Source organism: Haliotis asinina, chromosome 5 (genome assembly GCF_037392515.1).
Source record: "Haliotis asinina isolate JCU_RB_2024 chromosome 5, JCU_Hal_asi_v2, whole genome shotgun sequence".
In the NCBI taxonomy this organism is placed as follows: Eukaryota; Metazoa; Mollusca; class Gastropoda; order Lepetellida; family Haliotidae; genus Haliotis; species Haliotis asinina.
In genome coordinates this window covers 48,302,792-48,535,141 of record NC_090284.1, presented here as the reverse complement: position 1 = coordinate 48,535,141, position 232,350 = coordinate 48,302,792, and the positions used below count along the sequence as shown (strand labels likewise).

At 39.8% G+C, this 232,350-nt stretch overlaps 5 protein-coding genes across 11 annotated transcripts; 2 read left to right on the top strand and 3 right to left on the bottom strand.

The window, feature by feature from the left end:
* Window positions 1-2,396: 2,396 nt before the first annotated feature.
* On the bottom strand, window positions 2,397-16,556 carry LOC137283894 (RYamide receptor-like). Its single transcript, XM_067815569.1, has 4 exons — window positions 16,328-16,556; window positions 3,741-3,869; window positions 2,964-3,370; window positions 2,397-2,657 (listed from the first exon to the last, which is right to left on the bottom strand). Exons 1-4 carry the CDS (start codon window positions 16,554-16,556, stop codon window positions 2,397-2,399), a joined length of 1,026 nt encoding a protein of 341 aa, XP_067671670.1.
* A 9,976-nt stretch (window positions 16,557-26,532) lies between these two features.
* On the bottom strand, window positions 26,533-49,394 carry LOC137284664 (uncharacterized). Of its 7 annotated transcripts, none has more exons than XM_067816567.1 (10): window positions 49,306-49,394; window positions 40,796-41,011; window positions 37,954-38,037; window positions 37,366-37,454; window positions 34,938-35,120; window positions 34,382-34,519; window positions 32,206-32,261; window positions 30,022-30,158; window positions 29,018-29,145; window positions 26,533-27,143 (listed from the first exon to the last, which is right to left on the bottom strand). In XM_067816567.1, exons 1-10 carry the CDS (start codon window positions 49,331-49,333, stop codon window positions 26,979-26,981), a joined length of 1,224 nt encoding a protein of 407 aa, XP_067672668.1. In that variant the 5' UTR covers window positions 49,334-49,394; the 3' UTR covers window positions 26,533-26,978. The 7 variants fall into 7 exon arrangements, with proteins under 7 accessions (XP_067672668.1, XP_067672667.1, XP_067672672.1 ...); XM_067816566.1 differs by lacking the exon at window positions 49,306-49,394 and adding an exon at window positions 47,046-47,128; XM_067816571.1 differs by lacking the exon at window positions 49,306-49,394 and adding an exon at window positions 46,603-46,690.
* A 2,486-nt stretch (window positions 49,395-51,880) lies between these two features.
* On the top strand, window positions 51,881-152,469 carry LOC137283893 (DNA-dependent protein kinase catalytic subunit-like). Its single transcript, XM_067815568.1, has 95 exons — window positions 51,881-52,028; window positions 52,754-52,830; window positions 58,694-58,786; window positions 59,161-59,235; window positions 59,552-59,663; window positions 60,079-60,191; window positions 64,118-64,217; window positions 64,387-64,538; window positions 65,005-65,097; window positions 65,503-65,562; window positions 66,586-66,681; window positions 67,631-67,713; window positions 67,923-68,007; window positions 68,596-68,764; window positions 69,793-69,944; window positions 70,906-71,031; window positions 71,353-71,468; window positions 71,809-71,892; window positions 72,693-72,768; window positions 73,060-73,179; window positions 73,720-73,839; window positions 74,315-74,471; window positions 74,802-74,914; window positions 75,091-75,283; window positions 75,705-75,916; window positions 77,531-77,638; window positions 78,816-78,911; window positions 79,508-79,635; window positions 80,057-80,151; window positions 80,573-80,675; window positions 81,508-81,632; window positions 89,916-89,988; window positions 90,899-91,086; window positions 91,753-91,897; window positions 92,016-92,094; window positions 92,243-92,365; window positions 92,716-92,810; window positions 93,658-93,835; window positions 95,763-95,870; window positions 96,239-96,486; window positions 96,903-97,038; window positions 97,377-97,469; window positions 97,573-97,637; window positions 98,338-98,440; window positions 100,441-100,568; window positions 101,177-101,384; window positions 101,840-102,015; window positions 102,339-102,507; window positions 103,752-103,817; window positions 104,475-104,663; window positions 105,504-105,575; window positions 106,015-106,149; window positions 106,254-106,373; window positions 107,057-107,200; window positions 108,343-108,494; window positions 108,797-108,928; window positions 109,229-109,462; window positions 110,006-110,155; window positions 110,621-110,794; window positions 111,377-111,466; window positions 111,690-111,900; window positions 112,208-112,376; window positions 113,767-114,000; window positions 114,332-114,444; window positions 114,868-114,999; window positions 115,194-115,373; window positions 118,568-118,655; window positions 125,506-125,629; window positions 126,231-126,369; window positions 126,969-127,046; window positions 127,431-127,541; window positions 127,661-127,789; window positions 129,298-129,396; window positions 130,717-130,825; window positions 131,447-131,558; window positions 132,632-132,821; window positions 133,481-133,625; window positions 134,421-134,611; window positions 135,297-135,453; window positions 135,731-135,897; window positions 137,886-138,008; window positions 139,333-139,421; window positions 139,935-140,028; window positions 140,127-140,330; window positions 140,911-140,979; window positions 141,062-141,218; window positions 142,371-142,438; window positions 143,613-143,833; window positions 144,248-144,343; window positions 144,460-144,621; window positions 145,743-145,944; window positions 146,072-146,260; window positions 146,574-146,616; window positions 146,924-147,014; window positions 150,563-152,469. Exons 1-95 carry the CDS (start codon window positions 51,884-51,886, stop codon window positions 150,765-150,767), a joined length of 12,441 nt encoding a protein of 4,146 aa, XP_067671669.1. The 5' UTR covers window positions 51,881-51,883; the 3' UTR covers window positions 150,768-152,469.
* Window positions 152,470-155,438: 2,969 nt separating this feature from the next.
* LOC137284663 (zinc transporter ZIP11-like) lies at window positions 155,439-214,589 on the top strand. Its single transcript, XM_067816564.1, has 10 exons — window positions 155,439-155,574; window positions 162,384-162,422; window positions 163,181-163,348; window positions 164,492-164,591; window positions 165,904-166,104; window positions 167,992-168,061; window positions 169,366-169,464; window positions 169,776-169,934; window positions 192,280-192,383; window positions 212,189-214,589. Exons 1-9 carry the CDS (start codon window positions 155,467-155,469, stop codon window positions 192,356-192,358), a joined length of 1,023 nt encoding a protein of 340 aa, XP_067672665.1. The 5' UTR covers window positions 155,439-155,466; the 3' UTR covers window positions 192,359-192,383; window positions 212,189-214,589.
* On the bottom strand, window positions 209,485-210,020 carry LOC137283892 (glutamic acid-rich protein-like). The gene is made up of 2 exons (XM_067815567.1): window positions 209,923-210,020; window positions 209,485-209,881 (listed from the first exon to the last, which is right to left on the bottom strand). The coding sequence occupies exons 1-2, from the start codon at window positions 210,018-210,020 to the stop codon at window positions 209,485-209,487; spliced, it is 495 nt and encodes a 164-aa protein (XP_067671668.1).
* Window positions 214,590-232,350: the final 17,761 nt, after the last annotated feature.

The window sequence follows — 232,350 nt, the reverse complement described above, 5'->3', positions numbered from 1 at the left end:
ACACCAAAGTCTTAAGATGGTGTTCTGAGACACATTGAATACCTTTAAGAAACGTCTCTTCCGCTTCCAGACCCGTGAAGGTCCCGGGGTAGAATAGGCCTTCAGCAACAAATGCTTGCCATAAAAAGCGACTATGCGTGTCGTCAGAGGCAGCTAACGGGATCGGGTGGTCAGACTCGCTGACTTGGATGTCATTGTGCAGATCGATGCTCATGTTGTTGGTCACTGGATTGTCTGGTCCAGACTCGATTATTTACAGACCGCCGCCATATTGCTGAGTGCGGCGTAAAACTAAACTCACTCACTTACTCTTCCGCTTCCGATCGACGACGTTTCCCAGCATGTTTCGGCCAGGTATATTGTGCGCATGTCATTTGCTAACAGACAACTTGAAGTAATAACCATAGCCTTTTACGAGTGCATTTATTATAGGTCACTTTCAGGAAATACAGTCTTATCTTTCCGTATTGTTATTATATATAGATTGATAGGAAATACATATTATCTTATACTGATGATTTCAACACACATATTATTAGTTAATTCACGTGTCATATAACGTTCATGCGCGGTGTTTCAAATAGCAATTGTGCATTTCTTTTCTTGATAAGTACATTCATTTCCAACTCGTGTGCCTTCATGCAGAATATCCCCTCGTCACGTTGAAAAGGTTACCAGAAGACCCAGGAGGACACAGGTATTATCTACAGACCAATTCATCATTTCCGCCGTCGATGAAGTCTGTGCAGCAATTATGGGACACCGTAAATACAATATAAATCCGAAGCCGTGATCGGTGGACAGATGTGCGTGGACACGGAATCCATATAGTCGTATAATGCCGTCTCGTTTACCTTGTGGTGTGGAGGATTGACGTTGGAGCTTGGCTGGTTTACCTCCTCAGATTCATCTTTCAGATGTTATAGCTTGTTAACGATCTCAGTACCACATGCTTGTCCGGTTCTCAAGTGCAATGACGATATTACTTGAGCCACAGAGAGAAGGCATTTTGAAACGTCGTTTTAACTGAGGATCTGGGTCATCTCCAGATCCCGAAAATATCATTGGTAAGTCGTTTGAGGAGTGTTGCTTGACGCTGTAATGTTCATGTGTCACAAACTATCAATATCTAAGGACACCGCACAGACTATCCACTGCGTATTGACTCGTAGAAACATCGCAAACAATTGTTTTGTCGTCATTCAAATCATATTGTGACGTAAAGTTCGAATGACGTCACAAATGAACAACTCCAGATGTTACCAAAGGAAGCAGCTGAAACTTCCAGCTGATGACACTTCACCGCTGTAGCCATAGTCGATGTAGACCGTTTACTTTTTTGTTTACAATGTCGATAAACATCATGTGTTGGCCAATTTCCGGGTGTTATTGAGTATTTGAAGCACGAGAATATTTCATTTGAAACCTCCGACTGACGCCGTCGGTTCCAAATGCATTCTTCAAATACTCACTAACACCCGGAAATTGGCCAACACATGATGTTTATCTCCTAAATAATATATTGTCGCGGATCCATAACCATCTCTTATAGAAGCATCTTCGCAGAGAAAGAGGGCGATGGGGAAGTGGTTAAAGCGTTTTCTTATCACACCGAAGACCTGGGTTCGATGCTCGATATGTATACGATAGTGTCGCTCGCTATGATACTACAGGGATCCTGGTAAAAGCGGCGCAAAGCTAAACTCACTCACTCGCACAGAGACCTATCGCATCACAGGTAAAGGTAGGATTTTAATCAGACTTACAATTTTAAAGTCTGATATTCTATGTATTTCATTGAAAACATTGTAAGATCATCGATGGCACATTTTCCCTGTCACCTTTTTGAACTGAGTCTTTAATTTAGAACATGATTCCTAGGGAGTGTTAAGACTGCTGGCCTTTATTTGGTTTGTTTGACAATCCGAAGTATAATCTATATAGAACTCGGGTTAAAATCTAAAGATCCGTAAAGGGTCTTCGTTTACACCTAAAAGTTTAATGTCCCAAGTTTAGTTAGTTATTTTGCAGTAAAGCTTACACACAAACTGATGAGCTAATGTGAAAAAAGACTGCTTATGTTGGCTGATGCATCGAGTATGAAATGTATCTTCCAGACCAGACTCGATTACTTAGAGATCACCGCCATATAGCTGGAATATTTATGAGTGTGCATGCGGATTTAAAACAACAAATAAAATAAAATACAATTTGAAGTAACCTACGAAATCGAGAAAGACACAAATTTACGTCCAGTGATCGACGTTGGTGCCGTATTTATACGAAGATTCAAACAACAGCACAATAAAAAGAAACCACGTGACGCCAACAATACACTGTGACATGTTTTATAACAATAAATACAAATAGCTGTACGTTTGTGCAGTTGGAACAGCCTACATCTGAGTGACGATTGGTGGTCTTGCGGCCAGGGGGAGGCTAACAGAACTGCGACTGTGGTTGTTACTTGAACCGAAGGCCGCACTGTAGTCAGTAGTGCTGGCATTGTAAAACATGTTCATGAATGCTCCCCTGAAGTTCCGGTTGTAGATGGCGTAGAGAACGACGTTGTATACAGTGCTGAACGACGCCAGTGATATCTTGATCATATTCACCGGGCCCCCAACAAACATATGGTCATCTCTTCCTGATATTTTCTGAAAATTAAACACATCATCAACATGCTGATGATAAGACCAGTTAAAATAGAAACATTTTTCACTCGTATAATTGTCAAATTTTAAAAGTTGTGCAAAAGTGTTAAATATTCTTATGGAACTACTTTTACGATTCACAGGAAGTTTCTGTTTTTGTTTTTTACACTTGCATCATGGGATTAAACCCAGGTCTTTGACGTGGCTATCAAGGTTATCCCACCGTGCCGGCTTTATTTTACATTTTTGTAGGTATATATGAAAACATTCTGGTATCGGCTCCACTTTTGCAACTAGACAGAACCTTGCCTGTGACATGAGAAGTATGAAATACGGCAGCCACGATATGGCGAATAGAGCAGCCACGAGGATAAGCATCTTGACAATCTTCATCCGATGGCGGTAGATGAAGAACCCTCTGACTGTGCTTTTCCTCCGCCCAGATCTATCACACAGCCCGTGCTCACGGAGGAAGTTGATTATTCGCCAGTAGTTGCCGAGGATGAAGATGAGAGGGATGACATATGCCATCAAGAGCAGCACGAAGCCGTTGGTGATGGAGGCAGCTGAGGAGAAGGTGACTGACGCGCATGATGTGGCAGTGATGTTGACGTCGTCTGAGATGCTGACGTAGACGGAGTACTCGAGCGCGGTGGGAATGATTAGGACAGCTGCTCCCATCCAGATGATTGGGATTATTTTTAAGGCTGCATGACCTACACAAAATGGCATTTCTTCATCAGTCATAAACACATATGGCTTTATGAAAAGGATCCTGCCTTGGTAGAGATTTCTTATAATTATGGAAAACGTTCTTGTATCTTTTAGTTGTCTTTCCTCTAGTGTCTGAGTAAACACAAACTGAACAGAACATAAACGAGGGAACATTAAGATCCTGCATCAAGTGTCATAATAAATAGATGTGAATGCGTGTATATGTTAACGTTATGCGTTATTTCATCCCTGTATATCTGCAACTGCTGCCATGAATGTTCTGATGACTTTTTGACTCGTCGGGTTAAACATCTGGCCTTTTATCAGAAATGTCTAGGTTCAGTGCAGTTTTTACTGGCCTTAGTCCTGTACCTGGACGCATAGGTTCGACCCGCATTAGGATGGCCTTTCGCCGTTCACACGATATGGCGACCAGACTGTAGATGGACACAACGATACAGAAGACAGGCATGACGTTAGCTATCTTACATAGCACGATGCCTGAAACAAATGGACATTAATATATTATTTGCAATGGGAATCTCTGAAATATAATCTTTACCTGAAGTGTTGAAAGAAAACAATGTTATTTTCATGAAAAAAGACTCTAGATAGTAGAAAGGAATCGAAATTGGCAAAACATTATGCCTGAAGCAAAGATACCATTTTTAAAAACATCATGACCGCACATATCCATTGTTTCGAACAAGTTACAGAAAAGGACAGTATCCATTTCAAACATACACCTGACAGTAGATACTATGGTGTTTGGTGAGCTTATATGCAGTGGCATAATCAGAATGTTGTGGGACCTTATTCCTGGCATGCTAAGCACTTAAGAACATGAGAGAACCCAAACCAGTATGCTAAAAACACAAATTCCTCTCACATTCCACTCTGGGGGAGGGGGTGGGGAGATGGGATACGTGGTAGAACAGATGCCACCTATATTTGCATCCTCCATAATCTCCAGGGTATACGCATCGATAAATCTCCAATACCATGAAGGCATTTGTGTCTCGGTCCGATATATTTATTTACCTCCCTTCGCTGGCTCCGCATTCTCGCAGTAACCAATCAGCTAAGCCGCCGTTACGACCGAATTTGCCACTGTCAACAAAAATGGCCGACGCAGCTGCGAAGGTTTGTCCGCAGTGCTACTCAAATTTGGGGGAAGTCATACAGACAAAAGTTTTAGAAAATGTGCAAGAACTCATTCTACCTCCATCAGAGTACCTCTGTATGATTTGAGTTGCCAAGTTCCAAACGTTAGATAATTCAAAAAGCGGAAGTGAATTGTGATTGGTACTCCCAAAGTCCCAGCGTAGACACCTGATTGGATAAAATGCCAGCCAAGGGAGGTAATGAATCCATCGGACCGAGCGGCAGATGCATCCAGGGTAGAGTGGAGATTTATCGGAGCGTATACCTTGAACATATCGATGGTGCTGTGTTTGGTGCAAGTGAAAAGTGTGGTGCAAAAATGATAGTTTGCTGAGGTTGGCTCCATGGGCCTTGGTTCATGTATATCATCAGGAATATTGTTGACCGAAGAAGCCACTCGTGTTCCCCCTTTCTGAAACTGACAAAATGTTGGGTGATAAGGCATTAGCATCTTTTCAATTCAATTCATTTCTATTAACGCTGTGTTGAATACCATCGCCGACCACACAATATAATGACAAAAACGAAACTCGAAGGGTGTGAAGTATATGATATTGGCATTCATTTGTCTCTGCCAAATATCAACAATTATGTTAAATCACTTCCAGTGATAGTCCATTGTATTATTCCGCAAACATATGCAAAGCAATAACGTCCAGTAAGTAATCGCAGTATGCCCCGTTGCTGGTCCTCTCTCCTCATTATCTCTCCCCCCCCCCCCCCCCAACCCCTCTCCACCCCACTCTCTCTGTCATTTCTCTCTCCCTCTCAATCATCTATGGTCCCAATGGCACACGGTTCCCTCATTTTTAAGGAGCAGTGAGTGACTAAGAAATTACCGTCTACTTAGTATTTGATTAGTGATGGGTGGTAGCGTTTAGATCTCATCTCTTGTCTTCATGGTCCGTCCAGACTAGTGTCAGATAATGGATTATGTTTGCAAATTGATGAGACTGTCAACCTGATAAATGTACGGGCATCACACAACACATAAGCGTAAAATGTTGCCGGAGAAATCAAGTAAGCATACATCAGACTATGGATGTATCAGATATATAAGAAGGCAATTTATTTCGTGTAAGTCCGATATGTTGCCTGTTTTTAGATAGTATTGGGGATCTCCAGCCTTTTAAGCAACAGACCAGGATTTTTTCTATTATGGTAACTACATCCCTGACTATCGAATGACGTGCCATATGATATCATGAAGTAAATAAAATTGTGTCGATTAATTAGACCAACGTGAAAAATTGAACAATCCGGCCTGCCCAAGGACGTGTATTGCTTAGAAAGTGATTGGTTTTGCTGTTCTTTGTCTTAGCACTGATGAAGATCTTATTTCAGCTTTTTAGTAACGAAGACAAATAGGAAGTTTCGAGATTTACATGTCCTATCAGCGTTGCTTCAGTCATCTATTAACGTCTTTTGTCGTTACAACGTCTCAAGATACGGGGGTGTTACGTTATACATTATGAAAGCCAAAATACTTACTCCATTTCCAAATTTTGAAAAACCATAGTTAGGGCTAAACCTGAAATTTATAATTTTAGTCTCGCTACCTGTCGGTATAATTTGGGACGGAGAGCGTCTGTTGTAGCCCTGAAACAAACACGCACGGACGTAGATAACACACTCACAGAAAAGTACGAAAAGTAGGATCTGGTAAAAAATGTCACATTTCTAAAGATTAACTACATTCTTACAGCCCCAGTGCCAATTAATCACGAAAGGTCACGTCTAAAATCCGCTACTCTTCTGGTAAAATAACTGATAGCAATATCGCTGAAGTATACATAATCCTAATTGCGCTCTGGTTGTGTCGGATCCAAAGAGATGCACACGATAATCACTCTGACTAATAGCATGGTGTTATCTCGTTGCTGTGGCATACACGTACTGGTCAGTGGCCGAGTGGCCAAGGAGAGAAGATCTGAAGACTTGCATGGTGGCACCTTATCGCGAAGACACGTATTATCATTGCTCGTAGGACTTGATAATCCAGAGACGCAACAGCGCATTTACTAATGTTGTTGGAACTAAAAAAGATATGACAACATGAAGCTCTCGATATTCATTGTAGCCTCAGGTCAATATCAGCATCGTTTAAATGGAGTAGCATAGAGATACGGTTGCCGTTGCAAGTTCCGACCGACAGTTTGAGTAGAATCCAGGGGTCTGTTGCATGTCCGGGGGCGGTTTGTTCCATTGTAAAACGAACCTGATCACCTCACGCTGCGAGAGTGGGTTTTATTCGAAAGTAAACTGAACTGACGAACATAAGAAAGTATACACCTAGCGTTTGAGGATCATATTCCAGAAATGCTTTCAATGTCTGTGACTTTAAAGTTAAAAGCAAAACGTTTTTTTCTAAATATGTATGTCATTGTTTGAATTAACCCAAAGGACAATGGATCTGCTTTCTTTCTACGTCCGTTTAGCATAAGTGAAACTGAGAATTGCGTCATGCATTTGCGTCAAATTTGGAAATGTCCTCCACATATCTGTCACTTTACCTTTTAGAAATCGGTCATGCTATCACCTGTTACATATCACCTGCCTAAAGGGAGGCCCTAATTTGTATTTAAATCTGACCCTGAATAAGTTTTAGTGGCACGAAAAAAAATATATAGATCTCCAATTCAAACCTAAGGAGACTTAGTCGGCACGAAAACTGATCTGTACCACTCAGCCACAGGACTTCCCGAAGGGGAAAGGGGTAGCCTATAGGTTAAAGCGTCCGCTCCTCTCGCCAAACACCCGGGTGCGACTTCCAACATGGGCACAATGTGTGAAGCCCATTTCCGGTGTCAACAGTGATGTTGCTGGAATATTGCTAAAGCCGGGTTAACACCAAAATACTCAGTCACCCATTCTTCACTCACTTACCGAGATCTGGGGTTATCACCATCAGTGAGTGAGTGTATTCCTCCTGTCATTTCGTAATGTCATGGCTGGGGACACCAGAAATATCACGACGGAATACACACTGAATTTATGTTCAATCGAACCCGGACTTCAGTGTGACGAGCGAACGCTTTAACCACTAGGCCATCCCACCGCCCAACAAATCAAGAACTAGCTAAGGCGTCAAATTCGACAGCTTTGGCCACTAACTATTGTGACAGCCTGACCTCATCACTGACCTCACGAAACAACTGAGCGATCAGCGCACAACTAAATGCATGAGATTCACGTTCACCTACTGACACATAGTAAACTGTTCATGATAAAATCCTATTCATGTGCCTTACAGATGCCCATTGTGTAATGCAAATTCGCGGGTTAATGTTCTCACTTAATTCCCTTGATCGTCAGCTGCTGAACATTATGCATGTGTGTTGAAGCCAGATGGAAGTTATTTAATCCTACATGGAGTCCACTCTGAATAGAGTTTGCCGTAATGGTCTCTGTGACCCGTAAATAAACACAGCGACGCTGAACAGACTCGTGCCATTGACTAAATCCGCTTGTTATCACTAATGCATTTCTTAAAATCCTGAAAACTATTACACGTCCGTTGCCAAGTAACCCCAGACTTTAGGCTCTTAGCGTTGATTGGTTGTCCACGAGCTTAGTTCATTAACAAAGACGTCGCCCAACCAAGTGGAGTTCCAGAATGGACGTTGTTGCGTTCGAAAACCAGCTATAAAGAAAATACTTTTAGCCGTTGTCGCACTGTCGTGCTTTGGTAGAACTAAAGGTACAAATATTTTCAAAAGAGCAATTTCGTTTCTTTTGCTTTTGTGCCGATGGAATCCACGGGAACTGAACTGTACCAGTACAATACCCTGAAAAAAACGAAGACCTTAAACGTTAAGCGTTGAGTCTGAAAGGCACATGCAGCCATTTTGTATGGCGGGTTAGGGATATAATCATTTTCGATATTTGCTAACCAAATAGATCTAAGGGTGACAATTTTAAAGGTTGTACAGTAAAATACCTTTATAACGAACTACCAGGGACCACTGAAATTAGTTCCTATTATCCGTAGTTTGCTATTCAAGAACATCCACTGAAAGAGCAATAAAACTATACAGTACAATACATTCCTACTCAGCTTATTCATGCATTCATATTACGTTCTTTTCACTACAAAGTCAGTGATCTTACTCTGTGCACGCTTGGCCAACTGCATACGCCCCACAGCCTCATTTAAGTCGGCAAGCGAATTGAAAGAAAACAGCTGTCTTCTATGACACAAGAAAGTTGTTTAAAGTTTGTAGGGCCATATTGGCTTGTGCGAATGAAGGTGTTGCCTGGTCTGTTTCATCATTGTTCGTGTCGTCATCATCGCATTCCGAATCAACTCGGGATATTCCGTCGGGCTGATCGGAAATGGCCTTCACGATGTCGTCATCAGAGGGGCGTTCAGTAATGACAATGCCATTGTCTGCTGTGATAAAGTCATCAAGTGTGACATCACCGGAAATGTCGGACACTCCTTTCAATTCATTTCACATACTCCCCTAGTCAGAAAATGTATTTGTTTTCATGTTTTGTTTTGGTTTCTTTTTTGTAATTTTGTTATCTGCTGTCTTTCGATGAAAGTGAAAAATAAATGATGTGAATCATTGCCCTATTGTGGTGCTCGTTCAGGTGTTCTTCAATGTTGGTCTTCGGGGTCGGTGACTATTAAGTAACCAACAGGGGGAGCTAATCAACCCGTATTCCCCTCGAGACCACTGGACAACGTCATGCCCATTATCAACACAATATCTCCAGACGACTACGACCTACATAGATATAAGACAAGAAAAAAATCATTTGCAACATGTATAATTAATATTTACAATGTAAAGTTGGTATTTACAAAGTTGGTATATTTTTGGGTAAATATAGCATGGATTTTCTAAAATGTAAAGCACGTATTTACAAAGTTTGTAAATTTTTGTAAGTATAGGACGGATTTTACATCTACTATCAGTTTCCGCTGTTTCCAGGAATCCGCTGTTCCAATGTCTCTCCAATTTCAAGAACGATGTTCTGTTGGGGTTCATATTGTACAAATGCACGGTGCGTCTAGCAAGTGACGTATTTAAACATGAAATGGCGCGGAAGAGAGAGAGATACGATGTCAATCATCAGTTTATGCCATAATAATACGTTTTGTGGAACTCTAAACTGTTAATTTCCGTTTGGCCATGGAACATATATAGAACGTCAGCGGGAAATAATGATGAGTTTGCAGCATCTGCCTCCACTAGGCGTCAAACAGTATTGAATGTCCTTCCTCGAGAATCCAGCGGTGTCACTAATTCATAGGATTGCAAGTTTCCATTTCATACGGATTCTCAATTATCTGTTAATGGATTAGTAAAGAGGTACACTTAGGGCTTATCACCTTCCAAAAGAACCAGGGCGCCATTAGGCAGCATTTTCATTTCGCGTCTCAAATCATTCCATTTTAACATGACAAAACTGGAGCATCTTGATGTTGATAAGATGAAGAGATTACACTACAGAAGACAGTAACATTTCGTTAACAGTGAGTTTTACGCCACTTTTAGGAATATTCCAGCAATATTCACAGAGGTGAGCAGCAGAAATGGGCTTTACACAGTATATCCATGTGGGGAATCAAACCGGGATCTTCGTCGTGAACACGTTAACCACATGACTACCCAACCGCCCAAATCTGTGGTGACACCAGGCGCACGCGAAAAGGGTCATTTTAGGTTTGTTTAAGAGGCGAGTCGAGTCGATGTGTTCTGGTGCGATTTTTTGCGCTTGGATGCGAAATTGGCACGAATGGTCAATTAAGGTTACATGATCTGTCACGATCTGGTCTCCCGTTCAAATACGATCGCATTCGGTCGCGATCTGAAACGATCATTACAATCAAGGTCCTCGATTTGGGACGATCTAGTACGTGCAGGTGCGTTCGGATACGTTCATCCCGAACCGATACGCTCTGTTGCAATAGGATACGATGTCTTTCACAATCACGATCGAGGCTGAACACGATCTGAGCTACGACTAGACCCCGACAGGTATACATACAGCCCGACTGACCATCGACTTCATGTTACTTGAACTACAGAGTGGACACTACAACCCACAACCATGCATTGTGGTGTTTGTCTGTCCACGATCGATTCCGATTAACACGATAAGAAAGTCAGATTAGATAGGATATGACGAGCATTGTTACGATGCAATACGATTTGATACGATGATCACGATTGAAAAATAATTGTGTTAACCGAAGAACATTTTTAAACTGTCCAAATTCTTTTCTACGATCAACGCGACTGCCACTAATGACCTCGAGATCTGACAGGATTATCACGATTTGTCCGCGGTTAAGTCCACGATTTCATTAGTGGCGTGAATCATAATAGTGTGAACACAACATTATCGATCACGTCAACAATGGTCCATGACGCCATTCTTTGTTGTCCAGTTATCTTTGATGGTCTTTGAAGTACCGTTCAAATGCAGTTTTTGTAATTACCGAATTATGAACGAGTCGGGTCTATCGAGAGAAACCTTTTGATATTTAGGCGACACTGTTACAAACTTTATCATTTTCGCGAACACCTGGTACAGTCACTTTTCTATACTGATTAGTAAACCACTCTCGTTATGTAGTGTGAATTGTATAGTTTATTCTGATTTCAGTTGAGACTGACCGTGGATGTGACAAGGTTTTCATATAAGGCTATAACTGTGTGAATGATCACATGATCTTCGTTTCACAAGGCTCGACCCAGCTGGCAGTCGGTGACTGCTAAACAGTTTGAAATGCAAACACCTGATTTGAAACGTTCCAGATATACCTTTTCAGCACTAGTTATTTATTTATCCAAATTCCAAGTATCTGGGAGATCTGTATACTAAAATAGCCTTGGCTCGGCAACCCTCAGATATCTGTACCTTCATCAGCTCGTGTTGACATAATTTATTTCAACAGACATGTAGGTGAGATTATCTATTTATCCCAATTCGAGGTATTTGGGGGTGGGGATGTACTATTAAGGCAATGACTGAAACTTACAAGCGACCAAAACCCTATCGACATCCTTAAAAACTCTCTGCTAAAGAAAGACAATCCAGTGAGTGTCATCATGCGGTACGATGACACTGCATGTGTTTATGAAATCACTATCACCAGTCGTAATAATCTTATAATATAAAGCCGCCAGTGAGAAAGTATTGACGTATGGAGCCACTAACAACATTCAAGTAATTTCATTGCTTCACAATATATTTTCACGCTGAGAATCGAACCTCTGCCTTCTGTAAGACAAGCAAAGGCTAACCACTTTGACCACCCGCCAAAATCGTTAGTTGATCACAGAACTAATAGTGGAGGTCGACCAACATGTTATTACAATGAGGTTATAAAAATACTGATCTTGATAACTAGATTAATACCATACTGTCTGGCTAGTTCAAAAGAAATTTCATATTTCATGGATGTATCCTTATAACATCGTCAATGGACTTCTATACATAATTGTAAACCAAAAGTCACTGTGTTTTGTAATCTGATTGATTGAAAAACATGATCAAATGGTATTTGATTCCCGGAAACTGCAAGACTGTACGCTATCGCAAACAATCGTTTTGTTGTGTCATCAACAGTGGTGACGTCATTCAAATCATATTGTGACGTAAAGTTAGAATGACGTCACAAATGCGTAACTGCAGATTCTGCCAGCTGGAACCAGCTGAAACGGGCAGCTGATGACTCTTCATTGCTGTACTCGTATTCGATCGAGACGAGTGGAGACAGTAAAACCCTTTTGAGTATATATCTCTGTCTGTGAATGTAACAAGTTTGAGTTATTTTTACTGCATCGCATATGAATCTGTTTTCAAAGTATCAAGTTTGAATCTCATTTGTTTCAAGTATGATTCTTTGTTTAAATGTATTAAATCATAATTTGCTTTTTACATGCATTAAGTATGAACCTTTATAATGTATCACTACGGGTCTGTGCTTCAATGAAATACGTAACAAGAATATGTATCAACTATGAATATTTTGTAGGTATTTCAAGTGTGAAATAAATATTAAACGTTTGAAGAGTTTCAAGATTAGATCTTTGTTTAAATGGATGAAGAATGAATCTTTGGGTAAATATATAAAGCATGAACAATCTTGTAAAGCACGGTCTTTGAATCGTTGTTTGAAAGTAGCAAGAAAGAAAAACTGATTGCATCACTGAGTGTGGGAAACCAACAATGTCTTTCGATTGGTCGTTTGTTTAACACTACACTCAGCAATATCCCAGCGGCCTGTAAATAATCGAGTCTGGACCAGACAATCCAGTGATCAGCATCATGAGCATTGATATACGTATTTGGGATACAAACAAGTCAGCGAGCCTGGCCACCCGATCCCGTTAGTTGCCTCTTACGACAGTCGCCTTTCATGGCAAACATGTGTTGCTGAACACCATTTCTAATCCAGATCTTCACGGGGCAACCCAGGATAAGCGTTGGTCTGTCATTGGTGAACACATACCGAAACATGAGTCCCAATGACCTATTCTGACAATGACCTACTTTTCAATCGATCCGAAATTTCTCGTGTGAAAGTGAAAATAGACACCACAAACATCTCTGGTTACACTGAATTCCAGTTCCTTGTTTCATAAGAAAATGATATTTACAAATGAATTTTAATTTTAAATTTTGATAACACCGTATTTCTATATTTTATATCGAGGTTTAGACAGCATGCCTTAACTAAAAATTCACAGACTGACCCTTTTTGATGAGGTCGTAAAATGATTCATAATGTATCTGGCTCACCTGTTATGTTTTTTGCGCTTATTTAGTGTAGTTTTTTTAAAGCACAATGAGATTGGCGTAATATCAGTTCCGAACTAGACTGCCTAAGTTTTCTTGCGGTAGAGCCTCGTTTGGAGATTTCCATGATTTCCAGATTTCCGTTTGTCAGAGCTTGCTGTACGACAGAGCACGCTGCACGACGTGTTTACAAGGAAGGATTAGAAGGACCGTAGTGTTGCAATTTACGTGTTTAGACGTATCAAATCATACCGATTAATATTTATGCAGCCAGTTACCATTTATGTAACCGCACTAAGTTTTGCAATAAGACGGAACCCGGTAAACAAGAAACGAGACTGTTCTGTAATTAATGTTTTGACTTGACAAGTTTATTCAACAGATTCCACCTTAACAGTTTCCACTCAATGAAAAAGGCAAAATGTGTGAATGGGTCACTGTTAAATCAGTGAGGATTCGCATTCCTTAACGAATTCTATAAAATGACAGCAGGTGTTTGTGAAAGGAGCGAGCATGCCCTAATTATTTCTACGAAAATATGAGCTTATTGCCTGAAGCCGTACATCGGTACACCTGATCCACGGTCCTCAAATCAAACTAGCCAATCAACTGACGGACCGAAAGACGCCTTTCTGTAATAATAATAGGACATTGCTATATATTACAACAAGGCTTCACCTACATCTAACGACAACACGGCTTCACCTACATCTAAAGCCAGTTTATTTCCAGTCGATACGGCACAAAGTGCGAAAAGGGTGTCAAGAGCAACAAGGGTGTTGATGATGCCAACCTTTATCCCAGGACCAAAGAGAAGGGCATCTCGACAGCTGGACATCATCGCATCTTCATCCCATGTTTATGTGACATCAACCAATGAATAGACATTGCTAAATCAGATAGCAGTTTCCTCGATCTTTACGGTGCAAGTTTTATGGTGGTGAAATCCCCTTTCAAAAACATCTATTCATAGCTCCAACCGAAGAACAATAAATTCTGAAATGATGATATGTAATGTAAAAAAGAGAGCCGAGATTGTTTTGACACTACTCGACTACTCGACTACTCGACTATGGATGTCCTCTTCTAATTAAAATGTTTATGGCGTCGGTGCAAGATCTGCCGTAAAGCTCGTATTGGAAAACCTTGTGTCAATAATGTCAAGGTTGAATGATTGGAAATCATAACGTAATATCACGCTAATAGGGAGACTTCTTATATTTGTTTAGCGAGAACACATGTCTAATCTGAAGGAGAAACTCTTATCCTGTATAGATCTGTTACAGTAAAAAACATGCCATTTCCTTCGTAAAACAGATTAACAATCAATAATTTGATTATTGTAAAAGAGAACATTTGGGAAGTGAAAGAAATGTTCAGAACTGCAATAACAAACCCATCACTCCAGTTTGGCCTGGAAGGCTGACTTGAAAGTAAAGGGCCAGGAGGCCTATAAGGCAATACTTGATGAAAGCAATTAGTATCCGGGAAGACAGAATGATACCACCTGAATCTTTCACAAAGTGTGTGAAGCCCAATTCTGACTTCTGGTTTCTCGTTTGCTGGAATAATGCTGGAGGAATGTACACTGAGTCACGTCAAGTACTGAAAGTCGTCTTTTACATCTCCACTACAGAAAAGTGAGAACAAAACTCGCTACTTGACCAGTAACTTGACCACGTAACTAGTAAATGCTACGGATGCACTTAAACAATCTTGACCAAAGCGATCAATATAAAACCCATCGATTCTTGTCAGCCCTTATTGTTTGGTGCAACCCCTCAAGGTCCGGGCTAGAATTGTCCTTCGGCAAAACATGCATGTCGTATGAGGCGATCGGGTGGTCAGGCTTGCTGACTTAGTTGACACACGAGGTATCGAAATTGCATATATCTATGTCCATGTTCTTGATCACTGGATTGTTTGGTCCAAAACCCGATTACTTACAGGCCACTGCCAAAGAGTTGGAGTATTGTTGAGTGCGGCGTTAAACAGCAAACCAGCCAACGTTTCTTGGTGCCGAGACTCATGAATGAGTGCGGGGGACACAAGAAATGGGCTTCATACATTGTACCCCTGTTGGGAATCAAACCTGAGTCTTTGGCGTGATGAGCGAACGCTTAAACCTCTAGGCTACCCCACCGCCACCGAGATACGTGGCATAGATATAATTAATTTGGATGTGGCGTTAAACAATACTTGTTCAGTGAAGTGTTGGGAATAGCTAGTAAGTCATAACAACCAAAATTTGTGTATTCCGTACATAAATGCCACTTGATTTCTACGATCATTCTCTGAGTGATCACTTTGCCACTGAGCAAAGGTGACGAACAAAATGGCCATCATGATCGATGGAATTCATATCCTTCAAAGTTTTTTCCTGTCTTATCTTACAATGTATTCCATCTTACAGTATTACTGTAAAGACGTTAAAACAAGAAAGTTTTAGGTCTGTGTCTAAATCGTTATCGATATGTGGTCTAAATTCTGAATCTAAAACATTACGATCTCACTATAGGCCAGTAATACCACAAAGTCTAAACTCTAACCTTTACTTAAACATCGTTGAAATATAAACTAGTCTACTAACCAAACGCGTTTTGAACTTCATGATAAATATTACACAATTATTTGATCAAGCATCCAAACAGCCTCGTGTTAGTGAGTGAATGCAATGGGTTGGACGATGTTTGTATCAGTATTTCAGTTGAAACGAGACCTATTACAGCGATTTCAACTAAATACAAGTCTGAAGACAATAATCACAATAATTCTACGATTATGTGTCTGACTCTGACACACACAACATACACCCACAACACCCAGACAGTAACATGTTATAGAAAGCCTACTTTCTTTACAAAGCGCAAATTCAACTAAAACGAATTTCAACCCATTTACTAGATAACTAGTCTCCATATGATGCTATTCAGATTCTTTTAACATACACGACTTCACGTAGGATCATTTTGAAGCATGTCCACATGAGCGACGTTTAAACGAGGAGATGGTTCTATATACGTGTAAGGGCCTACCTTCATAGTAATCTGCTGGATGAGAAACGTCATGTAGATTCTGCGGTAGAACGAAGCCGGCCAGCAGAATGTCGCTGATGGCGAGGTTGCAGATGAAGAGGTTGGTGACGTTCCTCAGTTTGGGGTTTTTGATGACCAACACTATGACCAATGTGTTACTGGACACCGAAAACAACAGCACCACCCCAGTGAGCGCTATAAACGCGATCTCCAGGTTCCCTAACGGCATCGCAGTATTTACACAAACATCTTCTGGCACTTCAAATCATCCAGTTGTGCATGGCATTTAAGAATGAAACGTGTCGTTCTGTCAGTTTGTGTCATGTCCGTATATCCACATGTGAATGCGCAGATGAGTGGGGTTTCAAACACGGCTCCATGTTTGAGGACTCATGGTTTGACGACACAGCCGTGCAGTGAGTAGGGGACACACGTACACAGTGTATCTGATAATCGATTTACATTGTAATGGTGAGGATTGTACCGCGTCAGAAAAGAAAAATGTTGTCAGTCAGTGTCTTGGGACAGAGTAAGAAACATGCATCATCTGTAACGAGTTAGTGAGTCAACTGGGCTTAACGCCGCTCTTTGGGAAATGACGTTAAATGATTACTATAGTATTACCATTCAAAACAGCAGGGGGTGTTCCATTTTGCGAGCATACCTCTAGCCAATGCATATGCATATGGGAAAGTCCTATATGAAGTCATTCATGAAACATTTCAAGAGAATGGGATAAACTGACCCATTTCCCCTTAATTTTTCTCCAACATCTGTTTTATCATTGGCTTCATCGTTTGCGTTTCATCAATCTTGTAAATCCAATAGTCCTGTTCTTAATGCACTATATACAAATCGATAAGAATGGATCGCACCACCTATTATCTGACCCACATATATGCGCATGTTTGTACATATAATAATTATGTCTATTTACGTATTTAGTTCCACGTTGAAAGCAAGTACTTTCACTTTGCAAGCATGTACATACGTGCAGTATGTGTACCCGCATGTCTCGAGTTTGATAAAACTGTTGTATCTGCTAGGTAACTTGGAAATGAAGTGACTTCACTGTTGGTATAAGCACAGGTGGGGCCTCCTCAACGTACAACTGCTCAAAGATGACATGTTGATATTCATGTGATTAGTGTGCCAATGCCGTCATTGAGGGCCATTGCAAGAGATGGTTGTCATCAGTCGACTCTCAGCCAGAATACATCAAGAAGCAAATGACATTAAGGGCCGTTGGCGTTTAGGTCGACAACGCCTGACAAACTAGGAAGGATTAAGTCCTTCTCAGAATCAAAAGGCTTCACCCTTTCATGCCAAGGGACATGATAAAAACGATGTGGGCTCCACACCGCTGAGTGTGCAGCAGGACGGCCCGAAATCGCCCAAGTCGGTCGGTTGTAGTGTAAGAAGACCAATCAGACGTTCATTGTTATAACCAGAGCAGGAAGCAGCGAGACTAGCTTGGTGTCAATGTCAATGTCATATAAGAAAGGTCCACTGGTCGATTTTATATGATAATGACAGATGGCCGAGGGATATTAATGCAGCTGTCGGCGGTTACCCAAGATGTTGACATTGCGCTCAGCTATTGATACCTCTGTGATTTATGAAAGTTTGTGTCAGTATCAGGAGAACCACCGTCTTTTTAACGTCACACAACTTCAGTCATCAGCACTGCAAAATTGTTGGCAGGAATTCCTCTGAAGGTGTACATGGATCTATTCCAAAGAAGGTTCAAAGAATGATTTCCATGTCCACTCGACATGTTCACGATCGTACCGTGGATGGACCTAGGAGTCAACGCCACAGGCATGGCGAAAACGGTAGTAGAAGCAACGAGCCATGCCATTATACCATCTAACACATACTGTTTGTGCCAAGTTAAGACGTCCACTGACAAGGTGTTGGGCAGTCTAATCGAAATTCCATGTAAATGTCTTATTATTGAATCACATTTTGGCGATTACAAGTGGGAAGTGAATGCATGGTCTTGGGCAACAAAAATGATGTCCTCTGTTTCACATTTAAGACCAGTCGACTTCATCGTGGCGAAGGATTCGGTAAGATTGCTATTCGTTTCCACACACTGCATATATGCACGATGCACTGGATTCTCAGAAAGCTTCTCAACAAATGCCAGAATCTGGGTAGACTTGGTGAAGGGCTTCACCTGGTTTACTCCCATCGCTGTACCATCCAGTAGTACATCACATCAACAACCTCAAATTTCAGAATCTGTCCTGCAACAGTGGCACGTTTAAAATTGCCATAGAATGCCTTGCTTTCATCATGAGTCTTGACATGCATCACCAGAGAATCACGTAAATGTGTTGAAAAGAGCATAATAAACTTAGATCATGTAGAGCCTCTAAACCTCGATCTACCTGATTGATTAGCATATATAAACGATTAAGAGGGGACCGAGGGTGGGGGACATGATCCTTCTGATAGTTATTATTATGTGTTACAGACTAAGACTGAAATGCAGCAGAGAGGGTTCGGGTGATTACTATTATTATTACTATTACTATTATCACTATAGGACTAGCTTTGTCGCAATGTACTCTAATTACGCTGTTCATCGAATGACACTACCCTGAAATGGTTTCTTTTTCTTCCATCGTAGGCGCTACGTGCAACTATTTTGGGCGTATTGTTAAGATGAAAGGGAGTGAGTTAATCTGAATTCACCGTCCTAGCAGCAATGACTGGGTCAGGATCGATATTTGGGTCAGGATCGATATCTGAATCAGACACGTTATCATCCACTCAACAAGAAGTTCTCTTTTGGAGTCTAACTGAGGGTGCTTATTAATGATGGCTGTTTCCGTGATAACTACCAAGATGGATGTTTGGATCCGGAGAATGGCGTATCAACATCGCTGAGTGGTCGACATGATTGTCCAACAGAACGTGGGCGTCCGCTTGACAGAACATTGTCATTGAGCTGGACCAGGTTCGAAAATAGTGAATGAGTGGGTTTACATCGTTCTTAGCAATATTCCATCAATATCAACGGATGACATCAGAAATGGGCTTCTCATTGTACCCATGTGGGGAATCGACCCCGGGTCTTCGGCGCAACGAGAGATCGCTTTAACCACTAGGCTAGGGGTTCCTGGGGGTGAAAGCGCTTCCTCCTCACACCGAAGACCCCGCTTCGATTCCGCCATATGAGTACAATGTGGAACGCGAGGACGGAGACTGGCAGCAAACCATGATATGGAATATCAATTTAGAATTGCCACCTCGTCTATGTGACACAACTCTGCAAGTAATAGTGCGACCTTGTGGGGTACATGTAATTGACGTATTTGGAGAGCGTCATGATTAAATAATTTGACCAGTTTATCGTGGACTTTGTACCTTATAAAGTCTATACAAATCGCCATCATGCACATAACACTGGTGTTAGTAAGACTATAAGTTTTTGAGGGGCATTTAGAACTTGGGGCAGTAAGGAAGGATAACAATCTATAGATGAACAACTTCTCCGAGAGCAACGTTTCGGTGCAAGTTTTAACACCGTTGTCAAGCCAGTGATGAACAGCATAAGGGTTATGTTCTATTTCGCTTCGCTCAAACGAACGCAAATTATTTACCAAGTACAATATACTCGTAATACAGGGTGCTGTCTACTGTGCCTCGAGAGCGAGTAGGTTTATTTCAAAATTTTCAATGCCAGAGCACATCAAACCGTATCGTAGACGACGGCATACGACAAACGCGAACGTCTGCAAGCATCCTCCATACGCAATCCAACTGGATAGCTTTAAGTAGTAAACAAAACCACAGCTGTAAAGCCAGGTCTCCACACAACATATATCCTGGAATCTGCTAAAGATGAACGCCCGTTATGATACAGTCCTTGAGAATAGCGAAGAAGCATTATCATCTCCACCTGGTAGATGTATCTGTTTAAACCACGGCCTTGTACACATCCAAGATACATCAGTCCCGATCTGAACTGCTTCGAATTCTGAAATAAGGTGCACAGAAACCAATTATTATTGAAACTTCATCAATAACGATATTAGCTTTAAAGATGACAGACGTACCCAAGTGAAAAAATGAACCTCTGATTTACTACGTATTCAATCAATTCAATACAAACAATCAACCTTAAACTTTTGCAAGTAGCAACAGGCGTTACAACACGTTTGAGCCTACACAAGAATTGCCTGTCTGAACATGAAGTATACGTAACTTATAACAGTGATCGTTCCGCTCCATAAGATTCGTCGCTTTTGGGTCCTTGACTGTATGCCTCTCAGCAGTCCCTGTGTACAGACGGCATTTCCTTCTTTTGACCTCTGCTCATCCTCAGTGAAACGGCACCATATGTCATACCTCCGTAACACACTGTCCATAGTCCTAAATGTATAGTGGCTTACATTACCAATACAGCCCACCGGCTTAACACGGCACAGTGGCCTACATTACCAATACAGCCCAGTGGCTTAACACGGCACAGTGGCCTACATTACCAATACAGCCCACCGGCTTCACACGGCACATTGGCCTACATTACCAATACAGCCCACCGGCTTCACACGGCACAGTGGCCTACATTACCAATACAGCCCACCGGCTTAACACGGCACAGTGACCTACATTACCAATACAGCCCAGTGGCTTAACACGGCACAGTGGCCTACATTACCAATACAGCCCACCGGCTTAACACGGCACATTGGCCTACATTACCAATACAGCCCAGTGGCTTAACACGGCACATTGGCCTACATTACCAATACAGCCCACTGGCTTAACATGGCACAGTGGCCTACATTACAATACAGCCCAGTGGCTAAACACGACCTAGTGGCCTACATTACCAATACAGCCCAATGGCGTAACACGGCACATTGGCCTACATTACCAATATAGCCCAGTGGCTTACATTACCAATACAGCCCTGAAACTTAACACGGCACAGTCGCATACATTACCCATACAGCCCAGTGGCTTAACACGGCACATTGGCCTACATTACCAATACAGCTCACTGGCTTAACACGGCACAGTGACCTATATTACCAATATAGCCCAATGGCTTACATTACCAATACAGCCCTGAAACTTAACACGGCACAGTCACATACATTACCAATACAGCCCAGTGGCTTAACACGGCACAGTCACATACATTACCAATACAGCCCAGTGGCTTAACACGGCATATTGGCCTACATTACCAATACAGCCCACTGGCTTAACACGGCCCAGTGGCCTACATTACCAATACGGCCCAGTGGCTGAACACCGCCCAGTGACCGACATTACCAATACAGCCCTGGGGCTTAACGCAGCCCACTGGCCTTTTCCCCCAAATAAAAAACATGAAAACCAAGGCAAAGCTATTCGCCTGAGCAACCTCGAGTGACGAAACAATTTCTTCATCCCACCTTGTAACCTTCTATCACGTGAATAAACAAGCACGACTTCTCGTGCAACGCCTGCATCCACGGTGGTCGGCTTTGACTACCGTATTTACCCTAGATAAATTTATTTATGTTCTGATTCGCTTCGTTCAAAGGAACATAAATTATTTACCAAGTACAACATACTAAGTAATGCAGGGTGTTGTCTACCGCACCTCGATATAAAAGAACCGACCTGTTGATGCAAAACCAAATTTACTTCCAACAAATGCCACACCCAAAACAATCAAATCCCCAAATTCGCTGACACTAGGAGTAACGAATTTATATCGTCTTTCACGTAACCGTCTTTAGCTGTCTCCGAAGTCCAACGACCGTGTCTTTTAAATAGTCTGTCTGCAGTCTGGTACACCAGCAATCCACTCAGTGGTGGAGTGTAACGAAATACACTGAGACTAAGTTTACTTAGACTGAATATGTAATCTTCAGAAGACTCTGCAATATCTGCTGCTTCAAGGTACCTCTTTAACATAGTAAGTGGACATGTCGGAGTACTAGTAACCACAGGGATTTGTATCGCTTAGAAACAGCGCTCGAAAGACATATATGTGTATAGACCCTACCCTAGTACTATATAAAAGGAAAGGGATGTAACGAAGAAACCACCCCCTGTTCGATCAAAGTTACATGTCACCGCGTAAAATATTTTTAAGGCAACGTCGAGGCCAACGGATCGAACGCTAGATGATTTCCCTACAAAACGAGCCATAAATGGCCACAATCGGATCATTATTTCAAAAGTTATACTCCACGAATCATCGAAAACAGCTACCTCCGCAATTTCACGCCAAAATCATGGATCACCAAATACGGCGAAAACTCACCTTTTAAATTAGTTTATTAATTCCAGACACGTTGACAGCACCAGCGCTGGGCTGGATTCGATCGGCTGCGGCATTCCGTGGGTCGGAAAACTTATTGCAACACCTACATGTCATTTTCTCGACAGTAAGCAAACATTTTCACCAAAATCGCTGGCAAACCTACTCACATGTCGGCCATACGTGACCTTGACATTCATTGAACTGAGCAGATCCGCGCAAACAGACTCGGGCCATCCGACTGGCCACTGCCACTGTATATTTTATTTCCCACCAATCGGATGGCCCGAATCTGTTTGCGCGGATCTGCTCAGTTCAATGAATGTCAAGGTCACGTATGGCCGACATGTGAGTAGGTTTGCCAGCGATTTTGGTGAAAATGTTTGCTTACTGTCGAGAAAATGACATGTAGGTGTTGCAATAAGTTTTCCGACCCACGGAATGCCGCAGCCGATCGAATCCAGCCCAGCGCTGGTGCTGTCAACGTGTCTGGAATTAATAAACTAATTTAAAAGGTGAGTTTTCGCCGTATTTGGTGATCCATGATTTTGGCGTGAAATTGCGGAGGTAGCTGTTTTCGATGATTCGTGGAGTATAACTTTTGAAATAATGATCCGATTGTGGCCATTTATGGCTCGTTTTGTAGGGAAATCATCTAGCGTTCGATCCGTTGGCCTCGACGTTGCCTTAAAAATATTTTACGCGGTGACATGTAACTTTGATCGAACAGGGGGTGGTTTCTTCGTTACATCCCTTTCCTTTTATATAGTACTAGGGTAGGGTCTATACACATATATGTCTTTCGAGCGCTGTTTCTAAGCGATACAAATCCCTGTGCTCACGATCTCATACTCTGGGCATGCATACCGTTTCAAGCGAACCTATTCACTGCGCATGCGTTATGGACGCAGCGCAGCGCAGCACACCTGCTGAACTAATAGGGAAGACCAATAAATATTTAGAGAAGGTTCATCTGGGAACTGATTTACGGATGTCATAATCATTTGTATTTAAAGGAAATATTGTTACAGATATGATGACACTGCTTCTTAACGCAAAATAACTATTCCTGTTGAGCTTATACAAGTCTGATTTCTGAGTTTCATGTTTCAAAAGAAGGTAACCTTTTTGAGGTAACAAAATACACCTCTTTCAAAAGCACATGCATCCTGTTAAACTTAAAGTAGTAAACCAAATTATGATAGCTTGTTTTTTTCTGAAAGATTTCGTATGGGCCAACCTATTTTTTTGCAAAATATACTTTTTCAACTTTTTCTTCATGGTACAACAAACACTATCCTTATTAAAAGTAGTGTATTATTATTACAAAAACAAAATGTTTTCTGAACTTGTGCGAAACACCATATGTAGTTATAATACAGAGCACACTGTCTAATTTGGACCGGGTTGGGACTGACTAAAATGTCTAAATTAGACAGCAGTCTGAGATACACAGAAGTTTCCTACATCAATGCCTGAAGGCTGGAATTATTCCCTGGTCAAGAGGTTGAAGAAATGACATGTTGGTCGGCAGATATTTTACTGTGATATGATGGATCGTGGATGATTCCCAAACATTACTGAAGGACAAATTGGGGAAACATTCCAGTTGCAAACTGACATATAATTTACTGACGGCCATAAGGGCCCGCACATACTTGAAACTGCCAATACAATTACAACTGTTGCTGCATATACAACAATCCAAGAAAGACAGATTCTGAGTTTGACAGAGAGGACTGTACTGGTTAGTCTGTCTCACAGTCCCGGAACCAAATTGCTAGTATTTTGCCTACTGCTTTGCCCTCTCTGCAGTGCTAAAGCTTTAAATGAAGCAAATAAAGCTCCTTTTCTATTAAAATGGGTTTGTTTGTTACAATCAAATTATAGATTCAGAGACTAAGCAGTAGTCTATATACTGGTAAAACACATTCACAAACCTGACTTGTGTATGGAAATGACCCTTGAGAATATGCTGCTTCAACGTCCTGTATCACTGATACAATTATGTTTACACATTGATACACTGATACTGAGAGAAATTTCAAAAGAACAATAACTGGTATAAATGTATTCTGAGTTCAAGCACACAGGAAGCTCTGGTACAGGGATTCATGGGTACAAAATGGACCTGGATCCTAATCCTCAACATGGCGATAATGTTACGACCAAGCTAACTTTGTAGATTTTTATGGACTTATGATACACCATTGTGCTACAAAATCTAGTGGATCAAGCCCTGCTTCTTCAAATTATCCTTGGCTCTAAAAATTTCCTAACTTTTCTAACTTTATAATGATCTTACAACAATCACAGATGTGGAGAGCAGATTGATACAGACCTACAATTCAACACGGAATGAGCATTAAGATTACAGAGTTGAAGTGATGAAAGAACATAAAATAGCTAAGCTTATCAAGTATGACACATCAGAATTCAAACTTGACATCATGTCTCAACCCTGGTGAACCCGCAAACTGTCAGATATTGTCACAAGTTTACTTCATCAAGTCTCTTTGTTTTTATGAAGGGGAGATATCCAAATATATTTTTCCAGCAGTTTCCCTTTGCACGCAGGACACAGATGCAATAAATACACAAAGTCAGTTAGAAAGTTGTGAGGTGGCTGACTTTTGTGTTGGTGAATTAGGTGCCCGACTTTGAGTGTGTGAGTTTGAATCCCTGATGGGACTCAACCCAACAAAAGAACTAGAATCAACACTTTACTGAGAAAGTGTAATCTCAAATATAACATGTCACAGATGCAATATACACGGGTGAGTCAGGCACACTACAGTTACAAGTGATGGTTCCCCTGTATCCTGTTGGGGTAGCCTAGTTTTCTCGCTCGTAAACCTATAGGTGCAATTCCCACATGGGTACAATCTGTGATACCCGTTTCTTTTGTCTCCTGACATGATATTGCAGGAATATTGGAAGGGTGGTATAAACCCATGCTCACTCACTCTACCCTGCTGGCATGTAGTAAATGCCTTCTATATTATTGGGGTCACAAACACAGATCTTGTCAACTGTGGGAGCCTGTGGCAGAAACCATCAGCCTACCAAGTTACACAATTTTAAATCAGAAGGAATGATTTATTATGGACAAACAACTTTTTCATTGCAGCTGATATGACTTGTTGGTGAAGATACCAACACTGTTATCAAGCAAGTGATGCCTAACATTATGGACAAGGAAAATATACACAGGAATAATATTATAAGTTATCACATCGTGTTGAGGGAAATACGTGAAGCTGGAGGCTTGGGGAATACAACCTTACGAGGGACTGATAAAACCCTGTATTTCCCGAGACACGATGTGATAACGCATTTATCTAGCTGAATGTTTTCACTAAATCAAAACAAAACAATACGCCTCGAAACGACTTGCTGCCATGTTGACACCAGCTGATCGTTTGACCTCAATGCACCGCATGTTACTAAGGCTTGTCGATGCACGCTTTTCTCACTTCGCGTCGTCACCAAGGCGTAGCGGGGTGATATGACTTTCGTAGCAGGAGTACACGACTTTTATACTCCCGCTTGCGGATTGTGATGGATATACATGGTATTTTATCAGAGTCACATGGACCACATAAAACTCGACATTCTTACATGAGGCTAGATAATACAGTTTGTACAACTGATGAGGTTGATGTACAGTGTGACAACATTGTTAGTTGTTGTTGTGACAGAAGAAAATGGCTATATGAAGTCAGGTGGACAAAGCCTAAGGGATCCTTAATCTTGATTGTCATATATATGATGATGGTTAGCCATAGAAATGCTAGTATCTACATTAAAATATTGCATTAATTGCAATAAAGTAGATGTCTATCCACAACAAACTGTTCCTGTTCATCATACCAACATCTAAATGCCACTCACAGATATGATGAGAAATCAAAGTAACCAGGGTAAATGTTGGCTATATATCTCAACTTTATTTATCAAGAGGTCATTGATCAATTGGTAATTAAATATCCTCACAACCTTATAGAGAATGGATTTTGATTATAATAAACTGAACAGCAAAAGTAGCGCAAGTTTCGAAAAAATTAAATCTCATAAAAGTAAGTGTTCATGTTTATGTCTTCTATTTAAAAACTTGACAAAAGGCCAGAGTTGTGTTTCTTTCCCTGTTCAGTATAGCAATGACAGTATTACATGGTTCAGATTGGAAATTCATAGGGCTTGGAATGTTTATGTAGAATTAAACAACAAACAAAAACAAAACCCTGTGTGATAAGGAATAATTCTGTCAACAAACAAATGTATAACAATGACGAGGTATTACATGGTGAAGCTCTGACTGTATGTCTCAAGTAAAATATGGCACTGGTGTTTCTGAACTATCATGTTTGCTTATCACTGGGACAGTTCTGCGAGAACGTAATGAAACTTGCTGATGGTGCGGTCCACATCCTCATCAGTGATGTCATTGTGGGTGACTAGGCGGATCTCGGTTTCTGAAAATGGCAGCATTAGAGCTGATACACTGTCTCCCAGCTGCTTCCTCTCAGCCTCTGTTACCTGGAGGATAAAATTCAAGGGGATATGTACCTAGCACAGCACTTCAATTCAGAAAACATCACAAGTACAACTGACATGGTACTATCTGACTGACTGGCTGAGTTTGGTTTTATGCTGCTTTTAGCAATATTCCAGCAACATCACAGCAGGGGACACCAGAGGTGGGCTTTACACATTGTACCCCTGTGGGGATTTGAACCCAGGTCTTCCGCATGACAAACCATCATTTTGACCACTAGACTACCCCACATTCCCAGACACTAATGGAAGCTGATGAGTCCATTATCAAAGAATGAAGACAACAATAAAGAAACTGTTGTTTATCTGGAATCACCATACTCATATTTTGCTTTTTGTCCATTCAGACTGGACAATATAATCCAGTGATTGATATAAAGCCATCATCCATACCATCAGAGGAATCAAGAAATTTAAGGATAAGGCCTCAAGGTAGAAAATCACAGAATAGTGATTTCACAATTTCCTGACTTAATTCTGTTAACCCACTATGATCACTATTCACTTCCCATCCTGTGCAGACCTAGAGATTTGAGGAACAACGCTTGCCCCTCCTGTCACCCCGCCTCTCAGATTACTGGATGTTGTGACAATGATGTGTTCAGAGAGTACCACTGTAAAAATGAGTTTGATTTATGTGTCAGCAGTATTTCAACCACATTGTGATTTACTTATCAACTGCAAACAGAGGCCGAACCACAACTTGCTTGGCTGTCAGTATGAGACCTTTCAGCTACATCACTACCATCCAGTTTACTGACATGTGTAAACGTGGTAAACCATACACCACCCTCAGAATTCCACACACAGACACCTTGGAACTGTCAACCTAGGTCTGTCTCATGATTTCTGACAGTTCTAGACACACTAGTGAGCCTCATGATTTCTGACAGTTCTAGACACATTAGTGAACCTCGTGACCTGTGACAGGTCTAGACAGATTAGTGAGTCTTGTGACCTGTGACAGGTCTAGACATATTAGTGAGCCTCGTGACAGGTCTAGACATATTAGTGAGCCTCGTGACCTGTGACAGGTCTAGACATATTAGTGAGCCTTGTGACCTGTAACAGGTCTAGACATATTAGTGAGCCTCATGACCTCATCAGTTCAATACTTGTCAGTGGGCTTAATGACCTTCCACAGGTCTATACATGTTAGTGTGCCTCGTGACCTCTGACAGTTCTAGACATATTAGTGAGCCTCGTGACCTGTGACAGTTCTAGACATATTAAAGGGCCTCGTGACCTGTGACAGGTCTAGACATATTAGTGAGCCTCATGACCTCTTCAGTTCAATACTTGTCAGTGGGCTTAATGACCTTCCACAGGTCTATACATGTTAGTGTGCCTCGTGACCTCTGACAGTTCTAGACATATTAGTGAGCCTCGTGACCTGTGACAGTTCTAGACATATTAAAGGGCCTCGTGACCTGTGACAGGTCTAGACATATTAGTGAGCCTCATGACCTCATCAGTTCAATACTTGTCAGTGGGCTTAATGACCTTCCACAGGTCTATACATATTAGTGTGCTCGTGACCTCCAACAGTTCTATAGATGTTAGTGTGCCTCATGACCTTTGTCAGTTGAAGACATATTTGTGTGCCTCATGACCTGACAGTATCACAGTGTATGAACAGAACCCTGTGCCCTTGGGCAGCATCTCTTCGACCATGAGCCCTGTTCCACAGAACAAACTGAGTGCAACAGTACGTAATGTTACTCCCATACAATTAAATGGCCTTATGATAGAGACAGCACCCAGACAGCTTGACGAAACTGGATCCTAGACCAATTAAGAAATGCACTGTTTCATGTCCTTCACACAGAGGGCTGATAATGTCTTCAGTGAATTACCTCACTCATCCGTTGACACAGTTTGTCTGGAGCGAGCCCTGACTTGGTAATCTCCATCAAGAACAAGTTGGTCTGAACCCCAGGAGCATCAACATCAACCACTTTGTTTGATGGGGCCGTCATGATACCTTGAGTTCAAAAGTATGAGAACGTATGAAATCTTTCATGTCATACATAAATTTTCCTGTTAGTTATTGAGGCCTCCTCATTCCTACCCTTACACAAAGTGAATGTGGAAATTCAAACTATCAAGCAATTATGGTGCAAACAAATCACATAACATGTTACAGATTTTTCATTTTTTCCCACATGAGCCATTGGACACTTATCAAGATATTTACATCACCTTTTGGCATAACACTATGCCAATGTGAAGAATACGTTTGAAGCATCTTTAGCTTGCTTAATGTCATTTCATCATCAACAAAAGAAAAATGCAATTTAACTACGAAATGTCTTCCATGTACTAGAGAGATTAATAATACCATTCTAATTTTCTTAATTGTCTGTTTTGGAATTTATACTGTTCATTTAGTACGACAGTATTTCTATTTTCATGCTCTTGTCCAGTTTACTGAATTACCTGCTGATTGTTTACTGGGCACCATTACACAGCTGGAATATTTCTGAGTGGGTCATTTAGGAGATAAACAATCTTACAGGAATACATACTCAACATGGCAATATCAGTATTGTAAAACCAGAATGCAAATCTGACAATATTAGACATTTCTTACACTCTCTGTGCACTTGACCCATCTTTGAAAGGCCATGTGTATTCATGGTTTTCAGAAATATTAGCAATGTCTGCTTACATTCATGAGGAGGTACACAAATTATGTGATCTAGACCACCAGTTGTTAGATTTTCAAACATCAGAGGCTGTGTGGGTTAGATGGCTGGCATAGTGTACTGGGTATTAGGTGCCTCATTCTGAGAGTCTGGGTTCAAATTCCTAACATGTTTAACTATCTGCTGAAAGAACATTGCGTTTATGACTCTACCTTCAGCTAGCCTCTTTGCCCTGGCGTGGTCCTCATGGAGGCGGGGCACTATTGTGTCAAGAGACGTCAGCATGGCAGCTGCGAGAACGCCTGCTTGTCGCATTCCCCCTCCTAGAGCTTTTCTCGCTCTCTGTGCCCTGAGAAGTATGCCAACATGACCATGATCAAATATTTATCATCGAGTCAAGGTAAAAGACTGGAAGGCTTTAATATATGGCATAATTAACTAATTATAAGTCATAGTCAGCCCAAATGTAGCAAAAGCACAATCACAGTAAAGGTCTTTATAACCATGTAAAGGGTTACTGTTAATATGATCACAGTAAAGGTCTTTCTAACCACATAAAGGGTTACTGTTAATATTATCACAGTATAGGTCTTTCTAACCATGTGAAGGGCTACTGTTAATATTATCACAGTATAGGTCTTTCTAAACACATAAAGGGTTACTGTTAATATTATCACAGTATAGGTCTTTCTAACCACATAAAGGGTTACTGTTAATATTATCACAGTATAGGTCTTTCTAACCACATAAAGGGTTACTGTTAATATTATCACAGTATAGGTCTTTCTAACCACATAAAGGGTTACTGTTAATATTATCACAGTATAGGTCTTTCTAACCACATAAAGGGTTACTGTTAATATTATCACAGTATAGGTCTTTCTAAACACATAAAGGGTTACTGTTAATATTATCACAGTATAGGTCTTTCTAACCACATAAAGGGTTACTGTTAATATTATCACAGTATAGGTCTTTCTAACCACATAAAGGGTTACTGTTAATATTATCACAGTATAGGTCTTTCTAACCACATAAAGGGTTACTGTTAATATTATCACAGTATAGGTCTTTCTAACCATGTAAAGGGTTACTGTTAATATTATCACTGTATAGGTCTTTCTAACCACATAAAGGGTTACTGTTAATATTATCACAGTATAGGTCTTTCTAACCACATAAAGGGTTACTGTTAATATTATCACAGTATAGGTCTTTCTAAACACATAAAGGGTTACTGTTAATATTATCACAGTATAGGTCTTTCTAACCACGTGAAGGGCTACTGTTAATATTATCACTGTATAGGTCTTTCTAACCACGTAAAGGGCTACTGTTAATATTATCACAGTACAGGTCTTTCTAACCACGTAAAGGGTTACTGTTAATATTATCACAGTATATGTTATTAGCTATATTTAAACAAGATGTTGTTATGCCGACTAGTCCTGCAAACGAATTCCAGTGTGAAGTAATCTCAGAGAATCTCCATGGGGGAACCCAGGTGCTTTATGTTTCCCTCATAACATGAACAACTCATAACATGAACAAAATGAACAACTCATAACATCAACCTCAGGGCTGTGTGACCTAAGGCTATCTACAAGGTGCTGTCATTTAGACAGAACATACTTATGCTGGGCAAAGCAGCAAACTAGGATTCTCGTACATGCATTCGTCTGAGTCCAATCAAGAAGGGGGATTTTATGATGCTTCACATGGATTGGTTTGGATAATGAAGCAAATCTAGCTTGAGAGGTTACCACACGAGGACCTACTTTTAGGGGGCCAAACACTGCCAGCTATTGGATTGTTTGTTGTTGTGTAACACCACAATTAACAATATTCCAGCTACACCAAGGCTGTATGAAAATAATTGCAACAGGAACAATAAAGTGATCAACAGCATGAGCACCCATCTATGTATTGCGATATGATGACATGACATTGTGTCAACCAAGACTTCAAATCTGACCACCCGATCATGTTAGTCATTACGACAACCATGACGAATCCAAGCGGGATCTACAAGGATACACTTTATTGAGAAGCCTCAGTGAGTGTGAGTGAGTAAGTGAGTGAGTGAGTGAGTGAGTGAGTGAGTGAGTGAGTGAGTGAGTGAGTGAGTGAGTGAGTGAGTGAGTGAGTGAGTGTAGTTTTACGCTGCTCTCAGCAATATTCCAGCCATATGGCACAGGTCTGTAAATAATCAAGTGTGGACCAGACAATCCTGTGATCAACAGCATAAGCATTGATCTGTGCAACTGGGAACCAATGACAACTGACATGAGTCAACCAAGTCAGCAAGCTTGTCCACCCGATCCCATTAGCTGCCTCTTACAACAAGCCAGACCTTCATGAGCCTTATGAAGCATGAATACAAGTAGTATACTTACATGTATATGAAGTCTTTTGTTCCAGCAACGATAGAGCCAACTGGACACGCAAGACCCTGCGAAGAATGGAACAGAGCTCCAGATAAGTTTTCAAACAATTGGGTATTTACTCCCATGTTTGTATGCGTATGAGTAGATCTAATTGCATTTTCTGAAGAATAGTGAGTGAGTTTAGTTTTACGCCGCACTCAGCAATATTCCAGCTATATGGTGGCAGTCTGTAAATAATCAAATCTGGACCAGACAATCCAGTGATCAGAAACATGAGCATCGATCTGTGCAATTGGGAACCGATGATATGTGCCAACCAAGTCAGCGAGCCTGACCACCCAATCCCGTTAGTCGCCTCTTACAACAAGCATAGTCGCCTTTTGTGGCAAGCATGGGTTGCTGAAGGCATATTCTACCCCGGGACTTTCACGGGTCTTCTGAAGAGTTACTAACATTTTGTATACTTCCACTAGGTTAAAGAATTGAGTACTTTTACACAGAGTGTGTTTTCCTTATTGAGTAATTATCACTTCTAAATATGTACATATAAAATGTCTCTATAGACCTAAGATTTTAGTAATTCTTATATTCCAAATAGTTGGCAGCCATGTTTGAACAGGCAACATGAACATCATGTGACTACTACAGTCAACTCCAGACAGTGGCTATGACTATAACAGTATATGTATGTATAGGCATGGCTTAACATTTGCTAACACTGTTGTAGAGTTTGGGCTCCACGACCAATTATCCTATGCATGCCAATTTAGTTCATTGAATAATCTACAAAAGGCATTATGGACCTATTGGGTTTTAAGTAATTCTTATGCATTTTTCGTCCCCCAAGATTTGTAATTAATTTAGTAAATGTTATTTTTATTAAGTAAAATACGCAAATATGCGCCTTATCTGGAGCTCTAAATGGAAGCTACAACAGTCATAGGACACATATACTGAAGACTTCCCTACAGCAAGCATAAAGCAGAGCAACTTGCTACATGACTTAACTACTACAACAGGACCAATGGGGGTTGTAGACAAGCACAAGTTATGCAATGGTGACCATCCGCCACTTTTCACCCCTTTGTTAACCTGGTCGGTGGGGTGGCCTAGTGGTTTAAGTGTTCATTCGACACCCTGATAACTTGGATTTGATTGCTCATATGGGACAAAATGTGTGAGGCTCATTTCTGGTGTCTCTCACTGTGAATTGCTGGAACACTGCTAAAAGCAGTGTAAAACCATACTCACTCACTCATGCCCTTTGTTAATTATTCATTTTTTTTAGCACACTGTGTAATGTAAAGTATGTACCTTCACCACCCATCACCTTTTTCAGATAAGTATATCTGCTTCTGAGGATCCCTGCAAATCTCAACAACATGTGTTATACTGCCCTTAAGTCACATCAGGCTCCGATTTCTCGAAACAAACTTAAGTTTTTACTCAAATCTCAAACTGAGTTTCACAATTTGAAACAGCTGAATTTTTAACTTTTAACTCAACTGCATTTTTGATGTATAAAACCCAAACAAATTAAGTAATGTATTCACGAAACTCAAATTGTTTCCTATAGTTTGAGTTTTGTGCTGATTTCAGTTGATTCTGAGACATGCGTTTTCTCAAATTTGAGTAAAATCTCAGACTTAAGTCAAAACTCAGACTTAAGTTTGTTTCGAGAAATCGGGGGCCATTTTGCAAATGTGAAAATACCATATGAAATGACTTTGAGCAGCCAATAGGAAAGCAGCTTTTTCAAACTAGTTTTACACAAGGCCTAAACACCTCCGGGCAATGACAAATCTGAAAACTGATCAAAGAAACATTAAGAAATATACCTAACAGACAGTTAAGATTGTATGGCAGTACATACCATGAAGCTCACATACATTTCAGATACTTATCCCACTAAAGCCATTAATAGTTTGATTCAGACAATAACTGTCATTCAGAATTACCCATGTCAACCTTTCTAAGCATGCAGGATGAAAGAGCACATTGGAACCTTCACTTTTGCCATCTCAAGGCAACAGTCTGGTTGCTATAAATGGGTAGCTTTTACACGACATGTGTTGGGAGGTTCTAAGGTCCATGAGTGCAGCACCAAACTCTAAGGTAAGATTTTATTGAATCTCTGCTTTGTGAATCAATAAACAGGTGCCTTCTAGAAACATCTGATACTCACTTTTGAGAAACAAACACTGACAGAGTCTACATGTTGTACAATGTCAGAGACTGGCACATCCAGGGCTGCGGCTGCATTGAACAGTCTGGCTCCGTCAAGGTGTACCTTTAAGCCACACTCCATCGCAAGCTTCTTCACCTGCAATAAGGAGGCAGTTCAGTACCATGTAGTTACAACCAAATGTTTACACTGATCGCATGCCCCACTGACCTGCATATTTAGCATATAACCCTTTGTCCCTATCAATCCTTGCTTTTCGTCAACCCAACCCAACACCCCACCTCAACCCACACACTAGCTGTATTTTCTTACCTTTGCCAGGGTCAGACCTTTGTCTGTGGTAAGACTTTGCCCATAAACCTGTTGTATTTTACTTTCTTACCACTGCTTGGAAATTCAGTGGTAAGATTTTGTCTGCCTCACCTGTTGTCTTTTCTTACATCTGCTAGGCAATTCAGTGGTAAGACTTTGCCTCCCTCACCTGTTGTATTTTCTTACCTCTGCTAGGCAATTCAGTGGTAAGACTTTGCCTCCCTCACCTGTTGTATTTTCTTACCTCTGCTAGGTAATTTAGTGGTAATACTTTGCCCCCACACTTGTTCTGAGTATTTTCCAGACCGATAAGCTTGGTCCATGGCTGGTGAACATCATCGGTGGGCCGGATACGCTGGCGGATATCCTCCAAAAGGATCGTACCATCCGACTGGTTGGGTGCCGGGTAACACTGTACCCCTGCAAACTGATTCCAGATAACATGAATATAGCAAGATGTAGTTCTATATTATTATCCGTAGGTGCATTCCTACAGAGATTTGACCATTTGATCATATATGTCATCATTCAGTTGCCATAATTATCATCATCAACAGATATGAACACCTGATCAGTTTTAACACTGACATCAGTTGAGTGTGATGAATCACACAGAAAGTACCCAGGTCAAGAACTTTCATCAGGTTTGTTCAACCAGCACAGGTGGTTCTGTCATCGCTTGGACCTCTGACAAACTGTCTCAAGAAGACCTCTGACAAACTGTCTCAAGAAGACTTCTGACAAACTGTGTCAAGATGACCTCTGACAAACTGTCTCTGACAAACTGTCTCAAGAAGACCTCTGACAAACTGTCTCAAGATGACCTCTGACAAACTGTCTCAAGATGACCTCTGACAAACTGTCTCAAGAAGACCTCTGACAAACTGTCTCAAGATGACCTCTGACAAACTGTCTCAAGAAGACCTCTGACAAACTGTCTCAAGATGACCTCTGACAAACTGTCTCAAGATGACCTCTGACAAACTGTCTCAAGAAGACCTCTGACAAACTGTCTCAAGATGACCTCTGACAAACTGTCTCAAGAAGACCTCTGACAAACTGTCTCAAGATGACCTCTGACAAACTGTCTCAAGATGACCTCTGACAAACTGTCCCTGACAAACTGTCTCAAGATGACCTCTGACAAACTGTCTCAAGAAGACCTCTGACAAACTGTCTCAAGATGACCTCTGACAAACTGTCTCAAGATGACCTCTGACAAACCGTCTCTGACAAACTGTCTCAAGATGACCTCTGACAAACTGTCTCTGACAAACTGTCTCAAGATGACCTCTGACAAACTGTCTCAAGAAGACCTCTGACAGACTGTCTCAAGATGACCTCTGACAAACTGTCTCTGACAAACTGTCTCAAGATGACCTCTGACAAACTGTCTCTGACAAACTGTCTCAAGAAGACATGTGAAGCAACTCAGGACCTGTTCACAATATGATATTAGCGCCAAGGCAACCATAACTCCCATTCTGTACAAGCTGTCATCATTGTGTGGAAGCCTCTGGGAACTGACGTAAACTATTGTCAGCCCGGCCATGTTGGTCATATAACACACCAAGCTCATTGGACTGATGTGTCAAAGAGAAACTTTAACACATATTGCAGACTATAGTCTAACTGATAGTCTGTCTCAAAGTCCCTGAACCACATTATTTTCTCTACTGCATAGCCCTCCCACAATGCTAAAGCAAGTCTAGATTTCCTGAATTTCACAAAGATGGAAACCAAACATGTGGTTCTCAAGTGGATGCTAACCTTACTATTCGATTATGTTAACTGCTGTTTTCAAGGGTTTTCAAGATTCCAAGGGACTGTTCATAATTTGGGAGGGGGGCATCACTTTTGTACATATGTTCTGGAGGGGGTTGAGTGATTTTGTACATGACAAGCAGGTGGAGGTCACTTACTTTGAAAATTAATTTTAGGGGGCGTCATTCACATTGTACATGCAACTCCATAAAAATCATCATCTACCCTCCAGTCATAACATATGACTGGTCTCCACCAATGGCATTTTGTAACATAAAATTCAAATGAGATGTAGTTGTTGATCGAGTGGATGAGTTGAGTTTGGTTTTACACCACTTTTAGCAATATTCAAGAAATATCACCACAGTGGACACCAGAAATGGGCTTTACACATTGTACCCAAGGGTCTTTGGGGTGATGTGCAAATGCTTTAACCAATAGGCTACCCCATCGCCCCATTTTAATATATAACAAGGTGTACAGGATCAAAATGACAGTTTGTTATAGCTATCAGTTATTATAAACATAGTTTACAGCATATCAAAATCACCTCGGATGTTGATTCTTAGCTTCCATAACAGCTTCAGAATTACAGAGATATCTTTTGAATGTGCAAGCTGTCGGTATGCATTGCATCGACCTGCCCCACACTGCTTGCTTTGTAAAGAACAGCCGTATGACAGTGTTCTGTATATAATCAATTCTGGACCAAACAATCCAATGATTGACATTATAAGCATTGATCTAAACAAACTGGCAACCGGTGAAATGTGGCAACAATGTTAACAAGAACGATCACCCGATCCCGTTAGTCACCTCTTATGACAAGCTTGAGCTACTGCAGATCAGTTCTAAACTGGATCTTCATGGGAAGCAGATTCTGATGGATCGGTATGTATTGCACCAACCTGTGCCATACTGCCCAATTCGTACAGAAACATGTGTGACTTGTCACCCACTATGGCTTCCTGGAATCTCCCTTGACAATGGCTGATCACTGCAAGGAGGGAACAAAAAGAGTGAATGAGTTTTGTTTCACGGCTCTGCTATATAGCAACGGCCTGTAAATAATTAAGAGTGGACCAGACGATCCAGTGATCAACAGCATCAGCATTGATCTATCCAAATGGGATGCAATGATATGTGTTAACAAAGTCGCCTCTTACGACACGCATACGTTACTGACGATCAATTCTAAAGCTGGATCACGAAAAGAGAGCATAGTTTTTTTATATTATCAAAAGACAATAACACACAATATCCTTTTACGTAATATTCCAGTAAAAACTTATGAACACAACTGTGTTTATTTCAGCAAAGGGGCCACTGGCCCATTATACAGGTACATACAACATGATATATATATATATATCAATGAATCAGACTATTTACCATAAATCTTTTTCGAGTTAGTTTCAATAAAAAGAATTTGAATACATGTATCTTATCATATGGTGAAAACCATTAATAAGGATTTGAGCCACCTAAAACATTACCTGAAATTATGTTGCCCATAGTACCTGATGGTACCAGGAGAGAATCCTCAGTTCCAAACAAAGCTGAACATCGTCTTTGAAGTTCTGGCAAACAGAATATCACACAATTCTGTGAACATCATCATTTCAGAGGGTCAGAATTGTTCTGGTGAAACAGGGTTTGACAACACAATCAAGATTTTTGCACCATGCTGTTTTCATTAAACCATTTGACCATAATCTGAGGGTTATCTTAGAACTGAAACTGATCTGTCAGTGTTGTCAGACATGTCTGGCATTAATAAACAGTAGCAGTTATTATCCAGCTGGGTCATGTCATGCTTCCCATGCGATGACGACTAAACATGGCTGTGTATGACATCACAATGTCAGTGAGTAAAGAAGGGTTACATACACACATATTATTTCTTGTATTTTGCATTACATATGGAGACAAGATGATCCTGAAACGCCAAAATTTCCATCAACCAAAACAGACAATATGCTTGGTTAACAATCCATTCTCTTACAAACAGCATCAGGAGGTACAAAATCTGTAAATATCTAATTTACACACTCTAATAGTTTTGATGACAACTGAATGTACCAACAGGATACACCCAGCAGATTCTGATGTTTGTTTGCAGGCAGTGTTGGCAATACTTTTATTTGCCAACTGGCCAACAGGGCCTGCTGCCGTGGCCATGAATGAAATGTGAAGGCCCATTTTGTTAATGCCAAACCAATAAAAACAAAATACACTACACTGTACACAGTTACATACTGTTCTACAAAATTAGTTAGCAAAGACTACAAGGCAAAGAGAAATTTGTATTGTGGTAAAGACTACTGTTACCATTCCTCTGAGCAAGGAGCTGAAATACCAGGAAGTGGAACTGTAAGTTATTGAAACATGGATGGTTCTTGAAGGTTACGGTAATTTAAAAGAAAAATATGGGAAAGATTCTGTTTGAAAAAAAGAAAAAATGACAGATAATTTACCGGAGGCCACAAGAGTCTGAAAATATTTGTAATTGTTGGCCCGATGCAATAACAAGCAGAGTTGGGGCTCTGGGCTGGCGATTATTTCAAACACTGGTTATAGTTAACACAGTATTACAGCTATATGACAGTGGTCTGTAAATAATTGAGTCTGGAGCAGACAATCAAGTGATTGGTCAAGACTAGCACAAGTTATTCTAAATTTTAAAGAACAATTTTATTAAATATTGGCTAGGTTTATTAGACCTTTTTGAAAATGAAGGAAGAAAACTTTCCATTGCAAAATCGAAATGAATCTGTCAGATATGCAATAAAGAAATAGAAAATGAAATTCACATTATGTTCATCTGTCCATTTTATAGTGACCTTCGAAAGAAATATGGTAAAGATCATGTGATAAGAATGAAGCCTTTGCAAGTTTTTGTATATATTTCAATGACTAATAACAAATATATATTAAAACTTTCACTATATATATTAAACTTGCACCAGTTTAAACTGAAACTTCTTACTTCCTGCGTGTAAAAGTATGACATGTATGTAACAGGAGACTGTGTTTACAGTTTAATCAATAAAGCTTCATATTTATCATTTCAAGTTGTTCTTGTGTTCATTAGTTTACGTGCTTGGGTTATATATCCAAGCATTCTACCATGACTCAAGAAAATACTGGATTCTGATTGGCTGTGCGTTCGGTTCCAATTTGAAATTTAGTCGCCATCAATTCAGTATAGCATGTCTCTGATTTTCAAACATAGCAGGTTTATCTCCTAAGTGGGCCTCAACAGTATAGCTTTCAATACAGTAGCCTCCCCCCCATCCATTTGATTAACATCATATAACTATAGCTTTCTTCTATAACATTTGCACACTTTTTAAGTCACACTGCTAATAACTTTGCACAGGACAAGCATCTCAACACAGCTCAGGTTAAATATTCACTTTATATAAACCTAAATAGAATCTCAAGTTATATATTAAAGATGTTATAAATAATATAAAGTGTTGTGAATCTGGGTATTTACATAATAGCATTTATCACATATGTAACTATCTATATGTGATTTAAATATCACCCATATGATCATTTAAGTTGATCATTTGCATGTTGATCACAACCATTATGTGGTGTTATGTGTAACTGTACTTGTTGCATGTTTAGATTAATGTATAACATTCTTTCTTATATTACAGGGTGATTGACTGATCAGTTGAATAATTGATTACGTATACATGATGTTGGAATAAATGTCACCTCACAAACATACCCGCAGCTCATAATTACTTTTGACTCACCCGTGCATCATGTACATACTCTCGTGTATAATAAACCTTTTGGCTTGACTACGACGATCAACATCATGAACATTTATCTACAGAAACTAGGATACGATATGTGTCAACCATTTAAACGATAATGACCACCCAATCTCGTTAGACACCTCTTATGACAAGCATGGGTTATTCAAGACCAATTGTAAACCAAAAGTCACTGTGTTCTGTAATCTGATTGGTTGAAAAACATGATCAAACGGTATTAGATTCCCGGAAACTGCAAGACTATTCACTGCGTAAAACCCCTTTGGTTTACTTTTTTGTTTACAATGTCGATAAACATCATGTGATGGCCAATTTCCGGGTGTTATTGAATATTTGAAGCATGGGAATATTTCATTTGAAACCTCCGGCTGACGTCGTCGGTTCCAAATGCATTCCCGTGCTTCAAATACTCAATAACACCCAGAAATTGGCCAACACATGATGTTTATCTCCTAACGCAGATCTAACGCAGATCTTCAAAGGTTTCAGATCATGATGATGTCACATAAATTTTAACTCCATCAGTCCATCGTCAACCTACCATTTACTGTAGGGTCTTCGCCCATGACATCATCACCAACTTGGGCAGAGGCCATGGCCTGTCGCATGGCTGCTGTTGGTTTAGTAACGGTGTCACTACGTAAGTCCACAACGTGACAGCCATCTTTAGCTGGTTTGAGGGTAGTGGAGCCATTGTAAGAACGCACTTGAATCCTCGATTGCTGAAGGGCTGGTCGCACGAACCGACTTGCCATGTCTGGAGAGGAATAATTTTAACATAATCACATTGGAATTATTATTATACTAAAGCATCCATTCTCAGAATTACACTTTGATCTTAGCCAAAAGGCCGAGAAGCCATGTGGCAAACTTAAGTCTGAAAAATACAGACTTTTAAACTGTTTCAGAAAGCATAAATGCGATTCTAACCTCGATTCCTATTTGAATGCAAAACACAATTTTAAAAAATGTTGCGAATTAAAAAAAGATAATTATTTAGCCAAAGCTGCAGATGATATTAAAATAGCAGCAAGAAATCCTGACTGTAAGATATTTTGGAGCACGTTAAAACGCTATCTTCAGAAAACAGTTCCCACAGATAATATTTCTCCGTACCAATGGTATCATTACTTCAAAGGTCTCCTTTCATGTAGAGATACAAAACAGCTTTCAGATTTTGATAAATCAGTGTACGATTTCGTCTCAACGCATAACTGAGACGATTGTGAAGAGCTTTCATTCTCGCATGATGTTTTGTCAACTCCAATTACCGAAGAGGAGGTAATAAAATCTATAAATGAATTGAAATGGAATAAGGCAGCGGGGCATGACGGTATCCCTCCCTCATTTTACATATGTACTTTTACTTCTTTAGTGTCATATTTGAAAGATTTATTTAATGTAGTTCTTCCCATCGGTATGGAATATAGGCATGATTGTCCCTTTATTCAAGTCTGGAAGTGTATCAGAACCTCTTCTAAATATTTCTGGAAAATTATTTGCTAATATATTAGAAAAGCGTTTACGTGCCTGGGTTGACCTAAACGAACTACTTGACGAGGCTCAAGCTGGTTTTAGATCCAATTATAGTACAACTGATAATTTATTTATATTACAGTCATTATGTACAAAGTACCTCTGCAGACCTAAAGGGAGATTCTATTGCGCTTTCATCGACTTTAAGAAAGCCTTTGATTTTGTTGACCGTAAGAAATTGCTATTTATGGTACATACCAAAGGATGCCATGGCAAAATGTATATTTTAAGAAGCATGTATGACTCTGTTGCAGCCTGTGTTAGAACTAATTCTGGCAACACTGAATCGTTTAATACTTCCGCTGGTGTGCGACAAGGCTGTGTATTAAGCCCCGTACTCTTCATATTCTTTATTAATGAACTTGTAGATGATATGTATAAATCATGTAATAATGGAATATTTGTTACTCCCCAAATCAAAGATTTACTTTTGCTTCTCTTTGCAGATGATATTGTTACGTCTTCATTTATGGTAAACGGACTGCAGAGACAGATAAATATTCTTCAAACATTTTGTGACACATGGGGACTAGAGTTGAATATGGAAAAATCTAATATAGTTGTCTTTAGAAATGGTGGCGTAGTGGCACATTCTGAAAAACGGTTATTCCGGGGCAAAAGTATGAATGTTGTTTCATATTATAAATATTTGGGTCTTTTATTTTCTAGCCGATTAAATTGGTCCATGGCATCTAAAACTCTTGCAGCACAAGCTAAGAAGGCATTATTTCCCATTTTCAAACTCTTTAAGGCTAATAAATTTATTTCATTTGACTCAGCTTGCTTACTTTTTGACACTAAAATAGCACCAATATTGTTACATGGATCTGAAATTTGGGGAGTAAACTACTTCGAAGCCATTGAAAATGTGCATGCATCATATTTTAAAAGATTTCTTACTGTAGGTAAATTTGCTTCCAACAAAGCCGTACTTGGCGATACAGGACGCTATAACATGCATATTGAGAGTCAAATGAGAGTAATCAGATACTGGATTAAACTTATCAGAATGCCCGATTACCGCTACCCGTATCAAAGGTATCAGTTATTATTATCCCTAGACAAACGTGGAAAGTATTCTTGGGCTTCGGGTGTGCGAAATGTGTTATTTTCAAGTGGGTTTTCTTATGTTTGGTTTAAGCAAGATGTTGGTGATATAAAAATGTTTCTGTCAGCATTTAAACAACGAATAAAAGATATATACATTCAGAATTGGCACGCATCAGTAAATTCATCGAGTTTTCTAAGTCACTATTCACAATGTAAATCGATGTTTGGACCTGAAAAATATATTAGGGTCCTTAATGATAAGTCCCTTTTAAGAAATTTTTGTAAATTTAGAATCTCTCTACATGCCTTAAAAATACAGCGTTATAGAAAAGATAAAAATACACTAGAAGATTTATCATGTTCTTATTGTTCTTCTGGTAAAACTGAAGACGAACGTCACCTACTATTAGATTGTGAGGCATTCTCTGCCGGCCGAAGGAAGTATTTAAAATGCTTTAATGATTCCCCACAAACGATATATAAAATACTTAAATCTAAAAACGATGACACTATTAAATCAGCTGCCAGTTTTATTAAACATTTGATGTCCATCCTTAAATTACATGTAAAACCATAATTTCGTGTCACGTGACCAATATTTGTTAAAAAGAAAAATTAACTGTACTATGGGCCACTGGGCCTTCACTACTGAATAAAACCTGTCTGTCTGTCTGTCTGTCATTCTCAGAATTGAACATTGTAACATCCTGTATCAACATCATATGTTGCATCTCATTTGACACAAGCTGCACAACAAAAGTCATAATCAATATGTAGGTTTTGTGATACACAACTAGCATGGAAGAAGCTGTGTAAATATTTGGAAAGAAATGTTAGTGTCAATAACCCATATCATACCCACTATTAAGACTGCAATATCATAATGATGAAAATCTGCTGAGGAATGAGTTTTCTTGAAACCTATTTCCACTTATTTTCTTTCTGTAACTCCGAAGGGTGGGTGGGGTAGCCTAGCAGCTAAAGTGTTCGCACACTGACTCAGGTCGATTCCCTACATGGGTACTGAGTGTGAAGCCCATTTCTGGTGTCATCCACCATGATATTGCTGGAATGTTGTTAAACTCACAAAACACTTCAATCACATGGCTTGAGCCATTAAACATTCTGCTTATAGTACATTTTGTATCTCCTAAGTTAAAATGTATTTTCTGAAACTGTTACTTGATAAGACTATGTATAAAAATATCATAATGCAGTTAACAAAACCACTGACAAAGTGTCTTTGTGCTTTTATGTTCTGTATAGCCAAATGGCATACCATTCAAATGGGCTTTCATGTACGCCAACAGACCCTAATATGTCTAAAGAGTCTCTGGTATATCAAACTGCAAAAAAAATGTCAAGGTCACTCATGGTAAATGATTTAGGTGTCATTTCCTAAAACTGTGAGTCACAAAGATAGTTTATCGTCAAAATGATCCCATTATTAATTCTATAGAACAGCAAGGACTGTGAAAGCAATAAAGAAGTTGTCTATCCATAAAAAGGGCTCTCTCTTTATCATACAAACATCTAAATGCCACGTAGAGAACTTTGTTCTCTTTTATAAGAAATCTGTGCCTGGTTACTCAATTAGCTACATTAAACAGAGTAATCATCTCATTGATAACAAACTTAAATATAATGAAAAGGCGAAATGAAATACATCTGTGATTGTGTCTACCATCAGATCACAGTGTCATCAAATGCAAGTTTGTAACAAGCTTAAACAGTGACATACTCACTCAATGCACTGAGCGACTAACATTAATTTTTTATTATTATTGTTGTCACACTCACTTGAAACAACATAAAATGCTTATTGTATTTCAGAGTCACTGGATTCAATGCACACATATTTGAAAAAAATATCCCCAGCTATGCCTCATCTGGAAATATTTGGGTGTATTAATTTAATCAATCATGTACACAAAAAAGATGAGTCATGTAACCTGTCCAATACCAGGAGATACCACTTGGAGCCCTAAGTCACTGTTTTCAGCAATTATTATTATATGCAGAGTTAATCTACAACAGTCTCTGTTATTATATGCAGAGTTAATCTACAACAGTCTCTGTTATTATAGGCAGAGTTAATCTACAACAGTCTCTGTTATTATAGGCAGAGTTAATCTACAACAGTCTCTGTTATTATAGGCAGAGTTAATCTACAACAGTCTCTGTTATTATATGCAGAGTTAATCTACAACAGTCTCTGTTATTATAGTCAGAGTTAATCTACAACAGTCTCTGTTATTATATGCAGAGTTAATCTACAACAGTCTCTGTTATTATATGCAGAGTTAATCTACAACAGTCTCTGTTATTATAGGCAGAGTTAATCTACAACAGTCTCTGTTATTATATGCAGAGTTAATCTACAACAGTCTCTGTTATTATATGAAGAGTTAATCTACAACAGTCTCTGTTATTATAGGCAGAGTTAATCTACAACAGTCTCTGTTATTATAGGCAGAGTTAATCTACAACAGTCTCTGTTATTATAGGCAGAGTTAATCTACAACAGTCTCTGTTATTATAGGCAGAGTTAATCTACAACAGAGTCTCTATATGGTCTCCCTGTTGTAGGTGAGGTTGTTTCTGCTGACAGGTACAGTTATTCCCATTTCCATTTCAATACTGTAGGGTAGAATGACCTCAATCACACATCTGCTAATTCGAAACAATAAAATACAATAACCTTGTCACAGTCAACCAAAACTTAGTCTCAGTACTATTCTACTCAGTAGAGGAGTGTAACCAATAACATTGAGATTAAGGGAACCTTCGCAATTTTTGCCAATGTGTCAGAAACTTAACCCTGTTGGATAATATTGGTCAACACCTGGTGGAATCCTGACAGATGGCACCACTATCAGCTGAGCAAGAGGCCAGGGCAGCACTGAATCCACTATGAGGTGAAGTGGATACATGTCACGAACATACCGCCATGAATATTTCGATTCTAGTTAAGAATACATCAGGTCAGCATCTGATATATACATTATTCATTATATTCTGTGAAACATTAATGCGATATTACTTGCCCATGTCTTGCCTCTTACGTCAAAGACTAGTGATCACAGTTCTGCTGGATCAAATACATAAATTACACATATTCATGTCTGACGCGAACCCATATTGCTTGAATATTGCCGAGTGCGGGGTAAGAGTAAACTCACTCACTCACGTGGGTGACGGACAGGTATATGTGGCTTGAACATTGAACTGTCTCATTTTCATAAATAAAACCCGAATTCAACAAAAGTGCCTCGCTTTACATGTAATGATAAATATTCCATCCAAATAATGGAGATAACGAATCGAATTCACGAAGGGATGCGGTTCCAGTAGACAGAGCGAATCGTAATGTACAACATTCGTGTTAGCAAGATGCGTGTCGGCTCAGCTCCACACAGCGCACGGGTCGTTCTGACAGTAGTCCGGGTCGTAACGACCAGTCAAGATCTGTCATTTACTCGTCCTCTGTCTCAAATACGTCTGTGTCACTAGAACAGCAATGACACGAAAGATAACTGCTCCATCCACACGTTTGCATCAAAGAGACAGCGTGTTGTCTATTCCCTACCGGATCCAACGTTCGGGCTCCGATGTTGGAACCGAAAAGGGAGCACAGAGCGCCTGCGCCGCAAACGGAAACAGTTTCGCATGTGTGTTGAGATTTCATTCACGGAGTATACATCTGAATGTGATCAAAATGTAAACAAATTAATAAACGACACACATCATATGTAACATTACTTGGCCGTATGAGAAAGGATGTGTTCCAGGTTGGAGCGTCCCGTCTCGCCTCTCGAGATTGCGGCTGGCTTGCGCGATGTGGGTTAAAAGTGCCCAGTTTCCATTGAACAACCCAAAACTGACCTCGTTTATGTGCTGACACTGGGCAGGCTGGATCAGCTAAAGTAGGTCGTGGAAGCTTCTGCCAGAGCTATTTCGCAATCACAGCGAAAAACTAAAAACAATTAACGCTCTAATGTCACAACAGTTTAGTCTTCGGCGTATGAGTGAATTAATTTTTACACCGCATCGACACTTTTTAAACGAGTGACCAGTTGCTATACCGCGTTGTTCACATTTCCTGGCATGAGATACATTTTGAATGAAGATTGTACAATATTCTGATACGTTTTAAAAATAGATGTAATGCATATCACATATATTTATCGCAAATTGGAACTGACCGTTCTGATAAGCTGATGTTAAATAGTGTAATGGCGAAACTCGACATATTCCGAACTGTCGATACAACATCCCGATGACTCGAATGTTGACGTCTGGAATACATCAAGTCAGCGTTTGATATACATTATTCATTATATTCTGTGAAACCAGAGACCATATAATAATCTATTATATGGTCTCTGGTGAAACATTAACACAGTATTATTTGTTCACATTTTGCCTGTTACGTCAAAGACCAGTGATCATATTACCTATGTCTCGAATACATCGAAAAGTCGAATCTGTTACATGGTACCCAACGATTCCAGTGTTCGTCCCAAGCTTTTTAAAGTGACTATAATTGTTACTTGTAACTATAATATTGTAACTTGTTGCCTGTTGCATACCTGAATGAGTTGAATAAATAACTAATGCTATGCATGCTAATTCTAGTTGGTTGCAGATTGATTCATGCATATGTAATATGGAAATATCTCATTGCTTTAGTATTATGATTTCGTATTTACGAATGTGTTCACAATTGTTTTGCACTTGCCCAGCTGTCACACGTAAACGGCCAACCTTTCAAATACCACCGGAATGGGCAATGGAGTTGTCCTTGTTAATTAAAATAGTCCTAACAGCCTCCTCATGCACATGTGCACAGTATGATATATCACACTGTAAATTAAATCATATATATGTAAATTAAAACCTCCTAAAACAATGGTTTGGTTAGTTGTGTGTTTTTAAGCGCTTCACTCAGTGGTATTTCAACTATGTGACTGTGAACTGTAAATAATCGACATTGGACCAGACAACACAGTGATTAACAGCATCAGTATCGATCTACGAAATTGGGATTTGGTGACATGTGTCAACCAGATCAGCGAGTCCACACGATCCTTTTAAAGTCGCCTCTCGCGATAGGCGTGGGTTCTTGAGGGCCAGTTTTAACCCGGATCCTCACTGGTTCTGAACGCAATGAAAACAAACCGAATTGATTGAGAGACTTTGTTAATTGCTAATCAAAGTAATCTATACAGACTCCCAGTACGTTTTGTTTAGGTGCCACAATTATTAAACTGTCGAACCCAATAGTCCATTTAGACGGTGAGACGGTCAACAGGATTTATGTCCACCTTTCTAACAGGAAGATGGTACTAAACAACAATTAAAACTCCGGTACTCATACATTCATTCAATATCCCATGTTTGTGTTTTGACAATGTAAACAAACTTAACATGGTGATAACGTTTTATTCTAGAAAGATAATAGAATGTTGACCTCGATACATTTTTGATAAGTGGACACGATGCGTGATTCATCCAAGGCCAAACTGAAATCTGATTCGTCATTCTGATCTCAGATTCTTGCTTTCACCAATTATTTATTATTTATTAATATATTATTACGAACATTACTTTACGTTTTGACGCGGCACTTCGCAGAACTGTTTTACGTCTGTTTCGTGGGAGTACTTGATTATCACGTACTGGAACAGCAAACTGCAGTCAGTCAGTCAGCATATGTTACAGTCAGACTGTGGAATCAATCATTACGTGAACACATTTTACAGTCAGTTTGTGATGAAACCATGCAGTCATTTCGTGAAACGACTAAAAGGTACAGTCATTTCGTGAAATGACAAACAGATTCAGCCATTTAACGTCATTTTGTGTAACAATCAATATACTTCAGTCATTTCATGTATTTTCACTTAATACTTTAATTCATAAAAGTGAAGAACATTTTCAACATCACGTATTGTACCCACGGCATCACGTATTGTACCCATGCTGTACCCACGGCAACCACACCTCACCAACCCCCGTCCACCACACATAGATGAAATTTAATTTCTTGAAATGACTGAAGTACCGGTATATTGGTTGTTGTTACAAAAAATGACGCGAAATGACTGACCCTCTTAGTCATTTCACGAAATGACTGACCTTACAATCTGACACAAACGTAACAAAATGACTGATTTCACAATATGACTACTCTAACATGTACACTGCTACAATGCGTATACAACCACAACTGAAGATGATACACTGAGCGTATTTTCTCTGGTTCTACAATTTTCTTTGTCAGCACAATGTCCGTGCTCGAGGGGACAGTAGGGGTAGCTGAATGGTAAAGCGTCCACACTTCACAATGAAGACTAGGGTACTACACTTCAAATATAAGTATATAAGTACAAGCCCATTTGAAGTGTTTCTCGTCTTGATATTGCTGGAATATTGTTAAAAGTGGTATAAGACGATACTCACTCTCTCTGCGCTCTTGGGTACTCCACATTATATGATGACAGGTTAGCACTGAGTTAACGGTTGTGTCTCAAATACCGTCAATTCACAACGGGGTTATCTAGAGCCAGCTGCATGTCACACTCAATGTGCTTTTATTTTTTTATGCAAATTGCTTTGTGAAAAATAATTATTTAGAGTTGTATAAATCGACACACATGTGTGTGACTACAGTTGAAGCCTGTAGCGCATGGAATGTTATGACACAAGGTTGTGTAAACATACTGCAGTGACTGATATCACGAGTTTCGTACGTAAGTTTCTTACACAAAGCCAAGACTAAATCAGGTCAGCAATTGGGCAGACTTGGAACAGTCTCTGGGGTCATAATAAATGGCTGAAACGAAATTTTCTAAAATGTATATACAACAGACTGGCGTGCTGTCCGTTTATCTACACATGCCTCTTTGTCAGGATAGAATTCCATTCTAAGACTTATGTAAATTGTATCGTATGTGTGAAACTGTATGTATACCTAACAAAAATAGTTAGGAACATCTGTAAATTTTGAAATTATAAATAATAATCTATGTTTTCACTGACATACTGATGAAATATCAGTCATAAAAATACCAATATTCCTACCCTTGATACTTTGATTGAATGATTTAGCATTCAGCACAGTCTTGAGCATGTGTCAAGCAAGTCAACTGCCCTGATCACCCGATCCCGTCATAGTGAGTGAGTTGAGTTTTACGCCGCGCGCAGCAATATTCCAGCTATATGGAATCTTTTGTAGCAATGACGGGTGAGATCCTGTTATAGTTGGCACTTACGACAAGCATCGGTTGCTGAAGATCAGTTCTAACCTGGATCTTCAGCAGTGTATGTTTTAGTGCAGAGAATGATTGTGCATTACAACTATTCAAATATATATATACATGTGTAGTTGTACACGCCTTTATAGACTAACAACTAGTCTCTGAAATGAACACATTTTACTGGAAAAAAACGTTCATAGTAAAAAATATAATATAATGAAATGGAACCCTGAAACTTTCTTCAATGTAAGGGAATCTAGACTTGCCACATTTTCTTGGATATAAAAACTTCAGGGTCTGTACTACAGACTAATTCCTTTAAAGTCCCGATTCATACTTTGTAATACTTTACTCTGTAATACTTTGTAATGTAAGCATCTGAAACTGACCCAATTTACAGATTATTTCCTCCCTAAGAAATTTTTCAAACCTATTAAAATTTAGGAAATAATTGGCAAATGTATCTAAATCGTTTTATAGCTTTAATGTACTATTTACACCCCAAAAGGTATTAATTTCTTAAAAAAATAAAACCATAAGAGTCATGACAATCATGTTTCCATTTACAACAATAACGGCGAGAGTATGTTTTAAAGGTGTATAGATGAATATTAAAAATTCATTTTTATCTGGACACACTGGTAAAACCGGTCATTGCGTATACTTTAACCTGTATTTGCGTTAGTTTCAAGTATTTACAATCCGGATATATTGGACCTGTGTAGGTTTGTCGGCACCTAAGTTGAAACGTCTTGGAGCAGTATCACATCAAGTTTTCACCCCGTGCTTATTCACGTCGAAATGCGTGTCTACCAGTCTCACTCAGTGCTACATTTTACGTCGCCAGCCGTATTCCATCCTATCCTAACCTCCAAGCGTATTTGTTTGCAAAGTGCTCGGCGTTGTTTGGCTATAGGTCCATTGATTGCCATCAAAAGTTTAGACTCACTTGTGTAAAGATAGCCGCTTATTTCAGACAACTGTTCTAAACTAAATTTTGCAAAATATTCCATATGGTTTAAAGGCACTGTTTACACATCAACTGATGTGCTGTAAAACAAATTCGTATCGTTGAACAGATTATTAATATTTTCGTGAGTTCAGTAATTGATGAAAATCAGTGTAAATTGGAGAATTCTTCACGAAACTTTACGCCAAAACGCAGACGTTCTCATGCACGATACTTGCACATGTTTTTTTCAGCAATTTGATGCACGATCCTCGTGGAGAAATCAATCTTCGATGTAATTATATTAACATTACATACAATGAATGTTTTAAGTGAATCTAAACTGTTGACGAGGAGTATATATCATAGGTTTTCATGATAGAAAAGGTGCCCTTGACCCTCGCTGTACATTTTAGCTCCCGGTAAAAAAAGTGACGCTGCTGTACATTTTACGAGCGCTTCAAGGTATGCTGATTTCGCATCTGGAGTTTGCCCTATGACACCGAGAGATTTGTTTTCTTTCATACATATTGGTCACGAGTCCATATTTCTGTCAGTTTCTTTAAGCTGATACCAAGAAGTGTTTTAACTGTAAGTCAACGTATTGTAATATTGTAGTTCTATCCCACCCACCCCTGACCTTTTTGCTTATCATCCATTAAAGAACTACACTGTAGTTGAAATTGTTATGCTTCAGTTTGAAAATCGATTAAACACCCCCAGATCACACACATTATGTTCTATATTTCACTCAGCAATATTTGTGATTTAATGGAAACACTCAAATTCGCTTTTGTCCCTTTGAATGGTCACATGACATGTTACAAGGAAAATGGCGGCGAACCTGTTGGAAGACAGTTTGCGATCGCTGCACAATCTTCATCAAGATGCGGGCGGTCGTGCCAAAGAACAGATTGACACTGTTGTTGGAGACATCGTGCAGATCTGTTTGAACGAATTAACCGAAAAAGATGTCGGTAAGATGTGTGTCAGCCGGAAATGCAGGCAATGTTTGAACGGTTGTCAGTGTCGCCGGTGTATACTGTCCTGTTTTCGATCGTCAACTTTTCTCATCAATCGTAATTGTGTTGTCGTTTTGGTTACATCATGTGTAACCATCAACTGTTGATTTTACATTTCATTCATGTGCTTTATCTCAGTTTCTGAAAATCATGGTGTATCGCTTTGGTAGTTGTTTATTACATGTAATGTTATTTTAATTAGTAATGTAGCCGTCTGATTCGACTGACAGGTTCAAAAGGAAACGCTAAGAACGATTTATGGAGAGCATGATATGATTCATGCATGGTCACTTGTTCTGAACTTGGCACTATCGTTCTGTCATTGTCATATAAATCATTTATCATTTTATTAAAGGCATGCCATAGTGGATATAACCTAAGTGAACATACAACTGGTCTTGACTTTTTCACTGGGTCAGACAAGGAGAGATTCCCATCCTAGAACTCCTGCCAAATTTCAAAGACAGGACTTTCCAATTTCATCTTAGAAGTGTGTGCCTTGAATCAGAATAGTCAGTGGTAATACACTTCCAAGTACACGCTACGTCTAGATGATGTGCTGTTTTCTGAGCAGAGTAGTAATAAGCTGTTTAAAAAATCTTTGATTATCAACAGTTAAAAAAATCTGTTCAAAATTTGAGTTCACAATCAAGGTTTATGCCTTTATCTTCAATCCACAGACTATTGCTGCTCTGTGCTGTTTGACAAGGAAATTGGAGTGGTCAAGTTTTTGCAGAAAGTCATCACTGCTGAAGAGGTAGGTTGTACATAAGACTACTTAAAGGGGCACTGATGCGGAGCAATTTCCGTGGACTGGTGTAAACCTTTGTTATTGTTTTTCTCCTGTGAGTACCCGGATGATATCCCAGAATTCGTGACTGGTTCGTGACCTCTGCTGTGCAGTCCGTATGTGCAACTGATAGTTTAATTATAGACAGATCAACTGAGGTGAAGTCATTTTTACTTCATTACAAATGTATTATGAAAACAAATGAAACACTTTGAAGACTAATCATCTGCCAGTGGTAGAAATGGTAAAAAACTATCAGGACGGAAAAATACCGAAGCCAATGTACATCTCTATATTTTGTCTCATAACCCTAATTAGTTTATTGTCATATTTGTATGATTTTGAAAATTAATAAAAGAACACACGGTCTGTTTATACTCGTAGTAAATTTCTAACATAACAGCAACATTTATACATTGTATAGATTGCCAATGTGGATCCTATTTCACACACATACGCGATCTAGTGTGTGTTTTCTGTCATATCGATTCTGCTGAATGCTACAACAAATAAATTAAAAGAAAATGCAAATAATGAATGTAAAACAGACTAATTTTATAGCAACAATGTCAGGCTACTACCTTGTTCAGGAATGTATCGATATCCACGTAAAAGAAATCGCATTCCATTCATCTGCAGCTGGTAAATAATCCTGCTCTATGTCGCGTGTCTTACACAACTGTCTAAAGCAACACATCGTTTCACGTCATTCGTTGGTGAAAACCTGATAAACCTCTCACTGGTCACCCAAGATAGCACACCTGGCAACTAATTGTATGATGTCCGCTATTTTAAGTAATTTAGTTAACCAATAAAGAGCAATCAATCAATCAACGCAAGGGTGGCTAATTCTTTGAAGGGAGGATGTTGTTTTTACAATCGCACTTTACGACAGGGTGTAGTCATCTACACACACTACCTTTTGACAAAAGTAATTAATCAATCAGTGTGTTATCGGTTAATCTTTTGATCGATGTTTGTTTTTGTAACTCAGCTGATAAACCCTCTTGCATCACTTACATGCACATATTACATAACATACAGTAAATTTGCCGTTACAGACCTTAATTTATAATGTTGAGTATTTACTCCAGACAGGAGAAATGCCAAATGGGAACCTTTGTTGAGTAACCTGAGTGGTGTTACTACTAATTATACCTGTTATGAATTCATTAATTGACCATCCAGAGAATGATGACAAATAACACGTGTAGGTTTACACCATCAAACGCGAGTTACAGCAAGGAAGATGTAATCTCTGTGTCGCATGCAGCCTGAAAACACTTATGGGCCGAAAGTGTTTTGAGGATACCAACGGAATTTCGTTACATAAGTAATACATACAGGCATTTGCTGTGTACTTGGGTAAATAGGTGAAATAAGGGGGTTTTATTTACGTAAGAAAATTTTCAGATTTCTCTACCAAAGGCAAAGTCATCGTTTATTGTTTACAAATTCAAATAAATCAACTATGTGTTTTTATTATCATAAATAATAAACCATTGTAGCTACCATAGCTACCAAAATTTACGTATGATAGTTGCTATCACAGCTGAACCAACACTCAAAATTACCTAAATATAAAGCTTTGCAATCTTCCGTACTGAAACAAATGGCTTGCCTGTAGACATCATATTTTCATGTAACATGATTGAATATCGAGGTTAAAAACAGAGAAATAGGATAAAATTGACTAACTATACCATCCAAGCATGATATTTTCATGTAACATGATTAAATATCGAGGTTAAAGACACAGAAATAGGATCAAATTGAGTAACTATACCATCCAAGCATCCGAAAAAAACTACACTGCTGGGATATTTTGTTACGATCAGACAAGGAATATCATGGATATTTTTAAATAATGGCATATGATGGGCATCCGGCCTCTTGACTGTTTAGGTGGAGAAATTCTGCTAATATGGACAGGAGCCCAGTTCCTTTGTCCGTCACGGTTGAAGGAGCGGGCACTGACCAATTTGCAGTTTGGTTCCGTAATTAGACCGTTGGCGAGAAACATTATTCGCTCCGCATCAGTGCCCCTTTAAAGGTCACATGCAACCAAAAAATCAAACATAATTAAAACACATTTATCACTTATTCATGACATATAATATACATTGCTGCTTTTAAAAGAACAAATAAACACAATTATAAGCGTACAATCGCGATTCAAAAGTTCAATATTTTGTACTTGGGCTTACTTCCCCCGAAACGAAGCCCTCGGGAGACCGAACCCAGTCATAGCGGGTGGCTATGCACTCAAGTGTAACGACGGCTTCCGATTGGCTGTTTCATTTGCTGATATGCTGAGGGTTCATTGTGTGTACAGACAGATGATCTGTTTGATGGGCATTTTAGAAGTATAGCCAGTCACAAGAAAGTAAGATTCTTTATGGATAACAACTTCTTTTTGTGTGCTTGATGCGTCATTTCAGTATGGATTCAAATACTGTTGTCAAACAAAATCATATACATGAAAAGACGTCGTTATCCATGAAGAATGTATATAGAGATTTTGGGTTTGGAAAATACATGTTCTCTGAATTTGCGCTCGAACCAATAAAAAATCATGTCAGTAGAGATGGTAAACTACTGCATGGCTGGAATCTGTCATTCGTCCAAGTACAAAGCAGAACTTGAAACTGACAAGAGTTAGCACCAGTTTCCGTCAGATCCAGTCATCCAAAAAAAATGTTTGCAACCCACTGACATAAAACATGTCATGTGTATCACACGTGCCTAATTACATAATGTGGCAGACACGGGACTCGGGTGCACGAGTCATAAATCAACTTATTTTCTTTATGTCGTATCGTCTGATAGGTGTTAAGTTCTAATTGCACGTGGTCAATGATAGAAGCTGTGTATTGCATGTTGTCTTTAACAGACAGGCAGACAGACATATAAGTGTGAATAAACCAGACACTGAGCTTTCTCTGTGACAGAGACTGCTTACCACCATCAACAAGTTGTTTTACGTAACGAGTAGATTATTTACTTGTTTGTGTACACAACCAAGACTAGACTACTACTGCTCACGACCTCAGACGCTGGGCATGCATACTGTTTCAAGCTCCGCGAACCTATTCACTGCGCATGCGTTATGGATGCAGCGCAGCACAGCTGTTGAAACCAGTTTTCCCCCCAGCGCTGGGGGGAATTTAGTGAAACGTTTGAACTCCGATTTCGCGGGCCTTTTTTTCATTGCCTTTTTTTCAACTTTATAGGTTGAATTAGTATTTTTTATGATTTTTTTCGGTAAGTGCTTACCGAAACGTACCAGAATCTGCAAAGTTGTGTTTTACGTTGCATGTGACCTTTAAAACATGCATGGTTTTTTACACACCTGAGTGACTGAGTCATTGGTTGGATCAGAACAAGACACAAAACTATGACAATAGTCTCAGTAGTAATTTCTGCTTTGCTTTTCTGAATGTTTACCTTATGACATCGTGAGAACCAGAAAGCTCTCCAGTGGTTGATTACAGACATTACAAGGTGTAACAGGGTGTAACAAGGAATAGACAAGTGTCAGAAATAGAAAAAAATACTGTTGTTGGGCTGTTACTCTGTACCTCTAAAATTTACACAACTGCAAATAGGATATATCAAAATACACTTGTAACTCACTTCTGCCTAACTGGGCATTCTGAGGGATGGAGAAGAGGTTATGCAGAAAGGCATGTTTACTCATAAAATTGGGCAAAACAGAGAAAAAATATGGCTAGCTGCTGAAAACAATAGATCAGCCTATAGATGGCAGTAAAGTTTGCTCAGCCAGGTTATGACAACAGACCGTCGACTCAACTGGCATGAAATGCATGTACTGTCTAATGGCACAAGGGGCCATCTCAACAATATTGTTTGCTTTTTCATGTGTGATGAATATGTCTCATCTATTAATTAACTTCTCACATTTCTTTCTTTCTTGAAGTCTATGTTTAGATATGAGAAAAGAGTATAATATCTGATAACCATGGAAAAGCGTTGTATTAAATGTCTCATACTACTGTAAGTCATTAAATTTTTGCGAGCATGATATTTTTGGGAAAATTGCGAATGACTTGAGCTGGCAAAAATATCATGACGCAATTTGCTGGTACAATGCAATGAATAATCAGGAAACAACCTGTCCTATCTTCGCTTTATTATTCACCTTTTCATATAATTAACAATAGATCTAGACAGTGCATATATTAAGCAATGACAACAACGCGAAGAATGACTAATTACTAGCATTACTCGTACTCACGAGTCACATGTCAAACAATGGATACCTAAACAAAAGTCACTCAATCAGTACGTCTGATAGTCCAGACAGGCGCCAACCACACAACACACATTTCTTAGAGACCATCCAGCAGGCTTGAATAGGTTTCATGACACTTGTCTGGAGATCAACAGCTTCGCCGACACTGACTAAACTGGTCCTTCATCAGTGCCAATTTATTACTATATTAGTCATTCCATTTAATTTCATCAATTTGAACTGTTTTAAGCTTATCTGGCCTATGCAGCAAGTGTTGTTTTTAGGAAAACATCACTGATTGCATACATGCGGAAGTACTCCACTGAATGGTGTTCAAGATTAGCGGCAAACTTTAATATTGGACTTCTGATAAAACTTTCAGATGCATGTAAGCTTTGAAACTGTCAAACTAAACTATGTTTTGAGAATTAGGCAAGTCGCAAAAATATTGTGACATAAAAACATCTGTTGGTTGCCACTCGTAAAAATATCATGACGCCAAAATTTCATGATTTACAGTATATAAGTAGCAGGACATGACTGGATATTAGTTGGAAATTGTTATGACATGCCATGTACTTCCAAAGTTTAATGACCGTAAGGGATTATATTAGCTGGCCCAGATTTCTTGAAACAAACTTAAGTTTTTACTCAAATCGCAAACTGTGTTTGACAATTTGAAACAGCTGAATTTTTAACTCAGCTGCATTTTTTTAAATAAGAATGTTCAAACCACTAAAGAAATCTGTCCACAAAACTCAGATTGTCTACTATGTTTGAGTTGGATACCAATTTCCACCCATTCTGGAAAATGCATGTTCCTATGTTTTCTCAAATTTGAGCAAAAACTAGCAAAAACTTGAACTCAGACTTAAGTTTGTTTTGAGAAATCGGATACTGATATCCCTATCCCTGAGTCTGACCCCAACCGTCTGCTACATTCGTCCTGGTTTTGCTTTTGAGACGACCCTTCCTACCTGTTTCTGAGACTCCATGATAGCTACATCCTTAATAATTTCAGTATGACAGTTATTAATTTTTACGTCAGCTCTGCTTTAAAAATGAAGCTAAGTCTAATTTCGAAATGGGCAATTTATAAGTGTCCTTTGTAATACGATATCATTGCTCAATAATTTGCATAATTTATTAGAAAAAAGTCGCTTTTGACTTTGAAAAAAATCTGAATTGCTTATTTCTGCACTAATCTCTTTTCAGTAAAGTCCTTTTTTTACATTTCCTATCTCTCTACTTATGGAACTGTAGTTGAACTGAACTTCGTTGAACAGATATTTCACACTTTCACATATCTACTACATAAACTGGGGGTGGGCGTAGGTGTAACCCTCTCAGTCAGATAGCAGTATGAAACCGTCAGTAGCCAGGCTTAAGACAAGCATACACACACGCGCACATGTACTGTACACACATATCATGTCCTCTCCTCCTGCTTTCTTCCCCCATTTCCCATCTATCTGTCTCTTTGTCTCCCCGCTTCTCACAAACACCCACCACTCACCTTACCTCAGTTCACCCTTCATACTGGATGTTTGTCAATAATTCTAGCTTTGTGTTCAGTTCCAGGGATGCAAGGCACAGCTACTAGACTTGCTGGCAGGCTTTACAGAGAAAGTAGGGAAGAGGATTCTTGATTATGCTGTGGATATCAAGGTTTGTAAATCACCTGCAGTGATTTGTGCAAACTAGTAAATCCTGATATTTGAAAAGTTTAGTTTTATAATGTTGCGATGAATTAACAGAATGCATCACTTTTGAACATTATTGAACTATTTATGAATAATTTGAATTTGCTGATGATTATAGTTAATAATCAAATATGAAATAAAGATTAAAATTACAGTTGATGAGAATGCTCTAAGTAAAGGATCTGGATCATCCCAATCAAGCGTTACTGTCTGTGACTGACCAGTAAATGTGTTGTTTTGGTGTTCTTATTTACCTCTGTAACACCTTGACATTTATAACACAGTAGATTTTATGAGTTCTGATACCCAGATATGATCTGTAAACATTTTTCTCTGCAGGAAATTAGTTTCTCGTTGTTTATGCGAGACAGATTTGCCAAAGTTAAGAATGCAGCAATACCTGTTCTTATAAAGGTAAGTAACACCTTTCATACCCAGTTATGGTAATAATCATATTCAGATTACTTAAATTATTAAGAGATGGTCTTAAGTTGCAAAGTATATTGGTTTCAGTGCTGTTGGTCTAGCCCTTGAGAAGGCAACTTTTACATTCATGTACCACACTGTAGTTGTGGCCTGTCATGTGCTGGAGAGTTTTTACAATGGTGGATGCAATATTAGATTTCCAACAGGCTAATGTGGCTACGTACGTTTATTTATCTTTATTAGATCATATAAGTTTAAGAAGTTGGTTTAGATAATGCACAGTTTGACCTTGAATTCCTTCCAGCTCCTGGAGGTTACTGCAGGGTCAGCCATGGGTGACCAGCTGAAGGTCAACAAGCTCACTGAGAAGCTCTTCATGGAGCTGACCAAAAGCTCCAGTAAACTACAGGCATCAGGTGAATGAAGAGCATTTAAAAATAATCCACCTAAAGTATTGTAAATTCACAAAACTTAAGCTTTGAATGTGATTCCAGTTCAAACACAAAAAGCAGAAGCTGTATGACTATGAATCTACAGGATGAGGAATAATGACAATCAAATGGGGAATAGGGCACCTCAAAGTTCATGAGGTATAGGTATATGCTTGTCTTGAGAGGCGTCTCACAGGATTCGTCAATTAGACCCACTGACTTGGCTGATGCTTGTCATTGTGTCCCTGATGTGTAAATCAATGCTCATTAAGTCAGTCACTGGATTGTCATATTCACAGACTGTCGTCATATGGTTGGTAATTTGTTCCATGTGGGATTTAATTGCTGGTACACAAATAAATGACTGTATCAGTTGCTAATCCTGTTGTGATGTTTTCAGTGAAGGCAAATGTCTACCAGCTTCTGGGAGTGATATCTGAGGTGTATCCAGAATTGATGGCTGACTACTCAGAGAGGCTGGTCGGGCTGTTTGTGAATGCCCTGAAAGCTGAGGTATGTAAATTTTGGTTGGTGACAGACTGTATATGAATGCTGTAAAAACTGAGTTGTGTACCTGGGACTCCCTTCATAAACTTTGTTAAAGCAGCCTTTACTAAGGTTAACCTTAACTCCCATTCTTTAATTTTATGCTAAGGTTACCTAAGTGATTTACACTAGAGCTTTCTGAAAGGAGGCCTTGGTCCATTGTGACAGACTGGGCTGTTTGGGAAGCCATAAAAGCTGAGGTGTGGACCTGGTCTATTTTGGCAATCTAGACTATATATGAATGTTGCTACCACCCCCACCCCATCCCAACCACCCTTGCCTCTGGGGAGCGCGGTGAGGTAACCAAGTGGTTAAGGCAACTGCTTTTCATGCTGAAGACCTCTGTTCGATTCCCCACATGGTCACAATAAGTGAAGACAAGTGTTACTTTTCCTTATCCTGACTCATGCTTATTATGCTTATCTCCACCCACTATGTGAAGAGAGTAGAGCACTTGAAATCCCTTGAAGTTCCCTTCTACTTGAAGCAGATGTACAATACATTCACCCACCAGAAGCCTCCCTTTCCTGCAATACGGTCAAATGACTAACCATGCTTGTCACTCTCTCCTTCATTACTCAATGAGGACGGTTGGAGGCGATAAGTTTTTGCTTATATTTTGGTCCTTTAAATTAAGTTGCGTCGTATTCGGTTTTTGGATTGTAATTGTTATCGTCATGATGTAAAATTCTTGTTGAAATATATGGAATTTCATGTGGTTTGGACACGTTTTCTTCAACTTAGACTTGGTGTCAATTGATGAAATTGTGCTCCCAATGTAAGTTACGGCTGTTGGCAGTTGATGCATATATATTATGTCCTTCTTGCAAGGCTATTTGTGCTTCCACTGTTTGCTCTGAACTTTGTAAGAATTTATCTGATTAAGAATTTACATTATATTTATATTCTGTTCAAAAGTGTGCGAACACTGTAGGCTCTCACAAGTCATGTCTAATAAATCAGTTGATTCTATGTCTAGTATCTATATGTTGATCACGGCTGACATTCATGTATTGTCGTCATCAGCCAGACATACCCCTGGGTTCATCGTTGAGACGCCAGCAAGACATCGTCTAGATCACAAAGGAGGACATCGTCAGAATTGGGATCATCTCAACACAAAAAGTTGAGGTCGTCATCTTCTTCTAAGACTAAGTCTTCAACTACTAGATCAGCACTGAAACTACACTCTATGTCTTCTTCGAAAATCTTCCGTGATGAGATTGTCCCTCCCGATGAATGTCACATCTATGACGAACCTCCACTACTACTTCCTCAGGTACAGATCACTCCTGACCAGCGTTCAGTGTCTGCTAGACCTACATCATCTATGTCGACAACTTTGCTACAACCTTCAGAGTTTCTGCTTTCTAAGCAAACATCTACAACATCTACATTCAACACGTCAGATTGCATGCACCGCAGTCACTACTAACCTGTCGCTTCATGCAACAGTTCACCACTCACATGATGAATCTGATGGATCTCTTTTTTGAAGAGGAACGGAAATGCTTGTCAGCAGCTACAACTACAGTCGGCCTACATGACAATTCATCAGGTGCACTAGGTCCGTCGGATGAATAGGAGTTCACCAAATGCATCCTCTGATCTTCAGAGATGTTGTAGGCATTCGTCATCATTGTGAGATGAGGACTCCATGCACAGGTCTACATTCAAGCCACAGAAGAGGTTGTCATCAGAATCAAGATCATCTTCACCAAGAAGTTGTCCTCTTTCTTCCTCTTCTACGAAGTCCTTCAGCAGCAACATCGTCCCACTCGTCGAATGAGTTGCCTACCACGAGCCTTTGCTCCTGCTCCCTGAGGTACAGAGCATCAGCTAGACAGGTCAATATTCAGCATCTGATAGACCTTCATCAACTGCGTCTGCAACAATGCTGCAATCTTCAGACAGTCTACTATCAACACAGACATCCACCACATCTGCACTAAACATGTCGGATGCATCTTCTGCGAATCTACAGTCACTCCATGCACTGCAGCTCCTTGACTGAAGGCTGTTCGTGCAACAGTTCACCACTCAACCTTATGGAGTGTTGATTTAAAGAGGAAAGTCATCATCTACTACAGTTATCCTGCATGATGGTTCAGCGGCTACTACAGTTTCATTGTATGAAGAAGATGCAGCATTCACGAAGATCATCACCATCAGCTGTATGATATATCAACATAGTTTGGATGATGCACTCTGGATCAACTCTGCGAGTGCATATGCGTATGCATGTATCTCACTACAGCTGCAGTGATTCACCGACTGCATCCCTTGATATCACAGATGTCGTCATGATTTGTCATTTTCATTGGATATGGACTTCATATGCAGACCTGCCCTTGAAGCACTCATGGAATGATGACCACTCCAAGGATGCATGCAGACATGAAGATCACTCCGACGTTCAACGCAGGGACACTGTTCAACGAACCCTTCGGACCACTTGCGAATGCATTCGCGGAAGAATAGAGATGACTCATCAGACACGGATAATCATGCCTGGCGTGCATCAGAGAAAAAAAGAAGTCGTTTCCAGCTTACATCTAAGATTATGAATAGACTAGACCTCACTTCACCATCAAAGGAGTTCAATGACACCCTCACCTACAAGATGATCAATGACGACTTCAATGTAATGACCTTCCCTCCAATTACACTAATGTCTACGGTACTGGCTAACATATCTACGTCCTTCCATACTGTGACAAATTATCAACATGAACACATCCTGTCCTTCAATGCCTGGAGAGTTGCTCCAGTTACTCAGCGAAAGCACTTAAGCACCTTCAGTGCTTCAGCATGAGCAGGTTCCCCACATGCTTTGTCATGCTACGGCTTGAGATACAGGTCATCACCGTTCAACATGGGTCTACATCCTTCACAGGAGCATGCGCGGAATGCGAATTATTCTACAAGACTGACCATATGGAAAGAGCATTCCAACGTTTGCCGTTTAACGTTAGAAGATTCCAACTTCGAAGAGGATAAGATGATCTTATCGACCTTACTTACTTCAACATTCATCTCCAAGCATCTGGCACTTACATCAGGTTATCATACACTAACAGCAAGATTATTTACGACACTTCATTGATCCTGGTTACTATACAGTCAACCTGTACCAAGGTGAGGAAGCGTGGAATTTGCCTGGACAACCGGTAGGACATTTCCGTATTCCAGCTTAATTGGCAGTCCTCGGGCCACATGATAACAGGATTTATCAGAGCATTGAAAATATATCTTCAGTAAACTAAGTCAAGGAGACAATAGTTCAAGCACCTATTGATCCTGCTATCTACTGAGACACCTACTGAAGTATCCTAAAACACTATTTCAGTATGAATGATAGCTGTTATACTAAGGGCCTACAGAGCAGGAGGACTTGAACCTCCACAAGCCTACAGTTCACATAAAGTAAGAGCCTTGGCATTGACACCCTCTTTACATGGAAATTGCTCTCTTGCAATGATAATGGAGGGCTGATGACATGATTTGTTGTAGCACAACAACTAACGGTCCCACAAAGGCGCTGAGTTTCACTCAACCCTTTCTATCATGAGTGATGATGACTCTGTACTTGTAAAGTATATGCATGTACATGGAGAAGGGCCGCAACTCTGTGATGAAGCCATCATGAAGAAAGAGTTGCTATGGATAACTAGTTTGAGGAATAACTAAATATATCTAAAATCTCACTCTTATCATGTGACTTGTAGAGATGTCTACAAAAGCGAAAGGGGTAAGTACTGGACGTACTTATGTGGTAGTCAACGGAATCCAGCATGGCTTGAGACCTTTCCATCAGATTCTGTAAGTGTAATAAGCATGAGTCAGGATAAGGAAAAATATGCAATTTTAATGAGGAAATTACATTATTCCAGATGGAGTCAAAGACCCGCAAACCAGAATTAACAGTTATAGCTGGGTGTTTGGAAGGACTGACAGCCTACCTTGTTAACTTCACACAATCAGCAGAGGAAGGTAGGTAGACTTAGACAAGGAATCCCAGAATTGTTTTTAAAAACCATCAGAACCAACAGCTACTGTAGCCGTTCACACTGTTACAACACCCTAAAACTAAGGCAGCAATGATTTTCTTTAAATAAACATAAACATCCAACATTTTTTAATAATCATATTCTCTTTGCAGGATCAAAACACAGCTATGCAATCTTCAAATATGCCCGGATGGCTATTGACCCTGGGATAAGTTTTTCCAGATATGATGTACCTCGAGGTGGTCTCCGACTCTTTGGTAAACACTGTGGACAGTTTAACCAGTTCATCATGGACGACTACCAGGTAAGGGTGGAAGCAACTGGCCACTGAACAGAGGGACAATGATATACCTGGGTCTGTAGTCCATTTGGCTCAAAAGCGGACCGATGAATTGCAATGTCATTTGCAAAAAACTAATAACATACTCAGTGAAACGCTGATCATAATCAAAACATCATATTAACACTGAGGTTTTTGCAGAATTTATGTCCTAATAATAAAAAAAGTTGTTTAACAAACTATTGTTAAAATATGGACACAGTTCACTGTTTATTACGAGGGAGGTGTGCAGAGAAAGGCACAGCCAGGTGTGCAGAGAAACACATGCACAAGTGCTCAGAAAGTTATTTATTCATTCACCTGTGCTGTGCTGTCTCCTTGCTTCCTCGCACACCCACTCACTCACTCACTGTTTTGTCATTTCTGTGCCCATGCCTATGGATTTCACCAGAGTGCTGAAAATCGAATGTCTGTCATGTTGATGTTGCAGGGGATGTATGAAAAGTTTCTCAGCTGGAACCGGCATCACAATCGAGAACTGGCTCATCTCGGCATGATGGCCATGGAGTCTTTCCTCAAACAGGTCTCTGTGAACACTTTACAGTCTTTACAACCGTGTCAGCAACATCAGAAACAAATTATACAATAATATTCAGCTTGTTTTACTTAATTGTGAGTCACTGACCACCTACAGATCTTTCTGAAGAAGTTTTTCTGTGTAATACATTGTCATTGTCCTAACTCATAACATGTTTTGGGTCATACTGCAAGATCGAGTGGTCTGATTGGCTGACTTGTCATTGTCACATGTCAGTGCTTCCCAAATGCTCAGATAGATAGATAGCTCATGCTGTTTTCTCTGATGATGATCACTGGATTGTCTAGTCCATATTGCTGTGATATTGCTGAGTGCGGTGTAAAACTAAAATCACTCACTTAGGTCACACTTAAAGATTTTGTAGCTGATTGTGTGTACTGACTGGTTCAGGTTGCGGAGATGTTAGTTGTCCGTGCTCAGGAAGGGAAGAAAGAAGGAGCTGTGTTCAAGGTAAGTTCAGAACATCTTTCATTTAACGTTGTTTTTGTGGTAATTCACCAGCATTAAATAGCCATCACATCTTAAGCAGATAGAATTTCCTTTGTCTTTCATCCAATCACAATATGTTCAGGAATTCTCAGGTCTGAACAAAGGTCATAAGGTCACAGTAGCCAATGTCACTGAACATGATGAGCAATCTATACCATTAGTGTTCCCCGTAGGCACATTTAGGAGGGCGCAGCGCCCTGCCCTTTTTATCTTGCACCCTGCCCTTTTTCGCCTCAATCGCAGTCATTTATTATGACGACTGTGTATTTTGAAGATTTGAAATGCTTTTTTTCAAATTCTTCTCTTAAAATACAAACTGAAAAGAGTAAAAACAAACTTTAGAATTGAAATTATAAGACAATTTGTCTTCTTATACATTTTGTTGTTTTTTCAATAATCCTCACCAACATGCCCTTTGAGGATATGAAGTGCCCTTTTCCATGAATTTACCCTGCCCTTTCTGAACCCTAGGGGGAATACTAACCATTAATGTAGGGGATCTTCCATTTTGGCTTGGCTCAACATGCTTTCATGGGATGGTTTGTTAGTCAGAATTTCTATCAATGCATTTAGGAGCATTCCACTAATATATATACATACACATGAAACATTTCCAAAGGAATGAAATCTATTGTCACATTTTCCGTAATTTCTCGTATGTTTCCTCCTTGACTTCATCATTTGCATTTTATCAATCTTGTGAAAACAATATCCCCTACTTTTTTTAAATGGTATATTCATGTGTTGTCAGATTCTGTTATTTCATGGTTGCCTCCCTTCCAGCATATCCAGGATCCTGTTCCACAGAGTGATATTATGCCACATGATTAAAACTCCTGGCCATTGATTTAAGACCAAAGATCACTTTGTGCAATTGGGACCTGGAGCAGAGCAGCTCCTCTGACTTTGTCATAATGTGTGTGAGGAATTTGGGTTGTGAGGGAGATATCTTTTGTCACAACACATGGCACTGTTTTCTTTCAGTTTTTCATCCAGCAGTTCCGTAACATCATGAATGATAACAAGTCAAGCTCCAAGGAAGTGTCCCTGGCTATAAGGGGATACGGCTTGTTGGCTGCGGTGAGTGACACAGCACGTCTTGTTTAAGAAGTCTCATTGTGTTAACAGTCTGAGTAATCTTAGCCTCAGTACTTTTCGTTACACTCCACTACTGAGTCTAACAAACCCTTATGGGAGGTCACATCAGGTAACCTTTGAGATCGACCAATCAGAACACAGCTTACCAAATAGTGAGAAAGTGGACATGCGCACAATACTTTTGAACTTTTTATCTCGAAAAGGTTCATACCGAAACGGTTCTGAATACTATTTAGCGTACACTCACTTCCGGGGGATGCACATGGCGCACGTTACAACCATGACAGTGGTGAGTAAACTGTCGCTGAAAATAATGTTTTTGGCAGTATTCAAGGATGTCATCTTCCGGAAATATCAGCTAATGGTAACCATGTGTACAGAAACCTTAAACCTTCATACTGCAGGTCAAATAACTGTTATGTGCAGATTTATGTTTGTGGAGAGATCTGTGTCAGTGACCTGAATATTTTGTAAGTCCCTCTGATCCCTAAGTAGTAGCTGTTTTCTGATTGGTTAAATGTATTAGACGGTCATAGGTCACTCAAAGGTTACCTGACGTGATCTTCTACTAGGGTTTGTTAGATCAGTGGTGGAGTGTAACGAATAACACTGAGACTAAGTTTACTTAGACTGATTGTGTTGATTTCTTTGTTGCATTTTAAAACAGCTCTTAGTTTATGGTGGGTCAAATGGACAGACTCAGAGACTGTCTTGGATTAGAACTGGTCTGTAGAAGCATAAACTGTCCATAAGAGGTGGATCAGGTGGTCTGTCTCAGCTGTTCGTTATTCCGAATACCTATTAATACAGTGACTTGTCCAGACGTTCATGCCACATCTTTTTGAAGAAAAAAGAACTACAAACTTGTGCATCATACACACTAATTATGCAAATGTTTCACGACGTCCAATTCAGTTGTTTGTGTCTTCAGCCATGTCGCTCCTTCCTGTCTTCATCTGATGTACAGTTCATGTTTAGCGAGATGATCAGCAAGTGTGAACAACAGTTCCTGGGGTAGGTACTTACTGGTTACTTTAAATAGCATTTATGATGAAACAATTAGCAACTGAGTGTTGAAACACTTAGCAACCGGGGTCATTTTTAGTTACATGCAACAAGAAACCTCAAGCAGTGATCCTCTTACATTCATCTCGCAGACATGTGAAATATATGTAGAATGTGTGAACATGGAGCTGAGAAAATACAGCCTTGGTGTGTTGCAGACAAGTGGAGGATCTGGAAGACAGGATTGTCTCCCTTCCCAGTTACTTGGAGGCCCTGGCATACATAGTGAAGGAAGTGGAGCAGGTGAGTGCTTTTGGATGGTGACATTCATGAAACCAGAATATGACATAAGCCCAAAACCCAGCCAGGCATCAGGGCTGGTAACTTCAAACTATTACCAGCCTCAAAGGGATTTAACCAGACCATACACCAAGAATTCACTCAGATGTATTGAACATCTAAAATTTGCACCAGATCGTTGGGCTGGCTAGCTGTAAATTTAGACTGTCCGTCAGAAATCTATCCCGTCTCAGGCGATCAGACAGGCCTTATTTCATACACTGATTACACTTTTGGTTATTTCATTGTCTCAACTTCATCTGCATGTATGTTGTTTATCTGTGTATATTGTAGGTGTCAGACACCAGTGTTGCCACCTTTGAACACCAGCTGGTCTTTCTGCTGGGATAGCCTTTTTGGTTAAAGTGCTTTTAACACGGGTTTCATTTTCCAAATGGGTACTATGTGTGAAACCCATTTCTGGTGTCCCCTGCCATGATATTGCTGGAATATTGCTAAAAGTGGCTTAAATCATACTCATTCACTCAGTTTCTGCTGGAGAAAGTTTCTCAAGTCCACAATTGCCTCATTTCTTCTGTTTGTATATTACAGGTGTCTGACACCTATGCTGCCACCCTGGAACATCTGCTGGTCCTACTGCTGGAGAACTTCCCCCAAGTCCATGCCAAGCTCCGCTTCATCTGCCAGAAGTCCATGCTGCAGGTCTTATTGGCTCTCATGGCTAAAGGAACAACATTCCAGAAGGTTCTCTCGGGCATGGGTCAGTACTGCACAGGTTCAACATAAATACAAGTAGAGGCATGGAACACACTGTGCATGGGGGAAAACATGTCATAAGGTCCGAAGTTTGGGGATAATTTTGAAATTGTGACAACAACCCTTAGTGACATGCGAAAACACAGTTAAACATTAAAGATTAAAAATATGGTTTCAAGGACAGATTGTTCAAAACAATGTGTAGTATAGTGAAGGTCAGTTGTGTATGAAATAATGCAGTTAAAGCCACATGGATGTTTAAAGGTAAACATAATATGTAATGTGTCAGCCAGTGATGTTAGCCAGGTGAAGCAACTGCAAAACATGAAATTGCTAACCAAATTAGTTGCGATGTTGGATGGAGAAAGAAGCTGACAGGAATCCAGAATGTTACCAAGGATACATTTGATTATGAGGGGTAAACTAGATTGGCAAAGTGATGTCAGTTCAGTGGAGAAGGTTAACTTTATCATCTGATAAAGTACTGTTGGCAACTAATATTTTAGCGAGGCATCTTATGAACTATTGTTCCCATTAAGATTTTACACTGAGAATAAGTAGTTTCCTAAATTTATCCAAAATTGTGCATGAAGTGAATGGAGTGTGTCATAAAGATTTTGATCCATGACCCAAACCAAACCTTTTCATCTGACAGATTGAACTAGTAGGATGTATTCTGTCCATAGCTTCCTGCAACGTGTAGAGGTTGGAGGAACCAGTTCATTTATGTAGGTGGTTGGGCTCCTGGTCACAGCCTTGATTTGTCACGCTGAAGACCTGGCTTCAATTTCTCACATGTTTATAATGTGTGAAGTCCATTTCTCATGTCCCTTGCCATGATATTGCTGGAATATTTCTAAAAGCGGGGTTAACCCATGCACATTCACTCATAAAGAGGGTATGGACTTCCATGTCACCCATGATGAGGACACTAAGCTGTATACAGTTATTCAAGGCTCCTGAGCGATGTTCTCTGGCTTCAAAGTTCCAGAGAAGCATTACTCTAATGGTTGTTTCGCTCTTGCGTTCCAGTATATCAAGGTCTCATCCGTACCTGCTCCCATCCAGTCAGCCTGGACACAGAGCAGACGGAAGAGCAGACGCCAGATGTAGCGGAGAAGAAAGTGTCATACAAGGACTATATTGAGCTGTGGCAGACACTGCTGAACAGTGCTAGAATCAAGGTAGGAAACACTTTTGACTTCATTCATGCCTTAGCAGAGGTAAACAGCATAAGTTAAAATAGAAAATCGTGACTAAAGCAACATTTCACCATGTTTGAGAATTCTTCTTTCATTGCATATGCATCAATGCCACATGAGCGCACATGCCAGCTATTGGTTTTGAAGACCAGAAATTACCAAAGTGTTGATGAACCATTGAACAGTCTTCATGGCAACGAAAGTCATACAATGCATGCTGCAGTGACATTCCTAAACCGTTCATAAAGCCATGCTGTGTAATTTGAAATGAAAACCACATTTCTTAGGGGTCTGTTTTCAACTTGTTCACAGCTTCCCTGTGTATTTAGTTGGCAGTGACCATTCAGTGTGATGAATGGTCTTTGTTATTATCAATATCCTATTCCCATTAAAAGTAGTGGTCAGTCAAACAGTGTAGAGTGGTTAAAGGTTTGCAGAGTTGTCTCCCTTAGCAATTATTTTATACTAGACATATGTATAGCACCAATATCCAGTTTGCCAGTTCAACTGTTCAAGGGTGCAATGTAGTGGACTGCAAGTAATATCCAATTCAAGCAACGGATTGATAATATCCTGATAATGTTCCATATCCATTCGCTTTTATGAGTGAGTGAGCTTAGTTTTACGCCACACTCAGCAATGTTCCAGCTATATGGCTGCAGTCTGTAAACAATCAAGTCTGGTTCAGTGATCAACAGTAGAACATTGATCTACATGGGTATACACGGTATGCAATTGGGATACAATGACATGTGTCAACCAAGTCAACGAGTCTGACTGCCTGATCCTGTTAGTCACCTCATACAACATACTGAAGATCTTCACAGGTATCACTTGGTTTTGTATTTTTAGGTTTAATTGAATTGAAGTCATAGTTTATATTGTTTTCATTGCCTGTGTTTTACAAGTCAGATACCTGGTATTCTTTTGTTTCTTCTCTAAGGCATTTGCCAGTGAGGACATCAGCATTGCTGACCGTCACCGGCTGACTGAGGCCATGTACGATGAACTGATGACCTCCACAATCAAGATCCTCAATAAACTTGACCTCTCATCAGCTGCCGAGAAGGTAAAATGTCCTTTTTATGTCCAAGCTCACTGTTATGTTTTCACAATAATATCCTGGCCCCGTTCAATTCAGATCAGTCAGTTATATACATAGGAGGTCTGTTTAACTACTTTATTGAGCAGGCTTTCAGCATGACAAGTGAAACTGATTTTCCACAAAGATTAATATATGGTAGTTCTCACTTACTCATAAAGATTCACTCACACGTATCTGAAATCACACCAATCTGAAAGAAGTCCTCAGACATGTGTCCATACTGTATTTTAAAACTGGTTTTATGTGTACTAGACAGAGACTGACCATGTGGATCTGTTACTTCAGGTAGAAGGATCATTACCAGAAGATGCAGTAGAGACATCTGCAGATCCAACATCAGGAGTCCAGGCCAACAGACCCCGTGACTTCCAGGTCCTCATCAACCTGGTGGACTTCTGCAGGTCTGTAGTAGTATGTCCTTATTGTGATAATGATGATGATGGTGATGGTGATAGTGATGAAATAATATTTTGTCCAGTGGGAGGACTAGTTCGTCCTCTTGGAGATGGGACGTCTGACCACTTGTACACCCACACCCTACCCACCTACCCCCACCCACCCATCCCACCCAAATCCTATGTATATACAAACAGTGTTTAGATGTGTAGTCACTAAATGCTCCATTGTTGATGATCAGTCCAGCATCTGAAAGTTGGGAAAACACAAACTTCCATGATTTTCTTGCATATTGTAAGTCGTATTTCAGTTTGCCTTGTGATTCACAGTAGCGTCATGTTTCAGAGACCTGCTGCCTGTGTGCCACTACGAGCTGTTTGAAAGATGGCTGTTCACCTTCTGCCACTCTGTCATACTTCTCTCCACTCAGTGAGTTCATGTATTAAATTACCCTTGTGAAGAATGAATGTGTTTGTCACGTGATCGCTGAAATTAATTAGAGGGGCGGTGGTACTAATGGTTAAAGTCAATCTGAAGATTCAATTTCAAGGGTACTCCACATGATATTGCTGGAATATTGCTAGAAGTGGCTTGAAACGATACTTACTAAGATTATAAAGTGTGTTAAATTGGTGGCTTGTTTATGATGCTGCAATGTCTTGGGGTAGGTGACTGTGCTATGTTGGTTATTGTATGCAATGGAAGCTGTCTAAACCAGCACTCGTCAGGACTGAAGAAATAATCCAGTTTAGCCAACTTGCTGGATTGTTGAGGTGACACTATGACAAGAACTGAGCCAATTTTGTCACATCTGGCTGACTCCTTGTCATGCACCAGATTAGACAGTAAAATCATTGAGAAAAAAACCACATGTTCAGGTGGCTCATTTCATGTCGAGATCTGGAATTGACAGCTGCTGGATATATCATGATAAATGTAACAGCCACGGGCAGGACCGAGATTTTATGCTGGTGTTGACAACTTGCTGGATTAGATAGCTGCCAATTGTGACAGCTTCCATTGTAGTTGTTTCTGTATGACAAAAATCCTGATATGATTATCAATACATTTTCAACTCTATTTTTTTGGTGCTTTTTATAAGCCGACAATTCTATTGGTGTAAGTTATTTTATTCAGCACAGGTAATAAAATGTTTTGTCACTGCTCTTTACTCTTTACTTTTTTCATACTTTTACATAAAATCACCCCTTTTCTCTCCTCCATTCTAGGAACCCTCTGGTGTCTGGCTTCTACAAGATGCTGGCTGTTGCAATGAAGATTGGGAACAAACTTGACTATTTCAAGGTGGGTCAGATGATAAAGGCAGAAGTTTCAGGATTTGATGACTTTTGATTTTGTTTAAAGTGAAAAAGAATAACTATATGTGCTCTTTTGGACTTACGATGAAAAATGTGGAATGGGGCTGACAGTCTGAATAGACTAGAAAGCTAGAAAGACAAACATGGGAGGTATTTTTGTTATGCCTTCTGAATAAGACATGTATGCCGGTATTAGTATATAGTATTCTTGGCAAATTGTTTCTGTATTTGTCTCATAACATATATACCAACATTGATGGTGTATGGTTGCCTCCAGAATGTGGCCCCTGTGTCTCCAGTGAAGTCTGCTGATGCCATGGACGTTGATGATGGCCCTGCAGAGGGACCCCGGCAGAGGGATGTGAGCTACCAACTCATGAAGAAGTTCTCTAAGGAGGTAACGAACCAATGGAAACTATAACTTGATGGTTACAGAGTCATGTCAACCATTTAGATGGGTCTTTTGTGAATCATGAAGACCCTTGGTACTTTGTATGAAGGGATAGAAATAGGAACTTTATTCGATACATTCTACACAATTTGTACTTCACTTCGAAATTATGGCTCCACTTCTGTTCTTTAAATTAATTCTTTTGTTGACGTCATCATTGGTAGGATATATTGACATATTTCTGGTCTTTGTCAACATCAACACCACAAGAACATTTTGAACCATTTTCCTGTAACTGGATATTCATCGTACACTTATTAGGATTCAAATCTCTATTTTTTAACATGTTGCTGACATAACAGCCATTCAGTTCCATAAACATATTAATACATTTGAGTCTTGTAATTGTTGTAATCAACTCAGGCCTATCCAGATATGTTTTCTGTATTGATATACTTTAGCAATAGTGCTGAGATGGCCACGATATCTCCATGTTTTAATGTGTCACATGGATGCTATATTGTTACATGATGCTGCTGTGTTGAGGTGCTGGTGCGGATGAAGCAGTACCGCGATGACTTGCTGGCTGCCTGCCTCACCCTGATCCTTGCTCTGCCCAAGGAGATTATAGCAGAACAGATGTCTGAGGTTGTTCCAGCCATTCAGGTAGCTGCAAATTAAATGATTTAAAAGTACAATCATGATATCCAGTCGCTATTCAAGTCTCTGTTAGTGGTTTTGGCATTTAAGCCATGTTCTCTTAAAGTTGGTTAAGGGAGCCATTATGCAAAGGAGCCTGGACCCCTTTCCTCGATGCAATCATAGTGCTATGATAGTCATAAGTCTCTGTTAACACGTGGTTAGTGTATATGAGCTAAGACTGTTGTAGCGATATGATCACTTTGAGGAACAAGGACCCTGTACGCAGTGACTGTTGTACGTCTATGTTAAGATATAGTTCACACCTAATGCAAAGATTACTTTGTACAATGTAACCAAAAGATCCTTTGTTTCACCATGTCATTTTGAAACAGTTGCGTCTTGCTTCCAATATCAAATAGTGTTGACTGCTAGTTTCTGACAGCCGAAGAGAGTAAACTGTGTAGAAAACAAACTCTTCAAGCATTGTCTTTGTCTTTAGGTGACTTTGACATTGGGTCTGAGTTATCTCCCCTTGGCAGCTATTGGCCTTGATGCCCTGGAGTACTGGAGCTCTCATCTTCCAGAGCGAATATTACATCCTCACTATAAGGATATCCTGCCTTTTCTGGACAACTACATCAGAACTGTAGACAAAGGCTGGTCTTATGTTGCTATTTTGTTCATATTGTTCATTAAGAAGGAGACAATACATGCTATTTCTTGTGTTTTCTGGTGGTATATTCTTATGAAACAGTTGACAGCTTTAGAACGTCATCTTATGCTTTTGTGTCTGAATTGTGGTGCAGTTTGACATAATTTGAAATTGACGAATTTAAATATCATTTGTATTATATCTCAATCATTGATCTGGATAAAAATATCCTAATTTTGACACACAATAAATTTATCATACTTATGCAGGTATCACATATTTTAATGATATGTATGTATTATGTTGTATAATGTTGCCTGTCTTACCTTTTCAGGAGCTGAAGAGGTAAATGTGGACAGTACAGTAACAGTGAAATCCTCAAAATCCAAGCGAGGACGAAAGGTCACTGTGAAGAAGGTGAAGGACAAGAAAATGGCGAATGATAAGGTTTGTTTCTCACAGGTTCTTGTACTGTCCCAAGATTTAGTGTAAGACACTATAATTCAAGCTTCGTGGAATACTGTGATAAACTCTGTGCCTAAAACATGACAATGTGACAGCTATAACTAAGGTCTCAGCAGCATGAACCTGTTCCCATAAGAGCATCTCCACATGTATTACAGGGCTATGAGTCCCAGCTTGCTGTCATCAAACAGAGAGTCATGCACTACCTGGGATCTCTTGGCGGTGGCATCAACCATGCCCTCCTGTCACGCGCTGATGAAGAGATCAGCAAGCAGGCCATAGCCTGGGACACAAAGCAGCACCTCAAGTTTGACATGCCCTTCATTGACATGAAACCAACAATATACTTTGGTAAAAATTCTTCATTCTCCAAAATGTCAAGTGATAGTGAATGAGATGTTAATGCCAATCAGTAATGTTATGACATGTTAGTATGACATTAGTCACGTCCAGTTACCTCCAGCTTTGTATTTTCATTGTACTTTGTATTATCAAGGATTGCTACAAGCAGTTGTATGAAGCAGACGGCAGAATAAAGTCAGATTGATGCTTTGTCAATCCAGCCATAAGATGATATCAGATGCAAAGAATTAGCCCAATACGAAACTGTCACCCAAATTAAGGTTACAGAAGCAGGACTGAATCAAGCATACATTGTTTGACATACAGCATACATGTGGCGACCAGTAGTAGTATGTCAAACTTGAGTCACTCACTAACGTTAACAACCCTTGTGCGAAGCTCTTCTGTTACCAAAGTTATCTGCCCCTAGACCAGTTCCTGCCTCACGTGGTTGAGCTGGCCACTAAGTCCGGGGACCGACAGACCAAGGTGGCTGCTTGTGAGCTGCTCCACTCCCTGGTGCTGTACACCCTGGGGCGGGGCGCCACTCTCCCAGGGGAGAAGCAGAAGAAGATGCCCATGGACCGACTGTACAAGAAGCTGTTTCCCTCCATCCTACAGCTGGCCTGTGACGTGGAACTGGTGAGAGTGTATCCATTAAGTTTGTGATGTGGAGGATTGGTTCAGTGATATTGTTAGTAATGAGTGGGAATGCTTTTTCACCACTTGAAACAATATCGTGGCAGGAGAAAGCAGAAATGGGCTTCACACATTGTGCCCATGTGGGGAATTGAACCCAAGCCTTTGGCCTAATGGGTGAAGGCTTTGACCACAAGGCTATTCCACCACCCAGTTATTGTTGGTAATGATTTTCTTATTAGTCGTTGATATCTGTGAGTCTTTATCTTCCAAACTAGACTTTCACAAGATACATGGGTGAGATATCTCCCAGGATATCTTGCTACAAAAGTACAATGAAATTGCATTTCAATGCTTTGCAGACCATTGTGACAACATCATTTACTCTGATGCCAGAGTTATCACATCAGTACCCTCTGAACCACAAAGGCTGATTTGCGGTACTGAAATAGCTGCAAGCATAATTGGGGAAAATAACACGATTATTGCCAGTCATGAGTATATTCTTATCATGTTTGGTTGAATTTGCCACTGCGAGTTAAAACAGGTTTCATGTGTTGGCAATGTGCTGTAGAAACAAATGTCTCCTGGCATTCTTAGTTACTGCCAGGTTACTTCTTGTGCCTGTTCGCTAACATGGGAAACTTGTTTTAAAATACCACTGATATATATAGTTATGAGAAAACTCATAGTGGCAAATTTGACCAGAAATGATACTACAAGTACAATCATGTTAAACATGTGCTAGACAGCACCTCAGTCACTTTTATTGATATACAGAGAATCGCACCCAAGTGTGTACTGAATATCAAATATATCAGCACGAGTTGTTAAAGTAACAAGTATCCGAGGCTTGACAAGGATATTTTGACCTCTATCAACCAGTGTTGATATAATTGGTATCAGTAGAAACAAGGGTGAGATTCTATTTATCGTCCAGAATCATTCTTCATTAGTTTTCAATGAAAAAAGTACATCTCTGAACACAGCACTGGCATTAGATTTCAAGTACAACGATATCATAGCATTGTGATGTCATCAAGTTCATGAGATCTTATCATTGTGCAAAATCTACTGTCAAAGCGACATCTCCTAGGAGACATCATCGGATCTCACACAAGCGATATCTTCTGTGGAACACAGTTTTGGATGATAAATGTTATATGAGCAGTAATGCCTTCATTGCTGATAGTGTATGTGATTTTGTGTCCCCTCACACGTGTTGCTTTGAGAAATGAAAAATTGAACCATCTCTAGACATAATCCGAGTGATGACTTTGCATAGTGGTTAAAGTGTTTGCTTCGTGCCGGAGACCCAAGTTCGATTCCAAACATCAGTACAATGTATGAAGCCTGTTTCTGGTGTTAACCTGCCATGATATGGCTGGATTACATCTTACTAGGCCACTCACTCAAGAGATGCAATAATACACAGATGTGAGCAGTCAGTGCTTTAGGTTTAAGTAGACACAGGAGCTGGAGTTTTTAGCTGCAAAGTTCATTCATTATACTTATCACTTCATCAAAATCTGTATTTGTGGTAATAAATGTCGTAGGTTTGACGTGTAAAACTTTGGAGTTTAATCACAATCTCTACTGTGTGTAATTCTCGAACAGGTGGCCAGACAGTTGTTTGAACCCCTGACCATGCAGCTGATCCACTGGTTCACCAACAACAAGATGTCGGAGAGTGTGGAGACCATGGCACTGCTTGATACCATCTATGTAAGTCGGAATCATGTATTGTGTTACATGTCAAGTGAAGATTCATGTGAGAATTGATCTTCAGCAGCCCATGCTTGAAGAAAGAGGCAAGGAACCGGATGACATCAAGTTTGCTGCTTGTCCTTTATCCCAGTTGCAGTGAATGATGCTCATTTGAATCACTAATGTTATGGTTAGGAATTTTGCAATGACAAAAGGTGTAAGAAATCCCCTGTGAACCAGCAAAACAGAACAAAGACAAGTCTAAAACATTCAAATATTGTATTATTAGCAAAGAGAGCAAGTTATACAAAGTCACAAGTCAATTTCACAATACCTATTTCAAATACAATACAAATAAGACAAAATCTAAGGTAGTGGGTCACAAAATATAAAGCAAACTCGCCAAAGTCTTAGTGTGAGAGAGAAACAGATATGCAGAATCTAACACCGCAAACGGGCGGGCAGCAGTTTTGTAGATCAAGTGTTGGTGGCGATTGATGATGCTATTCCAGTGAATGTGTGTCCGTGTCCCACACGACTGCTAGCCTTTATATATACATTCAGTCATTTCTTGAAAGTTGGAGCACATACGACCATCGCCACTAACATGGAATGCTCTAGACAGTAGTGAACTCATGTTTACATTTTCAGAGGGAGGTAACTCTAAAGTACTGCTTTAGAGACATGCCACTTAAATAATTCTCTGTAGGAAATGTTACCCATAATAACTAACACCTTAAATATTGTGACCCAATTACAACTACCGCAATAATAATTAATAACAACTCAACTCACGGAAAATACACTCTTGTAACACTAGATTGTCAGGTCCAGACTTCATAATTTGCAGACTGGCCTTGTTTGGATGGAATATTGCTGTGGGCTGGCCTAAACAATGAATGAATTTGTGTGGGACACCTAGCATGTCTGTCTGTGTCCAAAGTAAATCCCAAATGTATTAAGCTTAGCATGTAATATTCCATATTATACCCAAATCTACTCCCACAATAATACTGACAAAAAGGTTTGGGTAAGCAGATTCACAAGTCTTTAAACAGCTTGGCTGTTTTCCTGGCTCTTTATTTGTCATTGAAGCAGCTGTATGTCTATAAAAATTTGAGTTTGTGTTTGGTTCTCTCCTTCAAACTGGTCATTGAACAGATGAATAGATTCATGTCTTTGTCATCTCTAACAGGATGGCATCATCCAGGCAACTGACACGGCTCTCCGTGACTTCAGTGCCCGTTGTCTACGTGAGTTTATGAAGTGGTCCATCAAGCAAACCAAACAGGTTGGTGCCATTTAGTGAGATGTCAGTCCGCATCAGCTCCATTTGAATGGATTCAATCAGGTCTGGGTTAGAATTGTCTTTAGCACCCCTGGACTACCAGGATTTGCTGCTAAGACTTGGGGAACTGGTTGATTGGTTGATAAATCAAAATGTTTCCAACTACATAGAATTGTGCTTATGATGTCAGTCACTGTATTGTCTGGTCCAGATTTGATTATGAATATAGCGACATTAAACAAAGAATGTAACAGAAATGGATTCTCTAGAGATTCTTGTAATAAGAATCACTTGTTTGTCTAATTCAAACACATATTTTGCAACTGTTTTCCTGTACCTTTAAACAAAAAAACATTGACAGTTTTGCATTGGTGGAGCATTCAGGGAAGTTGTAACCCCAACCCCCCCCCACCTGACCCCCTTTGAAAATTCCTGTATCCGCCCATACAACAGACATGATGCAAATCAAATTTGGTAAGAAATTAGTTGTATTTGTTTTTTGTATTATTGGAGGGATTTGACGGATAGGATTGTATGCTGGATAATGATAACCTGCTCTTTGAATAAAGTTCAAGGGAACATTTGTATTTTTTCTTTAGGGCATGGGGAAGAGCGCTGTAAATGCTAAGTCAGTGTTGAAGCGTATGTTCAGTTTTGCCGTCCATCCAAGTGCCTTCAAGAGACTTGGAGCTGCTCTCGCCTTCAATAACTTCTATGCAGTCTTCAGGTTTGTGATTCTAAGCAGCACAGTTGAAGAACATGAAGTCAAACATTTCATTTCAAACCAACTTGACATTTTGCTTTAAGGTAGTTCTAGTGAAAATACAGGTTCAACAAAATGAACCAAATAATGAGTCTTTGTTATGATGCTTTGATTATGATCAGCGTTTCACTGAGTATGTTATGCTTATTAGTTTTCAAGTTACATTGCAATTCGTCGGTCCGCTTTTGAGCCTAATGGACTCTAGGAATATCTTAGCTTTTCCAGAAATGTTTGTTTTTAAATATGAAAGATTTCACTCAGGTTATTTGTCTTGCATGGAAAGCCCCAAAATCACAAATAACTTCTTGAACTTAATGTAAGACTTTGATCTTTAAAGTATGATGATGAGTGCCTGACATTAACCACATCTTCTTTTGTCCCACAGGGAGGAGGATGCCTTAGTGGACAGGTTCACTTTCCAGATCCTGGTACATTTTGTGGAGAGTCTCAGTATTGCACACTCAGACCAGGCGTCTCTTGGTGAGGATGATTCACAGGCTTTTAGAATCTGTTCTCTTTCTGTTCGTAAACATTCAGTTTGTAAACAATCCATTGATAGTTTTATTGTGTGAAATGCATAAAATAACATTCATTTTTATTGTGGACAAAATTGCAGTATTTGTTCAGATGAAGGAATGGTGATATATTTCCTAGAGGTGGTCTTCAGCAACCCCTGCTTGATGTGATCAGCTGATTCATGTCATCATATCCCAGTTGTGTATGCTTGTGCTCATGATATTAATCACTGGATTGTCTGGTCCACACTCGATCATTTAGCTGAAATAGCACAACATGAAACAACAGATGAAAAACTTGTATTTCCTTAGAATTTTAAAATTGTAGATGTTTAGTATATTATAGATTAAGGATTGTCTTATTGTCAAAGTATTACTTGATGAAGGTACAAGGGAACAGTGTGCTAAAGCTTTGGAACATCTAGAGAAGATCATCAAAGGTCGTGCTGACATGTTGAAAAAAGAAAGCAAACAACGAGAAGAACCGAGGTACTGCATTAATTATCATAAATAATCATATATCATATATAAACCAACATCTTCCACTGCCTTTGTTACTCTTTGTCTCTGGAAAACAAAAGAAATATTGAAGTGTGGGGATTCATGAACTCTAGGGACTGGTGAAGTATAGTCACTGTTTATGTGTAGACATTGTTGAAGAGGAGGACCTGTTGATAGCTAAGGATCATTTAAGCAGAGATGGTTAAAAAATGGGGTCTGCTGAACCATTGAAGCCGTTGAAGTACTGGAACTGTTGAACCACTGGGACATTTGAAACATTAGGACTGTTGAAACATTGGGACATTTGGAGTAATTTAATTAAGTGAAGGGACAGTTAAAACAGTAAGATTGTTGAAGTGAAGAGACTCCTGGAACAGTGGGACTGTTCAGGTGGAGGGATTGTTGAAACATTGAGATTGTTGAAGTGGAAAGACTTGAAACATTGGGATTGTTGAAGTGAAGAGACTTCTGGAACACTGGGACTGTTCAGGTGAAGGGACTGTTGAGACATTTGGGCTGTTGAAGCACTGGGCCTGTTAAAGTGATGGGACTGATGAAGCACTGAGACTGTTGAAGTATTGAGTCCTCGGACTGACGAAGCACTGGGATAGTTGAAATATAGGGATGCATTGGGAGTTTTGACATAATGGGACTGTTGAAGTGATTGTACCATTGAAATATAGCATTGGGACTGTTGACGTTTTGGGATTGTTGAAAGGACTTTTGACGTGTAGGAACTAATGAAAGTAGAGAGATAATTACTGATGATGTAGATAAGGATATTGATGCTGGTTAGTTGCCAATGTCTGGTCTGTGTCAGGGAATGGAGCAAGAAGACTCTGGACATTGCTGTGCGCTGGCTGACCAGGCAGTGTGGACGTCCGCAGACAGACTGCAGACATTCCTGCATGAAGCTCGTGGTCAGTCTGGCACCACTGATTCCAGGTCAGTAACATCATGCACAATGTCAAGATTCAAAGAAGTGTTTTGTATTCCCATGGAGATACCAGTTGACATTTGTCATCAGTGACTCAAGCTTGTCGTAGGTGGCTGCTAACAAGACTGGGTTGATACATGTTATTGTAGACGAACAACTAGAATGAGAAATGAACACATTTTACTGAAAAACGTTCATAGTGAAAACAAAATTAATATAATGAAATGGAGCCCTTTTCTAGACTTGCATGGGCTTTCTTTGATACATTTACTTCAGAGTCTGTAAGACAGACTAATGTTATTGTATCCAATTTGTTTAGATGAAAGCTTGTGATATCAATAATGGTCCAGATTTAATTACTTACAGATGAGCTTCATATGGCTGGTGTATGTCAAATGAAAAAAGTCCTTGTATGAATATAAGGATAATATGAGAATCAGTCAAGGTGATGAGCATAAGGATACCATTTAAAGCTAATTTGTTATTTTAGAGTGCCTTTGGTTTTAGAAATAAGGTCTTTGCATGAATATCACAGCAGATCATGAGGATGTGCATCCTATTTCTTGACTAAGTTGTTGAAATATTCTGCTTAGAAGGCAACATTCAAAATAAAAGTAAAGTTATTGCAACTAATAGTACTGTGTCAGCTAAGTATGTCTTTGCTTTTCTTGTTTTGAAAATTTGTGAGGTGCAGTTAACTAGATTTAACATTCTTTTTCAGAAGAAGTCCTCCTTTGTGGTACATATAAGCATTTTTATGTCTATTAAAAATCCCTACGACAGTTGTAAATATTTTTGATAATAAAATATTTACAAAACAAAAAAATCATTTTTTTGTCGGTCCATCGGGTCTCATACCGTTGGTCACCGGCAACCTGGTGGTCCTTGGGCACCGGCTTTGCCACCTGCCTTGGTTCCACTCAGTGCATCGGGGGTCCCTGCTTCGGCAGCCGACAGCATGAGGTCTAGGCTCCCTGGTTCTTCAGTGAGCCAAGGGTAGGCGGATTCGGACAGCTTGGCTCTTCTGGATCTGTTGTCTTTGTTGACGGGTCCCTTGGGGTTACCGGCAACCAAATTGGTGGTTCTCGAGCAGCGGCTTTGCCGCCTGCCTTGTCCCATCAGACAAACCCGATCCAAAGAGTTTCGTCTTTCTGGGTAGCAGGATAGCTGAGATCCAGCTGTGCATATTACCTTCGCTCATTACCGAAGTCATTAATCCTATTCAGTATTCAGTCGGGTTGCTGCTCGTGGTTTGATCTCCCAGAGCTCAACCGCCGCTACTCAATGAGAGAGAATGTGTTATTTGACTCTCCTGTTGTCGACGAGTGCGTCTATGCCTCGATCACGCTTGGAGGGTCATCGGGCCACAAACAGGCATCGGCTTACCGCCAGGCTCCTTTGAGGAGCGGTATCGCAATGCCTTGCAGCAACCTAAGGTTGCGCTACACTGTCTACCTCGCTGCCCTGCAGAGGCAGCTGGTATCTTAGGAGATGGGTACAAGGAAGTTACCTTGTCCACGTTTGCGAGGCAGCTCACAGAGGTCTATTCACATCTGGTGCACGCAGCTCAATGCGCTCGCGCGAGTCTGATGTGTGCCGTAATGGACCTTTGTAAGCTATGGCTGTCAGATTTTCACTGGCAACACAGCAGACACTACTGTCTCTACCTTTCCGGCTGAGCTCTGTCCTGTTTCCGAGGGACTTTGACAGTAGTTAGGGAGGCCGCGGAGGCTGTTAGTCAGTTCAAGAACTTGGACTCTAGCAACCCTCCAGCTCTCGCACGCGGCCTCTCCGGTCCTTGGCTCGAGCTAACCAGCGACTTAGTCCACGTTGCCCCTCACTGGACTGATTCAGGCATGAAAGAACGCAATCCCCTTGAGCCCGTAATTGTTCCGTTGCAAGTGGCAGTGTCTCTGCCGTCAGCCGGGACACATTGCCTTGTGTCTGAAGTACCTGTGGGTGGTTGCCTCCCATTATTCCTTCGGAAATGGGAGAGTCACGTCCAGCCCTGGGTTCTGTCCACACTCAGGGATGGCCACATGCCACAGTGAAAGCGTGAACCTCCTGTTTGCCGGTATTCGCTGCACTCCAGTGACGAAAGCACCGGAAAAGGTGACAATCCCACGTTCCAAAATTCAGTCCTTGCTGGACGTGGCGGCTGTAGAGGTTCCATTGGGTCAGGAGATTATGGGGTTCTACTCCATTTATTTCCTGGTTACCGTGAAAGACGGAAGATTTAGACCCTTTCTAAATCTCCAGTGTCTGAACAGCATGATGGAGGTGCATCAAGATGGAGACACTGCCATCAATGATCTCATCTGTAGAGGCAGGGGATTGTCTCCCATCAATCGACCTCAAAGACGCATACCTCCATGTACCGATGCTTCCCGAGTTCAGGAAATACCGCAGGTTTTCCATCGACGGGGTGTGTTATCAGTTTCATGTGTTCACCGAACTCGTAGTATCAGTAGTATCAGCTCCGGTCACCAGGGCACAGGGAAGCTTTTGTTTCCCACACCTGGACAACTGGATCCCCAGGGCACTCTCCCAACACCTAAGTCGAGAATCCACACAGTCGGTGATGGATATATATGAGGTTGGGTTATCAATTAAAAAAAAAAAATCAGAACTGGTGCCGACACGAACTCAGCACGAACTTGCCATCAGTTGCTAGGCAACAGGACGGCAACGGTGGATATAGTTTGGCATGCACGTCTGAGAATGCATCCCATTCAGCAGGCGCTGGCACAGCAGTGGTCTCACTCGGAGAGCTACGAGAAGAATCTGGCTATTCTCCAGTGGTTGATTCCCCACTTGCGGTGGTGGACCGGGAAACTGTGCAAAGGTTTTCCTCTGTCGACTCCGGTGCTGTCACTCACAATTCAGACGGATGACTTCCTCACAGGGTGGGGGGCATCCTGTGCAACCTCAGTGTCTGGCCTATGGTGCGAGCACGAGGCGACCTTGCACATTAATGTGCTAGAATTGAGAGCAGTCAGGTTGGTGTTCGAACACGTGGATTGGGTTCGAAGCCGTGCAGCTCGTCTGGAGATGGCCAACCAGACGGCGATGTCATACCTTCTGAAGCAAGGCAGCACGGTGTCTCAGTCGCTTCTTCAGGAAGCCTGCCAGTTTCTGCTAGGGTGCGATCAGTTCAGCATTTGGGTTATACCTGGGGCCTTGTCCCTGGGGTGGACAACGTCCGTACAGATGCGCTCACGCAGTGTTCTACCGCCCCATGAGTAGTTGCTTGATCGGTCGTTTCCGGATGGATCTGTTTGCCTCTCGTGACAGGTCAGATTCCGGTGTTCGTTCTCGGATTCCGGTTCCGGGAGCGTTTGCTGGGGACGCCTTCTAGCTGGACTGGACGGACAGGGTGTTGTGGGCGTTTCCACCAATTCCCCTGATTTCCGGAGTCCTGTCTCAGCTTGCCACCCAACCAGCACTGCTACTAGTGCTTCTTGCACCTCTGTGGTCGTTTAACGCTGGTTTCCGGTAATACTCAGGTCGCTAGTGCGAGCCTCTTGAACTATTACCATGGTGACTGAACCTACTATCCCAGAACAGCCAGCCACACCCCATTTCCAGGATTCAGTGGGTGGCCTGGCTACTGTCCGGAATCGCCTCTAAGCGAGCGGAATTCCTGCATCAGTTGCAGACATAATTCTGGCCTCGCGGAGGGATCCCACGAATGTACAGTATGAGGATAGTTGGGCCTGTTATGCGCGCTGGTGTGGAGGTAGAGGGATTCTCAATCCCTTAGTTGAAGTGTTGGAGTTTTTACAGTCTCAATCAGAATCCGACTTAAGCCGCTTCTACTATTCGAGGCTACTCCACGGCTATTTCAGCCTTCCACCTACCCGTTAAGTGTGCCTTGTTGGGACAATACCCCCGGAGACAGCGTTTTCTTGCAGGCATGGACAGACTGCGTCCGGTCATGAAATTTGTCTAGAGTGTTGGGATGGTTGCTCACTCCTCTTGTTTATAACTTGGCCAACCTGTCGTTACAACTGTTAAGTTGGAAAAAGGCTTTTTTAGTGGCGGTTGCGTCTGGTGGACATGTTAGCGACTCACACATCATATTTTCAGACCCGGAACTATGTTCCATATGAATCAGGTGTCACCGGATGTATTTACTAATACATTAGAGTGATACATCATATAATACATAATACATCATATTTCTCTGGTGTATATATTTACAGGTATGTACCTTTTATGTCCACTTTCTTTGCCATTATCATAAAGGTTCGCGATATCATTTGTAATGTCTAATATGTATCTACTATAAGGCATCGCGTTGCACGGGACTACTAATAAAACACTAGCACCAGCACGCAAGTGTGAGTGATGTCTGGTTCTTTTCATTTGCTCATAATAGTCAACGTGCAATATCAAAGACTGTAAAGACCATAATATCAATGGTAACATTCGTGCAATATTGCTATTGCCACTTCCTGTGCAATATTATATGATATTGTAAAGATATTATCCATGGTAACCTTTGTGCAATATTACTTACCACTTCATGTCACGCCACGGCCGAGGTTAGTTCTAACACCCCTCGGTCATACATCATATTCCTCTGGTGTATATATTTACAGAATAAACGGCTTTAACACCACTTCGCCTCAGTCCACTCCTTAGCGGCCAGGACCCGCGACAAAATGGCGCCGAACAGGGATTGGATTCTTCCAATCTGCCAAGATAACAGCAAGAGTTCTTTTTGATAATTTCCTAGTACATTACGGATTCCCTGCCAAGCTACACAGTGATCAAGGTAGAAATTTCGTGGGCAACATCATAAAAGAGCTTTGTCATATCACCGGAATACAGAAAACTCGAACAACACCATATCATCCCCAAGGTAATGGAATGTGTGAGCGATTCAATAAGACACTTCTCAACATGCTTGGAACTCTTGAGGATGACAGGAAAGCTGATTGGAAGAATTATGTATCTCCGCTGGTGCATGCTTACAATGCCACAAAACATGACAGCACAGGATTTTCACCTTTCTACCTAATGTTTGGTCGACATCCACGACTGCCAGTTGATGCATTCCTGGGAATAAACACCTCTCGGGGTGATCATATTACAACAGAGTATGTGTCTAATCTGAGGAAACGACTGAACTTTGCTTATGAAAGTGCCTCAAGGGAAGCCCAAAAGGCAGCACGACGACTCAAGCAGAGGTATGATACAGAGGTGCGAGCCTCAGCTCTTCAACGTGGTGACCAAGTTCTCATTCGGTTAGTTGGACTCACTGGAAAGCACAAGCTCGCAAACAAGTGGGGACGGGAAGTATTCACTGTAGTGAATCAACCGAATGAAGAGATCCCAGTCTTCACTGTGCAGCAGGAAGCCGGCAAGGGTTTGGAACATGCTCCTCCCTATTGTGTCAGTTCCAGTTAAACCATTAGCGCCACAGACAAACAGAAGAACAGGAACGAAAAAGTCAATGTCCTTGCAAAACAAGGAATTCCAAGAACTGAACGATTCGGACGAAGAAAGTGGTGGCGAGATGATGGTGGTGCTACCAGGAGCTCCTATAACGGAGGCATCCATAGTACATGTTTCTGATGCATTTGGACTGCAAGATGGAACAGGAACTGGAGATTCTATGTTGGAAACAACTGAAACTGTATATGGATTATAAGATGCATCTCCAGCTGTCAAAGAATCACCTGCAACATCATGCAGTGCAGCAATTCCATCTACCCCGGTTGGACAATCATCTGCTTCAGCTGAACAAGGGCTCAACACTGATTCTGGTCCTGTAGTTGAAGACACACTGAATCCTGAGCCGTTGCCGAATTCTGAAATGGGGAGGCCTACCCGGACCAGAGTTCCACCAACTTGGTTAAGGAGTGGCGATTGGGGCACTAATTTTGGTATTCACGCTTATCCGTCTTCTACAGGTCGTCCTGTTGTTTCGTCAGCTAAAGAGGATACATTGGTTGATAATTTTACAGCGTCTGCTGGTGCCTTGGATTTTGAAGTTTTTGTATGAGTTGTCGTTTTGTGCGCTCAAGGTGTACATAGTGGTATAAGTTTGTGTTTATTCAGTTTGAATGTGTTGTTGCATTTAAATATTGAGGACAACATTTCTCAGAGGAGGGGAGGATGTCGCAGGATGTAGTTACTAATACATTACGTATCGCCTCTCTTTATTCCTTTCTGCTCATTTATGAGCGCTTCTTCGCTCACTCCAACTCTGGTTGTATTACCAGCAGCATCTCGTGCTTTACCTGTCCCGTGTCCGCTCGTGCGTTACCTGTTCCGTGACGTAGGCATCTACCTAATTGCCACTTCATGTCACGCCACGGCCGAGGTTAGTTCTAACACCCCTCGGTCATGCATCATATTCCTCTGGTGTATATATTTACAGGTATGTACCTTTTATGTCCACTTTCTTTGCCATTATCATAAAGGTTCGCGATATCATACATAATGTCGAATATATATCTACTATAAGGCATCGCGTTGCACGGGACTACTAATAAAACACTAGCACCAGCAGGTAAGTAAGTGTGAGTGATGCCTGGTTCTTTTCATTTGCTCATAATAGTCAACGTGCAATATCAAAGACTGTAAAGACCATAATATCAATGGTAACATTCGTGCAATATTGCTATTGCCACTTCCTGTGCAATATTATATGATATTGTAAAGATATTATCCATGGCAACCTTTGTGCAATATTACTTACCACTTCATGTCACGCCACGGCCGAGGTTAGTTCTAACACCCCTCGGTCATACATCATATTCCTCTGGTGTATATATTTACAGAATAAACGGCTTTAACACCACTTCGCCTCAGTCCCCTCCTTAGTGGCCAGGACCCGCGACACAGGTTAGCATACACTTACCGGATTCATACCGCCCAAAGATCAATCATTCGCTTCATATTACTGCGTCTATCAATCTACCTGTGTTTATGCTGCCTGCATCGTCTGATAATACATACCGTGAGTATTATCATGTATTAGACATTATGAAACCTCTTAAAGTTATATTAAGAGAATAGCCTTACTCCGTAAGGAGAAAACAGCTATTTTGCTGTTATGGTGGCTATCCGGCTAGCACACGGACGGTATCCCGATGGATTGTATCGACAGACTACAAGGTCTATTTACATAAAGGCTTATCTCCCCAAGAGGGGTTGAAAGCTCACTCAGTGAGAGCAGTGGCCATGTCAAAATCGTAGGCCGTGGCTCTGCCCATTGAGGGGATCTGCTCAGCGGCTATTTGGAGTCATCCAAGAATGATCATCCGTCAATACCAACTGAACAGACACTCACAAGAGTGTGTTCGGTTCCGTCAGTCAGTTCTCTGAAGTAGACAGAATAGCTCCGCTCAAGTTGATTAAGCTTTGTTAGGTGACTGTATCTGTTTGCGCTCGGTGGTGGGTGACTATCCATTCCCATTTTATCGGCGGTGGTATTTAGTGATGTTTATTTAGTCCCGCCCCCCTTTGGCTGGGTGCCTTACTTTCCTTTCCATTTCCCCGCTTAGCTTGCTAGTGCGGTATGGACAGGGTTCAGTTTGGCGAGTGCCCCGTACGTTCAGGTCTCCAAACTTTGATTTGGGTGGGCGGGGTTTGTCATTTGGGATTTCCCAAATTCTAGCCAATGGGCATGGAAGCTTTGACAAGCGGGTCCTCGGCTTTGTCACGCCCCCGCCTTGATTGACGTCAGTGGTCAGGTGAGCAGGTCGGTGACTTTTCTATTTCCATGTGGTTGTAGATTCGCACTTCGATCGAATGGACTGTGCTGTCAGACAGAATACCACTCACTATTGATTATCTTTGGGAGTCTGTTTAATGCTTATATGACTTCTTCTGAAAAAGAATTATAAAAACCTGTAGAGGTTATGAATTCTTTGAAGAAAGTCCTCCTTGGGGTACAGCCACCATCCTCCCTCATTCTGTCTGATACGTTCAGCATGAAAAGTGAGGTGTGAGGTAGACGGCCAGAGTTACCTGCTCTTGGCTGGAGGGAGCCCTGGGAGGCCCTGTAAGGGTGATCTCACACGACAAGAAACAAGTTTTTTGTTTTGTAAATATTTTATTATCAAAAATAGTTACAACTGTCGTAGGGATTTTTAATGGACATAAAAATGCTTATATGTACCCCAAGGAGGACATCCTTCAAAGAATTCATAACCTCTACAGGTTTGTATAATTATATATGAACTTTGTGATTTTGGTATGATGTGTTTATAATATTATATTGATATTTCGTCATGTGCGAGTGTTATTCATTCTGTGTCACTCTGTATATGCAGGTATCAAGGCCGCTAAGACCTACTTCCAGACCTTTCTCAAATCAAAGGAAGGCGCACTCTATTTCCTGTCCAGGTACGTCTTATGGGTTGGCACTGATGAAGATCCGGTTAGAATTGGTTCTCGGCAAGTCTAGGCCATGCTTGTTGTAAGAGCCGTCTTTTGGGATTGGGTGGTCGGGCTCACTTATTTATTTGACACGTGTCATAGTATCCCAGTTATGTAGTTCAATGCTCACAGTGTTGATCACAGGATTGTTGAGTCCAGATTATTTACTGAACACCTCCATATACATTTTGAAACCTGTATACTCAGATCCCATATTCCTGGAACCCACTGTTTTCACTATTGACTATTGATTTATTGATATACATATATTAATATATTTTCAGTGTACATTGTCAGTACGGTTTGCCTGTTTGATCCAGTTAACCTGATGACTCGCTATCTAGATGATTTCCGAGTGTTACCAAAATTTCCTGATAAACAGGGTATAAATGATGAGTGAGAACTCTTTTATGGATATACAGCTTCTTCATTTTGTATTGGCAACGTTTTGACATAGATTCTAATGACATTGTCAAGCAAGTGATACGTTGCATGACAACGGCATTAGAATCTATGTCGAAACGTTGCTAATACAAAATGAAGAAGTTGTATAACCATAAAATAGTCGTCATCCTTCATCTACCCAACTTCTAGAAAGCCAGTCAAAGAAGTTAAACATTGTTTTGACTGTAGCTAGAGTATTGCTGAGTGCGGCATTAAACACCAAACCAGCTTAAGGGCTGTTCAGTGGCATAGACAGTCATTTGCACGTGAGACATTGTATGTTAGAGGAGAGATATCGATTTCCTGGGAATGTTTGCAGTGAGATGAGGGTCTGAATTCTGCAAGTGATACATGTTATACGCTAGCTGAGGGATATACAGTGTTACCAGATGGGGCAGGATGTAGTTGTATCTTGTAACATGTGTTGATGAAGGTTTGAGGGAGGCAATCAGGCAGAGTATGGCAAGATGGGTCTGTCCAGCTGCCCTCTGATGGAGGACATCACGGACACATTCTCCGTCTCAGCTGCTGTCAGCTGGTTTGACATGCTTCTGGCTGCACTCGACTGCTACACCTGGGTCTTCGGGGAAGGATTCCTTACACCAGAAGAATTGTTCGGAGGTGTGTTAATGAGCTTTCTTTCTTTGTCTCAGATATGTGTAGATTGTAGGAAAAAAGTCCTTGGTAAAAAAAAAGTACCGAAAAAAGTACTTGGGAAATACAAAGAAAATACTTTTTATCTTTTTGTCAAAAATTCCTTTTTCAAAACAAGACAGAGGACTTGTGATGTGGCAGGTTTGCTGGTCTGGAGGATTACATATCCAAGTGTAAAAAGATGATGTTTCTCAAAAGAAATTACTTGCGGTCAGTTGTAACAAATGTGATAAAATGAGATGATTTTCAGTCTCTAACTTTAAAAGGTATTCCTCCATGCCATATCTGAGATTAGAATTTTGGTTATTTCTTCCAAAACAATGACTGATTCAAATTGTTATCTAACAGACCACAGGTATCAGTGCATTAGATACCTCCTTGGTGATGATAGTTTGCCATTCTTAACTTAGCTTTCTTCATGGTTCAATGTGACTGAAGGGCAGTGGGGTAGCCTAGTGGTTAAACCGTTCAGTCATCATGCTGAGGACCTGGTTTGATACCCAACAGGGGTGCAGTGTGTGAAGCCTATTTCTGGTGTCTACTGTTGTTAATTGATGGAATATTTCTAAAAGCAAACCAAACTCACTCACTCCTCACTCAGCATGACTGATCTTTCAACTGTGTGTGTTTCAGGCAAATCCCGATGTCAAGTATTCTCCAGCATCCAGTACTTCTGTGAGAAGCTGGCCCTGGCTGACATCCAGGCAGCCTCTCAACTGTTCAAGCATCAGTCCCCAGCAGATTTCTTCACCCCTAGGGAAACAGACGACTACAACAGGTACTGGACATGCATCTATGTCTGAAGTCATTTTCAGTAGGACATTATGAATAAAATAGCTGCTCACAAATATAATAATTTTACTATTTTGACTGATTTTATATTTTGTGCTTTCCAGGGCAAAGTGCACAGTGATGGTCAGAGTGTGGAACTTGCTGACAGTCATGTTTGGAGCCCATGCCAAACACGCTGCCAAGGTACTGGATAACCAAGTGTTCCGTCATTGATGATATGTGAAATATTTGTCAGCTGTGCTGTATTAACATTGCTTTGTATACTGAAGTGTCTGCTGTGTAGATGTATGGTACATTTAAGCCATGTCCTGTATTGTTGTGTTTACTGCAGGTAATCCCCGAGTCAGTGCTGAACAAATCTTTGTGGGCGCTGCTGTGTAGATGTGTAGTCCAACCCAGCTCAGTCGGCTTTAATATGGGAGATATTGAAATCATGAACAAACTCCCAAAAGAGGTAAGTAGTCCAGTTGTTCATAGTGATTCCACTTATGGCAGGTGAATTTTGCCTGCATCATTTCAAACTGAAGAACTGGGGTTTATCTAATGTTTTTTAATGTTTTTTTAATATTAATTTTTCAGAGGTGATGTATTTTTCTCTATTTTTTGCCAATATTCAGCTTATCTGAATTTGTGTTTGTGTATCATTCTGTCAGTCTATTTGCCACATGTAAGTCGCATCCTCATATTGCAGTGAAGAAGCTAAGGAATTCAATATTTTTTCAAGAACGAAAATTATGAAATCGTTTTGACATGTTGTAACAGAATGATGTACAAAGAAAAAATGACACATGATGGATCTTGCAGATGGAGCAGGTGCTTGTTGTATTCAAGCAGTTCCTCCCTCCCAACCACCTGAAACAGTTCAAGCTGACCCTTGGGGAGCAACTCAAGGGAGACAGGTTGGTGGTCTTCACGGGGAAATATTCATCACTGTACATTTAAATGTTAGAAATTGTTGTATTTGCATATTAAAAGATCTTCAAAGAGGGCAGGAATGAGAAAATATGAGTGTCTGACATAGTTATTGAAGGCACAAATATATAGCTGTTGTGCCTATAGGAATATAATCTTGATGAGGGAAGACCAAACTGATCCTCAGCATCCCACACTTGTCATAAGAAACAAGTAACAGGATCAGGTGGTCAGGCTCACTGACTTGGTTGACACATGTCATGTATCCCGACTGTAGATCAACGTTTGTACTGCTGATCACTGGATTGTCCATTCCAGACTTGAATGTTTACAGACCACTGCCATGTAGCTGGGATATTGCTGTGTGTGGTGTTAAACTACAAACAAGATCTTGATGTGGGATAATATTTCTGAATGTTGAAGGTCATAGACATTTTCTGCTTCTGTAAAGTCCACAAGCGTCTGAGAGATGTTGAAAATCTTCATGAGCGTGATGTGGGATTGAAGTCATGACCATTTGTCTCTGAAACATCTGATGCTTAGTAATAGTTTGAAGGAATAGTTCATATGGCATGTCAGGAATAGTTTGAAGGAATAGTTCATATGGCATCTCAGGAATAGTTTGAAGGAATAGTTCATATGGCATCTCAGGAATAGTTTGAAGGAATAGTTCATATGGCATCTCAGGAATAGTTTGAAGGAATAGTTCATATGGCATCTCAGGAATAGTTTGAAGGAATAGTTCATATGGCATCTCAGGAATAGTTTGGGTCTTGCTGAGGCCTTAGACATGCCTGTATTTGTGGACAAATGATGTGAAGTATGTTGTTGTAGAGATGTGGTGGGGTTGTTGCCGCTGTCGTTCACTGATGCTGGAGTTGACCACACGAGTGTCCAGCAACTGGTGGCTGGGTACACGCAGCTACATAAACATGGCCTGCTGATGGAAGCAATCAAACATGGCGGAGATGCACACAAACTGGCCAAGAAGGTCATGCAGAATGTGTACCAGGTGAATATGTTCATGATTTGTTTAGATATGCTGAATTGCAAAAGAAACTCAACTCTGGCTTTTTGTCAAGATTTTAAATAGAAGACATAAACATGAAAGCTTACTTTTATGAGATCTTATTTTTTCAGAACTTGTGATTCATTTGGTTTTCAGTATATATCAGGTGAATATGCTCGTGATTTGTTTACCTTCATAATATATACACCTGGAAATTAATCAAGCAACACCCCAATTTTTTCTATTGGAGCAACTTTGAAGTGTTCTGACAATCAAAATATGCCGGGTTGATATAGTTTGACACTTTTTTATTCAACAGACGATCTCTGACAAACAACTTAAAGGGAAAAAGTATCAAGACTTTGCTTTATTGCAACGAAATCCAAATTCTTAAAACTGTCTTAAATTCATGAAAAAATGGACACAATTTACTATTCATCCACAGACGTTGTTGTCAGGTGTATTAACACAAATGTCACATGGAAAGAAAGAACAGTCATCTGAGAGTCTGCACACCGACTTTCATCAATATCTAGTGTGTCCTCCCTGCGCACGCACCACCGATTCCAGACGCCTCCTCATTCCTTGGATGAGTCTCCGGATCTGATTCTGGGGGATCCTGTTCCACTCCTCATGCAGGGCAGCCGTCAATTCGTTGAGATTATGGACTGGTGGGTCTCTCTGCCTCACACGACGGCCAATAAAGTCCCACAAATGTTCAATGGGGTTGAGGTCAGGGCTCATGGCAGGCCATGGAATTCTGTCAATTGCATTTTGCCGCAAAAAATCATTTACAGCATGCGCCCTGTGAGGTCTAGCATTGTCGTCCATAAATATGGGTCTCGTTGCCAGAGGATGGTTCTCAAAATGAGGTACCACAGCCCTGTCAAGAACCTCCTGTTGGTAACGAACACCGTTAAGGTTGCCACGGATGGTAATGATATCCAACTTGCAGTTCATGGAAATGCACCCCCATACCATAACGGAACCTCCCCCAAAGGCCACAGTCTCCTGGATGTTCCGTGGAGCCATTGCTGTGTTCCTCTGCCTCCAGACCCGAGTACGACCGTCCACCATGTGCAGCAAGAACCGGCTCTCATCTGAGAAATGGACCTTCCTCCAAGAGGCAATGTTCCAGTGCAAACGGTCATTACACCAGGCCAGTCGGGCTGCCTTATGGGCTGGAGACAGTCTGGGTCGCTTGATTGGCCTCCTTGCCCGGTATCCTGCAGCTTTCAGACGATTCCGAACAGTCCTGTTCGAGATGGGTCTCCCTGGAAGCCACTCCTGTCTCAACCGAGAGCTCGAGTCGAAGGACCTGCGCCGTACAAGTCTCAGTAAAGCTGTGTCCTCCCGGACTGTGGTCTTCCTGGGTCTTCCTGGTCTAGGCAGGTCTTTAACTTCATTAGTGGCCCGGTATTTTTTCAAAAGTTTTGAAATTATGGAATGATGTCGTCCGATTTGAGTCCCGATTTGTCTTAGAGACATACCAGCATTCCTCATGCCGATTATTTGCCAACGAGTGGCCTCTGATAATTTCCTACGTGCCATGACATTGAAATGAATGAAAAACCGAATGCAATCGACAACCTGCGCTTGTAAACACCCCAGGGAAAAAGTGCATTTTTCGAAAGTTGAGGTTAAAGCAATGCACGTGCGCTGTGCAAGCTTCACGCGCGTCATATCAACCCATGAAAAGCTCATGCTGTATGTCAATACATCAAAATTGAATAATCAATCATCAAAATTACTTCGTTAAACTTTGTTAAGTTTTTATGTGTCTTTGAATTTGGTGTTGCTTAATTAATTTCCATATGTATATTTGTTGACCTGGCCATAGTTTTGTTGCATAAAACATGTTAATCATCAGTTGGTGGACTTAAACATGCCTGTTCTGTTCTGTTTGTTATCAGTCATATGTGTTTTGTAGGGAGTCATACAGAAGACAGGCAGCCATAACTCATCTGTCAGCCTCACACCGACAGCACTCTCCCTGGCTAGATCTCTCCTTCAACTGGCCTTCCAGCTGGGTTTGCCGGTAAGTGTGATGACTTCTCCCTGGCTACATCTCTCCTTCAACTGGCCTTCCAGTCAGCATCAGCTGGTAAGTGTTGTGACTTCTGGATCTCTCCTTCAGTTGGCCAGGACCACCTTTCACAAAGCACTAAGGTAAATGTAAGTCACTAAGGAAACATTTATACAATGTTAAATAATGCGAGTTAAGGTTAGCCTTAGCAAAGGTTGCTTCATGAAGGGAGCCCCATGTCAGTAGTGAAATCATTCCATTTCAGTTTGGAGTACCAGCTTTGAGGTTTTGAAGTACATATGATTTTGATGTGAAGGATTCACTGAACTGTACTCCAATCTTTCCTGCAGATGTATGTATACTAAATTGACATCCCACAGGATGACAGTCTGGTTGAATCACTCCTGGAGAGCAAGTTTGTGCTGGGACTTAGCCAAGGTTTGGAGCAGAGTCATGGGGACCTGTTTTTCACAATGTTCAAAACACCCATCAGCGCCCACTTGGCTGAGAAAGCAGAACAGATACTGGGTCTCCTGGCCAAGCATGCAGCAACTGATCCTCGCAGAGTGAGCAGTCTCTTGGTCAGCATGGTGGATCACGTGGTCAAGGACAGGACACTCCGCAAAAAGTAGGTTGTCTTTTGTTAAGGTCAGTTTTGGGAAAATGATTGACTAGGCCACTACCATCATTTGGCTAAGCTGGCCTACTAATATAAGGTAGTGAATAATTATGACACAGCTAGGTTCTCTTCTGTATGACACACTATGAAAGGTCAATGCGAAGCCAATAAAAATTTATAAAATTTGCAAAACACAAACTGGTCTCAAATAACCGTCACATTGTTGAACCAACAAGCATAGGTATCATGCTGACAAACCTGGAAAGATACTTGAAGCAAACTTGCAGTTGTAGGTTTCTGACATTCTACAAGATGAATAACAGCAGCTGAAATGACAAGGGCACCCATGTCCCCCCGTGAATGTCAGCCTTGTCCCTCTTTCACAGCATTAAATCCTGGTCTTGAGAGTTATCTTTGTGTTCAAGGGAGGGTGACCGCGTGCTGTCTGCCATCCTGATGCAGTGGGAGTGTTTCCGGACGTGGGTGTTCAACAAGGACACCGCTGATCAGCAGGAGGTGGTCATCATGCTATTGACCAAGATGCTGCAGGTGGACAGTAAAGTGAGTCTGTGCATGACACTTGGCTTAGTGACATGGCTCACCGATACATACAGAATGCTACAATCCCTCAGGGGACCACGGTGTAGCCTAGTGGTTAATGTGTTCGCTTGCATGCATGTCAAAGGGAGGTAACTCCAAATCATACTTCTAATGTAATTTCATTACAAGATATGATACAAGCACAGCATGTGCAGGCAATGACTGACATCATCATCAATAAATATTCATCCTTCAAGTCCCAGTTTCTGCATCTTGTCCTGTCCTAAAAACAGAATCAAGGTGTTTATTCCAACTTTCATTTGGTGACTGTTCTTCCCTCTGTATGTTGCCTGTTTCAGCTGGCCTCTGATACGTCACACCCAGCTTACGCCACCTTGTTTGAAATGTATGTGACTATGCTGACAGACAGCAGAACCAATCTGGCCTTCAAGGTAATGGCACGACGGCATAATTCATAATAAACTGAAGTGTCCAAGAAACAAAATATTGTCAATAAGAGAAAGACATATATTTGTACGTTATCTTTGTTTTCAGAATCGTGTGTTGGATTTGCTTCCATTCTTCTCTGTAGTTGGTGAACCCCACATATCTAACCTCAAGTAAGTGAGTGTTTTTCAGATAAGGCACTTAGTCAACCATCTTGGGTTAAATCTATATCAGGCAACTGGTGCTGGTTGTCAGAGGTCATGAGATGGACCTTCACTCAGTGTCTCATTATACCTCAACTAAGGTGATCTGTGCTCACTACATCAATCACTGGATTGCCTGGTCCAGACTGTTGACAGGCTGTTTTTGTAAAGCTGGAATATTGCTGAGAAATCTGTAAAACAGACATACAAACAAAAGTTTAGTGAAGCCTGTCTGGTCAGTACAATGTTTAAGGCTAGTTATGCATAGTCAGCAGAAATATGTTTTAAGAATGACACATTCAAAAATTGTAGAATTCGGATGAGGTTGTTTAATTTTCTTACCTCTGTGTTTGATGCCACTGATAAGTGTTGGCAAAGAAGTGTGGAACATGTAGTGTGCAAGTTTGCCTTGGTCTGTCTTACCAGTGATCTTGGGTTCAAATCTTGCATTCTGCCTCATGTATCTTGGTCTGTCAACACCAAACTATCACATGGAGGTGCCACAAAGAGAAAACACATCTGCTACCTGCATGAATTGGAATTTCTTCCTTTTAGTTGAGACAATATTACACAAATATTGTTTTTGTGCTCACTCACTCACTCACCCACTCACCCACCCACTCACTCACTCACTCACTCACTCACTCATTGAAAATGTGAAACATTTCAGGAAGAGCCTGGACAGATTTGTGGCTGACCATTTTCCTTTGAAGAGTTCTGAGTTTGCAAAGGGGAGTCCAAAATACAATGACTACATTGTATCCATAGACAAGGTAGGAGAGTGTGACACATGCGGTGTGGTGTGTGTGTGTGTTTGTGTGTGTCTATCTGTGTCTGTGTCTGTCTGTCTATCTGTGTCTGTGTGTGTTATGTCTGTGTGTGTGTGTGAGAGGGAGAGAGAAGATGTCAGTCAGTTCTTCAGGGAATATCTTGTAAAAGTCTTAAAACCGTATCATACCTGGTTCCACCTGCGTAAAAGAATCTCAGCACTAAGACTATCATAAGTCCATGTTAAAGTATGGAAGTTACAATTATCATAGCGCTAAAATTGCTTTGTGCAAGGACACAATGGTGATGGTTACCCTTATACTTGAAGGGTTATAGAGAGACTATTCTTACCTTGGCACTGGTTATCCTAATGGTTTAAGTGTTGTAGGAGAGACTATTCTTGCTTTGATGTGAGTGGTCCTAATGGTTTAAGTGTTGTAGGAGAGGCTATGCTTACCTTGATGTGAGTTGTCCTAATTGTTTAAGTGATGTAGTAGAGGCTATTCTTACCTTGATGTGAGTTGTCCTAATGGTTTAAGTGTTGTAGTAGAGGCTATGCTTACCTTGATGTGAGTTGTCCTAATTGTTTAAGTGATGTAGTAGAGGCTATTCTTACCTTGATGTGAGTTGTCCTAATGGTTTAAGTGTTGTAGTAGAGGCTATTCTTACCTTGATGTGAGTTGTCCTAATTGTTTAAGTGATGTAGTAGAGGCTATTCTTGCTTTGATGTGAGTTGTCCTAATAGTTTAAGTGTTGTAGGAGAGGCTATTCTTACCTTGATGTGAATTGTCCTAATTGTTTAAGTGTTATAGTAGAGGCTATGCTTTCCTTGATGTGAGTTGTCCTAATTGTTTAAGTGTTATAGTAGAGGCTATGCTTTCCTTGATGTGAGTTGTCCTAAGGGTTTAAGTGTTGTAGTAGAGGCTATTCTTACCTTGATGTGAGTTGTCCTAATGGTTTAAGTGTTGTAGTAGAGGCTATTCTTACCTTGATGTGAGTTGTCCTAATGGTTTAAGTGATGTAGTAGAGGCTATTCTTACCTTGATGTGAGTTGTCCTAATGGTTTAAGTGTTGTAGTAGAGGCTATGCTTACCTTGATGTGAATTGTCCTAATAGTTTAAGTGTTGTAGTAGAGGCTATGCTTTCCTTGATGTGAGTTGTCCTAATTGTTTAAGTGTTGTAGTAGAGGCTATTCTTACCTTGATGTGAGTTGTCCTAATGGTTTAAGTATTGTAGGAGAGGCTATTCTTACCTTGATGTGTGTTGTCCTAATTGTTTAAGTGTTGTAGAGAGGTTATCCTTACCTTGATTTGGGTTTTCCTTATAATTTTTGTGTTTCGAGAGGCTATGCTTCAAGCCCAGGCTTATAAACATCAGAAGTGCCATATCACAGCTTTGTCGCTAAGGTATCAGGGCTTCTATTTACTAGTAGTTTTGTGAACATCTTAAAATGTTTCTTCAAACAATATGATTGCTTTTGACTGACTTCAGTAAAAGTCTGTATCCAACATGCATACTGTCTACCATGCCTAATTTGCAGTTTATTTTGGCTAGTGGTATCTCATTGTATGTCACACTGTCCAAGTGATCACAGTGTACAGGTGTATCTCAATATCCAGGAGTATCTCATTGTCCAGGTATATCTCATTGTCCAGGTATATCTTATTGTCCAGGTATATCTCATTGTCCAGGTATATCTCATTGTCCAGGTATATCTCATTGTCCAGGTATATCTTATTGTCCAGGTATATCTCATTGTCCAGGTATATCTTATTGTCCAGGTATATCTCATTGTCCAGGTATATCTCATTGTCCAGGTATATCTTACTGCCCAGGTTTTCTCATTGACCAGGTATATCTTATTGTCCAGGTATATCTCATTGTCCAGGTATATCTCATTGTCCAGGTATATCTTATTGCCCAGGTTTTCTCATTGTCCAGGTGCATCTCTATGATCAGGTATTTCTCTTTGTTGGGTTGTATCTCTCTGACTGCAAATTTTCAGCTTCTGGTTGGCCTAGAGCTGTCTGGGAGTCCATTGCTGCTTGAGTTGATAATCAGCATCTTCTGCCGGGAGAGTCAGCACGCACATGAGGAAGAAATACAGGCCACCCTCATCAGGTTCATCAAACGGTGAGAAAACTCTACTTCAGGAATTCACTTCCAAGTGTCTTCCGTTCTGAGTACAAGATGAGAGTCGGTTTGGACATTCTTTAGACTACAAAAAGACGGTTTTGCCAGTCTTTTTATTTTTCAGTCTACCTAACTGCAGTCTATTTTTATCTATGGAATAGTTAAAAATGGGATGGAAATAAAACGTGCTGCAATATAGCTGGAATATTGCTGAGTATGGCATTAAAAAAATCAAACAAAACATATCAAGGTGAGCTGCAGTGAGAATAGGTTTCATCTTTACGTCCTAAGTACATAGTTAAGGAATCCAAGAAACATTTTGAAAGTGTAGGACAATTTGTAATGAGTAATGACTTGGATGACTGTGATAGCAACTTGGTCAACACAGGGTTTACGTATCCCCTGACTTAATACAAGATACTTGATATGGATGTGCAACTTCATTATTATTTACAGAAGATGTTTCTGGACTAATATTTGCTCTGTCGTCATTTACCTAATGAAGTGGCAAGTATTAGAGCAGAAACGTCATATGTAACTAATAATGAAGTTGTGCATTGCTATCAACTGTCTAATGTTTCTCTACCAACTTCTAAATGTTGTGGCAGGTTGCCAGGGGACAAGCAGAAGGTGGTCCTGGATGTGCCACTCAGGATCTTTCAGAAGGAAGGAAGTTTCCCCAACGATATTCGCCGTGCGACCATCGAGCGTGTGTGTCTGCCAATGTTGCGGTTATGCCAGAAGTCTGCCCTTATAGAGTTCTACCTGGATCACATTGGAGAGATTATGAAAGTAGTTGAGGCAAAGTTGATCAAGGTGAGTGTGGATATCGTACTTCTGGTGGAGCTGAGACAATGTGAAGTGTTGTAAGGTGATACATGCTTTTATTATTGCTATTACAAGTTTTGTATTCAGTTTGATACTGAGGCAGTTGGAAGTAAGGACAGTTATTTTTTATGTATATTGTTATTAATTATCTGTATAAAACTTGAAACACAGATGTATCTATAGACCTGTGAAGATCGGGCGTAGAATTGGTCTTCAGCAATCCATGCTTGTCGTAAGAGGCGACTGACAAAATCAATTGCAGACTCACTGGCTTGGTTGACACATACCATTGAATCCTAGTTGTGTAGGTCGATGCTCATAATGGCGATCACTGGATTGTTTGGTCCAGATTCGATTATTCGTGGAACTTGCCCATATAGCTGGAATATTGCTGAGTGCAGTCTTTAACAACCAACCGATAAATCTTTCACTCTACCACACAGACTACAGCGGAGATGGAGACCCAGCTGACCAGCAAGCAGTGCTGCTTCCACTTGCTGGAGATTCTGTACTCACGCATGTCCAAGGATGAGATCAACACCAAGAACTCCATCATCAATGACAAGTTCTGCTCAGGAAATGCCACAACTGGCAAAGAGCTTACACAGAAAATTATCAAGTAGGTTGCCATAGAAACCAAGGTTTGTTTGCAGATCGCACTGGTCATTGTAACAAAGTTATATCCTTGTGACCGTTCATTATGCCACTTTAGGGTGTGGGTGTTCAGGATCACTGATATCTTGTTATAGTTATAGCATCATATGTGGCTGATATCTGTGCACATTGCCTGCTCATGGCCATGGCGGGTGAACAGCTGGGTGAACTGAGACGTTTGTTAATGGTGTGAATTGTTCCTAGATTTACAAGTCAGCTACATGGTGTCTGGTGTCTGGGCTCCTTGATTGCTTATAGTCAACCTTACTCTGTGTTATTTTGTGTCAGAACTGCTCAGGAAGCCAAGAGTGAAGATGTGAGAGGTGAAACCATCTTGATGGAACAGCGTCGCCTGTATCACTGTGCAGCTTACAACCTGATGATAGCCGTCATCTCCCGCACACAGTCAGATGCCAAGTTCTTCAAGGGATTCCTGTTCAATGATGATGAAGCAAAGGTTAGTATCAATATGGCTTGGAACAATGAGAATAATAAAGAAACACAGGGCATTGGTAAGCTGTTGGTTTGTCCTACAAACAGTGGCATATCCAGGAGTTGGGAGAAGATGATGGTGCACATATATGTTCGGGGGGTGGGCAGTGGGAGTACGCAATACAGGCCCAATTCATCCCAGTTATTATAATTGTCTGTTGCCACAACACGTAAGGTGATTTTCACCCTTACAGTATATGTGATTCAAGTCTTTTTGGCATCATGTCATTGCAGGTAGGGTTCACTAATGATCAGTCCCTCCTGGATTACGCGATTCCGCGGCTGCAGAAAAAATCGTGGAATTTACCTTGTCATGCAGAAAAACGTCTGGTCCGCAAAAATGCATTTGCGTGCAGAATCAGTGCAGAATTTGCTCATTATATAAACTGAGTGAAGACTGACTCTCAGCTGAAACAAAAAGTAGAGCTAATGTCAAAAGCAGGGTTGGTTACACATAAAAAGGACGGACGTATATATTGTGACAACATTTTCAAAATAATCATGATTAAAGATACTTCATTACTAAAGCAAGTTTTAGGCATTTTTCAAATAATATTAGATGAATTTGACACTGCAATTACATTGTCCTAATCGATCATTTTGAAAATTAAAATTATTTCAGATTTTTACGTTTAGGTATAAAATTGTCTGTATGAAACCAGATGTTACAACTGAGAGGAGAGAAATAACTTTCAGTGAGTGTTTAATTCTCAAACACAGAAAAAGGTGTGGGTGCTTTGTCACTCAAGGTGTGATGTGTACTGTTGACATAACTTTATATCTGTTTTTAAGAATTAGACTATGAAGGTCTGTTTAATGTTTTTATTGTTGTTTCTAAATGTTTTAGCCACAGAATGTTTTGCAGAATGTTGAAAAGTGGGGCGAAGAATTTGCTTAAATTTGCCACGGAGTTCTTAAAAGTTTGCTGCAGAATCCAGGAGGGACTGACTGATGTCAATTTGATTTGAATCATGCTCGGCCAATTGTTCTCACACTTGGTTAGCACAAAACATAAAACTGCACAGTGTGATTCAAGAACCAAAGTCACTGGCTTGCCGTTTTGTTTCAACTGATTGTATTGTGACAATAGCTCTGTAGAAGAGACATTATACACAACGCTATCTTCATACAATGGGTGTGTCTGTAGAATGGCACTGGTCTCTACTACTATAGGTTGTGTGACAGTAACTGTTTGTGACGATGTTGTAGGGTCAGTTCCTGCTGGACAACATTGTGGACAAGGAGAGGACATACGAATTCACTGTGGAGCTGCAGGTAAGTGGCTTAAACCTCTCGTCTCCTCGTCTCGGAACACACCCTTAGACAATGTCTACAGGGAGACCTTGGGATGGGAGTATAGTTGTACAATGGCAGGGTTTGAGCCTGGGGTGTGGGTATAGGTGGACAATGGCAGGGGGTGGACCCTGGGGTGGGGTACAGTTGGACAATGGCACAGATGGAGCCTGGGGTGGGGTACAGTTGGACTAAGGCATAAGGTGGGCCCAGGGGTGGGGTATAGTTGGACAATGGCACGGATGGAGCCTCTGGTGGGGTACAGTTGGACTAAGGCATGAGGTTGGCCCAGGGGTGGGATATAGTTGGACAATGGCAGGGGTTGGCCCTGAGGTGGGATAGAGTTGGACAATGGCACGGATGGAGCCAAGGGTGGGGTACAGTTGGACTAAGGCATGAGGTTGGCCCAGGGATTCTGTTAGACAATGGCAGGGATGGACCATGCATACCAAGCTTTCAAACACTTGGAAGTAACCCTTTCAGCCTAATGAAACTGATGTAACACTGATAGAGGATGATTCATGATAAAGAAGTATGATATTTGGTATCAGTATTCTGGCTACCTTCAGTAAGAAGCAGTTGTCTGTTCATATCAAGTTTATCTGAATGTTTGTTTTCACTTTCTTTATTTTCTTGCAGAACCCACTTGAAAGGAAGAAAAAGTTTGTGTCAATCCGTAAAGAAGTCAAGGAGAAGCGTGCTGACGAGGGAGACGACACAAGCATCACGTACGGCTCCTCGTACCACCTGGCATCTCAGTACCTGGCTGACAGCAGCCTCGGTGAAGATGTCAGCCAGTATGATTTCTCCATGTCTGGATCAGCTCAGGCAAGTTTCTAACTGTCCTCTACATGTAAACTCCTTACCTTACACAGGCAAGTTTTCTAACTGTCTTCTACATGTAAACTGCTTACCTTACACAGGCAAGTTTTCTAACTGTCTTCTACATGTAAACTCCTTACCTTACACAGGCAAGTTTTCTAAATGTCCTCTACATGTAAACTCCTTACCTTACACAGGCAAGTTTTCTGACTGTCCTCCACATGTAAACTCCTTACCTTATACAGGCAAGTTTTCTCTCCCTCCCATTCTATTACAGTAGAAGCTGGCTACACCAGCACTCATCTGGTCTGAAGAAAGAATCCAGTTTAGACAACATGCCGGATTGTAGAGATGACATTGTTACCTTTAAATAGAATGGGACCAGTTTTGTCACTCTCACTCACATTGTTTTATGACATGACTTTCTCAATTACTGCACTCTAGTTTACAAAAAATCATGTCATAAGCCAACAAGATGTATATGTAATCAGGTCTCATTAATCCGACATCCAGTTATCCGACAACTGGCTTTATCCAACGCCATTATTGGTAAAAAATAGAATAAACGTAATTTAGTCTCATTTACTTTGTCCGACATCCTTGTTAAACTGACAATTTTCTGTGCAATACATGATGTCCGAATAATGACACTTGACTTTATATGTTTTTGGTCAGCCGTGTTTACTCTCCCTCTCATGTTTCTAGTTTCTTGCATGCAGTTAGCGAGAAAAGAATAAAGGTGACTTGATTGTTCCAATAATCCACAATGCGATGACATATTAAATCAACTGAGCAAATGTAAATTGCATGAAATGATAATGATGTGCTATATCCTTGCTCCTGTAGAGCATGACAGGGGAAAGGTCAAGGGGCAGAGGTCAGGTCAAGAGGAAGGCCAGCTACACTGACGTTGAGGAGGTAAGCGTGATTATCATGACAAGTTCCTCTCAGTCTGCATTTATCATGAAGTTACATTAGTTTAAGTAAAATGGGAGTTGTTAGGATCTCTGGAAAAAGATGTAATTCTCTGATGTTCTAGATGATAGGACTTGTGAAGATCTAGGTTAGAATTGATCTTCAACAACCCATGCTTATTGAAAGAGGTGACTAATGTGATCGAGTTGTAAGACTCGCTGACTTGGTTGACACGTTTTGTGCCCCAAATTCTGTAGATCGATGTTCATGTTATTGATCACAGGATTGTGTCGTCCTGACTCAATTGCTTACAGACTGTTATAGCTGGAATATTGGCGACTGCTGCATAAAACTAGATTCACTTAGTCCCTTAAGATGCTAATGTCTTAAGCAGGTCCCCATCAAGTGAGAAAGAATGATTGCACTGCACATGGTGTTTCAGGAAGGGAATGTGACTGTTGAGGACGACTACGTGGAGCTGGAGATGGATGAACTAAACAAGCACGAGTGTATGGCAAGTGTCATTGCCTTGCTGAGGCACATGCAGAGGGCAGAGATCACACCGCCAGTAGCTCAGGTAGGTGCTGAACCGGCACAAGTATATTGCATCAGATATTAAGCAGATGGTTATGCATGTAGTTTTGAATCACAAGACTCACAAGAAGTCATGTCTTGTTTTAGGGTACTTTGCCCAAAGAGATGCCATCATGGATGATTTACCTCCACAACAAGATGATGAAGGCCACGGTGCACAGTAATATCAAGCTCTTCATAGCTAAGCTGATCATCAACACAGCAGATGTAAGGCAACTTCTTTGAACTTGTCAGTTGTCGCCCTAAACAGAAAAATATGTAAAGAAACGGAGGGCATGATTCCCTGTGGCAGCACTGTTTGTAGTGTAGTGTTGTATTCCGTATACGTACAGAAAAATCATATCCATAGTCATTAGTTTGAATCATAGTTTAGCTAGGAGCATCACTTCAGGCTCATTACTGGGCCCCTTTTAGCGAGACTCTCGGAAGCTAAAGATCTCATCAGTTATCTCGTAGCTTTATACCTCCTATACTGTACCAATGGGAGTATGAATGCTATGAAAAAAGTTACGAGATCTTAGACTTACGAGAGTTTTGTGAAATGGGGTCCTGGGTATTATCCCAACTCAGTATTATATTGATAATAATGATAATGACTGACCACTTATTTGCCTCAGGGACACACTCTAAGCTCGTACTTTGATGGCCAAGATGGACATTAGTACCCTTGATGACCTAAGCTGCCTGTGAAGCTCTAAATGGTTAATAGTCATATGACTTTTACCACCAGGTACCCAATGATTAAGAAATTAAAATATTCAAGGGTATGTTCCACAAGGTGATTGTAGGGGTAAGGTTATTGTAACTGCCATGCTTTACCATAGACTTACAATAATTGTGGTTCAACGACCTTGTGGAATTGGGTCATGTAATATGGGTATCTGTTCCAGCTGTTCCAGCCATACGCCAAGTTCTGGCTGCGGCCTCTGTGCCAGTTCCTCTTCACTGACACAGTCACATCTGGGGGCATCAACTTCTTCATTGTGGACCTTGTTGTCACCATGATGTCTTGGCACACCACAGCTATACCTCAGGTACATTGAAATGTTGTTGTTACTTAAGATCAGAAGGACACCACCTTTCACAGATGACAGATGTAGCTGAGGAAGGCCTTACTAAGCTGAACAAAAACCCCATGTTGCACAGACACAACAACTAAACAAAGGCCCCAGGTTGCACAGACACAACAGCTGAACAAAGGCCCCAGGTTGCACAGACACAACAACTAAACAAAGGCCCCAGGTTGCACAGACACAACTAAACAAAGGTCCCAGGTTGCACAGACACAACAGCTGAACAAAGGCCCCATATTGCACTGACACAACAACTAAACAAAGGCTCCATGTTGCACTGACACAACAGCTGAACAAAGGCCCCATGTTACACTGACACAACAACTAAACAAAGGCCCCATGTTCCACTGACACAACAACTAAACAAAGGCTCCGTGTTGCACTGACACAACAACTGAACAAAGGCCCCATGTTACACTGACACAACTAAACAAAGGCCCCATGTTCCACTGACACAACAACTGAACAAAGGCCCCTTGTTTCACTGACACAACAACTAAACAAAGGCTCTATGTTGCACTGACACAACAACTGAATAAAAGCCCCATGTTGCAATAACACAACAACTGAACAAAGGCATCATGTTTCAGTGACACAACAGCTGAACAAAGGCCCCCATGTTGCAATGACACAACAGCTGAACAAAGGCCCCCATGTTGCAATGACACAACAGCTGAACAAAGGCCCCATGTTGCAATGACACAACAGCTGAACAAAGGCTCCATGTTGCAATGACACAACAACTGAAAAAAGGCCCCCATGTTGCAATGACACAACAGCTGGACAAAGGCCCCATGTTTCACTGACACAACAGCTGAACAAAGGCCCCATGTTGCAATGACACAACAGCTGAACAAAGGCCCCATGTTGCACTGACACAACAGCTGAACAAAGGCCCCATGTTGCACTGACACAACAGCTGAACAAAGGCCCCATATTGCACTGACACAACAGCTGACGGTCTCATGTTGCACTGATACAACAATTTGGATTATCCTCATTAGTTTTCAGATTTCATTTCCTTCAAGTGCATTAGGTTTCTGTGGCAAAACCTGTTTGAAATATTCAGAGACTAGCTGATAGAAGCTGTTTTTATTTGAAAGGATTCTGCAGAGGAGAAAGCTATGGCATCTCGCCTTGTGGAGTTCCTCATGGCCAACATCCACCATGACACCAGGTTTGTGTTCAGGAACAACTTGGACCTGCTGAAGACCCTCCTGGAGTGCTGGAAAACCAGAGTAGACATTCCCTATCAGTGAGTTCCAGCCAGTAGTTTTTGATGACTGTCTTGCATTGTTGTTTTAGTGTTATTATCTTAGAATGTTCCTTAGGATGTTTTCCTTGGTGATGATAATAATTAAATTAAAAATTGAAGAATAAGATTTAGTAGGTTTATTTTGTATGTTACACCAGCACATGAAGATGTCTGACTTTAAGTCAAACAAGTTGGGATATGTTTTGTTTTGCTAAGGGACAGTAATCCTGTATTTTGTGTCCCTGACGTCATTATGCTGAAAACACAGAAATATTCACTGTCTCTTTCACTCACTGTTTCAGTGTTATATACAAGCAGCTGAAGACGTCTGATCCAAAGTCCAAGGACAGCTTGACTGGGATTCAGGTGCTTGGAGTTGTCATGGCCTGTCAGTTCTCACCATACGGGCCGTCTGCTCCTGTAGACAGAGACAAGTGAGTCTGTTGTTCTGTATTCTTTCTTTATTTTTGAAGCCTCTTTGATTGATGACCTTCTCCCATGGGAGGATGGTGCGGCAGCTTAGTGGTTAAGGCGTTTGCTCATCACACCACAGATTCATGTTTGATTCCCCACATCATTTCAATGTGTGAAGCCATTTCTGCTGTCCAGCGCCATGTTATAGTGGGAATATTACTAAAAGTGTCATAGACTAAACTTACCCTCTGGAAATTTTCTTGACATACCAGATATTTTTCTGATTGTTTTCATTTTGGTTTGTATTTTTCGTTTTTCAGATATTTTAGTGCTGTTGTTAATGCGATGGGCAACCATTACAAGGCGACATATGCATCTGCGGCAGAAGTTGTGGGAATGATCTTCAAGTACCTGGCTGACAAGGAGAAACAGACAGAGGGCTCCTTCCATGACCACGTGGTTCACTTCATGTCCTCCATACAGCAGGGCAAGCCAGACAACTTCATTGTCTGTGTCCACCATATGCAGAGGCACTACCCTGCCATTGCTACCAGGTAGACCGCTTTTGCAGTGACAAACAGATCACTCACAAACCTTCAAACATACTCTACCATCAATAGCAGGCAGACAGCTCTTGCAGTGACAAACAGATCACTTGTAAACCTTCAAAAACACTCCACCATTGATAGCAGGTAGACAGCTCTTGCAGTGACAAACAGATAACTTGTAAACCTTCAAAGATACTCTGCCATTGATAGCAGGTAGGCAGCTCGTGCAGTGACAAACAGATCACTTGTAAACCTTCAAACATTACCCCCATCTCAGCTCTTGCAGTGGTTTTAGAATCGAACAGGTCAACTGTAAACCTTAACAGACAGGGAGTTCTTGGTGTAAGAATTTGTAAATGTCTCAAGCTTAATATCAAGGAATTTCACATAAAGGAGACAATCACGGCTAAGCTGTCATGATTATTTTGGCCTAAAACAACATTCTCTTATTTGTTTTGTTTTCAGCAACTATTTGTTATCCATGATATATTGAGTTGCTCAGCATTCGGTGTTGTTCACTCAAACATGATTATCCTTCTGTGTGCACAGATTCCTGAACCGACTACTGTTTATGTTGCCGAGTCTTCATGGAGAGTTCCGCACTCAATGTCTGGAAGTGATACACAGTGGGATTGACCAAGTCGAGAATGTCTATCTTGAGCTCCACAGTAAAGGCCTTCTCAAATTCCTCACACACAGGTAGGTATACCGAGACCTCTATAGTATAGGCTCCTCAAATTCCTCACCCAGAAGTAAGTGTACTGAGACCTCCATGATAAAGGCATGCTTCCATGGTTCACATATAATACAGCATCTTAGCAGGCTATCTGTAAATATTGTGAATATAAAGCTCCATGTAATGTGAAACACATTAGGCTAAGGTCAAATATCTCTTCTTGTGCCATGGGAGTGGCCTAATAATTTAGGTGTTAGATGTACAAAAGTATATTTGTGCATACATGATACACTTGAAATCTTATATCATGTTGTGCGGCATTGATTTTTAGGCGTGCATAGGTGCAATGTGTAAAGCCCATTCTTTGTGCCATCAGATATTGCTGGAATATTGCTATACATGGCAGAAAACCATACTCACTAAGATTAGAAAGTGTCCTTAAGTGGTAGTAAGTGGTAAGATATTGTAATCCATCTCCTTGTTTCCAGGGATGAGGACACCCAGCAGATCTCCTTGAAGATTGTGAAGTCCATCGCAGCCAAGTTGAAGCCTGAAGAACTGTCCAAGCTGATGTCTGCAGTGTGTGGCATGAGTCAGCACCCCAGCACTGCCTGTCGCAACACTATGTACGACATACTAATGTGGATATACGACAACTACAGGTATGTCCTTGAACTGTGGCTCATCACTGGATGAACCTGAACCTTGTGAAAGCTGGGCAGGGGACTGATCGTTTACCGTGATAAAGAAACCTGGGCATAGATTTTCATGGCTCTGTTAGCACTAATATAGTCGTAAGTGCCATCAATTAACCATTGGTTTAAGAATGGGCTTAAGAAGTTCATGGAGCTACGAATGTTTTGAGAATAGCTAGCCAGTTCCACAAAGCCACCTTGGCAAGGTGAATATTCCAACTCTGATCAAAGCAGAAAGTTGGGACAGTGGGGTAGCCTAATGGTTAAAGCGTTCACTTGTCACGCTGAAGACCTGGGTTCAATTGTCCACACAATATATGGAGCCCATTTCTGGTGTTCCACACCGTGACAGTGCTTGAATATTGCTGAAAGCGACGTAAAACCATGTGCTCTCAAAGGTGTCTTGGAACAGTGCCCATAGATACATCCCATTAGCATTTCCTCTTTTGAGTCGTTTTAGAGGTAGAAACAAGCAACATATTTGTGCTGTAACGCTTTCTGATGTTTGGATGGTTTCCACAAGACTATTCCCCTTTTTCTTGCACACAGAGAAGATGAGTCGGATGAGGGTCACCAGATCATGCAGCAGACGAAGGAGACACTGCTCCGCGGACTGGGAGACGAGGATCTCCACTGCAGGTCAGGTTGGAGAGGAATATACAGAATTCTAAACTTGCTTCGGTGAAATCCCATTTAGCATAAAGCATTCTCTATATATTGTTTAAGAAACAGAAAACAACTGAGCTAAAAGTGTATTTCAATGGTCCCAGCATAAATCAGGTGTGTTTCAGAGCCTTGTGGTTCTCTTTTTGCAGTCATCCTCAGTAAACATTTGTTTAGTGTCTAGTTATCCTTTTTCCAGACTGCTCGTGCAGAACTTCTGGAGCAGTGAGACCCGTCTACCCACAGGAACCCTGGACCGGATGGTGGCCATGTTGGAAGCAATGTACTCCCCAAGCACAGAGCAGCAGTACCTCAGCTATTCCACCAACCTCCTGCTGGAGATGACCTCCAAGAGCCCCGACTACCAGAGGGAGATATTTGAACATGCTCTGTCTGAGTGCAAGTTTCAGGTACAGTCATAATTAGTTCTCCCACTTCTTTCTCAGCCTGCATGGAAACCAGATCCTGAGTAGAAATGTAAATGTCCAGCAACTGATGTTTTTTCTAGGCAGCTAAATTGATTGGTTTGGCTCAGAGGCTGGATTAAAGTGTGCATCATTACCTAAATACGAATGAAAATGTGATGAAAATCACTGAGTTGGCTGGTACAGATTGCTCATTCAGCTGTAACGTTCATAGTGCAGTAAACAAACAATTCCTTGCTCACTCTATGGTAGCAGTGCCAAAACTAAACTTCACAACTTCTAACACTCCTAGGACTATTCCATCCACTCTTCATGGAGACAGCGCCATGCCGTCATGACGCCGCTGTTCGCCAGCACCCAGGCCAGCCAGACAATGGACACCTCCATGATGGAGGACAGTCTGGATGGAGGGGTCCGAGCAACTATGGATGCTGCTCAGTTCACTCAAACACAGGAAGCAGGTTGGTAAAGCTCTGCTGGCGGCCAGGTTCAAGTTAATGTGCTGTTTTAGGGATGATATTGATTGAGTGATATCAAGTCAGCATTGATGCCAATAACATATGGTAGTAAGAGTGCCGTTATAGTTGGCTTTACACTTTCTCAGTAAAGTACAGATTCTAGTATATCGTTTATTTGAGGCCCATCTGGGATCCGATCCCAAAGTCATTTCCTATTGACCAGTACTATCATCTGTCAACTTATACATTGTGTACCATGGCTCACACAGCCAGAATCAATGAATACACAAAGATGTTTAGTAAATGGTCAGTTGTAACATATACCATCAAAATAGTAGGGAATATTCCATTTTATGAGCATACCACTGGCCAGTGCATATGAGAAAAGTAGTATATAGCCATACAGATGAAACATTCCTAAAGGAATGGAATAAATTGTCACATGTTTCCTTAATTTCTCTTCATCATCTGTTTCCTCCTCGGCTTCATCATTTGTATCTATCAGTCTTGTAAATCCAGTATCCCCTAATATTTTCAATGATATAAATTATATATGGTATTTCAACAGTCAGGCATTGTGTCTTCCTAGTAAGATTTGATGGACATTAGTGTTGGCAAGACTTATGTGTGAAGTCAGTCACAGGTTTGCTTGGTCCAGTATTATGGGCTTCAGTGATCAAGCTGTGAAATGGTGGCTAATACATTAAACAGCAATAGCTCCTTGCCAGTTCACCTTGATTATGGTTCTTTCTTTGTTGTAAATGTGTAACCTGCATCTCTTCAGGTGTGTCACCCAACAAACTGTTATGCAGTACTAAATGTACCCACTCCTATAAGATATATTTATTGGGGCTGTAATGATACATCAAACTGTCAATGGATTGCAATTGTTGAGTCTCCGATACTAATTAATCAATGGTAGAAACAAAAAACCATCAGTGCATGAATAGTGTGTGTGACTATTGATAGTTTAGTAATTGACTCCTATTGATAAATGCGCTGCACAAAAAAACAGGAAGTACCAGATTCGTTCACTTTCATTTAGAGTTATCCGCCCCTGTTACCTCTAAAACTTCATCTGGGTTTCAAGTTTCCTGTCAGTTATTAAAAGAGACTAAACTACCTCAGCTTGTTTTTGTTTGAAGTAAACTAAACATGACTTCAAATGATGGAATTCAAGGAGAAAAAAACTATTACAATAGCATTGCAATAGTTGTTCACAATAGACTATTTTTATCACTATAGTATATTGCAATAGACTGTTGCTATTGCAATACTTGTTTCCCATCAATAGACACCCCTAATAATTATGGTTATTTGCATATGTTAGATTAAACAGGCTAAAGCATGAGAGGACAGTTTGTTAGTAATTTTTTAATCAACCACCTTGCAGGGTCCCGGGCCCCATTCAACTGGCTGACCCAGAGCAGCCTGGACACGTTTTCTGATGCCTTCACCCTGGGGGGAGAGACCCAGACTCAGAGCTCCCTCCTCTTCTCTGTGGGTGGGGCTGACAGTCGCACAAAGGCACGAAGACCACGGTCCAAGGGTCCAGGACCAGGATTTGGCCAGAGACCAGGTCCTTCTCGAGCAACACCAGGAGCAGATGTAAAGAAAGAAGGTCCAGGTTCGACCATCTGCCTCTTCCTTATTTTTTTCTAGGAACCCTTCTCAGTATATAATACGTCTAAAATAATTGGTGGTTGCTAAAGAAAGTATAATGTACGCTGTGACGTAACCCCAGGTGGCTACTACCTACCACATACTCATGATGTAAACTGGTGGATTATCAGACTCGATTATTTTTTCCAGCCAGTCGTCAGAAAGCTGGAATAGTTCATGGCATTGTAAACAACAAACACTCCTTGAGCACATTTAACACTTGATAGTAAAGGTAGGCATGTATATGTTATGAAGATATAGATCACACATGTCTAGGATGAGGATTTTCTGTGTAGAGTCAAGTCAGCAGAGTGATATTCTGAGACTGAAGCGCCGATTCCTAAAGGACCAGGAAGCCTCCAGGCTGTATTTTGTGAAAAAGGCATCCCGAATGAACAAGATGAGAGAGGTATGTTAGACTAGCACATCAGGGTCCAACCATTTCATGCTTTGAGTGTGTAGTACATTGAACGGCTAAAGACACACAACTCTGTTCTTTTTTTGTCAAGTTTTAAAATAGAAGAAAACTTGAATACTCTCATGAGATTGTTTTTTTTTTTCAAAACTTGCATTTCTGTTGCTGTTCAGTATAGAAATCATGTTGGTGAAAAATATGTTAGGAAATGTTTTTCACATCTGTCTGTGAGCACTATCACGGCCCCATCTCCATGCACGTGGATTCATTTCAAGTTGATCTAAGGTGTAGACTTCACATTGATATATTGGATGACTTGGTTACCCGCTCACAGAATCTCTACAAGGAATTTGTATTTCACAAGTTAGATGTTAAGAACTAATCGCCTGATCATCCATTGTGAACCTGTCTTTCTAGACTGCCCGCCAAGAGCAGCAGAAGCGGCGAGAGAACCAGGTGACGATGTATCGCAAGTATCGTATTGGAGACCTGCCGGACATCCAGATCAAGAACTCCTACATCATAGCACCTCTTCAGGCAGTTGCCCATGTACGTCTTCACACTGAAAATATGGAACTATTTAGGTGACTCCCAAATGTAAGATGAATATGCTACCAATGGATCATAGGTACAGTGGAGCTTCGTGAAGCAGAAATAAATTGCATTGTTTCAAAATGTGCTTATTGTAATTCATGTGTTCATGAAAGTTATGATTCTACTTTCTATTTATCACTTTCTTTCAGCGGGACAGCACAGTGGCCAGATTACTGTTCTCTTCCCTCTTTAAAGCCATATTTGCCAAGATGGACACTGTGAAGACTGAACGAGAGATTGAGGAAATGACTGAGCAAATCAACAAGAGTCTGGACTTAATCTTCACTCTGTCCAGCCAGTACTTCCCTCCATTCCTCTCCTGTATCATGGTAAGACTTGTCTTTGAACAACCTGTGGTGAAGTTCCCTCCATTCCTTTCCTATATCATGGTAAGGTTTGTCTCTGAACAGCCTTTGGTGAAGTTCCCTCCATTCCTCTCCTGTATCATGGTAAGGCTTGTCTCTGAACAACCTGTGGTGAAGTTCCCTCCATTCCTCTCCCCTGTCATGGTAAGGCTTGTCTCTGAACAACCTGTGGTGAAGTTCCCTCCATTCCTCTCCTGTATCATGGTAAGGCTTGTTTCTGAACAACCTGTGGTGAAGTTCCCTCCATTCCTCTCCCCTGTCATGGTAAGGCTTGTTTCTGAACAACCTGTGGTGAAGTTCCCTCCATTCCTCTCCCCTGTCATGGTAAGGCTTGTTTCTGAACAACCTGTGGTGAAGTTCCCTCCATTCCTCTCCTGTATCATGGTAAGGCTTGTTTCTGAACAACCTGTGGTGAAGTTCCCTCCATTCCTCTCCTGTATCATGGTAAGGCTTGTTTCTGAACAACCTGTGGTGAAGTTCCCTCCATTCCTCTCCCCTGTCATGGTAAGGCTTGTTTCTGAACAACCTGTGGTGAAGTTCCCTCCATTCCTCTCCCCTGTCATGGTAAGGCTTGTTTCTGAACAACCTGTGGTGAAGTTCCCTCCATTCCTCTCCTGTATCATGGTAAGGCTTGTTTCTGAACAACCTGTGGTGAAGTTCCCTCCATTCCTCTCCCCTGTCATGGTAAGGCTTGTTTCTGAACAACCTGTGGTGAAGTTCCCTCCATTCCTCTCCCCTGTCATGGTAAGGCTTGTTTCTGAACAACCTGTGGTGAAGTTCCCTCCATTCCTCTCCTGTATCATGGTAAGGCTTGTTTCTGAACAACCTGTGGTGAAGTTCCCTCCATTCCTCTCCCCTGTCATGGTAAGGTTTGTCTCTGAACATCCTTTGGTGAAGTTCACTCCATTCCTCTCCTGTATCATGGTAAGGCTTGTTTCTGAACAACCTGTGGTGAAGTTCCCTCCATTCCTCTCCCCTGTCATGGTAAGGCTTGTTTCTGAACAACCTGTGGTGAAGTTCCCTCCATTCCTCTCCTGTATCATGGTAAGGCTTGTTTCTGAACAACCTGTGGTGAAGTTCCCTCCATTCCTCTCCCCTATCATGGTAAGGCTTGTTTCTGAACAACCTGTGGTGAAGTTCCCTCCATTCCTCTCCTGTATCATGGTAAGGTTTGTCTCTGAACAGCCTTTGGTGAAGTTCCCTCTATTCCTCTTCTGTATCATGGTAAGGCTTGTCTCTGAACAACCTGTGGTGAAGTTCCCTCTATTCCTCTCCTGTATCATGGTAAGGCTTGTCTCTGAACAACCTGTGGTGAAGTTCCCTCCATTCCTCTCTTGTATCATGGTAAGGCTTGTCTCTGAACAACCTGTGGTGAAGTTCCCTCCATTCCTCTCTTGTATCATGGTAAGGCTTGTCTCTGAATAGCCTGCGGTGAAGTTCCCTCCATTCCTCTTCTGTATCATGGTAAGGCTTGTCTCTGAACAACCTGTGGTGAAGTTCCTTCCATTCCTCTCTTGTATCATGGTAAGGCTTGTCTCTGAACAACCTGTGGTGAAGTTCCCTCCATTCCTCTCTTGTATCATGGTAAGGCTTGTCTCTGAACAACCTGTGGTGAAGTTCCCTCCATTCCTCTCCCCTATCATGGTAAGGCTTGTCTCTGAACAACCTGTGGTGAAGTTCCCTCCATTCCTGTCTTGTATCATGGTAAGGCTTGTCTCTGAACAACCTGCGGTGAAGTTACTTCCATTCCTCTCTTGTATCATGGTAAGGCTTGTCTCTGAACAACCTGTGGTGAAGTTCCCTCCATTCCTCTCCTGTATCATGGTAAGGCTTGTCTCTGAACAACCTGTGGTGAAGTTCCCTCCATTCCTCTCTTGTATCATGGTAAGGCTTGTCTCTGAACAACCTGTGGTGAAGTTCCCTCCATTCCTGTCTTGTATCATGGTAAGGCTTGTCTCTGAACAACCTGTGGTGAAGTTCCCTCCATTCCTCTCCCCTATCATGGTAAGGCTTGTCTCTGAACAACCTGTGGTGAAGTTCCCTCCATTCCTCTCCCCTATCATGGTAAGGCTTGTCTCTGAACAACCTGTGGTGAAGTTCCCTCCATTCCTCTCCTGTATCATGGTAAGACTTGTCTCTGAACAACCTGTGGTGAAGTTCCTTCCATTCCATTTCTGTATCATGGTAAGGCTTATCTCTGAACAACCTGTGGTGAAGTTCCCTCCATTCCTCTCCTGTATCATGGTAAGGCTTGTCTCTGAACAACCTGTGGTGAAGTTCCCTCCATTCCTCTCTTGTATCATGGTAAGACTTGTCTCTGAACAACCTGTGGTGAAGTTCCTTCCATTCCATTTCTGTATCATGGTAAGGCTTATCTCTGAACAACCTGTGGTGAAGTTCCCTCCATTCCTCTCCTGTATCATGGTAAGGCTTGTCTCTGAACAACCTGTGGTGAAGTTCCCTCCATTCCTCTCCTGTATCATGGTAAGGTTTGTCTCTGAACAACCTGTGGTGAAGTTCCCTCCATTCCTCTCCCCTGTCATGGTAAGGCTTGTTTCTGAACAACCTGTGGTGAAGTTCCCTCCATTCCTCTCCTGTATCATGGTAAGGCTTGTTTCTGAACAACCTGTGGTGAAGTTCCCTCCATTCCTCTCCTGTATCATGGTAAGGCTTCTCCATGGGCATCCTGTTCCATTCCTTCCATTTTTTGCTGACCTGTGAAGATCCAGGGTAAAATTGATCTTCAGTACCCATGCTTCTAAGGGATTGGGGGTCAGGCTTGCTGACTTTGTCAACACGTCATTGGTTCACAATTGCTCAGATCAATGCTCATGATGTTGATCACTAGATTATCTTATCAGACTTGATTATTAATAGATCACTGCCATATAGATGGAATATTGCTCAGGTTGGCATAAAACTAAACTCACTCACTTCATTTCTCACTTGCCTCATCTCCATCCATCTTCTCCAGGTCTCACCTGTAGTTCCATTTCTTACCTTCCTTGCTACATGGTGAGACACCATGTTCCTTCTGTGCAAGCCTTACTGCAAAACTCCCTTCATGTCTGTAGATGAGAACTGAATCACAGATTTTGCATGTACTTTGTTCAGTGACATACAGAGGTGTGATAAGTGACGGTACCTCCCTGTTCTAGGATATCCTGTACGACCTGAGGGCAACACTGAAAGTGGAGCCTGCCAACCTTGGAGTGTGTGCCGTCATTAGCAACCTGCAGCCCCTTGGTAAGAACTGGTAACATGCTGTCCTTAAACCAGGGTTTTCTTTTTCAGAAGAAGTCCTCCTTGGGGTACATATATAGCATTAAAATGTCCATTTAAAAATGCCTACGACAGTTGTAACAATATTGAATAAATATTTTACAAAACAAAAAACTCGTTTTTGTCTTGTGAGACCACCCCTACAGGGCCCCCACCCGGGCCCCTTAACAGCCAAGAGCAGGTAACTCTCGCCGTGTACCTCATACCTCACTTTTCATGCTGTCGTCATTGAGGACAGTCGTCCATCAGCAAGCTCTCATATTTAGAGTCAGAACCTACGAATTGAAGAGAAATGAGTGAGAAAGCTACGAAAACCGTATGTATGGTTCCTTTTTAACGCACGGGCGGTATTAGGAATGCATATTTCACTCTTTTTCATTCATGAAATGTTGTAACTTTCCGTGGCTACCGTGGTCTTCAGCCATGTGGCTGACAAGATGGCGGGCGGCACGTACCTGGTGGTTATTTCTTCTGCCTATTCTTTTAGGTGGTTTTAAATACAAACCGGATATTTGTATGGTTTTTTACCTTTCTTTTCCATGGTAAAGAAATCCTTATATGCTATTGTATGTTTTCATAAATAGCTTTCTTATTATTTAACGGTTAAATATCGCCAGTGCGTATTATTCTTTCTTTTAAATACTCATGTGTTTGTTGGATTAACGGGCCTTGCTATTAATCATAGCACGGTTCGGTTTTTTCCAGTTCAAGGGGTGTGCTACTTGTAACGCAAAACTCCCCCCGAGGGATAAGCATATTCTGTACCTGCGTTACTTGGCGGAGGAAGCTCACGACGAGCAAGGATGCACCGTATGTCAGGACTTTTCCCCCAGGGCTAAAAAATCCCGTCATGCAGACTTGATCTTTTATAGATCTTTGATCCAGGCAGGGGGGGATATTTGGGCTCAGAAGCCGCCTTCAAAAAAAGCCAAAAAAGATATTAAGAAGGCGTCTTCGGCTTCAGTCTCGGTGGGGGATACGGCAAAACCAGCGAAGGGTACTTCGGCTCCACCTCCAGCGGTGGCTTCTACCTCCGCAGCACCTCCCACTGAACCCTCGCAACCGTTAACATTTGATTTACTTTCGTCTTTGTTACAGCAGCAAATGGCGTTGGTGCATACCCTGATTTCGGACGCGATGTCCGGTCTCCGTCAGGAGATCGGCGTTCGTCCGGAGTCGGGTGTGTATCCGGCTTCGGCTTCCATGGGACTCCCCAGCCACGCCTCTGGCACCGGTGTGGGGACTTCCATTAGGGGTGCGCAGGAACCGACTTTAAAGTCGGTTGCCAGCCACTCCGAGGTTGCCAGTGTTGGTCATGGGACCATACCTATGTTGGGAGCGTTGCCGGCGATCCGCCACCCAGACTCAGTCTCGGGCGTCGGGTCTATGGCGTCGGGCCGCTCGGCTCTGCTCGGGCCTCTCTCTCTTTCGGATGTTCCCTCGACCGATCCCCCGGAGCTATCCTTAGATGACAGATCTGAGGTGTCACTCATGGGGGATCGCGCCGAGGAGATAATGGAGGAGGGGGAGGACCGGGGTGGGCCGAGTGAGTTTTCGTTTTCGCTCGGCGCCTCGCTGAGGCAGGTACGGGAGCGTATAGCTTCTGTCCTGCCGCAGGTCGTGGTTGCTTCGGTGACACCTGACCCCGAGGAATTCCGACTGCCGATTGAGGCTTTTGCCCCAGCCAAGGTGGTGGATTCTCGGTTGCGCATCCTCCCTTCTATATTGTCAGAAGTGATTAACCCTCTTTTAACGGGAGCGCGGTCACGCTTCGATTTGCCGGAGCTAGACCGACGTTACCTTATGGGTGATCTTGACTTGTATAACCCTCCAGTGGTCGACGACTGTATCTATGCATCGGTCGCCCTGGGGGGTTCCTCTGGCAGCTCCTTAGCTTCGGCTAAGCAAGGACGCCGCCTGCCTCCGTTCACCTCTAACGTTACTGCCCTCAAATCGGCTTATAGGTCGTTTGAGGAGCAGTACCGAAATGCAGCTCAATGCCTTAAAGTCACAATACACGCCGCATATACTTCGGTATTGCAGCGTCGGCTTGTTGACGGCGGCGGTGTTGAGGAGGAGTGTGTTTCCCCTACGCTCGCTCAACAGCTTACAGAGGTGCAGTCACATCTGGCGCGGGACTCGATCAGGTCCTCGGCGTGTCAGATGATGTCTGCAGTTATGGGCCTCCATAGACTGGCTGTCCGTGGCACGGTATTCGCCGGCCACTCAACAAGCGCTACTTTCACTGCCATTCCGGATGGGATCTACTCTCTTCCCGGGAGCGGCATCAGTAGTCTGGGAGGCTGTGTCTACATTCAAGGAATCTAAACCCTTGTGAGAACAGCCTCACACTTCTCGTGCGCGTGCCCCGGTGCTTTCCTCCGCTTATCCTTCGGCTCCGGCCAAGGACTCTGCTAAGTGGGCACAGCCCTTGCAGGCGCGGAAGGGTAAGGGTAAGCGTAGGGGCAAGGGCAAGGCTGCGGCGCCCCAGCATCCTTTTCCGAGGAAAGGGAAGTCGGCCCCGGCTTCCCAGTAAGTCATCCTCCGGAGCCCTTGCAAGTGAACCCGAATCAAGCAGTCGGAGCACTGCCGACGTCGGGCATTCATTGCCTTCTGCCAAACCTTCCTGTGGGTGGCTGCCTTTCCCACTTCCTGTCGGATTGGGAAAAGGTAACCTCCAACCCCTGGGTCCTATCCACACTCAGGGACGGCCACTTACCACTATGGAAGAGAGACCCGCCTCCCTTTTCCGGAATTCGGCGCACTCCTGTGCCGGTAGTTCCGGAGAAAGCCGAGGTTCTCCGCGCCGAGGTTCAGTCTTTACTGGACAAGGCGGCCATCGAGGTGGTTCCAGGGGGCCAGGAACAAGAGGGATTTTACTCCACTTATTTCCTGGTCACCAAAAAGGACGGAGGGTTCAGACCGATTCTCAATCTCAAACGGCTGAACACTATGCTGCAGGTACCGTCATTCAAGATGGAGACACTACGGTCAGTGATCTCATCTGTAGAAAGAGGCGACTGGCTTACGTCCATCGACCTCAAGGATGCGTACCTGCATGTTCCGATGCATCCCGAGTTCAGGAAGTACCTGCGGTTCTCCTTCGACGGGGTATGCTATCAGTTTCGGGTGCTTCCCTTTGGCATCGCTGCGGCTCCGAGGGTATTCACCAAGCTTATGTTAATCCCAGCGCAAGTGGCCAGGTCACAGGGCAGGTGTTGTCACCCGTACCTGGACGATTGGCTTATACGAGCACTTGCCGCTCACTTGAGTCGAGACGCAACATTCGCCATAATGTGTATTCTCACCAGGTTAGGCTGGATTATCAATCTCAAGAAGTCAGACCTAGTTCCTACACAGGATCTGATCTTCTTAGGCGCACGGTTCGACACAGCGAGAGGCATAGTCTCCCTGTCGCCGGATCGGATCTCCAAAGTTCAGAGAGTTGTTATGCAATTCCTCGAGTCCCCCTCGGCTTCGGCTCAGGTTTGGCTCCAGTTGCTAGGCAACATGGCAGCGACGGTGGACGTTGTTTGGAGGGCGCGGTTGAGGATGCGACCCATTCAGTATGCCTTGGCGTGAATGTGGTCCCACGGCAGGAGTTACGAGATGATTCTCCTCACTCCGGAGTGGCTCCTTCCTCATTTACAGTGGTGGACAGTGGTAGGGAATCTATCCAGGGGGTTACCCCTGGACGCTCCCTCACCAACCCTTTCAATTCAGACGGACGCTTCCCTCACAGGGTGGGGTGGCGTGCTGGGCGCCCATTCAGTTTCGGGCCTATGGTTACGGCACGAAACGCGCCTGCACATCAATGTGCTCGAATTGAGAGCTGTCCGGCTAGTGTTCCAACACTTTCGGGAAACGGTTCGAGGCTGTGTGGTACGTCTAGAGATGGACAACCAGACGGCAATGACCTATATCCTGAAACAGGGCGGTACGGTTTCTCCGTCCCTCCTAGAGGAGGCGTGGCACTTTCTACAGTGGTGCGACCGGTTCAATGTTCGGGTGTGTCCCGTGTATCTCCCCGGGGTGGACAATGTTCGAGCAGACGCGCTCTCTCGACGTGTCCTAGCTCCTCACGAGTGGATGTTGCATCGGGAGATATTCGGAATTATCTCCCGGTTGTTCGGATCGTTCAAGGTGGATCTGTTTGCCTCTGGGGTGACGAACCAGATTCCGGTGTTTTGTTCTCGGATACCGGATCCGAGAGCCATTGCTCAGGACGCTTTCCAGCTCGATTGGACGGACAGGGTATTGTGGGCGTTCCCACCTCTGCCGCTGATTCCCAGGGTCCTCTCGCAGCTTGCCACCCAACCAGCTCGACTGTTAGTGCTTCTTGCTCCTCTTTGGTCGTCTCAAAGCTGGTTTCCGGTAATGATGAGGTTTCTGGCATTGCCTCCTGTCCTTTTACCCTTTCGACCGGACTTACTATCCCAGAACGGAGCGCCGCACCCGAATCCCAGGATTCAGTGGGTGGCCTGGCCACTGTCAGGAATCGCCTCCAAGCGAGCGGAATTTCTGCACCAGTTGCAGACACAATTCTGGCTTCGCGGAGGGATTCGACAAACGTTCAATATGAGGATAGATGGGCCTGTTATGCGCGCTGGTGTGTCAACAGGGGGATTCTTGATCCCTTTTCTTCAACTCTAGTTGAAGTACTGGAATTTTTGCAGTCCCGGTTAGAGTCAGGCCTAGCGGCCTCTACTATCCGGGGCTATTCCACGGCCATTTCGGCATTCCATATTCCTGTTGACGGTGCTCTCTTGGGGCAGCACCCTCTTGTTCAGCGTTTTTTAGCGGGTGTGGATAGGATCCATCCGACTGTCCGGCGGATTAGTCCCCCATGGGACTTGTCAGTCGTTCTTGACTGGTTGTCCGGTCCTCTTTTTCACGAGCTATCGTCTCTTTCTCTCCAGCTGTTAACGTGGAAGGCTGCCTTTCTTGTGGCGGTAACGTCTGGCAGGCGGGTAGGTGACATTCATGCAATGTCAGCGGATCCTGCTTTGACCGTCTTTCACAAAGACAGGGTCAGTATTAGACTGCCAGATTCCTACCGTCCTAAGATCGCAGGCGCTTTTCATGTTACAGCGCCTATCGAGCTCCCTAAGCTCATGCAGCCTCCCTCGCCCGGTACCTCTCTTCGACGTGCTCACGTCTTAGATGTCCCTAAGAACCTTAGGGCTTATATCAAACAAACTGCTGATATCCGAAAAGATAACCAGTTGTTTTGTTGTTATGGCGGGGGAAGAGCTGGTCTGCCGGCGAACAAGCAAACCATATCTAGGTGGCTTGTCTCTGCCATTTGTATGGCATATACTCATAAAGGGTTACCTATCCCTAATGGGTTAAAGGCTCATTCTGTTAGGGCAGTGGCTACGTCACAGGCTTATGCCGCGGCTCTGCCCATTGAGGAGATCTGCTCTGCGGCTATTTGGAGCCGACCGAGCACGTTTATCCGTCACTACCAACAAACATTCACGGGAACGTGCTCGGTTTGGCCATACAGTTCTCACCAGTGGGCAGAGTCGTGATTCCCCTAGCTGAATGAGCGTCTGAGATCTCGACTTTGTTTATCATGAAATGTTCCTGGTGGTGGGTTTTCACGAAACATTTCTTGTTATATTGGTGACGGATATCCCCTGGTGGTGGTGTTTTTATATATATAAAAAAAAATAATAAAAAAAAAAAAAAACACAAAGAGAAACTACCTATAGACGGTTTTTTCACTATTAGTGTCGACATACGCTCATATTTACCCTTGCACTGTTATTCCCGGCACTACTTCGCTGGTTTGGGGGAATATTTACAGTGAATGGCATGAGGTGTGGTCATATGTCCATCACCTTTGCTGGGTTATTGTCGATTGGCTCTTTCAGCCCTATGTTGCCACGCCCCCGCCTGATTGACATCAGCGGCTTGGTGATTGGGTAAGTGTATTTCTCTATCTCTCGCAGCTTCGGCAGTGTATGAGAGTGTGTGTAGGGTACACATCAGCAGACAGAATGCCGCTCCCGACTCACGTTCGTTGGGAGTCTGTCTTATGCTATATATGTACCCCAAGGAGGACTTCTTCTGAAAAAGAATTATACAAACCTGTAGAGGTTATGAATTCTTTGAAGAATGTCCTCCTTGGGGTACGGCCACCCGCCTCCCCACATTCTGTCTGACAATCTCAGCATGAAAAGTGAGGTATGAGGTACACGGCGAGAGTTACCTGCTCTTGGCTGTTAAGGGGCCCGGGTGGGGGCCCTGTAGGGGTGGTCTCACAAGACAAAAACGAGTTTTTTGTTTTGTAAAATATTTATTCAATATTGTTACAACTGTCGTAGGCATTTTTAAATGGACATTTTAATGCTATATATGTACCCCAAGGAGGACATTCTTCAAAGAATTCATAACCTCTACAGGTTTGTATAACTTTCCACTAAGAAATCTTTGCTGTAAGATCGTAACTCAAAAACATTTTCCACAATTGAAATCCACAAGACGCAGGCAATATAGCTTCTTAGATGTTTTACCGATCTACTAGTTACCATAAATGAGAAATGAAGTAAATGAAGTAAAAAAATGTTAACTAATTTTTTAATTTTTGGCTTCTCTATCCAGGATAAAGAAGCTTCAAAGTAGATCAATAGCATCAGTCATTTTCTCATTTAAAAATTATTCGTATTGTTTGTAATTTTAAGATAACTAAAGAGATGAATGCAAGATTATGAAAAGAGTTCTATTATTCCTCACATTACCAAAAGATCATTTCATGGCTGAAAGGCCAGGGATTACTTGTGTTTGAGAATGTTGGCGATGTTGCCAGGGCTAACTGTGATGGAGGAGCAGTTGATCCAGTGCAACACAGAGGAAGCTCGGCCCAGCAAACGTGGCAAGATGGAGGCCACAACTGTCTCCCTGGACACCAGTCTGTGGATAGAGATGGCCAGGTATAGTTTATAGGCAGCAACTAGTGATTTACAGGGGTGTTATGAGGAGATACGTTTGTGTGAAGTAGCGACTCACTGCACGTATCAGGGACAGCCCCATTACCGGTTGCTCCGCCAGCAGCCAGAGCATGTTTGTAATAGACTGCAATAGTCACATACATGATAGTGTTACCGGTGATGGCATCGCTCACTCTCTTGGACCATCACATGCAGGCTCTTTCTTCACATCAGTGTGCACCAGTGATTGCTTGATTTGGTGTGGACCAATTTCATTACCAGACTTTGATAAACTTTACAGTCTGGTTTATTACCTTGATGGCTTGAATGTTGTTAACTTTGTAGAAGATAGGAAACAAAAAAGTTCTCTCTCTTGTCTTGGTTGCCTTTAGCTGAGCATTTCCAGAAATTTACTCACAGTGCAATACATAACTTGAGAAGAAACCTGGCAAAAAATAAAGAAACACTTGTACTTTCGTGTGTTCCCTTATTTTGTTTCCATAAGTATATATGCAGGTACTCAGTGATACATCTGGAGATTGGATTTTATGGAAATGTTAGGACCCTGTGTTTACTAATTTTATATATAATCTCTGACCGACAGACTGTACAAGTCCGTAGATGAGTACGACGTTCTTCAGGGGATCTTCAGCGGGAAAATCAAGACCAAACCCATGACCAGCAAGGCTCTTGAGGCTGAGGCTAGGGGAGACTACCAGGGAGCCCGGAAAATCTATGAGGAGGTACATGGTCCTTCTGAAGATATAGACTTACACTAAAAATATATGCCATAAAGATGGCTCTATAGATTCAACTTGGTCATGTAGGACCTTGCTTATACTTACAGTGTACACCCTAGTGACAATCAGCATCCGGATGCTTGTGTCATGGCAAAATCAGAAAGGGAGTGGGATAGGCTAGTGGTTATCATGTCATGGACTTGAATATGATTACCCATATTGGTTCAGTATGTGAAGCCATTTGTTTGTGTCCCCAATCTTTATGTAAACTTCTTGAAGGATGGATGGATGGGACATAAGGGGCAGTGAATTTGAACCCGCTGATTCATGCTGGTTAAAACAAGTTATGGTAGACTTGTTTCTTTCACATTACTACAGTTAATCAGTCTTGGCATGACAGGATGAAAAATAGTCATGCCTTTTTAACTTCTATTACGTAAAATATTTGGTGAATAGGAGTTAGCAGTACAAATTGGATTGTGTTTGGGATTACTAAAACTCATGGTTTTTGTATGCCTGATCGCTTTTAATTCTGACTTGATGTATATATAAGATCCACTGCAAGGAATTCTGGGCTGTCTGTATGACCCATGGTGTTGCAGGCATTGTCATGTGATGACTGGGAGGGAGGAGACCCAACAGACGCTGAAGTGGATCTGTGGGAAGATGCCAGGATGGAGGTATGTTGCCCTCAGGGTGGGAGGCCTCCGCAAGTTGTCATATGCAGTTTAATAAGTCTGATGGTCTGGTAGAGGTAGATGGTGTGGTATCCATGTTATTGATTCCATTTCTGTGTCCTCTGCTGTGATATTGCTGGAATATTGCTGAAAGAGGCAAAAACTAAACAAATTCACTCACTCGCTCACTGCTGTTCTGAGTGTTTGAATAGATTAATCTCATGCCTGTTGACATGGATCATTGTTGTGTCAGTGTTTTGTCAGGTCCAGATTTGAGTATTTGAATATAAGAACTTACAAAACCATTCTACTGACTGTCCTGTAAGTTGTCCCTGAAGGTTTACATTTAATTATTTCTCTGTATTATTTTGTGAAATCCGTCTCCAGTGTTTGGACCACTTGACTCAGTGGGATGCTCTACAAGAGATCTGCATCAACGGCATTGACAGCACTGGTTCGGGAACACTCAGCAATGTTTGGGAGGACTCATTTGCTCAGGTACTGTATGTAAGTTGTCTGGGCACCTGAATGTAACTGAATGTGATGTATCTGTTCCAGGAGCTCTGTCAATCCTATGGGCTATGCAGTACTTTGAATGTGTATAATGTTTGTTCTAGGAGCACTACTTGCCCTACCTGCTGCGCAGCAAGTTGAAGCTAATGCTACAGGGAGATGAGAATCAGCAGTCTCTCCTCACATTCATTGATGATGCCATGAAGGAGATGGAGAGGAAGACTCTCTTGGAGGTGCGTATATATACAGTAATTGTCCTCTTGGAGGTACGCATATTTACAGTAATGGTTCTCTTGGAGGTACGTATATTTACAGTAATAGTTCTCTTGGAGGTACGTATATTTACAGTATTGGTTCTCTTGGAGGTACGTATATTTACAGTAATGGTTCTCTTGGAGGTACGTATATTTACAGTAATGGTTCTTTTGGAGGTAGGTATACCAGTAATGGTTCTCTGGGATCAGCAGGTTTAGCATGCTGAATGAAGATGTATATATCCACAATAATTGATGACTTTGGTTACAGAACAACAACATCAAGGCCAATTTGTGTAATTTAGGGTGCCGTTTCACAAAACTCTCGTAAGCCTAAGATCTCATAACTTTTCTCGTACTGCCCATACTGTACCAAAGGGAGTATGAATGCTACGGGAAAAGTTACGAGATCTTAGACTTATGAGAGTTTTGTGAAATGGTTCCTAGGTCATTAAATTATGATCTTTGCAGAAATGGATGCTATCATGCATTAAGGTTTATCTAAATATGGAGCTAATGCTGGGCTGTGTTTATGGCCAGTCAACAGTATTGACAATCTGTCACGTTTATGAATCTTGTTGCAAAGAACGTATTATAAATGGAGCATAGATGGCCACTCTGGACCTACATTTATGAGAGGTTTATTTTATACCTTTTCATCATGAAGACACTATGTGCAATTATCATGCACTGTAGGACACCACCCTTGATTGCAGTAATACTGCAGTCTTGAACATTTCTGAATGGCTCAGACCGCAGCAAGTTTTATTACCTGTAAAGATCTATTTTAGTAGTGGCCTTCAGCAACCAAGGCTTGCCATGAAAGGCGACTAGACCCATGAAGGTACCGGGTGGAATAGACCTTCAGCAACCAATGCTTGCCATGAAAGGCGACTAGACCCATGAAGGTGCTGGGTAGAATAACCCATGCTTGCCTTGAAAGGTGACTGTGCTTGTAAGAGGCGACGAACAGGATCAGATAGTCAGGCTCGCTGACTTGGTTGACACATGCTCATGCTGTTGATGACTGGATTGTCTGGTCCAGACTCGGTTATTTACAGACTGCCGCCATGCAGCTGGAATATGGCCGAATGTGGCATAAAACTAGAGACGACTAACGGGTAGTCAGACTCTCTGATCTGGTTGGCACATTTCATCGTATCCCAATTGTGTATTTCAGTGCTCATGATCACTGGATTGTATGGTCCAGTTATATACAAATCTCTGCCACATAGCTGGAATATTGCTGAATGAAGCAGTAAACAACAAACAAAGAGCTAGTTTAATGAGATAACATCAGGACTTTAAAAAACTCATAGTTTGAATGGTAATGGTGTATGAAGATTCCTGACATCCATACATACATGAGAATTGCTATCAGCTGCAATATGTTGTAGAATGTTATTTTGAAATCTAACTACCAACAAAGTTATGTGTCTCTGTTATCATGTAGACCGCTTAGTCAGAAAGAACCATGTTATTTTCAGAGTCGCTACTGCTTTGAGTTGGCACTGATGTACTTGTGGCAGGAGGACTATGACAGATCCAGGCATTACTCATCCATGGCATCACAGAAATTCCTACAGGTAGACACACCTTTCTGAACCTTTGTTTACCTGTGACTCTCTCTGTCCTTCAGTAATATTACTGAGTGTCAGGTACTGTAGAAGACTACAAATTAAAGATCTTTGATCTTAATGACAACTATCCAGTGTCTACTTGTGATTCTAAGATGCTTCAGTGAAATACCAAGGGTGCTGACAGTACTTTGTCAGACAATAATGAGCACTTTTTGCATTACGTCACAATGTGTTGGCATCACTGCGCCTTTCTGGTCTGCCATCTTGTAATCAAACATGTTTGCATTGCATGGATAGATGGTCTCACAGTTCAACACACAATTTTACAGTGACCCAGTAACTTTCGCAATGTTTGCATTCCCACTATGCATTCGTGGAATGTCGCTTGACTAGTGAGGTCAGGTGTACAAGTGCAATGTTTATATTGCCCCATATGGTTTATGTTTATATCACAGATGTAATTAAAATAATTTAGTGAAGATATTTAACCCAAATGTAAACCATCCCCAAACTGCTCATCATTTGTTTTTCTGAAAACATTTGTCTTTACGTAGTGGGGAGACTCATCAAAAGAACAGCACGCAAGTTAGTCCCGTGTGAGGATTCTTAATTTAGGTCACCAACACCGTCATTTGTTTTTGGCCATAGATTAATAAAAATTGTCTGTAGAGAGCATTAAATTTGGCATCTTAGAATTGAGATACATTTCACTCTACCTCCATGTATTGTGTAATAAAGCACACTTTTGCCCTGAACTATTACAGTTAAAGCACAAGAACACTTGCATCCGAGAACTTTAACGTTATAATAGTTCAGGGCGAAAGTATGCTTTATTACACTATACATGGTGATAGAGCAAACTGTCTTTCTTTACTATGAATTCTCTGTCTTCATGTTATTTTTACCTTATTCTACCTATGAACATCGAATCTCCAGTTTGTAAATGTGATTAACTAATCTCCAATGCATACATGTGATTACCTAACTTCCCGATATCATTTTGTGATTAACTATATCTACCACTGGCATTTCTTGATACCTGTGTCTTCCTGTGATCACTCTTCTGCCTGTAATTACTCTTCTCATAAGTCGACCTGTAATTATCTACATATTACCTGTGGTACCTCCATCTACCTGTGGGGTTGTTGGGGTAGCCTAGTGATTAAAGCTTACGCTCATCACACCAAAGCCCAAGTTTGATTTCACACATGGACACAATATGTGAAGCCTGTTTCTGGTGTCCCTTGCCATGATACTGCTGGAATGTTTGCTGTGTCAGCATAAAACTAAACTCACTCACTCACTCCATCTACCTGTGTCCCTCAGGACTGGAGCAGCACCGACACACTGATGGCCTCCAGTCGGACATGTCAGCTCCAGAGACTGCAGCCTCTCATGGAACTGCAGGAGTTCCTCACATTCCACAGCAAGGAAAGTAAGTACCTGTTGCAGATCCTTCGTTGATAATAAAACAGCTTCTATCTCCTTAAGACATGTTTTCACAGGCAGAAGTGCCTGTAACTTCCTAAGGATGGTGGTCAGAATCTAGGGGCTTTTTGTTGCCTTTGATATCCAGTTCCTAAGAGATTGTAATTATGGCTGTGGAACTCGTGCCAGTTAACACTTATCAGAGGGTACACAAAGCCTGCAGCCTAGACAACAGTTGTCTGACTTTAATTTTTGTGGAAGTCTCGGTGGCTGAGCGGATTAGGCAGCTGACTTTGTGCACTGGTGATTAGGTGCCTGAAAACGTGGGTTCAAATCCTGCATGGGACTCAACATAAAAAGTACTAGAATTTGTTCTTTACTAAGAAAATTTAATCCCAAATATAACATATGTTACATCTGACCACTTTCTAAATAGCATTGTGTAATCACAATAGTGTTTTGTAACGACAAAGGTAAGAGTAGGGGCGGGCTGTGGTGATGACTTTACCTGATGAAGGAGCAAGAATTGTCTCATATAAAGAATAAAAAAAGTTGTCCATAAAACATGTCATGCATTCATGTTCATCCAACTTCTCAATGCCTTTCAAAACTGCCATATTCTTTCCAGGTAACTTCTCGTCAACTGGTCCTGCCCGGCGCTTGGCCCAGCAGTGGGAGAGTCGAGCCCCTCATCTTCTACTGGATTCCACAGGCACCTGGGATGATGTCATCACTAACAGGTAACCACAACTTGGATCTGTAGCTTTGAGTGTGTTTGATTCAATGATGGTGTGTATCTTACCTCACAGGTAAATGTCATTTTCTGATAGAGCTGAGCACTCTCCTGTTATGTTCAATGTACCCCATTGTGAATGCTGGTTTTTCATGGTAGTGTCTCTTTATCTTGAATAACATTGAATCACACATGATGTATGGAAATTACCTATGTTTTGCAAATACAAATCACTATAAGGGAGATAACCTTAAATCTAATTTTCTAGTCTGCAGATTCTAGCGATTGCTAGAAAAGGTTTGTACAATTCAAATTTAACATTGAGGTGTTCTGTGAGATAAATACATTGTTTACTGGTCCCTCAAGGCCCATGGGTTGATGTACCCTTGATATTTGTATGGGCTCAGGGAACATAAACAGTCATGGCAGTTACATCAACTCATGTTCCCCTTGTGACCAATGAACAACTTATAATCTGCTCTATTTTAAACATATTCTCTTTCAAGCTACTTTTAACTCATCCTGACCTTTTCTAATGTTATTGTATGAATCTGATTATTAAATACAAGCCAATATGTTGTTGTCTTAAAATAAGTCAGCCAACAATCAGTATAACATATCGTTAAGAGGATAAACTCAGTCCAAACTCAGTCCAAAGAGTGAATGTCTAGGAAAACAAAAAGGTGAAAATGAACATGTGTGTCAAGTCACATCAGTAACTCCACATGAACCAAATCATTTTCTGTTTTATTAATAATATGGCTGATTAATGGCCATGGATAGGTTTCCCAAAATGGCTGCCATATTACAAATCAGTGTTCAGCATCTTGAACAAATTAGGTGCCAACAATGGCAGGAGCAAGCACATGAAGTCACAGCATCATTGGTCCAGTAGCTCCTGAGAAAATGATTGATGCTGGATATCAAACAACTGGTCGTGACATTAGTTCACTTTGACTCTGAGTGGGGAGAATTAAAATGTGAAAATGAGATATTGTTATTCCTGTGTTGAGAGTAGTTGTGAATCAATGTATCTTACATAGTTTCTTCGTAAAAGTTCACTTGAGTATTTTGTTTTAGGAATGTTTTCCTTGACTTGATCTGTAACCGCCTGGCACAGCAGACGATGAAGAATGAATCACTGGAGGAGATGATGGAGGAAGACATGTTTGAGGATACCAAACTGAGGTTGAAGCTTGCAATGGCTGAGAGTGCACGGGATCAGAACAACTTCACCCTGACGCTCCGGATATTGAAGGAGACTCATGGGGTAGGTCGTACAACTTAACGCGTGACTCACAGGTAAGTGGTACAGCTTTATCCTGGCACTGTGGCTATTGAAGGAGACTGAGGGGGTAGGTGCTACAAGTTTACCTTGACTTTTTGGACACTGGTGGAGACTCATGGGGTAGGTGGTACAAGTTTGCCTTGACTCTCCAGACACTGATGGAGACTCACAGGGTTGGTGGTACAAGTTTGCCTTGACTCTCCAGACACTGAAGGAGACTCACAACGTAGGTGGTACAACTTTACCTTGACTCTCCAGACACTGATGGAGACTCATGGGGTAGGTGGTACAACTTTACCTTGACTCTCCAGACACTGATGGAGACTCACAAGGTAGGTGGTACAACTTTACCTTGACCCTCCGGACTCTGATGGAGACTCACAGGGTAGGTGGTACAACTTTACCTTGACTCTCCGGACACTGAAGCTGACTCGCAGAGTAGGTGGTACAAGTTTCTAAATAGGTCTCGCAGGATAAGTGGTACAACTTTACCGTGATGCTCTGGATATTGAATGACTTCTTTCTCCATGTTTGCATCAATTCTAGTTGAGAGTTTAGATTGTGAGAGTTGAGTTACAGGTACATATGTATTTGAATGTCTTTATGTTGATGTAAAACATTATTCATAATTTCTGCTTTAGCGATGTAAGCGTAGTGGTGATGAGAGACTATTGGTGGAGTGGACTCACCTGTACTCCAGCACACACCACAGGAAGTCTACCAGCTCACTCGATCAGTGGACTGATGACACCTTCAACAATGTACTTACCACTCTCGAACAACTAGGTATGAGTCATTCTTCTGGTTATGAGGAACGGCACAGGTGACCTTTTAAGTTATGTCACTCGGGCATGCCGGATATCTACCACAGAGACCAGTATCACCTTTCAACTTCTCTTGCACATAACGCTGACATATTGTGAAATTAATGTAATTAGGTGTTCTATCACTGTAGTACTAATGAACTAACTGAAGCAGGTCAAGGTAACACTGGAGTGGGACAGTGGTAAAGTACATAATTAAACAGGGTTGTGGGACATTGGTTGGGTTGATGTAACTTCATTGTGTGTCAGTAAAATGGTGGAAGAAGGAACACTATGACAGATGGGTCACTAATGTGATGGGACAGTAGGGTAGCCTAGTGGTTAGAGTGTTCGCTGATCATGCTTAACACCTGGGTTCTATTCCAAACAGAGATGCAGTGTGTGAAGCCCATTTCTAGTGTCCCCCACCATTATAATGATGGAATATTGCTAAAATATTGCATTAAACTTCATCACCTTAGACCACAAGGCCTAATTACAACAAAAATAAAAATAGAAAACTATTACACAGCAATTGGGACACAGAACTTTGACAATGGGCCATTTCTGGATTATTAGCAAATTTCTGACTTTAGAATGGCCACTGCCCCTACATAAGTAGTAAATTTCAAAATTATAATGGGACATTTTTTATTCCCCTGCCTTTCCCAATCCCTGATTACATATTATTTTATGGAACAGAAAACCCCAACTGGGGGTCTTTGTCAGATCCCCAGCAATACCTGTATGATTAGACATAAAACACCCACTTTTTCAGGGAAGTATTCCAGTAGTCATGTACTGAAGGAGAGGCCGGACCTGGGGCGGCGCCACTGTGTGTTGACTGGTCAGGCCTTCCAGCTGCTGGGGGAGGGACTTGTCTCACTTGGGGACATGAAAGACCTCAGTCAGAAGACCAGCGATAAACTCTTTGAATACTCTGGAGGAGAGAAACTTTCTGTAGAAGAGGTGAGTACACTGGCTGACGTGGCTCACTGAATGAAGTTCTGTTTATGCAGTCATAGAAACCTTTGGTTTATTGTTAAGGATAGGCCAAAAGTTTAGGGCCAGAAATCTACAGTATTACATGTATACTGAAATATACTTTTCAAGGAATAATTTACAAAATGTTTTTCTGAATAACTTACACAATGTTTTTCCGTGTTTCTGTATATTGTTTAACATGCTCAGAAAATACACAATGCCTGTTGAGTCTGTGAGTGAGTATGGTTTTATGTCGCCTTTAGCTGTGTTACAGCAATATCATGGCAGGGGACACCAGAAATGTTTTTCACAGATGTTACCCTTGTGGTAAATCAAACCAGGATCTTCTTCATGATGAGCAAATTCTTCAAGAACTAGGCTACCCCACTGCTCTTAATGGATGTTAAAACAAAAATTGCACGTTTCATTATTATTTGTGTCGTTTGATGTATTATTCACGACTGTTGTTCCCTTTAGAATGACAGAAAGGTGGGCTTTTAGTGTATGAACAAATTAGCAAGTATAGGAAAGAAACAGCAGAAAATATGCTGAGTTTTGTACAGGAAAGACATTTATAACATCTGAGTTTCGAAGGCAAGCTCATGAGAGATGATGCCAGTCATCTGTTTTATCTATTTTGGAAATGTCTAACACCATGTTATATCTACAGATGAAGAACAAGTTAATCGAGCGGGGATACCGTGAGATCAAGACATCAGTGAGTGTTGACAATGAGAGAGAGGTCCGTCAGTCCAAGTATGGCTGTGATGAGGCATATCTGGCCATGGCTAAATACTGTGATAAAGTACTGAGGGATCTGGAAGATGGTAAGTAACAGTGAAGCAGTCTGCCCAATGTATTCATGAATAATATGGAAGTTAAATAAGTAAGTACATAGTGTTGTATATACGTAAATGTGATTTTAGTTTTCCTTATCCTGACTCATACTGTATGTTCAAATCAAGTGTCAGTATAAGTATAAAACATCAGTTTTATCATAAAAAATACATCTTTGTGGATTACATCATATAGAAACAAGTCCATTCAAACCCATACACAGATAATGATTGTTTCTTGTCTTATTTGTGTGTGTTATTATCACAGAGAATGGTGATCTGTCTTCCGCGGTAGTGAAGGCATTCTCAGATACTGTTGTGGTCTGTATGCTGAAGGCCATGAAGCTAGGGTCTGTGGAGGCCAGGGAGAGGTTCCCTCGGCTCATGCAGCTGGTGGAGTACTACCCGGAAACCATGGCAACATTCAGAGAAAAGGTAGGAAGCTGAATTTGTAGCGCAATAACGATCTAACATACATGTCTTCATCTGAAATATGTTTGAGAGTTGAGGGCAGGTTTCAAGTAGATAGATAAGCTTTTAAAATTGAAGTGTAAGTTTGGGCCTGTAGTTTAACTTCTATAGTTTAGCTTCTCTAGTTTAGCTTCTTAAGTTTAACTTCTGTAGTTTAGATTCTGTAGTTTAGATTCTGTAGTTTAGCTTCTGAGGTTTAAGAGTCTGGTTACCATTAGGGTTCTCAGAAAGACAAACCCAATATGAGGCCCCCCAAAGTAATTGAAGGAATGACATCTCAAATGTAAACAAGCACAGTCCACACGCGAAACACTTGCAGCGATATCAGTAGTTAAGCGGTAATAACATAAACACAACGCCCCTATCGGAAGCAATGTCGGCAACACTTGAAACACGCTCGGCCATCTTCAGAGATTTCTCGGCTCTGTTCTGTGATTTGTCGGTCGTGTCCTGAAACTCACACATCAAAACATGGTGTCACTGGAAGGAGCACCCGTCCCAGTGCAGTTTTGTTTTTAGTATCTACTGTTTCATTTTCATAATTATCCACCTTTAACCACCCTTGTTGAATGCTTTTGTGTGTAAGGTGTTGTTGGAGCTACAGATTGTTTTTTTTAGGAAAAAATTGTCACTGCAGAAGAGTGTCATAAGTCAGGCCCCTGGAGGCTTCCGATGTTCAGACGTATACAACCTCTATGGGCATGACTTATGACGCTCTTCTACAGTGACTATGTTTTCTTTATACAACACCTTATGCCTAAATGCATTCAACACGGGTGGTCAAAGGTGGATAATTATAAACAGGAAATAGGACGCAACCGACAAATCACGGAACGGAGCCAAGAAATTGCCGAAGATGGTCGAGCATGTTTCAAGTATTACTGACATTGCTTTCAATAGGGGCATTGTGTTTATGGTATAGCCACTAAACTACCGATATTGCTGCAGTTGTTTTGTGAGTGGGCTGTGCTTGTTTGCATTTGAGATGCAATTCCTTCAAATTTCTGTAATTCCTTCAATTACTTAGTAGGGCCTGAATATTTAAGTCAGGTTTTGATTCAGGATTCCTATTGTGTATTGTGGTTTGAAATTTTGACAAATGTGCAAATAGTTTTTGGAGGTGAGGGATTATGATGTAAAATAGAATTCAGCAAAATTACAGTTAGAGGACACCAACACCAAACTTTAAGGGCTGACACATGTCCACATGAATCTGGGTCTCAAGTTGTGACTGGGAAAAGAACTGACTACCCATCACCATGGTACAAGTGAGGCTGTTCTTCTCAAGTTCTGAATTTTGAATCATTGTTTTAAAAGGATCAAGAATGTACTACAAACAGTGGCTAAACTTGTGTATTTAGTGCACGTTAAGGGTTGTTATCTTTGCTTACACATTAATGTCGTTTTCTGATTAGCTGAGCTATTATTTTCAATGTACCCTGCTCACAAGTGAGTAACATTTCTGTGAACCCTGCTGGGAAAGTCAACTCATTTGGTACTTCGTGATTGTAATTCTTAATCTCAAATAACATTGAATCATGTATGATGTACGGAAATCACCAATGTTTTGCAAATGCATATCAGAGACAACTCTACATCTGTTTTACTTATCTTCATAATATAGCGATGAAAAAGATTTGTAGTCATGCGTCAAACAAATAAAAATTGACATTGAGGTGTTTGAGAAAATATTTGATGCATGCATTGATGTACCCTCAGTGTTTGTGTTTGGGTACTCAAGTACCCTTCATGACCAATAAACAACTTTAGGTACCTTGTTTAGGTATTTCAGCTCAAGTACCCTTCACACCAATGAACAACTTATAATGTAGCAGAATTAAAACTGTAACTACCTGTGCGTACTGATTCAAGCCTGAAAACAGTGAATGTTTTCTGGTGTTGGTGAGTTGTAGAGAGGCATATAACTGTGCATTGAATACCATGTATTACAGAGTCAGGAGGTGCCGAACTGGATGTTCATCCTGTGGCTGGCCCAGATGATGGCGCTGCTGGACAAGAAGGAGGCACCAGCTGTACAACCCATCGTTATCAGCCTGGCCACAGACTATCCACAGGTACATCTACAATGCACTGGTTATAATACCACCTTGAATATAATGCCATGTTTTGGCCAGAATGGATTTCCTGCCTGTATAATGCCCTAGTTATAATGCCACCCTGTGTATAGTGCCATGATTTGGCCAGAAGTCATTTCCTGCCTATATAATACTCTGGTTATCATGCCACCCTGTGAATAATGCCATGTTTTGGTCAGAATGGATATCTTGCCTATATAATGCCCTGGTTATAATGTCACCCAGTGTATAATGCCAGCTTGGATATAATGCCATGTTTTGGCCAGAATGGATTTCCTGCCAATATAATACCATGGTTATAATGCCAAATTGGATATAATGCTACTTGCCAATGGTTTTTGGAACAGTCATATCTCCCTGGTTATAATGCCAATTTCAATAGCTGCATGTACCATACATACCTTAACTGGTTAATTGACATGACTTACATTAATTTATCAAAACTCATTGATGCTTTAAGTAAACTTGTAATCTCAGATTGGATAACACATATGACAATACACTTCTGTCATGTACAACAGCAAGTCACCTCCAACCCTGAAACACTGGGATTATCATGTAGTCGTTGAAGGCTCCTTACATTAGATGCGGCCTCCACCTGTCCACCCAGTGTATAATGCCATATTTTCTCCTGAACATTATAACCAGGGTATACTATACATTTTATCTTACCTCACTCATGAATGTCTTTTGTACATGGCTTGGAATTCCAAACTCCTCTGGTGCTTTATGGTGGTACTTTCTTATCTCAAATAACATTGAATCAGGCATCAAGCACAGAAATTACCGATGTTTTGTGATTGTGATTCCCCTCGCAGTCAACAGAAGTGCTTCAAACAGTTCAAAATTCAGGTGTACGGTAATATAAATATATTGTTCACTGGTCCCTCGGGGGCCATGGGCTCATGTACAATCGAGGTTTGTTTATGTTCCCCTCAACCTGCGGACTTGTGGAACATAAACAGACCTCGAGGGTACATGAGCCCATGGCCCCCTCGTGACCAGTGAACAACTTATAGTGTTACTCCTGTTAAAAGTAGAGCAAATCTGTCACAGATAAAATGATGTTTTGAGACACAAGAAAACAAAAACAAATATAAGCTAACCTGATACATGATACAGCTGATGATTTTCTCAACCTACCATCTCCCATACAACGTGCTTGAGATGTTTGCTCTCATCCTTCACATCATGTAAATCTGTGTTCATGACATTTGGCCGGTTACAGCTTAGAGTTTTGTATATGCATGAAGATGTCCTGTAAAACTGCTGCTATGGCACAGTTACTCTTTCTTTTTGCCAGGCTGTGATCTACCCCTTCAGGATAAGCTGTGAAGGGTTTTCATTTGGGAAAACCCCCCAGGATGCTAAGAACAAACAGGCAGTGGAAAAGTGAGAGTTTAAGTATTCTATGTGATCGCTTTAATTATGCTATGTTTACTTGCAAAGACTATTGTCTTTATATTGCGGAATCATTAGTCTGGATGGTTCAGTTGAATATGACCTGCGTTCATTTTGTTGCTAGTTCAGTAAAATTTGGCTATGATCATTTTAAGAACAACTTTCCAGTAAGGGTTATATATTGATGTAGGCCTCCTTTCTTTGAGCACTAAAGTGACTTAAGTCATTAAGGTAACCTTAGTGTGGTGTGAAAGAATGGTAGTTCATATTAACCTTAGTAAAAGCTTGCTTTGTGAAAGGAGCCCAGTTTCATTTCTGTTTGTAGGTATCATGTGGTACATGTCTTCGACCTTCTTAACTTCAGGTTTGGATCCTATAAGCTGACATGTCATGATATATGGGTAACTGAATCTTGTTTAAAGCAGTGTTATATTCAACTCATTCATTTGGATTAAAGTGTGATTTCCAACATTGTTTATCCATGTTTTCATTATTCCCATCCAGGATTTCCTCTCTTCTGACGGAAGACAGAGTTCCACTGGTGTCAAAATTGATCAGTGCTCTCAACCAGTTTGGTCAACCAGAAATGCTGTTTAAGGTAAGTCTCAGCCAACTGAAACTTATTCTGAAAACTGATGCCTCACTCTCATGCCTCAGACATAATATTAACAAGTGTACAATGTTTCCCTGTCACAGGACTGGTCGACAGACATGAGCAAGCTGCTTCAGTCCAGCAAGAAAACCAAGGAGAAGATCCTGGATATGTACCAGGAGATGTATGAAGGTCTCATTGAAAACAAGGCCTCAGGGTCATCAATTGAACCGTCTGGAACACAGCTGTCTATACTGACGAGCACAAGCTCTGTTGGCTTTGGGGAGTATCGCAGAAAATTTGCAGATGTATGTACTGCTGATTCTTGTTCGGTTATATTTCAAGCTGAAAATTGTGGCATTTCTGAAATTACTTTTTAGTGATCAAGATGAAAACAAATCTATCATGGTGGGTTGTTATGGCAGTATTATGTCAAGAAAGTTCCTATTAAGTCATTTTCTCTGTGAATCATTATTTGCTGAAGAAGTACATTTCACTCTACCGCCAGTGTTGTGACCTAAATTAAGAATCCTCGCATAGGGCTATCTGACACACTAGTCTCTTTTCATGTGTGTCCCCTTTTGTTAAGACAAATGTCACCATTAAAACAAATGTGAAACAGTTTGGTGACGTTTACCTTTGGATCTTCTCTAAATTATTTTAGTTACATGTGTGATTAACACATTTTGAAGGGGTCATATTGAGTGTTTTGTGTTTGGATGTTCTACTTCTAGGCCAGAAACTTGAAGGATACATGTTCTACAATTTTGCTGCCACTTAGCATTGAGCAGTATGCAGAATTCAATAGATGTAACAGAATAAATATTTCCCATGAATTTCCTAGAAATTTGATATTTTATTGTGTTTTACTTGTGTTTTATTTTCCAGAAATTCAAAAACAACATGGAGTCTCGCTTTGGGAAGGGAGGAATTAAACTAGTTAGCATGAGCTATAAGGTGAGTGTTCTATTTGACTGACTGTTCAGCATCTATGTTCACAAATGTCTAGTTTTTCGACTTCATGTATCTCTTGTTACAGGAATTTGGGAAAGTTGTGAAAGTATTTAATGAAGAGTTTGAAAAGTTGAAAGAAGGGCGTGGTGCTATGCTGATACCCCCTACTACTCTACGACTGTACTGCCAGTGGATGTCAGACTTCAACCCAAACAGAGAAAGCCGGGACCTCGAGATCCCAGGTGAGGAGCAATTTTCTAAAAAGTTTGTTAACAAAGATGGTAGTGTTCACTGTGAAATATGGTTGATAATGTTTTTGAGGATTGCAAAATATTCCTATCAAATGGTGGATGAATGAGTTCATGCATTGATGGATGGTTGGTTTCCTGGATAGATGGTGGACAAATGGATGCATTGAAGGATGGATGGATCAATGAACAAAAGGATGCATGCATTGTAGGATGGATGGTTATATTCATGGATGAATAGATGGATGGATAGTAGCCAAACAATAAGTATTCCCTACTTCCTGCAGGTCAAGTAGTTTTCAGCTTGTGAAACAGGAGGATCATAATAACCTGCAGACACTGGTCAGCGTCATCTGTCTTAGAACCGTTCACAAAAAGACCCCACAACTATCCAAACCTTAAAACATACTTCTTCTGAGTATCTTTACTTGTCTGAGGATATTGACCTGCTGAGTGTTTCTCTTTGTCTACACTAAAGATTTCCTTCATATCCCAGCTTGTTGCGGTAGGGGACTATGTATTCAGCAGTGTCCATACGTACTTCCCACTTTTATTTCATCAACTATTGTACCCAATGTCTTCAAATTTGGTGACAACCTGCATTGGGCAGTTATGCAGACACAAATAGATTTGGGTGGCCTTGACCTTAATCTTCAAGGTCATCACAATACTTTGACCTTCTGCTCATTGACCACTTTGACCCACTTATGTAAACGCGATATCTCATAAAATATTGCACCCAGTGTCTTCATTAATGTCAACAGCAGGCATTGTGATTATGTGGACAACAGTTATTTCAGGCATCTTGTATATGGCCCAAAAATATGAAGAAAAAATGTTATAAATATTTCGTTATTCTTTAGCAGGAGGGGATATCACCATATCAGTGGCAAATACTTATTTTGTATGGGTTTCAGTGCAGTTGCTAACATGGAGGGGATCACATGTTGGGATTTTGAGGTTGTCCCCTTGACGTTTACATCAGTAGTTGATCGAAAACGACATTTCATTGCTAGTGCCTGAAATGTGAAACTTCTGGCAAGGAAGGGGCTGTTGGGACTTCAGTCACACTGTGTCATCCTTAGACTTCTGTTGGAGTTGCTATCTCACCCCTAATGCATAAGTGAAATTTTCTCTGTGTGGCAGGTCAGTATGATGGACTGTCCAAACCTCTGCCAGAGTACCATGTCAAAGTGGCTGGATTTGATGAGCGAGTGAGTACAGTTGACTACATTTACTCCTATAATTCCATTTAGCATTATTTGGCTAAATGTCGTAATGTACGCTCCATGCATTTCCTAACCTTCTACTGTTAATCCAATTAGTCTCATTCCTCTCAAAATTGTAAGTCGGTTCTTTACACAAACACAACAAGTTCCTCATAACCGAACATGTCCTCATGTTTACCAACACATAAGCTGTGCGGTCATCACATCCACTTACATTAGGTCATCACACAATTGGTTACGTCATCACAATATTGACATCTCGCCACTTTCTTTTGTTCCTCCGCCATTTTAAATAACCATCATTTTATCGATCACTTGTTAGCAGTTTACCCCTTTTTCCGAGTTTGCCCTCCCACCCTTCCCATGTTTGCCAAACCGTTATATTCAACCACTTCTATTTGTATAACTTAATTCACACTTCACATCTTAAAATTTCTAATACCATAAAAATGTCTTTAACCCTATCTCTCTATTTTACAGAAACCTAATCTTACTACACAGATTTCATCCTTAATGGTTTACAAACTTTGTTGTACAATTAGATTGCATTAAAATGACGTCAGGTGGCAAGGTTCGGGGCAGACGCAAGATCGATCTCCCGCTCATTTTTCTACTCACTGCTGCTGCTAGGCTGTCTATTGTCCAATAGAAGCTACTTCCAACCATCGGGTGGTCAAAATAGCAAGGCTAACATTGCCACTACCTGTCTCATCTGTTCAGGGTCCAACGGAGAGCAGGTCATAAAACCACTGCTGCTACACTGTCTATTGTCCAACAGAAGCTACTTCCAACCATCGGGTGGTCAAAATAGCATGGCTAACATTGCCGCTACCTGTCTCATCTGTTCAGGGTCCGACGGAGAGCAGGTCATAAATTGCTGTTGCTTGGCCCTGCGTTGGCCTTCGCCTTCCACACCTGGTCTTCATTAATCCCAATTCATCTCACAATTTGATGTTGGTTTGGGATGCAGGTATTTACACTTGCTATGTGTTAAGTTTGCCTCCTGGTCTCTGAACATGAGGAAAAAGGATTCTCCATTTCGATTCCCCATATGGGTACCATGTGAAACCTGTTTCTGGTGTCCTACTCTGTAATGGTGTGGGATATTGCTTAAAGCAACATAAAACACAAGTTAAAGACACCCTTAACATGTGTACAGGTTTTGGTGATGTCTTCAATTCGGAAACCAAAGAGGATCACGATCCGAGGTAATGATGAGAAGGACTATCATTATTTGGTGAAGGGAGGGGAAGATCTCCGTCAGGACCAGAGAATAGAGCAGCTGTTTGTTATCATGAACAAAGTGATGGCCAAGGACCCAGCCTGTAGACAGCGAAAACTGAAGCTCAAGACGTACCAGGTCATTCCTATGACACCAAGGTTTGTCATAATTCTATCTAATGGCTTATTACCACATGTTGTTTGTTATGTTGCTCATGCTGCATGGAGTTTTAAGGTTTCAAATCAGAAATTATGTTTACAAGTATCTTGCATTCACTAAGACTCGTAACGTATTTTGTAAGAGTTTGGAGACATGGTTCAATCTTTCGATGCAACTATTTCAGGTGTACCCCAACCCTGATGTTGCTGGAAAATTGCTAAGATGGGCAAAACCATACTGTCGTTCTTTTCAACATGTTACGCTAATACCTTCATCATGAAGTTATACAGACAGTGTGTACTAAAGGATTATGTTTGTTTGAAATGCTGGTTTGATGTGTTCTAGTTTTCTTTCTTGGTACATAAGACATACATACGTTCATTCACTCCCTCATTCTCTGTACTGTGTAACAGGGTGGGGCTCATTGAGTGGATGAACAACACATGTCCTCTGAAGGACTTTTTGCTGGATGCTCTCACGGATGAGGAGAAGAAATTTATTAACTCAGAGTAAGTCATTCCTATTCATATGAGTCATTAGTGAAATACCGTCAGTCAGTTGTTTGTACCAACCCAATTTCTAGACCATTGGTTGGAATCATTCTTCACTCATTTCTTTGTTTCAGCCATGGACCAATTAAAGTCCACCAGCGCTGGACTGGAAAGTTTTTTGATCCAAAGAAGGGTGTAGCTAATATGTATTCTCATGTGTATATCAAGTACAACAAGACGGAGACAGAGCGAGAGTTCAGAATGAAGGAGAGCAAAGTACCGTGGGATCTCTCCAGGTTTGTGTCACATATGCTTCAGGATTTATAGATGAATGAATAAGTTCTCCAGTAGGATGATCCATACAAAATCACCCTCCTTTCTTCTTTAAGATAATTCAGAGTTGTAGATTGCTTTTTGCACAGAGAATTAGGAGATGGGATATATTTTTACCCAAGCTCAACAACCAAATTGCTAAAGGTGATATACCTGTAAGATATACATTGTAGAGTCTCCAAGTTTGTCTCAAATACAGTGGAAGTTGTCAAATTCGGACTCGACTGGGACCGTCTTTTGTGTCGGAATTATGAGGAGTCCGAATTGGACTGGTGAAAGTCAAGAGTTAGCTCCCTTGACCAGGAGAGATGCATGCACGGTACTTTTACCTTAGATGATCATGGACATTATTGCATATCAGTAGATTATCAAAACTGTAATTCCGTCAATAAATATCACCTCATCTTTTATAAATGATTTATTGTTAGAATGCCCTGTCGTCCAGTGGTTTCCAATGCAATACACATTTTGTGTCTTGTCAGTAAGCACGAGTGCTAGAAGTGACGTACCATGTTTTCATGTTACTCGCTATTTCGCGGGGTAATGCCCTTGTATGGGAGCTCATGTGATTCAATCTTTTCCACAGAAATCAACAAATACAACATATCATTGTTTCAGGCATTTGATGAGAAATTACTGGAGTATCGTCTTTTTATAATGAAATTGCATACCATCAAAATGACACTGAGTGAGCTGTGTCAGCTTGCTGAACTTCTTTGTTAATTCCTTTTCTTAATTGGTTATCATCACACCTGATAATTCGTTTGAAGTCGGTATTCGGCTAACTATAAAGCACTTTCGCCTCAGGCAATCCCGCTAGTCCAAATTAATTAGCAATGTTTTCATAGTAAATTACCTTGAAGGGCGGAGATTTCAGTCCGAAATCCAAGTTACATAAAGTCCAAATTAGTTAGGATATATGTAATGATAACTTGGTTAACTTCTGCCGGGACCAACAATTCGGTTCGAATTATATAGGAAACCGAATTACTTAGGGTCCGAGTAAGACAGCTTCCACTGTACTGCCTTGTGCTTATGTCTTTGTCTGCCTAACAACATGTCCTATGTTCATCCTCGTGTTCAGACGTGCATTCCATCAGATGAGCACCTCGCCTGAAGCATTCCATGTCCTGAGATGTGGACTGGCGACGTCCCATGCCGTCATCAGCATCTGTCAGTACATCCTCGGCATCGGTGACCGGCATCTTTCCAACTTCATGGTCAACCTCAAGACTGGTCACATGGTTGGGATTGACTTTGGACATGCATTTGGCTCAGCTACTCAGGTGGGGATCGTAATTTATAGGGTCTCATTTTTTGTGTGTCATTTGCTTTTCACACATATAGGCTTTCTCTTTGTTGCTGTTTGTGTTGAATTCATGAGTTGTTATTAGTTATTTTGTTGTGTTGTAGTTCCTGCCTGTGCCTGAGCTGATGCCATTCCGACTGACCCGGCAGATTGTGAACGTCATGCTTCCTCTACAGGTGAAGGGTCTGCTGGAAAACACCATGGTCCATGTCCTCCGTGCCCTCCGCAACGACTACGACCTCCTCCTCAGCACTATGGATGTCTTCGTCAAGGAGCCATCAGTGGACTGGATGGTGAGATTGTGCATTTTCACATAGACATAACAGATATTTATTATTTAGCTTGCTTCTTCACTGCTGTCACTTTGTAAATTAATCAGAAACTAGAAGATCTGACTTTTAGCCTAATAGTTAGTGTCCTTTCATCACATGGGTACCGTACAATGAGTGAAGCCCATTTCAAGTGTCCCCCTCACTCACTGCTAGCATGGTAGAAGTGCTGGGATTTTGAGGGGATTTGGGGGTTCTCACCCTGAAGACTCTGTTAGTAGCTGATAGCATAATAAAACCATTACTCACTCATTCGCTGTTTTCCTGTTGGTTTCAGCAATTTGCAGAGAAACAAGATCAGGCAGGAATGAAAACTGAGGGTATGATTTATCACCATTAAACTAGAGCTGGAATGCCAGTAATGTTTCTGCTATTTCAGACAGGCTAAAAGCTAGGGAAGCCAGTGGTCGAAGGCATGAGCATATTTCCATAAGGACATAATGACAACACAGTCTAGTCAACTAGACTAAATATCACTCTCTAAGGACCAACTCCTCCTTGAAATTCATATAATATTCCATTTGAAGGAAAGTTCAATCTGGTGCATAAACGAATGTTTGAAATTAGGTTTTTATTAGTGTTCCAAGTGAAACAACTGCTTTGACATTAGTTCTTGTCCATGTGTAGATGCTGATATAGATGCAGCATGGTACCCAAAGCAGAAGATTCGGTTTGCTCAGCAGAAATTAAGGGGCGACAACCCATGCTACATTACCAGGTAAGTCAGTTGTTTACTGCATTGTTTTGTTATCCAACACATTCTGTTTCATGAAGCTCTTCTGTTCATGGCTGTAGTCAACAATCAACATTAGGATAGTGTATGTTCCAGTCCATGAGGTATGTAACTAGGGGCAACCACTGAGAGGAAAACAAGTATTGCTATAGCTATAGTCAGTTGCAACATACTATTGCGGTAGTGATATCTATTGTGACCAACTATTGCAGTACTATTATAACTGTTTTTTTCCTCCTTGAATTGTCTTATTTGAAGTCATTTAACAAATATATGTATATTTTCACTCTCTTTTAGTGAGTGAGTAAGTTTAGTTTTATGCTGCGCTCAGCAGTGTTCCAGCTATATGGTGGTGGTCTAAATAATTGAGTCTGAACCAGACAATCCAGTGATCGACACCATGAGCATCGATCTGCACAGTTGGGAAGCGATGACATGTGTCAACCAAGTCAGCGAGCCTGACCACCCGATCCCATTAGTCACCTCTTATGACAAGCATAGTCACCTTTAATGGCAAGCGTGTTTTGTTGAAAACATATTCTACCAGACCTTCACGGGTCCACTCTCTTTTAGTAAAACTTGAAAGTAGACAGTTAAAACATAAACTCAGTGAAGCTGCAAACAATGAAAAATTTTTAAAAATCAATGTTTAATGAAAAAAGTCAATTAGTAGACGATCGATAGTCACACATAGTATCGATGCATTGATAGTTTTTCGTTTCTATCATGGATTAATTGCTATTGGAGACTCAACAGTTGCAATCCATCAATAGTTTGATGCATCGTTACAACCCAATACATGTAACATAGGTTACATTTGTAATAGGTTACATTTGAAGACTTTCAAAAATGCCATTGTATATTTAATGGTACCTTGTTTATTTTATCTTAGACAATTTTATCATTTGACTTCTTGGAAGTTTCATTGAGTTTACTTAGCACTATTTTTAATATATGTTACATTTGACCACTTACTAAATGGCTTTGTGTAATCATCACCAACATATTGTATTAATCCAGCCACATGGTTGGTGATTGTGATTCCCACAGGGAAATGTAAAATGTATTTAGACATGGTGGACAAAATGGATGTATACATTCTCCTTCAGGTTTTCATGAAGTGGCAGATACAATATTTAAAGAACTTGCTTTCGTCAAGTTTGACTACTGACTGTACCAAATGTATTTTGGGATCTCAGATTGTCCTTCATCCATTCTTCAGACCCGTTTTTCTTCTGTTTTTTTTCTGTTTTCCCATAAACTGTAAGTAGACACTCAAATACACCATCATTTCAGCAATATTTATGTTCTAGTTCACAGCTACCTCTAGACAGCATAACTGGCAACATCTTGCAACACTGATTAACTATCTCCTGCCAAAATCAGATGACAAATATTTGAAATAACTGCACACTTTCACATGAAATTTAAAACAAACAAGAACTATCCAGAAGAGCTACAGATTGTTAGGTGCTGTTTATTAATCATTAAGTGAAGAGTAAAGCTATTGTATTTCCCCCATCTGTTCTCATGCTGGCTCAGACAACCAGAGTTCTATTTAGAAGTCATTCCTAAAATCAATATCAGTTACACCGCAGCTGTTTCGCCGATATTCTATGTACAATCAATGGACTACAATCACCGTAATGTAAATCCTGGGTTCAGTGGTTGTTGTGGATGTTCAACGTATGTTGTACAGTGTTTGAGGCATAGGAAAGTTGTTACGGTGAAAGCAAACCAGAACTGATATGTAGTCGAGGAAATTCATTATTCGAAAAATGTTTATGAATAGGAATTTGAATGTAGGCTTATGGATTGGGCTTGTGATGATGGTGGATTTACATATTAGGAGTGACTATTCAGTAGAAAACAACTATTGCAATAGTAATAGTCTATTGCAACCAACTATTGCAATACTATTGCAATAGTTTTATGTTTCTCCATGAAATGTGTCATTTCAAGTCATTTTTTCAAATGAATGCATAGTTTATATGAAATTATAAAAAAAGTTTAACTAGTTTCTGTCTGTGTTAATAACAGATAATAAAATTGAAACCCAGATCAAGTAAATAATTAAAACTAAACTCAGTGCAGGGGGGATAACTAAATAAAAGTGATCAAAAGTGGTAGCTTTGTTATCCACGGAAATGTTCGTGAGAGAACATTACAAATTGATGTGACAGTAATCAATTGCTAAATTATTGTTAGCCACACATACTATCAATGGATCAGTAGTTTTTCATTTCTACCATCAAATTATTGTTATCAGAGACTAAAAAATTGCATTCCATCAATAGTTTGATGCATCATTACAGCCCTAGTACATATATGTGTTCATGGCTGCGGATTAACCTACAGGAACCATCCAAAGGACGTGTTTGCCAGATGGAAGATTTTATCCATATCAAATTTGAACTGCACGGCATGCAGATGATATTGATGTTTGGATCAGTAAGATTTATTCAATTGTTTGAACATGAAAATTGCATGTCTGAGAGTTTCAGCAGTGTTAGCTGTGAGCAAGGAAATCTGTCATCACACACACTCCCATGCTATGGATCCCTAACATTCTAATTAAAGCTTTTATGAAAATAGGTCCTGAGGCTAGACCAACTTGATTTCTTTTTTTGTCGATGCCCAGTTGTATTTTTTAAGAACAACAAAAAAACAATAACAGTTTTCCACACTAAAAAAAAAATATCTAATGTTAAAAAAAAATAAAATTCATCTGGCCTGATGGTTTCCTGGTTTTGATGTATGAAAAAAATTCAGGTTGTTGGAACGTTTTTTTATGAATTCAAAACACTGAAACTGCTGTGCATATATATAGGGTCATGGAGAATTCTGTCAACAATGTCATTACTGACCAACAAATTTAAAATTCTATGATTGCGGCTTTGTCCACAAAGTCATGTTGGCTCATTACTTTAATTGTAATGAAATATTACAGTTTGTGGATATGCAAAGTGATGTTGCATTTATTTGGTGAAAAAGAAAAGGAAATGGATCAAAGAGAGCTACAAATTATATGTGTTGAAATATTTTTAACAATGTAATCTTTTTACCATTTATCCAGCAACACCTCCTGTCATGTGTTACATCTGAGTAATATTCAAACCACACATACAACAATTAAGGCATTACTACCAGTGCCATCTTGTATTGATATTAATATTCACCATCGTTACAGTTATTAAAGAATTAAATAATTAAGCTGATATTTCTCTGCAAATACAACAAAATCATCATCAGCAGCATCTTTCTGAAAGAAGTTTCTATAATTAGTTCCAGAGAAAGGGGAAATATAACAAAATTCTCTGAAGATGATGGTGTTCTGTTTGAAAATGTCTTGTGCTGAAAAACTTCACTACCAGATTTATTGTGAAAGGGGATATTGTTTTATGATGCTGTCAGTGTGCTGTAGCATCTTTCAGCATTCACTTTCATGATAAAGCTTGGAAAATATGGTAGAGTTGGTTAGGTTAGTTCAGTCACTCCTTAATGTGCACTTCATGTATTATCTTTGATTACAGAGAAGAGCTGCGACTTGGTCACTCTCGGAACATTGCCATCAAGAGCATGGAAGAGGTTGTCCTTGGCAACAAGAAGGACCATGCCCGTGCTCAGCTGCCAAGGATGGGTCTTTCTGTAGAACAACAGGTGGCTGCTCTCATAGACCAGGCCACTGACCCAAATCTACTGGGGAGAGTATGGGCGGGATGGGAAGCCTGGATGTGATCAGAGACCCCAACAGTGGCTGTAATCTCTGCTGGATGTGACCAGAGGTATCCACAGTTGCTGTATCTACTGGATGTGATCAGAGACACCCACTGTGGCTATAATCGGCTGGAGTATGGGCAGGATGGGAAGCCTGGATGTGATCAGAGACCCCAACAGTGGCTATAATCTCTGCTGGATGTGATCAGAGGTATCCACAGTTTCTATATCTACTGGATGTGATCAGAGACACCCACTGTGGCTATAATCGGCTGGAGTATGGGCGGGATGGGAAGCCTGGATGTGACCAGATACACCAACTGTGGCTATAGTCTGCTGGGGAGGGTGTGGGTAGGTTGTAGCCCTAATCAGCTGGGGAGGATGTTGGTGTGGGTGAGTAGGAAGCCTGAATGTCATCAGGAACACTGGCCATCTTCCCTAGCTGATGGGAAGGCAGGGGCAGGATGAGAATCCTAGAGGTGAATAGTGACACTTGTCACTGACCTTCAGTGTATTTCAGGGTAGCCAGGTATTTGTGACAAAAGTGAAGGACAGTGGTCTCCATTTTGAGAAGTCACATCTCTATGATATCAACCATTCAAACACACAGCCATGTGTGGTCATCCTTTCAGACAATCAGAGAGGGAGCTGGTTTCTGCGAACTCTAGAATAAATAAACATGAATGTGTGTGTCATACTAGAAACAAGAAACAAGTGTCCAATAGTTTGTATTTCACAATTAAGTTGTTTTTGTCCATATTTTATGATTAGTGGTAGTGAAGATTTGTGTCCTCCTTATTACAAATCTTGCGAGGAGCTATCATAGTCAACAATGATATATGTATTCTGTTAACTCTGGTATTCATTTTGTCTGTAGTTCTGTGAAATCAGTTGGTATGGCTTTTGAACCATATCATGGACCATATTGATGAGAAATCAAATTTAATCTGTTCACAGATTTTCTTAGACAATGGTAAATGCGTTGCTCAGATAAGGTAGATGTAATGATACACTAAATCAATAAATCCTTGTCTAAAATCACATACTATATACTGGTATATGGTTTCTGGTAAATTATCAGTATGTAAAAACTATGCAGCATGAGGTATTGCATGTATATTTTTTTAAAATCATCTTCAAGTGTATACAAAAGCATCTTAAAATATTTAGTACTCACATGATGACAGCATTGATATTATTTGGCTTTTTAATGTTTACAAGGAATCATGTTCCCTGTATTTGCTTTGTGAAAGTTCGAACAACATTCTAAAGGAATAATGCATTTGAATTTATCCTTACAATATTAAATGCTTATTCTGTTTTTCATTGAAAATAATTCAGTATTATATCAGATATGAATCATAGTTGTCTTTTAGGAAGCTGTTATGAACTTCCTGTGGTATATATTGAATCACATGTTGAGTGAAAGTGATATATTGTGTGACATCTGTTGAGACGTGGCATAACAATCATTGACATTTGATGGAAGTGACTCAGTGAGAATGTGTGAAGCTCATTGATGATGATGTTTAGATATGAATGCCTTAAACTATGTTGTTATATGAATTTAGAGTGGTTTATGCAGGTACCTCCATCAACATCTTGCTGTAGTATTTATCAGATGTCGACTTGTGAACTACATTATCTTTCAAACTTTGTTCACATACTTTCATTGTCAACCTATGTTTGCCTAATTGAAAAGTGCTTTGATAGATAATTTGAGGTATACATTGTAAATTGAGTTCCCTAAAGGTTTTTGCATTGCTTAGTCTTGTGGATTTTTCAAATTACTTATTTTCATGAATATGTGGTATTTCGGCATTATATGACAACTTTTATTCAATACAACAATGTGAGACCTAGCACTGAAACCTCTTCCTCTGTATTCAGCGAAAATATGGCTACATTGACAAAGTCGGGATAGTAGTGTTAACTATAGTATGAATTTATTCCAGATTTGGAATTTTTACATACATTTAATCCAGATTTGTCATGTACCCAGGTATATCTGGGTCTGAGCACCTCAAGATGACTTGCTTCTGGCCATAGTTTTCCTATCATGTACCAGGCAGTAGGCTGCACAAGGAGTCCAGCTTCTGTGATGTCCATTTCCTGCTGTCTCGATGTAGGCATGGATCTTCTTTCCAGGTACATCAAAGCAATGAATCCTGTGATCAGGCCATCTACTTGATTTTCTGACATGTTTCCTGTTTTATTTCCACTCTTGTTTTTGATGTATATGTATTTTCATGTCCAGATCTCCTTTGAATATTCCATCATGTTACCAGTTGTACTATTATTACAAAATTAACCACAATGAAAATTAATCACTCCAAAACTGATATATTTTGCTTATGCTCTCATGGACTAGTTATGTTTACAGAATACAAACCCAGGCATTTAAAGACATCCTCATAAGGTGCTCATGCTATCGACCACTGTTGACTAGTCAATCGCATAACTGATTGCAGCATATGCTTTACTTTGTAAAATGGCAAAAGACCACAGTGTAAAATTGAGTGTCCTACCTAATAAGACATTGTGGTTTCATAAACAGCAATAATCTTTGTATTTGATGTGTGCAAACAAATTTAGATATCGTTTGTAAAAGTTTTATCTTAAGTGTTTCTTCAATCAGTTATTCATCAACTTGTAATGTTGTGGGGTGTGAACATTTCGTTTGAAGTTCCTTCTCTTGTCCAGACTTTAGTATTTACTGGTGTGGTGTTAATAACAGCTAATTGTTGCTTCTTCAGTTTCAACAAATTTCCTGAAGCAACCACTCTTGAGTTGAATTTTGTGAGATCAGATGGAGAAACCAACTTGCAAAATTTATTGTCCCAGTAGTTCAAGATGAATCTTACTCTCTGATAGTTATTACTGATGTGTGTATGTGCAAATATTAAACCCTTTAAATATAGCAACATCATCAACTTGTGTATACACAGAGATATCTGCCTTGTTGAGAATTCATTGCTTTAAGTCTCATGGGAACTCATTGTTACTCTACAAGAAATATAGTTGTCTATAAGTTTAGAAAAAATGACATTTTATACTTGTTTATATGATGTAGTTGAGTAGATTTTGATTGTTTTGTATTCTATCATTGCATTGCTCAGATATTTTGCACATTTTTTGTCATATATCATCCACAATAAACATTTTTCTTAAATCTCTTTGGTCTTTTTTCTTTGTCCTACATCAGTCAACTGTTGTACAACAGGTTCAACATGGTATTGACTTTAGTTCCATCACCTGACAATGACATGAATCAATGCTTGTATTATCAATAATTGTTTTTTTTGTCATTTAGAATTACAGGCTGTAGTTATGGAGTTAGTCTGTGTGGTTTCACGTCACTTTTAACAACAATCCAGCTATATTATGGCAGAGGACACCAGAAGTGGGCCTTACTCATTCAAGGTTATGAAACCCAGGCATATGGTGTGCCAGCAAACACTTTGACCACTACACTTCACCACCAGCCCTGCAGTGATGAGAGTGATTGACCAGCGTTTTCAAGTGTTACAGATCAGCCACTGTTAGATAAACTAGACATTAAAACGTACAGTTTCACAAAAGTAATACATGGTGAATAATGCATTTTTGACAAATCACCAGTGACAATAGTTATTTCCAGTAAGTGTTTTCTACTGATAACACAAGTATGAAGGATGTTACAGTTGGTTCTATTAATTACATTCATACATATTCCCTTTTAACTAAGCACGTTTTGTACCATTTGTTACAATGAATAACATATTTCTGTTTTCATATTACTCAACCATATCTACAAGTACCGTGAAATTTGATATGCAAGAAATACAAGGTATTTATCAACGACTAGCATGTTTTTACTTCCGGAATTTTTACCCTGCAGTGACTCTGATTCTACAGATTCCACCACATTTGTGACCCTGTTGGCCCTGAATACACTCTTCAGAGTTGCATCCTTTAGTTGTGCCTGGATCTGCTGCTCTGTTGTTCCAGTTGCAGTCTGTCCTGTGAACCGTGCTTTAATTGTCAGCACAATACCCAACCCTCCTTTCTAGGTGGTGTGAAACCCAACTCACTCAAGTAAAGTATTGTATGTACACTTACAGAACAAACTCGATGTTCACATTTTCAGCTTGACAGAGTGATATTGCCTTTTTTCATTGTGTTTAATATACCTGGCACAATAATTTTCATCCGTCAAATCAAACACGTCCAGTATGTTAGAAAATCTGTTTGTCATAATCCATAAATTCAGGTACCTATACATCCCTCATCTAAATAGGGTTTGTTACCAAGGTACAGCTCAGGTATAGACTGGTTTTGATGGACAAAACTGAGCCAAAATGAATTATTTACAGTCCACTTTCATTGTTAGTGACAACATATATAACCCACAGCTAGGAAGTATTGAAAAATGTTTAATTGAAAGGAAGGTTTAAAAAACGTTATTATTATTTATAAACATATTGAATATTCATCACAAATTTAAAGTTATATGAGATAGAGTAATAGATAAAAACAATAGAAACAAAACGTGTTGGTTTTTTTTCAAATTAACGACTGATTAGAAATTCTTATGTTCACATCTTGCATAATACCACGTGAATACAATACCCCTCTGAATGCTATTGATGCTCGTGTCAATGAGTTATCTCCCCTGTACTGCTTTCCAATATAAAAGGCAAACACGTTGTTTACTTCCGGTGTGTTTCGAGGCGAAGCAATGTTGGAGGGATACAATCCTGTCGCTCAGGCCCTGCTGGGTACGCTGTTTACCTGGGCATTGACAGCGATTGGATCTGGACTTGTATTTGTCTTCAAGAGCGGCCAGGTAAGAGTGGATCCAGTACAGTGTTTCCTCACATTTGTTTTGACTGTGAGAAATGCAGCATGACTTGCGATGGTGCTCAGAAATTACACACCTGACGACCTGTCAAGTGAGAACAGCTGATAGCGTTTTTCAGTGGTTGACACGTCGATAGTTTTACTGAGTTTACACAGATAAATGAGAAAGTCTGTTAACATTGCAGTTGTCTGAAGTCACTTTCACAAATTATTATTACAACCAAATGGTCGATTTATTGTTTCAGGGAACTGTTTTTCGTGAGAGAAACACTGCTCACTCATCCGTACAAATATATTATGTGCTTTTACACTCTGGTGTGATAACAGGACACAAACACTGATAATCTCAGAGGATCTGTTTCAAGGTTTTTAGAAGCAAGGCAATATGTATTAACAGCCTTTGACATAACAAGTTTTTAATGAGTGTGCAAAGGTACCTGAGTTTTGATGGTTGTTAGGAATTTTTCCAGAATTTCTCTTCCTTTATCATGTTTATAAAGCAACACCACTTGAAGGTATATCTGAGTTATCCATATGTTTGTTTTGCGCCCCTTGAATGATTACTGCTCTAACACCCCTACCAAAATGTACGTGAAATGTATTCCCATAAAAATGCTACACTATACACTTCCTAAACACTTAGTGACTTACCTAACCAGTTTAGACTTATGTGTTTTTCCATGTGTGCCCTTATTAAGAGGGTAACATTTTAGGACTGCCATTGCTGGTGGTAAATTTCTTTACCCATTTGATTTCCAATGTAGCAAGTACACAATTTGTTGCAGGATACTAAAATATATAAGCCTCTTCCTTAAAAGCAGACATCTTATTCTTAGGAAGTGAATTGTGTTACAACTTACATTTGTTATTGTGTAGACACCCATGCTCTTTTCTGGAGCATATGAAGTGCAGTAATGATTTTGATGATAGGGGAACGTTTAGGAAAGCATGAAGGAACAGTCTAACTAGAAATCTGTATCAACAATTTCAAAATCAAAAGCACTTTTGAAGGAGCAATACATAGATTTGAAGGTAAACACAGAGGTTTCTCCAGTATTCAACACAGAAGCTTGTCTATCAACAATATAGATGTTACAATGTGACATTACAAGTTCATTGCTAGTTCATTGCTTTAGAAGAAACTGTAACAAGGTCCTTTTATGTACGTGGTGTGATTCCAACAACTGTCAGTGTCAAACTTCCCATCTCTCATTATAATACAGTATATGCTCTCTTGATCATTCTTTGTCAAACCTCTTGCATGCTAGATTACATTCTGTCCTGTTTGCCCTTATTGTTCACACTTTGGGTTGCTGGTTTGATAAGCCCGCAGCAGTCAATGTTTGTCAAGACAAGCAACTAAATTGATCAGGAGGTCCAACTCAGCTTTCCCTGACCTCATGACTCATGTTCATAATATAAATCACTTAATTGGGTAGGTGAGATTTAATGGATAACAGGCCTCCATCAATGCACTTGAATAATACTGATTGTGCTTAATATGACATTAAACATGTTCAAACTGATAGTGTGCAATGAAATTGTTGATTAACATATTTTTGCCAGGTTTTAAGGTCAGACAGTTTATTGACATGAAGTAGCATTACCATGATAAAATGCACATTATATCAAGCTCGTTTATGCACTAGACCGTAAGACCACTGAACATTTAACAAGTGAGTCAGTTTAGTTTTACGCTGCACTCAGCAATATTCCAGCTATATGGTAGCAGTCTGTAAAGAATTGAGTGATCAACAGCATGAGCATCGATTTGCACAATTGGGAATCCATGACTCATGTCCGCCAAGTCATTGTACCTGACCACCGGATCCTGTTAGTCGCCCCTTATGACAAGCAGAGTTGTGTTTATAGCAGCCATTTTATTCACCTATCAGTGACAGTGGCATCAACAGAGATGTCAGTAAGATTTGTCTGCAGCATCAGTATAAAGCAGATGTTTAGAATTTAATCGATCTTTCAGGTAACTTTCAAAAATCTAAGTGGGCAAGAAATCAAACATTGTAATGATACATCCCCTTTATCATGTAGACCAGTTTTTGAGTGATTCCTTATGGCTGTATATCTGTGTGTCTCCTTGATCATCCGATCCATTAAATCACTGGAGCATGCACAGCGACAGATGTCTGTCCCAGCTTGTGTGTGTTCAGCAACTTGCCACAGGAACTGAATCAGTAGATCCAAGGCTATGAAAAGGTTGAATAATTCAATTGATTTAAAATGTTTGTTCTCAACATATTTACTGTTGTAAATACTTTTTGTGTTTTCTACAAGCTGTGGTTTATTTAACCTTGACATACGTTGATATTGTTCATAACATACTCAATGTTAATGTCAACTCATTTGCCCACATTTGAAAAATTGATAGAATGATATTTTGGTACTGAATATTATTTCCAAGTATGATTCTCCTGTCTTAATGTACTTAGTATTCTTAAGGGTACATTTTGAAAGACACAAAATTAGTTATATCAGTAGCCTGAATTAGGTATGTCAGTAGTCTGGAGCATGTCAAATATACCTGTACCTTTTTTGAGTCATTTCATTTTCGCTGGCTAAAAAGTATAAATGTGAAGCAATGTTATTTCCATTCAAAATCAGCAAACTGAGCCCCTGAGTTATTAAGATGAATCATTATTGATAGTGCCTGAGATATGTATCATGTAAGGTTCAGACTGCAACATGTGCAAAACATTTAATGTATGCAAGCCTAGCTCCATTTTAAGTAGATGTTGATACTAAACCTTTGAAGGGCATTTCTTTAACTTTTCAGCTGTTAATACTGTATGACCATTGCAACATATGTCATATTTGGGATTTCACTTTCTTAGTAAAGTACAAATTCTAGTAATTTTTAGGTTGAGTCCCATCCGGGATTTGAACCTGCACCCGCAGAGTCAAGCACCTAATCACCAGCACACAAAGTCAGCCGCCTAGCCCGCTCGGCCACTGCGACTTCCACAAAATGAAAGTCTAGACTGTCTACTTTGTGTACCCCTCTGATGAGTGTCATTGTCAACCTAGCTTTTTTAGGCCAAACAGAATTTAATTAATTAGGGTTTCAGACAAGCAGCTGTATTTTCAGGATGAGTTTTTCCTTTCTTTAGCTTTTAAACCTGTTACCTATGATTTGCATAGAAGTGACCTTTTTGTTGTGGTCATTCCATAATGTCAAAAGGGTATGTCCACAGCAAGCTGTACACGTGAGTTTGTGATCTTTGGAAAATAACCAGCTATAAACATGATAAAGAAGTTGTTCATTGTTGTTTACAATCAGGCTGAATGTGGTGAACCTGGGTTTCATTCATCTGATCAAGAAACAGCCAATCATTCAACTGCTAAGTATCATAGTATTGTAGATTCTCTGGTTCATTTCTGGAGTGTGACAAGTCTTCCAGGGATAGGTTCTTTTCAAGGCTGGCATGGTCACACATAAATTATGCTTCCCTCTTTGTTAATGGTGTCATCCCAGGAAGGGAACATCCTTCGCTTGTGTTGTTGAGTGAGTGAGGGAGTATGGTTTTATACAGTTTTTGCAATATTCCAGCAATATCATACTGGGAGACACCAAAAATGGGCTTCACACATTTGTACCCATGTGGGGAATCGAACCGGGGTCTTCACAAGTAGGCCACCCCACCACTCTTATCTTCATGAAATGGATTTATGTGTTAATCCCTTTGTCTTCAAATCACTTCTTGTACCTATTCAATTATTTTCTGCAAGTATGTCTTCTTTCTAAAGCTCACAGTGATTACCGAGTTTTGCCAAACATTTGTCAAACTTCAGTATTGTGATAACTAAGTAATGTCAGTATTGTTAGGTTTTTGCCCCAGTTATCCATGATATTGTTAAGATTGAACATGACACATGGTGAGTGATAACTTTCAGAATGCTTTAGCCTATTATTCAGATTACCCAGAAAATCAGTTTTTTAATATGATTAAGCCATACCAAAGTGCTGCAATGTCAATCCTGCAAATACAATAGCACTGATGACAAATCAAATCATGAAGGGATTGCCAGTACAAATTCAAATCCATTTGGATTTGTTTGAACAGAAGTCAAGTTATCAACTGATCTGCAACTTGATCATCTGGATGGCAGGATGAGCAGATCTATGTGATGTTCAAATGTGCCATGAAGCTAGTATTTCAATGTTCATGACACACCTGCCATATTGTCAAACAGCTGAAGTAGTGATTGCACAAAATGTATCTGACTTGAAATGTGAGACATACAAACTGCAAATATTAGGTTCTGAAGTTGTGTGTCTGACAAGATCAATTAAAGGAGTCATAATAGCAGTTTATCGTCATGGAACAAAATGTAACAATATATATTGCCACCTCCTCCTTATGAGTTCCCCAAGTCTAAATGTTCATGGTTTATTTTTCTGGATGAAAGTATATTCATATTCGAAATGATTTCAGAAACTGTCTGTGGAAATGATATCCTTGGAAGCAAATTCCGTTGGAGCTTATTACCTGGACTGTTACTCCCTCAGGAATGTATCTCCAGGCGTACATAAATATCCTATTTGATTAACCCATTTTCTCCTAACATCTCATGTCAAAATTATGCCCCTACTTATCCTGAATAATCCTTGTCATGGCATCACTATAAAGTTTTCATTAGTTTTTATGTATTGAATAATGTTGAATTATTCTGATGGGATAAACCAGTCATGTGTGCAATTAGGAATCAAATGTGTTTCGGTAAAAGGAAACGTGCAGTGCAAGTAAATCTGTCCATGCTATGGGATGTTGTATTGTGTTTAGCGTGTTCTTCCCACACTATGTCTCGGCTTGTGTCACAGCTGTGTGTGACATCGACAGCAGACGTGACATGGCTTTAATCAAACTGTTGGTGTTTCTGGCATCGTTCCATTCAAAGAATAGCATACGTGTCATGTGCTATGAATTCATGTTCCATATTTTATAGTATTTCTGATTATTGCCAGTATGAAATATCAGCCTTCATTGGTGTAATTTATCATTAACATTTTTGATAGCAGGCTATTTTGTGTGTTTAGGGAGATAATAATATTAGTTTTGTCAGAATATTAATGAGAAAAATATCACTTCAGCTTTAAACCAACTGAGTCAATAGTTCATGTTTAACCTTAGATAAATTGGGATTCTGTACATGAATAGTGCTTGCTTTATTGATATGATGAATAATTTATTTTTTGAAAGCAAGCTGTTGCAGCCAGTGTTGACATTAGAGGTTGTATTTAAGGCACTTGAAATTGAATTAATTTATAATTTTAATGGTATCTTGTGTAAATATGTAAAAGAGTATCTAAGACACGTGCGACCATGGCTGGATATTATTGATATGGCTGCCTATCCATGTGGCCCACACAAATCAGTAATCATTTACTGAATATCAATTGATTGTTGGTAAATATCAGAAAATGATCAACAAAAAAAGCTAAGCCAGAAACATCTGGCAAAATCAACATCAGTCATCACTGGTGATAGGTGCCATATATCATGTATATATATATGCTTGGGCTACTGACAAGGTGGAGTCCTGAACATAATATGGAAGCAGCCCAGGAACAAAGATCTACCTTTGTGTGTTATTGATATGTGTTTTAGTTAAAACTTTATTTCATCACAACAGTCAGTGTATGATTTTACTGAAGACATAATTTTCATGTTGATAATTATAAATAATTTTTCCCATCTGTGATATTTCTTATCATTCGTATTTTTAGCCAGCCCTAGTGACCTACATAGTCTAGGCATGTTGAAGGTGACATTTCGGCTTATTAGACTCTCTCATGTTAACAAAGGAGCCCAGAGGTGTTCATGGGAATCCTAACTTAGTGTCCTTGCTCAGTAAACTGCCATATGTATATATACAACCCTGTGATTCATCATTTCGTTTAATGATTGAATGGATGAAATTATTGACCTTTTATCATGTTTATAAGGCCAGACCAATTGTGTTTCTTGTTTTACAGATTTTTGTCCTGAAAATAAAATTTCCAATCAAAGTAATAATTCTTCTGAATACTTAAAGTATTTTGCTTTTGGCGATTTATGAAGTGAATGTGGGTAAAAAAAAACCAAGAATATATTTTCTTGTGAGTTTACATTTTTAGCCTATAAAAACATTAGGATTTTATTTTATGGGCAGGGGAAATTATTTATTTTCTTTTTTTTATTCGTGGAAAAATATGGCAGGCAGATCTCTGAAAGAAGAAATAAAATTGGTCTGGCCTAACTATGAAACTTATGCTTTAAAGATCACGATGTTGATTAACAATAGACTGATGCATGGTTTAATAAGCAGACACTGGACTGACTTGAATCAAATTTCCCATCCTGACAATACTAATACTTGACTAAGGCCAAGACACCTTCTCAGTAAGTTGAAACCAAAATTTTCTACGAACCATATTCACTGCAAAGTCCCAGACCAATGTCTTGACCAGTTAAGGTTGTTTACAGTTGTTTACACGTGCCCAGAACTTAGCCCCAAAAGAGTCACCTATTCATGTGTATATTTATCATTTACACAAAACACAGTATTTTTGAAGGTGATTAAAGTAACCATTATTCAAGCATTATAGTTTCACTGACTTTTGAACCAAAGTCCTCAAAAATCTCTTATGACAAATTTAACTCTTTGTTTATGGTGTTAATGAACACTTATCTCCCCTTGTCAGTGATCATTGCACTTTATGTACTAAATAGTGTAGTATGTCTCCACTTCCACTACACAATACTTCAACACATTAAAATATGTAATTCAAATTTTCAGAGAAAAATACTTGATGGAAGTCTGGGATTTGCTGCAGGGGTAAGTATTTATGTGAATGTTTTGAAAATTATTTGGAATATTTCCTGAAATGTTGCTAAGAGCTTGAGATTTTACGATATAGTATATCTGATTATGTCCAGGATGGGTTAGAGACTATTTGTGCAGGACTGATAGGTCATGGTATTGTACATTTTATCTTTTATGAATCGTTATATACAATTGAAAACTCAATACTTATCTTCTTAAAAAAGTCACTTTTAATGTTAAAGGGAAACAAGTAATGCTCAGACAGAATAGATCATTAACAGAAATATTGTCCAACGACCTCTTATACACACAAAATACGAGCAGCAAATAGAATTTCCCATTTTTAGCATGTGTTATCCTTGCGTGTTACTCATGTGATATCCATAAGAGAGTATTCTTTATGGATGTCATCATGTTTTCCATGTGTGTTGTCTGAGTGTTATCCAGAAGGGTAGTCCTACATATAGTATATGTGTAATCAATGGATGATATCCAAGGGTTTATCCATGGGTGTTATCAATTTCTGCTTCCCGTAAAAGTTATACAAAGTTATTCTTCATATATGTTATCATGTTTCCCTGTGTGTTGCCTATGAGTGTTATCCATAGTGACACTTTATGATTGTTCACATGAATGTTGTCAGTAGGTGTTATCCATTAGGCTAACCATGGGTGTTATCAACTCAAGCCGTCCATGAGTGTTATCCATAGTTCTTCAGTGTTAATATGTCCTTATGTGCCTTCTATAAGTGTTATCTATTTGTGTTGTAGGTGATGACAGCAGCTTCCTACTGGTCGCTGCTAGCTCCAGCTATAGAGTTTGCTGAGCATTCTGGACTGTATGGCGCTAATGGAGAATGGGCATTCATCCCCGTGGCTCTGGGATTTGTTCTTGGAGCCCTTTTTGTCTATACTGCAGATATAGTTTTACCTAATGTGGTATGTTCAACTAAGCACGAGTTATTTGACATTTTGTAGATTTTTCGAAGAAAATATTTAAATAATGTTGTGACCTTTCAAACTGTTTCAAAGGAAATGTTATGACAGTCACTGTACGAATCGGATTGTGTTGAACACTAAGATGTTGACTCTCTCAGAGATAATGCGCATTACACATCAGTGCAAAACAGTCAGTCATGTATGCCTCCCTCTTTCCTGAATCGACCCATGAAGGTCTGGGGTAGAATAGGGCTTCAGCAACCCATGCTTGCCATGAAAGGCGACTCAACTTGTTGTAAGAGGCAACTAATGCCATCAGTTCCCAACTGCACAGATCGATGCTCATGCTGTTGATCACTGGATTGTCTGGTCCAGACTCGATGATTCACAGACCGCCACCATATAGCTGGAATATTGCTGAGTGTGGCGATAAACTCAACTCACTCACTCACTCTCCTGAATCAGTTCATGTCAAACTTGGCTTGTAATATGCAGAGTCACTCAAAGAATTATAACCTACTTCAGTTAATCAATGCACAGAATGTACTCTGGTGATATGAGATGCATAGTTAATACAGCACTTGTTATTCACATTGTTTCAACAAGTCGTTTTCTGGCATAGCCTAGTGGTTAAGGTATTGGCTCATCGCGCTGAAGACCTGGGTTCAACTTCCCACATAGGAACTGTGTGTGAAGCCCATTTCTCGTGTCGACCCATGAAAGTCCAGGGTAGAATAGGCCTTCAGCAACCCATGCTTGCCATAAAAGGTGACTCTGCTTGTGCTGAGAGGTGACTATATGGTCGAGTGGTCAGGCTTACTGACTTGGTTGGCACATGTCATCGATTCCCAGTTGCGTAGATTGATGCTTATGCTGTTGATCACTGGATTGTCTGGTCCAGACTCGATTATATGCAGGTCTCCGCCATATGGCTGGAATATTGCTGAGTGTGGTATAAAGCTAAACTCACTCACTCAATCATTTCTAGTGCCTCTTGCCATGGTATAGCTAGAATATTGCTAAAAGCGTCATAAAACCCAGCACTTGTCACAGTGTTAATGGTGTGTCATTACTATTTTAAACCCATGTCATGCCTTTATTCATTTCATAATGTGATGACATTGATGTATTTTTTCATCTAAGGGAGGTAGCCCATCCGAACTTGCCCTTTCCCTGGATGTAGAAACCAAACTAGAAAAAGATGGGAATCTGAATTATTCCCCTTCTCCAGAATTTACTCAAGGTAAGTGTGTCACTTACATCAAAGATAAAGAGCCAGAGTGCTGTTGTACAAAGCTAGCTCAGCACTGTGACAGTCATAAGTCTGTATTATGGTGTGAGAGTTCACCTTTACATTAACATAGCTTTCTGCAATGGCATATGGTACATATGATGTTAATGTCAGGCAACTGTTGTGATATTTAATGTGGACTCTGAGCAGAATATCTGCTCTCTAAATGAGAGTTTATTAGTTAAAATGTGTGACAAGTTTATTATATGTCTTGAACCTTGATGGCTCTGATCTGTATTTATGCAAGCAATTAATTACTGGTTATCCTCTCATAGACTGCTCCTACACCTAATTGACTCCAGGAAACACCATTTAAGGATAGATTGCCAACAGCGTAAGCTTTTTGTATCATGTGTAGGGGACAACCAAATGGATAAGGTAGCATGATATGGGCCACAGATCACTTTATCATTCAAGGAAACGCCTGGTCTAGGCTTGATCATTGGGAATGTTGCTGAGTGAGATGGTAAACAACAAACAAACAAAGCTGTAACCCACACTGGTATACATGGAACATTGTTGACTGCAGCAAGAAAGAAAATTTCAAGTACTTTACACTCTGTTGTACAAGATTCATGAGTTGTTTTGGCTCTGTTATATGCATTTAGGAAGGACTGTTTTGTTTCAGTACCATCTGTTATAAAATGGCTTCTGTGTAAATGTGTAGGCTTGTAGAAGAAGGCTTATACTACAGTTCTGCCTTTACCATTCCGAATTAACCACAATTGTCCTTTTGGGAACAATTCTATGGCACAAAAGTCTGTCCTCGTCAGATTATCTCCCTTAGACCTGTGACCCGTGAAGGTCATTGGGTAGAGTAGGCCTTCAGCAACCCATGCCTGCCATAAAAGGTGGCTATGCTTGTCGTCAGAGGCGACTAATGGGGTCAGGTGGTCAGACCCATTGACTTTTTTTGACATGTCATCGGTTTCCAATTTCGCAGATCGATGCTCATGTTGTTGGTCACTGGATTGTCTGGTCCAGACTTGATTATTTACAGACCTCTGCCATTGCTGAAAGTGGCATAAAACTAAACTTACTCACTCACTCATTCACTCCTTAAACCTGCCAGGATATGGTGTTGTTACTGATTTATTTGAGGTTATGATCCATGATTATGATCCTTGTTCGGTCAGAACAAAACCCACCCTCTTTGGTTCCATGAAAATAAATTATATGATGTGTATAATGTGTGTCAATTTCAGCATCAAAGAAGCATCAATAAATAGTACTGACTCGTCAATTCCATGTTTGCTGGCTTCAGGTTATGATGACAACTTTTCCAAGTCACCAGCAGGCACAAGACAAAGGCGACCAGTGCCTACCAACAATTATTACCAGGCTGCCTCTAATCATGAGTCTATAGACTTGTCTGTCTCTGACAGGCACTTTGCAGATTCCAAGACTACAAGCTGGAGAAGAATACTGTTATTAATAGTAGCCATTACAATTCATAATATACCAGGTATGTGATAACACGCAAACATGTTTTATCAATGTCTAGAGAGTTACTATTGCTTCTTTGCTAATGATAGGGCAATATCTGGTCCAGAATACTATTCCTCAGTGAGTTGGCTTCTTATGAGCATTTCATTTAGCAATATAGGTGCTTATGCATCATATACTCAATCATTGTAATATGGTAGTACATTCAATCATTGTAATATGGTAGTACATTCAATCATTGTAATACGGTAGTACATTCAATCATTGTAATATGGTAGTACATTCAATCATTGTAATATTGCAGTACATTCAATCATTGTAATATTGGAGTACATTCAATCATTGTAATATGGTAGTACATTCAATCATTGTAATATGGTAGTACATTCAATCATTGTAATATTGAAGTGCATCCAATCATTGTAATTCGGTAGTACATTCAATCATTGTAATATTGCAGTACATTCAATCATTGTAATATGGTAGTACATTCAATCATTGTAATATTGCAGTACATTCAATCATTGTAATATTGGAGTACATTCAATCATTGTAATATGGTAGTACATTCAATCATTGTAATACGGTAGTACATTCAATCATTGTAATATTGCAGTACATTCAATCATTGTAATATGGTAGTACATTCAATCATTGTAATATGGTAGTACATTCAATCATTGTAATATTGAAGTGCATCCAATCATTGTAATTCGGTAGTACATTCAATCATTGTAATATTGCAGTACATTCAATCATTGTAATATGGTAGTACATTCAATCATTGTAATATGGTAGTACATTCAATCATTGTAATATGGTAGTACATTCAATCATTGTAATATTGAAGTGCATCCAATCATTGTAATATGGTAGTACATTCAATCATTGTAATATGGTAGTACATTCAATCATTGTAATATGGTAGTACATTCAATCATTGTAATTTGGTAGTACATTCAATCATTGTAATATTGGAGTACATTCAATCATTGTAATATTGAAGTGCATCCAATCATTGTAATATGGTAGTACATTCAATCATTGTAATATTGAAGTGCATCCAATCATTGTAATTTGGTAGTACATTCAATCATTGTAATATGGTAGTACATTCAATCATTGTAATATTGAAGTGCATCCAATCATTGTAATATGGTAGTACATTCAATCATTGTAATGTTGAAGTGCATCCAATCATTGTAATTTGGTAGTACATTCAATCATTGTAATATGGTAGTACATTCAATCATTGTAATATTGCAGTACTCCAATCATTGTAATATGGTAGTACATTCAATCATTGTAATATTGAAGTGCATCAAATCATTGTAATTTGGTAGAACATTCAATCATTGTAATATGGTAGTACATTCAATCATTGTAATATTGAAGTGCATCCAATCATTGTAATATGGTAGTACATTCAATCATTGTAATATTTAAGTGCATCCAATCATTGTAATTTGGTAGTACATTCAATCATTGTAATATGGTAGTACATTCAATCATTGTAATATTGCAGTACATTCAATCATTGTAATATGGTAGTACATTCAATCATTGTAATATGGTAGTACATTCAATCATTGTAATATGGTAGTACATTCAATCATTGTAAGCTGTTGAAATGTTATAATCTGTTGATACATTCAGTCATTAACCTGTTGATTCTTGCGATAATTGAATCTGTTAATGCATTAAAAGTCATTAAAATATGTTAAAACTTTAAAATAGCATTAAAATGTCTTAATACACTGAAGCATATTAATGTGTTAACACAATCAATTTTTGTCGTCTGCTTATACTATCAGTCATTAATATCTGTTAACAAATTCAAACATTGTAGTCTTAGCACTCAATACTTGTTTAGTTTTCTATTGTAGTAACTGTTGCTTCCTTTCAGAGGGCCTTGCTGTAGGTGTAGGCTTTGGTGCTATAGGGAAGACAAAAACAGCTACTTTTGAAAGTGCAAGGTATAAAATAGTTTGTTGCAAAAGTCCATTTTAACAGTCCATCACGTCCGCTTCTTAATGTTGTCTCCCTGGATCTTCAACTTAGCATGAGTGAAGGAATACAGTCTGTCACCATAATGCAGAACCCCACTTAGGCTACATATCTGTGTGAAATAAGGAGACTTGACTAGCATAGGCTTGCTTGCTCACAAAACAGAATTTCAAATCCTTACAGTATTACAATATTGGGAGCAATGTACCAACGTAGCATGCGTGTTGTCATCAATTTTGTAAACATGTTCAAGGTGTGGTCAGCAATTTTGTACATAAAAATATTTTTTTCTTGTACTTAAAATTTATGAAACTAAGGGAAGGGGAGGGGGTCATTGATTTTGTATATGATATGCATTGGGGGGCACTTTTTTGTACCTGAAGTTCAAGTGGATAGGGCTGGTAAGGCATGGGGAGTGGGAGTGTAATTCACATTAAAAATCATCACCACACCCCTCAGCTGTCTACCCTGAATTTTTCATCCTGAAATGTCACGAATATACAGTATGTGAGCTCATTTCTGGTGTCCCTGGCTGGAATATTGCTAAAAGAGGTGTAAGTCGCTTATCCTGAAATGACATTATCCACATGCAGGAGGTCACATGGCAGCAAAACAATTAGAGGAATATAGTATGATGAGGTGATTGAGAGCGCTGAAATTTGGTGAAGAGTTATCTCCCTTTCTGTGCACTTTAGCCACAACAGTTGTTCGGGAAAGCTAAGTGTTTGTCTCAAAGCTAAGTTTAATATTACACTGCTAGAGCTCCTTTCACAAGACAACCTTTAGTAAGATTAACCTTAATTCCCGTTCTTTATCATTGCAAAAAGGTTACCTTAGTGACTAACGATCACCTTAATGCTGCATGCAAGTAGGCCCTTGAAATCAAGTTTTACATCTTTATGTAGTATTTCATACAGACCCTGAAGTATAAATATCCAAGAAAGCCCACGTAAGTCTAGAAAATGTGGCAAGTCTAGATTTCCATAGCTTCTGAAAATGAAGAAAGTCTCAGGGCTCCATTTCATTATATTATTTTTTTTCACTATGGACATTTTTTCAGTAAGATATGTTCATTTCAGAGACTAGCTGTTAGTCTAATCTTTATGTTGTTTGCAGTGTTGAAACACTATCTTCAAATATTGCAGAATTTTAGAAATTAAGAGCTGTAAATAAATCCACAAGGGAGTTCAGTTTGCAAAATTCTAGTTACAGATTTGAATGGGTTCATTCCAATTAGAAAAGTCCATTGATGTGATAAAATATACTGTTTCAGGAATTTAGCATTTGGAATAGGTATACAAAACTTCCCAGAAGGACTTGCTGTTAGTCTTCCACTTAGAGGCTCAGGGATGTCTGTGTTCAAAAGTTTTTGGTATGTATTGCACTCTTCATTACTCTTGTTTTTTTCACAGCATCATTGGTTATGTTGATAACAGTAAACATTACATAAACCAATCTACCCCATATTTAAATGTCCATTATTGCTCAAGACATTTTTGTTCAAGACATCCAGCATATCAAACCAAAATGTTTTCTATGTTTTGGGACCAGGAGCAGTCAGTTTTTTCTAATCCCAGACTATTACACCACAATATCAAATCTATCTCCTTATTGCATGTTTCAGTCTCCTGTTACTTGCCATTGATTTTGAATTAGTCCTCATATTGATCTGTTCTACTGCAGGTATGGTCAGTTGAGTGGGATGGTTGAACCTGTGGCTGGGTTATTTGGGGCAGCAGCTGTGGTCATCGCAGAACCTCTTCTCCCCTACGCTTTAGCATTTGCTGCAGGTGCTATGATATATGTTGTTGTGGATGACATTGTCCCTGAAGCCCATACATGGTAAGTTCTTCTACATCTCATGGAATTAATTCGGGCTGTAATGATGTATCAAACTATCGATGGATTGTAGGTGCTGAGTCTTCGATAGCAGTTAACTGATGGTAGAAGTTAACAACTATCCAATAGTATGTATGACTGTTGATAGTTTAGTAACTGACCTGTTGATAATTGAGTAGTGCAAAATACAGGATGTTTGGATGCAAAATACAGGATGTTTGGGTGCAAAATACAGGATGCTTGGGTGCAGTCTTGTACTGTTACAGCTTCACTGAGTTTTGTTTTAACTGTTTACTTGATCTGGATTTCAGGTTTCTTGTCAGTTATCAAAAGAGACTGAAACTACTTCAACTTGTTTTTACTTCACATAAACTATACATTCATTTGAGACATGACCTCAAATGAGATAATGCAAGGAGAATGTAAACTACAGTGCAGGCTGTGTAAATCAGCACTCATAGTGACTAAATATATAATATGGTTTAGACAATATGCCGGACTGTAGAGCTGACACGACATGACTAGAACTGAACCAGTTTTGTTACTCTCATATACGTTGTATCACATGGTTCTCTCAATTCCATTGACAATATTGACAATAAAACTCACAAGCATACCCGTAGTGAACCAAGGTTAATTTATCTTTGTCTACAAGCATGTAGTTTCAACACAGTATTATTTGGTGACAATACACATCCAACAGACTCCTTGCCACACACTGAATTAGACAGTGCTGATTACTGTATAAACACATATTCAGGTGGCTCATGTTATGCTGAGATCCAGAATTCACAGCTGCTGGATTGCAGAGCTTTTAGATGATGATAAGTGTATTAGCCTTGAAAGGGACTGAGATTTTATGGCGCTGTTAACAAAATCCCGGATTGGACAGCTGCCGGTCTTGACAGCTCCCACTGTATTGCTGTAGTTGGTCGCAATGGACTATCGTTATGACAATAATTTGTTGCAGTAGACTTTCACTATGGCAATAGTTGTTGCCTCCTCAATAGTCACCCCTAGTATTAATACCTGTGTGAAATCCTTGACTCTGCCTCAGTAGGGATTCAAGGTCCCCAGCCATCTTGGTTGTTTAGAAGCCACTACAGACAAAAGAGGGGTCTACTTCTTGGTTGGTTGGTTGGTTGGTTGGTTGGTTGACTGGTTGGCTGGTTGTTTAGTTGGCTTAGTCACTGTTTTTTTTTTTTTTTTTTTTTTTGAAGTGCAAACCTGATTATTTAAGGCTGTCATGGTGTGAGCAAAACAAAATAATCATTCATTACTTGCGTACAATGTCATAATGTGGTGTTACTGAATATGCAATGCCCTAAGACATTGATTTGAAGCTAATTGCAGTTCAGAATGCCCTGGCATCAGGTATTCAATGACAGTCACAAATCACAAAACATGAAAAGAAAATTGTAAAATACAAATGTTACTACTCTTTCTCTGAAACGCAATTCCTTCTTCATGCATACAGTCCCATCGCGTTGAACGCACCAACAACACAATACAAGAATGCTTCCATAATAACTGAACACACCTGCTCAACAGAATGTTGACAAGGCAAAGTACATGTAAGGAGTTGAAGGGAATATTTGAATAATGTCATGTCCATTTCTTTCAACAAAAAACACCTTCTTCAAACCAGGAATAGGAAAATGCACATGTCATAAGAAAGTCTTCATTCTTAGAAAGTTCTGTTGTTCTAAGCCGTCTTAACATCATATTTCAGCACAGTTGCAGCCAACGGTCTCAATTGTGTTACAGTTAAACCTTTGATTTGCTCTGTGGAACCTTCATCCTTAGACCACTGTTATGTAATATGACTAACACTGATATGCTCTCAAGACTCTTGATATGATCAGACTTATAATGAAAATTAGTCTAACAGTAACCTGGTTCTACAGACTTTGCTGCTATATAAGGTCCTGTCATCACTTTGAAGAGTTGCCTCCCTTGAGCACACCAGTCTTTGATTCTGATTAGGCTGCATAAAAAAAATGAAATGTTTCTCAGGCACATTTATTTCAAAAGTGACGAGGTTGGTAGGACTTTTTGTTTATATATATATTTTAGCTAGAAAAAAAGTGACAAGGGAGGAACACATTTTTATGTTAGTTAATGTTAATGAGTTGTAGATTCAGTCACACTTGTCCTTACAAACACTCATTCTTATAGTGGACATATGGATGATCAGGATGCGACCAAGTCAGAATACTTTTTTAATTGGCAGTAAAAATTGCTACGAACACAAATGAAAATGACAATCCAATGCCTTAGAAACATTTAACTTTTCTTATTTATTCTTATCATTTTACATGTCATTGTTAATACCTATCCCCAAAATGGCAACTTTCTAAGACCGCCATGAGTTGCAGCGCTATTCCCATATCAGACTAATCTCTCATGTAATAGAATTCTGTATAACCCAATGTACCATCATGCTAATGGTAGCTGACAGACCAGCTGAGATTTGACAGTAATATGAGTTATCATAGTAATGTCAGGCTTGTTTTCTATCATTTTAATTAGAGATTAAACCTTGTAATTGTAATTTAAAAAACTTGCATGTCATTAGGCATCGTTAATGTGTTTTGAAAAACCTTTAGTCCTTCCTTCTGGAATGAAGAAAATAATTAAAAATAATCCTGCATGGTATAGTTTTTTGTCACAGGATATATATTTAACATTTTAGTGTATCTCTTCTGTTGTGTTTAAACTCTTGGTGTCTCCATATTAATTTAAAGTGATCACTAGGTGTGAGTGTCTGATTTGACTGAAGGGGAATAACTCTTGTAGTATTATGTACACTTGTCAATGTGTCGTGGATGTCATAGACAAATGTGACCTCCACAATGCTCTCATGTTTAGACCAAGATTTATTGGCTCCATTATAGAACAAACCCCCCAAAAAACACACACACAGAGGGATCAATACAGCAGGCTGTCAATCATAGCGACAGATGACATTTGTCATAAATATCATTAATTTAAGCACCATGAACGTGTCAGTTGGCTACTATCTCACCCAGTTTCTCCACCAGCCCAGCCATATTCCGAACCATAAACAACTACACTACAAGGAGGCCTGGTAACTATTTCCTGGGCTATTGCTCCTGTTGAAGATAAGGGCTTTTCCTTGTTGTGTGGTTTTGTTATCATGGCTGTTATTGACACCCACATCGGAATGAGTCGTCACTATCATTCATCTTCAGCTGACTGTGCATGTTTAAGGATTATGTAATATTGTGCTTAGGTTTATTGAGGATTTTGGTTTTTGAGAACAGAAACCCATTCAGGGAAAAAGCTAAGGTTGACATTGGGATTATTATGAATTCCTTCTTTTCATGGAAGACGGGGTAGCCTGTTGGTTGAAGTGTTAGTTCGTCATGCCGAAGACTCATGTTTGATTCCCCACATGGGTACAATGTGTGAAGTACATTCCTGGTGTCCTCCACCATGATATTGCAAGAATATTGCTAAAAGCGGTGTAAAACCAAACTCACTCACTCACCCTCTTTTCAAATTTGATTGGAGGATGTGATGCATAGATTCATATATTTTCTTTAATTATTATTCATTTTTTTGCGAAATAAGAACATCCTGTTTGAAACACTAATACGTCCATTACTATGTATAATTGTCATGATTCTGATTTAAATTTCTTATCAACATTTGTTGTATCCTGTAGATGTACTAACTGCACTATCCACACCTGAGATCACCTCCATTAACCACATCAGGGAGGCAGTTCTGTTCAAGTTATTCAAATTGTTATCATTTGATAACATATAACTGTTTGTAGATCTGTGTACATCGGGACATTTCTCACTGGTACAGAATTTACTTGGCTGAAGAGATTGTATGTAGTGCATGTGTTCTGCGTAGATGTCTGCACTGTGCAGGTCAGCGCTGTTGAGTGCGCTACTGTGCAGTTTTATGTTTGGTCTGACCTGACGTGACATCGGTGTTATCCCAATCCGAGCAGGTTTACCTATCACATTGCTTGCGGTACTTTTTGGGTGTACTGCTTGCTGTAGGTTTCAGAACTGTAGCAGAAAAATATTGAATAGCACATCAACTAAGTACAAATGTACTGTACTGTTAGACTTGCTGTCTCTATGGTCAAAATTAATAGTAAATTATGCTAATTTCTAAAATGTAATACTGTCCACTTATCTAGACTTGCCTCGTTGAAGGATACAATGATTATATGATACTGACCAGGGATAGTAATGTATTAAGCACCATGAACAGGAAATGTGACTGGATATGAATGCCTGGCTATAAGTGGACTGTTACTATTACTATACAACCATGGGCTCAGTGTTCAGTACACCCTTCGAGCATGGCTATTTTCGGGTTATAAGTAAGTGATTTTAAGGAAGATTCATATTCCCGAGTTGGGATGTCTGTTTTTAGTTCTTCGATCACATGACTCCATCAGTACGCCCACACGTTATGTTCGTGATGTTAATATATAGTTTTCCTGCCAGCAGCATCTTAGAGGTGATAGTCAGCCGATGTAGCCTCAGTGTTTGAGGGTACAGTCATACTAATATGATGGCCCTTGTCTGATACGTTCCTTTGCTTTTAAAAATATAAATATTATAAAAAAATGAAAATATTTATGAGGTGAATCAGTATGAATACATATGGTTCAAGATAATGCACTAAACCCATAAATATTATCTCATAATCACAGTAGCAAAGAGCCCTAGGAGGGTGTTTATTTATTACAAGTTTTATCATTCACAAATATCACTGCTTTGGAGTATGACATGAGTGAATACAGTGAGAACAGATGCCCTTCAGTTTGTCAGAGCTGTGGTGCCATGCGATGACATTTTTTTTTGTTTTATATATTATCTTTCCTCCTTCCCTTTTACAAATGAGGGCAGCTCACACCCAGAGTAATTGCAAGTTCCAGCATGTTATATATTGGATGTTTGAAAGATGTACAGAGGAAGAAGGGTTTTTTTTTAAAAAAAAATTAGAACAAACGTTCATTCGTCTTCTAACATACCTGCATTCACACACAACTTGATAAGAATCTGACGGTCTCCTGTAGGGGTAAACATATATTCAATGATTTTGCATCATTGCTGCTCCAAAGATTCAAAAAGTACATGATATAAAATCCAGGCCTGAATTTATGTTGATCTTAATTTTTTCTGAAAGCCATGTCCTTTTCTGTTTTGTATCTAATGTTCATTTCTTTTACAAATCTGCTAAAGATAAGTTTTGAACTTTGAAATTTACATTTGTAAATAAAATATTTTTGCAAAAAGCAAAATGAAATCAAAAACTTTGTCTGTTCATATGTTTTCTTGAACTCCAAATAATATGAATTCGGCACTTAGATTCATGTTACATACGTGACCACACTGATCTATCCATTTGAAAAACTGATCCCAAAAGTTCTTAGTTGTATCACATTCCCAAAATATATGGACAATAGTTTCTTTTTGTTTCTGACTAAAAGAAGAAAGATCATTCTTAGCATATTTTACTTTTAATAAAAAGGAATTTGTTGTAAGTATATTATAAGTCTATACTGAAACCAGCGCAGTTTCACTTTCTGGGTTTTAGTAAGCACCTTACTGCAGATATCATTGCATGGAAGCTTACCAAATTTTAGTGTCCATTTATCTTGACTTTTAGTTTTTATTTCTGGTGCTACAAAGGTAAACATGTTTAGAATCTGAACGCTCACTGCAAAGCTTGTGTATAGTACTAGGATGTTCTTCAACACAGTCTGATGAACTTTTGGTTAAGTTAAGAGCTGCAAGATAATGTTTAATGCTGTTTATTACCAAATAAAATTCCAAAAATGATGAACAAATAGGGTATATTTCTCTAAATTCCTCATAAATCAAAAACTCTTTAGTTTCATCCATTAAATCTATGATCTGTGTTATACCTTTCTGGTACCAATGTTTCTGAAAAAGTGGCATCTTGTTAACTTTAATGTTGGGATAAGGTAAAATAGGCTCAGTCAGGAAACTACTAAACCGTTCAGGCTTAATTTTCTTATCAAAGTCAATGAATGATTGAAAACAATTTTTCCAGAATACATTGTTGACTGTGGGCAAGTTATTCTCAAATAGGCAGCACCAAATTCATCTCAATTTCACATATGACTACGAGGATATGAAGACTTGAATAAGAGTTTCCACTCTGGATTATCTGCTGTCACAAGCTTCCTCAACCAAATAGTTTTCAGGGATTTCATATGTAAAAATATATTAACCATTCCCAATCCACCATGTTTTACTGGCTGACACACCTTGCATCGCTTTACTTTATCTCTTTTACCACCCCATAAACATTTAAACAGTATGTTATTAAGTGACACAAGAAAGTCTGAAGAGAGGTCAGGCAATGATAATGGTAGTGACTTGATAATTGCAACTCTTCCAATTGGTGTAACAATCCTTTTCATCCATCTATTGATGATCTGTTTCAGTTCAAATAGTGTGTCTTTAAAATGCAGCTCAGTCATCTTCACCAAGTTAATACAAAATTTGATCCCCAAAATTCTAACTACTTCCAGGTTCCAACTAATAGGGAGTTTATACATACATTTCAACTTACAACCTTTCTTCAATCTTATCCAGACAACGTTTCTTTGATCCTATCCAGACCACTTGCGTTTTTTTGTAATTTATTCTGAGACCAGACGTGACTGCGAAAAAATCCAAAGTCTTAATACATGATTAAGAAGACTGACTACCATCAATTAACAGGCTAGTATCGTCAGTGTACTGACTTAATAAATACTCAAGATTATCTATCTGGATACCCTGTTATGTCTTTGTTGAAACGTATCATATTGGCTAACACCTCTGCACACAAAAGAAATATGTAAGGTGACAAGGGGTCTCCTTGCTGGCAGCCACGTTGAACATTAAACCATGATGATGTTTGACCATTAATAGACATACCACTCTTTGGGTCTGTATAAAAGACAGAAATATATTTTCTAATGTTTTCTCAAAAAAAACCGGACAGTTAGGCACTTGTCTATAAATGACCAGGCTATAGAGTCAAACACCTTCTCAAAGTCGATGAGTAGTAGCAGACCGGGAAAATTTTTCCTTTGTACATGAGATGACATCATAAATCAAACGAATGTTATCGCCAATATACCGACCTGCCATGAGACCAGTCTGATCTTCATCGATGATAATGGGCAACTTGGTTTTTATCCTGTTTGCTATACATGAGGAGGCCAATTTATAGAAAACATTCAAAAGTGATATTGGCTTCCAGTTATTCAGGAAATGTTTAGGTTTGTCCACCTTTGGAATGCATACAATAACTCCTTGCTTTTGTGTGACTGAAAGTTCTCCTGATGTAAACCCATAGTTAACTGAATGTAGCAAAAAGTGTCCAATATCTTTAAAAAAAACTTATAAAATTCGGTCGGAAACCAATCTGAACCATGACTCTTATTGTTCGGCATTTTCTTCAGTGCTTTTGCTAGTTCATCTAGAGTGAGTATACTCTCCATCCCTTCAATCTCACTATCATTCAAAGATGGCAATGAATTTCTATCTAAAACAGAATTTGGATCTACATGTTCAACGATATGTTCATTACTACAGTCCGTTTGATTCCATTTGGGACCGATTAATTGCTCACTAACACAAGATGTAATAACTGCAACAAAACCAAATTTTGCACGGCCACATCAAATCGACAGACCAACTCTGATGATGTGTCTCATAATTTGGGACACCCGAATAGAAAAGGTGTTTAACAAACAATCATCATTTTCTTGTCACCTTTCGCTGTTTTATAGGAGGGGGGCCTCTTGCTGGTAGAACAGCCAGGTAATCAATAAGCGTGTGTTGTGAAGATGGGGTCATCTCAAAAGCCGTTATCGTTATGTCTAGAATGAGTAAGTTGCCATCATTATCCTTGTAACTCCAAATAATGAATCTTATAATCTAAATTTTTATTAAAGAGAATTGCAACCCCTCGAGATTGGCTGCTTTTAGAACTAAGAACACAATCACATCCCCACTGAGTTCTGATGATTGGCTCCTGTTCCTCAAAAAAGTGTGTATCTTGTAAAAGATAAATTGAATAATTTTAGGTTCTGAGGAAGTTAAAGTAAACACATCTTTTCTCATCATACCATACTGCAATCCTCTACAGTTTACAGAGCAGCAGCTAAATCCTAAGTTAATCATTGTCAAAACATCCATCAAAATATGAGACCATATAAGAATCTGGATTTCTATCTTCTCCACACACACACACACAGTGACACACTGCATAACAAACGTAAAACTCGCAAACATTTTCACCAACTTCAGATAAAGCATCGAACAGTAAGAGAGTGTCCCCCGCAGCAACCTGCATACAAAGTGATGATGGAAAAAAACCCCAAAATGTACATGTCATGGCATGTGATATTATTGTCGTCAGTGAGAAGTCAAACACCCAAGACAACTTACTTTGCTTTGATCACATGACTAGCCATATGACACGACTTAGGAGTGGAATCTATATATAGACCAAGCGTCACATGTATACTTCCCTAGTGGAAATAAAAAAAATACAACAAAATTAAACAGCCGTCCTGATGCTGAAATAATGAACTGAGGATTCTTCCTTTCAAAACCAGTTCACACTGTTACCAGTGAGATCCACAGTTTACCGAAACTTTCAGTGAGAGTGTCTAACAATACTATGCACTCAGCTTCACAGCACAAAAGAACAACCACTCACATTTCCTAGTCTCCCAGTTTCTCGTCTTCATTAAGCTTTTCCCATGGGCTGTTGCCATCCTTTCTGTAGTACAGAGTGACAGATATCCCTTTTTCACGAATCTTAGTTTGTAGGCCTGAACTTTCCGTAGTTCAGTGGCTTTCCGAACCAAACGCCCTCTTAGTTTCTTCAGGTCAGCAGGTAGGTCCGATCAGATACTTAGTTTATTTGTTGACAGTTCCTTCCATTTGGAATAGGTCGCATTCATGACAAGATCCCTGTCTTCGACTCACACAAACTTGATGATGACTGGGTTCGGGAGGTCACTTGGTGTATAGTGAGGTAGCCTGTGAATATTTACAAAAACCATTCAGTCCACTGTCTGAGGATCCAGCTGTAACTTATCCTTGAAAATATCTCTGCACGTCTGATCAGTGTTGGCCACTGAGTCAGGTACACCGTAGACAAGTAAGTTACTCTTACAAGAGTATATCTCTGAGAATAGGAGCTTTTCCTTAAGTTTTGCTATGTCTTCACTGAGACTGTTTTCTGTCGACACCATTTTGTTACCAAGATTAGCGATTGAAACCGAGTTGAACTCAGTCTAGGTTTCCACTTTGTTGAGCCATTTAGATAAGTCAGCCACTTCTTCCTTTACTGTATCGATCTTGGAACAAATAAGAACTGTTTGTTTCTCTAACTCCTCACTGAGAAAAGTCTTCCAGTTGTTCCCTGTGGTTGACTCCACGTCAAGCATCATGGTGGATGGTGTCGATGATTTGGTGGTGCAAACTTCGTCTCCAGCCATCTGATCCAGTCACAGATTTTTTATTATTTGGCTTGTTTGAGTTATGTCTGCCTGACATGATGAAGGTAGATGGTTGCAGATTGCCAACGAGCACCAAACTAACTTGCTCACGCTTTCGAAGACATACCGGACGTCCCCCCATGCGATGACTGTTTGTATTATCAAAAGAGGTGACGTTTGTCAATATCTGAAGGTGCTGGGCACCACACTTGATCTGTTAACCCCACAACTGCACTGATGTTGGTCACTACACCTGATCTGTTAACCACACACATGTACTGATGTTGGATACCACGCCTCATCTGCTAACACCACACCTGCACTGTGTTGGTCTCTACACCTCATCTGTTAACCCCACACCTGCACTGATGTTGGTCTCTACACCTCATCTGTTAAAGGACCACTAAACTTAATTTTTTGGTATTTTTTTATCACTGCATATGAAAGACTTTTGGTTAGTCATAAACGGAACACCATTGTCTTTTAAAAATACTTGTGGTTAATTAATACCAAGCGCTTAAAAGTTGCTAAAAAGCCGTCTGCTTCTCTCTCGCCCGCAAATGAAACCGCAAACAGGTTACGTAACTCTGTCGCCAGAGCCCTGCAGTGACGTCATAGAGGGAACGGTTTCCAGTTAAATGTATAGAAAATGTGTAGGAAGCTCGTCATTTTGCTGATTTCTCAATGTCACCAAAGACATGCCGAATTGTTGTGTTGCCGTCAGTTGTTCCTTTGGGTCGGGTGATGGTGTCACTATCACAGATTTCCACCAGACTCCGTAGTTTGTGCTTAAATTGGTTGTTAGTGTGTGCGAAGTGAGCTTTGTGGCAGCCTGTGATATATACTATATCGGATGGTTCGCCCCCTTACCACGCTTCCAGGATAGAAAATGGAGTTCAAGTTTCATCGAGTTTATAAAATCAAGACTGCTTACTACACATTGCTGACCAAAAGGATTTTGCATGGATATAACGCTTTCTTCCTCGGAAACGAGGTTGTGGTCGAAGTGACAATATTATCTTAAGTAATATTATATTGACCCCTTATATTGACCGATTCCAAGAGTGAAATTGTTATGTTATAAGCAATGTCATGTAAAATCCTAATGTCCATCAAGAAAATACATATTTTACTACCAGTAGAAAGTAATTTTGATTTTGTAAGTCGGTGAAAACAAACTTAAATAGCATTCATCCTCAGACAGGGTGCCGCCATTTTTGAAAATCGTGAAGTCACGGTCTAAAGTCCATTAGAATTATTGAGATTATGATTTGTTCTCATCAAGTTCGAAAATCAAAACTACTTTTTACTGATAGTTAAATATGCATTTGAATCATGACCAAGAGGATTTTGCATGACACAACTTTTAACATAAGGACTTCTTCCAAGGACATTTATATTGCAAGCAATGTTATATTGAGCTCCACCTCACTTCCAAGAGTGAAATTGTAATGTTATAAGCAATGTCATGTAAAATCCTAATGTCTATCAGTAAAATACATATTTTACTACCAGTAGAAAGTAATTGTCCTTTTGTAAGTCGGTGAAAACAAACTTAAATAGCATTCATCCCAAGACAGGGCGCCATTTTTGAAAATCGTGAAGTCAATTCTATTTGAATTAATGAGATTATGTATGGTTTGTTCTCATCAAGTTCGAAAATCAAAACTACATAAATATGTATTTGAATCATTACCAAAAGGAGTTTGCATGACACAACCTGTAACATAACCTAAGCGAGGTCGGGGTCGAAGTGAAAATACTGTGCGATAAATGTCTTCACTTGCTAAATTTAATTGGTTCGTAACGTTCACTCACCAGTATGTAGACACTTGTCAATATACGTCTTTATATTTGGTCTCATAATCAAATTACTTTATAATCATACTTGTATGCATTTTGAAACTTAATGAAAAGAAGCGATCTGCGAATGTATAACAGGAATGAAATATGTAGACATTTCATAGTTTTCCTATATGAATCATAATTCGCACCCACACCCTAGTGTATGTCGTCTGCATCATTACACTTAACGACGAAAACAATGATTCTGTTGAAAGGTACGACAACGTATTAAAAACAAAATTGCAAATATTAAAATTATTATAGTTATAGGAGTGTCAGGCTATTACCTTCTTCGAGGAATGTATCCATCAATATCCACAAAAACAAATGATATATAATTCATTTGCAGATTTCCAACGTGATGTGTCTTTTAACAGTCTAATATATATAGGTTTTTCACATTGCTGTATAATTTCATTGGTTACCCAAGATAGCACACATGGCAACTAATTGCATAATGTGCAATGTGTTATTTAGTTAGCCAATAATGAGCAATCAATCAATGTATTGGCAGTAAATCCTTTGAAAGAAGGGCATTGTTTTACATAGACACAGACACGACAGAGTGTATTCAGTATAGATTAGTAAATGTACATACATAAACACTACCTTTTGACAAATCCCCCATTTAAATCCCCATAAAACTAATTAATCAATCAGCGTGTTATCGGTTAATCCTTTGATCGATCCAGACAAAAGAAATGCCAAATGGGGGCCTTTGTCAGGTAATCTAAGTGGCGTTGCCACTAATTATAACCTGTTATAAATAACTGAACATCAAGTGAATGATGACAAATAACATGTAGGTTTATGCCACCTAGCGACACCAAGTGATTTGACAGAGTCGTCTATGAAAACAAGGGTTGTAACTCGAAAAGTAGGCAAAGCAGGAGACAAAACTAAATGATAGTAGATTGTGAGAACATATAGCTTTCATTTTTCTCAACGGCTTTCGCGATTTCTGGTTTGTACAAACCTGTAAGCGAAATAGTTCAACCCCTGAAATGTAGATGAATACTGCACAGACCCTCATTTCTATACCCACTATTACGATGCACCACTCTGATTGGTTGAAATTTCGTTTACGGCTGAGAATTGTGCACAAAAAGGTCGATTTAAGGTTATTAAAGATCGAAATGAGCATTTTTAATGACAGGGTTTTATTTATAACGATGTCAGCAAGTGATTTTGCGTTTGTACCCTATTAGAGTATATGTGACCTTTAACCCCACACTGTTGGGGTACCACACCTCATCTGTTAACCCCACACTTGCACTGATGTTGGGGTACCATACCTCATCTGTTAGCCCCACACCTGCACTTTGTTGATCACATCACCTGATCTGTTAACCCCACACCTGCACCATGTTGGTCACTACACCTGATCTCGGTAGCTCATCACTCACTCGCTCACTCACTCACTCACTCACTCACTCACTCACTCACTCACTCACTCACTCACTCACTCACTCACTCACTCACTCACTCACTCACTCACTCACTCACTCACTCACTCCACCACAAGTACACCTGCACTTGTTGGAACATGTGGTCCTCAATGACAGGACATGTGATGATGATTCCCTAATTGGTGTTGTAGATAGCGGCAGTATTTCACACTGACCTCGGTCACTCCAACTGGCATTGTCTCCTATCTTGCTATCTCAGTAATTTGTCAAAGGGGGATCGTAGCCATCACCAGTGGGGATCACTTTCCCTCCCCGAGCTGGGTTAATTGAAGACATTAAAGCTATCCAGAGGTAGTCTATTGTGTGTGTGACCTTTGGACGTACAAGTGACTGGGCATTGTTTTTGGCGACAGTTACCAATCTTGCAACACTTTCTTACGATAATAGCAGTATGTTTATCATATTGTTTCATTTAGTCTGGGTGTGAGACAGGTCATGTGATATTCGTGGGGGTCCTGGGAGTTTGCATCTGGACTAAATGTTTTTTCACTACAACTGCAAGCCAGAGATTTTTAAATTTAAATTATGACCTTAAATACTTTTCTAAAACAATAAAAATGTATTTTATTTTAAGATATTTTACTGGAACAGAAAAGTGTCATAGCATTGTTCATATCGCCATGACAAAGTGATATTGTGCCTTAGAGCATGGTATGAAATGTATGAATCCTGATATTTTTGCCAGTGTAGATAATATGGTGGGTGCGGTGGGTGAGCCGGCTAAGGCACCAGGCTAGGGATCCAGCGAGATTGAGGTATCAGGATCGAGCCCGCCTGTGACCTGGTGTAAATATGTTGGAGTCAACTTTGTGTGCAGACTCTTTCAATGTAGTCAGACCCCCAATAGTATGTTGACAGTGAAAACGTACCAATGAGTTTCACTTGAAACTAATAGTAAATTGAATGAAGTGAAATTTAGATTGCAAATCCTGATAATTTTACCTTGCCAAATGAACATTAAAATATCAGAATGTTATTCAACTGAGGATAAAAATTGTTTAACTAATGATCATAGCTTCAGATCACTTTACATGTTTGTATCACAAGGGGGTATGCACATTAAATGAAACACCGAAAACAAATAGGGTTGGTCTAAGTTACCACTCATCACATACCACTCGTGCATTTGTTTCACTGTTCAAGCTGCTGCGGTGAGAAAGCCACAATAAACTTGGTGTGTCTAATAGCAGCAAGAGCTGTACATTTCCCATGGAGTTGAGATTAATAATATAATGTGCTGCTGAGATTGACATCCAATGATTGAGGGAAAAAGTACCATCGCCTTGAGCATGCACGAGTTGCATGGATAAATAAACAAACAAACAAACAAACAAATAAGTAATGTTTGTTTAGATGTATACACTATTCATGTTCTTCTCCTGTCGTCCCTTCACTCCCCACCCCACCACCAACAACTTCACTGACTAATGAGGTTCATCATGGTCCGAAGTTTCAAAAAATACGTACAATTTGGGGCAACATATAAACATACTGAGTTGTATGTTCCGGTGCATTTTGTACCTTCATATGTTTAGAAGTTGAACTCCTCACAAAAGTGTGTGAACTAAGCTCATCTGAGAAGAATGCTTTATCTAACTGCCATCTAACTAAGTATTGACAGTACATGCCAAAATATGCTGAGAAGATATGTGAAATATTTGGAAGAAAAACATGTGGCATGTGATTCAACTGGCACCAGATCAATTCACATGTGGAGGACAAATGTTTCATCTTTTTTGGATAAAGAGTGATAAAATACTGGGGAACTAAGCAGTTTTATTGACTGGCTTGCTGGCTTGGCATTGAGAGATCGCATATGTTGTAGATTTTATGATCTGGAAGATGACACCGGTTTCAAATCCTTATTGACCATGATAATGATTTTGTTGTGTCAGCAGACAATGCTTGAAGCCTAATGTCTACATTCGTCCATTTATTTTCCTGATGTGCTGTGATAACTGAAATAAACACTGGTTCATCTCTTTCTCTCCCGCTCACTAATTCTTCTATTTTTATCATTCCACTCATTCACTTATACTCTCTTTCTCTCCCTCTCACTAACTCTTCCACTTTTACCATTCCACTCATTCACTTACACTCTCACACACACACATGTATGTATATTTATATAAACCTCCATGGATGTGTCTTGAGTGCAAGTAGAGCAGAGAGCATTTTGTATGCCTGAGGAGGAATTCATAAATACATTAAGAATGTTTATAGGTCCTAGATAAGAGACAGTGACTTTACCATACATATTATGGACCTCCATTAACAGCCCTGGTGGCAGGATAGAATGGTAAAGTCATGTATGTCAGTATCAGGTTCATGGTAGAAGGAAGACTGATGGCTAGTGTCAAGTCAGCGGGCTGGTCAAGGAAAAGACTTGCACAGGTTACTCAGGCAATGATTGTTGCCTCAAATAGTTATTCCATATCATTATTATTATCCTTGACTCATGAAGATCCAGGTTAGAACTGATCTCAAGCAATGTTAGTTGTGAAAGGCACCTAACGGGATCCGGTGGTCAGACTTGTCAACTTGGTTCAAACATGTCATTGTATCCCAGCTGTGTACCGGTAAATCATTTCTCATGCTGTTGATCACTGGATTGTCTGGTCTAGCCTTGATTATTTACAGCCTGCTGCCATGGCATGAAACAATAAACAATTATCATCATTGTATTAATTTTAAGAATAAGTTTCTTTGTAAAATTATTGTGTCCCAACTGTTTGAGTATTAGGACTTGCCCGTTATGAAGATAGGATTACTAAAGATGAATGAATGTTTAAACAAGCCCTGAGGCAATGCTAGTCAAGCATGACTGATTAAATACTTGTATCAGTCTGTACCCAACATATTCGACCTCCTAAACCTAAACGTTCCTGTTGGCATCGTGTCAGTCGATGATAGTATTCATACATAGTTTCTTGCTAAAAAATTTGCTTACATGGCAGGGGGTTCAAAGAAATAGATACGTCACACTCACAGACAACTATCCAACTGAACTGTTTAGAAGGATGATCAGATGTGTCATTAATTGAATTTATTGTGTCATTTTACAAGCATCAGTATCATGGAGAGTGAAAATGACTGTCAAAATTTGAGTAGCATATTTTCTTACTTGTTATGAGATGTTGGAATTGGGGTATGACACTTATTTGCTGATCCTGCCAGTTGTCACAAATGTCAATTCAACTGTCTCGTATTGGGAATGTGGACTTTGAAGAGCAAGACAGAGATGTGATGTTATGTAATCTGTAATATACAACTCTGGTTTTGTTAGGGTTTATCAGATGTGTCTTTCTATTTAAATATTATGAAAATCAGATATGTATAATGTGTAAATGTCAAAATGTCACAAATATGTAGGGCCATCCATGTATTACAGGTATCTGCCCTTCATTAGATAAAATCAGTAGGAATTTAAAAGTGGAGTACCAAATGATTGAACTTGTTTCTGTAAAGGTTCTGGTTAACAATAGAATTGATAGTCTTTGGCAAATAGTGAAAATCAGCATTCTTATTATTGGTCATTATTGGTCCATTCCAGTAAAATCCTACCAATAAACAAACATATGCAGCTTAATCATGACTTAATGCAAAGATAGTTGGGTCTTATTTTACAAGGTCCATTTTGCTTTTATAATCTTTGTTTGTTTTGCTCATCTTGATTGAGACGATTTTGTCTCCCCGTCCATGTTCCATTTGTAGACATGCCACAATCTTAATGCAAAGATAGTTGGGTCTTATTTTACAAGGTCCATTTTGCTTTTATAATCTTTGTTTGTTTTGCTCATCTTGATTGAGACGATTTTGTCTCCCCGTCCATGTTCCATTTGTAGACATGCCACAATCTTAATGCAAAGATAGTTGGGTCTTATTTTACAAGGTCCATTTTGCTTTTATAATCTTTGTTTGTTTTGCTCATCTTGATTGAGACGATTTTGTCTCCCCGTCCATGTTCCATTTGTAGACATGCCACAATCTTAATGCAAAGATAGTTGGGTCTTATTTTACAAGGTCCATTTTGCTTTTATAATCTTTGTTTGTTTTGCTCATCTTGATTGAGACGATTTTGTCTCCCCGTCCATGTTCCATTTGTAGACATGCCACAATCTTAATGCAAAGATAGTTGGGTCTTATTTTACAAGGTCCATTTTGCTTTTATAATCTTTGTTTGTTTTGCTCATCTTGATTGAGACGATTTTGTCTCCCCGTCCATGTTCCATTTGTAGACATGCCACAATCTTAATGCAAAGATAGTTGGGTCTTATTTTACAAGGTCCATTTTGCTTTCATAATCTTTGTTTGTTTTGCTCATCTTGATTGAGACGATTTTGTCTCCCCGTCCATGTTCCATTTGTAGACATGCCACAATCTTAATGCAAAGATAGTTGGGTCTTATTTTACAAGGCCCATTTTGCTTTCATAATCTTTGTTTGTTTTGCTCATCTTGATTGAGACGATTTTGTCTCCCCGTCCATGTTCCATTTGTAGACATGCCACAATCTTAATGCAAAGATAGTTGGGTCTTATTTTACAAGGTCCATTTTGCTTTTATAATCTTTGTTTGTTTTGCTCATCTTGATTGAGACGATTTTGTCTCCCCGCCCATGTTCCATTTGTAGACATGCCACAATCTTAATGCAAAGATAGTTGGGTCTTATTTTACAAGGTCCATTTTGCTTTCATAATCTTTGTTTGTTTTGCTCATCTTGATTGAGACGATTTTGTCTCCCCGCCCATGTTCCATTTGTAGACATGCCACAATCTTAATGCAAAGATAGTTGGGTCTTATTTTACAAGGCCCATTTTGCTTTCATAATCTTTGTTTGTTTTGCTCATCTTGATTGAGACGATTTTGTCTCCCCGTCCATGTTCCATTTGTAGACATGCCACAATCTTAATGCAAAGATAGTTGGGTCTTATTTTACAAGGCCCATTTTGCTTTCATAATCTTTGTTTGTTTTGCTCATCTTGATTGAGACGATTTTGTCTCCCCGCCCATGTTCCATTTGTAGACATGCCACAATCTTAATGCAAAGATAGTTGGGTCTTATTTTACAAGGCCCATTTTGCTTTCATAATCTTTGTTTGTTTTGCTCATCTTGATTGAGACGATTTTGTCTCCCCGCCCATGTTCCATTTGTAGACATGCCACAATCTTAATGCAAAGATAGTTGGGTCTTATTTTACAAGGTCCATTTTGCTTTTATAATCTTTGTTTGTTTTGCTCATCTTGATTGAGACGATTTTGTCTCCCCGTCCATGTTCCATTTGTAGACATGCCACAATCTTAATGCAAAGATAGTTGGGTCTTATTTTACAAGGTCCATTTTGCTTTTATAATCTTTGTTTGTTTTGCTCATCTTGATTGAGACGATTTTGTCTCCCCGTCCATGTTCCATTTGTAGACATGCCACAATCTTAATGCAAAGATAGTTGGGTCTTATTTTACAAGGTCCATTTTGCTTTTATAATCTTTGTTTGTTTTGCTCATCTTGATTGAGACGATTTTGTCTCCCCGTCCATGTTCCATTTGTAGACATGCCACAGATTACTTCTTCATATTCATGAACATACGCCATTATCATAGGTACTTGTTCCTGAACAGTCATAGCATCCTGGGTACGTGTTTCGAGATACATACACCAGCTACACTCTCTTAAATTCTTTGTTTTGTTTTTAGTTGCCAATATTCAGGTAGTCATTTTGAAATACATATAAAATACTAGATTCATTTGCCTGATGGGATAAACGATATTGAAATACTAGTAAGATCAGATACATTTGCATTGTTGCGATTGACAGTTTGAAATACATGTATAGTATTCCCAGAAATTATTGAGAAACATGTTGCGTCATGTAACTCATTACGTTTATTAACTTCTGGCGTTTTACTTACATAAACATGTTAAAACATCATCCTTTTACAGTCTCAGTCTTGTTTTAGTACTTTGTTAGACCTCCTCGTTCAGCAATGCATGCCTGAATACGCCTAGGCACACTACCCATCAAAGTTTGTAGGTAATCGTGTGACAGGGTATCCCAATATTGGACCACCTCGGCCTTCATATCTTCAATATTTCTCAGTCCCTTTTGGTTTATTCTGTCCTTCATGACTCCCCACACATTCTCAATTGGGTTTAGGTCTGGGCTGTAACTGGGCCAGTCTAAAACTTGAACATTTTCGCCCAACAACCTCTGTTTTGTGTAGCGCGCAGTGTGTTTTGGGTCATTATCATGCTGGAAAATCCAATCATCTTCATACAATGTTTGTGCTGTCGGAAGAAGGTGACCATTTAGAATGTCAATGCTATCTTTCTTTTGTCAAGTTTCCCGTGAAAACACACAATGGCGTCACTCCGCGAGCCAATATATCACCCCACATGTGAAACTTCGGGCTATGTTTTGGTCGCTGGTAGATAGGTTTGACAGTATCTTTGGTCCAAATTTTCACACAATTAGGGAAAAGCCAAACAGAACTTTCATCCGAAAAGAAAACATTATCCTTCTCTTGATTTTCATGAGCCCGACACCAGTTTAAACGTTTTTCCTTTTGCGCATCTTTCATTAACGGCGAGGGAATTCCATGTTTTTTCACCCAATTAAGTCTCTGTAATTCCTGCCTAACTGTTTCATTGCATACCTTAGGACTTCCTCTGCTAATCATTTCATTTCTGATGTTCTCAACACTTTTCAATTTGCCCCTACTCACAATCTGCCCAAGTGTTCGGCGATCCACAACACTGAATTTCCTAGGCCGACCTGCCCCTGCTTTGTGCTCTATCCCGGTTCCTGTTTGAATATTCTTCAAAGTTCTGTATACTGTAGACAGAGGAATACCATGTCTACAAGCTAACACTTTAGCATCAGCCTCACCCCTTTCAAAATCATCTAGAATGAGCTTTCTTTTCTCTCTTGCTGTAAATTCTGCCATGTCAACACAGGAAGCCGTCTGCTCAGACAAGGGAGATAACTCTTGACGTAATGAGCTGCCTTCTAAGCCTTCAAGAGTTGTCTCCGTTATTTAGTATGCTTAGTGCATAGCAAAAGCCCTTTTTCCAATCTTAGCATCATTAGAAAAAAAACAAAGATTTTCTCAATAATTTCTGGGAACACTGTAAATTACTGGATTCATTTTCACTGATACTAGTGATAGGATAAACAATTTTGAAATATTAGTAATACCAGATACATTTTCATTGTTGAGACTGACAATTTTGCAATATTCCAGCAACATCAGGAGTGGGTTTCACACATTGTGCCCATGTGGGGACTGGTACCCGGGTCTTCGGCGTGACAAGCAAAGGCTTTATCCACTGGGCTACCCTACCACCCTAAGAGATTATAAGTTGGTCTTAGCCATAAATATTTGTTGTACTATGGTCAGAACATCAATACTAAGATATAAATATTTTCCAGTGATAAGCAATATGTCAAATATTTGCATGGTTCTTGATCGCAGTGACTGTATTTGATTTAATGTCAGTGATAGAGGTACGGTTGTACTTTATACAAATGTATCAAAGAAATGAATTCATTTAGCATGCTTAGATGTCACCACGTTCAGTCAGAAGGGAAAGTATTTGGGTTGCTACAGGTGACAAAAAGATGATAAATAAGCTTAATTTAGATTTCAATGGCGAACACAGTTAAGGAACAGTCAGCTCCTGTTATAAGTAAGCTTCTTCCCTTTTCCTTTTACCTCTAAGCTTTTACCTGGTTCCCACAGGTAGATAACGAGTTGACCTAAATAGGACAGGTGAAAGTGACTCATCTGACGGGAATCTACATCCATCAGATGGAATGACTGGACTACGGGGAAATAGCTATACAAACGAAATTTTGCACCTGAAAAACGACTATTGCATTATCATGTATTAAAAATTTTCTTATTTTACTGAGCAGAGTTCAGATAAGGTTACCTTGTATCTGGTTAAGGAATTTTGCTCCATATGTTTATACATTGAGGCTTGCTATTGGTAAATTATTAGTATTTATACATGTTCAGGGTTCATATGACTTTATCTCTGGCTCCTGCTATGAATAACTAATGTAAATCAGGCCTCAACTTCCAGCAACATCATAATAAACAGGTGAATGACAGGCATTAACAATACCATTCCAGCTTGTCAAGTGTGCTATATTGTGTGTCAGTTTCTGATTACAAGTTCTCAGGCAACTGACACACTTACTCCTACATAAAATGGACATAGGAATGTTTATTACCAATAGATATCAGATTTAAGCAAACTTTTGTGAGAGTGTTTGATCTTTCCTGTACACTCAAGTAAAGTACCTCACCATACAGTATACCAGGTGAGGTTACGATGCAGTATTGACTCTTTTCTGAAGGGTTAGATACACGTTAGAGGCTGCAGGTGTTAACAGCTTTGTGTCAGACATTTCATATGAGAATGTACAGAACTACAGGTGTCATTTCAAGAGTCATTATTGCCATCAGCTATGTTTGTGCACACGGAAGTAGCACATTAGATTTGAAATGTTCACACTCAAATCAAACACTTCACATGTTCGCCTTTTTATTGGCGTTTTAGGGATTATTTCCCATGGTAAATTTTTTGCATGATGAAATTTGATTGGGTTTGTTGTCTCCTTGGTGTTAACACTTGACCTTATAATTATGCTTGTCTTTGATTGAAATGGTTGTGGTTTTATCTGTTTGTGCCACACTGAAATATATTCAAGTAATATGATGGGAGTCTGGAAATTGTCAAAACTGGATCAGACAATCCAGTGACTGGCATTTTTAGCATCAGTCTACAGATTTGATGCATGCACATTAACCAAGTGAGCAAGCATGCCTACCTGCAGAGATTGCAGGCAGCTCATGAACACAAGACAAAAGTCCCACATGAAATTTGGTTAGCAATAAGTTCACAATCATTTAATGATGCATTGGCAGTGCCCGAGTTGGGGATTGGGGGGTTGGGGAGAGTTTGCTGGGGGGGGGTGCGCTCCCCACCCTACCTTTTTCTTTGAAAGGAGCATTGAAACACTCAGGAAAATGGGTCAGAGTGAAGCATGCACACCCTCCATGTCTTGTATTTTTTTCAAGGATAATCACAATGTAGGATATTAGTGAACCTTACTGACATTTTTGGGCTTGTTTAAATGTTGCAACAGCATAAAACCAACTCACTGCCTGACTGACTGACTGACTCACTCACTCATAATACAGTCTAAAACTATATATTTCATCAAAGTTCAACATAAAATTCAGTTGACAAGAACCTTCTACAATCTGCAATCAAGAGTACATTGTTATCATGCTTGCTGGTGTTTAATGTCAATATACAACAGACATGCCCAAAGATTATCGTGACTGATATTGAACTTATTGGATTATACTTGGTATATTGTATATGATGAAATTGTTAATATTCCATAAACAAGCATCTCCCATCATTTTTTGTTTCTTTCAGTATAAATAAGTGGCTATATTTCCACCTTATGTTTGTTTGTTTGTTTGTTTTAGTGGCAATGGCAAAATAGCTTCCTGGGGTGCTATCCTTGGATTTGTGGTGATGATGTCGTTAGATGTGGGACTAGGCTGAATCCATCCCAGGGTCTCTGAGCACGGTAAGAAACAGGTCTAAATAAAGTGGTAGCAGCTCTTTGGGTGAGTTATGTAAAATACAGTGGGAAATGGGTCGAAACCTTTGGTCATATACAAATCGTTCGCAGTTCATTTTTGTTTCCTTACATAGCATACGTCAAATATGGGTCAGCACCACTGGTCATATACAAGTGGTCCGTAGTTGATTTTGAAATAGTGGATTCTGTGAAATGATCACATTTTTTAAGAAAACAACTATATCCATTATTTTCTACTAGTTTGGATTTATGTGCTAGGTACTAGAAAGAATGCGTCTGAACCTACAGAGCAATAACAGGATTCTGTACAAATTACCTTAGTTTCCTGTTTTCTTTTACCTTCCCTTTCTTGCCCATACTCTTCTCTCTCCTCTCCTTCTTTATATTGCTTCTCTCCATGACTCCCATTCATTGCCTTCAACTTCATCTTTCCTTCACTCCCATTTCTTATTCCTATCCCTCATTTCTTCCCTCCCTCTTCTCTCCCTTCCTTCCTTCCTTGTTTTCTCCCTGGTCTTGTCACTGTGAAGATCAAGGTTAGAATTGATCTTCAGTCACCCATGTTTGTCTTAATTGACACGTCATCATATCCCAGTTGAGTAGATCAGCGCTCATGCTGTTGATCACTAGATTGTCTGGTCCAGACTCAAGCATTTAATGACCCTGTCATATACCTGTAATATTGCCCAGTGTGACATAAAACTAAACTCACTCTTGATTACACGATGCCTTTTAGAAGGTGGTCAAATCTTACATATGTTATATTTGGTAAGTCGTGGTGGCTGAGTGGGTTGGGTGGCTGACCTTGTGTGCTGGCGATTAGGTGCCTGACTCTGAGGGTGGGGGTTTACTCTGAGGGTGAGGGTTTATTGATTTAAACATATTTTATTCACTAATGTGAGTGAGAATTGGGACATGTTATCCAACTTAAAATACCTGCTCCCTAACATTTACATGCATACATTTTTTAATATATACATGGCTTCAAATCTCACATGGGACTCAACTCAAAACAATACTAAAATTTGTACTTCAGTAAGAAAGTGTAATCCCAAATATAACATATGTGAAACTCACCCCTGTCTCACCAATCCCCTCCATATTTCTCACTTCTCTTCACCCCTTCCTATTTCCTTCCCACCATTTTCTTCACCTCTTTCTTTTCTACCCCATCCCTTCTCCCCACTAGTGTCTTCCCTCACTGTAATATCTGATGAAGTGTTACAAATATCAAACCATTAGAAAACAGACTGATGCCTCCAACACAAGTTGCACTAATTAAAATCCTTAGAAAGGTTGTCATTATTCTATTCCCCACACAGTTTTCAGTAACATCCTTGTTGTATATATTGCACAATATTATATTGAGATCTGCCTACTTGTCCACCTACATTAGAGACGAGTCTGGTGTCCATTGTCATACGTCATCTCACAGAGGCCTCAGCTGAAGTGAATGTCACCGGCACACTCGTGCTCATCTGTCATTATCTTTCATGGTTTTAATCTCATTCTACTCCTCACAAATGTTTTCCCTTGTGTTTTGCCTGTGTGGGCTTTTCTTGTGTCAAATTAAATTACTGATATGTATTGAATATGCATGGATTGAACTGTGAAATGTGACAAGCCTGAAATGTTGGCAGTTATGAAGACTTGCTGAAGGAATGATGAGTGGTAGACTTATAATTATGTTTCATTGTTTAGAATGTTTTATAAAAGCTCTTAGTTGTATTTTCTTGTCTATAAAAGCCGACATAATGGCAATTTCAAATGTCATGTGGTGTCATCTTTTTTAAAATGTGACATTACAGAACTATGTTACATTTTCATAGAGAACAGACATGTTTACATATAGAACAGATATGTTTTCATGGAAAACAGGTGCATTTTAATGGAGAACAGGTATGTTTTAATAGTAAACAGTACATCTTAAGAGTGAACTGGTGCATTTTAATAGAGAACAGGTATGTTTTAATAGTGAACAGTACATTTTAAGAGTGAACAAGTGCATTTTAATAGAGAACAGGTATGTTTTAATAGTGAACAGTACATGTTCATAGAAAGGAGCAAAAGCAGTTGGAAAGAAACTGTATTGAGTGGGCAGCTATATGTTTGTGGTGTCTTCACATCATGTACCCACCTACACCTTTGATGATTATCTGTGGTCTTTATTTCATTTTGAAATGCTATGACATTTCTCACATACAAAACACAGCTAAGGAAATCTGTGTTTTTTGTGATCATCATGCAGGTCCAAGTTTCATGAATACACACAGTCTGGTGGGGTAGCTAAGTTGTTAAAGTGTTCACTTGTCATGCCGAACACTTGGGTTCGATTCCCCACACCTGTACAATATCTGTTTTCCCTCATTGTGATGTTGCTGGCCCAACACCATACACACTTATGAACTCATGAACACACTGCCAAGTCATCAAATGTAACATACTTGTGAAGATCTGTGTTAGAATTGATCTTCAGCAAGCCATGCTCATCATAAGAGGCAAGTAATGAGTTCAGATGGTCAGGCTCATTGACTGTCTTGATACATGTCAGCGAATCTTAGTTGTATGGATTCATGCTCATGCTGTTGATCCCTGGATTCTCTGGTCCAGATCTGATTATTTACAGACCTTCGCCATTTAACTGGATTAATGCTGAGTGGTGTAAAACTCATTCACTCAAATATAACACATCTTATATTTGGGATTACACCTCTTGCTACCATACAGATTCTTGCTCTGTCTTTTGGGTTGAGTACCATCCAAGATTTGAACTCACACTCTCATAAGTCACCAGTTCACCAACACACAAAGTCAGACAGCTATCTAAAGCCATTAAGCACTACAAATTGTACGTTATTGAAATCCCAAATATGTCGTGTCCAAGTTATAGGTACACGTATTGGTGTGGAATAACCAGATATTTCAAGTGAGTCTGTCTCATAGAAAAATGAAATAGTTCTCTCCATCAAGGTATCCTATCATATCTTGATAGGATAGAACTTTATACTTAAAGAAGTTAAAGATACTTCATTGTTTCAAACGACTAGTTCATGTGTCATTGCAGATAGTTTTTATGTCACCGTTTTCAAATTGTGGGTGTTCTTTGTTGTTGTCAATTTGTACATTTTAATTCATTTGTCAACAGGTGAAAATGTGAAAGTATTGGTAACACTTATGCACCAGTGTTGCCCCTGTAGGTGCATTCCCGTAGTTCAAAATAGATGAGAGGTGAATATATGTGTACCCATGGCAACCATGACCATAGCAACCAATGTTTGTCATGAGTTTGGTTGGTTGGTTTTGTTGTTCAGTGCAACACTCAGCAATTTTCTAGCTATATGGCAGCAGTCTGTATATATCAAGTGTGGTCAAAACAATCCAGTGATCAGCAGCATCATTCTCAGCCTACACACGTGGGATACGATGATGTGTCAATGAAGTCATTAGTCACCTCTTATCCCCCTGGATGCCGAGTTTTTCTTCAGGCGCACATTTTCATAAAGTTTGAAAAGTGAACGTTGTGCGAGATTTGTGATCACGTGGCCCAGGTTCTGCGTACGGCTATGAAATTGCACAGACATGTAGAATATTTGATTTCCTATCCGTTGGTATAAATATAATTGCGGCTACCTCAGGGGTTTGAGAAATAGACACTGCTAAAAGTTGTTCAAAACTTTTGTGTGTGTTCAAAAACAGTAAATTTCTCAGTTTTTTATCGTGCACCAATAAAAGCACTCTGCTACGATTTTTTTAATTTGGCATCTTTACGGAAAGTGTGAGCGAAGAAAATACAGCTTGACATCTGAACGACATGAGTGTATATGAAATGGATGTATGTGCCAACGCAATAAATGTCAAAAATCGATTTTCTACTATGACGTCAAACGTCGACAGAGAGGTCATGCACATATAAAGATAAGGGGGCATAACTCAGCTATGGTTTGCATTAGGTCAATGTAACTCCGATCACATGGAGAGAATTTGCTGTGGATATGGACAGTATATTTTCGTGATGTTTTGTTCACAGTGAACCAAACTATTCCAATACAAATTTCCCCAGTGTGAGAGGATACCTTTTGGTAGTTTCACAATTTGTAAGAAAAGATGCAAGTGTACTACATCAAAAATCAGGCAATAGCGATTTGGATGTCCCTATCCGATACATATTTTAGTTCTTAGATTCCCATATTCTCCTGTTTGTGTATATGTATTTTTATTAATTTTCCATCATTATTAACGGAGTAACAGCCACATTTTCAAACGTAATGAAATAACTGAAAATAATGCGACATTTTAGTTGACGTCACAGCATGTTTTGTGCATTTTGTGACGTCGGAAAAAGACTACTCTGGTTGCTGATTAGTATATATCTAACCTAATTTCCATTCAATGTGTAAAAGATATCGGCTTCTGTGTCAGAATTCAACACTTTTTAGCCAAAATATAAAATGAATGGTTTTATCACTGAAATAGTGTCCTGAATATATCAACAATTACACGGTTTTACTACATATCTTATTGTGAGCAACACGCGCACCTGCCTAGCATCAATTTAGCTTAAATGAAAATTTCACAACACCTGAATATTCATTGAGTATTCATTTAGGAAAAAGACTTTTCTTCTCATGATTATGAAATCAATTCCCTTCATAAGTATGCAATGAAAGGTACAAAGAGATCGCTTTTTCAGTAAAGAAGTATTAGAAAATGGACGTAATGCTTGTCGAAATTAAGACTTGACCTGATGTATATATTTTTAACAATTTCCGTATAAATATTGTTTGAGTTAGACATTCTGCCATCAGATATATTTTAATCGCATTTGAATTGACTTTATTATCGAAAAACAATGATAATGAATCATGAAACGTTTTGACAAAGTCGCACCTGGTCAATTAATATTCATAATAGTTTTGTCTATAAAAACGACACAAACCAATACAATGAACAAGACAATTCCTTTAAACAGTAGTATGTGTGCCCCTACATTTGATAAAATGTACAAATCATTTTCATTAATATTATCCGTTTTACTTCTAAGTTGGAATTAAATTGCTGTTTATTAACCTGTTCATATGTAACTGCAATATTTGTCCCAACGTATTGAATATTGCACATCACGTGAACTAAAGCACATGTTGCAGTAATGGCTACGTGTGATCTTCCAACACTTGTGTAGGGGCTTAAAATGTGGTATAATACACTTACTGAGTCAATTTCCCATGTAGATATTATTCAAACAATCAAAAGCTTTCAAAGAATAAAAACGGATACCTTATATCCACACATGATATGGTGTTGAACATGGATATATGTAGATACTGAAATCAGTTTCATGAAAAAATATCTGAACGATGCGCAAAATATACATCACAATACTATAAGTGCAATTGGAATGGTATGGGCATTGTGTTTACTCTTGTTCAACCGACCTTCACCTCAAAGAAATTGCCTAATATGTGCAACAATGTTGACGTATGACATCACTACCGATGACCGATTTCTCTCAAAATGGCGGCTTCGCTGAGAAGGGTACACAGGATTTTGCGACGACTTTTTGCTTGATTCAGGGATCTTTTGTATATAAATGTGAGATGTAAGTAATCAGAATTATTCTGACTATTTGTGTATTCTGATATGTTCTTATCGTTTACATTGTAAATGACGGAACAAGCCAGAAATGCCGATAAGTACCGTTGTCGTTCTGCGTGATTTTGCGTCAGTCATGGCGTCACGCTGCACTGAAAGTTTGACAGTTTCTTATGAATTACCAAATTATTTCATTGTATCTATTTTCAATTTGCTATTTTTTGCCACGATACTCTTCCCCTGAATATACTAAACGTATTGAGCCATTGTAAGCAATGATTAGAGGACTGGATGTTGGGAAATTTCCGAAAATGTTACGCAGTGTAAAATTGGAATTTTTCTTTGTTTACATTTCAGTCAAGCGCTGTCTTTCGAGCACAGCGTTCGTTTTCATACTAAATATATTTCGTTTCGTTTTGTCTAGACAGTTGGTATTGGTGACAAAGACCATTTGTAATTTGATTCTAAGATATATGGGGAATTCAATGATGCATTTGTCGCAGCTAACTATGAAGTATACATGATGTAATGGGCTTCTCAATACCGGCCTTCTCGAAACGTGATTTTGTAAACACTATCCAATATGGCGGAAAGCGCACTTCGGCGTTCGTGTAAGTGTATTTTCAAAAACATCCCAACCGATTCTGGGTACATCGGTGACGTTTCAGAATTATCATTCCTGGTTACATGAAAACTTGATATCAGTGATCATTAATATACTATTTTTGAAATTCATTACTCCCAGTAATTATCCGATTTTCACATTTCAAAACATACTGCAAATAACGCTGTTAATCTCGATTTTGTACAGTTTGAAAAATGGCGACATTTACGATGAAGCCTATTTTGAAAGGCGATTTTCAGCACTTTAGCTTGGTCTGAGATGATAGTGGATGGTATCAATAAACTGGGAATTTTCCGCAGAATTCAAAACTGTGTAGTATTTATATATGCGTGGTATATTTAGAATTTTATTGGACTTCCAAGTGAGGTATGTAGAGGAAGGACATATATGTCCCTGTGGCATCCAGGGGGTTAAGATAAGTATTGGTTGCTGAAGACCTATTCTAACACAGATCTTCACAGGTATTGGTCCTGAGAGGTGACATAATGGTTTGAGTAGTCGAGCTTGGCAATTTGGTGAATCTTTTCTCATAGGCAGCTTTGATATTTGCTCTTACTATCAATCACTGAAATGTCTGTTCATTTATTTAAAGGTCAGTGTGAAAAGGTGAATTAACTGATCAGTTTAAATAACATGGAAGGAAGTGTTGCTTGCTAAATATGATGCTGGTTGTGACAGGGCGTTGAATGAATCTGATCTGGTGATTGATATAATGAACACAGGGGTTAAAAAATATGTTGAAAAGCCACTTGGCACAGGGCAGATGATTTCAATAAAGTAACTCGTCCTGACTAATTTTCCACTTGCCCTGATTTTGTGACACAGTGCGTGATGATTAAATTAATGTTTACTGGACTGTTTATCAAAGAGTGATAATTTCACTCTCTACTACCTCCACTTTATAATTATTGCAGACTTTAATAGCTTCATTACGAGCAGACATGAAATGAAATCCATGATTATTTGCAGTTTCAAAAAGTAAAAATTATTTAATAGTCCTCGGACAAGTAAGATACTTTTATTTCATTGCTGACTGAAAACTGACTTGTTTGTGAACACAGAAGAGCTCTCAGCCAATCAGACAGTGACATTTACGTGTGAGGTAAGATAACATATAATGTGTTACATAATCAACCAGGGACATGCTTCACAAATTGATCATAGCGCTAAGATGATCATAACTCCCATACTTTAACATAGGATTGCTTTGTGAAACAGCCCCCATATCACTAAGCCCAATCAGACTTGTTGCCTCTTATGACAAGCACTGAGTGCTAGGGACCTATCATAACCGGGATATCCCCTACAGGGTGTTATCTTCACAGAAGCATAGCGACCCACTATGGTTCACAAAGTGCTGTCGAAATATAAGCATTTGAACACACAACTTAGAAAAACTAAAATGTTTCACCACACAAGCTAACAAACTGAAACAGGTGTCGAATCTGGACAAGATCTAGAAGTGTTCAACATCATGGTTGTTTTGCCTTTCATAAGTATGAGCCACTGTGATAAGGTAGCCTAGAGGTTAGAGTGTTCGCTCAGCACACTGAATACCTGGGTTTGATTCCCATGTGGGTACAATGTGTGAAGCCCATGTCTGGTGTCCCTGCTATGACATTGCTGGTATATTTCTTAAAATCGGAATAAAAGTATTCTCACTCACACTTTATTTTATGCATGTCTTTCTGGGACAAATTACCCAACCTATGGTGTCTACAGAACTATGAATTCATCTTCAGTAGCCCATGTTCTGTAGCTGTGATATTGCAGGAATATTGCTAAAAGCAGCGTAAAACTAAACTGACTTGTACTCTTTCACTGAAACCAATGACCATGGGTAAAGGCACACTTAGAAACATAATCAGAGAGAAACAAGGGTTCCAGCCCACAATCATAAGATCCTGCCTGTTATGCCAAGGGGATATAACTTAAGAGCAAATTGCCATTCCTTCATGACTAATTAAATAGTATCTGACATTTTAAACAGCTGCTGTTTCTCAATAACCAAATGACTGTGCAGTTTTCTTTCACCCAGCTTACTTGTTTTCGTTGAGATAAACATTTCAAGAATAATGTTCGGCACAAAGGTGTATGAATTTACGTGTATTATAAAATGTTACTAATTTTCATTTATTCAAGTGCATGTCTAGCCAGCTCTACTCCATCAGCGTGAGCAAAAAAATGTTTTTTTAAATTTAGACAATAGAAATGTATTGTGGAATATAATACTTCATACATGTTAATCTGATGTGAACCTCGTCACACCTTTCCCTTTCAAGTCTGAAAGTGTTTCTCAGTGTACATGGGACAGAAAATGCTATGTCTGTATATCATCTTGTCAGCGTATGTTTACCTATAAGGAGAGGTATGTGGTATGCACATGGAGGTTGATGTGTCTGATAATGCATGATGCAAAAACCTGTGTCTGGGGTCATTAGAGTGCAACAGTGTAGATTATTTTAAAAGACAAATATGTTGTTCGCCTGCATTTGTCTTTAAACCTCATTGATGTACATCCTGTTATCTATCTTGACTTGCTTTGAGGCCTATATTCAGTACAATATCTACAGAAAATGACTTAAAAATTAAACTCCCAAGTTGAAGTAAACTTTTGCAATTTTTCAGAATTAATGAGATTACAGACATATTTCTAAAACAAGAACACAACTATCAAACTATCATTGGATGATGTCTCAAATTTTCCCCTAATATACCAGTCAGAGGCACTTAGTTTTGAATAATAGATAAACATGACTTACTATACACTGCCTGTTCAGAGGTTCAGAGGTTAATTCCTGCTTGGGTCAGAGCACCCATCTTTACATTGTTTATATAATCAATTCTTAAAGCAGTAGCGTTTAATCTGGTTTTATTCAGACATGGTAGAATGTTTGGAGAACACTTCTAGTGTCACTTTTCTTTGATATTTTGCTCTGTGTGGCAAAAACCTAAGCTGAGACTATAGTTTAGCTTTGAAAGATAATCAGTATGACAATGTTGATGGTGAAGTCCTCACTGTTCATGAAAGGTGTTTCATCGTAACAGGACATTGGATCCTGTAAGTTTCATATGTCTCTCTGACCCTCTGAAAATTCACAGGACCCACAGAGTAAAGCTTAACACACACTTCAGATGTAATAATTCATATAATTGGAATATATATTGAAATTGGTAACAAACTAAAAATTTATAAACAGCAAACATGTGCAATGTGTTACAGATGACAACTTCAGTCAAAGTCATTGTGAAATATACAGTCAATCACTGAGGGCGGCAAGTTGCAAACTTTAACTGGACTGTCGGTGAATCTGCTGGATTTGTCTGAGGGTCAGACGGCACACATCCTCGATATCTCATACGTTCTGAATATATATTGAAATTGGTAACAAACTAAAAATTTATAAACAGCAAACATGTGCAACGTGTTACAGATGACAACTTCAGTCAAAGTCATTGTGAAATATACAGTCAATCACTGAGGGCAGCAAGTTGCAAACTTTAACTGGACTGTCGGTGAATCTGCTGGATTTGTCTGAGGGTCAGACGGCACACATCCTCGATATCTCATACGTTCTGATAAGTATCCACTATACCCTGGACGCATCTATGGCTCAGGCTGATAAATTTATTACCTCCTTTGGCTGGCTTTTTATTCAATCAGGTGTCTACGCAGGGAAGTTGAGTGAAACAATCACAACTCACTTTCGCTTTTTAAATTATCTGATTTAACTTGGCCAGTCTAAGTAAACTTAGTCTCAGTGTATTACGTTACACTCCACCACTGACTCTAACAAAACCTAGTAGAAGGTCACGTCAGGTAACCTTTGAGCGACAAATGGCTGTCCAATGAAACGCAAGACGGTTAAATAGATTTAACCAGTCAGACAACGGCTACTATTTAGGGATTGGAGGGATTTTCAAAATATTCAAGTCACTGGCACAGATCTCTCCACAAACAAAAAAACGCATATAACACAGTTATTTGACCTGCAGTATATACGTGTTAGGGTTTCTGTTGACATTAGCTAATATTTCCGCAAGATAACATCCTTGAATATTGTCAAAAAACACTATTTTCAGCGACTGTTTACTCACCGTTGTCATGGTTGTACGTACACCATGTGCATCACCCAGAAGCGAGCTTACGCTAAATACCACTTTCTCTTAATTTGTCCAGCTTATAATCATCTGCGCACTGTTTATATTCCTAAATATTATTATAACCTTCCTACTCTGTTTAAATTCAGTGCATGCGGAATCGTTCAGGAACGAACCTTTTCAAGATAAAAAGTTCAGAAGGCATGTGCGAATGTCCACTTTTGCGATTTGGTAAGCTGTGTTCTGATTGGTCAGTCTCAAAGGTTACCTGACACGACCTCCCTTAAGGTTTTGTTAGACTCAGTAGTGGAGTGCAACGAAAAGTACTGAGGATAAGTTTACTTAGACTGAAACTTGGCAAAAGAGTTAGAAGGAGCTTTTGTATTCATTTTTTATATGTGTTGGACCTATATTATGTCTGTATGATTTCCCAATCTGAGTCACACTGCGAGCAAACTTTCGCAGTTGCGACCGCTACCTTTGTTGACACTGGCAAGCTCGGTTGTAACGGCGGCCTAGCTGATTGGCTTCTGTGAGAATGTGGAGCCAGCAAAGGGAGGTAATAAAATTATGGGGCCAAACCTTAGCTGCATCCAGGGTATAGTGGAGACTTATCGGAACGTATGCCCTGGACATATCGAGCCTGGACAGAACACTGTGAACACTGAACTGTCCCAGAACTGGAGGGGTGGTAGGGTAGCGTAGTAGTTACAGCATTGGGTACAATGTGTGAGGCCAGTTTCTGGTGTTCCTTGCTGTCATATTACTGAAAGTGGTGAGAACTCCCTCACTCACTTACTTTCATATTTTCATAATTTGTAAGAGACGTTTGGTAAGGACTTGCAACACTATTATCTGGAATTATGTAATCTTTGTTACTGTTATTTTGTGAACTGGACCCATTCAGATAATCCCTGAGATAATCTTCAGATATTACTTGGTGAATAGATACTACCTGATATACAGACATTCCTCTATATTTGTATATATACTGAAAAGCAAAAGAAATGCAACCCTGGTTTTTGTCAAGTTTTTGAAACTAAGACATAAACATGAATGCTTACTTTTATGAGATTTCATTTTGTCGAAACTTGTGTTTCTTCTGCTGTTTAGTATATGTTCTTATTCTGGTTTATTGTTATTATGATACTGCTTAATACACAGACTCTATATTCAGAGATAATACTACATATTCTGGACATTCTGCAAGAATACTTTAGTGTAAAGAAAGCATTGAACTTTTGTATCATAGTATATGATAATGAGCAAAAGGTGAAGGAGCTTATAGTGTCAAATACAATATGTTATTATTAATTTTGTTAACCGGAACTGAAATATTTCTCAATTCATCTAGTGTACTCACATCTTAAATAAAGGTGCTACAGACTGTAATGTTCAATCATTGAATATAACCACAATTTTCAGAAAAGTCCATGAATAGACCTATCAGATCATTCCAACTGAAATAAATCATTTGTTGCAGTTTTCTATTAACTTCAATTGCCAATATCTGTGTAGTTAAAAAAGCAAGAGGTCTACAGACCTATTTTTTGATTATTCTCCATTGAAACCTGAATACAAGTGCCTGGTTGACTGGATGTTTTGTGGTAGATATTATCACCACATCATGTTCAGGCAGTGAGAAATCCCACTATCTAGGATATGCACAAGAGCGAGACAGATAAGGTATAGTGTATTCATCCATAATTCCCCATTAAGTATAGTACAATAGTTATGCATTAGTGGGTTGTCTATCACAGCATACAATCAGGCAGTACACCTCTCACAATAACAATACATTAGTAACATTCTTGCTTTGTGAATCACAGGTGAGATTCAACATCCAAGCCACACTGAACTAAGGTGAAGGGGTTTTATGCATAGAAAACTTAGAATGACTTGTCATTCAGAACCTCAGAAATATCGAACATGAAAAACAAATAAAATCTTTTCATATTAATCTGCCCAACACAGAATTCGTGACAATAATCTTTTCTACATTATGAATCTATTTTGCGATACTTCAGTTCATGAGTGAACGGTACCTTTAAACAGTATGGAATATTTTGCATAATCTAGTGTAGAACAGTTGCCTGAAGTAAGTGGTGACATTTACACTAATGAGTCTAAACTTTTGATGGGTAGTTAGTCTGTCGTACAGAACCTGAAGTATAAATATCCAAGAAAGCCTGCGCAAGTCTAGAAAATGTGGCAAGTCTAGATTCCATAGCTTAAAATGAAGAAAGTCTCAGGGCTCCATTTCATTATATTATTTTTTTTCACTATGGACGTTTTTTCAGTAAAATATGTTCATTTCAGAGACTAGCTGTTAGTCTAATGGGTAGTATACACTGGAGATTTCAAACTATCTGTTGATCTTTTTTTTCTTTTTCTCTTTGTTGTTTTTGCACTAACACCACTCAATCAGTTGTAGACATTGTATGGTGAAACTCAAAGCTTAATGAGCACCAATAAATGCAAGTTCCTTACAACAGTTCATTTTTCTGATTAAAGGTGAGATTGTTTTGATGAATGGCCCTTGTCAAATGTTAATGAAATTCCTCATTTACCTGTGTGCACTGACCTAACCCAGCTTTACCTTTGATGTGAGTTACCTGAGTTGTCTCCATCAGATGCCACACATTCTACATGTAACCATGACATTATACATTTGTAAAGCTCAATTTAACACAGACTCTTGTATAATCAAGGGTAACCGTACACCAACAAGAACCTCAAACTGCCCCGCCCAGGGTGGGTTAGAGTGAGAGCTAAGGTGAGCACTGGCCCTAGAGCTGGCGATATAATCACAGATCATGGCCCAGGTATGCTAAATGACCTCTGAAGGAATGTGCTGTATCAGCGTTTTGCGTTTCCATGTTAAATAGAAAGACGAATCACGCACACAAGACTTTAATCTCAATTTAGAATAGGCTGTATACTGTATGGGAAAAGCTGGAGTGATCTTTCAGTGTATTGGCAGTTTAAAATTGACATGAAGGATGCTGTATAATAATGTGTAGATCTAGTTGTATTTGTGGGAGTTCTGACTCAGGATTTATACATATGTGGGCTTTATTACTCAAATCAACTTTGTTTCTTTTCACATGGCATTTGTGTTATGGCATCAATGGGAACTGTTCAAATGGGTTAAAATGAGACACCATGGTATGTGTTCAAGTTCATTCACCTTTTGATGAGCATGTGCAAGAAGGTTGATGGGCTGGTAATGTGGCCTCCTCCCTTTGACGAGCTCTCGGAATATTGCAGTCTCATTTTTATGGAAAGCAGCATAGAGCATAGCCAATTCTCCTTCAACTTTGTACGCCAGTCCTTCAACTAATTTTACAATCATATCATAACAGAGTTTGTGTTTTCAGGATGATTTATGGGAAGCTGCCTGTGAGATTGTTAAAGTGTAAATTAGAGTCAGGTATTTGACAGTTAATGTAGAGGACTTCTGAATAATGTCACAATAATGTGAGTGAGTGAGTGAGTGAGTGAGTTTTAACCGTATTGCTGTCATACTAGTCATAGCCTGTGTCAGTTCAGCTTAATGTTGGAAGAATGTCATTCTGCTGACAGGCATGTACAACTTCAGTGAAATCAGAGGGATAGGTTCTGTCAAAACCTGAAACACAAGAGTATGGAACCAGGATTTTTCATCCATGGTCCTAGGGTTCTTGTGTGCACAAGGGATGCAACTCTGCATAGTGAATTGTAACTGGTCCTACCATGCACCCATCATAAATTTAATGTCAGGCATTCTGTACAGCTGTCATTTGATCAATGGAGCAATATCAATGGGTGTGACCATGGGTAGAGATAGAGCACAATGTCAAGGGGTACTTGACCAGGGCAGATACTACACTTATGTTAAAGACAGGGGAGAGAAACCAAAGTTTCATAATAAAATTATGCCAAGAAATGACAGTATATAAATGTGTGGTATATCTACCAGAACACTGAATGTTGGTACACACATTTGATTTGGGTTTAGAAACTTGAGTACTTCAGTCTTTTTCATTTACCCTTCAGCGCCTCCATAAAGATTTACCTAGTGATCAGATATTTCTCACAAATATCATTTGAACCAGTTTCATCAGTGTGAAATCAAACACTAACATTGATAAATTAGTAAAAACTGATAAGACATTATAGAAGAAACCTCTGGAGATTGATAATTTTTTTGTACTGGATCAGTGATATTATCATCATGTTTTTATGTTGAATCATGATTTCTTACAACTTTTCATGCAATTTGCTGAATGATACCAGAAACTGGAGGGTACAGGCGATGATACTGGAAAGTGGAAGCTATAGGTTATGATATCAGAAGGTGGATGCTACAGTTTATGATATCAGAAAGTGCAGGATACAGGTTATGATCTCAGAAGTGGAGGCTACAGGTTATATCAGAAAGTAGAGGGTACAGATTATGATGTGAGAAAGTCGCAGGTAATGGTTATATAAGAAAGTTGAGGCTATAGGTTATGATAGCCGAAATTGGAAGCTGGAGTTTATAATCCCAGAAGTGGATGGTACAGGTTTTGATATCAGAAAGTGGAGAGTACAGGTTATGATATCAGAAAAAGGAGACTACAGGTTATGGAGTCAGAAAGTGGAGGGTGCGAGTATCAAAAAGTCTAGGATGCATCTGATATCAGAAAGTTGAAGGTACAGGTTTTGATATCAGAAAGAGGAGGATACAGGTTATGATATCAGAAAGTGGAGGATACAGGTTACGATGTCAGAAAGTGGAAACAGCAGGTTATATCTGAAAGTGGATTGTACAGGATATGAGTTGATAGGTTATCATTAATCACTGGTTAAATTGAGGTATTTTGTTACACATTCTTCAGTTACAATATGACTCTGAAGGCAATAATAGAATTTATGACGTTGGTTTGTTTTTGAAATAATAATATATTTGATGACTGATGCAATATTCAAGTCAGTAGTGATACAATTTCAGCATGTTTTAAGTTTAGAACAGAAATGAAGGTAAAGGTTTCACAGAAGCTACAAAAGCTGGCGCTAAATGCTTTACAGAAACCCTCGCCTTAGTCATCATGGTATAAGACTGCCAAAAACTCTTGTGTCCCAGACAATTCCTGAATTTAAAAAGCAATAGCATGTGTGCCAGAGAGAGGGGTTGGTTGGAATTGGGCCAGTAAACAGATGAAAAGTGCTCGCCTGATCTTGCCAGTTTGATCAAGACATTTTAACACTATCATAAATACCTTCCTCAGCGCACATGGCATCGACATAGCAAGCCTTGTTAAAGAAGCTAGGTCACAGATCAGAGTCTTTAATAATGATATGTTCACCTTTACAGTTACACAGCACATTTAAAGTTACCATACAGTATAACACAATGTTGTATAAATTGTTTTATAGGCCATCTGCTATAATGTGCATTGCAAACCAGTGGTTGATAGTATAGCCAAACAGTGTCATGTCGTGATGTCCTGTGACTCAAGTCACACATTGTATCTAACCATCCTTAATCGCTGCAGGTGCCATGTCATTCACAATATGCAAGTACAATACTGAATATCTGACTGACATGCTCTCATACATGAAACCATTTCTCAAAACTGTCATCCATATATACTAGGGCGGTGGGTTAGCCTTGTGATCAAAGCGTTTGCTTAGCATGCTGAAAAAAGTTTTCTTCCCCACATTAGTGCAGTGTGTGAATCACATTTCTGTTGTCCCCTGCTTGGATACTCCTGGCATATTGTCAAGAATGGCATAAAACCATATTCACTCACACAAAGCTGCTAACTGTCACAGAATTATGGTATTTGTTGCAAATTTGCTATGAGTAATATGCCAGTTTTCAGAATTCAAACACTCCACTCATAAATTCAAAATACACAAATTCTCACTCTTGTGTTATAAAATCATTATCACCTACTCACTTCATGGGTAAACATGTACAAGGTTTATAGTATCTGGTATCTGGTGTCCCTTGTCATGATATTGCTGGAATATTGCTGAAACCGGCATAAAACTCACACACTCGCTAAGGGTGTTGAGGATGGACCTGACCTTTGTGCTGTTATGCCTTGATAGTGTAGATCAGTGTCCATATCGTCAACCATCTGTCTTCTTCTCCAAGGCTCAGTATTATACAGAATGTAATGCCATTACAGCAACATAAACCAACACCATGCACACATGTCTCTAACAAACCAGAACTCTTTCATATCCAAGCAAATACTTAAACATGTTTTAAACTCTTGCCTCTCTAGTTCTTTGATACACTGTATTGGTAATGCTTGCAATACTGAAAGATATTTTAGACTGAATTACTCTGTGCAATATTGCAATTTCTGTTTTGTGGGTTTTATTCAGTTCTGTTGCAAGAAAATTAAATCATTCTGAGGCAGTAAGAACAATTTACATACGGTGATCTAAAGTGAACAGTTTACATTTATCCATTCATATGTGTCCTACTCTGATCCATCTTCTCCCCACGCAATGTTGCATTTATTTGATCATTTGAAATAGTATAGTGGAATGGTAAGATTGTTCACTTCATTGGAGGCCATGTGTCACGCCAACTGAGACATTATTTGAAAAATTGTTAAAAAAGCTTCTTGCTCTGACACTTCTAGTTGTAGTAAATATTTTCTTCTGCTTTTTCTCCTTCTGATGCTTCTCCTTCTGATGCTTCTCCTTCTGATGCTCCTCCTGATGTTTCTTCTCCTGATACTCCTCCTGATGTTGTTTCTTCTGATTCTTCTCCTTTTGATGCTTCTCCTAATGTTTCTCCCTTTGATGCTTCTTCTCCTGATGCTTCTCCTTCTGATGCTTCTCCTTCTGATGCTCCTCCTGATGTTTCTTCTCCTGATACTTCTCCCTCTGTTGTTTCTTCTGATTCTTCTCCTTTTGATGCTTCTCCTGATGCTTCTTCTCCTGATGCTTCTCCTTCTGATGCTTCTCCTTCTGATGTTTCTCCCTTTGATGTTTCTTCTTCTGATGTTTCTTCTCCTGATGCTTTTCCTTCTGATGCTTCTTCTGATGTTTCTTCTCCTGATGCTTCTCTTTCTTATGCGTCTCTTTCTGATGCTCCTTCTCATGCTTCTTCTCTTGATGTTTCTTCTCCTGAAGTTCTCCCTCTCTTGCTTCTTCTGATGTCTTTTCTGATATTTCTCCTCTTGACACTTATTCTCCTTCTGACTCTTCTTCCTCTGCTACTTCTGCCTCTGATGCTTCTTTCCCTCTTGATACTTCTTTTTCTGATTCTTCCTTTTCTGATATTTCTTCTCTTGATACTTATTCTTCTTCTGATTCATCTTGTGATGAAAGGAATGAGAATGGAAAAGCATTCTTACAGTAATTCAGTCCCTGACAGTATAGCAATGATAACTGGTTTGCCGATGGTCCTTTAATTGTGGAGTAGATTAGATCTGACCAAGTCCCAGTGTTTATTTACATGAGGTAGAGTGTATAAGCAGATGAAGGTGTTATTAATGTGTTTTGGCACTATCACAAAAATTGCAGTTTTTTTCTAGTTCCAAGTCTTCTCTATGAGACTGTGATTGGGAGTTACAAAGGTTATCCTACACTCAGATAAGTCAGACAAGCTTGCAACCAAATTCACACAACTTGTCCTGTCAAACAGCTTGTAATAGAATATTGATAAAATAACCAACAAGATGCAGTTTATTTGGATAAGATAAAGATTTTATACCCTGTTCATTTTGAAGGGCAATACAGACATCATACATATAAACCATTGTTCAAGATAAATGAACTGTTAATATGTTAAGATGAGATCAAAGGATGCATTAGCCCATGCATACTGAAAATTGATAATAGATGTTTCTTTGGCTGTCCGCCAAGAATACTGGTGTATCACATAGTTCTAGTTAGATTTGTGAAAACTACATTCTTTCCCTGATGCTGAAATTAACAATATTAGTTATTACACAAGGTGAAATTGTAAACATAGAGTTATGTGTCGAAGCTGTGACTCAGGAATACAAATGTTAATCTTTGAGAAAGAAATATGATATGTTTTCTTCAGCAGAGGAGGTATGGTTGCAAATCAAAGGCTTTTAAGTGAATTTCAAGCAGGACAGTCAAATTCAAAACATTTTCCAGATTAAATATATCGTACACATACACATGCACACCTGTAGTCATATGAACTTCATATTCCTAAGTACAATGGTAAACTCCCTTTTCACCTCACCTCATATGACAGCTGTTATGACAGATTTATAAAAATTCTTATAAAAATATAGAAATCATTTGCGCTTGCTTTCTTTTATGTGTATCAAATATTCCACAATTACTTTAAGACGAATATGTCATTTTGGAAGAGATTACAAAATCATATTTCCTGGATCATTTGCAATACAATCAGAAGGAAGTCTACAGCTGATTGTAGAGGTCTTTGAACTGCTCATTTCTAGGTTATGTTGTGGGAGGCATCAGATCTGTTTCCATGCACGCTGGTAAGACGCTCACTGATTTGATGACACAGTTGGTTGTACCATATATAACAGTATCACAGCTTCCGAGGGGCATATTTGTCGTAAGATGAGACATCTGTTGCTGAGAAATCTGTTGCTGCAAAATAGCATTCTGAGAATGAGATCATATTTGATGAGAAACTTTTCTTTCATTTTAGCCTCATGTCCTATGTTTCAGTCTTGTCATTTGAAAAAAAAATTGATATAGATGTATGTTTATTGATGGTAGGATGGCTGCATTAGACTTATGACAAAGCATATGAGTTAGGTATAATGAGTTTTTGTTTAATGCTTAGAGTGATATCTTTGTGTAGATGCTTATGCTGGGTTTAGCCTGTACATGGTGACAGAATCTACACTGAAATGTCACTCTGTGCAATAAACAAGAGGTTGTTCAAAAAATCATGTTTTATTATTGACTCACCAATTTCTAGAATGCTGATCACACAATCTGCATGTGACTTGACCTTATTTAAAGCGGTGGCTTAAAGCCTTGTGGTTAATCTAATGTGTTCTCTCTTCATGCTGAAGATACTGGTTTGATTCCCCATGGGGGTACAATGTGTGAAGCCCAGTTCTGGTGTTCCCTGGTGTGATGTTAAAACCGGCATGAAACCATACTTGCTCAGTCAGCATTAGATGTCCTTCTGGGACAAATTACCCATCCTCTGATCTCTACAGACCTGTTCTGACATTTTCATCAATCCTATCAAGTCTAGGTGTTCCATCATTTCTGTAACCATAGCTACATACAGATGCAATATGTATCAGTTCTTTGTACAGAGTTGCTTCCCTTAATGATGTCAGGATCCAGTTAAATTGAAGTACAATGTAGCAATGATTCTGATTATTTGATTATTTTTAGGTGACCATCACATTGATGGATTGAGGTGTCAGATTTCAAACAAAACAAACATTAGATAAGACAATTTGACCATCAGTGCTCTTGGTACATGTTTCACACTTTTTTTGTTTTGTTCCAGATGGAACAGATGGACAGATCTATATGCAGTCATACACAGAATGCTCTCGACTACCACCGCTGCCAACATCAACCTCATAGAATCCATTTTAATTTTTATCTCTTCATATACCGTAAGGAAAAGGGACCAGTGTTATTCGTCACATAGAGACTTGATAGGTTTTGGACTAAGGGTTTCAGTCATCTTATTATGTTTGCTTGTTTGAGGTTCCAAAACATCTATAAACCTATAAATGTAAACAATAAAGAAACAATCACTTGAAATGAAAATATTCTGTTTATTCAGAAAAATTGCTCTTTAAAACTTGAAAATGTTCGAAGTTGAAAATTAAACTTCTCAAGTCAAGCATCTGCAGTGTATAAATAAGTGATAAAGAACTGATATTATAAAGAAATATGTAGAAAGTGTTCTGTAGTATAAATACTGACTTCATTCTCTTGTATAGACATACCATTATAAATGAGCAGGAAGTTTGGAGAGATCATTAAACTGCTAGAACATTGTAGATTAGTCTGTCATACAGACCCTGAAGCAAATTTATCCAAGAAAGCCCATGGAAGTCTAGAAAATGTGGCAAGTCAAGATGATACAGACATTAGAGTCAGTTTGATTCAAACAACTGTTCCACAAAACCTCCACTGAATGATGCAAGTCCTTCAGTAAATGTTAGGAATGTCCAAGTGACATGGGCGATCCAATAATACATGGCACCACATGACATGCCATGACATAACTGAAATATTGTTCAAAGCGGCATTAAGCTCACTCACTCACTCACTCACTCACTCACTCACTCACTCACTCACTCACTCAATCACTCACTCCTAACCAGATGGTATCTGATGGTGTTGAACATTCAGGCAGGGAAGTATACTTGAGGATATCGGCATATATTTGGGTTTTTTTTATTTTTATCACTTAAAGCTAAGTCTTGTGTTTTTTAAGGAATGAATACTACAAATATACACTTTTTGCCAATCTATCCAGAGGTCTTGTACTGCATTTTGTATATAGGGCCAGTAGGCCTTACCTATTGTAGTAATGACGTTAGTCTATAAGGGGAAAGTTTTATCACAGTCTTTGTGCTTTTTACAAGTCATAAGCATGACATTAGTCTATAAGGGGAAAGTTTTATCAGTCTTTGTGCTAGTCATATGTCTGATATAATGTATATCAGTTGTCTTCCTTTGTCTGGATTAAAGCAGAAGAGTTGTTTCCCCTGTTACTTTTATGTTACCTTGACCTTGTTCTGTACACTGGTTTTAGTGCTAATGTTGCAATTGTGTCTTATTCGGAATTACCATTGTCTTAGCGCTATGGTCACTGTGGAACAGGTTGCCGGCTAATCATGGGCTATGTCTTTAAATGGCCTCTTCTTCACAGGTCAGTAGTTTTCCTTGAAGACTGGAGTGCAGTTAACAGAATGTATGTCTTGAGACTGTTATCATAAGCTTTTCAGTGTAAAACTCACAAACGTAAAACTAACAGAAATGTTACACAATATATTTGTATTGTCTGTCAAACTTCTGTTCTATACATGATCTATGGCATTATCAGCTTGTTTTATATCGATTCATTAATGATGATGATGATGATGATGATGATGATCATGATGATGATGATTGTAGCAATCAAGCACATTTCTCTCAGATGTACCAAATGTGCCTTCTGTGAGATGACATGTGTGACCACAAACATATGTAATTAGTAATTTACCTCGGAGAAGACTTTGTTCTGTTTCATTCACATGATTGCAGTTACCCAGGCAATTAGACCAATCATTGCATAAAACGTCTATAATTACTTTTAAGTTTGTATATATTTTTGCTGTATTTTCTGTCCTTCTTTCTTAATCATCCAAGATAATTTGGTCAGGCAAAAAAATTTTTTAAAAAGCAGTGATATATTATTTCCTGATTCATATCAGCTTTAATTTGTGTCAGTATTAAGAATTATACTATCCATCATGGAATTTTCCATCAATGATTAGGGGTGTAATGGTACGCCATGCCACGGGTTGGTATATATCGTGGTACACAGCTTTGCTTCGGGTCATTAACAATATAATTCAATAAAATAAACATTTTCTTGTACTGTCGCTTTGGTTAAAGTTCCGAGAAGAATTCTTCTTGAAATTGGACCAAATGAAAGTACCTTTACATGATCTCATTCATCCAATTAAATTAGCATGAGTTGTTGACAATTTAGCTGCACAGAAATGTCAAAAAAGAAGGTAGGTACATGAAGAAGATGTCATGTAGAATTAAATTACATGGAATATTTGTGATGACATTCTGAAAGCATTGTACTTAAGGTAAGTAAGAAGACATTTTCTGTGCGAAAACCAAGAGTACCATATTTTCAAAGTGAATTTTGGTGTATCAAACAGAAAACAAAAAAACACAGTATACCATTTCAGCCCGAGCAATGATACCTTCTATTCATAAAAGTTTCTATTCATTGAAATCCTTCCATTGGTTTACATGTTTTAAGAACATATAAACAGTCTTAAAACAGATACCCATATCTTATTTTGTGGAAGTATTGGATATTTAGTTCATTGCTTCCACCACCTGTTTATAATACCATGTGCTTGTGATGATACTAAACGACCTTTCATGTAATACCATTTTTATTAAACAAGTGAATGATTTGGTATCAAATAGGCAAAAGCGAGTTTGGTACTTATACGGATCATAGAGGTCCTTGTGGATGAAATATCACAATCTTTTAATTCTTGTCTTCAGATATGTTCCATTTTAAATTGGGGTATATTCATCTTTTCCTCCACTTTGGGGCAAATGTATCAAAATAGTCAGTTCAAGAAAGCATTCTTCAGCAATTTGCAATACCAGGTTGTACAATGTTTGTTAATGGATATGATAAATAAATGAAACTATTCAGTAAGCATTCCCTTGACTAAAGTCTATTTTAGTGGCAAAATGTTTCTGTCTAGGTATTATGTGTTATGTGAAGTGAAAAAGAGCTTTTTGGATTGGAAAGTATCACCCTCTTTGACAAGAGATTCAACATTCTTGGAGAGAGTGTCACTGTACGTGTCAGTGCTTGTGATGTTTCTGCCAGAATTTTCACTCATTACACCATTCACGGCTACAAACCGAAGAAGGCAATGCTTGGACTTAAATTCAGATCTAGGAAAGAGTTCTTCCTGTTCCCCCATCTCAAATGAAATTTATAAATTGATATGTCGTAGAATTATTCACAAACCCCAACACAACATTACTGGAGAACCCACAAGAATAACTAAAAGCTCCCAAAATTAAGTACACCATATAGGATTGAACCACTTAGTGTTACCTCTGTAAGTCTGCTGAGGAAAGAATGTGGGGGAACGAAATTAACTCTTTCCCAGATCTATTCTCAAACTCATCACATTTATGGAGCTGGAAGTGAAACATTAACCTGGAAAGAAAGTCATTTGGGGAAATACTTTCTGACATATTGAGTTACAGTTCATGTCTGTATTCCGAAAGTTGTCAGATTAGTAAAGTGATTCGGAGTCTATTACCTACATAGAACTACAACAGTTGTTGAGCTTAAGATCGATTTGGGGATTGAGGGTCTGTTATGGAACTGTTAAATAATTTCGTGCATGTACAATGTATATGTTTCAGTTATACAATGTGGCATTAACTTTATTTGTTCTAGTGATTAACTGATAATTTATGTTAACTTGACTTTGCATTGTGTGACCAGATTAATGAGATGACGAAAGGTCATAATTGGTAACTTAAAGGACAACTGAAAAACAGTCATGAAGGCAATAAATATGTTATAATTCATATTTGATAATCAAAGAATATCGTTCTCCAGTGAATAAATCAGCTTACTTTGTGTCAGTGAACTATAAGGACACCTTTGCCAGTATTCAAAATGGAGAAATGAGGAATTTTTTTTCTACACATTCCACATTTTGAAAACAGCCAACCCCTACAGTCCAAACTACAACTTAGTTTTACAGTGTTTCCAACAGATAATGGTGTGTGTGTCAGACAATATCCCCAGCAATGACTAATGTTTATGGAAAATATTTCATAAAGGTCAACGCCAGAAAACAATCAATTTTGACAATCTGCCAAACTGATTCTGAGGATCATACAAGACAAAACATCAGCAAAAACAACATATGAATAGGTCACAGAAAATAGGTGGTGTGACTGGGTGTTGGCAAAAGAATTCAAACCTGTTTTAAAAGGAGAAGATAATTTTTAGGTCAGTCCAATTATATTTCTTGTGTTACAGATTTTTGTCCTCAGAAAACCTAAAGTCAAGAGGGGGAAAAGATAGCACCAGTCAAAGCGAAAACCCATATGAATTTTTCAAAGGCATTGTTTTTCAAGAGCAAAACTCTCTGAGGTGCTCGAAGCACTCATTTCTACCACAAATAGTGTTAGATAATTCAGCTGAAAGTGTGTAAGAAAAGATTGTTTTAGTGTTTTAGTGTCCAACAAGTTGCCTTGCATAGTCAAAGTCTCACTCCTCTATATCTTAACATAAGGATTTTATTTTTCTAGCAGGGAAAATCTGTTTGTATTTTTTTTTCTTATTCTTGAAAAAATACGACTGGTGGAGCATTAAAGCAAGAAATAAAATCGGTCTGGCCTTAGCTAGACTTGGCAGTTAATGCTGAAAGTCAGCCTGGTGGCACACTTATTTTTCAGATTCAAACATCAAAGAGGTCATAAAGTCATGGGGATTATACTCGAGAGTGGTTCCGTACTAATAAAGTAGCATATTTGTTTTCCTTGCATTGTCATATATTGGCAGAGTTAGTTACTCAGAGTTATTCAGAGGTCCATTTTTGCTTAATTCTCATGTGTTTGTGAAATAATAAACTGTTGCGTGCCTTGATTGCTAATGCTGGTTGATGCCAGAACAAAAGCAGTGAACATCTGTTTCTCGATCCATCTGCGCTCATTTTATCAGTTGTTATATACACAGCACCCCTCTATGTTATAAAACCCAGGATGGTGTTCCCTTCCATATTACTTTCTCATAAACTTCCCTACTTAATTTGTTAAATGTTCTTTAATAGACAGAGTATCTTGCCTTGTCATATTCCACAAACCCACCCTCCCTCGTCTTGCCTTGTCTTCTCTGTTCAAATGTATGATTATATTATAATTATTATTCTATTATTATATTTTTGCTGTATTATGTTTCATTTATTAGTAGTTGTCTAGAATGTTGTTTGTAATAATTATGTAGCTGCTAGTATCAGGTGATAGATTAGTGTGCTCTGCTTCCAGGCAGTACTGATAATTGAGTTTCGGAAAGGAAATATTGTTCAGATCCACAAGGTCAGTTGCAATGTTATCAGCCCCAGGAAGATGAGTCCCGGTCACCTAGGTGACACACTGGCTCATCCAGAAGTAAAGACGACCCAATTCTTTGATGTGGGGGGCCATATTTATAAAAGTTCTCAAAAATTTCTTGAGAATACATGTACATCGCTATTGGAATCTTTTGACTAATTCATTGTCATAGTAAAAAATTACATTGTGGAAAATGAGTACGAGGCAGTGTTGTTGGCAACTGCCATTTTGTTGGGTTAAGGAAATTCTTATGTAGGACTCATAATGCTTGCTTCCTGTAAGAGTATTCTTCTGAGTAAAGACGGTTTATATCTAGGCCTTATGAAAATTATGAAACTTAAGAGTAACTCCCACAAAATACTAAGTGGTTTTACGTTGAAGTAACTTTAAATTTTGAGACGTTTCATAAATACAGCCCGTCATGTCGTGATGTATTAATTATGGTCATATGAAAAAATGGTTCCATGACAGATGAGCTAATACATACTGGAAGAACTTTATGGTCCCATACCTCTCAGGGCCCCATTTCACAAAGCTACTGTAGTACTATGATTGTTCTTAGTCTGTTACTTTACTCTTTAGGAGGTACAACAGTCAGAGAGCTGTAATAGCTTTGTGAAACAGGACCCAGTTCTGTAAGTCATGGCTTACATGAACAAGGGTTCACGGTACCTAATGTAGACTGGAATCATGCAGGGATGGATTATTTACCATTACTATGCACTGTGTTGAAACCATTTTAACAATCTGCATGAGAGTCTGTTCACTTGTGATGGTGTCATTATATACAATGTTCAGCTCTACTTTGCAGAATGAAAGTGTAAATTGTATAAGTAATAAAAGTGTAAGTTAAAGATAAAATAGACAATTTGTAGAGAGTGTCCGTATGCCGCAGTAACTGTCTTTGTGTTAAATTAGGCTCCCAGGCCCTAGATTTTCAAAGCTCACTGAGCTCTAAGATAGTTGTAAGTTAGTGTTAATGTATGGCCCTAGATATTCAAAGCTCACTTAGCTCTAAGATAGTTGTAAGTTAGTGTTAATGTATGGCCCTAGATATTCAAAGCTCACTTAGCTCTAAGATAGTTGTAAGTTAGTGTTAATGTATGGCCCTAGATATTCAAAGCTCACTTAGCTCTAAGATAGTTGTAAGTTAGTGTTAATGTATGGCCCTAGATATTCAAAGCTCGCTTAGCTCTAAGATAGTCGGATTTTAGTGTTAATGTATGGCACTTACGACTATCTCAGAACTTCGAAATTCTAGGCCAAGGAATCTAGAATGATGTGCACTTATGAACCAACTAAATATGGTTAGACTTGAAGCATCAAGTACTGTGACTAAGGTTTTGATGATACAAGTTTAACAAAATTACACATGACTGAACATGACTTGCCAAATCACCCATCCTTTACCAGCTGTATCTGGAGGTTGGCTTCAAAACATGGCAATATTGAATCTGGTTTGTGTTTCCAATGTTTTGAGTTATCATGTCATGCTAGTTGGATAAAGCTATGGCTTCCAGTATATCCTCCCCACCTCGAGCTGTCCTTGGTTTGCTCCAAAACCATACATGATTTCATGATTTCATATTTCCTTTGAAATATATCTGTACTGACTCTCCTATTACATACTGCATATAATTATACATATCCTTCTCAGTGATGAGTCATGTGAAGTTATATTACATACTGATTTGTGCTAATTCCTGTCACTCATTAATTGTACTGTCATGGTGAATGAAAGGGTGTCAGAAGATGATGATGATGATTATTATTATTATTGCAAGGGATTTGATGATTTTTGCATTCCACAGTGTGGAATATTGATATACTAAGAGGTATATGTTTATATTGTCTTTCTCATGAATAAAGTATTTTGATTTGTGAAAATTGTTTTGATTATAAGTCAGTTGACCTACATTATGGTTGAAATAGTCTTAACTATATTTGAACTGGCTTTAATATTGCCTGTGATAGGTGCTGGAATCATTTCAACAGTCGTAATTGATCCTTTCTAAATTTTCTGGGGGCAGTGGGGTGGCTCATCACCCTGAAGGGGCAGCTTCTATTACCTACATGGGTTAAATGTGTGAAGCCCATTTCTGATGTCCCCTGTGCTGATATTACTAGAATATTTTCTGAAAGTACAGTAAGACTAGCTAACACTCTAGACTTAAAAATGTTGCGCTCAGCAATTGGCTGAAGCGTTCATATAATCATTACGACCTCGGAGGACGAAGTCCGACCGCATTTACGCGCCCACTGATGTCAGAGTGTAATGGACAGTTAGCAGTTATGTGACGTCACTTCATCTAATCACTAGACATGTATGTGCGGAAATAGAAACTGTACAAGGCCAGAAATGCATTATTCATCCCACTCAAGTCTCCATTAATCACAAGGGAACTGATTTCAATAGACACTGTTGTTCCTAGGTCATTAACCCATATATTTGTTTCCAGTTGGAAAAACAATCACGTCAGCAGGACGTCAACGTTATTCTCGTCAAAGATCGATTCAGAAAATATCATTGGTTTTAAATGCAGTATTTGTAAATCTTTACATGCATTTGGAAGTATTTTCACTGGGAATTCTAGGAATGTCGAATTCCAGGGATATGAGGAGGAAAAACCAAGTTCTATGGATAGTCAACTTCTTTATTGCTCTGAGTGCGACGTTTCGGCGTAGGCACTAACGCCGCTATCAAACAAGCTTGTGTTAGTACCTGCGCCAAAACGTCACACTCATTGCAATAAAGAAATTGGACTTGGTTTTCCTTCATCTTCACAACATCTAAAATGCTTCTCGAAGAAACCATATGGGTAGATTTCCACTCAAATGTCAGTTAACGGAATCACGGAGTCTACACTTACAACTCTTGTTCACCTTTTCATAATATAGTTAAATACAACAGTAGCTTTGGTCTAGGCTCCCAAATGTGTGATACAGTGTCTGAAAGACAGATCGAAGAGATCAAAAGGTCAATGCGATCATTGTAACGAAAGGAATGGTGGGGTAGCTTAGTGGTTAAAGCGTCCGCTCGTCTCGCCGAAGGTCCAGGTTCGATACCCCACAGGAGTACAATGTGTGAAGCTCATTTCTGGTGTTCCCCACCGTGATATTACTGGAATATTGCTAAAGGCGACGCAAAACTAAACTCACTCGTTATAGCAAAAATATCTGTTTCAAGATTTCGATGCTGCCAGCAGTATTCCGGCCAGAAGACGTCGACCTGTAAACAATCGAATCTGAACGGGATAATCCATCGACTGATATTTCGAGCAAGGATTCCCGACCAACCTACCCATGTGGGGCCCGTTTCACAAAACTCTCGTAAGCTTAAGATCTCGTAACTTTTCTCGTAGTATCCGTTGCTCCCGGGTTACAGTATAGGAGGCACATTGGCTAAGAGAAAACTTACGAGATCTTAGACTTACGAGAGTTTTGTGAAACGGGCCCCTGTTCCTCGATCCTTACGACCTGCGGTGGAATCCGGGTAAGAACTGTTCTTAGCAAACCATGCTTTAGTCTGTCGTACAGACCCCGAAGCAAATCTGTCCAAGAAAGCCCATGCAAGTCTAGAACATGTGCCAAGTCTAGATTCCCCCAGCTTCAGGGTCTGTGCCAATCTGCTGAATTCAAAGCCAGCAGGTGGCCAGTAATTATCAGTTGATCTGAAAATGAAGAAAGTCTCAGGGCTCCATTTCATTACATTATTTTTTTCAGTAAAATTTGTTCATTTCAGAGACTAGTTGTTAGTCTACCCATGCTTGTAAGACGCGACTAACTGGGTGGTGTGGTAGTGCTTGTTGATTTGGTTGAAGCATCCCAAATTAGATCGATGCTCAACATGCTTTTGAACACTGTTTTTTTTTTTTTGTTTTTTTGTTTGTTTGTTTGTTTGTTTGTTTTCTAGTCTACACTATTTTTAACAGACCGCCGCCAAAGCTGGGATATTGCTGAGTGCGGCGTTAAACAACAAACATAACTGTTTCCTGTCATCAGAAACATATTCAACCACAGTCCGAGATGGGAGACAAAGGCAGTATAAGAGCAAAATGTAAAATATAACTATTGTATTGAGTTATACACAATTATATTTTATATGTTGTCACAGCCCCTAGTGTACAGTACACAACCCTGTGCACTTAAAAGAACCCACGAATCCGTTGGTATATGACCAGATGGTGGCCACATGAATATGTGCAAACAACTACAGCTACGCGCAGTAAACTTGGACAATGTACCGTGACTGTGTGTCCCCTTCAACCCAGCTGTGAATGGGTACCTCCATAGGATGAGGCAGCTACAAATAACTCGGTGCACCTAGAGGCAGCAAGAGGTGTATACTCCCCATGGAGTTGAGAATGATAATACGATGGGCCGTTGATATTGACATCCAGTGGTCGAGGGAAATATATCTCAGCCCCTTGAGCAAGCATTAGATGCCTGGATATGTGCGCTATATAAATATCACATCCTATAGCGTAGAGGTGATGTAGCCACATTTAGAAGATATAACGTCTCCATAAAGAAATCCACCTGACGAACGGCAAAGAATTGCCCAGAAACGCGTTTGAATAATAGATACAAAGTTGCCATCCAACATAACATTTTGTCTTATATTCAAAAGGAAATCTTTTGGATCCACTAAATGTCATAAGGAAATGTTTTGGATCCACTAAATGTCATAAGGAAATGTTTTGGATCCACTAAATGTATTAACTGCAACATTGCTTTGACTAACTCATTTAAAATAAATTCTTGAAAATATTACACAATCACTCCTATTGCTCAAAATTACATGCTTCGTTGAATAATGAATATTTTATGAATGTTCTTGGCATATGTTTACGTAGAAATAGCCGAAACCGTGTAAAAAGAACAATTCAGTTAATTTGTACGTTAAATGTAACGAAACAGGACTAAATACACGCGTAACGAATTTAGCACTCAGTCGATTTCACGCTTGTTGGTGCCCCACCCTGTTCCCATTAGTTGAAACTCTGATCTCGGGGAATCGGAGCTGAAACGATTTTTCCTGGGATTATCACAGACAAAGACCGTCATCCGAAGTCGGATCTAAGTACAAACAACGAGGATGGTATTACCGTCGTGAATACTACATCCCGCTGACGTGTCACCTTCTGATTGGCTATCCACTCCATGATTTGTATGAAACCGGAAACGTAAAACAAATTCCTTGTTCTCTGAGTTTTCGCCTACGGGAAGAAAACAAAATAGTCAATAAACCAGTTTCGAGAATTTGCAGCAGCGTATTCTTTCGAAATAATTATATACATCATCGTGGCGATACACATTGTCTGTTGTGTGTTGAACCTGGAATGACTGAAACCTAACCCATACACGCCATACTGAAGTTGAATCAGGCTAGCTACTCTCGAGGCTATTCTCGACACGTTCGTTGCCCTACTAACTTCTTAACGCTATTCTTAACACATTGGCTACAATCAAAGTTAAGAATTCTTAGGGCTACGAACGTTTCGAGAATAAGGACCCTGTCGTTCGTTCGAGGAGGAAATCGCCTTGTTTGTTCTTGCGCAAAGCGGTAAAAACCTACAAAACTGAGGATGTTTATTTGGCAACATAAACAGAATCTCACTCTCGTGACATTTGATATCAAATATATCAAATGAGCAACGTGATTTAATCAAAGTCATTTAATCAACGAGCGGTGATATATTTGACATCAAAAGACAGGAGGGTGAGATTCGATGTATCGTACAATATCAACGTGATATTACACACTAGCCTTCAATTACTAGTACATGATCTGTAGAAAATGTTTTGTTTGGATTTCAACTCTGCAAAAACCTGATTAATCTCCCTGGATTATATTAATTGATTTAATGGTTATGGAATGGCAGTGGCTAAGTTACTGGCACCAAACACCGTACATATACGCACTGTTCTAGGATGCATTGTGTGTTAGTACAAATTACTACAACAGTGAACAAAACACCATGCAGTCTTTTGGGTAAACATCGCTCTTACCTTAGGTTCAGGACATGGCAGAGTTTGTTTGACTGGTATCGTTAGAAGTTGATGAGTAATAAAAACATGAGATTCTCTATGGGTAACAACTTCTTTATTACATATTGACAATGGTATAAGGATCCATACCGAAACATCACATTATATGTAACAAAGAACTTGTTATCCATAAAGAATCTTACTTTCTGATGGAAGATTTTGTCACCCAGACACCCTCAAGATCGAATCTGTAAGCTCTGTGGCTCTAATACAGTTGGGGGTGAACCCCACTTTTAAGCTATGACTAGACGTAAGATATGACCCGCGGAAAGAAACAACTTTATTTTGACCCATCATTTGGAGCTAGGTCCTTCGCCGACCAGACTATATTCCCACTGTGGTACCGCGGTGGGGGTAGCCCTGTAGTTATCTGTAGTGGTTAGCTTAGTGGTTAAAGCGTCCGCTCGTCTCGCCGAAGGTCCGGGTTGGATACCCCACATGGGTATATTGTATGAAGTCCCCCGCCGTGACATGGCTGGAATATTGCTGAAAGCGGTGTAAAACAGTACTCACACGCTCCTTCTGCGGCATGAGAAGTTAAACCCCTCAGCGTTGTACTGGTCTCACTAACGTATCTTTTCTGTACTCGTGAAGGTCCCCGGGTAGAATGGGCCTTCAGCAACCCATGCTTGCCATAAAAGTTGACTGTGCTTGTCGTAAGAGGCTACTAACAGGATCGTCGATCACTGGATTGTCTGGTCCAGACTCGATTATTTACAGACCGCCACCACATAGCTGGAATATAGCTTTAGGTTTGGTGTCTGTATAATGTACGCCAACGTCTCTCCAAGACTTGTATGAGCATAATATTCTTCTTTTTTTTTCTTCTTCATAATATTTTGTGCATATACCATTCAAGAAATAAATAGATTTATATGTAGACATCTATATTTGCCATTAGAATGAGTGAGTTTAGATTCACGCCGCACTCAGCAATATTTCGGATATACGGCGGCGGTCTGTAAATAATCGAGTCTAGACTAGACAATCCAGTGATCAACAGCATGAGCATCGATCTGCGCAAATGTGAACCGATGACATGTGTCAACCAAGTCAGCGAGTCTAACCACCCGATACTGTTTGTCGCCTCTTACGACAAGCATGGGTTAGTGAAGATCAGTTCTAACCCGGATCGTCAAGGGTCTTGCCATTAGTAAAAGATACAATAAATTGATACAGCCCCGGATTATCATCTAGCTGGCCAGCGGCACATTGTCGTACCAACACACTCTCGTTCCAACGCCCTTGAAATGGTTGAGTTATCACCTTGAGATATTCTTCCGTTCACAAATTAACAGGAAAAAACCGTATCAGATTCAGGAGAATAATTAAGACGGTCATTTTGTGTTGCAACAAATGATTTGGTACAACTTTGCCATTTGCGTGTAAGAAGTAGAAATTAAACCTTCTGATCGCTTTAGTAAATACCAGCCTCTGCCAAACGTTGGAACAGACATCATGTGTGCTTTGAATGATAAGAGCAAAGACAACGGATTGTGCAATACGCCTAGCTTGTCATCCTACACACCCCGCCAGAGGCTCAGGCTCTGTGACGAAACATTCACTTCTGTAGCACAAAACCTCTAGCGTCTCCAATGATGATCAGTATGAAACAGGCATACCAGGTGATGATTTGTATAAAGCAGGGCACACCCAGTGATGACCAGTATGAAACAACTCACACCCAGCGATGACCTTTATGAAACAGGCATACCCAGTGATGACTTGTATCAAGCAGTGATGACCTGTATGAAGCGGGGCACACCCAGTGGCGACCTGTATGAAGCAGGGCACACCCAGTGACGACCTGTATGAAGCAGGGCACACCTAGTGATGACCTGTATCAAACAACTCACACCCAGCGATGACTTTTATTAAACAGGCATACCCAGTGATGACTTGTATAAAGCAGGGCACACCCAGTGATGACCTGTATCAAACAGGGCATACCCAATTCAAGTCAAGTGTGTTTATTCATGTTTTAGGCCGTTGGCCCATATTAATGTATATTGCAATACATAATTCATTCATAATATTTATGATACTTATACATTCAATGATATTTATCTTCTTCTAAGGCTATGAAACGTATATTTACATACTTTGAGCATTAGTGTATCACTGTCTGAGGAGTTTAAACTTGAAGATATTTTGGGTTATTACAAAAGTATGATGGAAAATAGAATTTTCTTAAGTCGTTATAATGTTCACACACAGGAAGACAATCACATTCGTTTTCCACGTCAAATTCACAAAGTGGATATTTTCTTAAACAATAATCAACATTCGACCCTCTGCCTTCATTTAATTTTAACCTTAGTAAACCAGATCTTGTATCCAACATATTTCTTAACAGTGGTGGCACTGGTCTCATTAATGTTTCTTTTCTGTACTGTCGACCCGTGAAGGTCCCGGGGTGGAATAGGCCTTCAGCAACCCATGCTTGCCATAAAAGGTGCTTGTCGTAGGAGGCGACTAACTGGATCGTCGATCACTGGACTGTCTGGTCCAGACCCGATTATGTACAGACCGCCACCGTATAGCTGGGATATTGCTGAGTGCGGCGTAAAACTAAACTCACTCACTTAAAGCGTCGAAGAAATACCAAGCTGGTTGGCTAACCCATACAAAACCAAATCCATGGTTAAACATCAACAAACGTATTGAGGAAGCATAGTTTAAGTGTGAATATCTATCTAAATTATCCAACATGTCATATGCTTTGTTAGGTATTCTGTTATTGGCATTTCAGTTAACTTCAACCAATGATTAATAGCCCGACGTAAGGCATTGACTTATAGTCGATATCGGCCACATTCGCCGTAAGCTATAACGTTTGGCGACCAACCTTTAGGAACCCTTTACAAGTAGTAATATGTACATTTTCGATTTTCTCAAATCTAGTAAGTATCCAGTATTGCATTGTTTCTGTGGAAGTAGTGGGCGTGAATTACTTCCGGACATCCGAGATGATTTATGGTGTAAAATCATATGTGTCTCACCAGTAGAGTGTAGTGCCAAACTACACGCCAAAGCAGACTATGACCTGAACACCAGTCTACTGTCATGTAAGCCTCCCATAGAGTTGGACTCAGAGATATCCATGGACTTCTCCAGAGTGATAGTCCGAGGACTGTATGATTTGAACTTTCATATACAAAGACATGCATCTTAATTTCGCGGATGTCGCATTATCGCATTGACACATTTTCACTGTAATCATTATTTAATATATTGACAGTAATTCATCGTACTCTCTTCAAGAGGAATACAAGTACATATAGGTCACATTCCCACTCACAGGCTCGAACACAGGAAATACACCTGATATTTATTGAATGATGGATCAACATGCCAGGTCGTATCAGTGCAAGAAATCCATTAAAATCGGAAACTGATTTTTGTTAAAGTGACATAACATTCACTTTGCAACTGCACATTATGTTAACATCGGTACTGGCAAACTGTTTAAACCTTTGCTCCCATTCACAATTATAACTGTTACAGTAAGGTGTTGTCCAACTTCCCTTTCTAAAATTGTCAGATTTACTTCAAAATGGCCTCCGCAACCCGTTGCAGCATTATTCAATGACACGTGCAACATGTTTTTAACATTGGTGACAATGACACATACTTTCTTATGTCTAGTACGACGCATGCCAAGGCCATATACTGGGTACAGTGAAATAAACCATCTAGGACAGGAAATGTAAATTATGGAACAAAGATGATATCGCATGTAATGTTCGATGTACTTTTAAATGTAAGAAAGAAAACGGTATAGTCGTTTTGGTTATTCAGAAACAGCCGCTGTTTAAAATGTCAGATACTAAATTATTTAATTAGTGGTGAAGGAACAGCAATTTGCTCTATAGAGTTATGTCCCCTAACCATATCAGGAACCTATGATTGTGGGAATCCTCTGATTATGTTTCTAGGTGTGCCTACACCCATGATCGTTGGTTTCACCGAAAGAATACAAGTGAGTTTAGTTTTACGCCACTTTTAGCAATATTCCAGCAAAATCACGGCTATATAACATGAGTTACTGGAGGTCAGTTCTAGCCCTGATCTTCACAGTTAAGTAGTGAGAGACCAGAGGTCGAGTAATTTGTCTCAGAAGAACATATAATAATTAGTGAGAATGCTTTTATTCCGAATTTAGTAATATTTCAGCATCATCACAACAGGGGATCCAGGATTGGGTTTCAAATGCTTTTCCCATCTAGGGAATCGAGCCCAGGACTTTGTCGTGGTAAGCGAACGCTTTAACCACTTGGCTACCCACCCGCTCCTTCACCGAAGGAAGTAAACGCCTGAGATCTCTTCCCGCCTCCAGCTGCCAGGCCACGATGCTCTACAGTTTAAAGCGCTGTATACCCCCGACTCACTGACGCCTAAGTAGCGGTATCACCCTGAAACCTACCCGTATTTACAATTGCATAGCAATTCAGTCATATTCATGTGAAAGAGCCGAGTGTAGTTTTAAGTACCACTACTTTCGAGAAGAACCACGTGAACACCCCACATTTTTCGAAGTGGCGACTAACGGGATCGGGTGGTCAGGCTCGGTGACTTGGTTGACACATGTCATCGTATACCAGGTGAGTAGATCGATGCTCGTGCTGCTGATCATTGGATTGTCTGGCCCACACTGGATTATATACAGAAGGTCGCCATATGGATTGAATATTGCTGTGTGCGGAGTTAAACGACAACCAGTCAAAACCAAAGCTTTCGAGTATATATTATACTCGAAATATATATAATTAAAGAGTATTTCATTTAGAGTAATTAATTTCAAATATATATAATTAAATTGGAGTTAGCAGACAATGTTTCAGAGGCCCATGTAACATTTGCTGCGCTGATGAACAGACGAACCCTTTAGTCCACCTCTAACTTGCGTCAAATGCTGCATCCCCTTTTCCCAACAAGGCACATTTATCCTTATATATGTATTTTCTTACATGTTATAACCAAACTTTCCGGAGGGTTTGAGATACGACAGAAAAGATCCTTTGGCAGTTACTGAACTAACAGGGTGCTCAGTTAGTACATTTCTCTTATCAAAGAAAATTAAACCTATTAGTACACGCAGCTGCAACAAGCTTGCAGTTCTAACGTTTCCTTGCCCACATCGTCATTACGTAATTTGCAGCGCCACTTGTGTGAGGATCGGGGCGGAAGAGGCGAGACGATATGTCTGCGTGACCTACACGTGATAAAGCCCACAATGTTCCTGATACTGAAGTCATTCATTCTAACCGTGCGAACATTTAGTGAAATTCTAAACTGGTAATTTCACAGATCAAAGCAATTAGCAGAGATAGGGTAACCGCCCTTCGACCCCGCTCGTTAGGCTTAGCCCCAAGTATATCGTCCGTGTTCTATATATACATGTTAGGTTGGCATGGCGCTCACGTGGGTCGGAATCACATCCAAACAGGATTCAGGGTTTGTGTGGCACTGTGTCAATAAGCTCTGAAATGATGAATTTGTTAACATATCTGTAAACACCTCATCTCTTGTCAAGAACAGAATATTATTTGGATCACTTCGTAGAGACACAGTCCGTTTCCTCTGAATGATAAGACAAAAGACAAATTTACCTTTCGCTGATATTTTGCGAGGACATCCAGAGGAAAATATTTTCCTTCTGTTTCTCTCTAGTCCACCTGAAGATGTTTACTGGAGATATACATTCTGCTTGTCCAACTTCTTGCGACATGGCAATATTTTTGTACTATTATAATGTTACTATGGAATCCTGTGAGAAACAACGCTATCCCGACCTTTGCGAAAGACAATGCGAGAGAGCGGAACACCGCATTTTCGCAATTTCGCATTTTTGTGGCAAGAGTTGACAAGTCGCGATTCCGAGACTGTCCAAATTTTCTTAACTTTTGACAAAGAGTGCACACGTGAACACGAAATTTTGTCATATTATGCGTTCTCGAGATCGCAAATTTTTGACATGTTTACTAAAGGTCGAAATCCCGAAGGTAACGTGCGAATATACCTTACACTATTCAATATTTTCTAATTGTAAAATAGTGCTAAAACAACATTAGTAGCGAGGACGCTGCTGCTGCACATGCGTATTCTGATTGGTTGGTCGGAGTTGGCGGTTTATTCCGATCGATAGGGAAGAATCACTGAGCTCCAGCCTACGGAAAGAGGCTACAGTGGTGTCGTCTACGTGTATTATGAAAATCTTGGCCGGGATATCGTGATGTGTTATTTGTGAGGGGGGTAACATTCCGTTTCCGAATATAGCCGTCCGTGAGAGTGGCATTTCACATTCACATGTAAATCAAGAAGGTGGATTATTTAATCTTCCTGGGCAGATGATTTACTTGTTCTGTCGGCTTTCCCCAAAGGCTGCAGTCCCATCTTACGTTCTGTGGGCTTTACGACATCTTCTGACCCATATGATGACTCTTGTCTGCCGTCCTGTTCTAACCTACTGTTTATCTATGAACGTCAATACGCCAGTGACTTGTTCTCATCTACCTGATTATCTATAAGCCTATATATTCCACTGACGTCCTCTAACGTACCTGTTGATCTATGAACACCTATACGGCTTTGACGTGTTCAGATCTACCCGGTGAATTATCAGCCTATATTCATCACTGACGTCTTCTAAATTACCTGTTGATCTATGAACATCTGTACGCAATTGGCGTGTTCTCATCTACCTGATCCCTAAACCTATACATGTGTATGACGTCTTCTAACCTATCTGTTGATCTATGTACCTCTATGCGTCATTGACGTGTTCTCATCTATCTTGTGATATATGAACCTGTAAACACCATTGACATGTTGTAAAGAACCTGATGATCTATGAACCTCAAAAAACGTCATTGACGTGTTCTCATCCACTTGTTGATCTAAGAACGAATCACTGGCGTGTTCTAAACTCTCTTCTGAATCAAGACTTGATCTCGTCTGGTAAATCCCAAGTCAACCCAATTCTGAACTACCTGTTGATCTATCTCGTCGGTGTCCTAGGAGGCATAGTACATTAATGAGTTAATTAACGCAGAAGGTACTGTTCGTTTAAGAGCATTTATTATTTTCAATAAGGAAACATCTACAGATACAGAAACAATTAAATAGATCATAAAAGATATAGGGAGCTCAGGTCGACATCGGTACTTGCTGAAGATTTGCCATATAATGTTGATCGAAAAGGGCAGTCAAAGGTTGATAAATATGTTTAGATTAATTATAGTTAAAACAGTTATTTCAATCAGATTTTGTGATTTACGGGAACTGGGTAGATGCCCCATCAGTAGATCGGGAAACGAAAGAATTATATCAAACTGGACTAAAATGTTAGGTTGTAATGGCAAATTGAATACTACTTTCTATAATGCTATGCACAATTTATGTCCTTCAAATGCTGATTTTAATTTTATATTGTTATCAAGTGTCAAGCGTATCCTATCGTTTGCTTTTTAGAACCTCATTTGTAACTCTTCCCCTATTACTATAAGCTCTCGTTAACTAAATTTAGAACTTCAAACGACTGATTGCCCATATAAACAGGACGCTGTAGATAGTTGTTAGCCTAGGGGTCAACGCGTTCGCTTGGATCCAGGTTCGATGCCCAACATGAGGACAGTATCTGATGCCCTGTTTCTGATTTCCCCGCCGTGATAATGCTCACCAGAATATTGCTAAAACGTTGTACAACTCACTGAGTCACTAAATACACCAGTAGCATCTATTAACGTATACAGTGGAAGCGTTTACACGCCAATGCATTATGTATCCGTAGATATATGGGCTTCTATACTCCATCCACCTGTTGTTCTCATCCACTCGTTGAACGAATGAACTTTATACACCACTGACATGTTCTATATTGCCTCTTGATGTATGAGCTTCTACACGCCATTGGGGGTGATGGGGTAGCCTTGTGGTTAAAGCGTTCGCTCGTCACACCGAAGTCCCGGGTTCGATTCCCCTCATGGATACAATGTGTGAAACCTATTACTGATGTCCCCAGTTTTGATATTACTGGAATGTTGATAAAAGTTACGTAAAGCTAAACTCTAAGGGCCCCAGTCCACCCAGTCGTGAATGGGTACCTCGTAATGATGGGAAAGCCGCAATACTCGGTACGCATTATGGCAGCAAGAGTATTATCATCCCCAGGGAGTGGAGACTGAAAATACCATGTGCCATTGAAATTGACATTCTGTGATGGAGGGAGAAAATAACAGCGCCTTTGGCGTGCACTAGTTGCAAGCATACGTGCCCTATGAAAAAATCCTACTAGGTGCACAGACCATTGTTTAAGGGTGTTAATAAAGTGTTCCCTGATAGCTATGATAGCAGAGGAATACTTTGTTTCCGAAAAAAACATGTAAGTTGAGTAACTGGGTATTCATTACATTAAGACATATGTTGTACAGGATTGTTAACAAACACACTGGCGTACTGGGACGTGTCACCTGCCACGTTATGTTATACGTCATATTGTGTTAACAGAGAAGTGACGTCATCTGGCACATCTGTTCACCTATGAGATAAACGTTTGTTGTGGAGTTTTCAAAAAATCACTACACATTGTTTATATCCGATCTTAATGGACGCCCAGATACATATAATATGCACAAAATACAATGATAAACAGTGACATTTCATTATACAGTTTCAATTGCGAATCCAAAACGCACGTCCCTCAAAAAACAGTTTGCCATTTCGCAAGATTTTGTGGTAGGCGGTCACGTGGTCGCATGACATCATACCCGAGCG

What these genes read in the sequence shown, in the direction of transcription:
- LOC137283894 (XM_067815569.1), bottom strand. Translation starts at nt 16,556, where the DNA reads ATGCCGTTAGGGAACCTGGAGATCGCGTTTATAGCGCTCACTGGGGTG. An exon ending in TCCAGCAGATTACTATGAAG is followed by an intron (nt 3,870 to 16,327) that starts GTAGGCCCTTAC and finishes CATTTGTTTCAG; the next exon opens with GCATCGTGCTATGTAAGATA. An exon ending in GGTCGAACCTATGCGTCCAG is followed by an intron (nt 3,371 to 3,740) that starts GTACAGGACTAA and finishes CATTTTGTGTAG; the next exon opens with GTCATGCAGCCTTAAAAATA.
- LOC137284664 (XM_067816565.1), bottom strand. Translation starts at nt 45,773, where the DNA reads ATGTATCCACTTCACCTCATAGTGGATTCAGTGCTGCCCTGGCCTCTT. An exon ending in TATGGGCAACATAATTTCAG is followed by an intron (nt 37,455 to 37,953) that starts GTAATGTTTTAG and finishes CCCTCCTTGCAG; the next exon opens with TGATCAGCCATTGTCAAGGG. An exon ending in ACAAAAGACTTCATATACAT is followed by an intron (nt 30,159 to 32,205) that starts GTAAGTATACTA and finishes CATACTTCTCAG; the next exon opens with GGCACAGAGAGCGAGAAAAG.
- LOC137283893 (XM_067815568.1), top strand. Translation starts at nt 51,884, where the DNA reads ATGGCGGCGAACCTGTTGGAAGACAGTTTGCGATCGCTGCACAATCTT. An exon ending in CTCAGACCAGGCGTCTCTTG is followed by an intron (nt 80,152 to 80,572) that starts GTGAGGATGATT and finishes TACTTGATGAAG; the next exon opens with GTACAAGGGAACAGTGTGCT. An exon ending in AATTCACTGTGGAGCTGCAG is followed by an intron (nt 103,818 to 104,474) that starts GTAAGTGGCTTA and finishes ATTTTCTTGCAG; the next exon opens with AACCCACTTGAAAGGAAGAA.
- LOC137284663 (XM_067816564.1), top strand. Translation starts at nt 155,467, where the DNA reads ATGTTGGAGGGATACAATCCTGTCGCTCAGGCCCTGCTGGGTACGCTG. An exon ending in TACAATTCATAATATACCAG is followed by an intron (nt 166,105 to 167,991) that starts GTATGTGATAAC and finishes GCTTCCTTTCAG; the next exon opens with AGGGCCTTGCTGTAGGTGTA. An exon ending in GTCCCTGAAGCCCATACATG is followed by an intron (nt 169,935 to 192,279) that starts GTAAGTTCTTCT and finishes TGTTTGTTTTAG; the next exon opens with TGGCAATGGCAAAATAGCTT.
- LOC137283892 (XM_067815567.1), bottom strand. Translation starts at nt 210,020, where the DNA reads ATGAATCAGAAGAAGAATAAGTATCAAGAGAAGAAATATCAGAAAAGG. An exon ending in AAGAAGCATCAGAGGCAGAA is followed by an intron (nt 209,882 to 209,922) that starts GTAGCAGAGGAA and finishes ATAAGTGTCAAG; the next exon opens with AGGAGAAATATCAGAAAAGA.